The sequence below is a fragment of the Hyla sarda genome, chromosome 1, assembly GCF_029499605.1.
Source record: "Hyla sarda isolate aHylSar1 chromosome 1, aHylSar1.hap1, whole genome shotgun sequence".
Taxonomy (NCBI): domain Eukaryota; kingdom Metazoa; phylum Chordata; class Amphibia; order Anura; family Hylidae; genus Hyla; species Hyla sarda.
Window position 1 is genome coordinate 12326129 of NC_079189.1, and position 288358 is coordinate 12614486.

Consider the following 288358-nt stretch of genomic DNA (forward strand, 5'->3'; position numbering starts at 1 on the left):
GATATAGGACTGTCCGTATATAATGAGAAGGACTCTGGATCTAGGAATGTACGTATATAATGAGAAGGACCTTGAATCTAGGACTGTCCATATTTACTGAAAAGGACCCCTGATCTAGGACTGTCCATATTTACTGAAAAGGACCCCTGATCTAGGACTGTCCGTATTTACAGAGAATGACCCTGGATTTTGGACTGTCCATATTAACTGAGAAGGACCCTGGATCTAGGACTGTTAATATTTACTGAAAATGACCCTGGATCCAGGACTGTCCATGTTTACTGAGAAGGACCCCAGATCTAGGACTGTCCATATTTAGTTGTCCCATCCACTGTCCCTCAGATATGACAAGGACCAGCAGAGCTGCACCAAGTCCTGAACACTAGAATCTCTAACAAGTCATCGGAATGATGGGAACTGTAACCATTCAGCACAAATCACCATGACAACAGGGACAGAAAAAAATTCAAGAAAGAGGAGTTTCCGAATTTCGTTATTTAACCATAACAGATAAGATTTACTGTTCTTTAAGTCATGTTCCCCATAAAGCGGTGACAAGTAATCCCCTGAATACATTAAAGTCCCTACCATGAAGGTGAAGCCCAAACAGCTTCTGTCCATCAATGGTCACATGTTATTGACTATACAGAACTACAGAGAAGATCCAGTTATGGTCAATATCTATCTCAGTCCTTTATACTGAATCAGTGGTCTCAAACTGTGGCCCTCCAGATGTTGCCAAACTTCAACTCCCAGCATGCCCGAACAGCCGTTGGCTGTCCGGACAAGCTGGGAGTTGAAGTTCAGCAACATCTGGAGGGCCACAGATTGAGACCACTTAACTAAATGTTCCATCATTCAACGAGTTTTTCTGTGTCCATTTACTGTTTATTTCTGGAGAACGTTCTTTGCCGATGTTCTTCTCTATGGAAAACACAAAAAGAAATCCAGTTAAGAATGAAGTTATGACATGAAGAACCATGAGGAACCATAGAAGAACCATAGAGGAAGCATAAAAGAACCATAGAGAAACCATAGCGAAACCATAGAAGAACCAAAGAGGAACCATAGAGGAACCATAGAAGAACCATAGAGAAACCATATAAGAACCATAGAGGAACCATAGAGGAACCATTGAAGAACCATAGAGGAATCATAGAGAAACCATAGAAAAAACCATAGAAGGACCATAGAGGAACTATAGAGGAAGCATAGAGGAACCATAGATGAAGCATAGAGGAAGCATAGAGGAACCATAGAAAAACCATAGAAGAACCATAGAGAAACCATAGAGGAACCATAGAGGAACCATAGAGGAACCATCCATAGAGGAACCATAGAAGAACCATAGAGGAACCATAGAGGAACCATAGAGGAACCATAGAAAAATCATAGAAGAACCATAGAAGAACCATAAAAGGACCATAAAAGGACCATAGAAGAACCATAAAAGAACCATAAAAGAACCATAGAGGAACCATAGAATAACCATAGGGGAAGCATAGAAGAACCAGAGAAGAACTATAGAGGAACAATCGAGGAACAATCAAGGAACCATAGAGGAACCATAGAAGAACCATAGAAGAACCATAGAGGAACCATAGAAGACTCATAGAAGAACCATAGAAGAACCATAGAGGAACCATAGAAGAACCATAGAGGAACCATGGAAGAACCATAGAGGAACCATAGAGGAACCATCCATAGAGGAACCATAGAAGAACCATAAAGGAACAATAGAGGAACCATAGAAAAACCATAGAAGAACCATAGAGGAACTATAGAAGAACCATGGAAGAACCATAGAGAAACTATAGAAGAACCATAGAGGAACAATCAAGGAACCATAGAAGAACCTTAGAGGAACCATAGAAGAACCATAGAAGAACCATAGAGGAACTATAGAAGAACCATGAAAGAACCAAATAGGAACCATAGAACCATAAATGAACCATAGAGGAACCCTAGAAGAACCATAGAGGAACCATAGAAGAGCAATAGAAGAACCATAGAGATACCATAGAAGAACCATAGAGGAACAATAGAAGAACCATAGAGGAACAATAGAGGAACCATAGAAGAACCACAGAAGAATCCTAGAAGAACCGTGGAAGAACCATAAAAGAACCAGAGAGGAACCATAGAAGAACCAAAGAGGAACCATAGCAGAACCATATAGGAACCATAGAGGAAACATAGAAGAACCATATAGGAACCATAGAGGAAACATAGAAGAACCATAGATGAACCATTGAAGAACCATAGAGGAACCATAGATGAACCATAGAGAAACCATAGAAGAACCATAGAGAAACCATAGAAGAACCATAGAGGAACCACAGAGGAACCATAAAAGAACCACAGAGGAACCATAGAAAAACCATAGAAGAACAATAGAAGATCACATGGGAGGAGTCTGGAGGCTTGGACCAGCACCAATTTCTACAATGCTGGAAATCTCAGACCTAAAATTCTGTATTGTCCTCTATGGATTTGACAGCTCCAGTAATAAAAATGTCTACTTAACACTGGAATCCATATCTACACTAGAGAACTCATCCTGTAACTCTCAACTTCATCTCGAAGGCTTCAAATGAAACCTGACTAGACACAATCCTAAACTATGCCCCAGGTATAGGTCATAGACAGATACATGGGTTTTAGACACTATTGATATAAGAATTAAAACAATAGTTACAAGGGATAGATGCAAAAATAACTACTGGTCACAGTAACGTGAATACTAAAAAAACACTTCACTTCATATAGGACATAAACTCAAAACAAATGGTTAACAGGATTATGGGCACCAAACAACTCGTCATTAGGAACATAAGGTCATCATGAGCACGAAACCACTGGTAACCAGGAACATAAGCACCAAACCACTGGTCACCTAAGACAAGAGCATTCAACCACTGGCCACCAGGAATATGGCGCACCAAACAGCTGGTCACCAGGAATATGGCGCACCAAACAGCTGTCACCAGGGAGGGGAGCACCAAATAGCTGGTCACCAGGGATGGGAGCACCATACAGCTGGTCATCAGGGATGGGAGCACCAAATAGCTGGTCATCAGGGACATGAGCACAAAACCACTGGTCTCCAGGGATATAAGCACCAAACCACTGTCACCTGGGACATGAGCACAAAACCACTAGTCACATGGACATGATCACGAAACCACTTGTCACCTGGGACATGAGCACGAAACCACTTGTCATCAGGGACATGACCACCAAACCACTTGTCACCAAGGACATGAGCATTAAACCACTTGTCACCTGGGACATGAGCACGAAACCACTTGTCATCAGGGACATGACCACCAAACCACTTGTCACCAAGGACATGAGCATTAAACCACTAGTCACCAGGAACATGAGCGCCAAGCCACTAGTCATCAGGAATATGGGCACCAAACCTTACATTAAAGAACCAGCCTTTGCTGTGTCTATTTCACATACTCACCATTTTACAGTAAATAAAATGGTGAGTATATGTTCCACAAATACACAGCTCTTACAGTAAAGAACCATCTCCCGACTGCTCCATAGAATCACAGCTATTACAGTAAATAACCAGCAGCTCCATTCACAGATTCATAGGATCTACAATAAAGAACCAGCTCCTGAAATGTCTCTTCCACAGATACACCGCTCTTACAGTAGAGAACCATCTTCTGTGATGCTATTATGCTGATGCATTTTTAAATGTAAGACAATATCCTGCTGGCCTAAGAAGCAGCTGCCTGACATTGTGCTGTTCTGTAGCCTATGAGCTATAAGTAAACCCAGATACTTCTCTACAAGTGTTTAAAAATATACATAACACAATTGTATAAAAGTACAGTAAATATTTTATAAGTTACATATATAATTATACTATTATATGTATTGAAGTCAAGACCATCATTGTATTTTGTATGGTTTACTTTTTTTTTTTATTCTTATTATATATTTTTCACTATGCAGTCTATTTGTATTAAGCTGTTTTTGTTTTGTTTTTTCCATTTTATTTCCTATTTTATCTTTTTATTGTACTGTAAGGGTCTATTCACACGGCAGAATTTGCGCTTGTGGAATTCCGCCTCAAATTAAAGCCCATAGACTTCTATGGGATTCCGCACACCCAAGTGGAAATTCCGAAGTGTGAATGGGAGTGCGGAATCCCATAGACGTCTATGGGCTTTAAAGGGGTACTCTGGTGGAAAACTTTTTTTTTAATTTTAACTGGTGTAAAAAGTTAAACAGATTTGTAAATTACTTCTGTTAGAAATTTTTTTATCCTTCCAGTACTTATCAGCTGCTGTATTCTACAGAGGACATTCTATTATTTTTGGATTTCTTTTCTGTCTGACCACAGTGCTCTCTGCTGACACCTCTGTCCATTTAAGGAACTGTCCAGAGCAACATATGCTTGCTATGGGAATTTTCTCCTGCTCTGGACAGTTCCTGACACAGACAAAGGTGTCAGCAGAGAGCAAAGGTGGTCAGACAGAAAAGAAATTCAAAAAGAAAAGAATTTCCTCTGAATTATAAAACTGCTAATAAGTACTGGAAGGATTAAGATTTTTTAATAGAAGTCATTTACAAATCTGTTTAACTTTCTGGCACCAGTTGATTTAAAAAACATAAAAGGTTTCCACCGGAGTACCCCTTTGAGTTAAAGGGGTACTCCGCCCCTAGACATCTTATCCCCTATGCAAAGGATAGGGGATAAGATGTCAGATCACGGGGGTCCCGCCACTGGGGACCCCGGGATCTCAGCTGCAGCACCCACCTGCGGCTTCCGGAAACGCTGCAGGCTTCGGCTCCCGACCACGGTGACGTGAGATCGTGACGTCACGACTCCACCTCCGTGTGACGTCACGCCCCCTCCAATAGACTTGTATTGAGGGGGCGGGGCGTCCCACGGGGGCGGAGTCATGACATCACAATCTCCCGTCACCGTGGTCATGAGGCGTTAGGATGAGAGCCTCCAGCGCTGCCGGAAGCCGCAACAGGTGGGTGCTGTAGCCGAGATCCCGGGGTCCCCAGCGGCGGGACCCCCGTGATCTGACATCTTATACCCTACCCTTTCGATAGGGGATAAGATGTCTAGGGGCAGAGTACCCCTTTAAGACGGAATTCCGCAAGCGGAAATTCAGAAGTGTGAATGAGAGCGCGGAATCCCATAGAAGTCTATGGGCTTTAATTTGAGGCGGAATTCCCCAAGCAGAAATTCTGCCCTGTGAATAGACCCTAAATCTACTTCAATTTTATTTTAAAACCAAAATAGAGAAAAAAAATAAGGAAAAAATTCTCACACTAACGAGTTAAAAAGAAAGCAAAACAGAATGATGAGAACAATTCAAGACTGTATTTAACTGCATGAAAACCTCTGGGGTCCGGATGGACAATATGTCGGGGGGTAGGGGCGCACAATGCGGCTGCGTTCCATAGCCTCTGTCAGAGCTGCTTCCCTGGAGCAGATTTATTACTGGGGGGAAGATTGATTCCTGTAGATGAGCATGGAGCGCTTCTTCCCTTACAGTAGATGACTGATCCCCAAGTTAACTATTAACCCCGGTTCTTAATGCCCTCGGCCCGATGTGAGGGGAGATGAATTGGGAACAGGATTAAAGTTTAACCCGGTCACTTTGGGAGGTGACAGTGTCTGAGAAGGGAGAAGGGGCTTTGTACAAGGTGTAAGGAAGATGGATGGAGGCAGATCACAGGATCCATCAAGGAGACAAGGCGGGACAATCTGCACCATGATGGTCATGTACATTGGAGCCTCATTCATTGTCATTCATTGTACAATACATTACAGGACCACGAACCGGAAGATTTACACAACATCTGAGGAGGAAGGCACAGAGAGGAAAAAGATTACACTGTGCAGCACCAGAAAGAGAGGAAAAAGATTACACTGTGCAGCACCAGATAGAGAGGAAAAAGATTACACTGTGCAGCACCAGAAAGAGAGGAAAAAGATTACACTGTGCAGCACCAGAAAGAGAGGAAAAAGATTACACTGTGCAGCACCAGATAGAGAGGAAAAAGATTACACTGTGCAGCACCAGATAGAGAGGAAAAAGATTACACTGTGCAGCACCAGAAAGAGAGGAACAAGATTACACTGTGCAGCACCAGATAGAGAGGAAAAAGATTACACTGTGCAGCACTAGAAAGAGGAAAAAGATTACACTGTGCAGCACCAGAAAGAGAGTAAAAAGATTACACTGTGCAGCACCAGATAGAGAGGAAAAAGATTACACTGTGCAGCACCAGAAAGAGAGGAAAAAGATTACACTGTGCAGCACCAGAGAGAGAGGAAAAAGATTACACTGTGCAGCACCAGATAGAGAGGAAAAAGATTACACTGTGCAGCACCAGAAAGAGAGGAACAAGATTACACTGTGCAGCACCAGAAAGAGAGGAAAAAGATTACACTGTGCAGCACCAGATAGAGAGGAAAAAGATTACACTGTGCAGCACTAGAAAGAGGAAAAAGATTACACTGTGCAGCACCAGAAAGAGAGGAAATAGATTACACTGTGCAGCACCAGAAAGAGAGGAAAAAGATTACACTGTGCACCACCAGAAAGAGAGGAAAAAGATTACACTGTGCAGCACCAGAGAGAGAGGAAAAAGATTACACTGTGCAGCACCAGATAGAGAGGAAAAAGATTACACTGTGCAGCACCAGAAAGAGAGGAAAAAGATTACACTGTGCAGCAACAGAAAGAGAGGAAAAAGATTACACTGTGCAGCACCAGAGAGAGAGGAAAAAGATTACACTGTGCAGCACCAGATAGAGAGGAAAAAGATTACACTGTGCAGCACCAGAAAGAGAGGAAAAAGATTACACTGTGCAGCAACAGAAAGAGAGGAAAAAGATTACACTGTGCAGCACCAGATAGAGAGGAAAAAGATTACACTGTGCAGCACCAGAGAGAGGAAAAATATTACACTGTGCAGGACCAGAAAGAGAGGAAAAAGATTACACTGTGCAGCACCGGAGAGAGAGGAAAAATATTACACTGTGCAGTACCAGACAGAGAGGAAAAAGATTACACTGTGCAGCACCAGAGAGAGAGAGGAAAAATATTACACTGTGCAGCACCAGATAGAGAGGAAAAAGATTACACTGTGCAGCACCAGAAAGAGAGGAAAAAGATTACACTGTGCAGCACCAGAGAGAGAGGAAAAAGATTACACTGTGCAGCACTAGAAAGAGAGGAAAAAGATTACACTGTGCAGCACCAGAGAGAGAGGAAAAAGATTACACTGTGCAGCACCAGAAAGAGAGGAAAAAGATTACACTGTGCAGCACCAGAAAGAGAGGAAAAAGATTACACTGTGCAGCACCAGAAAGAGAGGAAAAAGATTACACTGTGCAGCACCAGAAAGAGAGGAAAAAGATTGCACTGTGCAGCACCAGAGAGAGAGGAAAAAGATTACACTGTGCAGCACCAGAAAGAAAGGAAAAAGATTACACTGTGCAGCACCAGAAAGAGAGGAAAAAGATTACACTGTGCAGCACCAGAAAGAGAGGAAAAAGATTACACTGTGCAGCACCAGAAAGAGAGGAAAAAGATTACACTGTGCAGCACCAGAGGGAGAGGAAAAAGATTACACTGTGCAGCACCAGAAAGAGAGGAAAAAGATTACACTGTGCAGCACCAGATAGAGAGGAAAAAGATTACACTGTGCAGCACCAGAAAGAGAGGAAAAAGATTAATGGCCGCCATCATACTGTATACTGACACATTCATGGTCACCACCATACTGTATACTGACACATTCATGGCCGCCACCATACTGTATATTGACACATTAATGGCCGCCATCATACTGTATACTGACACATTCATGGCCGCCACCATACTGTATACTGACACATTCATGGACACCACCATACTGTATACTGACACATTCATGGCCGCCACCATACTGCATACTGACACATTCATGGCCGCCACCATACTGTATACTGACACATTCATGGCCACCACCATACTGTATACTGACACATTCATGGCCGCCACCATACTGTATACTGACACATTCATGGCCGCCACCATACTGCATACTGACACATTCATGGCCGCCACCATACTGTATACTGACACATTCATGGCCGCCACCATACTGTATACTGACACATTCATGGCCGCCACCATACTGTATACTGACACATTCATGACTGCCACCATCCTGTATACTGACACATTCATGGCGGCCATTCATGGTGGCCATTTTTTTTGTATTTCACCTCTGATGTGTATATGCTGCAGTTACCATTTTGCTGTAGATCTTTAAGGTGTCCTGGTTGAGTCCTCATGCTGGCGGCCATGAATGTGTCAGTACACAGTATGGTGGCGGCCATGAATGTGTCAGTATACAGGATGGTGGCGGCCATGAATGTGTCAGTATACAGTATGGTGGCGGCCATGAATGTGTCAGTATACAGTATGGTGGCGGCCATGAATGTGTCAGTATACAGGATGGTGGCAGTCATGAATGTGTCAGTATACAGTATGGTGGCGGCCATGAATGTGTCAGTATACAGTATGGTGGCGGCCATGAATGTGTCAGTATACAGTATGGTGGCGGCCATGAATGTGTCAGTATACAGTATTGTTGCGGCCATGAATGTGTCAGTATACAGTATGGTGGCGGCCATGAATGTGTCAGTATACAGTATGGTGGTGGTCATGAATGTGTCAGTATACAGTATGATGGCCGCCATGAATGTGTCAGTATACAGTATGGTGGCGGCCATGAATGTGTCAGTATACAGTATGGTGGTGGTCATGAATGTGTCAGTATACAGTATGATGGCGGTCATGAATGTGTCAGTATACAGTATGGTGGTGGTCATGAATGTGTCAGTATACAGTATGATGGTGGTCATGAATGTGTCAGTATACAGTATGATGGCCGCCATGAATGTGTCAGTATACAGGATGGTGGCAGTCATGAATGTGTCAGTATACAGGATGGTGGCGGCCATGAATGTGTCAGTATACAGTATGGTGGCAGCCATGAATGTGTCAGTATACAGTATGGTGCCGGCCATGAATGTGTCAGTATACAGTATGGTGGCGGCCATGAATGTGTCAGTATACAGTATGGTGCCGGCCATGAATGTGTCAGTATACAGTATGGTGGCGGCCATGAATGTGTCAGTATACAGTATGGTGGTGTCCATGAATGTGTCAGTATACAGTATGATGGCGGCCATTAATGTGTCAATATACAGTATGGTGGCGGCCATGAATGTGTCAGTATACAGTATGGTGGTGGCCATGAATGTGTCAGTATACAGTATGGTGGTGGTCATGAATATGTCAGTATGCAGTATGGTGACGGCCATGAATGTGTCTGTATACAGTATGGTGGCGGCCATGAATGTGTCAGTATACAGTATGGTGGTGGCCATGAATGTGTCAGTATACAGTATGGTGGTGGTCATGAATATGTCAGTATGCAGTATGGTGACGGCCATGAATGTGTCTGTATACAGTATGGTGGCGGCCATGAATGTGTCAGTATACAGTATGGTGGTGGCCATGAATGTGTCAGTATACAGTATGGTGGTGGTCATGAATATGTCAGTATGCAGTATGGTGACGGCCATGAATGTGTCTGTATACAGTATGGTGGCGGCCATGAATGTGTCAGTATACAGTATGGTGGTGGCCATGAATGTGTCAGTATACAGTATGGTGGTGTTACCAATCCCATCACATTTCACAAGAGGAATAGTGCTGTGTGTCCATCAGGCCTGGTCATTACCCACAATACATGAGATCACCCAGACATGTCTCAGACACTTGAGGTTACAAATGGTCGCACTTGAGGATCTTTAGTCCAGGCCGGGCTGTAAATCACCTCAGACACAGGCTAAACAAAGGGTCAGATGTGATAGCATGAAACCATGTAATGACTGCGGCCAACACAGCCGTGTTAACCATTTACCATGTGACAATGGCGGGGAGATGTCTGGTCTGTGGCCCCACACTCAGGTCACTGCCCGTTCCCTACACCTTGACTTTCAATATCCACAGATCCTAGAACAAAACATAATACAATATAATGTACTATAATACAATATATTAACAAGATAACGTCAAGCTCCTGGACCCAAATATCCCTTGTCATGTTTAGCCCTGATCTCCTCATATATGTCGACGGGTCCTTCTCCTCCTTAAGGTCCAAGACCCAAGTGTCCCATGTCATGTTTAGCCCTGATCTCCTCATATATGTAGACTGGTCCTTCTCCTCCTTAAGGTCCTAGACCCAAGTGTCCCATGTCATGTTTAGCCCTGATTTCCTCATATATGTAGACTGGTCCTTCTCCTCCTTAAGGTCCTAGACCCAAGTGTCCCATGTCACGTGTAGCTCTGATCCCCTCATTTATGGATATGGCTCTGTGGCAGCCACTGGGTGTTAGTAGACGTACCTTGTTCACTTTGTGACGCCAGGGCACCGTTTATCCGATCTACGGTCCGAAGGTGAGAAGCAGTCTTCCTGGGCCAGACACAATGAGCCAATAAACGCGCCGACATTAGGTTACGGTTAACTAGCTTGTGAAGCTGATATACCACAAACAGCTGCCTTACTGTGAGAGTGCAGCGTACCCCTTGCGAGCCTTGTTGCTGTTCTGAGACTTGTGGTGCTGTTCACCGGATGGAATTGTAGAATTTGTGATTCTGATAGCTAGGGTCCTTCCAAGGCTCTGTAGACTATTCTGCAGGGGTCTGTAGTTCTCCCGTGAGTGACACTTGTAGGATGACCAGTAGTAAACGTGAATTAGGCCTCTGCTAAGGCCACGACGCACAACACACCGGAGCTTAGCTGCTGCTCAGGAGTCTTGCTGGAACTAGACTGACTAACTCCTCCCCTGTACCTCACTATGTAGGGGGGAACTTTGGGGTCTCTTTGGCTCACATGGTCACATGGGGTTGGCTGCTCAAAATTTTAAAGGCACAGTAACATGTTAAACATACACACATGAAGCCATAACAAAATTAATTTAGGAAAAATATCTTATTTCTATATTACACTATGCACATAATTGATATAACAGTAAGACGCTAGTGGGCCCAACACCTGGGGCTACCAGGCTGCTCAAGACAGTCCAAAACCACCGGACGGCCATCTGTGCTGGGACACCACAGGTCCCTTTCCCTCCTCAAGCACCTAGACCCAAGTATCCTCTAATCTCCTTATATATGCAGATGGGTCAGAAATAGACCCAAGTATCTTGTGTCATGTATAACCCTGATCTCCTCATATAGGTAGACAGACCCTGTCCCTCTTCAAGCTCCTAGACTCAAGATTCCCACATTATGTATAGCCCTGATCTCCTTATTTATGTAGATGACTCCTTGACCCTCCTCAAGCTTTTGCTGTGACTGTCACATCTGTGCCCCTTATACTTATGCCCTCCCTGAAAACCATTTGTGGTGTCCCGGTACCGTATTTTATACGTTACCTTTGCAGAGGTCCCCATAGTCAGAGTTCCTAGGACGTCGGGGTCCCTCTTCTATAGTTATCCCTTTGTCACCCCTCAGTTAGTCAATTACTATATAGAAGTTCGTATAAGTATAGATATATGTATATATATGTAATTGCCTACCTGTTCAAGCATGGCAGGACCTGCGGGTCACGAGATTAGGTTAGAACTCTATGGTTTTGCTACAGGACCTTTGGAGGTTCCCAAGACGTGTTCACCCACAATGCAATGTAACGGTGAGTGACAGTTGTTATGGACCAATCCAAAACGGCCATCCCCTGCCCATATAAGGGACCTGCGCCATCTTGATCCATCTCTTGGGTTGCTGACTCTGGAAGAGGTAGGACCTCGGAAGCTTACAAGACGATTTACTAGGCCAAAGCCTTGCGGCCTCGGCCTCTAACATAGCGGATATACTAAGCAATTCCCCACTACTCTCCGCAAGATCACTGGACCTAAACGCACCCTTAACTCCTTAAGGACACATGACGTACCGGTGTGGCCCCGCATCATAGCGGGTCAGGCCCGGCCTCTAACAACGGCCGGAACCCATGGCTAATAGCGCGCGGCATTGATCGCGGTGCCGCGCGCTATTAACCCTTTAGACGCGGCGTTCAGTATGCCGGTTAGCTCAGGGAGCTGTTCAGGATAGCCATGGCAAAATCGCGGCATCCTGAACAGCTTACAGGACAGCCGGAGGGTCCCTACCTGCCTCCTCGCTGTCCGATCGCCGAATGACTGCTCAGTGCCTGAGATCCAGGTATGAGCAGTCAAGCGGCAGAATCATTGATCAATGGTTTCCTATGAGAAACCAGTGATCAATGATGAAGATCAGTGTGTGCAGTGTTATAGGTCCCTATGGGATAACAATGATCAGTATAAGAGATCAGTGTGTGCAGTGTTATAGGTCCCTATGGGATAACAATGATCAGTATAAGAGATCAGTGTGTGCGGTGTTATAGGTCCCTATGGGATAACAATGATCAGTGTGTGCAGTGTTATAGGTCCTTATGGGAGCTATAACACTGCAAAAAAAAAGGGGAAAAAAAGTGAATAAAGATCATTTAACCCCTTCCCTATTAAAAGTTTGAATCACCCCTCTTTTCCCATAAAAAAAAACACACAGTGTAAATAAAAATAAAAATATATGGTATCGCTGCATGCGGAAATGTCCGAATTATAAAAATATATCGTTAATTAAACCGCACGGTCAATGGCGTACGCGCAAAAAAATTCCAAACTCCAAAATAGTGCATTTTTGGTCACTTTTTATTTCATGAAAAAATTAATAAAAAGCGATCAATAAGTCCTATCAATGCAATACCGCTAAAAACTTCAGATCATGGTGCAAAAAATGAGCCCTCATACCGCACCATACACGGAAAAATATAAAAGTTATAGGGGTAAGAAGATGACAATTTTAAACATATTAATTTTCCTGCATGAAGTTATGACAATATCCAACATATATAAGTAGGGGATCATTTTAATCGTATGGACCTACAGAATAAAGAGAAGGTGTAATTTTTACTGAAAAAATGTACTACATAGAAACGGAAGCCCCCAAAAGTTACAAAACAGCGTTTTTATTCCAATTTTGTCTCACAATGATTTTGTTTTCCGTTTCGACGTAGATTTTTGGGCAAAATTACTGATGTCATTACAAAGTAGAATTGGTGGCGCAACAAATAAGCCATCATATGGAATTTTAGGTGCAAAATTGAAAGAGTTATGATTTTTTAAAGGCAAGGAGGAAAAAACGAAAATGCAAAAACGGAAAAACCCTCGGTCCTTAAGGGGTTAAATCCAGCGGATCTCTGCTATACAATCCCTAAGAAGCTAAATTGAGCTTATCTGATCCCAACCAACTGTCAATCGCTGCTCAGCTATATCTATAGAGACTGTTATCTGGACTGTTACTATTGCTGCATGTACAGAAATTCTTCAGTAAAAGTTCCTGCAAGTTTTCAGTTAACAGCGGTTGTGGACAATCCTTTATTTCTGCATCACCTATTGCTCTTGGGAAGGGTGGCAATAGGCCTGTCAAGAATTACCGAATTTAACCCTCACCCTGGCATCACGAGTGACAAGGGTTAACAGCGCCCTTTATCATCCCGAACAGCAACACCCTAACTACCCTACACCCCCACAATGCTTGATCCCAAATCCTCCATGTCATAATTCATAAATTAGTTATTAAACCCCGACAGCCACATATTAGTGTGGCCTCAAGAGTTCTCACTCAGCTTTCTAGAGCCCTGAATGCAACAAAACATAAACATGGAATGTGAATTTTCCATGCAGGAGTCTGGAAAAGCTTTATATGGCAGCCAAATGTCTGTCTATGGAGAAAATCTTGTACTACTTTAGACAACGACAGTGATGACATTGAACTACAAGTGTCCGCCCCTATAGCCGCTGTAAGACATGGCTTCCTATAAGTAGATTTATGACACCCGTCTAGAGGGGCCCCCGGCTCTCGTGTCTCCTGTCACCACCTAGTAATATATTAATAGACATAAGTGTGAGTCCTATCAATTATTACCCTTATCAGTATTGTCCCCCCTTATAGACCTGCACACGGGGCCACTCCGGGCCCCAACTACTCTACCCCAGAACATTAATGGGCCCTATGATCTACAACACAAGAACTATTGATACATGTGTAAATGAAGTCTGGGAGACTCAATGGACGCCCCGAGCCCCTTCTTCACAATGACCAAGACCCTCATTACAGGAGAGAAGATTGATTCCTGTGTCTTCAGATGAGGGATTTTCTCCAACTACACTATGATGGATCCCCTAAAGTTATCCATTAACCCCACTTCTTAAAGCCCCCAGTACAGTTAGATGAGGGGAGATGGATTGGGAGGGGGATTAAAGATTAACCCAGGCAGAGTGATTGGAGGGGGGGGCATTGTATGAGGAGAAGATGGATGGAGCCTGGGACCATCAATGTAACCAGGAGCTCCTGCAAAGTAAAGGGGACTCGGGAGACAATAACATTGATGCATCAGGCTCAGCCTCAGGGCTCCTGCCTCGTATAGTACCCAGCCCATAGCCTAACATAGAGGTAACATCTGACCCGATAAATCTGCTCCCAGTAGGAAACAAAATTCCCACAGACACCTTCAAAATCTGGTAGAATGTCTTCCACTTCTGTAGTTATAAACATATATATATGTGTGTGTCCAGTGGTTTGAGGTTTCCAAGACTCTTTAAGGGTAAAGGCCATATGTGGAATTGAAATATCCTGTTCGTGACATTTTGTGGTGCAAGAGATACCTGTCATATCGTGATGCCAGGGCACCGTTAACCTCCCCAGTCCGAGGTGAAGACAGTTTCTCCTGGGCCAGGCACTGGGCAATAAACACACCGACTCCAGGTTACGGATAACTGTCTTTTAATGAGGTAGAAGCAGATGGTACAATACTCGCAGTACGGAGCAGAGTAGAAGGGATGCAGTGTAACCCTTGGGAGGCCTTGTGACCTTGCTGGGACTTATGGTGCTTTTCACCCACTTGAATTGACTTGCTATTAGATATGACAGACTTGAGACTCGGAGATATCCCACGATTACTAGGGTTCTGCTAAGGTCCAATTTACTGACACTGCCAGGGCCCATTAATGTTCTGGGGTAGAGTAGTTGGGGCCCGGAGTGGCCCGGTGTGCAGGTCTATAAGGGGGGACAATGCTGCTGCGGGTAATAATTGATAGGACTCACACTTATGTCTATTAATATATTACTAGGTGGTGACAGGAGACACAAGAGCCGGGGCCCCTCTAGACGGGTGTCATAAATCTACTTATAGGAAGCCATGTCTTACAGCGGCTATAGGGACGGACACTTGTAGTTCACTGTCATTACTGTCGTTGTCTATAGAAGTATTAGACCTTCTCTGTAGACAGATATTTGACTGCCATATCAAGCTCCTGCATGACCACACCACACATGGAGCAACCATCTTCTTTACTGGAGCTCATCAGCTTTTATTGGTTTCTCCATCTCTAAATTATGTGAGTATGCATAGTCTAAAACATGAGTGTGCGTAGTGTAAGACACCAGTGAAGGGTCCCGATCCAGTACATTATGCCACTCCAAACCATAATACCGGGAGTAGGACTGGTTCCAAAGAAATTATAGTACTAATGCTCTATTCACACTTCCGAATTTCCGCTTGCGAAATTCCGCCTCAAATTAAAGCCCATAGACTTCTATGGGATTCCGCACTCCCATTCACACTTCTGAATTTCCGCTTGCGGAATTCCGCAAGCCGAAATTCAGAAGTGTGAATGGCAGTGCGGAATCCCATAGAAGTCTATGGGCTTAATTTGACACGGAATTCCCCAAGCGGAAATTCGGAAGTGTGAATGGGAGTGCGGAATCCCATAGAAGTCTATGGGCTTTAATTTGAGACGGAATTCCCCAAGCGGAAATTCAGAAGTGTGAATGGCAGTGCGGAATCCCATAGAAGTCTATGGGCTTTAATTTGAGATGGAATTCCCCAAGCGGAAATTCAGAAGTGTGAATGGGAGTGCAGAATCCCATGAAAGTCTATTGGCTTTAATTTGAGACAGAATTCCCCAAGCAGAAATTCAGAAGTGTGAATGGGAGTGCGGAATCCCATAGAAGTCTATGGGCTTTAATTTGAGACGGAAATCCCCAAGCGGAAATTCAGAAGTGTGAATGGGAGTGCGGATTCCCATAGAAGTCTTTGGGCGTTAAGTTGAGATGGAATTCCCCAAGCGGGAATTAAGAAGTGCGAATTGGAGTGCGGAATCCCCTAGAAGTCTATGGGCTTTAATTTGAGATGGAATTCCCCAAGCGGAAATTCAGAAGTGGCAATGGGAGTGAGAAATCCCATAGAAGTCGGTTGGCTTCAAGTTGAGACGGAATTCCTCAAGCGGAAATTCAGAAGTGTGAATGGGAGTGCAGAATCCCATGAAAGTCTATTGGCTTTAATTTGAGACGGAATTCCCCAAGCAGAAATTCAGAAGTGTGAATGGGAATGCGGAATCCCATAAATGTCTATTGCCATTAATTTGAGGCGGAATTCCGCAAGCGGAAATTCTGCCGTGTGAATAGACCCTATGGAAGAAAAGCCATAAGGTTATGGAGCACAGCAAGACAAAACTGGAGGCTGGGATGGAGGTCCATCAACTTGAGCGATGCATCTCGAAAGAAAGGACAGCCAGAGGTTGGTCTGGAGACAAGGTGGGAAGCGTCATGAAGAGAATGTTACACTGGTTCTCCCCCCGGGGTCATGGTGTGGGGTGGCATAATGTACAGTAGCCGGATCTCTCAAGTCTTCATTCCAGGCATACTTACAACTGGGCCTTACATTGTCTGGTAATGTGTGGTCAGGATAGGTCTCTGAAGTCATTTTACAACACGAAAATGTTGTACTATGTACCAGTAATGGTTCTGTACTATATACCAGTAATGGTTCTGTACTATATACAGTAATGGTTCTGTACTATATACCAGTAATGGTTCTGTACTATATACCAGTAATGGTTCTGTACTATATACCAGTAATGGTTCTGTACTATATACAGTAATGGTTCTGTACTACATACAGTAATGGTTCTGTACTATATACAGTAATGGTTCTGTACTATATACAGTAATGGTTCTGTACTATATACAGTAATGGTTCTGTACTATATACAGTAATGGTTCTGTACTATATACAGTAATGGTTCTGTACTACATACAGTAATGGTTCTGTACTAAATACAGTAATGGTTCTGTACTATATACCAGTAATGGTTCTGTACTATATACAGTAATGGTTCTGTACTATATACCAGTAATGGTTCTGTACTATTTACAGTAATGGTTCTGTACTATATACCAGTAATGGTTCTGTACTATATACAGTAATGGTTCTGTACTATATACCAGTAATGGTTCTGTACTATATACAGTAATGGTTCTGTACTATATACCAGTAATGGTTCTGTACTATATACAGTAATGGTTCTGTACTATATACAGTAATGGTTCTGTACTATATACCAGTAATGGTTCTGTACTATATACCAGTAATGGTTCTGTACTATATACAGTAATGGTTCTGTACTATATACCAGTAATGGTTCTGTACTATATACCAGTAATGGTTCTGTACTATATACAGTAATGGTTCTGTACTATATACAGTAATGGTTCTGTACTACATACAGTAATGGTTCTGTACTAAATACAGTAATGGTTCTGTACTATATACCAGTAATGGTTCTGTACTATATACAGTAATGGTTCTGTACTATATACCAGTAATGGTTCTGTACTATTTACAGTAATGGTTCTGTACTATATACCAGTAATGGTTCTGTACTATATACAGTAATGGTTCTGTACTATATACCAGTAATGGTTCTGTACTATATACAGTAATGGTTCTGTACTATATACCAGTAATGGTTCTGTACTATATACAGTAATGGTTCTGTACTATATACAGTAATGGTTCTGTACTATATACAGTAATGGTTCTGTACTATATACCAGTAATGGTTCTGTACTATATACAGTAATGGTTCTGTACTATATACCAGTAATGGTTCTGTACTATATACAATAATGGTTCTGTACTATATACCAGTAATGGTTCTGTACTATATACAGTAATGGTTCTGTACTATATACATTAATGGTTCTGTACTATATACCAGTAATGGTTCTGTGCTATATACAGTAATGGTTCTGTACTATATACAGTAATGGTTCTGTACTATATACCAGTAATGGTTCTGTACTATATACCAGTAATGGTTCTGTACTATATACAGTAATGGTTCTGTACTATATACCAGTAATGGTTCTGTACTATATACAGTAATGGTTCTGTACTATATACATTAATGGTTCTGTACTATATACCAGTAATGGTTCTGTACTATATACAGTAATGGTTCTGTACTATATACAGTAATGGTTCTGTACTATATACCAGTAATGGTTCTGTACTATATACCAGTAATGGTTCTGTACTATATACAGTAATGGTTCTGTACTATATACCAGTAATGGTTCTGTACTATATACAGTAATGGTTCTGTACTATATACCAGTAATGGTTCTGTACTATATACCAGTAATGGTTTTGTACTATATACCAGTAATGGTTCTGTACTATATACAGTAATGGTTCTGTACTATATACAGTAATGGTTCTGTACTATATACAGTAATGGTTCTGTACTATATACCAGTAATAGTTCTGTACTATATACCAGTAATGGTTCTGTACTATATACAGTAATGGTTCTGTACTATATACAGTAATGGTTCTGTACTAAATACCAGTAATGGTTCTGTACTATATACAGTAATAGTTCTGTACTATATACAGTAATGGTTCTGTACTATATACAGTAATGGTTCTCTACTATATACAGTAATGGTTCTGTACTATATACAGTAATGGTTCTGTACTATATACAGTAATGGTTCTGTACTATATACAGTAATGGTTCTGTACTATATACCAGTAATGGTTCTGTACGATATACAGTAATGGTTCTGTACTATATACAGTAATGGTTCTGTACTATATACCAGTAATGGTTCTGTACTATATACAGTAATGGTTCTGTACTATATACAGTAATGGTTCTGTACTATATACCAGTAATGGTTCTGTACTATATACCAGTAATGGTTCTGTACTATATACTAGTAATGGTTCTGTACTATATACCAGTAATGGTTCTGTACTATATACAGTAATGGTTCTGTACAATATACCAGTAATGGTTCTGTACTATATACCAGTAATGGTTCTGTACTATATACCAGTCATGGTCCTGTACTATATACAGTAATGGTTATGTACTATATACAGTAATGGTTCTGTACTATATACCAGTAATGGTTCTGTACTATATACAGTAATGGTTCTGTACTATATACCAGTAATGGTTCTGTACTATATACAGTAATGGTTCTGTACTATATACCAGTAATGGTTCTGTACTATATACCAGTAATGGTTCTGTACTATATACCAGTAATGGTTCTGTACTATATACAGTAATGGTTCTGTACTATATACAGTAATGGTTCTGTACTATATACCAGTAATGGATCTGTACTATATACCAGTAATGGATCTGTACTATATACAGTAATGGTTCTCTACTATATACAGTAATGGTTCTGTACTATATACAGTAATGGTTCTGTACTATATACAGTAATGGTTCTGTACTATATACCAGTAATGGTTCTGTACTATATACCAGTCATCGTTCTGTACTATATACAGTAAAGGTTCTGTGCTATATACAGTAATGGTTCTGTACTATATACCAGTAATGGTTCTGTACTATATACAGTAATGGTTCTGTACTATATACCAGTAATGGTTCTGTACTATATACAGTAATGGTTCTGTACTATATACCAGTCATGGTTCTGTACTATATACCAGTAATAGTTCTGTACTATATACAGTAATGGTTCTGTGCTATATACAGTAATGGTTCTGTACTATATACCAGTAATGGTTCTGTACTATATACAAGTAATGGTTCTGTACTATATACCAGTAATGGTTCTGTACTATATACCAGTAATGGATCTGTACTATACACAGTAATGGTTCTGTACTATATACAGTAATGGTTCTGTACAATATACCAGTAATGGTTCTGTACTATATACCAGTAATGGATCTGTACTATACACAGTAATGGTTCTGTACTATATACAGTAATGGTTCTGTACTATATACAGTAATGGTTCTGTACTATATACCAGTAATGGTTCTGTACTATATACCAGTAATGGTTCTGTACTATATACCAGTAATGGTTCTGTACTATATACAGTAATGGTTCTCTACTATATACAGTAATGGTTCTGTACTATATACAGTAATGGTTCTGTACTATATACCAGTAATGGATCCGTACTATATACAGTAATGGTTCTCTACTATATACAGTAATGGTTCTGTACTATATACAGTAATGGTTCTGTACTATATAACAGTAATGGTTCTGTACTATATACAGTAATGGTTCTCTACTATATACAGTAATGGTTCTCTACTATATACAGTAATGGTTCTCTACTATATACCAGTAATGGATCTGTACTATATACAGTAATGGTTCTCTACTATATACAGTAATGGTTCTGTACTATATACCAGTAATGGTTCTGTACTATATACCAGTAATGGTTCTGTACTATATACCAGTAATGGTTATGTACTATATACCAGTAATGGATCTGTACTATACACAGTAATGGTTCTCTACTATATCCAGTAATGGTTCTGTACTATATCCAGTAATGGTTCTGTACTATATACCAGTAATGGTTCTGTACTATATACCAGTAATGGTTCTCTACTATATACAGTAATGGTTCTGTACTATATACCAGTAATGGTTCTGTACTATATAACCGTAATGGTTCTGTACTATATACAGTAATGGTTCTCTACTATATACAGTAATGGTTCTGTACTATATACAGTAATGGTTCTGTACTATATACAGTAATGGTTCTCTACTATATACAGTAATGGTTCTGTACTATATACAGTAATGGTTCTGTACTATATACAGTAATGGTTCTCTACTATATACAGTAATGGTTCTCTACTATATACAGTAATGGTTCTGTACTATATACCAGTAATGGTTCTCTACTATATACAGTAATGGTTTTGTACTATATACAGTAATGGTACTGTACTATATACCAGTAATGGATCTGTACTATATACAGTAATGGTTCTCTACTATATACAGTAATGGTTCTGTACTATATACAGTAATGGTTCTGTACTATATAACAGTAATGGTTCTGTACTATATACAGTAATGGTTCTGTACTATATACAGTAATGGTTCTGTACTATATACAGTAATGGTTCTGTACTATATACAGTAATGGTTCTGTACTATATACCAGTAATGGTTCTGTACTATATACCAGTAATGGATCTGTACTATATACAGTAATGGTTCTGTACTATATACAGTAATGGTTCTGTACTATATACAGTATTGGTTCTGTACTATATACCAGTAATGGATCTGTACTATATACAGTAATGGTTCTGTACTATATACAGTAAGGGTTCTCTACTATATACAGTAATGGTTCTGTACTATATACAGTAATGGTTCTGTACTATATACCAGTAATGGTTCTGTACTATATACCAGTAATGGTTCTGTACTATATACCAGTAATGGATCTGTACTATATACAGTAATGGTTCTGTACTATATACCAGTAATGGTTCTGTACTATATACAGTAATGGTTCTGTACTATATACAGTAAGGGTTCTGTACTATATACCAGTAATGGATCTGTACTATATACAGTAATGGTTCTGTACTATATACAGTAATGGTTCTGTACTATATACAGTAATGGTTCTGTACTATATACAGTAAGAGTTCTGTACTATATACCAGTAATGGATCTGTACTATATACAGTAATGGTTCTGTACTATATACAGTAATGGTTCTGTACTATATACCAGTAATGGATCTGTACTATATACAGTAATGGTTCTGTACTATATATAGTAATGGTTCTGTACTATATACCAGTAATGGTTCTTTACTATATACAGTAATGGTTCTGTACTATATACAGTAATGGTTCTGTACTATATACCAGTAATGGTTCTGTACTATATACCAGTCATCGTTCTGTACTATATACAGTAATGGTTCTGTACTATATCCAGTAATGGTTCTGTACTATATACAGTAATGGTTCTGTACTATATACCAGTAATGGTTCTGTACTATATACAGTAATGGTTCTCTACTATATACCAGTAATGGTTCTGTACTATATACCAGTAATGGTTCTGTACTATATACAGTAATGGTTCTCTACTATATACAGTAATGGTTCTGTACTATATACAGTAATGGTTCTGTACTATATACCAGTAATGGATCTGTACTATATACAGTAATGGTTCTCTACTATATACAGTAATGGTTCTGTACTATATACCAGTAATGGATCTGTACTATATACAGTAATGGTTCTGTACTATATACATTAATGGTTCTGTACTATATACAGTAATGGTTCTGTACTATATACAGTAATGGTTCTCTACTATATACAGTAATGGTTCTGTACTATATACAGTAATGGTTCTGTACTATATACCAGTAATGGATCTGTACTATATACAGTAATGGTTCTCTACTATATACAGTAATGGTTCTGTACTATATACAGTAATGGTTCTGTACTATATACAGTAATGGTTCTGTACTATATACCAGTAATGGTTCTCTACTATATACAGTAATGGTTCTGTACTATATACAGTAATGGTTCTGTACTATATACCAGTAATGGATCTGTACTATATACAGTAATGGTTCTCTACTATATACAGTAATGGTTCTGTACTATATACAGTAATGGTTCTGTACTATATACAGTAATGGTTCTTTACTATATACCAGTAATGGATCTGTACTATATACAGTAATGGTTCTGTACTATATACAGTAATGGCTCTGTACTATATACAGTAATGGTTCTGTACTATATACAGTAATGGCTCTGTACTATATACAGTAATGGTTCTGTACTATATACAGTAATGGCTCTGTACTATATACAGTAATAGTTCTCTACTATATACAGTAATGGTTCTGTACTATATACAGTAATGGTTCTGTACTATATACAGTAATGGCTCTGTACTATATACAGTAATAGTTCTGTACTATATACAGTAATGGTTCTGTACTATATACCAGTAATGGTTCTGTACTATATACAGTAATGGTTCTGTACTATATACAGTAATGGTTCTGTACTATATACCAGTCATCGTTCTGTACTATATACAGTAATGGTTCTGTACTATATCCAGTAATGGTTCTGTACTATATACAGTAATGGTTCTGTACTATATACAGTAATGGTTCTGTACTATATACCAGTAATGGTTCTGTACTATATACCAGTAATGGTTCTGTACTATATACAGTAATGGTTCTGTACTATATACCAGTAATGGTTCTGTACTATATACAGTAATGGTTCTGTACTATATACCAGTAATGGTTCTGTACTATATACAGTAATGGTTCTCTACTATATACAGTAATGGTTCTGTACTATATACAGTAATGGTTCTGTACTATATACCAGTAATGGATCTGTACTATATACAGTAATGGTTCTCTACTATATACAGTAATGGTTCTGTACTATATACCAGTAATGGTTCTGTACTATATACAGTAATGGTTCTGTACTATATACAGTAATGGTTCTGTACTATATACATTAATGGTTCTGTACTATATACAGTAATGGTTCTGTACTATATACAGTAATGGTTCTCTACTATATACAGTAATGGTTCTGTACTATATACAGTAATGGTTCTGTACTATATACCAGTAATGGATCTGTACTATATACAGTAATGGTTCTCTACTATATACAGTAATGGTTCTGTACTATATACAGTAATGGTTCTGTACTATATACAGTAATGGTTCTGTACTATATACCAGTAATGGTTCTGTACTATATACAGTAATGGTTCTCTACTATATACAGTAATGGTTCTGTACTATATACAGTAATGGTTCTGTACTATATACAGTAATGGTTCTTTACTATATACCAGTAATGGATCTGTACGATATACAGTAATGGTTCTCTACTATATACAGTAATGGTTCTGTACTATATACAGTAATGGTTCTGTACTATATACAGTAATGGCTCTGTACTATATACAGTAATAGTTCTGTACTATATACAGTAATGGTTCTGTACTATATACCAGTAATGGTTCTGTACTATATACAGTAATGGTTCTTTACTATATACAGTAATGGTTCTGTACTATATACCAGTAATGGTTCTGTACTATATGCAGTAATGGTTCTGTACTATATACAGTAATGGTTCTGTACTATATACCAGTAATGGTTCTGTACTATATACAGTAATGGTTCTGTACTATATACCAGTAATGGTTCTGTACTATATACAGTAATGGTTCTCTACTATATACAGTAATGGTTCTGTACTATATACAGTAATGGTTCTCTACTATATACAGTAATGGTTCTGTACTATATACATTAATGGTTCTGTACTGTATACCAGTAATGGTTCTGTACTATATACCAGTCATCGTTTTGTACTATATACAGTAATGGTTCTGTACTATATCCAGTAATGGTTCTGTACTATATACAGTAATGGTTCTGTACTATATACCAGTAATGGTTCTGTACTATATACAGTAATGGTTCTGTACTATATACAGTAATGGTTCTGTACTATATACCAGTAATGGTTCTGTACTATATACAGTAATGGTTCTGTACTATATTCCAGTCATCGTTCTGTACTATATACAGTAATGGTTCTGTACTATATACAGTAATGGTTCTGTACTATATACCAGTAATGGTTCTGTACTATATACCAGTAATGGTTCTGTACTATATACAGTAATGGTTCTGTACTATATACAGTAATGGTTCTGTACTATATACAGTAATGGTTCTGTACTATATACAGTAATGGTTCTGTACTATATCCAGTAATGGTTCTGTACTATATACAGTAATGGTTCTCTACTATATACAGTAATGGTTCTGTACTATATACCAGTAATGGTTCTGTACTACATACAGTAATGGTTCTGTACTATATACAGTAATGGATCTGTACTATATACCAGTAATGGTTCTGTACTATATACAGTAATGGTTCTGTACTATATACAGTAATGGTTCTGTACTATATACAGTAATGGTTCTGTACTATATACCAGTAATGGTTCTGTACTATATACAGTAATGGTTCTGTACTATATTCCAGTCATCGTTCTGTACTATATACAGTAATGGTTCTGTACTATATACAGTAATGGTTCTGTACTATATACCAGTAATGGTTCTGTACTATATACCAGTAATGGTTCTGTACTATATACAGTAATGGTTCTGTACTATATACAGTAATGGTTCTGTACTATATACAGTAATGGTTCTGTACTATATACAGTAATGGTTCTGTACTATATCCAGTAATGGTTCTGTACTATATACAGTAATGGTTCTCTACTATATACAGTAATGGTTCTGTACTATATACCAGTAATGGTTCTGTACTACATACAGTAATGGTTCTGTACTATATACAGTAATGGATCTGTACTATATACCAGTAATGGTTCTGTACTATATACAGTAATGGTTCTGTACTATATACCAGTAATGGTTCTGTACTATATACAGTAATGGTTCTGTACTATATACAGTAATGGTTCTGTACTATATACCCTCCGGTGACCCTGCGCCCATCATACACTCAGGGTCAGATCACACATATACCTGCAGTGTGGAGGGGGAGGGTTGGGGCCCCTGTGGTTTCCCTTTTAGCAGTGAATGGAGCCCAGGTGGGGGGCCCCGGCTGTAGAGAGATGTAAATGATACATTGTTACTAATTGTGAGCGGAGGGGCTATTCATCATGAACACTAATACAGCTGCTACATGTCTGAGGGGCCGCCTGCTACATAGAGACATAGGAACTGCTCATCACAGGGGCCCCTGGGTGTTTGTGTCCAGGCGGCAGGGGGCCCAACAAGACAAGGAGCCAAAGAGGAGCGGATCAAAGGCTGCGCCGAGCTCATAGAAGCCTAGTGCAATGTTATACATGGGGGGGGGGGGGGGGGGGCCTGTCATCCATGTGGGGGCCCGACCCCCGAATATAATGTTAGGGGTTTATTATGCTCAGTCCCCCTGTATCTATAGGATCATATGTGGGGGCCCGGACCCCCAAATATGATCCTATAGATATAGATGGACTGAGCAGAATAAACCCCTAATATTTAGCCTGTGGGGGCTCGGACCCCCAAATATCATCCTATAGATACAGGGGGACTGAGCAGAATAAACCCCTAACATTATCCATGTTGGGGGACCAGACCCCCAAATAAGATCCTATAGATACAGGGGGACTGAGCAGAATAAACCCCTAACATTTACCATGTGGGGGACCGGACCCCCAAATATGATCCTATAGATATAGACGGGCTGAGCAGAATAAACCCCTAACATTAACCATGTGGGGGACCGGACCCCCAAATATGATCCTATAGATACAGGGGGGCTGAGCAGAATAAACCCCTAACATTATCCATGTGGGGGACCAGACCCCCAAATATGATCCTATAAATATAGACGGGCTGAGCAGAATAAACCATTAACTTTTACCATGTGGGGGAACGGACCCCCAAATATAATCCTATAGATACAGGGGGGCTGAGCAGAATAAACCCCTAACATTTACCATGTGGGGGACCGGACCCCCAAATATGATCCTATAGATATAGACGGGCTGAGCAGAATAAACCCCTAACTTTTACCATGTGGGGGACCGGACCCCCAAATATGATCCTATAGATATAGGGGGGCTGAGCAGAATAAACCCCTAACATTTACCATGTGGGGGGCCAGACCCTCAAATATGATCCTATAAATACAGAGGGGCTGAGCAGAATAAACCCCTAACATTATCCATGTGGGGGACCGGACCCCCAAATATAATCCTATAGATATAGGGGGGCTGAGCAGAATAAACCCCTAACATTATCCATGTGGGGGACCGGACCCCCAAATTTGATCCTATAGATATAGGGGGGCTGAGCAGAATAAACCCCTAACATTATCCATGTGGGGGACCAGACCCCCAAATATGATCCTATAAATATAGACGGGGTGAGCAGAATAAACCCCTAACATTAACCATGTGGGGGACCGGACCCCCAAATATAATCCTATAGATATAGACGGGCTGAGCAGAATAAACCCCTGACATTAACCAAGTGGGGGACTGGACCCCCAAATATGATCCTATAAATACAGAGGGGCTGAGCAGAATAAAACCCTAACATTTATCATGTGGGGGGCCAGACCCCCAAATATGATCCTATATATATATACGGACTGAGCAGAATATACCCCTAACATTTACCATGTAAGGGGCTCCCCCATTTAAGGGTCCTGACGCTCAAATCTATAGATAGAAACATTGGGGGAGATTAATAAAAACCTGTGTAGAGGTAAAGTTCACCAGTTGCCCATAGCAACCAATCAGATCGCTGCTTTCATTTTTCAGAGGCCTTTTCAGAAACCAAAGAAGCGATCTGATTGGTTGCTATGGGCAACTCAGCAACTTTACTCTGCACAGGTTTTGACTGAGCAGAATAAACCCCTAACATTAACCATGTGAGGGGCCGGACCCCCAAATATGATCCTATAGATACAGGGGGACTGAGCAGAATAAACCCCTAACATTAACCATGTAAGGGGCCGGACCCCCAAATATGATCCTATAGATACAGGGGGACTGAGCAGAATAAACCCCTAACATTAACCATGTGAGGGGCCGGACCCCCAAATATGATCCTATAGATACAGGGGGACTGAGCAGAATAAACCCCTAACATTAACCATGTGAGGGGCCGGACCCCCAAATATCATCCTATAAATACAGAGGGGACTGAGCAGAATAAACCCCTAACATTAACCATGTGAGGGGCCGGACCCCCAAATATGATCCTATAGATACAGGGGGACTGAGCAGAATAAACCCCTAACATTAACCATGTGAGGGGCCGGACCCCCAAATATCATCCTATAGATACAGGGGGACTGAGCAGAATAAACCCCTAACATTAACCATGTAAGGGGCCGGACCCCCAAATATGATCCTATAGATACAAGGGGACTGAGCAGAATAAACCCCTAACATTAACCATGTGAGGGGCCGGACCCCCAAATATGATCCTATAGATACAAGGGGACTGAGCAGAATAAACCCCTAACATTAACCATGTGAGGGGCCGGACCCCCAAATATGATCCTATAGATACAAGGGGACTGAGCAGAATAAACCCCTAACATTAACCATGTAATCCTATAGATACAGGGGGACTATGCCGATAAAATCCCTAATATTAACATGTGAGAATCCAGACCCCCATATCTGATCTTATAGATACAGGGTGTGGATTGAAAATAATGAACCCCTAACATTCCCCCATGTGAGGGTCCGGACCCCCAATTATGATCCTAAAGATACAATGGTACTCAGCAGAAAACTCTGAACATTAACAATGTGAGGGTCCTGATCCTATAGATACAAGGGGACTGAGAAGAATTAACCCGTAAGATTCCCTTTAAGTGAGAGGCTGGACCCCCAAACCAGATCATATAAATACAGAGGGACTAAGAAGAATTAACCCCTAAAATTCTCCTACTGTACGTGAGGGGCTGGACCCCTATATCTGATCATATAGATACAGGGAGGACTGAGAAGAATTAACCCCTAGATTTCCCTGCGTGAGGAGCTGGACCCTTAAATCTGAACTTATAGATACACAGGGACTGAGCAGAATTAACCCCTTAGATTCCCCTATGTGAGAAGCCAGACCCCTAAATTTGATCATATAGATACGGGGAGGACTGAGAAGAACTGACCCCTAACTTTTACCCAAATCTGATCTTATAGATATTGGTTGGGGGGGGGGGGGGGAGAGGGGATAGGACTTCAAAAGAATTAACCCCTAATATTCACCAACATATAGACCTCCCATTGATAAAGCTTCCTTAAAATTTGTCACCCAGCTTTTCCAAACTCCTGACTGGTTAGTGCACCAGGAGATGTATGACACTGGCCTTCAACCCCACTGGCCTTCAGGAGCCTGGGAAAGCAAGGTGACAGCCACTTTGTACTAGAGCAGTGTTTCCCAACCAGGGTGCCTCCAGCTGTTGCGAAGCTACAACTCCCAGCATGCCCGGACAGCCTTTGGCTGTCCGGGCATGCTAGAAGTTGTAGTTTCGCAACAGCTGGAGGTACCCTGGTTGGGAAACACTGTACTAGACTGATAAGGCTCCCATATTACTTCAAAAGAATTAACCCCTAATATTGACCAACATGAGGGGGCTGGACTTACAAATACTGTATAGACCTCCCATTGATAAAGCTTCCTTAAAATTTGTCACCCAGCTTTTCCAGACTCCTGACTGGTTAGTGCACCGGGAGATATATAAGACACAGGAGACAACCCCACTGGCCATCAGGAGCCTGGGAAAGCCAGGTGACAGCCACTTTGTACTAGAACAGTGTTTCCCAACCAGGGTGCCTCCAGCTGTTGCAAAACTACAACTCCCAGCATGCGCGGACAGCCTTTGGCTGTCCGGGCATGCTATAAGTTGTAGTTTCGCAACAGCTGGAGGTACCCTGGTTGGGAAACACTGTACTAGACTGATAAGGCTCCCATATTATTTCAAAATAATTAACCCCTAATATTGTCCAACATGAGGGGGCTGGACTTACAAATACTGTATAGACCTCCCATTGATAAAGCTTCCTTAAAATTTGTCACCCAGCTTTTCCAGACTCCTGACTGGTTAGTGCACTGGGAGATATATAAGACACAGGAGACAACCCCACTGGCCATCAGGAGCCTGGGAAAGCCAGGGGGAAAGCCACTTTGTACTAGAACAGTGTTTCCCAACCAGGGTGCCTCCAGCTGTTGCGAAACTACAACTCCCAGCATGCCCGGACAGCCGAAGGCTGTCCGGGCATGCTGGGAGTTGTAGTTTCGCAACAGCTAGAGGCACCCTGGTTGGGAAACACTGTACTAGAGCGATAAGGTTCCCATATTACTTTCGGCCTTCTCCACATCCATCAGTTCTAACACTAGTGATGTCGTGCCAATGTATCAGTCACCTGGCATTGCTATTGATGTGCAGGAAATACTTGTGCACAGAGGCCTGGTTATCCATTAACCTCACTGTACAGATATATATACAGATCTGCAGTGGCAGCCATGTATTAGCAGGGAGATGGATTGGAGACCCCAGTTATCTATTAACCATGTCAACCAGGATCAATGCTTAGGAATGAGCTGCTGCTGAGCTGGATCTTAGCTATTCAAGGGCGCCATCTGGTGGACTCTAGGGGAACTGCAGGTAACACTGCAATAGTTCAATCCAGATCTGTATAGAACTTGTTTATTGTTCCATAGGCAAATTTACAGCTCAGGATCCTGGAAAAGCTGGGTAATAATGTGTAAAGAAGCAACCCCTGTACATATTATGCTCTGCTGCTGGTTCAGTGTCAGTACTGACCATTCTCTGCTGACAGTACACAGGGGTGGTTTATAGTCCATTCCAGTGTTTTCCAACCAGGGCGCCTCCAGCTGTTGCAAAACTACAACTCCCAGCATGCCCGGACAGCCAAAGGCTGTCCGGGCATGCTGGGCGTTGTAATTATGCAACAGCTGGAGGCACCCTGGTTGGGAAACACTTGTGCAGTCTCATGGAGACTTATTATTTTGCATAGGAGCTGTATACACAATACAGCAGGAGCGCTCTCATTGGCCGCCGGCTGCCATTTATTCTACTTAGGGCTTCTTCTATTCTGTAAAGGCTGTCCGGGCATGCTGGGAGTTGTAATTTTGCAACAGCTGGAGGCACCCTGGTTGGGAAACACTTGTCCATTCTCATGGAGACATCATTCTGCATAGGAGCTGTATACACAATACAGCAGGATCGCTCTCATTGGCCCTTGGCTGCCATATATTCTACTTAGGGGCTTCTATTCTGTAAAAACAGAAGACTAGTAAATGTGACAGCGTCAGCTTTATTAATCCATAGTCAGTCTTTCAAGGGTTAAAGGAGTTGCCAAGAACGTATCCATAAACCAGCCGTGCAGTGACTTTAGTGGGTGCTGTATGTTTTCTGTACACTTACATTTTCTTATTTCCATAACTTCTTGTGTTCTTAGGCTGGGTCACATGACCCCTTCAGGGCCGCAGTCTGGCTCTTGTGAGAGACACGGTCCATTACATCCCGAGCCTTCGCACCCGCGCAGCCCTGGTGAGTCTGGATCAGGAGAAAGCTTTTGACCGTTTCTCTTATGAATTCATGGGCAGGGCTTTGCACAAGCTGGGTCTGGGCATAATAATTGGGGGTTAGTGTTAACTAATTTTGGGGCTAACGCTAAGCCCAGGCTTTGTAATGGATTCTGTCCATACAACGGCTTCCATTACTAAGCCTGAAAATTCAATTATAAAAAACACGACATTGAAAAAATTTTTTATTTAAAAAAACACTCCCCCACAGCCCTCATTAATTCTTTTATTAACATTTAAAAAAAACGCTGGTCATCGTCACAATCCACAGAATCTGACATAGTCCTCCGCATTCACGTTTCTGAAATGAGAAAAGAAAAAAAAAACGTTAGTACATTTTTGGCGCCCTCCCCTGGGGTGTTCCTAAACAAGGAGCCTCCAATTGTTGACGTCTGCCTACTGTATCCTCTATATACAGTCATCTATAGACAGCTGTATATGCAGGATAGTGCACAAAGACTTAACCCAGAACTGCTCAGCAGCAGCATGGGTTAACACTTTCCTTGCTGGGCTTATGTATAGTATGCATGGGTGCACTATGCACCCCTGTATACTATACAGCTGGCGGAGGTAAGTAGTGATGCTCTGCACCCTGTATATGTATATGCTATACATCACTCCTTACCTCCTTACACTCCGTGGGCCGGGTGCTCAATTGCTCATGCCGTGCAAAAGTATGGTTTAGACCAACCAAAATGATCTACAAAAAACTTCTTCCTACACCAACATTGATAAATGTCTCTCCCAGAAACAACCTGTCATACCATTCGGTGCTTTATGGACTTTTTCCTGGGATTCACAACGTGGAGACCATCCTGGAGACCTGGCGCCTTATGAACTGTTTTAAGGATGCTATATGGCTAGCTAGGAACTATCTCATCTTTAACAAGGAGGACATGTCCGTTCGGGACTGATCCACAACCTGCTTAAAGGGGTACTCCGCTGCTCAGCGTTTGGAACAAACTGTTCCGAACGCTGGAGCCGGGAGCTCGTGACATCATAGCCCCGCCCCCTCATGACATCACGTCCCACCCCCTCAATGCAAGTCTATGGGAGGGGGCGTGACAGGCTGTCACACCCCCTCCCATAGACTTGCATTGAGGGGGCGGGGCTATGATGTCACGAGCTCCCAGCACCAGCATTCGGAACAGTTTGTTCCAAACGCTGAGCAGAGGGGTACCCCAGTAAAGACTATTCTATCTTGGACAGTCCGGACGTCGATGAAGAAGAGGACTAATGCCCCTCTACTTCCCAACCTCTCCAAACATTTGCTGAGTAGTTTGGCCCTGTGATCCGCCCCTCCCTACCCAGATAGATCCCAACCCCCTCCCTGATAAGAGTTTGTAATGGATAGTTTTTCGACTTTGTTTCTTCGATAATGAGTGATGGAGCGGAATGTTAGTGCAGCATGTGGTATAGTGTATAACGTAGGGAACCTGTGCTGTATATTGTACCGTCATTTTATGTATGATTGTAATTTATTGTACGATTTATAATGACTGAATGGTTACCCCATGGCCCCTGCACAAGGATCATACACAAATTTGTGAAGCTTTCTATGATTTCTTTATTTCCTGTGATGTCATGTTCGTTCTGAAGTCTGTTCCTTCCACTGAACGTCATCTCATCAGGTACGACCACCCACAACTACCTCACATAGATAATAGAAAACCCCAAAAAGTCAATAAAAAATGTAAATATTTGTTGAAAAAACAGAGGAAATAGAAAATTATTCAACCCCTTAAGGCACTTTAGTTTTTTCCTCATCACCTTTTAAGAGCCAAAACTCTTTTATATTTCCATCTACAGACCCATATGAGGGCTTGTTTTTTGCATGACCAATTGTACTTTGTAATCACACTTTTTATTTTACCACAAAATGTATGGTGCAAACAAAAAAAAAACTAACTTTTTTTTTAACATAATAGGTACGCTTAGAATTGTCCTATTCTGACCCCTTTTAGTTTTTAATTTTTGTGTATAGGATGTATGAGCATTTTGTATGATGCATTTTTTTGCGCCGTGATCTGTAGTAACTGTAGGTCCATTTTTGTTTTGATGGGACTTAACCACTTAAGGACTGTCCTGCGTACAGGTATGTCCTGCGTTTCTCCGGTCCCTGCCACTCGCCGGGCGGGGACCAGACCGGGATGCCTGCTGAAATAATTCAGCAGGCGTCCCGAAACATTGCCGAAAGGGGGTCCTCCCCCCCCCATATCGGCGATCGCCGCAGATCACCGATAAATACAAACCGGCGATCTTTGGCGATTCCAGGTCATTCGGGTCACACTTGACCCGATGACCCGGAAAATGAGAGTGACCAGTGTTGTAATATACACCACCAATCATCATCCGTACTGTACTGGGAGGTGGCAGTATTACCCCCCCAGGACAGCTGTGATTGGGCGGCCGTAGTAACCGCACCAATCACGGCAGTATGGGGAGGGGGAGGGAGCATGTTGCTCCATTTTGCCCATCACCCATCGGTGAGCTGGTGAGCAGGACAAAGCCCTGTGCTGCCATCTTCCCCCTGCTTTTCCGCACTATTTGTGTGCAATCCGGCACTTTTAGCAATAAGGGACAGCTTTAGGTTAGGCAGCGACAGTTGTTAGGAGTAAAAAAAAAATAATATATATTTTTTGTGGCGTACCATTACTGTAGGTGTCCGCGGGTCCATAGCACCTTTAGCTGCATGACCCTGGCCCTACAGGGTCACTCCGGTCTGTCTTTTCTGGGGCGCAGAACTTTATCTTTTTTGCTAATTGTGTGGCCGGGCCCTCTTCCCTATTAAAGAGCAGCCCGCCACCGTTAGCTAAAGCAGCATTTTTTTGTGGTGCAGGCACTTTTTTGGGGATTAAAATTTTATTTTTATTTTATTTTTTTGCACCTATAGTCGGTCAGGCTTGTGCTGTGTGGACGGACTGTACCTGTGTGTGAGGCCTGCTCCTCCACTGTCAGTGATTTATCACTGTGGCCGGACCCCCCACTGACTTTTGCGCTCCCTGCTCTTTTTTTTTTTTAAAGGTTTCTTTTTCAGTTTTTTTTAGTTTCGTTTTATTTTATATTTTTTCTGTTAGGTGATGGGTAAGGGAGGGTTAGGGTAGGGCAGGAAGTAAAAGCACACACTGTACACAGCACATACACCAATAACGTTCCCCCCCTCACATATATACACTTCACCCCCCATTAGAGTAGGGAAATGGCCCACAGGGTGTTTTTAGTGGAGGAGGCATATGCCTTACTTGCCTCCAACACTGAAAGTGCCAGTGAGGAAGACCCCACCTTCCTTATTTCTTCCGCATCCTCCTCATCATCTTCTGATGATGAGTCATAAAGGCGGAGGAGACGCCTCCATGCGAGGCCGCAAACCTCCTCCGCTCCTGACCCTGTGCTCCATGCTGGTTTGTGTCCCCCTGGCGCTCATACTAGTCAAGCCCACCAGCCAAGTTTACTGGTGCTCCGTACCGGAGAACTTGTCTGGATTCAGCCAACGGACCACGAGCCCGTGAGTCCTAAATTTGTTGGTGACTCAGGAATCAAGATTGACATCGTCAGGTTCACCGAAATGGACTATTTTAGTTTTTTTTTCAGTGAAGACTTTGTTAATCTGATGCTTGAGCAGAGGAACCTGTACCCCCAACAGTTCGTCGCTGCAAACCCGGGCTCATTTTTTGCTATACCCAATGGATGGTACGCCGTCAATGCAGCCAAAATGAGGACATTTTGGGGCCTCGTTCTGCATATGGGCCTAGTTAAAAAAAAACAGTGTCTCCGGCAGTACTGGAGCGAAGACGTCCTCTACCAGACCCCGCTCTACAGTATGGCCATGGCACGTTCCCGGTTCGAGGCCATTCGGGGATGTTTGCATTATGCTGATAATGCGGCATGTCCCCCCCGAACTGATCCCACGTATGAACGCCTGTATAAAATCAGGCCGGTCATCAATCACTTCGGGGCCAGATTTTGGGAGGCCTATGTCCCTGGAAGGGAGGTCGCTATTGACGAGTCTCTCATCAGCTTTAAAGGGAGACTCAGCTTCCAGCAATACATCCCAACCAAGCAGGCGCGGTATGGCGTGAAGATGCATAAACTTTGTGAGAGCACCTCAGGGTACACTTGCAAGTTTATGGTGTATGAGGGACAAGATTCCCGTATTGAACCCCAGAATGTCCCCCCACTCTGGGTGGTAGCGGGAAAATCGTTTGGGGCCTTTTGCACCCATTGCTAGATAAAGGTTACCACCTTTAAGTGGATAACTTTTATACTATTTTATACTATACTTTTCTTCACATCCCTCGCCGCCAGATCCACGGTCGCTTGTGGGACAGTCCGGAAGAATCAAAGAGGCCTTCCGCCCCATCCCCTACATGCTCCTATCCCCCGGGGTGAGTCCCGTGCCTTTTCCCATAAAAACCTGTTGCTGGTCAGGTATAAGGACAAGAGGGATGTCCTTATGTTCACCACAATTCATGGAAACAGCAGCACCCCTGTCCCTGTGCAAGGTATCGTGGGACCGGTCCTCAAGCCCAATTGTATTCTGGACTACAATCGGTATATGGGGGGAGTTGATCTTTCTGATCAAGTCCTAAAGCCATATAATGCCATGTGGAAAACACGGGCATGGTACAAAAAAGTTGCGATCTACATGGTACAGGTTGTCATGTACAACTCTTTTGTATTGTCCCAATATGTTGGCAGCACAGGGACCTACCTGCAGTTCCAAGAGAAAGTTCTAAAGGCCCTGATCTTTTGTGACCGCCAAAGAGCTGGTCAGAGCACCTCTGGAACTTCGGTTCCATGGATCAACACTTCCCAGGTGAGGTCCCCCACACTGGAAAGAAGGGAAGGGCCCAGAAAAAATGCAGAGTGTGTCACAAGAGGGGGATTCGTAAGGACACCACCACTCAATACGACACTTGCCCCAATCATCCGGGCCTCTGCATTAAGCATTGCTTCAGGGAGCACTACATTTTTAATCCTTTATCCTAACTTAAATTCCCCAGCATTGGACTCCAATGTTCCAGTCCAGAGTACATTGTCTTCCAAATTTTACATCCAAACATCCCCCCCCCCCAAAAAAAAAATAAAAAAATAAACCTCTTTCCCAATACCCCTGATAATATCTTTTTTCTTCCCCCTAAAAAATGGGTCATGGGACACAGAGTCAACAGCATTGGAGGTTTGCGGTTGCCTCAAATGTGCAGCGCTCTCTCTCCCCACCTGAGCGGGGTGCACATTTGAGGTAACAGAATAGGGACGGCCACACACATCACATCCCAGAATGATGATTTAGAGCATAGGGTTTGGGGTGGGCGTCAATTTAACTTTTGGCTATACTCTGGGTCATCATTCTGGGAAAATAAAATGGTGTCACATGTGGGGGGTTTCTGCTGTTCTGGCATCATGGGAGGTTTGTAAACCAACTTCAATTCCAGCAATATTCTCTCTCCAAAAGTCCAATGGCGCCCCTTCTGTTCTGAGACCTGTAGTACACCAGCAGAGCACTTAACATCCACATATGGGTCATTTTCTTAATCGGCAGAAATTGGGCTTCAAATTTTGGGGTCCATTTTCTCCTATTACACCATGTGAAAATGAAAAATTTTGAGTAACACCATCATTTTAGCGTTAAAAATCTAATTTTCATTTTCTTGTCCACGTTCAATGCAAACCTGTCAAACACCTGGGGGGTGTTAAGGCTCACTGTACCCCTGTTTCCTTGAGGGGTGTAGTTTCCCAAATAGTATTCCATGTGGGTTTCTTTTTTTGCTGTTCTGGTACCCTGGGGACTTGCTAAATGCAACATGCCCCCCAAAACCCCAAAAAACCATTTCAGTAAAATTCTCTCTCAAAAAGCCAAATGTGACTCCTTCTCTTCTGAGCATTGTAGTTCACCAGCAGAGCACTTAACGTCCACATATGGGGCATTTCCATACTCAGAAGAAATGGGGTTTTACATTTTGGGGGGTATTTTCTCTTATTACCTCTTGGGAAAAAGAAAAATTTGGGGTAACACTTTCATTTTAGTGTTAAAAATCTAATTTTCCATTTTTATGTCCAACTTCAAAGCAAATTCGTCAAACACCTGCGAGGAGGTTAAGGCTCACTATACCCCTTGTTACGTTCCTTAAGGGGTGTAGTTTCCCAAATAGTATACGATTTTTTTTTTTTTTTGCTGGGGGCTTCCTAAATGCAACATGCGCCCCAAAAGCCATGACAGCAAAATTCGTTCACCAGAATATGGTAATTTATGGGGTATCTCTCACAGAAAAAAAAAATGTAATCCACTTCAAACTTCACTGGTCCCTGAAAAATTCAGATTTTGAAATTTTCATGAAAATTTTTAAAAATTGCTGTTAAACTTTGAAGCCCTCTAATGTCCTCAAAAAGTTAAAACATGTCAACTCTATGATGCCAACATAAAGTAGACATATTGTATTTGTGAATCAATATATAATTTATTTGGAATTATTTTCCTTACAAGCAGAGAGCTTCAAAGTTAGAAAAATGCAAAATTTTCCAAATTTTCATGACATTTTGGAATTTTTCACCAAGAAATTATGCAACAACGAAAATTAACCACTATGTTAAAGTGGAATATGCCACGAAAAAACAATCTCGGAAACAGTATGAAAGGTAAAAGCATCCTAGAGTTATTAATGCTTAAAGTGACAGTGGTCAGATGTGCAAAAAATGGCTGAGTCCTTAAGGTGAAAATGGGCTGAGTCCTTAAGGGGTTAAAATGCATTTTTTTTTTTTTTTTTTTCTGATATATGATGTGATCGAAAATCAGCATTTTTGGTGTGTGGTATTTTTTTTACGTTTACACTGTTCAATGTGCGGGATCATAAACATTATAATTTTGTAGTTTGGACAATTTTGCACATGGCGATAGCAAAGATGTTTACTTAATTTAATATTTTTATAAATTTTTGTAAACTGAAATAAGAAGGTTGATTTTATTTTTTATTAGGGAAGTGGGTATTATATCATTTTAGAAATTTGTTTTTATTTTACACTTTTTAGGTCCCAATAGGGTAATTTTATATGCAATCATTTGATTGTATTCACCGTATAATGTTGTGCTATTGCGTAGCATTTTACAGTGTAAATGGTGACCTGGCAGCCGAGGGCAGGCAGCGGGACCCTCCGTCTCTATTTTAGCTCATTGGACTCCCACTACAGTAGACCTGACATGTTCTCTTTATTCTGTAGGTCAATACAATTAAAACAGTTTCCATATGTACATTGTTTTTTTTATTACGTACTACTTTAAAAATTTATAGCCCATTTGTCCCTTGACAAAGTCACTAATGTGGTGAAACAGTGAGGGGGGCTGTGTTCATGTGGTTTTAAATAGGCAGTGTGTCATTCCCTCCATTACCATGTGGACAAAATCTGCAGATATGTCCTATATGAAGTAATACTAATCCTACTAAGCCAGTACTTCTGGTTAAAGGGGTACTCCACCCCAAGCATACATGATAGGGGATAATCAGAGGCGTAACTTGTAGCTTCTGGGCCCCGATGCAATCTCTGCAACAGGACCCCATATGCCAATCATAATACTGATCTCTTATGGGGCAGATGTGCTTTAGGGCCCCCTTTAGGCACCAGGGCCCCGATGCGACTGCAACCTCTGCACCCCCTATAGCTACTCCCCTGGGGATAATATGTCTCATCGCAGGGGGGGTCCTGCCACTGGGAACCCTCGTGATATCCGGTTCAGTTCTGTGGCGTTCCGAACAAGGAAGCCTGGGGCTACCGCATTTGTGAGGTCAGGCCAAGCCTTCTATATTCATGTCTATGGGAGGAGGCGTAATAGCTAGTACACACCTGTCACGCCCCCTACCATAGACATGAAAGGAGGGGGTGTGGCATGACATCACGTACACTTCTATGTTCATGAATGCTACAGCGGACGGACCCCCCCCCCATCAGACTTTTTATCCTCTCACCTGCTCTGGTCCCAGGTCCGATCTGCTAATAGAGCCTGCTGACCAGACTCTACCAGCAGATCACTGATAACACTGAGTACAGTCGTCCCTCAAGTTACAATATTAATAGGTTCCAGGACGACCATTGTATGTTGAAATCATTGTATGTTGAGACCAGAACTCTATGGAAACCTGGTAATTGGTTCTGAAGCCACCAAAATGTCATCCAAAAATAGGAAAAAGTGAGAATTAAAGAAAAATAAGTAGATAACTAATATAGATAAAGCAAATCCTTACATATAAAAGTAAGAAAGATCTGCTGGAAGCTGTAATCACTGTCTATGTCAGTATTTCACCAAGCAGGGAGCCTCCAGCTGTTGCAAAACTACAACTCCCAGCATGCCCGGACAGCCAAAGGCGGTCTGGGCATGCTGCGAGTTGTAGTTTTGCAACAGCTGGGGCCACCCTGCTTGGGAAACACTGGTCTATGTAGAGGACAGGAGCTTCTTCAGGGTCCTGTACAGTACACAGTGTCCTAAAAAAAAGTAACATGGAGTCGCCTTCACCTGGTGTCCAAAGGAGCAGCTAATCCTGGTACAGGTAAAGAGTACAGAACATGTAATACCTCTCTGTACTGTAGGGGGCGCTACCAGACACCAGTCAGTGCATACACTTCAGTAATACAGGTAAAGAGTACAGAACATGTAATACCTCCCTGTACTGTAGGGGGCGCTACCAGACACCAGTCAGTGCATACACTTCAGTAATACAGATAAAGAGTACAGAACATGTAATACCTCTCTGTACTGTAGGTGGCGCTACCAGACACTAGTCAGTGCATACACTTCAGTAATACAGGTAAAGAGTACAGAACATGTAATACCTCCCTGTACTGTAGGTGGCGCTACCAGACACTAGTCAGTGCATACACTTCAGTAATACAGGGGTTTTACCAGTGAATGCCCATTCTGATTGGTCAGTTCTTCCAGCCATTGACAGGTATCACAGATCTGGACTGTCTGTACATTGTATGTTGAGTCTGGTTTCAACTTACGATGGTCCAGAAAAGACCATTGTACGTTGAAACTATTGTATGTTGAGGCCATTGTAAGTTGAGGAATCACTGTAATGCTATGCAACAGCACAGCTTTATTCAGTGTTAGGAATCTGAAGATTGCAAGTAAATGTCCCCTATGGGAACTGAGTGTAAATAAAATATTAAATTATATAAAAAATTATAAATGAAGTAAAATAATAAGCAAAAAAACACCACCACATATTTGGTATCGCTGTGTGCAGACATGTCCGAACTATTAAAATATGGCATTAATGATCTCATTACGGCGTAAGCGTAAGAAAAAAAAAAAAGTCCAGAATTGCTGATTTATGGTCACATTACATCCCAATATAAAGTGTGCAAAAGTGGTACTGATATAAATCACAGATCATGGTGTCTGCGGGCATTACTGGCGGCCGCGGTCCGGATCTGGACCGCGGTCCGCCAATTGATTACTCCTGGCCTAGGTCTTATTTTCGGGGTAGGGCTTATATTGCAGCCCACCCTGATAATCCTGCTAGGGCTTACTTTCAGGGTTGGGTTTATTTTCGGGGAAACAGGGTATATCAGTTTTACCATAAACTGCACTGCGCAAAAACAAAACCCCCCCTCAAAAGTAGCAAAATTGCATTTTTCGTTTATAATTTATACATTCTATGGTAGAATAAAAGGTGTCATTTCAAAGTACAATTGATTGCGCAAAAAAACAAGCCCTCACATGGGTCTGTGGATAGTAATATAGAAGAGTTAAGGCTCTTAGTGAGTCATAATAACGAAAACGGAAAAAGAAAATTAGCTGTGTCCCCAAGGCCAAAATTAGCTGTGTCCTTAAGGGGTTAATAGTTGAGACATTACCAAACATATATTTATTTATTATTATTATTTATTTTACACTTTTCAAGTCCCCATAGATGACTATTATAAGCAATCATTAGATTGCTATGTACTGGTCAGTACTATCGGCGATCTTGTGCAGCCTGCCTAGTATCATTCTGTAGAGTTGAACATTTATGGCGTGTGTTCTTAAATGCGCAAGTCAGATACAAAATAAAAATTTACTACATATAAAAACTTTTATATGTAGTAAATCTTGGCAAAACATTAACCTATTTCCTTTTTATAGAAATCATGGCTTATTAAAAAAAAACACCACTAGGGGTCCCCATGCCATTCAGAACATAATCCTGTCGGGCTGCAGCAGCATCTTTGTCCAGGCTGAAGCACAGGCAGGGACAAAGTCCAGGAAGTGAGGGTGGGACTAGCACTCCACTGTGCTCACTCTAGTCCTATCAGACTGCAGCATGAATAGGGGGAGGGGTTACAGAGCAGCCTGAAGTGATTGGATAAGGAGACTCAACACTTAGGGACTAAGACACACCCACTCCAAAGCAGAGAATGACAAATCAAAGTGAGCAACAGACAGAAGGTATTTGTGAGAGAAATATAGGTGCTAAACACATAAAATTATCAGGATTAGGTACTGGGGCAAAATATAACTTTTTTTTGTTCAAGTGATTGAGAATGTGGGAGCAGAGGTGCAAGAGATACAGCAAATGCAACAATTTTATCTAATTTTCCTAACAAAATTACCGACAAAAGGGGCTAATACCATTAGACATTTCTACCTACTTTTACTGACAGATGGAAGTTTTGCTGACAGACGTGTAATAACCGATAAGCCGTAAATTTACTGACATAAAGTACGATGACTTGGTACAGTGAGCAGCCCCCACTGTACTCTCCTCACCCCGGGGCCGGGTACAGACAACGGGGGAAGGTCTCATGTTCTCTGATTTAACCTTTTTCTCCCTCCGCTGTGTCATCCGGTGCCCGGTGCTGGACACAATGAGCCATCTGCTTATTAATCTGCAGTCACTTAGTCATCACTGAGAAGGTAAATCAGAAGGACTCTGTTCCATTAATACTCATTCAGAGAAGCCTACTGATCTACATTATAGTGACAGCGGCTGCACCAAACACTCATAGACTGTGTCCTTCATATTGTACAAGGAAAGGGTTAAACCATTAAAGGAAATCTGTCATCAGTATCACCCGCACCTAACTGTCATACAGGCTTTGTAGTGCGGGTAATACTGATCAAAATGATACTTACGGCGTCCGGAACCATAACGCCGTTTCGCCGTTATTGCTCATTTTTGGGGTCCTTGGGAGCTCCGGGCACTCTGACATAATCTTCAGATGGGTGGGCACTCAGCCCGGCTCATCCATATGCATAGGCATGCGCCGCTCAGTGAGATACTGCCCCCTTAAGTATGGGAATTTTACATCAATACTACTGCCCCTATATACAAGAATAATACTGCCTCCTGTGTACAAGAATATATCTACTATAATACTGCTCCTATATACAAATATATAATTTGTATAATACTGCACCTATATACAAGAATATAACTACTATAATACTGCTCCTGTATACAAGAATATAACTACTATAATACTGCTCCTATATACAAGAATATAACTAATATAATACTGCCCCTATATACAAGAATATAACTACTATAATACTGCCCCTATATACAAGAATATAACTACTATAATACTGCCTCCTATATGCAAGAATATAACTACTATAATACTGCTCCTTTATACAAGAATATAACTACTATAATACTGCTCCTATATACAAGAATATAACTACTATAATACTGCTCCTGTCACGATGCCGGCTGGCAGGTAGTGGATCCTCTGTGCCAGAGAGGGATTGGCGTGGACCGTGCTAGTGGACCGGTTCTAAGCCACTACTGGTTTTCACCAGAGCCCGCCGCAAAGCGGGATGGTCTTGCTGCGGCGGTAGTGACCAGGTCGTATCCACTAGCAACGGCTCACCTCTCTGGCTGCTGAAGATAGGCGCGGTACAAGGGAGTAGGCAGGGGAAGTGAGGTGATATAGGGAAGTGCACAGGTGAACACACTAATTGGAACCACTGCGCCAATCAGCGGCGCAGTGGCCCTTTAAATCGCAGAGACCCGGCGCGCGCGCGCCCTAAGGAGCGGGGCCGCGCGCGCCGGGACAGAACAGACGGAGAGCGAGTCAGGTAGGGGAGCCGGGGTGCGCATCGCGAGCGGGCGCTACCCGCATCGCGAATCGCATCCCGGCTGGCAGCGGAATCGCAGCGCCCCGGGTCAGAGGACGTGACCGGAGCGCTGCCGCGGGGAGAGTGAAGCGAGCGCTCCGGGGAGGAGCGGGGACCCGGAGCGCTCGGCGTAACAGTACCCCCCCCCTTGGGTCTCCCCCTCTTCTTAGAGCCTGAGAACCTGAGGAGCAGACTTTTGTCTAGGATGTTGTCCTCAGGTTCCCAGGATCTCTCTTCAGGACCACAACCCTCCCAGTCCACTAAAAAAAAATTTTTCCCTCTGACCTTTTTGGCAGCTAAAATTTCTTTGACCGAGAAGATGTCCGAGGAGCCGGAAACAGGAGTGGGAGGAACAGATTTGGGAGAAAAACGGTTGAGGATGAGTGGTTTGAGAAGAGAGACGTGAAAGGCATTAGGGATACGAAGAGAGGGAGGAAGAAGAAGTTTATAAGAGACAGGATTAATTTGACACAAAATTTTGAAAGGACCAAGATAGCGTGGTCCCAACTTGTAGCTAGGGACACGGAAGCGGACATATTTAGCGGAGAGCCATACCTTGTCTCCAGGGGAAAAAACGGGGGGAGCTCTTCTTTTCTTATCCGCGAACTTCTTCATGCGTGATGAAGCCTGTAAGAGAGAATTTTGGGTCTCTCTCCATATGATGGAAAGGTCACGAGAAATCTCATCCACAGCGGGCAGACCAGAGGGCAAGGGAGTAGGGAGGGGGGGAAGAGGGTGACGGCCGTACACCACGAAAAATGGGGATTTGGAGGAAGACTCAGAGACCCTGAAGTTATACGAGAATTCGGCCCATGGGAGGAGATCTGCCCAGTCATCCTGGCGGGAGGAAACAAAATGTCGCAAATAATCACCCAAGATCTGGTTAATCCTTTCTACTTGTCCATTGGACTGGGGATGATATGCAGAAGAAAAATTTAATTTAATCTTGAGTTGTTTACAGAGAGCCCTCCAGAATTTAGACACGAATTGGACGCCTCTATCCGAGACAATCTGCGTAGGCAACCCGTGAAGACGAAAAATGTGTACAAAAAATTCTTTAGCCAACTGAGGCGCAGAAGGAAGACCAGGAAGAGGGATGAAATGTGCCATTTTGGAGAATCGATCAACGACCACCCAAATAACAGTGTTGCCACGGGAAGGGGGTAAATCAGTAATAAAATCCATACCAATCAGAGACCAAGGCTGTTCGGGGACAGGCAGAGGATGAAGAAAACCAGCGGGCTTCTGGCGAGGAGTCTTATCCCGGGCACAGATAGTGCAGGCTCGCACAAAGTCCACAACATCCGTCTCCAGAGTCGGCCACCAATAGAAGCGGGAGATGAGTTGCACAGATTTCTTGATACCCGCATGACCTGCGAGATGGGAGGAGTGACCCCATTTGAGGATTCCGAGGCGTTGGCGAGGAGAAACAAAGGTCTTTCCTGGAGGAGTCTGCCTGATGGAGGCAGGAGAAGTGGAGATCAGGCAGTCAGGTGGAATGATGTGTTGCGGAGAGAGTTCAACTTCTGAGGCATCCGAGGAACGAGAGAGAGCATCGGCCCTAATGTTCTTATCGGCAGGACGAAAGTGAATCTCAAAATTAAATCGGGCAAAGAACAGAGACCACCGGGCCTGGCGAGGATTCAGCCGTTGGGCAGACTGGAGGTAGGAGAGGTTCTTGTGGTCGGTGTAGATAATAACAGGAGAACTTGATCCCTCCAGCAGATGCCTCCATTCCTCAAGTGCTAATTTAATGGCTAGAAGCTCTCGATCCCCGATGGAGTAGTTCCTCTCCGCTGGAGAGAAGGTCCTAGAGAAAAAACCACAAGTGACAGCATGCCCGGAAGAATTTTTTTGTAGAAGAACAGCTCCAGCTCCCACTGAGGAGGCATCAACCTCCAATAGGAAGGGTTTGGAAGGGTCAGGTCTGGAGAGGACGGGAGCCGAAGAAAAGGCAGACTTGAGTCGTTTAAAGGCGTCTTCTGCTTGAGGAGGCCAGGACTTGGGATCAGCATTTTTTTTGGTTAAAGCCACGATAGGAGCCACAATGGTAGAAAAATGTGGAATAAATTGCCTGTAATAATTGGCGAACCCCAAAAAGCGTTGGATAGCACGGAGTCCGGAGGGGCGTGGCCAATCTAAGACGGCAGAGAGTTTGTCTGGATCCATCTGTAGTCCCTGGCCAGAGACCAAATATCCTAGAAAAGGAAGAGATTGGCATTCAAACAGACATTTCTCAATTTTGGCATAGAGTTGGTTGTCACGAAGTCTCTGAAGAACCATACGGACATGCTGGCGGTGTTCTTCTAGATTGGCAGAAAAAATTAGGATATCGTCCAGATATACAACAACACAGGAGTATAACAGATCACGAAAAATTTCATTGACAAAGTCTTGGAAGACGGCAGGGGCGTTGCACAGTCCAAAGGGCATGACCAGATACTCAAAGTGTCCATCTCTGGTGTTAAATGCCGTTTTCCACTCGTCCCCCTCTCTGATGCGGATGAGGTTATAGGCGCCTCTTAAGTCCAATTTAGTGAAGATGTGGGCACCTTGGAGGCGATCAAAGAGTTCAGAGATGAGGGGTAAGGGGTAGCGGTTCTTAACCGTGATTTTATTAAGACCGCGGTAGTCAATGCAAGGACGTAGGGAGCCATCTTTTTTGGACACAAAGAAAAATCCGGCTCCGGCAGGAGAGGAGGATTTACGGATAAAGCCCTTTTTTAGATTCTCCTGGACGTATTCGGACATGGCAAGAGTCTCTGGGGCAGAGAGAGGATAAATTCTGCCCCGGGGTGGAGTAGTGCCCGGGAGGAGGTCGATAGGGCAATCATAAGGCCTGTGAGGAGGTAGAGTCTCAGCTTGTTTTTTGCAGAAAACATCCGCGAAGTCCATATAGGCCTTAGGGAGACCGGTTACTGGAGGAACCACAGAGTTACGGCAAGGGTTACTGGGAACCGGTTTTAGACAGTTCTTGGAACAAGAGGACCCCCAACTCTTGATCTCCCCAGTGGACCAATCCAGGGTAGGGGAATGAAGTTGAAGCCAGGGAAGTCCAAGGAGAATTTCCGAGGTGCAATTGGGGAGGACCAAAAGTTCAATCCTCTCATGATGAGATCCAATGCTCATAAGAAGGGGCTCCGTGCGGAAACGTATGGTACAGTCCAATCTTTCATTATTTACACAATTGATGTAGAGGGGTCTGGCGAGACTGGTCACCGGGATGTTGAACCTTTTGACGAGAGAGGCCAAAATAAAATTTCCTGCAGATCCAGAGTCCAAGAAGGCCACTGTAGAGAAGGAGAAGGCAGAGGCAGACATCCGCACAGGCACAGTAAGACGTGGAGAAGCAGAGTAGACATCAAGGACTGTCTCACCTTTGTGCGGAGTCAGCGTACGTCTTTCCGGGCGGGGAGGACGGATAGGACAATCTCTCAGGAAGTGTTCGGTACTAGCACAGTACAGGCAGAGGTTCTCCATACGGCGTCGTGTCCTCTCTTGAGGTGTCAGGCGAGACCGGTCGACCTGCATAGCCTCCACGGCGGGAGGCACAGGAACAGATTGCAGGGGACCAGAGGAGAGAGGAGCCGAGGAGAAGAAACGCCTCGTGCGAACAGAGTCCATATCTTGGCGGAGTTCCTGACGCCTTTCGGAAAAACGCATGTCAATGCGAGTGGCTAGGTGAATAAGTTCATGTAGATTAGCAGGAATTTCTCGTGCGGCCAGAACATCTTTAATGTTGCTGGATAGGCCTTTTTTGAAGGTCGCGCAGAGGGCCTCATTATTCCAGGACAATTCTGAAGCAAGAGTACGGAATTGTACGGCATACTCGCCAACGGAAGAATTACCCTGGACCAGGTTCAACAGGGCAGTCTCAGCAGAAGAGGCTCGGGCAGGTTCCTCAAAGACACTTCGGATTTCCGAGAAGAAGGAGTGTACAGAGGCAGTGACGGGGTCATTGCGGTCCCAGAGCGGTGTGGCCCATGACAGGGCTTTTCCGGACAGAAGGCTGACTACGAAAGCCACCTTAGACCTTTCAGTGGGAAACAGGTCCGACATCATCTCCAGATGCAGGGAACATTGGGAAAGAAAGCCACGGCAAAACTTAGAGTCCCCATCAAATTTATCCGGCAAGGATAAGCGTATCCCAGGAGCGGCCACTCGCTGCGGAGGAGGTGCAGGAGCTGGCGGAGGAGATGACTGCTGAAGCTGTGGTAGTAACTGTTGTAGCATAACGGTCAGTTGAGACAGCTGTTGGCCTTGTTGCGCTATCTGTTGTGACTGCTGGGCGACCACCGTGGTGAGGTCAGTGACAACTGGCAGAGGAACTTCAGCGGGATCCATGGCCGGATCTACTGTCACGATGCCGGCTGGCAGGTAGTGGATCCTCTGTGCCAGAGAGGGATTGGCGTGGACCGTGCTAGTGGACCGGTTCTAAGCCACTACTGGTTTTCACCAGAGCCCGCCGCAAAGCGGGATGGTCTTGCTGCGGCGGTAGTGACCAGGTCGTATCCACTAGCAACGGCTCACCTCTCTGGCTGCTGAAGATAGGCGCGGTACAAGGGAGTAGGCAGGGGAAGTGAGGTGATATAGGGAAGTGCACAGGTGAACACACTAATTGGAACCACTGCGCCAATCAGCGGCGCAGTGGCCCTTTAAATCGCAGAGACCCGGCGCGCGCGCGCCCTAAGGAGCGGGGCCGCGCGCGCCGGGACAGAACAGACGGAGAGCGAGTCAGGTAGGGGAGCCGGGGTGCGCATCGCGAGCGGGCGCTACCCGCATCGCGAATCGCATCCCGGCTGGCAGCGGAATCGCAGCGCCCCGGGTCAGAGGACGTGACCGGAGCGCTGCCGCGGGGAGAGTGAAGCGAGCGCTCCGGGGAGGAGCGGGGACCCGGAGCGCTCGGCGTAACAGCTCCTATATACAAGAATATAACTACTATAATACTGCCTCCTATATACAAGAATATAACTACTATAATACTGCTCCTATATACAAGAATATATCTACTATAATACTGCCTCCTATATACAAGAATAAAACTACTATAATATTGCTCCTATATACAAGAATATATCTACTATAATACTGCTCCTATATACAAGAATATAACGACTATAATACTGCCTCCTTTATACAAGAATATAACTACTATAATACTGCTCCTATATACAAGAATATAACTACTATAATACTGCTCCTATATACAAGAATATACCTACTATAATACTGCCTCCTATATACAAGAATATAACTACTATAATACTGCCTCCTATATACAAGAATATAACTACTATAATACTGCTCCTATATACAAGAATATAACTACTATAATACTGCTCCTATATACAAGAATATAACTACTATAATACTGCCTCCTATATACAAGAATATAACTACTATAATACTGTCTCCTATATACAAGAATATAACTACTATAATACTGCCTCCTATATACAAGAATATAACTACTATAATACTGCTCCTATATACAAGAATATAACTACTATAATACTGCTCCTATGTACAAGAATATAACTACTATAATACTGCCCCTATATACAAGAATATAACTACTATAATACTGCTCCTATATACAAGAATATATCTACTATAATACTGCTCCTCTATACAAGAATATAACTCATATAATACTGCTCCTATATGCAAGAATATAACTACTATAATGGCAGCAGGAAGAAAGAGGAAAAAGTGGCACTGTCTATAGTTACGATGCAGTATGCTATATATGTAGCAGCTGAAGTCAGCAGGGGAACTTTCAAAAAATGCAAAAAATGAAGTGGTGCAGATAAATGAGACAATACAGTCCGGTACAATAAAAATGCAGAGAAGTGAAAGAATATCGCACTAACCCACAACTATTGCTGAATGAAAAGGATGTTTTATTCCAAGAAGTTAATCTGGAAAAATACAGGTGGGGGACGTGGAGGAGTGAAGACAAGCAACCGGTTTCGCGCTAGAAAGCGCTTTCTCTGGCTTGGGTTCCCAAGCCAGAGAAAGCGCTTTCTAGCGCGAAACCTGTAACTACTATAATACTGCTCCTATATACAAATATATAGTTAGGATAATACTCCCCCTATATACAAGGATATAACTACTATAATACTGCTCCTATCTACAAGAATATAACTACTATAATACTGGTCCTATATACAATAATATAACTACTATAATGCTGCTCCTATATACAAGAATATAACTACTATAATACTGCTCCTATATACAAGAATATAACTACTATAATACTGCTCCTATATACAAGAATATAACTACTATAATACTGCCTCCTATCCACATTAAACTTCAATTGGCAGAGTTCTGAAAATTCTTCTAGTTTTCCTAAATCCTTTTCCATTTGGCAAATCCCACCAGGAACATCAACCCTGTTACATATCTTTGTGTTATCAGCAAAAATACATACTTTACCATCGAGACCTTCTGCAATATCACTAATGAAGATATTAAACAAAATTGGTGCCAGTACAGATCCCTGAGGTCCCCACTGGTAACAAGACCTTGCTCTGAATATTCTCCATTGACTACAACCCTCAACCTCAGTCTGTCACTCAGCCACTGCCTGTTAGACTTACCGCAGTGGACTGGAATTCAGTAGGTAGTGGATCCGCAATACCACGGTGGTATTGCGGAGCTGGAGATGTAGCTGGAGATGTAGTGGATCCACGGGACCTGTGTGGCAGATGAAGTGGGCTGGGCCAGGGAGTGGAGTCTAAGGTGCCGCTGGTTTTCACCAGCACCCATCGCAAAGCGGGATGGACTTGCTGCGGCAGGTGACAAAAAGGCCGCTACCCCTGGCACGACTCAACCACACAGGTGGCTCAGGTGAAGTGTGGAACAGAAGGGATGAGACAAGATGAAGTCAGGCTAGCGGGAGATCTGGGCAGGCAGCACAGGAGCGTAGTCAGTAGGGTAGCCAGAAGATCAATAGGCAATGCGCTCATGGCCAGGATGTGTGTCACGATTCGGCTGGCTGGAGGTGGATCCTCTGTGCCAGAGAGGGATTGGCGTGGACCGTGTTGGTGGACCGGTTCTAAGTTGCTACTGGTATTCACCAGAGCCCGCCGCAAAGCGGGATGGTCTTGCTGCGGCGGTAGCAACCAGGTCGTATCCACCAGCAACAGCTCAACCTCTCTGACTGCTGAAGATAGGCGCGGTACAAGGGAGTAGACAAGAGCAAGGTCGGACATAGCAGAAGGTCAGGGCAGGCAGCAAGGATCGTAGTCAGGGGCAACGGCAGGAGGTCTGGAACACAGGCTAGGAACACACAAGGGAATGCTTTCACTGGCACGATGGCAACAAGATCCGGCGAGGGAGTGCAGGGGAAGTGAGGTATAAGTAGGGAGTGCACAGGTGATAACACTGATTAGGCCTGCTGCGCCAATCAGTGGCGCAGTGGCCCTTTAAATTGCAGAGACGCGGCACGCGCACGCCCTAAGGAGCGGGGCCGCGCGCGCCAGGACAAGACAGACGGGGAACGGGTCAGGTACGGAAGCCGGGACGCGCATCGCGAGCGGGCGCCTCCCGCGTCGCGAATCACATCCCGGCTGGGAGTGATATTGCAGCGCACCCGGTCAGCAGGTCTGACCGGGGCGCTGCGAATGAGAGGATGCTGCGAGCGCTCCGGGGAGGAGCGGGGACCCGGAGCGCTCGGCGTAACAGTACCCCCCCCCCCCTTGGGTCTCCCCCTCTTCTTAGAGCCTGAGAACCTGAGGATAAGACTTTTGTCTAGGATGTTGTCCTCAGGTTCCCAAGATCTCTCCTCTGGGCCACAGTTCTCCCAATCCACCCAAAAATTTTTTTTACCTCTGACAATCTTGGAGGCTAGAATCTCCTTCACAGAGAAGACGTCAGACGAACCGGAAACAGGAGTAGGAGAAACAACTTTGGGAGAGAAGCGGTTAAGGATGAGTGGTTTAAGGAGAGAGACATGGAAGGCATTGGGAATACGTAGAGAAGGAGGAAGAAGGAGTTTGTAAGAGACAGGGTTAATCTGGCACAAGATTTTGAAAGGACCAAGATAGCGTGGTCCCAGTTTGTAACTGGGGACACGAAAGCGGACATACTTAGCGGAGAGCCATACCTTGTCTCCGGGAGCAAAAATGGGGGGAGCTCTTCTTTTTTTATCAGCAAATTTTTTCATCCGGGATGAAGCCTGTAAAAGAGAATTTTGGGTCTCTTTCCATATGGTGGAAAGATCACGAGTCACTTCATCCACAGCGGGCAAACCAGAGGGCAAGGGAGTAGGGAGGGGAGGAAGAGGGTGACGGCCGTACACCACGAAAAATGGGGATTTAGCAGAAGATTCGGAGACTCTGAAGTTGTATGAGAATTCGGCCCATGGTAGAAGATCTGCCCAGTCATCCTGGCAGGAGGAAACAAAATGCCGTAAGTAGTCACCAAGGACCTGATTAATTCTTTCTACTTGCCCATTGGATTGGGGATGATAAGAAGAAGAGAAGTTTAATTTGATCTTGAGCTGTTTACAGAGGGCCCTCCAGAATTTAGACACGAATTGGACGCCTCTATCCGAGACGATATGCATGGGCAAACCGTGAAGGCGAAAAATGTGTATAAAAAATTGCTTTGCCAACTGAGGCGCTGAAGGAAGACCAGGAAGAGGAATAAAATGTGCCATCTTGGAAAATCGATCAACGACCACCCAAACAACTGTGTTGCCACGGGATGAGGGCAAGTCCGTAATAAAGTCCATACCAATCTGTGACCAAGGCTGTTCAGGAACAGGCAGAGGGTGAAGGAGACCAGCAGGCTTCTGGCGACGAGTCTTATCCCGGGCACAGACAGTACAGGCCCGCACGAAATCAACAACATCAGTCTCCAGAGTAGGCCACCAATAAAATCGAGAGATGAGTTGAAAGGATTTTTTGATGCCCGCATGGCCTGCGAGGTGGGAGGAGTGTCCCCATTTGAGAATCCCGAGACGCTGGCGTGGAGAAACGAAGGTCTTCCCTGGAGGAGTTTGCCTGATGGAAGCTGGAGAAGTGGAGATCAGACAGTCAGGAGGAATGATGTGTTGCGGAGAGACCTCTACTTCAGAGGCATCAGAAGAACGAGAGAGGGCATCGGCCCTAATGTTCTTGTCAGCAGGGCGAAAATGGATTTCAAAGTTAAAACGGGAAAAGAACAACGACCACCTAGCCTGGCGAGGGTTCAGTCGTTGGGCAGACTGGAGATAGGAGAGATTCTTGTGGTCAGTGTATATAATAACTGGATATTTTGATCCCTCCAGCAGGTGCCTCCATTCCTCAAGCGCCAATTTAATGGCCAGTAGTTCTCGATCACCAATGGAATAGTTTTTCTCCGCCGGAGAGAAGGTCCTAGAAAAAAAAACACAAGTAACAGCATGCCCGGAAGAATTTTTTTGTAGAAGAACTGCTCCAGCTCCCACTGAGGAGGCATCTACCTCCAATAGGAAGGGTTTAGATGGGTCAGGTCTGGAGAGCACGGGAGCAGAAGAAAAGGCAGACTTGAGATGTTTAAATGCGTCTTCCGCTTGGGGAGACCAGGACTTAGGATTGGCACTTTTCCTGGTTAGAGCCACGATAGGGACCACAATAGTGGAGAAGTGTGGAATGATTTGTCTGTAATAATTGGCGAACCCCAAAAAACGTTGGATAGCACGGAGTCCGGAGGGGCGTGGCCAATCTAACACGGCAGATAGTTTATCTGGGTCCATTTGTAGTCCCTGGCCAGAGACCAAGTATCCTAGGAAAGGCAGAGATTGACATTCAAAGAGACATTTTTCCATTTTGGCAAAAGTTGATTGTCCCGAAGTCTCTGAAGAACCATGCGGACATGCTGGCGGTGTTCTTCTAAGTTGGCAGAAAAAAATCAGAATATCGTCCAGGTAAACCACAACACAGGTATATAGGAGATCACAAAAAATTTCATTAACAAAGTCTTGGAAGACGGCAGGGGCGTTGCACAGGCCAAAGGGCATGACCAGATACTCAAAGTGTCCATCTCTGGTGTTAAATGCAGTCTTCCATTCGTCCCCCTCCCTGATGCGGATGAGATTATAAGCACCTCTTAAGTCCAGCTTGGTAAAGATGTGGGCGCCTTGTAGGCGATCAAAGAGTTCCGAGATAAGAGGTAAGGGGTAGCGTTTTTTTACCGTGATTTTATTAAGTCCGCGGTAATCAATGCAAGGGCGTAGGGAGCCATCTTTTTTGGACACAAAAAAAAATCCAGCTCCGGCAGGAGAGGAGGACTTGCGGATAAACCCCTTTTTTAAATTCTCCTGGATGTACTCCGACATGGCATGAGTTTCTGGAGCAGACAGAGGATAGATTCTGCCCCGGTGTGGAGTAGTACCCGGGAGGAGGTCAATAGGACAGTCATAAGGCCTGTGAGGAGGCAAAGTCTCTGCTTGTTTTTTGCAAAAAACATCAGCATAGTCCAGATAGGCCTTAGGAAGACCAGATACCGGGGGAACCACAGGGTCACGACTGTGAGTACTGGGAACCGGTTTAAGACAGTCCTTGTGACAAGAAGTACCCCAGTTCTTGATTTCTCCTGTGGACCAATCAAGGGTTGGGGAATGGCGTTGAAGCCACGGTAATCCAAGAAGAATTTCTGAAGTGCAGTTAGAGAGGACCAAAAATTAAATTTTTTCGTGATGGGGTCCGATGCACATTAGGAGAGGTTCCGTGCGGTAACGCACGGTACAGTCCAATCTTTCATTGTTAACAGAATTGATGTAGAGGGGTCTGGCGAGACTGGCCACCGGGATGTTGAACCTGTTGATGAGAGAGGCCAAAATAAAATTTCCTGCAGATCCGGAATCCAAGAAGGCCATAGCAGAGAAGGAGAAGGCAGAAGAAGATATCCGCACAGGCACAGTAAGGCGTGGAGAAGCAGAGTTCACATCAAGAGCTGTCTCACCCTTGTGCGGAGTCAGCGTACGTCTTTCCTGGCGGGGAGGACGGATAGGACAATCCTTCAAGAAATGTTCAGTACCGGCACAGTACAGGCAAAGATTCTCCATGCGGCGTCGTGTCCTCTCTTGAGGTGTCAAGCGAGACCGGTCAACTTGCATAGCCTCCACGGCGGGAGGCACAGGAACAGATTGCAGAGGACCAGAGGAGAGAGGAGCCGGGGAGAGAAACCGCCTCGTGCGAACAAAGTCCATATCCTGGCGGAGCTCCTGACGCCTTTCGGAAAAACGCATGTCAATGCGGGTGGCAAGATGAATAAGTTCATGCAGGTTAGCAGGAATTTCTCGTGCGGCCAGCACATCTTTAATGTTACTGGATAGGCCTTTTTTAAAGGTCGCGCAGAGGGCCTTGTTATTCCAGGATAACTCGGAGGCAAGAGTACGGAATTGGATGGCGTACTCGCCAACAGAAGAATTACCCTGGACCAGGTTCAGCAGGGCAGTCTCAGCAGAAGAGGCTCGGGCAGGTTCCTCAAAGACACTTAGAATCTCCGTGAAGAAGGAGTGTACAGAGGCAGTGACAGGGTCATTGCGGTCCCAGAGCGGTGTGGCCCATGACAGAGCTTTCCCAGACAGAAGGCTGACTACGAAAGCCACCTTAGACCTTTCAGTAGGAAACTGGTCCGACATCATCTCCAAGTGCAGGTAACATTGCGAAAGGAAACCACGGCAAAACTTAGAGTCCCCATCAAATTTATCCGGCAAGGATAATCGAAGGCTGGAAGCGGCCACTCGCTGCGGAGGAGGTGCAGGAGCTGGCAGAGGAGAAGATTGCTGGAGCTGTGGTACTAGCTGCTGTAGCATCACGGTCAGTTGAGATAGCTGGTGGCCTTGTTGCGCTATCTGTTGCGACTGCTGGGCGACCACCGTGGTGAGGTCGGCGACAACTGGCAGCGGGACTTCAGCGGGATCCATGGCCGGATCTACTGTCACGATTCGGCTGGCTGGAGGTGGATCCTCTGTGCCAGAGAGGGATTGGCGTGGACCGTGTTGGTGGACCGGTTCTAAGTAGCTACTGGTATTCACCACAGCCCGCCGCAAAGCGGGATGGTCTTGCAGCGGCGGTAGCAACCAGGTCGTATCCACCAGCAATGGCTCAACCTCTCTGACTGCTGAAGATAGGCGCGGTACAAGGGAGTAGACAAGAGCAAGGTCGGACGTAGCAGAAGGTCAGGGCAGGCAGCTAGGATCGTAGTAAGGGGCAACGGCAGGAGGTCTGTAACACAGGCTAGGAACACACAAGGGAACGCTTTCACTGGCACGATGGCAACAAGATCCGGCGAGGGAGTGCAGGGGAAGTGAGGTATAAGTAGGGAGTGCACAGGTGATAACACTGATTAGGCCTGCTGCGCCAATCAGTGGCGCAGTGGCCCTTTAAATTGCAGAGACCCAGCGCGCGCGCGCCCTAAGGAGCGGGGCCGCGTGCGCCGGGACAAGACAGACGGGGAACGGGTCAGGTACGGGAGCCGGGACGCGCATCGCGAGCGGGCGCCTCCCGCGTCGCGAATCGCATCCCGGCTGGGAGTGATATTGCAGCGCGACCGGTCAGCAGGTCTGACCGGGGCGCTGCGAATGAGAGGATGCTGCGAGCGCTCCGGGGAGGAGCGGGGACCCGGAGCGCTCGGCATAACAATGTGCAGCCGGAGCGCAGGATGTCACAGTACCCCCCCCCCCCCCCCCCTTGGTCTCCCCCTCCTTTTGGGGCTGAGAAAACATTTGAGGAGACCACGATCCAGGATGTTTTACTCCGGCTCCCAAGATCTCTCCTCAGGTACACGGAGTTTGTATGAAACATGATAAATTTTTTGTAAGACCTCGAACGGACCCAGGAAACGAGGACCTAATTTGCAACTTGGGATTTTGAAACAAATGTATTTAGAAGATAACCACACTTTATCACCAGGAGAGAAGGATGGAGGAGATCTTCTTTTCTTGTCTGCCTGGGTTTTCATGCAGGAGGAGGCAAGAGATAAAGACTGATGAGTTTGTTGCCAAATGAAGGAGAAATCACGGACAAGTTCATCTACAGCTGGGACACTGGAAGAGACTGGAACAGGAAGAGGAGACCGGGGATGATGACCAAAAACAATAAAAAATGGAGATGTCCTCGTGGATTCAGAATCTTTATGATTGTAGGAAAATTTGGCCCAGGGAAGATGATCAACCCAGTCGTCCTGACGAGCAGAAACAAAATGACGTAAATAAGTCTCCAAAATTTGATTTACCCTCTCTACATGGCCATTGGACTAGTGTTGGTAAGCAGAGGAGAAATTCAAGCTGATGTTAAGGCAGGAACTGAGAGCTTGCCAGAATTTGGACACAAACTGAACTCGGTGATCCGAGACGATATTTTCTGGAAGGCCATGTAGACGGAAGATATGGAGTAAGAAGTGCTTTGCCAGTTGTGGGGCTGACGGGAGACCGGGGAGAGGAGCCAATTTAGAAAAACAATCAACCACTACCCAGATGACTGTGTTATTATGAGATGGCGGAAGATCGGTAATAAAATCTATAGCAATGTGAGTCCATGGAGTCTCAGGATTGGCAAGAGTCCTACGGGTCTCAGTCGAGGGTTCTTGTCAAGAGTACAGGTGACACAGGAACATACAAATTCAGAGACATCGTGTTCCAGATTCAGCCACCAATAATGACGGGAGTTTAAAAGAAAAGTCTTACGCACTCCAGAATGACCTGCCAATAAAGAAGAATGACTCCATTTCAAGACTTTGCGTCTCACTCTGACTGGTACAAAGGTTTTACCAGGAGGTATCTGCAGAAGATAGGCAGGAGCTGTTGAAATCAGACGGTCAGGAGGAATAATATGTCTTGGTGTAGGATCGAATCCCACAACGTCAGAGGATCTGCAAAGGGCATCAGCTCTGATATTCTTGTTAGCTGGACGGAAATTAATGAAAAAATTAAACCTGGAAAAGAACAATGACCACCTTGCCTGTCGAGGGTTCAAACGCTGAGCAGACTGAAGGTTCAGGAGATTCTTATGGTCTGAGTAGATACTGATCGGATGAGATCCTTCCAACAAATGTCGCCGCTCCTCTAAGGCGAGTTTTATATCAAGCAGTTCTCGGTCTCCGACGGAGTAGTTCCTTTCTGCTGGCGAGAAGGTTTAGAAAATAATCCACAGGTTACAGTTTTACCCTTGGAGTTTTTCTACGTAAGAATGGCTTACGGGTACTGGGAGGATCCGGGTACTGGGAGGATACTGGTGGTGGATCCTCTGTGTCAGTGGGGTGATGACGTGGGCCGTACCAGGGAAACGGAGTCTAAGGGGTTACTGGTATTCACTAGAGCCCGCCACAAAGCGGGATGGACTTGCTGCGGCAGGTAACCCCCAGGTCGTTCCACCCGATAGCGACTCAACCCCGACTGACTGCTGAGATAGGCGCGGTACAAGGGATGAGGCAAGAGCAAGGTCGGACGTAGCAGAAGGTCAGGGCAGGCAGCAAGGATCGTAGTCAGGGGCAACGGCAGGAGGTGTGGAACACTGGCTTGGGACATACAAGGAACGCTTTCACTGGCACAATGGCAACAAGATCCGGCGATGCTGGGAAGAGGAAGTGAGGTATTATAGGCATGGACACAGGTGAATACACTAATTTGGGCCAGGCGCCAATAAGCGGCGCACTGGCCCTTTAAATCGCGGAGAGCCGGCGCGCGCGCGCCCTAGGGAGCGGGGCCGCGCGCGACGGGACAGAACAGACGGGGTACGGGTCCGGTAAGCAGGCTGGGATGCGAACCGCGAGCGGGCGTGTCCCGCATTGCGGATCGCATCCCTGCTAGGGACACTATCGCAGCGCTCCCAGTCAGCGGGTCTGACCGGGGCGCTGCGAGCAGGTAAACACTGCGAGCGCTCCGGGGAGGAGCAGGGACCCGGAGCGCTCGGCGTACCAATGGCACCGGCTCCTACGGACGAAGCGTCAACCTGCAAGGCAAAAGGTCTTTCCGGATCAGGTCTTGAAAGCATGGAAGCTGAAGCAAAGGCAGATTTTAGGCTAGAGAAAGCCTCTTCGACCTCAGGAGGCCATGATTAAAGGGGTATTCCAGGCAAAACCTTTTTTTTATATATATCAACTGGCTCCGGAAAGTTAAACAGATTTGTAAATTACTTCTATTAAAAAATCTTAATCCTTCCAATAGTTATTAGCTTCTGAAGTTTTCTGTCTAACTGCTCAATGATGATGTCACGTCCCGGGAGCTGTGCATGATGGGAGAATATCCCCATAGGAACTGCACAGCTCCCAGGATGTGAGTCATCAGAGAGCAGTTAGACAGAAAACAAAAACTCAACTTCAGAAGCTAATAACTATTGGAAGGATTAAGATTTTTTAATAGAAGTAATTTACAAATCTGTTTAACTTTCCGGAGCCAGTTGATATACCGTATATACTCGAGTATAAGCCGACCCGAGTATAAGCCGAGACCCCTAATTTCAACCCAAAATCCCAGGAAAAGTTATTGACTCGAGTATAAGCCTAGGGTGGGAAATACCTCATCCCCCCCTGTCATCATCCAGACCCGTCATTAACATCCTCATCATCCCCTTGTCATCATCCCACACATCCCCCCTTCATCATCCCCTTGTCATCATCCCACACATCCCCTTATCATCCCACACATCCCCCCTTCATCATCCCCTTGTCATCATCCCACACATCCCCTTATCATCCCACACATCCCCCCTTCATCATCCCCTTGTCATCATCCCACACATCCCCTTATCCCACACATCCCCCCTTCATCATCCCCTTGTCATCATCCCACACATCCCCCCTTCATCATCCCCTTGTCATCATCCCACACATCCCCTTATCCCACACATCCCCCCTTCATCATCCCCTTGTCATCATCCCACACATCCCCTTATCATCCCACACATCCCCCCTTCATCATCCCCTTGTCATCATCCCACACATCCCCCCTTCATCATCCCCTTGTAATCATCCCACACCCCCCCCCCCTTCATCATCCCCACCCCCCTTCATCATCCCCACACCCCCCCCCCCCTTCATCATCCTCTTCTCATCATTCGCCCTCAGTGGTCTTCAACCTGCGGACCTCCAGAGGTTTCAAAACTACAACTCCCAGCAAGCCCGGGCAGCCATCGGCTTGCTGGGAGTTGTAGTTTTGAAACCTCCGGAGGTCCGCAGGTTGAAGACCACTGCGGCCTTCAACATGCGGACCTCCAGAGGTTTCAAAACTACAACTCCCAGCAAGCCCGGGCAGCCATCGGCTGTCCGGGCTTGCTGGGAGTTGTAGTTTTGAAACCTCCGGAGGTCCGCAGGTTGAAGACCACTGCGGCCTTCAACATGCGGACCTCCAGAGGTTTCAAAACTACAACTCCCAGCAAGCCCGGGCAGCCATCGGCTGTCCGGGCTTGCTGGGAGTTGTAGTTTTGAAACCTCTGGAGGTCCGCAGGTTGAAGACCACTGCGGCCTTCAACATCATCCAGCCCCCTCTCACCCCCTTTAGTTCTGAGTACTCACCTCCGCTCGGCGCTGGTCCGGTCCTGCAGGGCTGTCCGGTAAGGAGGTGGTCCGGTGAGGAGGTGGTCCGGGCTGCTATCTTCACCGGGGGCGCCTCTTCTCCGCGCTTCCGGCCCGGAATAGAGCCGTTGCCTTAACAACGACGCATCTGCGTCGTTGTCAAGGCAACGTGACTATTCTGAGGCCGGGCCCGAAGCGCTTAGAAGAGGCCTCCCCGGTGAAGATAGCAGCCCGGACCACCTCCTCACCGGACCACCTCCTTACCGGACAGCCCTGCAGGACCGGACCAGCGCCGAGCGGAGGTGAGTACTCAGAACTAAAGGGGGTGAGAGGGGGCTGGATGATGTTGAAGGCCGCAGTGGTCTTCAACCTGCGGACCTCCGGAGGTTTCAAAACTACAACTCCCAGCAAGCCCGGACAGCCGATGGCTGCCCTGGCTTGCTGGGAGTTGTAGTTTTGAAACCTCTGGAAGTCCGCAGGTTGAAGACCACTGCGGGTGGGGGAGTTCACTCGAGTATAAGCCGAGGGGGGTGTTTTCAGCACGAAAAATCGTGCTGAAAAACTCTGCTTATACTCGAGTATATACGGTATAAAAAAAAGTTTTGGCCTGGAATACCCCTTTAAGAGTTAGAATTATTTTTGGTGAGGGCTACAATGGGAGCGACCACAGAAGAGAAATGTGGGATGAACTGACGATAATAGTTGGGAAATCCCAGGAAACGTTGAATAGCCCGAAGACCAGTAGGGCAAGGCCAATTCAAAACCGCAGACTGTTTTTCAGGATCCATTTGCAGACGTTGATGAGAGACAATATAACCAAGAAAAGGGAGACTGGATTTCTCAAAAAGGCATTTCTCCAGTTTAGCATAGAGATGATTCCTTCTGAGACGTTGAAGGACCTGACGAACATGAATACAATGCTCTTCCAGGCTGGAAGAATAGATCAAGATGTCATCAAGATACACGACAACACAGGTATAGAGAAGGTCGCGGAAGATATCATTGATGAATTCCTGAAATACAGCTGGAGCATTGCAAAGACCGAAAGGAATGACAAGATACTCAAAATGTCCATCTCGGGTATTAAAAGTTGCTTTCCATTCATCACCCTCTCGGATTCGAATCAGATTATAAGCTCCACGTAAATCCAATTTGGAGAAGACATTGGCCCCTCGGAGACGATCAAAAAGTTCAGAGATCAGAGGAAGAGCATAATGATTCTTGATTGTGATTTTGTTGAGACCTCAGTAATCAATACATGGGTGGAGAGAACCATCCTTCTTGCCCACAAAGAAAAAAACGGCTCCAGCAGGTGAAGAGGACTTTCGGATAAATCCTTTTTGGAGGTTCTCTTGGATATATTTTTGCATGGCTTGAGTTTCAGGACCTGACAGAGGATAGATTCTACCACGAGGAGACATAGTCCCAGGCTGTAAATCAATGGGGCAGTCATAAGGACGATGCGGAAGTAAAGTCTCGGCCTGTTTTTCGCAAAAGACATCACAAAAATCTTGATAAGGGGTAGGCAGACAAGGCATAGGAGGAAAGGAAGAAACTATTTTAAGTAGGATCTGCACAAGACAACGATTTAGACAGCACTGTCCCCAGCGAGTTATTTCTCCAGACTTCCAGTCAAGCTGCGGGGAATGGCGTTGGAGCCAAGGAAGACCGAGAAGTATCTGTGAAGTACAATGAGGAAGTACGTAGAATTCAATCCTTTCCTTATGCGAGACTCCCACCTGCATGAGAAGAGACTCTGTGCGGTATAGCACTTTACAGTCCAGATTTTGTCCATTTACAGAATAGATGAATAGGGACTTTACAAGGCGACTCACAGGAAGCCGATATTCATGCACGAGAGAGAAATCAATGAAGTTGCCAGCGGAACCAGAGTTCAAGAATGCAGAAGCGAAGAATGAAGTTTGAGCAGAAATGTGGACTTGAACAGAGATACACAAACGAGGAGAGGTAGTATTCACACCCTATGTGTCCTAGGTGCGATCATTTCCCGGACGTTTGTGGACGGGAAGAACAGTCTTTGAGAAAGTGCTCCGTATAGTGCTCCGTATAGGCACAAATTCTAATTGCGTCGGGATCTCTCCTGCTGGTTTAGGCGAGTACGATACACTTGCATAGCCTCTGCGGCAGGAGGCAAAGAAGGCTGAAGAGGTGGATGTTGGAACACGGGTGCCAAGCGAGGATAATGCCGTTTTTGGCTTGGTTCTCATTCATCACGAAGTTCCTCCTGTCTTTCGGCAAAACGCACATCAATACGTGTGGCTAAATGGATCAGTTCACACAGGTTAAACGGAGGATCTCGTGCAGCAAGAGCGTCCTTTATTCTGCTGGACAGTCCTTTTTTGAATGTAGCACATAAGGCTTCGTCCTTCCATGTTAATTCCGAAGCAAGGGTGCAAAACTGAACAGCATAGTCGCCCACGGAGGAAGTCCCTTGTCTTAGGTTAAGAAGAGCGGTCTTGGCAGAGGAGGCACATGTGGGTTCTTCAAAAACGCTGCAGAACTCAGCTAAGAAGGCCGTGAGATTAGAGGAAATTGGATCCCTGCGATCCCAGAGAGGAGTAGCCCAGGCCACGGCCTTTCCGGACAAGAGACTGACACAAAAACGCCACCTTTGCACGTTCCGATGGGAACATATCTCCCATGAGCTCCAGGTGCATGGAGCACTGAGTCACAAAGCCTCTACACAACTTAGGAACTCCATCAAACTTCGTGGGAAGGGAAAGGCGAAGCTTTGATCTGGAAATAACTGCAGGTTGCGACTGCTGTTGCATGGTCAGAAGTTGCTGCATCATGGCGGACAGTCAATTTAGTTGCTGCGCCTGACGGTCCAACTGTTGCAACTGATGGACCACAACGGAAGGAAGATCCGAAACCTCTGGCAGAGGTACCTCAGCGGGTTCCACTGGCCGGATCTTACTGTTAGACTCACCGCAGTGGACTGGAATTCAGTAGATAGTGGATCCACAATACCATGGTGGTCTGGAGCTGGAGATGTAGTGGATCCACTAGACCTGTGTGGCAGATGACGCGAGCTGTGCCAGGGAGAGGAGTCTAAGGTGCCGCTGGTTTTTACCAGAGCTCGCCACAAAGCGGGATGGACTTGTTGCGGCAGGTGGCACCCAGGTCGCTACCCCTGGCACGACTCGACCACACAGGAGGCTGAGGTGAAGCGTGGAACAGAAGGGATGCGACTAGATGAAGTCAGGCTAGCGGGAGGTCTGTGCAGGCAGCACAGGAGCGTAGTCGGCTAAGAACACGGTAAGGTCATGGAATGCAAGGTCTGGTACAAGGCAAGGAATCACAGAATACAGCTTTCTCTCAGGCACAAAGGCAAACAAAGTTCTGGCAGAGATCCCCTAGGAGGCGGGGTCACATGCGCCGGAGCTGTGAGGAAACAGCAGGGGACAGAGGTGAGTGACGGGCTGGGATTCGTACATGGGCGAGTTCCGCAGTGCGAATCCCAGCCCCGCCGGCCAGAGAAGGAGAGGGGACAATGCGCTCACAGCCAGGATGTCTGCGGTCGGAGCCCAAGATGTCACACTGCCTAATCCACTCAACAATATAGGAGTCCAAGCTCAATGAATGCCCCTCCAACATCTATTATTTTAATCACCCAATTAAAAAAAATCAATAAGATTAGTTTGACATGATCTCCCTGAAGTAAACCCATGTTGTTTTTCATCTTGCAATCCATGGGATTTTAAATGTTCCACAATCTTATCCTTTAGTAGGGTTGCCATTAATTTCCCCACTATTGATGTCAGACTTACTGGCCTATAGTTGCTTGATTTCTCCCTACTACCTTTCTTGTGAATGGGCACAACATTTGCTAATTTCCAATCTTCCGGGACGACTCCTGTTACCTAGCTATTTTGGTTTTCCAGTTTATATACCCGGAAGATTAAAGTCTCCCATAATGATAACTTCTGTTTCCTCAACTAGTAGATCATCTAATTCTGTAACTTGGCCAGGTGGTCTATATATCACACTTACACGATTAACTGTCTGATTACCAAACTGCAACATATCTCAAACTGACAATGAAAAAGAGTAGCGTGCACTCACCGCGGGTAAACAGCTGCAGGCCCGAGGTCCGGAATAACCGCAGCATGGACGGAGACTCTACGTTTGCCTCACTAACTTGTATTAGGTTAGATTTTATATTATCTTTCACATACAGGGCCACTCTTCCTCCTTTCTTGCCTTCTCTGTCTCTTCTGTATAAAGAGTTGACAAACAAAAGGACCTATGGAGGGAGGGTGGAATTTCAACAGTTATTTACAATTGATCGCTATGCGATCACTAGTAGCCTAAATTTCCCATCCACTATTAAAATATAACTTTTATTGAGCCATGAGTAAAATCCAATTCACAAGTGCTCAAGTAATAATGGTTGCATGCAACTGCATGCTAGTGATCAGTGTGAGAGAACTGTGGCTGCAGTCCACAATTCTCTAAATGAATTAAAATCAATCACACATTGCCCGCCCGCCCGACGTTTCGCCACAAGCTGTGGCTTTCTCAAGGGCTTAGAGGCAAAATAAAATATTTTTCCTCTAAGCCCTTGAGAAAGCCACAGCTTGTGGCGAAACGTTGGGCGGGCAATGTGTGATTGATTTTAATTTTAATTCACTTAGAGAATTATGGACTGCAGCCACAGTTCTCTCACACTGATCACTAGCATGCAGTTGCATGCAACCACTATTACTTGAGCACTTGTGAATTGGATTTTAATCATGGCTCAATAAAAGTTATATTTTAATAGTGGATGGGAAATTTGGGGTACTTGTGATCGCATAGCGAACAACTGTAAATAACTTCTGTATAAAGTGTACCCTGGTATGGATATGTCCCAGTCATTACTTTCATTAAACCATGTCTCAGTAACAGCCACTAAATCAACATTCTCAGATGCCATTATTGACCCAAGTTCATCGATTTTATTACCTAAACTGCGGGCATTTGTAGACAGGACTCTGAGCTTGTCATTTCTTAACTTTTGTGCCACTGACATGTTCTGGCATTGTTTCAGGGGGCAATTTGACTCATGGATTGTTACTCTTTTGCCCCCCCCCCCATCCTAGTTTAAATACTCCTCAGCAAAATATTTGAGTATGAAATGAGCATGTATGCTGGGTAACAGGAAGGAGGGGTAAGCCATGTTGAGGACCAAGTAATGAGAAGTGAGACATGCTGGGAACCAGGATTGTGATGAAAGTCATACTGGATATTAGGAATTAAATGGGAGCAATGCTGGGGATACAGAATGAGATTGGAGGCATGCTAAGTACCAGTAAGTACAAGTGAGGCGTGTTGAGTATCAGGAATATGAGAAGGAAGCCCTAATAGAGAAAAGGAATGAGATGTGGATCTAGGCAGAGGACTAGGAATGAGATAGGGAGCCATCCTGGGGATTTAAATGGGGAGCCATGCTGGCATGATAAGAAATCATGCTGTATACTAGGAATGAGATGGGGAGCCCTACTGGAGTTTAAGCATAATAGGGGAATCATGCTGAGGACTAGGAATTAGATGGGGAGCCATGCTGAAACCTATGAATAATATAAAAGCTTGAGAATAGGAATAAGACAGAAGCTGATTTGGGGATGAGAAATAAGATGGTGAGCCATGCTGGGAACCTTAAATTAGGTAGGAGCCATGCTGGGGACCAGGAATGAGAATTTAGACAGAATGGGGACCGGGAATGAGATGTGAGACGTGCTGGGGACCAAGAATGAGATGGGAGCCATTCTGGGGACCAGGAATAAGATAAGAGCAACGCTTAAGAGTACGAATGAGATGGAGGGCATGTTGTGGATGAGGAATGAGAGCCATGCTGGGGACTAGAAATAAGAAGTGAGACATGCTGGGGAACAGGACTGAGATGGGAGCATGGTTGGGGATAGGAATGAGATGAAAAGGCATGATGGGTACCAGAAGGAGAGATGAGCCATGGGGACCAGGATTGTGATGATAGTGATGCTGGTGATAAGGAATTAATTGGGAGCAATACTGGGGATGAGGAATGAGATGGGAGCAATGCCGGGGACGGGGAATAAGACATAAACATGCTGTGGACCAGGAACAGGATAGGAGCAATGCTGGGGATGAGGAATGAAATTAGCATGTATGCTGGGTAACAGGAAGGAGAGGTAAGCAATGTTGAGGACCAAGTAATGAGAAGTGAGACATGCTGGGAACCAGGATTGTGATGAGAGTCATTCTGGATCTTAGGAATTAAATGGAAGCAAAGCTGGGAATACAGAATGAGATAGGAGGCATGCTGAGTACCAGTGAGTACAAGTGAGGCGTGTTGGGTACCAGGAATGAGAAGTGAGACATGCTGGGAATTAGGAATAAGATGGCAGACATGCTGGGGACAAGGAATGAGATGAGAGCCATAATGGAGACGAGGAATGAGAAATTAAACATGCTGGGGACCAGGAATGAGATGGGAGCCATGCTAGGGACCAGGAATGAGATGGGAGCCATGCTAGGGACCAGGAATGAGATGGGAGCCATGCTTGGGACCAGAAACAGGATGGAGCAATGCTGGGGACCAGGAATGACATGAGAGCCTTGCTGGGGACCAGGAATGAGAAGCAAGACATGCTGGGTACTAGGAATGAGATGAAAGCCATGCTGGGCATTAGGAATGAGAAGAGAGCCATGTTGGCTACCAAGAATAAGAAGTGAGACATGCTGGGAACTAGAAATTAGATGAGAGACAGGCTGGGGACCAGGAATGAAACGTGAGACATGCTAGGGACATGGAATGAGATGAGGGCCTTGCTGGGGACCAGGAATGAGATGTGAGATATGCTAGGGACATGGAATGAGATGAGGGCTTTGCTGGGGACCAGGAATTAGACATAAGACATGCTTAGAACCAGGAATGAGATGAGATCCATGCTGGGGACTAGGAATGAGATGAGAGCCATGCTGTGGACTAGGAATGAGATGAGATCCATGCTGGGGACTAGGAATGAGATGAGAGCCATGCTGGGGACTAGGAATGAGATGAGAGCCATGCTGGGGACTAGGAATGAGATGAGAGCCATGCTGGGGACTAGGAATGAGATGAGAGCCATGCTGGGGACTAGGAATGAGATGAGAGCCATGCTGAGGACTAGGAATGAGTTGAGAGCCATGCTGGGGACTAGGAATGAAATGAGAGCCATGCTGGGGACTAGGAATGAAATGAGAGCCATGCTGGGGACTAGGAATGAGTTGAGAGCCATGCTGAGGACTAGGAATGAGATGAGAGACATGCTGGGGACTAGGAATGAGATGAGAGCCATGCTGGGGACTAGGAATGAGATGAGATCCATGCTGGGGACTAGGAATGAGATGAGAGCCATGCTGGGGACTAGGAATGAGATGAGATCCATGCTGGGGACTAGGAATGAGATGAGATCCATGCTGGGGATTAGGAATGAGTTGAGAGCCATGCTGGGGACTAGGAATGAGATGAGATCCATGCTGGGGACTAGGAATGAGATGAGAGCCATGCTGGGGACTAGGAATGAGATGAGAGCCATGCTGGGGACTAGGAATGAGATGAGAGCCATGCTGGGGACTAGGAATGAGATGAGAGACATGCTGGGGACTAGGAATGAGATGAGATACATGCTGGGGACTAGGAATGAGATGAGAGACATGCTGGGGACTAGGAATGAGATGAGAGCCATGCTGGGGACTAGGAATGAGATGAGAGCCATGCTGAGGACTAGGAATGAGATGAGAGACATGCTGGGGACTAGGAATGAGATGAGAGCCATGCTGGGGACTAGGAATGAGATGAGATACATGCTGGGGACTAGGAATGAGATGAGATACATGCTGGTGACTAGGAATGAGATGAGAGCCATGCTGGGGACTAGGAATGAGATGAGAGCCATGCTGGGGACTAGGAATGAGATGAGAGACATGCTGGGGACTAGGAATGAGATGAGAGCCATGCTGGGGACTAGGAATGAAATGAGAGCCATGCTGAGGACTAGGAATGAGATGAGATCCATGCTGGGGACTAGGAATGAGATGAGATCCATGCTGGGGATTAGGAATGAGTTGAGAGCCATGCTGGGGACTAGGAATGAGATGAGATCCATGCTGGGGACTAGGAATGAGATGAGAGCCATGCTGGGGACTAGGAATGAGATGAGAGCCATGCTGGGGACTAGGAATGAGATGAGATACATGCTGGGGACTAGGAATGAGATGAGATACATGCTGGGGACTAGGAATGAGATGAGAGCCATGCTGGGGACTAGGAATGAGATGAGAGCCATGCTGGGGACTAGGAATGAGATGAGAGACATGCTGGGGACTAGGAATGAGATGAGAGCCATGCTGGGGACTAGGAATGAAATGAGAGCCATGCTGAGGACTAGGAATGAAATGAGAGACATGCTGGGGACTAGGAATGAGATTAGAGACATGCTGGGGACTAGGAATGAGAAGTGAGACATGCTGAGGACTAGGAATGAGATGAGAGACATGCTGGGGACTAGGAATGAGATGAGAGCCATGCTGGGGACTAGGAATGAGATGAGAGACATGCTGGGGACTAGGAATGAGATGAGAGCCATGCTGGGGACTAGGAATGAAATGAGAGCCATGCTGAGGACTAGGAATGAAATGAGAGACATGCTGGGGACTAGGAATGAGATTAGAGACATGCTGGGGACTAGGAATGAGAAGTGAGACATGCTGAGGACTAGGAATGAGATGAGAGACATGCTGGGGACTAGGAATGAGATGAGATACATGCTGGGGACTAGGAATGAGAAGTGAGACATGCTGAGGACTAGGAATGAGATTGGGATGTATGCTGAAAACCAGACTGTTTGTTCTTTTATCATTACTTGTGTTTATTTGCACATTGCCTTTTTATATGCTTAAACCAGCATTGTTGTTTAGATTTGGCTGGTGGGCTGGAATAGGTCTTACTATTATTCTGCCCCCTATGGTGACTAATGTGTAGTGCACAGTCGTTTAGGTTACATAATAGCTCCTTCTCTATGTTGTCTGTATACATTTCCTTATTTCCCTGTATCTTGCGCTGATTCAATGATGACAGACGTTAATAATTTATCATGTCGTCCCCGCTCTCTCTCATCACGGAACTCCAGATGTTGCAAAACTACAACTCCCAGCATGCTGGAAGTTGTAGTTTTGCAACATCTGGAGGTCGACACTTTGGATACCACTGATCTAGTAGAAATATGTCACTGCTGATTCCTCCCTCCTTCTGTATTCACCTGTTTACTCTTAGTTTCACTTGTTAGCAATTCAAGCGAAAGAGCGCCATCTATCAGCTAAGTTCTGTAACTACAAGCGATGGAAATAAAATTCAGAAATCACTGACCCCAATATCAGTACTCAGTGAGACCACCGAGACAGATCAAGGACACTGTGGGTTTAACAGGTGCTGGCAGTGTTGGTTATAGGGGAAGAGGGATAGGATATAGATGCAGGCAGGACTGTGACATAATCTGAGAACAGGTGACATCATCTGTATACTGGTGACATCATCTGTATACTGGTGACATCATCTGTGTACTGGTGACATCATCTGTATACTGGGGAAATCATCTGTATACTGGGGAAATCATCTGTATACTGAGGACATCATCTGTATACTGGTGACATCATCTGTATACTGGTGACATCATCTGTATAGTGGGGACATAATCTGTATACTGGGGAAATCATCTGTATACTGAGGACATCATCTGTATACTGGGGACATCGCCTGTACAGTTCTTCTTTTCATTTGCACAGTTTTTCAGGCTTCTTTCTGTGTCCACTGTGCAACAAGTGTCCTGCACCCTCTGCCCATATAGAGTGGAGAATATACTGCCCCCTATAGAGTGGAGAATATACTGCCCCCTATAGAGTGGAGAATATACTGCCCCCTATAGAGTGGAGAATATACTGCCCCCTATAGAGTGGAGAATATACTGCCCCCTATAGAGTGGAGAATATACTGCCCCCTATAGAGTGGAGGATATACTGCCCCCTATAGAGTGGAGAATATACTGCCCCCTATAGAGTGGAGGATATACTGGCCCCTATAGAGTGGAGGATATACTGCCCCCTATAGAGTGGAGGATATACTGCCCCCTATAGTGTGGAGGATATACTGCCCCCTATAGAGTGGAGGATATACTGCCCCCTATAGAGTGGAGAATATACTGCCCCCTATAGAGTGGAGAATATACTGCCCCCTATAGAGTGGAGAAAATACTGCCCCCTATAGAGTGGAGAATATACTGCCCCCTATAGAGTGGAGAATATACTGCCCCCTATAGAGTGGAGGATATACTGCCCCCTATAGAGTGGAGGATATACTGCCCCCTATAGTGTGGAGGATATACTGTCCCCTATAGAGTGGAGGATATACTGGCCCCTATAGAGTGGAGGATATACTGCCCCCTATAGAGTGGATAATATACTGCCCCCTATAGAGTGGAGAATATACTGCCCCCTATAGAGTGGAGGATATAACTGTCCCCCTGTAGAGTGGCGAATATACTGCCCCTATAGAGTGGAGAATATACTGCCCCCTATAGAGTGGAGGATATACTGTCCCCTATAGAGTGGAGAATATACTGCCCCCTATAGAGTGGAGAATATACTGCCCCCTATAGAGTGGAGGATATAACTGCCCCCTGTAGAGTGGAGGATATAACTGCCCCCTATAGAGTGGAGGATATAACTGCCCCCTATAGAGTGGAGGATATACTGCCCCCTATAGAGTGGAGGATATACTGCCCCCTATAGAGTGGATAATATACTGCCCCCTATAGAGTGGAGAATATACTGCCCCCCTATAGAGTGGAGAATATAACTGCCCCCTATAGAGTGGAGGATATACTGCCCCCTATAGAGTGGAGGATATAACTGCCCCCCTATAGAGTGGAGGATATAACTGCCCCCTATAGAGTGGAGGATATAACTGCCCCCTATAGAGTGGAGGATATAACTGCCCCCTATAGAGTGGAGAATATACTGCCCCCTATAGAGTGGAGAATATACTGCCCCCTATAGAGTGGAGGATATAACTGCCCCCTGTAGAGTCGAGAATATACTGCCCCCTATAGAGTGGAGAATATACTGCCCCCTATAGAGTGGAGAATATACTGCCCCCTATAGAAGGGAGGATATACTGCCCCCTATAGAGTGGAGGATATACTGCCCCCTATAGAGTGGAGAATATACTGCCCCCTATAGAGTGGAGGATAGACTGCCCCCTATAGAGTGGAGGATATACTGTCCCCTATAGAGTGGAGAATATACTTCCCCCTATAGAGTGGAGAATATACTGCCCCCTATAGAAGGGAGGATATACTGCCCCCTATAGAGTGGAGAATATACTGCCCCCTATAGAGTGGAGGATATACTGCCCCCTATAGAGTGGAGGATATACTGCCCCCTATAGAGTGGAGGATATACTGCCCCCTATAGAGTGGAGGATATACTGTCCCTTATAGAGTGGAGGATATAACTGCCCCCTCTAGAGTGGAGAATATACTGCCCCCTATAGAGTGGAGAATATACTGCCCCCTATAGAGTGGAGGATATTACTGCCCCCTGTAGAGTGGTTAATATACTGCCCCCTATAGAGTGGAGAATATACTGCCCCCCTATAGAGTGGAGGATATACTGCCCCCTATAGAGTGGAGGATATACTGTCCCTTATAGAGTGGAGGATATAACTGCCCCCTATAGAGTGGAGAATATACTGCCCCCTATAGAGTGGAGGATATAACTGCCCCCTGTAGAGTGGAGAATATACTGTCCCCTATAGAGTGGAGGATATACTGCCCCCTATAGAGTGGAGGATATACTGCCCCCTATAGAGTGGAGGATATAACTGCCCCCTGTAGAGTGGTGAATATACTGCCCCCTATAGAGTGGAGAATATACTGCCCCCCTATAGAGTGGAGGATATACTGCCCCCTATAGAGTGGAGGATATAACTGCCCCCTGTAGAGTGGAGAATATACTGTCCCCTATAGAGTGGAGGATATACTGCCCCCTATAGAGTGGAGGATATAACTGTCCCCCTGTAGAGTGGCGAATATACTGCCCCTATAGAGTGGAGAATATACTGCCCCCTATAGAGTGGAGGATATAACTGTCCCCCTGTAGAGTGGCGAATATACTGCCCCTATAGAGTGGAGAATATACTGCCCCCTATAGAGTGGAGGATATACTGTCCCCTATAGAGTGGAGAATATACTGCCCCCTATAGAGTGGAGAATATACTGCCCCCTATAGAGTGGAGGATATAACTGCCCCCTGTAGAGTGGAGGATATAACTGCCCCCTATAGAGTGGAGGATATAACTGCCCCCTATAGAGTGGAGGATATACTGCCCCCTATAGAGTGGAGGATATACTGCCCCCTATAGAGTGGATAATATACTGCCCCCCTATAGAGTGGAGGATATACTGCCCCCTATAGAGTGGAGGATATACTGTCCCTTATAGAGTGGAGGATATAACTGCCCCCTGTAGAGTGGAGAATATACTGTCCCCTATAGAGTGGAGGATATACTGCCCCCTATAGAGTGGAGAATATACTGCCCCCCTATAGAGTGGAGAATATAACTGCCCCCTATAGAGTGGAGGATATACTGCCCCCTATAGAGTGGAGGATATAACTGCCCCCTATAGAGTGGAGGATATAACTGCCCCCTATAGAGTGGAGGATATAACTGCCCCCTATAGAGTGGAGGATATAACTGCCCCCTATAGAGTGGAGAATATACTGCCCCCTATAGAGTGGAGAATATACTGCCCCCTATAGAGTGGAGGATATAACTGCCCCCTGTAGAGTCGAGAATATACTGCCCCCTATAGAGTGGAGAATATACTGCCCCCTATAGAGTGGAGAATATACTGCCCCCTATAGAAGGGAGGATATACTGCCCCCTATAGAGTGGAGGATATACTGCCCCCTATAGAGTGGAGAATATACTGCCCCCTATAGAGTGGAGGATAGACTGCCCCCTATAGAGTGGAGGATATACTGTCCCCTATAGAGTGGAGAATATACTTCCCCCTATAGAGTGGAGAATATACTGCCCCCTATAGAAGGGAGGATATACTGCCCCCTATAGAGTGGAGAATATACTGCCCCCTATAGAGTGGAGGATATACTGCCCCCTATAGAGTGGAGGATATACTGCCCCCTATAGAGTGGAGGATATAACTGCCCCCTATAGAGTGGAGGATATAACTGCCCCCTATAGAGTGGAGAATATACTGCCCCCTATAGAGTGGAGAATATACTGCCCCCTATAGAGTGGAGGATATTACTGCCCCCTGTAGAGTGGTTAATATACTGCCCCCTATAGAGTGGAGAATATACTGCCCCCTATAGAGTGGAGAATATACTGCCCCCTATAGAAGGGAGGATATACTGCCCCCTATAGAGTGGAGGATATAACTGCCCCCTATAGAGTGGAGGATATAACTGCCCCCTATAGAGTGGAGGATATAACTGCCCCCTATAGAGTGGAGAATATACTGCCCCCTATAGAGTGGAGAATATACTGCCCCCTATAGAGTGGAGGATATAACTGCCCCCTGTAGAGTCGAGAATATACTGCCCCCTATAGAGTGGAGAATATACTGCCCCCTATAGAGTGGAGAATATACTGCCCCCTATAGAAGGGAGGATATACTGCCCCCTATAGAGTGGAGGATATACTGCCCCCTATAGAGTGGAGAATATACTGCCCCCTATAGAGTGGAGGATAGACTGCCCCCTATAGAGTGGAGGATATACTGTCCCCTATAGAGTGGAGAATATACTTCCCCCTATAGAGTGGAGAATATACTGCCCCCTATAGAAGGGAGGATATACTGCCCCCTATAGAGTGGAGAATATACTGCCCCCTATAGAGTGGAGGATATACTGCCCCCTATAGAGTGGAGGATATACTGCCCCCTATAGAGTGGAGGATATACTGCCCCCTATAGAGTGGAGGATATACTGTCCCTTATAGAGTGGAGGATATAACTGCCCCCTCTAGAGTGGAGAATATACTGCCCCCTATAGAGTGGAGAATATACTGCCCCCTATAGAGTGGAGGATATTACTGCCCCCTGTAGAGTGGTTAATATACTGCCCCCTATAGAGTGGAGAATATACTGCCCCCCTATAGAGTGGAGGATATACTGCCCCCTATAGAGTGGAGGATATACTGTCCCCTATAGAGTGGAGAATATACTGCCCCCTATAGAGTGGAGGATATAACTGCCCCCTGTAGAGTCGAGAATATACTGCCCCCTATAGAGTGGAGAATATACTGCCCCCTATAGAGTGGAGAATATACTGCCCCCTATAGAAGGGAGGATATACTGCCCCCTATAGAGTGGAGGATATACTGCCCCCTATAGAGTGGAGAATATACTGCCCCCTATAGAGTGGAGGATAGACTGCCCCCTATAGAGTGGAGGATATACTGTCCCCTATAGAGTGGAGAATATACTTCCCCCTATAGAGTGGAGAATATACTGCCCCCTATAGAAGGGAGGATATACTGCCCCCTATAGAGTGGAGAATATACTGCCCCCTATAGAGTGGAGGATATACTGCCCCCTATAGAGTGGAGGATATACTGCCCCCTATAGAGTGGAGGATATACTGCCCCCTATAGAGTGGAGGATATACTGTCCCTTATAGAGTGGAGGATATAACTGCCCCCTCTAGAGTGGAGAATATACTGCCCCCTATAGAGTGGAGAATATACTGCCCCCTATAGAGTGGAGGATATTACTGCCCCCTGTAGAGTGGTTAATATACTGCCCCCTATACAGTGGAGAATATACTGCCCCCCTATAGAGTGGAGGATATACTGCCCCCTATAGAGTGGAGGATATACTGTCCCTTATAGAGTGGAGGATATAACTGCCCCCTATAGAGTGGAGAATATACTGCCCCCTATAGAGTGGAGGATATAACTGCCCCCTGTAGAGTGGAGAATATACTGTCCCCTATAGAGTGGAGGATATACTGCCCCCTATAGAGTGGAGGATATACTGCCCCCTATAGAGTGGAGGATATAACTGCCCCCTGTAGAGTGGTGAATATACTGCCCCCTATAGAGTGGAGAATATACTGCCCCCCTATAGAGTGGAGGATATACTGCCCCCTATAGAGTGGAGGATATACTGTCCCTTATAGAGTGGAGGATATAACTGCCCCCTATAGAGTGGAGAATATACTGCCCCCTATAGAGTGGAGGATATAACTGCCCCCTGTAGAGTGGAGAATATACTGTCCCCTATAGAGTGGAGGATATACTGCCCCCTATAGAAGGGAGGATATACTGCCCCCTATAGAGTGGAGGATATACTGCCCCCTATAGAGTGGAGAATATACTGCCCCCTATAGAGTGGAGAATATACTGCCCCCTATAGAGGGGAGGATATACTGCCCCCTATAGAGTGGAGGATATACTGTCCCCTATAGAGTGGAGAATATACTGCCCCCTATAGAGTGGAGGATATACTGCCCCCTATAGAGTGGAGGATATACTGCCCCCTATAGAGTGGAGGATATACTGTCCCTTATAGAGTGGAGGATATAACTGCCCCCTGTAGAGTGGAGGATATACTGCCCCCTATAGAGTGGAGAATATACTGTCCCATATAGAGTGGAGAATATACTGCCCCCTATAGAGTGGAGGATATACTGCCCCCTATAGAGTGGAGAATATACTGTCCCCTATAGAGTGGATAATATACTGCCCCCTATAGAGTGGAGGATATAACTGCCCCCTATAGAGTGGAGGATATAACTGCCCCCTATAGAGTGGAGAATATACTGCCCCCCATAGAGTGGAGGATATAACTACCCCCTATAGAGTGGAGGATATAACTGCCCCCTATAGAGTGGAGGATATAACTGCCCCCTATAGAGTGGAGGATATACTGCCCCCTATAGAGTGGAGGATATACTGCCCCCTATAGAGTGGAGGATATACTGCCCCCTATAGAGTGGAGGATATACTGCCCCCTATAGAGTGGAGGATATACTGCCCCCTATAGAGTGGAGGATATACTGCCCCCTATAGAGTGGAGAATATACTGCCCCCTATAGAGTGGAGGATATAACTGCCCCCTATAGAGTGGAGGATATATAATATAAAGCTGCCATTATATAAAGCTGCCCCCAGTAGGTATGGAGTTGCCCCCATTATATTAAGCTGCCCCCAGTAGGTAGAGAGTTGCCCCATTATATAAAGCTGCCCCCAGTAGGTATGGAGTTGCCCCCATTATATAAAGCTGCCCCAGTAGGGATGGAGTTGCCCCATTATATAAAGCTGCCCCCAGTAGGGATGGAGTTGCCCCCTGGGGATGGAGTTGCCCCCAGTAGGTATGGAGTTGCCCCCATTATATACAGCTGCCCCCGGTAGGTATGGAGTTGCCCCCATTATATAAAGCTGCCCCCAGTAGGGATGGAGTTGCCTCCAATAGGGATGGAGTTGCCCCCAGTAGGGATGGAGTTCGCCCCAGTAGGTATGGAGTTGCCCCCATTATATATAGCTGCCCCCGGTAGGTATGGAGTTGCCCCCGGTAGGTATGGAGTTGCCCTTAGTAGGTATGGAGTTGCCCCCAGTAGGTATGGAGTTGCCCTCAGTAGGTATGGAGTTGCCCCATTATATGAAGCTGCCCCCAGTAGGTATGGAGTTGCCCCCGGTAGGTATGGAGTTGCCCCCAGTAGGGATGGAGTTGCCCCGGGTAGGTAGAGAGTTGCCCTCGGTAGGTATAGGAGTTGCCCCTAGTAGGTAGAGAGTTGCCCCCAGTAGGTATGGAGTTGCCCCCATTATATATAGCTGCCCCCGGTAGGTATGGAGTTGCCCCCGGTAGGTATGGAGTTGCCCACTCCGGTAGGGATGGAGTTGCCCCCGGTAGGGATGGAGTTGCACCCGGTAGGGATGGAGTTGCCCCCAGTAGGTAGAGTTGCCCCCGGTAGGGATGGTGTTGCCCCCGGTAGGAATGGAGTTGCCCCCGGTAGGGATGGAGTTGCCCCCATTATATGAAGTGCCCCCGGTAGGGATGGTGTTGCCCCCGGTAGGAATGGAGTTGCCCCCGGTAGGGATGGAGTTGCCCCCATTATATGAAGTGCCCCCGGTAGGGATGGAGTTGCCCCCGGTAGGTATGGAGTTGCCCCCGGTAGGTATGGAGTTGCCCCGGGTAGGTGTGGAGTTGCCCCCGGTAGGTATGGAGTTGCCCCCGGTAGGTATGGAGTTGCCCCCGGTAGGGATGGAGTTGCCCCCGGTAGGTATGGAGTTGCCCCGGTAGGGATGGAGTTGCCCCCGGTAGGTATGGAGTTGCCCCCGGTAGGGATGGAGTTGCCCCCGGTAGGGATGGAGTTGCCCCCGGTAGGTATGGAGTTGCCCCCGGTAGGGATGGAGTTGCCCCCGGTAGGTATGGAGTTGCCCCCGGTAGGGATGGAGTTGCCCCCGGTAGGTATGGAGTTGCCCCCGGTAGAGATGGAGTTGCCCCCGGTAGGTATGGAGTTGCCCCGATAGGGATGGAGTTGCCCCCGGTAGGTATGGAGTTGCCCCCGGTAGGTATGGAGTTGCCCCCGGTAGGGATGGAGTTGCCCCCGGTAGGTATGGAGTTGCCCCCGGTAGGGATGGAGTTGCCCCCGGTAGGTATGGAGTTGCCCCCGGTAGGTATGGAGTTGCCCCACTGGATACATTGTTGCTTTGACAGGATTGCACTGGAGCATTTTGTACAGAAGATACCGTCAGTAGAAGATGCCTCGGTTCTAGGGACCGTCTGCCAATACACCCGGGCCGCAGTGGCCGTCTCCGGTCCCCGGCAGGCTGTAGTCAGGCAGGGGTCGGGGTGCTCGGGGCCCCTCGGGAGATCACGCTGCTCCTATGATGAGGAGGACTGTGCGCACCTGCAGGAGGGTCGGTGCGGCCGGCGGAGGGGAGGGTCTTTGCAGACGGTGCCTTAGTGCCGCACATCTGGGCAGCTCCGGAGATCCCCGCTAAGTGGAGAAGACACTGCGGGCATCTGCGGGAGGAGGAGGAGGAACCGACATTACCGGGAGAGGAGGTGAGGGGCCTGCACCGGGGACAGCGGGCACATGTGTGCGGGAACACCGCTACCAGGGCGGGGGGCACCGAGTACTCATCATCCATCAGAGGAGCGTGCACACACTGCGGCAACCGGTGCGGGAGGTAGGTGCGGGGGGAGGGGGCGGCTGCAGAGACCGGGGACCGAGGAGACATCATGGCAAGAGCCTGGACACATATATATATATACTGCGGATGTATGTGACCCCTATATACCGCCGATGGATGTGACCCCCATATACCGCCGATGGATGTGACCCCCATATACCGCCGATGGATGTGACCCCTCTATATACCGCCGATGGATGTGTCCCCTCTATATACCGCCAATGTATGTGACCCCTCTATATATCGCCGATGGATGTGACCCCCATATACCGCCGATGGATGTGTCCCCTCTATATACCGCCAATGTATGTGACCCCCCATATACCGCCGATGGATGTGTCCCCTCTATATGCCGCCAATGTATGTGACCCCTCTATATATCGCCGATGTATGTGTCCCCTCTATATGTCGCGGATTTATGTGCCTCCCCCCTACACATATACCCCTCTATATACCGCGGTATGTGTATTCCCCCATTACTCCACCTATATGTACATTCCCCCCCCCCCCCTATACCGCAGGTGTATGTTCTCCCCCCCCCCCCCTTCCATCCCTATTTATAATGGCATCTTATCCTCATAGTACAGAGCATATCCATCTATGTATCTCATCTATCTATCTATCTCATATCTATCTATCTATCTCATATCTATCTGTCTATCTATCTCATATCTATCTATCTATCTATCGCATATCTATCTATCTATCTATCTATCTCATCATATCTATCTATCTGTCTCATTTCTATCTATCTGTCTCATATCTATCTATCTATCTGTCTCATATCTATCTATCTATCTCATATCTATCTATCTATCTATCTATCTATCTATCGCATATCTATCTATCTATCTCATATCATATCTATCTATCTCATATCATATCTATCTATCTATCTATCTATCTATCTCATATCTATCTATCTCATATCTATCTATCTATCTCATATCTATCTATCTATCTATCTATCTATCTATCTCATATCTATCTATCTATCTCATATCTATCTATCTATCTATCTCATATAATATCTATCTATCTATCTCATATCTATCTATCTATCTATCTCATATCTATCTATCTATGTCTTATGTAACGTGTTTGTAGTATCGCCCACTCATATGTAATGATGTCACTGCTGATGTCATGTATATTGTTATGACATTGTAGTAGTGTATAATATATATCACAGTACCCCGCGTTGTCCTCTTCTCAGGGACAGTCCCTACTTCTGACCCAGGTCAGTGCCTTTGTACAGTGATTATGTATCTCAAGAATCTGTTGATATGGCCCAGATTTATCAATCCACCTGAAACCGAAACTGGTGTTGCCCATAGCAACCAATCGCAGCTCAGCTTTTATATCACCAGAGCTTGTTAAGAAATGAAAGCTGAGCTGTGACTGGTTGCTATGGGCAACACCACTGAGGTAATAATGAGGTGATAGTGAGGTAATAAAGAGGTGATAGTGAGGTAATAATGGGGTGACAGTAAGGTAATAACGGAATAGTAGTGAGGTAATGAGGGGATGATAGTGAAGTAATAATAAGGTTATAGTGAGGTAATATTGAGGTGATATTGAGGTAATAATGAGATGATAGTGAGGTAATAATGAGGTGATAGTGAGGTAATAATGAGATGATAGGGAGGTAATAATGGGGTGACAGTAAGGTAATAACGGAATAGTAGTGAGGTAATGAGGGGATGATAGTGAAGTTATAATAAGGTTATAGTGAGGTAATATTGAGGTGATAGTGAGGTAATAATGAGATGATAGTGAGGTAATAATGAGGTGATAGTGAGGTAATAATAAGATGATAGTGAGGTAATAATGAGATGATAGTGAGGTAATAATGAGGTGATTGTGAAGTAATATTGAGGTGATAGGGAAATAATAATGAGGTCATAGTGAGGTAATAATGAGTTCATAGTGAGGTAATAATGAGGTCATAGTGAATTAATAAAGATGCAATAGTGAGGTATAATTATTGAGGCAATAGGGAGATAATAATGAGGTCATAGGAATAATGAGGCAATAGTGAGGTAGTAATTAGGCATTAGTAAAGTAATATTGAGGCATAGGGAGATAATAATGAGGTTATAGGGAGATAATAATAAGGCCATAGTGAGATAATAATGAGGTCATAGTGAGGTAATAATGAGGTCATAGGTAACAATGAGGCGATAGTGAGGTAATAATTAGATGATAGTGAGGTAATATTGAGACAATAGAGAGATAATAATGAGGTTAAAGGGAGATAATAATGAGGTTAAAGGGAGATAATAATGAGGTCATAGTGAGGTAATAATGAGGTCATAGTGAGGTAATAATGAGGTCATAGTGAGGTAATAATGGGGCGATAGGTAATAATGAGACAATAATGAAGGAATAAAGAGGTGATAGTGAGGTAATAATGAGGTGACTGTGAGCTAATAATGGTGCGATAGCAAGGTAATAATGGAGCAATAGTGAGGTAATAGTGGGGCAATAGTGAGGTAATAATGAGACAATAGTGAAGTTATAAAGAGGCGATAGTAAGGTAATAATGAGGTGACAGTGAAGTAATAATGAGTTGATAATGATGTCATCGTGAGGTAATAATGAGGTGATAGTGAGGTAATAATGAGGTGATAGTGAAGTAATAATTGGTGATATTGAGGTAATAATGAGGCAATAGTGAGATAATAATGAGGTGACAGTGAGGTAATAATGAGTTGAGAGTGGGGTAATAATGAGGTGATAGTGAGGTAATAATAAGGTGGTAGTGAGTAAAAAATGGCACAGTAGTGAGCTAATAATGGGATAATATTGAGTTAATAATGAGGTGGTAGTGAGGTAATCATGAGGTAGCAGTGAGGTACTAATGAGGTAGTATTGAGGTAATAGTGAAGTAATAATGGAATAATAGTGAAGTAATAGTGAGGTAGTAGTGAGGTAATAATGAGGTAGTAGGGAGGTAATATTGAAAGGGAAGTGAGATGATAAGGGGGTAGTAGTGATTAAATAATAGGATAGTAGTGAGGTAATAATAAGTGAGGTAGTAATGGACAGTAGTGAGGTAATAATCTAGTAGGGAGGTGGAAGTAGGGTAATAAAGAAATGGTTGTAGGCTAATAATGGGATAGTAGTGAGGTAAAAATCAAGTGGTTGTAAGGTAAAAGTAAGATGGCAATGAAGTAATAATGAGGTTGTATTGTAGTAATAATGAGGTGGTAATGGATAGTAGTAATGTGATGGTAGTGAGGTAGTTATTGATAGTAGTGAGGTTGTAATGTGGTAATAATGAGGTGGTAGTGAGGTAGTAATGGAACAGTAGTGAGGTTAAAATGAGGTAATAATGGGATAGTAGTGAGGTAATAATGAGGTGGTAGTGAGGTTATTATTAGGTATTAGTGAGGTAATAATAGGATAATAGTGATGTACTAATGAGGTGGTTATGAGGTAATGAATAGTAGGAAGGTAATAATGAATTGGTAATATAAAAATTACATGGTGAGGAAATAATGGGATACTAGTGAGGTTATTATTAGGTGGTAGTGAGGTAATAATGAGGTGGTAATGATGTAATGGATAGTAGTAAGGTAATAATGAGATGGTAGTGAAGTAATTATTAGGTGGTAGTGAGGTAATAATGGGATAGTAGCGAGGTAATAATGGGATGGTAGTAAGGTAATAATAGAACAGTATTAAGATAATAATGGGATAGTAGTGAGGTAATAATAAGGTGGTAGTGAGGTAATATTGAGATAGTAGTGAGGTAATAATGTGATAACAGTGAGGTAATAATGAGGTGGTAGTGAGGTAATGGGATAGTAGTGAGGTAATAATGGGATAGTAGTGAGGTAATAATGGGATAGTAATGAGGAAATAATGGGATAGTAGTGAGGTAATAATGAGGTGGTAGTGAGGTAATAATGAGGTTGTAGTGAGGTAATAATGGGATAGTAGTGAGGTAACAATGGAATAGTAGTAAGGTAATAATGGGATAGTAGTGAGGTAATAATGAGGTGGTAGTGAGCTAATAATGGGATAGTAGTAAGGTAATAATGGGATAGTGTCAAAGTAAAAATGGGATAGTAGTAAATTAATAATGGGATAGTAGTGAGGTAATAATGAGGTTGTAGTGAGGTAATAATGGGATAGTAGTGAGTAATAATGAGGTTGTAGTGAGGTAATAATGGGATAGTAGTGAGGTAATAATGGGATAGTAGTGGGTAATAATGAGATGGTAGTGAGGTAATAATGGGATAGTAGTGAGGTAATAATGGGAAAACAGTGAGGTAATAATGGGATAGTAGTGAGTAATAATGAGATGGTAGTGAGGTAATAATGGGATAGTAGTGAGGTAATAATGGGAAAACAGTGAGGTAATAATGGGATAGTAGTGAGTTAATAATAGGATAGTGGTGAAGTAAAAATGGGATAGTAGTAAATTAATAATGGGATAGTAGTGAGGTAATGGATAGTAGTGAGGTAATAATGAGGTTGTAGTGAGGTAATAATGGGATAGTAGTGAGGTAATAATGGAATAGTATTTTGGGATTAATGATGTAGTAAGGTAATAATGGAATAGTATTTAGGTAATAATGGGATGGTAGTAGGGGTAATAATGGAATGGTATTTAGATGAACAAACACTATGGCACTCCCTCCTTAGGTGCACAAGTAGGAATCCCAATTCACTTAGTACTCGTAAAATAAACTTGGCACTCAAAATATGATGCAATGATTTTATTAAACGGTCCTTAAATGTTTTGACGTTTCTGTTCTTCCTGGACCTTCCTCAGAAATTATACAGGACTGGTGTGGAGGCCAAGATAAAGAAGAGCGGCCAGACGCCGTGCTTAGAAGGTAGGTTGTATCATGACCGGAGTCACAGGAGCTCCTGTGACCGAAACGTCAAAACATTTAAGGACTGTTTAATAAAATCCATTGCATCATATTTTAAGTGCCAAATTAGTGAGGTAGTAATGAGGTGGTAGTGAGGTAATAATGAGGTTGTAGTGAGGTAATAATGTGATAGTAGTGAGGTAATAATGAGGTGGTAGTGAGGTAATAATGGGATAGTAGTGAGGTAATAATGGGATAGTAGTGAGGTAATAATGGGATAGTAGTGAGGTAATAATGAGGTGGTAGTGAGGTAATAATGGGATAGTAGTGAGGTAATAATGGGATAGTAGTGAGGTAATAATGAGGTGGTAGTGAGGTAATAATGGGATAGTAGTGAGGTAATAATGAGGTGGTAGTGAGGTAATAATGGGATAGTAGTGAGGTAATAATGGGATAGTAGTGAGGTATTAATGGGATAGTACTGAGGTAATAATGGGATAGTAATGAGGTAAGAATGAGGTGGTAGTTAGGTAATAATGGCATAGTAGTGAGGTAATAATGGGATAGTAGTGAGGTAATGGATAGTACTGAGAAACTGGTTGAACTTGATGGACATATGTCTTTTTTCGACCGTACTATGTAACTAATAATGGGATAGTAGTGAGGTAATAATGAGGTGGCAGTGAGGTAATAATGAGGTTGTAGTGAGGTAATAATGGGATAGTAGTGAGGTAATAATGAGGTGATAGTGAGGTAATAATGGGATAGTAGTGAGGTAATAATGGGATAGTAGTGAGGTAATAATGAGGTGGTAGTAAGGTAATAATGGGATAGTAGTGAGGTAATAATGGGATAGTAGTGAGGTAATAATGAGGTGGTAGTGAGGTAATAATGGGATAGTAGTGAGGTAATAATGGGATAGTACTGAGGTAATAATGAGGTGGTAGTGAGGTAATAATGGGATAGTAGTGAGATAATGGGATAGTACTGAGGTAATAATGAGGTTGTAGTGAGGTAATAATGGGATAGTAGTGAGGTAATAATGAGGTGGTAGTGAGGTAATAATGGGATGGTACTGGTAATAATGGGATAGTAGTGAGGTAATAATGAGGTGGTAGTGAGGTAATAATGGGATAGTAGTGAGGTAATAATGGGATAGTACTGAGGTAATAATGAGGTGGTAGTGAGGTAATAATGGGATAGTAGTGAGATAATGGGATAGTACTGAGGTAATAATGAGGTTGTAGTGAGGTAATAATGGGATAGTAGTGAGGTAATAATGAGGTGGTAGTGAGGTAATAATGGGATGGTACTGGTAATAATGGGATAGTAGTGAGGTAATAATGAGGTGGTAGTGAGGTAATAATGGGATAGTAGTGAGGTAATAATGGGATAGTAGTGAGGTAATAATGGGATAGTAGTGAGATAATGGGATAGTACTGAGGTAATAATGGGGTGGTAGTGAGGTAATAATGAGGTGGTAGTGAGGTAATAATGGGATAGTACTGAGGTAATAATGGGATAGTACTGAGGTAATAATGGGATAGTAGTGAGGTAATAATGAGGTGGTAGTTAGGTAATAATGGCATAGTAGTGAGGTAATAATGGGATAGTAGTGAGGTAATGGATAGTATTGAGGTAATAATGGGATAGTAGTGAGGTAATAATGAGGTGGTAGTGAGGTAATAATGGGATAGTAGTGAGGTAATAATGGGATAGTAGTGAGGTAATAATGAGGTGGTAGTGAGGTAATAATGGGATAGTAGTGAGGTAATAATGGGATAGTACTGAGGTAATAATGAGGTGGTAGTGAGGTAATAATGGGATAGTAGTGAGATAATGGGATAGTACTGAGGTAATAATGAGGTTGTAGTGAGGTAATAATGGGATAGTAGTGAGGTAATAATGAGGTGGTAGTGAGGTAATAATGGGAGAGTAGTGAGGTAATAATAGGATAGTAGTGAGGTAATAATGGGATCGTACTGAGGTAATAACAGGATAGTAGTGAGGTAATAATGAGGTGGTAGTTAGGTAATAATGGCATAGTAGTGAGGTAATAATGGGATAGTAGTGAGGTAATGGATAGTACTGAGGTAATGAGGTGGTAGTGAGGTAATAATGAGGTTGTAGTGAGGTAATAATGGGATAGTAGTGAGGTAATAATGAGGTGGTAGTGAGGTAATAATGGGATAGTAGTGAGGTAATAATGGGATAGTACTGAGGTAATAATTAGGTGGTAGTGAGGTAATAATGGGATAGTAGTGAGATAATGGGATAGTACTCAGGTAATAATGAGGTGGTAGTGAGGTAATAATGGGATAGTAGTGAGATAATGGGATAGTACTGAGGTAATAATGAGGTTGTAGTGAGGTAATAATGGGATAGTAGTGAGGTAATAATGAGGTGGTAGTGAGGTAATAATGGGATAGTACTGGTAATAATGGGATAGTAGTGAGGTAATAATGAGGTGGTGGTGAGGTAATAATGGGATAGTAGTGAGGTAATAATGGGATAGTAGTGAGGTAATAATGGGATAGTAGTGAGATAATGGGATAGTACTGAGGTAATAATGAGGTGGTAGTGAGGTAATAATGGGATAGTAGTGAGGTAATAATGAGGTGGTAGTGAGGTAATAATGGGATAGTAGTGAGGTAATAATGGGATAGTACTGAGGTAATAATGGGATAGTACTGAGGTAATAATGGGATAGTAGTGAGGTAATAATGAGGTGGTAGTTAGGTAATAATGGCATAGTAGTGAGGTAATAATAGGATAGTAGTGAGGTAATGGATAGTACTGAGGTAATAATGGGATAGTAGTGAGGTAATAATGAGGTGGTAGTGAGGTAATAATGAGGTTGTAGTGAGGTAATAATGGGATAGTAGTGAGGTAATAATGAGGTGGTAGTGAGGTAATAATGGGATAGTAGTGAGGTAATAATGGGATAGTAGTGAGGTAATAATGAGGTGGTAGTGAGGTAATAATGGGATAGTAGTGAGGTAATAATGGGATAGTACTGAGGTAATAATGAGGTGGTAGTGAGGTAATAATGGGATAGTAGTGAGATAATGGGATAGTACTGAGGTAATAATGAGGTTGTAGTGAGGTAATAATGGGATAGTAGTGAAGTAATAATGAGGTGGTAGTGAGGTAATAATGGGATAGTAGTGATGTAATAATGGGATAGTAGTGAGGTAATAATGGGATAGTAGTGAGGTAATAATGGGATAGTAGTGAGGTAATAATGGGATAGTAGTTAGGTAATAATGAGGTGGTAGTGAGGTAATAATGAGGTGGTAGTGAGGTAATAATGAGGTGGTAGTGAGGTAATAATGGGATAGTAGTGAGGTAATAATGGGATAGTAGTGAGGTAATAATGAGGTGGTAGTGAGGTAATGGGATAGTAGTGAGGTAATAATGGTAGTGGGTAATAATGAGGTGGTAGTGAGGTAATAATGGCATAGTAGTGAGGTAATAATGGGATAGTAGTGAGGTAATAATGGGATAGTAGTGAGGTAATTGATAGTACTGAGGTAATAATGGGATAGTAGTGAGGTAAAAATGAGGTGGTAGTGAGGTAATAATGGGATAGTAGTGAGGTAATAATGGGATAGTAGTGAGGTAATAATGAAGTGGTAGTGAGGTAATAATGGGATAGTAGTGAGGTAATAATGGGATAGTAGTGAGGTAATAATGGGATAGTACTGAGGTAATAATGGGATAGTACTGAGGTAATAATGGGATAGTAGTGAGGTAATAATGAGGTGGTAGTTAGGTAATAATGGCATAGTGGTGAGGTAATAATAGGATAGTAGTGAGGTAATGGATAGTACTGAGGTAATAATGGGATAGTAGTGAGGTAATAATGAGGTGGTAGTGAGGTAATAATGAGGTTGTAGTGAGGTAATAATGGGATAGTAGTGAGGTAATAATGAGGTGGTAGTGAGGTAATAATGGGATAGTAGTGAGGTAATAATGGGATAGTAGTGAGGTAATAATGAGGTGGTAGTGAGGTAATAATGGGATAGTAGTGAGGTAATAATGGGATAGTACTGAGGTAATAATGAGGTGGTAGTGAGGTAATAATGGGATAGTAGTGAGATAATGGGATAGTACTGAGGTAATAATGAGGTTGTAGTGAGGTAATAATGGGATAGTAGTGAGGTAATAATGAGGTGGTAGTGAGGTAATAATGGGATAGTAGTGATGTAATAATGGGATAGTAGTGAGGTAATAATGGGATAGTAGTGAGGTAATAATGGGATAGTAGTGAGGTAATAATGGGATAGTAGTGAGGTAATAATGAGGTGGTAGTGAGGTAATAATGGGATAGTAGTGAGGTAATAATGAGGTGGTAGTGAGATAATGGGATAGTAGTGAGGTAATAATGGTAGTGGGTAATAATGAGGTGGTAGTGAGGTAATAATGGCATAGTAGTGAGGTAATAATGGGATAGTAGTGAGGTAATAATGGGATAGTAGTGAGGTAATAATGAGGTGGTAGTGAGATAATGGGATAGTAGTGAGGTAATAATGGTAGTGGGTAATAATGAGGTGGTAGTGAGGTAATAATGGCATAGTAGTGAGGTAATAATGGGATAGTAGTGAGGTAATAATGGGATAGTAGTGAGGTAATTGATAGTACTGAGGTAATAATGGGATAGTAGTGAGGTAAAAATGAGGTGGTAGTGAGGTAATAATGGGATAGTAGTGAGGTAATAATGGGATAGTAGTGAGGTAATAATGAAGTGGTAGTGAGGTAATAATGGGATAGTAGTGAGGTAATAATGGGATAGTAGTGAGGTAATTGATAGTAGTGAGGTAATAATGAGGTGGTAGTGAGGTAATAATGGGATAGTAGTGAGGTAATGGATAGTAGTGAGGTAATAATGGGATAGTAGTGAGGTAATAATGGGATAGTAGTGAGGTAATGGATAGTAGTGAGGTAATAATGGGTAGTATGAATAAAAAGTTCCTGCTGGACAAATGCCATAAAACTTAATCCTTTATTATGACATAAAAATATTAAAACAGTATCCACATATCCAGGGGTCACGTAGGATCACACACAATTTAGTCACTTGGACCTTAGTCATAGACCATGCGGCAGATTCTATATGACCCCCAGCTATGTGGATACTGTTTTGTTAGTTTTATGCCATAATAAAAGATTATGTTTTCTGGCACTGGTCCAGAAGGTACCTTTTCTTTATGTTCTTCACGGTTGTTGGACCTTTTCCAGGCTATCCATGCTGGACTTTGTTCCTCGAATGCCGCTGGTTAGAAACCACCACCAGCGTACTTTATGTTTTTACCAGCGTCAGGCGACATCCTCTGAATTCTTTCCTGTTGCTTCAGCCTTTGCTGCAGTTTCCACTCGGTCCACTAGGATCCGTGCTTGTGTACTGCCTGGAACTTATAGGGCCACTGTGCACCGTGTAACTGTTCCCCCTACAATCCCTGCTAGGCACTCCCTATAAAAAAGCTGTTCCCTGATGCCTTAGCAATAGTGTAGTTTCCTGCACAGCTCATTGTCTCTGAGTTATCTGCTGATCCAGTGTTCCTGACCATTACCTGACTACTGGACTTTGCTTCTGTCTTATCCCCCGGACCCTGACTGGTCTTTCCTGTTAATGTACTTGGACTGTCGACCATTATTCCTGTCTGCTTGAAGCACCTGTAGCCATCTTAAACACCTGTTCAGCTCTGCTGCGTCTGACGCTATCTATAGGGTCAGTTTTGCCCCATTCTGCCTGGCCAGCTGCCACTTGTGACACAGTGGGTCCACACCCGTGGGGCATTACAGTTCCTATATAAAGGTGAGAACTGGTTTGTTTATATGTTGGAATAGTGGTTAGGTAATAAAGATCTACAAGGTAATAATGGAGAAGTGAGGTAATAGCAAAGGTATTAGTGAGTTAATAATGAGGAACTGGTGAGGCGGTAATAGGAAAGAAGAAGGGTAATAATTGGGTATTGGATATGTTATAAAGTGGCAGTAGTGAGGTAAAAAGGAGTAGTCATGAGGTAATTGGATAGTAGTGAGGTAATATTGAGGTAGTAGTGTGGTAATGGTGAGGTAGTAGTGAAGTAATAGTGTGAATAGTAAGGTAATTATGGGGTAATAGTGAGTTAATAATAGGGTAGTAATGAGGTAATGATAAGATAGTAGTCATTTTATTTTAGAGTAGTAGTGAAGTAATTGTTAGGTGGTATTCATGTTATGCGGTAGTAGTGAGGTAATATTAGTGTAGTAATGAGGTAAGGTTGAGGTAGTCAGGATGAGTAGTCAGGTTATTATGGGGTGGTTGTCAGATAATGGAATAGTAGGGAGGTAATGATAGGTAGTGGTCATTTTATTATGGGGTAGTAGTGAGTTAATGACGAGGTGGTATTCATGTTATGGGGTATTAATGAGGTAATAATAGGTTAGTAGTGAGGTAATGATGAGGTGGTAGTCAGGTTATTATGGGGTAGTAGTGAGGAAGTGGTTAGGTAATAGTGAAGTAATAATAACGTAGTAGTCAGGTTATTATGGGGTTGTTGTCACATACTAATGGAGTAGTAGTGAGGTAATGATAGGTTAGTAGTGAGGTAATTATGAGGTTGTTGTCAGATAATAATGGAGTAGTAGTGAGGTAATGATAGGTTAGTAGTGAGGTAATGATGAGGTTGTTGTCACATACTAATGGAGTAGTAGTGAGGTAATGATAGGTTAGTAGTGAGGTAATGATGAGGTTGTTGTCAGATAATAATGGAGTAGTAGTGAGGTAATGATAGGTTAGTAGTGAGGTAATTATGAGGTTGTTGTCAGATAATAATGGAGTAGTAGTGAGGTAATGATAGGTTAGTAGTGAGGTAATGATGAGGTTGTTGTCACATACTAATGGAGTAGTAGTGAGGTAATGATAGGTTAGTAGTGAGGTAATGATGAGGTTGTTGTCAGATAATAATGGAGTAGTAGTGAGGTAATGATAGGTTAGTAGTGAGGTAATGATGAGGTTGTTGTCAGATACTAATGGAGTAGTAGTGAGGTAATGATAGGTTAGTAGTGAGGTAATGATGAGGTTGTTGTCAGATAATAATGGAGTAGTAGTGAGGTAATGATAGGTTAGTAGTGAGGTAATGATGAGGTTGTTGTCAGATAATAATGGAGTAGTAGTGAGGTAATGATAGGTTAGTAGTGAGGTAATGATGAGGTTGTTGTCAGATAATAATGGAGTAGTAGTGAGGTAATGATGAGGTTGTTGTCAGATAATAATGGAGTAGTAGTGAGGTAATGATGAGGTTTTTGTCAGATAATAATGGAGTAGTAGTGAGGTAATGATGAGGTTGTTATCAGATAATAATGGAGTAGTAGTGAGGTAATGATGAGGTTTTTGTCAGATAATAATGGAGTAGTAGTAGTGAGGTAATGATGAGGTTGTTATCAGATAATAATGGAGTAGTAGTAGTGAGGTAATGATAAGGTTGTTATCAGATAATAATGGAGTAGTAGTGAGGTAATGCCACATTCAAGTTTTTTGTACTGTAGCTGTGAAAATAAAATTGCCAAGGTCTGTGTGGGCCATGCTGGGCACACTGGTATGTAAACACTGTTCTAGTGACTTGTTGTTGGTCACTTTGATCCCAATGCATTCTTATGTCTGCACAATGCCAGTCATCAGCCACTGCTGTGTAAAGCCCTAACCTCTGGACTGTGGGGCCGTGCTGGAGTTCTGAATGATACTCGGGGTGCACATTCTTTTGTCCATTGCATTTTTACATGTGCTTCCGTTCTTGTGGGAGTAATCTGTGGCAGCGGGCATGGAGCCCCAGGCAGATGCACAGGTGTGCACAGGAGCGAGCGGCACGCTGCACCCCACTCTTGTCTGTACTGGCAGCTGAGTCATTCACCAGATGCAGCTCAACAGGATGATTCCTGTCACTGCCGGAAATGTGGGTGCAAAATGTTCTCCACCTTGTGTAAGTGAGTGCGCCCGTCTTCTTATAGGTGCAAAACATGTGTATGTGTGGGCACTGCAGAGCACCGCTTGTCTTCTGTATTCTGGGTAACAGTTCAGCTCTGGAGTATAATACAGGATATAACTCAGGATCAGTACAGGATAAGTCATGTTATGTATGTACACAGTGACCTCACCAGCAGAATAGTGAGTACAGCTCTGGAGTATAATACAGGATATAACTCAGGATCAGTACAGGATAAGTAATGTAATGTATGTACACAGTGACCTCACCAGCAGAATAGTGAGTACAGCTCTGGAGTATAATACAGGATATAACTCAGGATCAGTACAGGATAAGTAATGTAATGTATGTACACAGTGACCTCACTAGCAGAATAGTGAGTACAGCTCTGGAGTATAATACAGGATATAACTCAGGACCAGTACAGGATAAGTAATGTAATGTATGTACACAGTGACTCCACCAGCAGAATAGTGAGTACAGCTCTGGAGTATAATACAGGATATAACTCAGGATCAGTACAGGATAAGTAATGTAATGTATGTACACAGTGACCCCACCAGCAGAATAGTGAGTACAGCTCTGGAGTATAATACAGGATATAACTCAGGATCAGTACAGGATAAGTAATGTAATGTATGTACACAGTGACCTCACCAGCAGAATAGTGAGTGCAGTACTGGAGTATAATACAGGATATAACTCAGGATCAGTGCAGGATAAGTAATGTAGTGTATGTACACAGTGACCTCACCAGCAGAATAGTGAGTACAGCTCTGGAGTATAATACAGGATATAACTCAGGATCAGTACAGGATAAGTAATGTAGTGTATGTACACAGTGACCTCACCAGCAGAATAGTGAGTACAGCTCTGGAGTATAATACAGGATATAACTTAGGATCAGTACAGGATAAGTAATGTAATGTATGTACACAGTGACCTCACCAGCAGAATAGTGAGTACAGCCCAGGAGTATAATACAGGATATAACTCAGGATCAGTACAGGATAAGTAATGTAATGTATGTACACAGTGACCTCACCAGCAGAATAGTGAGTACAGCTCTGGAGTATAATACAGGATATAACTCAGGATCAGTACAGGATAAGTAATGTAGTATATGTACACAGTGACCTCACCAGCAGAATAGTGAGTACAGCTCTGGAGTATAATACAGGATATAACTCAGGATCAGTACAGGATAAGTAATGTAATGTATGTACACAGTGACCTCACCAGCAGAATAGTGAGTACAGCTCTGGGGTATAATACAGGATATAACTCAGGAACAGTACAGGATAAGTAATGTAATGTATGTACACAGTGACCTCACCAGCAGAATAGTGAGTACAGCTCTGGAGTATAATACAGGATATAACTCAGGAACAGTACAGGATAAGTAATGTAATGTATGTACACAGTGACACTCCTGGTACTCCTGAATTCAATATTAATTTTGTTCGGCCAGAGGGGCTTGAGCTTTTTTTGGACAAACTATGAATTGGTAAAGAATGAGCCCGGCTGGCGAGACTTTCATGTGCAGGCATTGTCTCGTCAGAACGAAATCAAGAGAGTGACCATTTTGACCCGTAACGAGTCACTCTTTTGTGTAGACATCAGGAAATACAGGTACCCATATTTCATCCTCTGCCTTTCTCGGTAGGGATCGAGTCCAGAATTTCTTCTGGGATCAGCCGGGGTCAGTGTAATCTGTAGGGTGAAGAAATGTGCCTTGTGTGGGGGTGTAGGCCATCTTGCGGCATTTTGTGGTGTCACCTTTATGGTCACTTAGTTCACCCTTTCAGTCGTTGTCCTCGTTCTTTCCCCAATGCGGTCTTGACACCAATGGGTGGAGATCATGACCCGAAATTTGGGGAGTGGACTAGCAGAGGTGGAGGAGCTGAGGGGTAATTGAGGAACAGCAAGAAAAAGATGCCAGCCCAACTAAGACGTCTTAATAAACGCCAAAGGGATAGGGTGATGGGGAAAGCTTGATACAACCTCTGATCCTGCCCCAGAGGGTAACCTTGCTGCTAAGGTGGGAGGAATAGTGAGCTATATGAGGAGAACAGGAGGATCCAGAATCTCCTCAGAGTCCTCTTATTGTGAGGGGGATGGCAGAAGGATAAGTGAAGATTTGAGATCTTTTTCCACCGGGGTACAGGTGCCGAAGTAAGGCAAAACTTACTCCCTTCTGATTGACCTTTCCAACCGATTCTCGGTGACATCTCTTTCTTAGGGGAGGCTGAGGTTCTAAAGGGGACAGTGGGGCTTCCAGGGGGTGCCAAGACCTTTTCTCCTGAGGAGGTTCTGTCCTTGTGTGCAGACACTGGCCTAGAGTCCGGAGACGAGGATAGTAAAGTTATGTCAGGTGTAGAAGCCAACATTTTTGCAGGACACCAGGTTAACAGATGTATCATCTATATTTTGAGCTAGAAGGGAGTGGACGAATGGGCCCTCCTACTGGTCTCTTGGGGCCGAGCCGTATAGCGGAGTGTCGGTCCTTTTTACCGCAGCGGTAGAATGCCGACTGGTTGTTGAGTTAGAAATGGAGAGGTGCCTGATTTTAGATGTTCTCATGAAGGGACAAGAACTGTGCCTTATTTATGTCTACGGCCCACAGTCTAAGTGGGACCGGAAGTGTCTCTTTATGAGGATCAAGCCCTATCTTTTTACAAGTCGGCAGGTGGTCTTTGGAGGGGACTTTAATGCTGTCACGAGGCCCCAAGACAGGGGAGGTGCCAGAGACAAGCTGACTTATGATAGCGTCGCCCTTAATAGCATAGCGAGTGAGGCTCGCCTGGTGGATGTCCACATCTGGCACACCCCAGGCCACGCGGGATTCACCTATCATAGGGGTAGTTGTAGGTCTAGGATAGACAGGTTTTATTTAAAGGAGGAAGCCGTCTCTTCAGCAGTATCTGTTGTTGAGCTGGAATTCTTCCATCACTGTTAATTTTGTTTTCTCTGAATGTCACAGAGACCCCCTGGATGGGCAGAGGCTATTGGAGCTGAATTTGTCTCTCTTGGAAGAAGCGGAGATAAGACAGTCCTTTGAGGATTTTCTTCAGAGCCAGGTACCATTGCTGGGCCTTTGTAGCAGTAAGTCAGAGTGGTGGGAGATCTTCAAGAAAAGGGTTGCGAGATTCTTCCGCCAGCTCTCAGGCCTCAGAAGCCTAAACAGGTACCGTTTGTACCAGGGCCTGGGGAAGAAACTTGAGCACCTTGTCTCGACTGGAGGTAGCCGAGAGGATATCTCCAGAGTGAAGTCCTTGTTGATGAAGTGCCAGTACGACAGACACGCATCTTTGGTTTTTGAGAGGGATTACGGGAAGTACCGCTCGCCCGACCCTTACAGAAACTGCAAGATGTCAGTGAATAGTAAAATAGTCTCAGGACTGATTAATAGTACGGGATCCTTGAAAAGGTCCAGATCAGGGATCCTGGAGGTCGTCAGATCCTTTTACTTGCACCTCTTGGGAAGGAAGGATCTAGATCGAGATAAGGTATCAGCTTTCTTGGCTGAAACCGTCCCTGAACCAGGAGTAGACCCCTCTCTTGACGTTTTGACAGAGATGATCCGGGAAGAGGAAGTCAGGATGGCGATTGATAGGGTTGTGCTCAAGAAGTTACCCGGTACAGCTTTCAGGACACTTTGGTGCCCCGCTTGACCGAGGTATTTAATGAGTGTCTATCCTCGGGCACTCTGCCGAAGTCAATGAGGAGGTCAGCGCTGATCATCCTGTCATAGGGTAAAGACCCGTCCCGCATTGAGAATTGGCGTCCCTTAGCGCTTCTCAATGCGGACAGAAAAATTCTGGCAAAAGTGCTGTTCAACCGGCTGGTGGAGTTTGCACCTCGGCTCCTTTCGGGGGCTCAGCATTGGTCTGTTTCGGGCCACAGTACATTTAGTGCTGGGTTCAGTGTACAAGAGGCAGTGGAGCAGGGTAGGGCGGCCACTGGAAGGGTTACTTGCTGTCCTTGGATCAGGAAAAAGCATTTGATTGGGTTAACATTGAGTACCTCTGGTCTGTTCTTCTGAGATATGGCCTGGCGGGAGGGGGGGGGGGGGGGGTTGTAGATTGGCTTAAGACCTTTTATGTAGGGGCAGTAAGTTTCCTGCTTGTGAATGGTTGGATTGTCCGCTCTTTTGAGGTTGGGTCAGGTGTCCGTAAGGGTTGTCCTTTGAGCCCGTTGCTGTACGTGTTTGCAGTTGATCCTTTCCTTAGGAGGGTTGATCCTTTCCTGTGGACCGTTGGCGGGGGTGAGAATGGACCTGGTGGTGCCGGGTTTGGCTCTGAGGGCGGTAGCGTATGCTGATGATGTCACCGTGTTTGTCTCCTCACAAGAGGAGGGCCGGTGGGTGATGTCAGAGGTGGTCCGCAACTCGGGAGTCATCCGGGTCCAAGATCAATCACGATAAGTGTGAGAGTCTCTGGCTGGGAGGGGGAGATCCTGGTTTTGATCTCCCGGACGTCCTTCCGGAGCCCCAGGAATCTGCAAAAGTCCTCGGCATCGAATTTGGTCAAGGGGATTACCCTAAACAAAACTGGGACAGCAGGCTTAAGATCGCCGCTCAGAAGGTGGATCAGTGGAAGGGTTGGTCTTTGACCCTGCGGGAAAGGGTTAACCTGATCAAAACATTCCTGCTCCCTTTACTGATATACCTGGGCAGTGTATGCATGTTGCCAGAACCTCTTTGGACCCGGGTCTACAGTGTGTTCTTCCAAATGTTATGGGGGAATAGACTGAACCTAGTGAAGAGAGAGGTTACTTACCGTACGAGGAGACTAGGGGGGTTGTGTATGGTCAACCCTGTGGTGTTCCTAGTGAATACCTTTCTTAAGACCAATATAGCAAACCTCTGGTCAGAGAGGTCTCCTCCGTGGGTATCCTCCTGTAGGGGATGGTTACGCCCACTCTTCCAGGAATGGGAGACAGGAGGGCAAGTGAAGGATCTTCGCACACCACACGGACATCTCCCGGCTTATGCTACCCCGGTTCTGAAGGTTATTCGTCGGTGGGGTCTGGGGATGGGGGAGATTAGGACTCTGTCAAGGAAATTCCTTGACAAGAGGGTCCTGTCTTCTCATTTCCAGAGGCCATTGGCGCTCAAGAACTGTCCAAGTCGGGATCTGGAGGTGGGTTTAGGGCTTTTGAATTCTATCAGGATCCCCTTGAAGTTTTGGGACTTGACTTGGCGCTGCTTCCACGGGAAACTGTGTGTGAGGGACAATCTGAAGTGCAGGAGCTCTGATGACCGGGGATGTCCCCGCGAAGAGTGTGGAGGCATGCTGGAAAGCATGAAGCATTTTCTGCTTCATTGTCCCTTTAACACAGAGGTTTACACCAGGGTGGGCGCTTCCATTGGTTGGCCCAGTCTCTCTAATGTATGTACACACTGACCTAGTTCTGTATGTATATATATAATCTGTAATATTCTGCTCACATTCCATGTACAGGATCTATAGTTATGAATTTGGCGCTGGCTCGGGTGTCGCAGTTTCTGTGGTCTCCCCTTGGGAATAATATTGGGGTGATCCAAGGGTCTATGCAGATTTTAGAGTTCTTGAGCATCGGGACTGTATATCTGAAGCTTCAGTGAGGCAAACATTCATGCACTGGAGAGGAGAGGGTTAACCATAGTAAACATGGCAGAGCACAACTGTTACCATGGCAGCTGCGGAGCTGAAACCTGGCGAGATCCTAAAAGCTTTCCGACTTTTCCAGAGTTAGCATTGTGGGGCGCGGTACATGCACGTTACTAAGTATAGTACACAGCAGGCACTGAAAAGTGCCCCATCACCAGCCTCAGTGCCCCCCTTGCCTGGCATCTCCCCCATTGCCCCGTATACAGATGTCGCCTCCTTCTCCACTTTAAAGGGGTACTCCACTGGAAAACATTTTTTTTTTTTAAAATAAAACGGTGCCAGAAAGTTGAACAGATTTGTAAATTACTTCTATTTAAAAATCTTAACCCTTCCAGCACTTATCAGCTGCTGTATAATCCACAGGAAGTTCTTTTCTTTTTTGAATTTCCTTTCCGTCACAACCACAGTGCTCTCTGCTGACACCTCTGTCCATTTTAGGAACTGTCCAGAGCAGGAGAGGTTTTCTATGGGGATTTGCTCCTACTCTGGACAGTTCCTAAAATGGACAGAGGTGTCAGCAGAGAGCACTGTGGTCAGGCAGAAAGGAAATTTAAAAAGAAAAGAACTTCCTCTGTAGTATACAGCAACTGATAAGTACTGGAAGGATTAAGATTTTTTTTTTTTTTAAGTAATTTACAAATCTGTTTAACTTTCTGGCACCAGTTGATTTAAAAAAATATGTTTTCCAGTGGAGACGCCTCTCGTGACGTCACACCACACTTCCTCAAAAAATGTTTTCCAGTGGAGTAGCCTTTTAAAGGGGTACTCCGCTGCCCCAGTGTTCGGAACATATTATTCCGAACGCTAGGTGCGGGCAGCTGGGGTCGTGACATCACGGCCACGCCCCTTGTGACATCACACCACACCCCCTCAATGCAAGTCTATGGGAGGGGGCGTGGCCACGCCCCCTCCCATAGACTTGCATTGATGGTGTGTGGTGAGATGTCACAAGGGGCGTGGCCGTGATGTCACGACCCCAGCTGCCTGCACCCAGCGTTCTAAAACTATGTTAAAGGGGTAGTGCGCCCCTAGACATCTTATCCCCTATCTAAAGGATAGGGGATAAGATGTCTGATCGTGGGACCCCCGCAATCAGACATCTTATCCCCTATCCTTTAAATAGGGGATAAGATGTCTAGGGGCGCACTACCCCTTTAAAGGGGTACTCCGGTGGGAAAATGTTTTTTTCTTAATGAACTGGTGCCAGAAAGTTAAACAGATTTGTAAATTACTTCTATTAAAAAAAAATCTTAATCCTTCCAGTACTTATTAGCTGCTGAATACAACAGAGGAAATTATTTTTCTTTTTGGAACACAGAGCTCTCTGCTGACATTACGAACACAGAGCTCTCTGCTGACATTACGAGCACAGTGCTCTCTGCTGACATCTCTGTCCATTGTAGGAACTGTCCAGAGCAGCATATGTTTGCTATGGGGATTTTCTCCTACTCTGGACAGTTCCTACAATGGACAGAGATGTCAGCAGAGAGCACTGTGCTCGTGATGTCAGCAGAGAGCTCTGTGTTCGTGATTCAGCAGAGAGCTCTGTGTTCCAAAAAGAAAATAATTTCCTCTGCAGTATTCAGCCGCTAATAAGTACTGGAAGGATTACGATTTTTTAATAGAAGTTATTTACAAATCTGTTTAACTTTCTGGCACCAGTTGATTTAAAAAAAAAAAGTTTTCCACCGGAGTACCCCTTTAACATAGTCTTGGTCCTCGCACGTCCGGTGTCGCCGATGGCTTATAGAGAAATTACAGGTCATATGAGTCACTAAACCCACAGCTTCCTCTTATATAAGATTAAATCCTTCCATTAAACCCTACGGAATATATTGATCCCTATGTACGGCGGTGCTTATGGGGGGCTTAACACAGTCCCGGCAGGAATGGATGACGCACCTCCGCTCAGACCCCGAGTAGTTGTCGCCCGGTCTTCTACAGTTTTCCATTAGGGACTTACAGAACGGACTGATTCACTGCCCTCTTATTAGAGTCTAATGTGTAAGCGGGAGGGGGTGCGCCGCTTATCTCGTCTCCCGAGGAGGAGATAATCACTCCTGGTAGACGCCGATCTATTGTAGGAGCCGGTTCAGTACGGGTGAGGGGCCACGTTCCTGCGCTCAGAGTCTTAAGACGCTGGAGAGGTTGATTCATTTTTACATAACGCGACTCTTGGAGGGTTCGATAATGAGAGAAGATTAACCAGACGGGATTATAGAACGATTCCCTCCGCCCCACCAGGGCCCGGAACCATCTCGGTGGATATAGAAGAACATTACTGACGTAGAAATCCGCCTCACGGAAATGACTACTTGTCCTTTTCCCCCCCCCTCTAAAAATAATGATTCCTTACACCTCAGAGGTACCGTATGACCCCAAAGCTATGGTGCCGTATTATGGATCTGAGCCTGAACTTTGGACTGGCAGGACTTACCGTCATGGACAGCACTTCTGTGAACAGTGCCACATAGCTGACACCGTTGTATCGGTAATGCGGTTGGCACAGGGATATGGGAGGTTTATTGGTTGGCACTGCTGTCTGTATGGTTGCTGCAGTATACAATGTCTAGGGATTAGCAGATCACTCTAGTGGGTGGTAGATTGCATCCCTGGCATCTAGTGGTTAGTAGATCTGTGGTAAATAATTAGATAAACTCTGTGGTATCTAGTGGTTGGTAGATTGCATCCCTGGCATCTAGTGGTTGGTAAATTGCATCCCTGGTTTGTAGTGGTTAAAATATTACAAACATATATAGTGGTGAGTAGATCATATCCCAGTTATCTTGTGGTTAGATTACACCCCTGGTGTCTAGTGGGTAGTAGATAACATCACTGATGTCTAGTGGGTGGTAGATGACATTCCAGGTGTTTAGGGGTTAGTAAATGAAATCCCTGCTGTCCTCTGGTTAGTAGATGGCAGACCCAATGTCTTGTAGTGAGTAAATTACATCCATTTACCTTGTGCTCAGATCACATCCCTGTTGTCTAGTGTTTAGTAGATTACATCTCTGGTGTCTATTGGTTATTAGATGACATCCCTGGTGTCTAGTGTTTAGTAGACGACATCCCATGTGTCTAGTGTTTAGTAGATAACATCTCTGGTGTCTATTGGTTATTAGATGACACCCCTGGTGTCTAGTGTTTAGTAGATGACATCCCTGGTGTCTAGTGGTTATTAGATGACACCCCTGGTGTCTAGTGTTTAGTAGATGACATCCCTGGTGTCTAGTGGTTATTAGATTACATCCCTTGTGTCTAGTGGTTATTATAGGACACCCCTGGTGTCTAGTAGTTAGTAGAGTACATCCCTGGTGTCTAGTGGTTATTAGAGTACATCCCTTGTGTCTAGTGATTATTAGAGTACACCCCTGGTGTCTAGTAGTTAGTAGAGTACATTCCTGGTGTCTAGTGGTTATTAGAGTACATTCCTTGTGTCTAGTGGTTATTATAGGACACCCCTGGTGTCTAGTAGTTAGTAGAGTACATCCCTGGTGTCTAGTGGTTATTAGAGTACATCCCTTGTGTCTAGTGATTATTAGAGTACACCCCTGGTGTCTAGTAGTTAGTAGAGTACATTCCTGGTGTCTAGTGGTTATTAGAGTACATCCCTTGTGTCTAGTGGTTATTAGAGTACACCCCTGGTGTCTAGTAGTTAGTAGAGTACATTCCTGGTGTCTAGTGGTTATTAGAGTACATCCCTTGTGTCTAGTGGTTATTAGAGTACACCCCTGGTGTCTAGTAGTTAGTAGAGTACATCCCTGGTGTCTAGTAGGTAGAAGAGTACACCCCTGGTTATAAGTTACAGGTAAGCTGCAATTCACATTCTAACCTGCTGACACTGTTAGATACGGTTGGGGCAGTGGTACCTTTCATATACAGTATCTGTCTGTGCTTCCATAACGTGCTGACGGCTGGAACTCCTCCTCACCCCTCTCCCATCCCTGCTCCTCCTTGATTGACACTCAGCTGGAAGCCAAGCCCTGTTTCCAAACTTCATACATTTGTATACAGGGCTCGGCTTCTAGCTGTCAATCAAGAAGGGAAAGGGATGGAAAAGGGGTGAGGAGGGTTAGGAGCACCCGCCCCTTTGACTATTTTTTCTAAATGGAAGGTGCCATGTGTCTCCTTGTCCTGACAGGACCTAACAGGGCCAGCAGTTTGGAATGGGAATTGCAGCTGACAGGTTCCATTTAAATTATGAGGTTAAAGGGGTACTCCGCCCCTAGAAATCTAATCCCCTATCCAAAGGATAGGGGATAAGATGTCTGATCGCGGGGGTCCCGCTCGTTCATAGCATCGGATGCAGCGTCGAAGGCTCATGACGTCACAGCCACGCCCCTCAATGCAAGTCTATGGAGGGGGCGTGGCGGTAGTCACGCCCCCTCCCATAGACTTGCATTGAGGGGGCGTAGCCGTGACGTCAAGATCAGGGTGTGGCCGTGACGTCACAAGCCTCCGCCCTGCATCACTAGTCATCTGGCATGGAGCGAAGTTCCCCGCGATCAGACATCTTATCCCCGATTCTGGTGGAAAACGTTTTATTTTTATTTAAATCAATGGGTGCCAGAAAGTTAAACAGATTTGTAAACTACTTCTATAAAAAAAATCTTAAAGGGGTACTCCGGTGAAAACCTTTTTTATTTTAAATCAACTGGTGGCAGAAAGTTAAACATATTTGTAAATTACTTCTATTAAAAAATCTTAATCCTTCCTGTACTTTTTAGCTGCTGAATACTACAGAGGAAATTCTTTTCTATTTGGAATGCTCTCTGATGACATCACGACCACAGTTCTCTCTGCTGACGTCATTATAATAATAATAATAACACTTTATTTATTGTTGTCCTTAGTGGGATTTGAACCCAAGTCCCCAGCACTGCAAGGCAGCAGTGCTAACCACTGAGCCACCATGCTGCTCTTAGCATTCATCTGCTATGCATGGTTACTAAAATGGACAGAGATGTCAGCAGAGAGCACTGTGCTCGTGATGTCATCAGTGTTCCAAAAAGAAAGGAATTTCCTCTGTAGCATTCAGCAGCTAATAAGTACTGGAAGGATTAAGATTTTTTAATAGAAGTATTTTACAAATATGTTTAACTTTCACCCACCAGTTGATTTAAAAGAAAAAAGTTTTCACCGGAGTACCCCTTTAATCCTTCCAGTACTGAATACTAAAGAGGAAATTCTTTTCTTTTTGGAGCCCAGAGCTCTCTGCTGACATCACGAGCACAGTGCTCTCTGCTGACATCTCTGTCTATTTTAGGAACTGTCCAGAGCGGCATACGTTTTGCTATGGGGATTTTCTCCTACTCTGGAGAGTTCCTAAAATGGACAGAGATGTCAGCAGAGAGCACTGTGCTCGTGATGTCAGCAGAGAGCTCTGTGTTCCAAAAAGAAAACCATTTCCTCTGTAGTATTCAGCAGCTAATAAGTACTGGAAGGATTAAGATTTTTATATAGAAGTAATTTACAAATCTGTTTAACTTTTTGGCAAAAAAAAAAAAAAGTTTTCCACCGGAGTACCCCTTTAAGTGAGAAATGTTAATGTCTGGGATAATTTTAGTCCCGGAGTTGTGTGGCTTCTCAGCTCGTGACTGTGTGAAGATGATCGGGGATCACAGGAGCAGCTGTGACTCATTCCAGCACAGCTGACTCCATTGTTACAGTGTGTCGGCGCAGACAATGATCTGTAGTGTGTGAGCACAGACCGCAGCAAGCGCTGAGCCGCTCCTGGTACCGTCTAGTGAATCGGTGTAAGGCGATGCTTCATACCCCAAATATCGACTTACTAGATTGAAGTGGAGCGTCGGCTTTAGGGGGGGGGGGGGGATAAACAATATTTCTGGGATAAAATGGGGCAAAATAAGTGAAGTCATATAAGAAACATTAATTCGATAACAGTTGTGTGTGCCTCATGAGGAGAGGTAAACTGCAGCCTGACATCCCTGTTGCCTAGGGGTTAATAGATCCCATCTCTAATAGTTATTCGTTAGTAGATCCCATTCCTAGTGGTTATTGGTTATTAGATCACATCCCTAGAGTCTATTGGTTAATAGATCACATCCCTGGTGTCTAGTGGTCTGTAGATCACATTCCTGTTGACCAGGGGTTAGTAGGTCACATCCATGGGGTCCAGTGATTAGTAGATCACATACTTGGTGTTAAGGGGTTAGTATATTACATCCCTGTTATCTAGTGGTCAGTAGATAACATCCCTGTTGTTTGGTGGTTAGTAGATCACATCCCTGGTGTCCAGTGGATAGTAGATTGCATCCCTGTTGTTTAGTGTTCATTATATCGCATCACTGTTATCTAGTGGGTAGCAGATCACACCCCTGGTGTCTAGTGGTTATTAGATCACATCCCTGGGGTCTAGTGGTTATTAGATTACATTCCTGGTGTCTAGTGGTTATTAGATCACATCCCTGGGGTCTAGTGGTTATTAGATCACACCCCTGGTGTCTAGTGGTTATTAGATCACATCCCTGGGGTCTAGTGGTTATTAGATCACATTCCTGGTGTCTAGTGGTTATTAGATCACATTCCTGGTATCTAGTGTTTATAAGATCACATCCCTGGTGTCTAGTGGTTATTAGATCACATCCCTGGTGTCTAGTGGTTATTAGATCACATTCCTGGTATCTAGTGGTTATAAGATCACATCTCTGGTGTCTAGTGGTTATTAGATCACATCCCTGATGTCTAGTGGTTATTAGATCTCATTCCTGGTGTCTAGTGGTTATTAGATCATATTCCTGGGGTCTAGTGGTTATTAGATCACATTCCTGGTGTCTAGTGGTTATTAGATCACATCCCTGGTGTCTAGTGGTTATTAGATCACCTTCCTGGTGTCTAGTGGTTATTAGATCACATTCCTGTATCTAGTGGTTATTAGATCACATCCCTGGTGTCTAGTGGTTATTAGATCACATCCCTGGTGTCTAGTGGTTATTAGTTCGCATCCCTGGGGTTAAGTAGTTAGTAGATCACATCCCTGGTGTTTATTGCTTAGTAGATAACATCTCTGGTGTCTAGTGGTTATTAGAGTACATCCCTGGTATCTAGTGTTTAGTAGATAACATCCCTGGTGTCTAGTGGTTAGTAGATCACATCCCTGGTGTTTAGTGTTTAGTAGATAACATCCCTGGTGTCTAGTGGTTATTAGATTACATTGCTGTTGTCTAGTGGTTATTAGATCCCATCCCTGGTGTCTAGTGGTTAGTAGATCACATCTCTGATGTCTAGTGGTTATTAGATCACATCCCTGGTGTCTAGTGGTTATTAGATCCCATCCCTGGTGTCTAGTGGTTATTAGATCCCATCCCTGGTGTCTAGTGGTTATTAGATCCCATCCCTGGTGTCTAGTGGTTATTAGATCACATCCCTGGTGTCTAGTGGTTATTAGATCACATCCCTGGTGTCTAGTGGTTATTTGATCCCATCCCTGGGGTCTAGTGGTTATTAGATCCCATCCCTGGTGTCTAGTGGTTATTAGATCCCATCCCTGGTGTCTAGTGGTTATTAGATCCCATCCCTGGTGTCTAGTGGTTATTAGATCCCATCCCTGGTGTCTAGTGGTTATTAGATCACATCCCTGGTGTCTAGTGGTTATTAGATCACATCCCTGGTGTCTAGTGGTTATTTGATCCCATCCCTGGGGTCTAGTGGTTATTAGATCCCATCCCTGGTGTCTAGTGGTTATTAGATCCCATCCCTGGTGTCTAGTGGTTATTAGATCCCATCCCTGGTGTCTAGTGGTTATTAGATCCCATCCCTGGTGTCTAGTGGTTATTAGATCACATCCCTGATGTCTATTGGTTATTAGATCACATCCCTGATGTCTAGTGGTTAGTAGATCCCATCCCTGGTGTCTAGTGGTTAGTAGATCCCATCCCTGGTGTCTAGTGGTTATTAGATCCCATCCCTGGGGTCTAGTGGTTATTAGATCCCATCCCTGGTGTCTAGTGGTTATTAGATCACATCCCTGGTGTCTAGTGGTTAGTAGATCACATCCCTGGTGTCTAGTGGTTAGTAGATCCCATCCCTGGTGTCTAGTGGTTATTAGATCCCATCCCTGGTGTCTAGTGGTTAGTAGATCACATCCCTGGTGTCTAGTGGTTATTAGATCACATCCCTGGTGTCTAGTGGTTATTAGATCCTATCCCTGGTGTCTAGTGGTTAGTAGATCACATCCCTGGTGTCTAGTGGTTATTAGATCACATCCCTGGTGTCTAGTGGTTAGTAGATCCCATCCCTGGTGTCTAGTGGTTATTAGATCACACCCCTGGTGTCTAGTGGTTAGTAGATCACATCCCTGGTGTCTAGTGGTTAGTAGATCCCATCCCTGGTGTCTAGTGGTTATTAGATCCGATCCCTGGTGTCTAGTGGTTATTAGATCACACCCCTGGTGTCTAGTGGTTAGTAGATCACATCTCTGGTGTCTAGTGGTTATTAGATCCCATCCCTGGGGTCTAGTGGTTATTAGATCACATCTCTGGTGTCTAGTGGTTAGTAGATCCCATCCCTGGTGTCTAGTGGTTATTAGATCACACCCCTGATGTCTAGTGGTTATTAGATCCCATCCCTGGTGTCTAGTGGTTATTAGATCACATCCCTGGTGTCTAGTGGTTATTAGATCACACCCCTGGTGTCTAGTGGTTAGTAGATCACATCCCTGGTGTCTAGTGGTTAATAGATCCCATCCCTGGTGTCTAGTGGTTATTAGATCCCATCCCTGGTGTCTAGTGGTTAGTAGATCACACCCCTGATGTCTAGTGGTTATTAGATCACATCCCTGGTGTCTAGTGGTTAGTAGATCTCATCCCTGCTGTCTATTGGTTATTAGATCCCATCCCTGGTGTCTAGTGGTTATTAGATCCCATCCCTGGTGTCTAGTGGTTATTAGATCCCATCCCTGGTGTCTATTGGTTATTAGATCCCATCCCTGGTGTCTATTGGTTATTAGATCCCATCCCTGGTGTCTAGTGGTTATTAGATCCCATCCCTGGTGTCTAGTGGTTATTAGATCCCATCCCTGGTGTCTATTGGTTATTAGATCCCATCCCTGGTGTCTAGTGGTTATTAGATCCCATCCCTGGTGTCTAGTGGTTAGTAGATCACACCCCTGATGTCTAGTGGTTATTAGATCACATCCCTGGTGTCTAGTGGTTAGTAGATCCCATCCCTGGTGTCTATTGGTTATTAGATCCCATCCCTGGTGTCTAGTGGTTATTAGATCCCATCCCTGGTGTCTAGTGGTTATTAGATCCCATCCCTGGTGTCTAGTGGTTATTAGATCCCATCCCTGGGGTCTAGTGGTTATTAGATCACATCTCTGGTGTCTAGTGGTTAGTAGATCCCATCCCTGATGTCTAGTGGTTATTAGATCACACCCCTGATGTCTAGTGGTTAGTAGATCCCATCCCTGATGTCTAGTGGTTATTAGATCACATCCCTGGTGTCTAGTGGTTATTAGATCCCATCCCTGGTGTCTAGTGGTTATTAGATCCCATCCCTGGTGTCTAGTGGTTAGTAGATCACATCCCTGGTGTCTAGTGGTTAGTAGATCCCATCCCTGGTGTCTAGTGGTTAGTAGATCCCATCACATTAGTCTCTTGATGACAGACTTTGTTGATAATGTCTGTAGATGTCTTTGGGCCTTTGTAGATGGCGGTTGTATGTGTGTGGATACATCAGGTGACGTCAGTGACCCATAAGATGTACATATAACATATATATATATATATTCCTGCGCTGTCTCATCCCTCTACACGTTTATTTATATTCTGATCAAAGAGCGAAGGAGATGAAAAATACATTAGAAGGAATCATGGAAGGCGTCACCAAGTGTCCATCACCATGGGAACGGATAATAAGAAGAAAGTGTGTCAGCAAGAGAGCATCCGCCATGATGAATAGGGATGATCCCCCGGTACCCAGCCGCACGCGCCAAACTGTAACAGGAGGACCACCGATAGAGACTAGAGACACCCCATCATCACAACAGTCTGTTTATCTATCTCAGATCTATCTCATATCTATCTATCTATCTCATATCTATCCATTTATCTATCTATCTCTTATCTATCTCATATCTATCTATCTATCTATCTATCTATCTCATATCTATCCATCTATCTATCTATCTATCTCATATCTATCTATCTATCTCATATCTATCTATCTATCTATCTATCTATCTATCTCATATCTATCTATCTATCTATCTCATATCTATCTCATATCTATCTATCTATCTCATATCTATCTATCTCATATCTATCTCATATCTATCTATCTATCTCATATCTATCTCATATCTATCTATCTATCTATCTCATATCTATCTATCTCATATCTATCTCATATCTATCTATCTATCTCATATCTATCTCATATCTATCTCATATCTATCTATCTATCTATCTATCTCATATCTATCTCATATATATCTATTTATCTATCTCATATCTATCTATCTATCTATCTCATATCTATCTATCTATCTCATATCTATCTCATATATATCTATTTATCTATCTCATATCTATCTATCTCATATCTATCTCATATCTAGCTATCTCATATCTATCTCATATCTATCTATCTATCTCATATCTATCTATCTATCTATCTCATATCTATCTCATATCTATCTATCTATCTCATATCTATCTCATATCTATCTATCTATCTCATATCTATCTATCTATCTATCCCATATCTATCTATCTATCTATCTATCTATCTATCTATCTATCTCATATCTATCTATCTCATATCTATCTATCTATCTATCTATCTCATATCTATCTATCTATCCCATATATATCTATCTCATATCTATCTATCTATCTATCTCATATCTATCTATCTATCTATCTCATATCTATCTATCTCCTATCTATCTCATATCTATCTATCTCATATCTATCTATCTATCTATCTCATATCTATCTATCTATCTATCTCATATCTATCTATCTCATATCTATCTATCTCATATCTATCTATCTAATATCTATCTATCTCATATCTATCTATCTAATATCTATCTATCTCATATCTATCTATCTATCTCATATCTATCTATCTATCTATCTATCTCATAACTATCTATCTATCTATCTATCTATCTATCTAATATCTATCTATCTAATATCTATCTATCTCATATCTATCTATCTAATATCTATCTATCTCATATCTATCTATCTATCTATCTATCTCATATCTATCTATCTATCTCATATCTATCATCTATCTCATATCTATTTATCTATCTCATATCTATCTAGTGGTTAATGCTGAATGACAGCTCCTGCAGGGGGCACTGCTCTAGAAGATGCTTTGACGACCATATCACCCAACTTTCCGAGGAATAGATAGAATATGGCAGATGTTTATAAGGATTTCTAGATGCTGTAGTTTAGTATTTTCTAGTACACAGGAGCAGACATTGCTTGTATGGTGTTCCAGGCTCCGCACCGTTATGGGGGCAGCGGGATTGCTGTGACAGGGCCCCCCGCGTGGTCGCTGCAGGGAGGGGGGGGGGGGTGTAGAGACTTCAGTCCCTTCTCCTCCCCGGCTGTCACACAGGATCTCGTCTCCCTGAAGCCACCACGTCACGCTGTGTCCGCCACTCACCAAAGGTTATTTCTCTAAATATTCTCTAAACAAGTCCTGACACCCGTAACATCAACTAAGAGCGCACACGGGGGCCCCGCGGCCCCGCACCCCACGCTGCTACCACATCCATGTCCTACCAGGTCGTCTGCTGGAGATTTAAAGGGAAATTCTAGTTATTGGCGACACAAAAGTGACCCCCATCAGTAGTACATAGACAGTGCCCCCTTATCACCGCCCCTCCTCCAGTCCAGACCGTTATATAATGCACGATACTGCCAGTAAACAATACTGCCATACAGTACAAATACTACTGCAAAAGCACTGACTAAATAATACCACCATACAGAGCCACATACTATATGGTACTGCTATACAGTGGCTATATAATACAACATAAACTGACAGAATAGTACTGCCATATAGTGTCTAAATAATACAGCTCTATGCTGACTGAATAATACCGCCATACAGAGCCACATACTATATGGTACTGCTATACAGCGGCTACATAATACAGCATAAACTGACAGAATAGTAATGCCATATAGTGTCTAAATAATACAGCTCTATGCTCACTTAATAATACCACCATACAGAGCCACATACTATATGGTACTGCTATACAGTGGCTATATAATACAACATAAACTGACAGAATAGTACTGCCATATAGTGTCTAAATAATACAGCTCTATGCTGACTGGATAATACCGCCATACAGAGCCACATACTATATGGTACTGCTATACAGCGGCTACATAATACAGCATAAACTGACAGAATAGTAATGCCATATAGTGTCTAAATAATACAGCTCTATGCTCACTTAATAATACCACCATACAGAGCCACATACTATATGGTACTGCTATACAGTGGCTATATAATACAGCATAAACTGACAGAATAGTACTGCCATATAGTGTCTAAATAATACAGCTCTATGCTGACTTAATAATACCACCATACAGAGCCACATACTATATGGTACTGCTATACAGTGGCTATATAATACAGCATAAACTGACAGAATAGTACTGCCATATAGTGTCTAAATAATACAGTCCTATGCAGGAAGAATAATGCTGCCATACAGAGCCAAAATAATGCAGTCCTATTCTGAATGAAAAATACTGCCATACAGTGCCTAAATAATACAGCTCTATGATGACTGAATAATACCGCCATACAGAGCCCAATCAATTCAGCCACATGGTATGGCTCTACAGTGGCTACATAATGCAGCATAAACTGACAGAATGGTACTGCCATGCAGTGTCTAAATAATAAAACCATATGCTGACTGAATGATGCTTCCATATAGTGTCTACGTAATACAGCCATAAACTGACAGAATGGTACTGCCATACAGTGTCTAAATAATACAACCATATGCTGACTGAATGATGCTGCCATATAGTGTCTACGTAATACAGCCATAAACTGACAGAATGGTACTGCCATACAGTGTCTAAATAATACAGCCATATACTGACTAAATTATACTGCCACACAGTGTCTATATAATACAGCCATAAACTGACTAAATTATACTGCCACACAGTGTCTATATAATACAGCCATAAACTGACAGAATGGTACTGCCATAAAGTGTCTAAATAATAATTCCACATACGACATAGTACTGCTATACAGTGGCTACGTAATACAGCATAAACTGGCTGAATAGTACAGCCATACAGTGTCTACATAATACAGCCCTATGCTGACTGAATGATACTGTCAAGCAGTGCTTAAATAATACATCCACATACTAAATGGTACTGCTTTACAGTGGCTACATAATACAGCATAAACAAGCATGAATACTACTGCCATACAGCGTCTAAATAATACAGCTATATATTGACTGAATAATATTGCCATAGATTGTCTAAATAGTACAGTTCTATGCTGAATGGATAACACTGCCATACAGTGCCTAGATAATACAGCGATATGCTGACTGAATGATACTACCATAAAGAGCCTAAATAATAGAGCCCTATGCTGACTGAATAATACCGCCATGCAGTGTCTGCATAATAAAGCCATAAATTAACTGAATGATACCGCCATACCGAGCCTAAGTAATGCAGTCATATGCTGACTGAATAATACCGCCATGCAGAGCCGAAATAATACAACCGCATACTAAATGGTACTGCCATACAGAGGCTACTTAATACAGCATGAACTGACTAAATAGTACTGCCATATAGTGTCTAAATAATACAGCCCTAGGCTGATGGAATGATACTGCCATAGAGTGTCTAGAAAATACAGCCCTATGCTGATTAAATAATATTGCAATACAGTGTCTAATACAGTTATATATTAATGGAATAATACTGCCAAACAGTGCCCACTAGAGCCGCCATATATTGCCTAAATAATATTACCATACAGTGTCTAAATAATACAGCTGACTGAATCATACTGACATACAGTGACCCGGACAATACAGCCTTATAGTGACTGAATAGTACTGCCGTACAATGTCTAATACAGCCTTATAGTGACTGAATAGTACTGCCAAACAATGTCTAATACAGCCTTATAGTGACTGAATAGTACTGCCGTACAATGTCTAATACAGCCTCATAGTGACTGAATAGTACTGCCATACAATGTCTAATACAGCCTCATAGTGACTGAATAGTACTGCCATACAATGTCTAATACAGCCTTATACTGACTGTATATAGTGACTGAATAGTACTGCCAAACAATGTCTAATACAGCCTTATAGTGACTGAATAGTACTGCCGTACAATGTCTAATACAGCCTCATAGTGACTGAATAGTACTGCCATACAATGTCTAATACAGCCTCATAGTGACTGAATAGTACTGCCATACAATGTCTAATACAGCCTTATACTGACTGTATATAGTGACTGAATAGTACTGCCAAACAATGTCTAATACAGCCTTATAGTGACTGAATAGTACTGCCGTACAATGTCTAATACAGCCTTATAGTGACTGAATAGTACTGCCGTACAATGTCTAATACAGCCTTATAGTGACTGAATAGTACTGCCATACAATGTCTAATACAGCCTTATAGTGACTTAATAGTACTGCCGTACAATCTCTAATACAGCCTTATAGTGACTGAATAGTACTGCCAAACAATGTCTAATACAGCCTTATAGTGACTGAATAGTACTGCCGTACAATGTCTAATACAGCCTCATAGTGACTGAATAGTACTGCCGTACAATGTCTAATACAGCCTTATAGTGACTGAATAGTACTGCCATACAATGTCTAATACAGCCTTTGTCACGATGCCGGCTGGCAGGTAGTGGATCCTCTGTGCCAGAGAGGGATGGCGAGGACCGCGCTAGTGGACCGGTTCTAAGCCACTACAGGTTTTCACCAGAGCCCGCCGCAAAGCGGGATGGTCTTGCTGCGGCGGTAGTGACCAGGTCGTATCCACTAGCAACGGCTCACCTCTCTGGCTGCTGAAGATGCTGAAGATAGGCGCGGTACAATGGAGTAGGCAGAAGCAAGGTCGGACGTAGCAGAAGGTCGGGGGCAGGCGGCAAGGATCGCAGTCAGGGGCAACGGCAGGAGGTCAGGAACACGGACTAGGAACAGACAAGGGAATGCTTTCACTAGGCACAAGTGCAACAAGATCCGGCAAGGGAGTGCAAGGGAAGTGAGGTAATATAGGGAAGTGCACAGGTGATACCAATTAAGCTAATTGGGAAGATTGGGCCAGGCACCATCATTGGTGCACTGGCCCTTTAAATCGCAGAGACCCGGCGCGCGCGCGCCCTAGGGAGCGGGGCCGCGCGCGCCGGGACAGGACCGAGGGAGAGCGAGTCAGGTACGGGGACCGGGGTGCGCATCGCGAGCGGGCGCTACCCGCATCGCGAATCGCACCCCGGCTGAAGGCGGGACCGCAGCGCACCCGGTCAGTGGATCTGACCGGGGCGCTGCAACAACGAAGATGAGGCGAGCGCTCCGGGGAGGAACGGGGACCCGGAGCGCTCGGCGTAACAGTACCCCCCCCCTTGGGTCTCCCCCTCTTCTTGGGGCCAAAGAACCTGAGAAAAAAAAACTCAATTTTTCCGTGAAGAGGTCCGATGCAAATTAGGAGGGGTTCAGTGTGGAAACGTACGAGACAGTCCAATCTTTTATTGTAAAAACAATAGATGTAGAGGGGTCTGGCGAGACTGGTCACAGGAACGTAGAACCTGTTGATGAGAGAGGCCAAAAAAATTTTTCCTGCAGATCCGGAATCCAAGAAGAGCATAGTAGAGAAGGAGAAGGTAGAGGCAGATATCCGCACAGGCACAGTAAGGCGTGGAGAAGCAGAGTTGACATCAAGAACTGTGTCACCTTCGTGCGGAGTCAGCGTGCGTCTTTCCAGGCGGGGAGGACGGATAGGACAATCCTTCAGGAAGTGTTCGGTACCGGCATAGTACAGGCAAAGATTCTCCATGCGGCGTCGTGTCCTCTCTTGAGGTGTCAAGCGAGACCGGTCAACATGCATAGCCTCCGCGGCGGGAAGCACAGGAACAGATTGCAGAGGACCAGAGGAGAGAGGAGCCGGAGAGAAAAAACGCTTCGTGCGAACAAAGTCCATATCCAGGCGGAGCTCCAGACGCCATCCGGAAGAACGCATGTCAATGCGAGTGGCTAGATGAATGAGTTCATGTAGGTCAGCAGGAGTCTCTCGTGCGGCCAGAACATCTTTAATGTTGCTGGATAGGCCTTTTTTAAAGGTCGCGCAGAGAGTCTCACTATTCCAGGACAACTCGTAAGCAAGAGCACGGAACTGAATGGCGTACTCGCCAACGGAAGAAACACCCTGGGCCAGGTTCAGCAGGGCAATCTCGGCTGAAGAAGCTCGGGCAGGTTCCTCAAAGACACTTCGAATTTCCGAGAAGAAGGAGTGTACAGAGGCAGTGACGGGGTCATTGCGGTCCCAGAGCGGTGCGGCCCATGACAGGGCTTTTCCAGACAGAAGGCAGAACACGAAAGCCACCTTAGACCTTTCAGTAGAAAACTGGTCCGACATCATCTCCAAGTGCTGGGAACATTGCGAAAGAAAGCCACGGCAATACTTAGAGTCCCCATTAAATTTGTCCGGCAAGGACAGGCAGAGGCTAGGAGTGGCCACTCGCTGCGGAGGAGGTGCAGGAGCTGGCGGAGGAGATGATTGCTGAAGAAGTTGCGAATGTTGGTGCAAAATGGTGGACACTTCCGACAGCTGGTGGGTTAGATGGGCGATCTGTCGGGCGATATCAGAGACAACTGGCAGGGGAACCTCAGCGGGATCCATGGCCGGATCTACTGTCACGATGCCGGCTGGCAGGTAGTGGATCCTCTGTGCCAGAGAGGGATGGCGAGGACCGCGCTAGTGGACCGGTTCTAAGCCACTACAGGTTTTCACCAGAGCCCGCCGCAAAGCGGGATGGTCTTGCTGCGGCGGTAGTGACCAGGTCGTATCCACTAGCAACGGCTCACCTCTCTGGCTGCTGAAGATGCTGAAGATAGGCGCGGTACAATGGAGTAGGCAGAAGCAAGGTCGGACGTAGCAGAAGGTCGGGGGCAGGCGGCAAGGATCGCAGTCAGGGGCAACGGCAGGAGGTCAGGAACACGGACTAGGAACAGACAAGGGAATGCTTTCACTAGGCACAAGTGCAACAAGATCCGGCAAGGGAGTGCAAGGGAAGTGAGGTAATATAGGGAAGTGCACAGGTGATACCAATTAAGCTAATTGGGAAGATTGGGCCAGGCACCATCATTGGTGCACTGGCCCTTTAAATCGCAGAGACCCGGCGCGCGCGCGCCCTAGGGAGCGGGGCCGCGCGCGCCGGGACAGGACCGAGGGAGAGCGAGTCAGGTACGGGGACCGGGGTGCGCATCGCGAGCGGGCGCTACCCGCATCGCGAATCGCACCCCGGCTGAAGGCGGGACCGCAGCGCACCCGGTCAGTGGATCTGACCGGGGCGCTGCAACAACGAAGATGAGGCGAGCGCTCCGGGGAGGAACGGGGACCCGGAGCGCTCGGCGTAACAGCCTTATAGTGACTTAATAGTACTGCCGTACAATCTCTAATACAGCCTTATAGTGACTGAATAGTACTGCCGTACAATGTCTAATACAGCCTTATAGTGACTGAATAGTACTGCCGTACAATGTCTAATACAGCCTCATAGTGACTGAATAGTATTGCCGTACAATGTCTAATACAGCCTCATAGTGACTGAATAGTACTGCCGTACAATGTCTAATACAGCCTCATAGTGACTGAATAGTACTGCCAAACAATGTCTAATACAGCCTCATAGTGACTGAATAGTACTGCCAAACAATGTCTAATACAGCCTTATAGTGACTGAATAGTACTGCCGTACAATGTCTAATACAGCCTTATAGTGACTGAATAGTACTGCCGTACAATGTCTAATACAGCCTTATAGTGACTGAATAGTACTGCCGTACAATGTCTAATACAGCCTCATACTGACTGAATAGTACTGCCAAACAATGTCTAATACAGCCTTATAGTGACTGAATAGTACTGCCGTACAATGTCTAATACAGCCTTATAGTGACTGAATAGTACTGCCGTACAATGTCTAATACAGCCTCATAGTGACTGAATAGTACTGCCGTACAATGTCTAATACAGCCTCATACTGACTGAATAGTACTGCCATACAATGTCTAATACAGCCTCATAGTGACTGAATAGTACTGCCAAACAATGTCTATTACAGCCTCATAGTGACTGAATAGTACTGCCAAACAATGTCTTTAAAGAACACTCTATACACAGTACAACTGTACGGTAACCACATATTACCATACATTGACCACATAATACCGCCAATAATTAACTTCAGCGCCATTGTGTGCCACATAACAGCAATATACTGTGACCTAAGAATACTGATGTACTGAAGAGATACTGATAATACTACTATACAGTGCCCCACATATACCGCCATACACTACCATAAAATACAGCATGGTATCATTTTGATAACTTAATGACCTTAATAGTTCACAGTGGTGGTGAATGAGTTAATGGTAGTATTATATGTATATATGTGTCATCTGGGGGCACTTGTGTATTGTGTGTGTTGGGGGGTGTACTATAGTGCCATATTGGGGGCATCAGTGTCTGCTATCATCTGCACAGCTTGTAGGGGGGTCTGACAGTCCGTGGTGGAGCAGTCAGCGGCAGGCAGATGTGCCATAGTGTCTGCCGCTCTGTAAGACATGGAGTGACATGTGCGGGGCCCCGGGGACCGTGCTGCTACATTCCACTACACAATAATTACATTCTCCATGTTCATCAATGATCGACCCTGGGATTAGGAGCAGCCCCCCGGGACCTTCCTGAACCCCAGCGGCCCCTGCATCAGTTCACTCCAGGGACCATCCTAATGAGACAGACGCTTTACTACACTCTCCTCCTGCTGTCCTGTATGGATGATGAGAGACTGTATACAGGACTTCATATATAGTCCTCATACATAGTCCTCATACATAGTCCTCATTACTAGTCTTAATACATAGTCCTCATACATAGTCCTCATTACTAGTCCTCATACATAGTCCTCATACATAGTCCTCATTACTAGTCCTCATACATAGTCCTCATACATAATCCTCATACATAGTACTCATACATAGTACTCATACATAGTCCTCATACATAGTACTCATTACTAGTACTCATACATAGTCCTAATACATAGTACTCATTACTAGTACTCATAAATAGTCCTCATACATGGTACTCATTACTAGTATTCATACATAGTCCTAATACATAGTCCTCATTACTAGTACTCATACATAGACCTCATACATAGTCCTCATTACTAGTCCTCATATATAGTCCTCATACATAGTCCTCATTACTAGTCCTCATACATAGTCCTCATTACTAGTACTCATACATAGTCCTCATTACTAGTCCTCATACATAGTCCTCATTACTAGTACTCATACATAGTCCTCATACATAGTACTCATTACTAGTCTTAATACATAGTCCTCATACATAGTCCTCATTACTAGTCCTCATACATAGTCCTCATACATAGTCCTCATTACTAGTCCTCATACATAGTCCTCATACATAGTCCTCATACATAGTACTCATACATAGTCCTCATACATAGTACTCATTACTAGTACTCATACATAGTCCTAATACATAGTACTCATTACTAGTACTCATAAATAGTCCTCATACATAGTACTCATTACTAGTAATCATACATAGACCTCATACATAGTCCTCATTACTAGTCCTCATATATAGTCCTCATACATAGTCCTCATTACTAGTCCTCATACATAGTCCTCATTACTAGTACTCATACATAGTCCTAATACATAGTCCTCATTACTAGTACTCATACATAGACCTCATACATAGTCCTCATTACTAGTCCTCATATATAGTCCTCATACATAGTCCTCATTACTAGTCCTCATACATAGTCCTCATTACTAGTACTCATACATAGTCCTCATACATAGTCCTCATTACTAGTCCTCATACATAGTCCTCATTACTAGTACTCATACATAGTCCTCATACATAGTACTCATTACTAGTACTCATACATGGTCCTCATACATAGTCCTCATTACTAGTACTCATACATAGACCTCATACATAGTCCTCAATACTAGTCCTCATATATAGTCCTCATACATAGTCCTCATTACTAGTCCTCATACATAGACCTCATACATAACCCTCATACATGGTCCTCATTACTAGTCCTCATACATAGTCCCCATACATAGTCCTCATACATAGTACTCATACATAGTCCTCATACATAGTACTCATTACTAGTACTCATACATAGTCCTCATACATAGTACTCATTACTAGTACTCATACATAGTCCTAATACATAGTCCTCATTACTAGTACTCATACATAGACCTCATACATAGTCCTTATTACTAGTCCTCATATATAGTCCTCATACATAGTCCTCATACATAGTCCTCATTAATAGTACTCATACATAGTTCTCATACATAGTCCTCATTACTAGTCCTCATACATAGTCCTCATTACTAGTACTCATACATAGTCCTCATACATAGTACTCATTACTAGTACTCATACATGGTCCGCATACATAGTCCTCATTACTAGTACTCATACATAGACCTCATACATAGTCCTCAATACTAGTCCTCATATATAGTCCTCATACATAGTCCTCATTACTAGTCCTCATACATAGACCTCATACATAACCCTCATACATAGTCCTCATTACTAGTCCTCATATAAACCCTCATACATAGTCCTCATTACTAGTCCTCATATATAGTCCTCATACATAGTCCTCATACATGGTCCTCATTACTAGTCCTCATACATAGCCCTCATACATAGTCCTCATACATAGACCTCATACATAGTCCTCATACATAGTCCTCATACATAGACCTCATACATAGTCCTCATACATAGTGCTCATACATAGTCCTCATACATAGTCCTCATACATAGTCCTCATACATAGACCTCATACATAGACCTCATACATAGTCCTCATTACTAGTCCTTATACATAGTGCTCATACATGGTCCTCATACATAGTCCACATACATAGTCCTCATAACTAGTCCTTATACATAGTGCTCATACATGGTCCTCATACATAGCCCTCATACATTGTCCTCATTACTAGTCCTCATACATAGCCCTCATACATAGCCCTCATACATAGTCCTCATACATAGTCCGTATACATAGTCCTCATACATAGTCCTCATTACTAGTCCTCATACATAGTCCTCATTACTAGTCCTCATACATAGTCCTCATACATAGACCTCATACATAGTCCTCATACATAGACCTCATACATAGTCCTCATTAATAGTCCTCATACATATTCCTCATTAATAGTCCTCATACAAAGACCACATACATAGTCCTTATTAATAGTCCTCATACATAGTTCTGCAAGGCTCATGGAGATATTTCAGTCCTCCAGTCCTATGTAACAGTCATTCAATCCTGTGTAACAGTCATTCAGTCCTATGTTACAGTCATTCAGTCCTATGTAACAGTCATCCAGTCCTATGTAACAGTCATCCAGTATATGTAACAGTCATCCAGTCCTATGTTACAGTCATTCAGTCCTATGTTACAGTCATTCAGTCCTATGTTACAGTCCTCCAGTCCTATGTTACAGTCATTCAGTCCTATGTTACAGGCATTCAGTCCTATGTAACAGTCATTCAGTCCTACGTTACAGTCATTCAGTCCTATACCAGTCATCCAGTAGCAGAACAGTGTAGCAGTCATGTGACGTGTCTCTTCTCTCTCTCTACAGTCTGATGTGGGGGATCTGGCGTGATCGGCGGGATCGTCTGACCTATCCCATCCGGTGTCCTCCCTCCCATCGCCTCTGACTACAGAGATGAGCCGTTTTCTGCACAGTCTGCTGAAGTCTTGCTCCCCCCGCAGCTGTGACCCGTCCAGAGTCCCCGGCACACCATGACCCTCGTCGCCCTCCTGCTGGGTTCAGGGCTGACGGAGCGGTGCAGCCTTCGGAGCTGAGGCATGGCCTCTCTGGATCTGCCCTATCGGTGTCCACGGTGCGGTGAGCACAAGCGTTTCCGGAGCCTGTCCTCCCTGAGGGCCCACCTGGAATATAACCACACCTACGAGACCCTCTATGTCCTCTCCAAGACCAATAGCATCTGTGATGCCGCCGTCTTCCCACTGACCAGCGAGACCGCGCTGCTGACCCCTGCCCACCGCCGGGAGGTCTTCGAAAGCACATCCTTCCAGGGCAAGGAGCAGAGGTTCACCCAGGACATCGTCCAAGCCGAAGACTTCAGCCAAGCGTCCACCACCACCACCACCACCCGATTCACCCAAGAGGTGGAGATCCCACTGGGGGAGATCTTCACCAAGACCACCATGGCCTCCCCTCCGCCCGCCGCCGTGGCAGCGGCTGCTGCGGCCTCCGCGGCTGTGGACGCCGCCTACGAGGAAGGTTTGGCCAGACTGAAGGTGAGAGCCTTCGAGAAGCTGGAGGTGGACAAACGCCTGGAGAAGCTGACCGAGGAGGTGGAGCAGAAGATCGCCACCCAGGTGGGGCGCCTGCAGGTGGAGCTAGAGAGGAAGAGCACCGAGCTGGAGAAGGCCAAGCAGGAGAGCGTCCGCCTGGGGCGGGAGAAGCAGGAGCTGGAGGACCGGGCCTCAGAACTCACCCGCCAGGTGGACGTCAGCGTGGAGATGCTGGCCTCCCTAAAACAGGACCTGGTGCAGAAGGAGCAGGAGCTGACCAAGAAGCAGCAGTGAGTCCGACCCCAGGCCTGACACTTCTCACAGCTGAGGGTTTGTTACCATTGTTTCCAGAAGCGCAGCAGCAGTGACAATCTGTCTGGATACAACTGTAACAAACTCTCAGCTGTAAGAACCTTTAGGTCAGTGGGAACACTTTTATATATATATATATACTGTATATAGGAAAAAAATCAATGGAATGCTTCCGTTCCTCGACAGCAAGCAGAGATCTTGGTAGGGAATTAGAGTGTGGCAGATAGATGTGGTAGAAGTGTTGTCCGGCTGAGTGGCGGCATGCGGAGTAACGTCTGCTCCTCTGCAGGTTATTTCGTGGAGCGTCCGCGCTGATAACTGTTTCCACGGTTACACGACTGATACCAGACAAGAATAGTAATGGGATCATTTCTTGCCAGAACAAAAAGTCCTGTGTATACCGGGGGTTAATCATAGACGAGAGCGCTCAGTACACAGGGACCATGCTAATCCCACGGCAGTCCTATGTAACTCTGAGCACACATAATGCAGTCCTATGTAACACCACAGATAACAGTGATAACTCTCTGAGTACAGGTAATGTAGTAGATGTGACCTGCAGTCCTATGTAACACCACAGATAACACAGTGATAACTCTCTGAGTACAGATAATATAGTAGATGTGACCTGCAGTCCTATGTAACACCACAGATAACACAGTGATAACTCTCTGAGAACAGATAATGTAGTGTATGTGACCTGCAGTCCTATGTAACACCACAGATAACACAGTGATAACTCTCTGAGTACAGATAATGTAGTAGATGTGACCTGCAGTCCTATGTAACACCACAGATAACACAGTGATAACTCTCCGAGTACAGATAATGTAGTAGATGTGACCTGCAGTCCTATGTAACACCACAGATAACAGTGATAACTCTCCGAGTACAGATAATGTATAGATGTGACCTGCAGTCCTATGTAACACCACAGATAACAGTGATAACTCTCTGAGTACAGATAATGTATAGATGTGACCTGCAGTCCTATGTAACACCACAGATAACAGTGATAACTCTCTGAGTACAGATAATGTAGTAGATGTGACCTGCAGTCCTATGTAACACCACAGATAACACAGTAATAACTCTCTGAGTACAGATAATATAGTAGATGTAACCTGCAGTCCTATGTAACACCACAGATAACAGTGATAACTCTCTGAGTACAGATAATGTATAGATGTGACCTGCAGTCCTATGTAACACCACAGATAACACAGTGATAACTCTCTGAGTACAGATAATGTATAGATGTGACCTGCAGTCCTATGTAACACCACAGATAACACAGTGATAACTATGAGTACATATAATGTATAGATGTGACCTGCAGTCCTATGTAACACCACAGATAACACAGTGATAACTCTCTGAGTACAGATAATGTATAGATGTGACCTGCAGTCCTATGTAACACCACAGATAACACAGTGATAACTCTCTGAGTACAGATAATGTATAGATGTGACCTGCAGTCCTATGTAACACCACAGATAACACAGTGATAAATCTCTGAGTACAGATAATGTATAGATGTGACCTGCAGTCCTATGTAACACCACAGATAACACAGTGATAACTCTCTGAGTACAGATAATGTATAGATGTGACCTGCAGTCCTATGTAACACCACAGATAACAGTGATAACTCTCTGAGTACAGATAATGTAGTAGATGTGACCTGCAGTCCTATGTAACACCACAGATAACAGTGATAACTCTCTGAGTACAGATAATGTATAGATGTGACCTGCAGTCCTATGTAACACCACAGATAACACAGTGATAAATCTCTGAGTACAGATAATGTATAGATGTGACCTGCAGTCCTATGTAACACCACAGATAACAGTGATAACTCTCTGAGTACAGATAATGTATAGATGTGACCTGCAGTCCTATGTAACACCACAGATAACACAGTGATAACTCTCTGAGTACAGATAATGTAGTAGATGTGACCTGCAGTCCTATGTAACACCACAGATAACAGTGATAACTCTCTGAGTACAGATAATATAGTAGATGTGACCTGCAGTCCTATGTAACACCACAGATAACACAGTGATAACTCTCTGAGTACAGATAATATAGTAGATGTGACCTGCAGTCCTATGTAACACCACAGATAACAGTGATAACTCTCTGAGAACAGATAATGTAGTGTATGTGACCTGCAGTCCTATGTAACACCACAGATAACACAGTGATAACTCTCTGAGTACAGATAATGTAGTAGATGTGACCTGCAGTCCTATGTAACACCACAGATAACACAGTGATAACTTTCTGAGTACAGATAATGTATAGATGTGACCTGCAGTCCTATGTAACACCACAGATAACACAGTGATAACTTTCTGAGTACAGATAATGTAGTAGATGTGACCTGCAGTCCTATGTAACACCGCAGATAACACAGTGATAACTCTCTGAGTACAGATAATGTATAGATGTGACCTGCAGTCCTATGTAACACCACAGATAACAGTGATAACTCTCTGAGTACAGATAATATAGTAGATGTAACCTGCAGTCCTATGTAACACCACAGATAACAGTGATAACTCTCTGAGTACAGATAATGTATAGATGTGACCTGCAGTCCTATGTAACACCACAGATAACAGTGATAACTCTCTGAGTACAGATAATGTATAGATGTGACCTGCAGTCCTATGTAACACCACAGATAACACAGTGATATCTCTCTGAGTACAGATAATGTGTAGATGTGACCTGCAGTCCTATGTAACACCACAGATAACACAGTGATAATTCTCTGAGTACAGATAATGTAGTAGATGTGACCTGCAGTCCTATGTAACACCACAGATAACACAGTGATAACTCTCTGAGTACAGATAATATAGTAGATGTGACCTGCAGTCCTATGTAACACCACAGATAACACAGTGATAACTCTCTGAGTACAGATAATGTATAGATGTGACCTGCAGTCCTATGTAACACCACAGATAACACAGTGATAACTCTCTGAGTACAGATAATGTAGTAGATGTGACCTGCAGTCCTATGTAACACCACAGATAACACAGTGATAACTCTCTGAGTACAGATAATGTAGTAGATGTGACCTGCAGTCCTATGTAACACCACAGATAACACAGTGATAATTCTCTGAGTACAGATAATGTATAGATGTGACCTGCAGTCCTATGTAACACCACAGATAACACAGTGATAACTCTCTGAGTACAGATAATGTAGTAGATGTGACCTGCAGTCCTATGTAACACCACAGATAACAGTGATAACTCTCTGAGTACAGATAATGTAGTAGATGTGACCTGCAGTCCTATGTAACACCACAGATAACACAGTGATAACTCTCTGAGTACAGATAATGTAGTAGATGTGACCTGCAGTCCTATGTAACACCACAGATAACAGTGATAACTCTCTGAGTACAGATAATGTAGTAGATGTGAACTGCAGTCCTATGTAACACCACAGATAACAGTGATAACTCTCTGAGTACAGATAATATAGTAGATGTAACCTGCAGTCCTATGTAACACCACAGATAACACAGTGATAACTCTCTGGGTACAGATAATGTATAGATGTGACCTGCAGTCCTATGTAACACCACAGATAACACAGTGATAACTCTCTGAGTACAGATAATGTAGTAGATGTGACCTGCAGTCCTATGTAACACCACAGATAACAGTGATAACTCTCTGAGTACAGATAATGTAGTAGATGTGACCTGCAGTCCTATGTAACACCACAGATAACAGTGATATTTCTCTGAGTACAGATAATGTAGTAGATGTGACCTGCAGTCCTATGTAACATCATAGATAACACAGTGATAACTCTCTGAGTACAGATAATGTAGTAGATATAACCTGCAGTCCTATGTAACACCACAGATAACACAGTGATAACTCTCTGAGTACAGATAATGTAGTAGATGTTACCTGCAGTCCTATGTAACACCACAGATAACACAGTAATAACTCTCTGAGTACAGATTACAAAGAGTATAAAGCAATGTTTCCCAACCAGGGTGCCTCCAGCTGTTGCTAAACTACAACTCCCAGCATGCCCGGACAGCCAACGGCTGTCCGGGCATGCTGGGAGTAGTAGTTTTGCAACAGCTGGAGGCACCCTGGTTGGGAAAATTTTGTGTAAATGTACATTGTTCTTCGGATGGCGAATTCTTTCATTATTAACCCTTTGTTACTTCCTGCCGCTGTCAGCGAATAGTTAACAGATGGCAGTCATTCTGCGCGGCTTCACCTGATCTGTGTGACGCAGATGGCGGTAAGGTGCTAATGCCTTCTCCTCACCAGGCGGCTATATTTATACAGCAGCTGGGGGGGGGGGGGGTTCAGGTCCCTGGATCTGCTAGCTAGGGAACTGTTTCCCAACAAGGGTGCCTCCAGCTGTTGCAAAACTAAAACTCCCAGCAAAACTACAATTCCCAGTTGTAGTTTTGCAACAGCTGGAGGCACCCTGGTTGGGAAACACTGAGCTAGGGTGTGGGTGATTAACCCTACCTGCCAGGAGACATGAGGCCCCTCGGTATCTATACCACCATAGTGTCATACAGACCAGGATAAATAGCGCTGTACAGGGCTCAGATATAGAGGACACATATATATCTATACCGCCATAGTGTCATACATACCAGGATAAATAGTGCTGTACAGGGCTCAGATATAGAAGACACACATATATATCTGTATACCACCATAGTGTCATACAGACCAGGATAAATAGTGCTGTACAGGGCTCAGATATAGAGGACACATATATATCTATATACCGCCATAGTGTCATACAGACCAGGATAAATAGTGCTGTACAGGGCTCAGATATAGAGGACACATATATATCTATATACCGCCATAGTGTCATACAGACCAGGATAAATAGTGCTGTACAGGGCTCAGATATAGAGGACACATATATATCTGTATACCGCCATAGTGTCATACAGACCAGGATAAATAGCGCTGAACAGGGCTCAGATATAGAGGACACATTTATATCTATACCGCCATAGTGTCATACAGACCAGGATAAATAGTGCTGTACAGGGCTCAGATATAGAGGACACATATATATCTATACCGCCATAGTGTCATACAGACCAGGATAAATAGTGCTGTACAGGGCTCAGATATAGAGGACACATTTATATCTATACCGCCATAGTGTCATACAGACCAGGATAAATAGTGCTGTACAGGGCTCAGATATAGAGGACACATTTATATCTATACCGCCATAGTGTCATACAGACCAGGATAAATAGTGCTGTACAGGGCTCAGATATAGAGGACACATATATATCTATACCGCCATAGTGTCATACAGACCAGGATAAATAGTGCTGTACAGGGCTCAGGTATAGAGGACACATATATATCTATATACCGCCATAGTGTCATACAGACCAGGATAAATAGTGCTGTACAGGGCTCAGGTATAGAGGACACATATATATCTATACCGCCATAGTGTCATACAAACCAGGATAAATAGTGCTGAACAGGGCTCAGATATAGAGGACACATATATATCTATATACCGCCATAGTGTCACACAGACCAGGATAAATAGTGCTGTACAGGGCTCAGATATAGAGGACACATATATATCTATACCGCCATAGTGCCATACAGACCAGGATAAATAGTGCTGTACAGGGCTCAGATATAGAGGTCACATATATATCTATACCGCCATAGTGTCATACAGACCAGGATAAATAGTGCTGAACAGGGCTCAGATATAGAGGACACATATATATCTATACCGCCATAGTGTCATACAGACCAGGATAAATAGTGCTGTACAGGGCTCAGATATAGAGGACACATATATATCTGTATACCACCATAGTGTCATACAGACCAGGATAAATAGTGCTGTACAGGGCTCAGATATAGAGGACACATATATATCTATATACCGCCATAGTGTCATACAGACCAGGATAAATAGTGCTGTACAGGGCTCAGATATAGAGGACACATATATATCTGTATACCGCCATAGTGTCATACAGACCAGAATAAATAGTGCTGTACAGGGCTCAGATATAGAGGACACATATATCTATACCGCCATAGTGTCATACAGACTAGGATAAATAGTGCTGTACAGGGCTCAGATATAGAGGACACATATATATCTATACCGCCATCGTGTCATACAGACCAGGATAAATTGTGCTGTACAGGGCTCAGATATAGAGGACACATATATCTATACCGCCATAGTGTCACACAGACCAGGATAAATAGTGCTGTACAGGGCTCAGATATAGAGAACACATATATATCTGTATACCGCCATAGTGTCACACAGACCAGGATAAATAGTGCTGAACAGGGCTCAAATATAGAGAACACATATATATCTATACCGCCATCATGTCATACAAACCAGGATAAATAGTGCTGTACAGGGCTCAGATATAGAGGACACATATATATCTGTATACCGCCATAGTGTCATACAGACCAGGATAAATAGTGCTGTACAGGGCTCAGATATAGAGGACACATATATATCTGTATACCGCCATAGTGTCATACAGACCAGGATAAATAGTGCTGTACAGGGCTCAGATATAGAGGACACATATATCTATACCGCCATAGTGTCATACAGACCAGGATAAATAGTGCTGTACAGGGCTCAGATATAGAGGACACATATATATCTATATACCGCCATAGTGTCATACAGACCAGGATAAATAGTGCTGAACAGGGCTCAGATATAGAGGACACATTTATATCTATATCGCCATAGTGTCATACAGACCAGGATAAATAGTGCTGTACAGGGCTCAGATATAGAGAACACATATATATCTATATACCGCCATAGTGTCATACAGACCAGGATAAATAGTGCTGTACAGGGCTCAGGTATAGAGGACACATATATATCTATATACCGCCATAGTATCATACAGACCAGGATAAATAGTGCTGTACAGGGCTCAGATATAGAGGACACATATATATCTATACCGCCATAGTGTCATACAGACCAGGATAAATAGTGCTGTACAGGGCTCAGATATAGAGGACACATATATATCTATACCGCCATAGTGTCACACAGACCAGGATAAATAGTGCTGTACAGGGCTCAGATATAGAGGACACATATATATCTATACCGCCATAGTGTCATACAGACCAGGATAAATAGTGCTGTACAGGGCTCAGATATAGAGGACACATTTATATCTATATACCGCCATAGTGTCATACAGACCAGGATAAATAGTGCTGTACAGGGCTCAGATATAGAGGACACATTTATATCTATAACGCCATAGTGTCATACAGACCAGGATAAATAGTGCTGTACAGGGCTCAGGTATAGAGGACACATATATCTATACCGCCATAGTGTCATACAGACCAGGATAAATAGTGCTGTACAGGGCTCAGATATAGAGGTCATATATATATATATCTGTTTACCGCCATAGTGTCATACAGACCAGGATAAATAGTGCTGTACAGGGCTCAGATATAGAGAACACATATATATCCATTTCGCCATAGTGTCATACAGACCAGGATAAATAGTGCTGTACAGGGCTCAGATATAGAGGACACATATATATCTATACCGCCATCGTGTCATACAGACCAGGATAAATAGTGCTGTACAGGGCTCAGATATAGAGGACACATATATCTATACCGCCATAGTGTCATACAGACCAGGATAAATAGTGCTGTACAGGGCTCAGATATAGAGGACACATATATATCTATACCGCCATAGTGTCATACAGACCAGGATAAATAGTGCTGTACAGGGCTCACATATAGAGGACGCATATATATCTATATACCGCCATAGTGTCATACAGACCAGGATAAATAGTGCTGTACAGGGCTCAGATATAGAGAACACATATATATCTATATACCGCCATAGTGTCATACAGACCAGGATAAACAGTGCTGAACAGGGCTCAGATATAGAGGACACATTTATATCTATACCGCCATAGTGTCATACAGACCAGGATAAATAGTGCTGTTCAGGGCTCAGATATAGAGGACACATATATATCTATATACCGCCATAGTGTCATACAGACCAGGATAAATAGTGCTGTACAGGGCTCAGATATAGAGGACACATATTTATCTATATACCGCCATAGTGTCATACAGACCAGGATAAATAGTGCTGTACAGGGCTCAGATATAGAGGACACATATATATATCTGTATACCGCCATAGTGTCATACAGACCAGGATGAATAGAGCTGTACAGGGCTCAGATATAGAGGACACATATATATCTGTATACCGCCATAGTGTCATACAGACCAGAATAAATAGTGCTGTACAGGGCTCAGATATAGAGGACACATATACATCTGTACCGCCATAGTGTCATACAGACCGGGATAAATAGTGCTGTACAGGGCTCAGGTATAGAGGACACATATATATCTATATACCGCCATAGTATCATACAGACCAGGATAAATAGTGCTGTACAGGGCTCAGATATAGAGGACACATATATATCTATACCGCCATAGTGTCACACAGACCAGGATAAATAGTGCTGTACAGGGCTCAAATATAGAGGACACATATATATCTATTCCGCCATAGTGTCATACAGACCAGGATAAATAGTGCTGAACAGGGCTCAGATATAGAGGACACATATATATCTATACCGCCATAGTGTCATACAGACCAGGATAAATAGTGCTGTACAGGGCTCAGATATAGAGGACACATATATATCTATACCGCCATAGTGTCATACAGACCAGGAAAAATAGTGCTGTACAGGGCTCAAATATAGAGGACACATATATATCTATACCGCCATAGTGTCATACAGACCAGGATAAATAGCGCTGAACAGGGCTCAGATATAGAGGACACATTTATATCTATACCGCCATAGTGTCATACAGACCAGGATAAATAGTGCTGTACAGGGCTCAGATATAGAGGTCACATATATATCTATACCGCCATAGTGTCATACAGACCAGGATAAATAGTGCTGTACAGGGCTCAGATATAGAGGACACATATATATCTGTATACCGCCATAGTGTCATACAGACCAGGATAAATAGTGCTGTACAGGGCTCAGATATAGAGGACACATATATATCTATACCGCCATAGTGTCATACAGACCAGGATAAATAGTGCTGTACAGGGCTCACATATAGAGGACACATATATATCTATATACCGCCATAGTGTCATACAGACCAGGATAAATAGTGCTGTACAGGGCTCAGATATAGTGGACACATATATATCTGTATACCGCCATAGTGTCACACAGACCAGGATAAATAGTGCTGAACAGGGCTCAAATATAGAGAACACATATATATCTATACCGCCATAGTGTCATACAGACCAGGATAAATAGTGCTGTACAGGGCTCAGATATAGAGGACACATATATATCTGTATACCGCCATAGTGTCATACAGACCAGGATAAATGTCACGATGCCGGCTGGCAGGTAGTGGATCCTCTGTGCCAGAGAGGGATTGGCGAGGACCGCGCTAGTGGACCGGTTCTAAGTCACTACTGGTTTTCACCAGAGCCCGCCGCAAAGCGGGATGGTCTTGCTGCGGCGGTAGTGACCAGGTCGTATCCACTAGCAACGGGTCACCTCTCTGACTGCTGATGATAGGCGAGGTACAAGGGAGTAGACAGAAGCAAGGTCGGACGTAGCAGAAGGTCGGGGGCAGGCGGCAAGTTTCGTAGTCAGGGTGGATAGCAGAAGTTCTGGTACACAGGCTTTAGACACACAATACGCTTTCACTAGGCACAAGGGCAAGAAGATCCGGCAAGGGAGTGCATGGGAGGAGGTCAGATATAGTCAGGGACCAGGTGGAAGCCAATTAAGCTAATTGGGCCAGGCACCAATCATTGGTGCACTGGCCCTTTAAGTCGCAGGGAGCTGGCGCGCGCGCGCCCTAGAGAGCGGAGCCGCGCGCGCCAGCACATGACAGCAGGGGACGGAAACGGGTAAGTGACCTGGGATGCGATTCGCGAGCGGGCGCGTCCCGCTGTGCGAATCGCGTCCCCAACGGCCATGACAGTGCAGCGCTCCCGGTCAGCGGGACTGACCGGGGAGCTGCAGGGAGAAAGACGCCGTGAGCGCTCCGGGGAGGAGCGGGGACCCGGAGCGCTAGGCGTAACAGTACCCCCCCCCCTTAGGTCTCCCCTTTTTTTTGTCCGGTGACTGCCTCCCCTGGGATGAGGACACCGGGAAGGAATGGATGGTTTCCTCAATGGCAGGCAGTACAGCAGGAGTAGGAATGGGGAGGGAGGGCAGAGGGTGAAGCTTGGCACGGGGCAGGGAGACACAAGGACGGGAGCCATGAGGGGACACAGAGGCTTGCCTGAAGGGACTGGGAGGGGGGGAGAGGCATTTTCTGTGGCAGGCAGAGTCCCTAACGACTTTAGGGGGACCGGATACAGGAGGAACCACAGGGTCACGGCAGGGAGTACTGGGAACTGGTTTAAGGCAGTCCTTGGAACAAGAGGGACCCCAACTCTTGATCCCCCCAGTGGACCAGTCCAGGGTTGGGGAATGGTGTAGAAGCCAGGGTAGTCCAAGGAGAACTTCGGAAGAGCAATTGGGAAGGACAAAAAATTCAATTTTCTCGTGATGAGGTCCGATGCACATTAGGAGGGGCTCTGTGCGGTAACGCACGGTGCAATCCAACCTGGCTCCGTTGACCGCGGAAATGTGGAGTGGCTTGACAAGACGGGTCACCGGAATGCGGAATTTATTCACCAAGGACTCCCGAATAAAATTCCCAGAAGCACCAGAGTCCAGGCAGGCCACGGCTGAGAGGGAAGAGCTGGCTGAAGTAGAAATCCGTACAGGCACCGTGAGACGTGGAGAAGCCGACTTAGCATCCAGAGACGCCACACCCACGAGAGCTGGGTGCGAGCGTGCGTTTCCCAGACGTGGAGGACGGATAGGGCAATCCACCAAAAAATGTTCGGTACTGGCACAGTACAGACAAAGATTCTCTTCCTTACGGCGATTCCTCTCTTCCAGGGTCAGGCGAGACCGATCCACTTGCATGGCTTCCTCGGCGGGAGGCCTAGGCGCAGATTGCAGTGGAGACTGTGGGAGAGGTGTCCAGAGATCTAAGTCTTTTTCCTGGCGGAGCTCTTGATGTCTCTCAGAAAAACGCATGTCAATGCGAGTGGCTAGATGAATGAGTTCATGCAGATTAGCAGGAGTTTCTCGTGCGGCCAGAACATCTTTAATGTTGCTGGATAGGCCTTTTTTAAAGGTCGCGCAGAGGGCCTCATTATTCCTGGATAGTTCTGAAGCAAGAGTACGGAATTGTATGGCGTACTCGCCAACGGAAGAATTACCCTGGACCAGGTTCAGCAGGGCAGTCTCAGCAGAAGAGGCTCGGGCAGGTTCCTCAAAGACACTTCGAATTTCCGAGAAGAAGGAGTGTACAGAGGCAGTGACGGGGTCATTGCGGTCCCAGAGCGGTGTGGCCCATGACAGAGCTTTTCCAGACAGAAGGCTGACTACGAAAGCCACCTTAGACCTTTCAGTAGGAAACTGGTCCGACATCATCTCCAAGTGCAGAGAACATTGCGAAAGGAAGCCACGGCAAAACTTAGAGTCCCCATTAAATTTGTCCGGCAAGGACAGGCGGAGGCTAGGAGTGGCCACTCGCTGCGGAAGGGGTGCAGGAGCTGGCGGAGGAGATGATTGCTGCTGAAGTTGCGACTGAAGTTGCTGCACAATGGTGAATACTTCCGACAGCTGGTGGGTTAGATGGGCGATCTGTCGGGATTGCTGGGCGACCACCGTGGTGATATCAGAGATATAAGGCAGAGGGACCTCAGCGGGATCCATGGCCGGATCTACTGTCACGATGCCGGCTGGCAGGTAGTGGATCCTCTGTGCCAGAGAGGGATTGGCGAGGACCGCGCTAGTGGACCGGTTCTAAGTCACTACTGGTTTTCACCAGAGCCCGCCGCAAAGCGGGATGGTCTTGCTGCGGCGGTAGTGACCAGGTCGTATCCACTAGCAACGGGTCACCTCTCTGACTGCTGATGATAGGCGAGGTACAAGGGAGTAGACAGAAGCAAGGTCGGACGTAGCAGAAGGTCGGGGGCAGGCGGCAAGGTTCGTAGTCAGGGTGGATAGCAGAAGTTCTGGTACACAGGCTTTAGACACACAATACGCTTTCACTGGCACAAGGGCAACAAGATCCGGCAAGGGAGTGCATGGGAGGAAGTTAGATATAGTCAGGGACCAGGTGGAAGCCAATTAAGCTAATTGGGCCAGGCACCAATCATTGGTGCACTGGCCCTTTAAGTCTCAGGGAGCTGGCACGCGCGCGCCCTAGAGAGCGGAGCCGCGCGCGCCAGCACATGACAGCAGGGGACGGGAACGGGTAAGTGACCTGGGATGCGATTCGCGAGCGGGCGCGTCCCGCTGTGCGAATCGCGTCCCCAACGGCCATGACAGTGCAGCGCTCCCGGTCAGCGGGACTGACCGGGGAGCTGCAGGGAGAAAGACGCCGTGAGCGCTCCGGGGAGGAGCGGGGACCCGGAGCGCTAGGCGTAACAATAAATAGTGCTGTACAGGGCTCAGATATAGAGGACACATATATCTATACCGCCATAGTGTCATACAGACCAGGATAAATAGTGCTGTACAGGGCTCAGATATAGAGGACACATATATATCTATATACCGCCATAGTGTCATACAGACCAGGATAAATAGTGCTGAACAGGGCTCAGATATAGAGGACACATTTATATCTATACCGCCATAGTGTCATACAGACCAGGATAAATAGTGCTGTACAGGGCTCAGATATAGAGAACACATATATATCTATATACCGCCATAGTGTCATACAGACCAGGATAAATAGTGCTGTACAGGGCTCAGATATAGAGGACACATTTATATCTATACCGCCATAGTGTCATACAGACCAGGATAAACAGTGCTGTACAGGGCTCAGATATAGAGGACACATATATATCTATATACCGCCATAGTGTCATACAGACCAGGATAAATAGTGCTGTACAGGGCTCAGATATAGAGGACACATATATATCTATATACCGCCATAGTGTCATACAGACCAGGATAAATAGTGCTGTACAGGGCTCAGATATAGAGGACACATATATATCTGTATACCGCCATAGTGTCATACAGACCAGGATAAATAGAGCTGTACAGGGCTCGGATATAGAGGACACATATATATCTATATACCGCCATAGTGTCATACAGACCAGGATAAATAGTGCTGTACAGGGCTCAGGTATAGAGGACACATATATCTATACCGCCATAGTGTCATACAGACCAGGATAAATAGTGCTGTACAGGGCTCAGATATAGAGGTCATATATATATATATATATCTGTTTACCGCCATAGTGTCATACAGACCAGGATAAATAGTGCTGTACAGGGCTCAGATATAGAGAACACATATATATCCATTTCGCCATAGTGTCATACAGACCAGGATAAATAGTGCTGTACAGGGCTCAGATATAGAGGACACATATATATCTATACCGCCATAGTGTCATACAGACCAGGATAAATAGTGCTGTACAGGGCTCAGATATAGAGGACACATATATATCTATACCGCCATCGTGTCATACAGACCAGGATAAATAGTGCTGTACAGGGCTCAGATATAGAGGACACACATATCTATACTGCTATAGTGTCATACAGACCAGGATAAATAGTGCTGTACAGGGCTCAGATATAGAGGACACATATATATCTATACCGCCATAGTGTCATACAGACCAGGATAAATAGTGCTGTACAGGGCTCAAATATAGAGGACACATATATATCTATACCGCCATAGTGTCATACAGACCAGGATAAATAGTGCTGTACAGGGCTCAGATATAGAGGACACATTTATATATATACCGCCATAGTGTCATACAGACCAGGATAAATAGTGCTGTACAGGGCTCACATATAGAGGACACATATATATCTATATACCGCCATAGTATCATACAGACCAGGATAAATAGTGCTGTACAGGGCTCAGATATAGAGAACACATATATATCTATATACCGCCATAGTGTCATACAGACCAGGATAAATAGTGCTGAACAGGGCTCAGATATAGAGGACACATTTATATCTATACCGCCATAGTGTCATACAGACCAGGATAAATAGTGCTGTTCAGGGCTCAGATATAGAGGACACATATATATCTATATACCGCCATAGTGTCATACAGACCAGGATAAATAGTGCTGTACAGGGCTCAGATATAGAGGACACATATTTATCTATATACCGCCACAGTGTCATACAGACCAGGATAAATAGTGCTCTACAGGGCTCAGGTATAGAGGACACATATATATCTATACTGCCATAGTGTCATACAGACCAGGATGAATAGAGCTGTACAGGGCTCAGATATAGAGGACACATATATATCTGTATACCGCCATAGTGTCATACAGACCAGGATGAATAGAGCTGTACAGGGCTCAGATATAGAGGACACATATATATCTGTATACCGCCATAGTGTCATACAGACCAGAATAAATAGTGCTGTACAGGGCTCAGATATAGAGGACACATATACATCTGTACCGCCATAGTGTCATACAGACCGGGATAAATAGTGCTGTACAGGGCTCAGGTATAGAGGACACATATATCTATACCGCCATAGTGTCATACAGACCAGGATAAATAGTGCTGTACAGGGCTCAGATATAGAGGTCATATATATATACATCTGTTTACCGCCATAGTGTCATACAGACCAGGATAAATAGTGCTGTACAGGGCTCAGATATAGAGAACACATATATATCCATACTGCCATAGTGTCATACAGACCAGGATAAATAGTGCTGTACAGGGCTCAGATATAGAGGACACATATTTATCTATACCGCCATCATGTCATACAGACCAGGATAAATAGTGCTGTACAGGGCTCAGATATAGAGGACACATATATCTATACTGCCATAGTGTCACACAGACCAGGATAAATAGTGCTGTACAGGGCTCAGATATAGAGGACACATATATATCTATACCGCCATAGTGTCATACAGACCAGGATAAATAGTGCTGTACAGGGCTCAGATATAGAGGACACATTTATATATATACCACCATAGTGTCATACAGACCAGGATAAATAGTGCTGTACAGGGCTCACATATAGAGGACACATATATATCTATATACCGCCATAGTGTCATACAGACCAGGATAAATAGTGCTGTACAGGGCTCAGATATAGAGGACACATATATATCTATATACCGCCATAGTGTCATACAGACCAGGATAAATAGTGCTGTACAGGGCTCAGGTATAGAGGACACATATATATCTATATACCGCCATAGTATCATACAGACCAGGATAAATAGTGCTGTACAGGGCTCAGATATAGAGGACACATATATATCTATACCGCCATAGTGTCACACAGACCAGGATAAATAGTGCTGTACAGGGCTCAGATATAGAGGACACATATATATCTATACCGCCATAGTGTCATACAGACCAGGATAAATAGTGCTGAACAGGGCTCAGATATAGAGGACACATATATATCTATACCGCCATAGTGTCATACAGACCAGGATAAATAGTGCTGTACAGGGCTCAGATATAGAGGACACATATATATCTATACCGCCATAGTGTCATACAGACCAGGATAAATAGCGCTGAACAGGGCTCAGATATAGAGGACACATTTATATCTATACCGCCATAGTGTCATACAGACCAGGATAAATAGTGCTGTACAGGGCTCAGATATAGAGGTCACATATATATCTATACCGCCATAGTGTCATACAGACCAGGATAAATAGTGCTGTACAGGGCTCAGATATAGAGGACACATATATATCTATACCGCCATAGTGTCATATAGACCAGGATAAATAGTGCTGTACAGGGCTCACATATAGAGGACTCATATATATCTATATACCGCCATAGTGTCATACAGACCAGGATAAATAGTGCTGTACAGGGCTCAGATATAGAGGACACATATATATCTGTATACCGCCATAGTGTCATACAGACCAGGATAAATAGTGCTGTACAGGGCTCAGATATAGAGGACACATATATCTATACCGCCATAGTGTCATACAGACCAGGATAAATAGTGCTGTACAGGGCTCAGATATAGAGGACACATATATATCTATATACCGCCATAGTGTCATACAGACCAGGATAAATAGTGCTGAACAGGGCTCAGATATAGAGGACACATTTATATCTATACCGCCATAGTGTCATACAGACCAGGATAAATAGTGCTGTACAGGGCTCAGATATAGAGAACACATATATATCTATATACCGCCATAGTGTCATACAGACCAGGATAAATAGTGCTGAACAGGGCTCAGATATAGAGGACACATTTATATCTATACCGCCATAGTGTCATACAGACCAGGATAAATAGTGCTGTACAGGGCTCAGATATAGAGGACACATATATATCTGTATACCGCCATAGTGTCATAGAGACCAGGATAAATAGTGCTGTACAGGGCTCAGATATAGAGGACACATATATATCTCTACCGCCATAGTGTCATACAGACCAGGATAAATAGTGCTGTACAGGGCTCAGATATAGAGGACACATATATATCTGTATACCGCCATAGTGTCATACAGACCAGGATAAATAGTGCTGTACAGGGCTCAGGTATAGAGGACACATATATATCTATACCGCCATAGTGTCATACAGACCAGGATAAATAGTGCTGAACAGGGCTCAGATATAGAGGACACATATATATCTATACCGCCATAGTGTCATACAGACCAGGATAAATAGTGCTGTACAGGGCTCAGATATAGAGGTCACATATATATCTATACCGCCATAGTGTCATACAGACCAGGATAAATAGTGCTGTACAGGGCTCAGGTATAGAGGACACATATATCTATACCGCCATAGTGTCATACAGACCAGGATAAATAGTGCTGTACAGGGCTCAGATATAGAGGACACATATATATCTGTATACCGCCATAGTGTCATACAGACCAGGATAAATAGTGCTGTACAGGGCTCAGATATAGAGGACACATATATATCTGTATACCGCCATAGTGTCATACAGACCAGAATAAATAGTGCTGTACAGGGCTCAAATATAGAGGACACATATATATCTATATACCGCCATAGTGTCATACAGACCAGGATAAATAGTGCTGAACAGGGCTCTGATATAGATGACACATATATATATATATATCTGTATACCGCCATAGTGTCATACAGACCAGGATAAATAGTGGTGTACAGGGCTCAGATATAGAGGACACATATACATCTGTATACCGCCATAGTGTCATACAGACCAGGATAAATAGTGCTGTACAGGGCTCAGATATAGAGGTCATATATATATATATCTATACCGCCATAGTGTCATACAGACCAGGATAAATAGTGCTGTACAGGGCTCAGATATAGAGGACACATATATACCTATACTGCCATAGTGTCACACAGACCAGGATAAATAGTGCTGTACAGGGCTCAGATATAGAGGACACTTATATATCTATACCGCCATAGTGTCATACAGACCAGGATAAATAGTGCTGTACAGGGCTCAAATATAGAGTACACATATATATCTATACCGCCATAGTGTCATACAGACCAGGATAAATAGTGCTGTACAGGGCTCAGATATAGAGGACACATATATATCTATATACCGCCATAGTGTCATACAGACCAGGATAAATAGTGCTGTACAGGGCTCAGATATAGAGGACACATATATATCTATACCGCCATAGTGTCACACAGACCAGGATAAATAGTGCTGTACAGGGCTCAGATATAGAGGACACCTATATATCTATACCGCCATAGTGTCATACAGACCAGGATAAATAGTGCTGTACAGGGCTCAGATATAGAGGACACATATATATCTATACCGCCATAGTGTCATACAGACCAGGATAAATAGTGCTGTACAGGGCTCAGATATAGAGGACACATATATATCTATACCGCCATAGTGTCATACAGACCAGGATAAATAGTGCTGTACAGGGCTCAGGTATAGAGGACACATATATCTATACCGCCATAGTGTCATACAGACCAGGATAAATAGTGCTGTACAGGGCTCAGATATAGAGGACACATATATATCTATATACCGCCATAGTGTCATACAGACCAGGATAAATAGTGCTGTACAGGGCTCAGATATAGAGGACACATATATATCTATATACCGCCATAGTGTCATACAGACCAGGATAAATAGTGCTGTACAGGGCTCAGATATAGAGGACACATATTTATCTATATACCGCCATAGTGTCATACAGACCAGGATAAATAGTGCTGAACAGGGCTCAAATATAGTGAACACATATATATCTATACCGCCATTGTGTCATACAGACCAGGATAAATAGTGCTGTACAGGGCTCAGATATAGAGGACACATATATATCTGTATACCGCCATAGTGTCATACAGACCAGGATAAATAGTGCTGTACAGGGCTCAGATATAGAGGACACATATATCTATACCGCCATAGTGTCATACAGACCAGGATAAATAGTGCTGCACAGGGCTCAGATATAGAGGACACATATATATCTATACCACCATAGTGTCATGCAGACCAGGATAAATAGTGCTGAACAGGGCTCAGATATAGAGGACACATTTATATCTATACCGCCATAGTGTCATACAGACCAGGATAAATAGTGCTGTACAGGGCTCAGATATAGAGGACACATTTATATCTATACCGCCATAGTGTCATACAGACCAGGATAAACAGTGCTGAACAGGGCTCAGATATAGAGGACACATATATATCTATATACCGCCATAGTGTCATACAGACCAGGATAAATAGTGCTGTACAGGGCTCAGATATAGAGGACACATATATATCTATATACCGCCATAGTGTCATACAGACCAGGATAAATAGTGCTGAACAGGGCTCAGATATAGAGGACACATTTATATCTATACCGCCATAGTGTCATACAGACCAGGATAAATAGTGCTGTACAGGGCTCAGATATAGAGGACACATATATATCTATACCGCCATAGTGTCATACAGACCAGGATAAATAGTGCTGTACAGGGCTCAGATATAGAGGACACATATATATCTATATACCGCCATAGTGTCATACAGACCAGGATAAATAGTGCTGTACAGGGCTCAGATATAGAGGACACATATATATCTATATATCGCCATAGTGTCATACAGACCAGGATAAATAGTGCTGTACAGGGCTCAGATATAGAGGACACATATATATCTATACCGCCATAGTGTCATACAGACCAGGATAAATAGTGCTGTACAGGGCTCAGATATAGAGGACACATATATATCTGTATCGCCATAGTGTCATACAGACCAGGATAAATAGTGCTGTACAGGGCTCAGATATAGAGGACACATATATATATATATCTATACCGCCATAGTGTCATACAGACCAGGATAAATAGTGCTGTACAGGGCTCAGGTATAGAGGACACATATATATCTATATACCGCCATAGTGTCATACAGACCAGGATAAATAGTGCTGTACAGGGCTCACATATAGAGGACACATATATATCTATACCGCCATAGTGTCATACAGACCAGGATAAATAGTGCTGTACAGGGCTCAGATATAGATGACACATATATATCTATACCGCCATAGTGTCATACAGACCAGGATAAATAGTGCTGTACAGGGCTCAGATATAGAGGACATATATATATATCTGTATACCGCCATAGTGTCATACAGACCAGGATAAATAGTGCTGTACAGGGCTCAGATATAGAGGACACATATATATCTATACCGCCATAGTGTCATACAGACCAGAATAAATAGTGCTGTACAGGGCTCAGATATAGAGGACACATATATATCTATACCGCCATACTGTCACACTGTACTCATATACCCGCTCCCCTCCTGTACATATTCTGAGTATGACCCTTAAATAATCATTGAAAAATTATGTAACAAAAAGAAATTGTTGGAATAGAATAAAACTTAATAGGTGAATGTGATGATGATGGGAGATTTATCAAAACCTGTGCAAAGAAAACGTTGTCCATAGCAACCAATCAGATCGCTTCTTTCATTTTGAAAAGGCCTCTGAAAAATGAAAGAGGAGATTTGATTGGTTGCTATGGGCAACTGGTCAACTTTTCCTCAGCGCAGGTCGTGATGATTCTCACTTGATATATGGAAGTGAGGAGGATTATTGCGGAAAACTGGACAAGTGGAAGGAGACTGTAGCACCCCACCTCTAGCCTGGATACAAGACCATATACAGTTTGAAGAGACGGGGGGGAGTGTAATGAAGAGATTGGTGTGTAATGAAGAGACTGGAGAATGTATTGAAGAGACTGGTGTATAATGAAGAGACTGGAAAATGTAATAAATAGACGGGTGTGTAATGAAGAGACTGGAGAGTGTAATGAAGAGAAGGGTGTATAATGAAGAGACAGGAGAGTGTAATGAAGAGAAGGGTGTATAATGAAGAGACTGGAGAGTGTAATGAAGAGAAGGGTGTATAATGAAGAGACTGGAGAGTGTAATGAAGAGAAGGGTGTATAATGAAGAGACAGGAGAGTGTAATGAAGAGAAGGGTGTATAATGAAGAGACTGGAGAGTGTAATGAAGAGACAGGTGTGTAATGAAGAGACTGGAGAGTGTAATGAAGAGACGGGTGTGTAATGAAGAGACTGGAGAATGTAATGAAGAGTCGGGTGTGTAATGAAGAGACTGGAGAGTGTAATGGAGAGATGGGTGTGTAATGAGACTGGAGAGTGAAATTAAGAAACAGGAGAGTGTATTGAAGAGATAGGACAGTGTATTGAAGAGACAGGAGAGTGTATTGAAGAGACGGGAGTGTAATGAAGGGATATGTGTGTAATGAAGAAACTGGGGAGTGTAAACTGAAGAGTGTAATGAAGAGACAGTAGAGTGTAATAAGGAGACAAGTGTGTTATGAGAAGGGAGAGTGTAATGAAGAGACAGGTGTGTAATTAAGAGACTGGAGAGTGTAATGAAGAGACAGGAGAGTGTAATAAGGAGACAAGTGTATAATGAGACGGGAGAGTAATGAAGAGACGGGTGTGTAATTAAGTGGCTGGAGAGTTTAATGAAGAGATGGGCATGTAATGAAGAGACTGGAGAGTGTAATGAAGAGACTGGAGAGTGTAATATGGAGATGAGTGTGTAATGAGATGGGCGAGTGTAATGAAGAGACGGTGTGTAATTAAGAGACTGGAGAGTGTAATGAGGCGACTAGTTTGTAATGAGACTGGAGAGTGTAATCAAGAAACGGGTGTGTAATGAAGACAGGGAGGTTTAATGAAGAGACAGGAGAGTGTAATGATGAGACAGGCGAGTGTAATGAAGAGATGGATGTGTAATGAAGAGATGGGTGTATGTAATGAAGAGACAGATGTGTAATGAAGAGACAGGGGAGTGCAATGAAGAGACAGGAGTTTGTAATGAAGAGACAGGAGGGTGTAATGAACAAACTAGAGAGTGTAATGAAGAGACTGGAGAGTGTAATAAGGAGACAAGTGTGTAATGAGATGGGAGAGTGTAATGAAGAGAGGTGTGTAATTAAGAGACTGGAGAGTGTAATGAAGAGACAGGTGTGAAATTAAGACAGGGAGGTGTAATGAAGAGACAGGAGAGTGTAATGATGAGACAAGAGAGTGTAATGATGAGACAGGAGAGAGTAATCAACAGACTGGAGAGTGTAATGAACAGACTGTAATGGAGAGTGTAATGAAGAGACTGGAGAGTGTAATTACCAGACTGGAGAGTGTAATGAAGAGACTGGAGAGTGTAATGAATAGTCAGGAGAGTGTAATGAAGGGACAGGTGTGTAATTAAGAGACTGGAGAGTGTAATGAAGCGACGGGTGTGTAATGAAGACAGGGAGGTGTAATGAAGAGACAGGAGAGTGTAATGATGAGACAGGAGAGTGTAATGAATAGACGGGTGTGTAATGAAGAGACGGGTGTGTGTAATGAAGAGACGGATGTGTAATGAAGAGACGGGGGAGTGCAATGAAGAGACTGGAGAGTGTAATGAAGAGACAGGAGGGTGTAATGAAGAGACTGGATAGTATAATGAGACTGGAGAATGTGATGAAGTGATGGGTGTGTAATATAGAGAAGAGAGTGTGATGAAGAGTAGAGAGTGTAATGAAGAGACAGGAGAGGGTAATGAAGACACGGGAGAGTGTAATGAAAAGACAGATGTGTAATGAAGAGATGGGTGTGTAATGAAAAGCTGGGTGTGTAATGAAGAGACAGGTGTGTAATGAAGAGACAGGGAGGTGTAATGAAGAGACAGGGAGGTGTAGTGGAGAGACAGGAGAGTGTAATAAAGAGACAGGAGAGTGTAGTAAAGAGACAGGGAGGTGTAATGAAGAGACTGGAGAGTGTAATGAAGAGACTGGAGAGTGTAATGAAGAGACAGGGTAGTGTAATGAAGAGACAGTTGTGTAATGAAGAGACGGGTATGTTATGAAGTGACGGGAGAGTGTAATGAAGATACGGGAGAGTGTAATGAAGAGACAGGGAGGTATAATGAAGAGACAGGGAGGTGTAATGAAGAGACAGTGAGGTATAATGAAGAGGCTGGAGAGTGTAATGAAGAGATTGGTGTGTAATGAAGAGAGGGAGGTGTAAAGAAGAGACAGGAGAGTGTAATGAAGAGATGGGAGAGTACTGAAGAGACGGGTGTGTAATGAAGACAGGGAGGTGTAATGAAGAGACAGGAGAGTGTATTGAAGAGACAGGTGTGTTATAAAGAGACGGAGAGTGTAATAAACAGGCAGGGGAGTTTAATGAAGAGAAGAGGGAGTGTTATGGGAAGACTGGAGAGTGTGATATAGAGACAGGAGAGTATAATGAAGAGACAGGAGAGTATAAGAAGAGACAGGAGAGTGTAATGAAGAGACAGGAGAGTATAATGAAGAGACAGGAGAGTGTAATGAAGAGAGTGTAATGAAGAGAAGGGGGAGTGTAATGGGAAGACTGGAGAGTGTGATATAGAGACGGGAGAGTGTAATGAAGAGACAGGAGGGTATAATGAAGAGACAGGAGAGTATAATGAAGAGACGGGAGAGTATAATGAAGAGACAGGAGAGTGTAATGAAGAGAGGGAGGTGTAAAGAAGAGACAGAAGAGTGTAATGAAGAGATGGGAGAGTACTGAAGAGACGGGTGTGTAATGAAGACAGGGAGGTGTAATGAAGAGACAGGAGAGTGTATTGAAGAGACAGGTGTGTTATAAAGAGACGGGGAGTGTAATAAACAGGCAGGGGATTGTAATGAAGAGAAGAGGGAGTGTAATGGGAAGACTGGAGAGTGTGATATAGAGACAGGAGAGTGTAATGAAGAGACAGGAGAGTATAATGAAGAGACAGGAGAGTGTAATGAAGAGACAGGAGAGTATAATGAAGAGACAGGAGAGTATAATGAAGAGACAGGAGAGTATAATGAAGAGACAGGAGAGTGTAATGAAGAGAGTGTAATGAAGATAAGGGGGAGTGTAATGAAGGAGTCACCTGTGTGTGGATGAGGAAACTATGGGAGCTGCTCGTTCTTGTCGTCAGATCCTCTCTACTGCTGGTCAGGGTGTTTTGCCTTGTGTGTCCTCACGTAACAGCTGACCTCCTAACAGCTCGGTCATAACAACCTAGATGGCGGTAGTTCATCAAGACAACCATTAGGCTTCTCTCAGTCCAATGATGCTCCCCCCTTTCAGTCTGCCAACTGGGCAAAATGTCTCCGACTCTGTCATAGATACATATCTAGCAGTCACAATCTCTCACTAAGAGGTACACTACCCAAAAGTAGCCTTGGAGAGCCTTTTTTTTATTTTTTTTTTATAGTGAAGCACATTTTTGCCCTCTTGTGGCCAGACCCAGTGCCACACCCCACATATATGAGACAAAATCCTCTTTGCTGTCCTGAATCTGGACACCGTATACAATACTCACTTGGACATTGTATGGCGCCATGTGGATCATTCTTTGGGCACTATATGGCTATTTGATATAGTTTTGGGTCACCCCATTGCACAGGGCACTGTGCCCGCTCAGCTGCTGAGGCTCAGGAGGACCATTGCCTGGAATAGCTATGAGCTGTATATAGTGACTGCAGGGTTTGTTATACACAGGAGGCCTCTGCCTATAAGTACTCTTCTCCTCAGTACTTATTAGAAGCTGTAGCAATGGTGCCATCTGCTGGGAAGGAGTAGGTACTACCACACATAATGTGAGGGGCCGATGTGCAGTACTGTTTGGTCTCTGTATAACGGAGATATGTGGCCATTGTGTGACGGTACTATTTGTTATAGTGGAATTATTCATAATGTGGGTTAAGGCACCTTTGGTTTTGGTCAGTAACAGTATGGTGGTAATATATGGTCATGGTATTATTTGAGTCTTGTATAGTAGTAGTATTGTTACTGTCTCTCTTGGTACTGTAATTTCATTCAGTTACAGTATGATGGTATTATTTAGTCACCATATAGTGGAGATATGTAGTCATTTGTTATATTGTTACTGTTCATAATGTCGGCCTTGGTGTAGTGGTTTTATGTAGTAACAGTATGGTGGTATTATTAGGTCACCTTATAGTGGAGATATGTGGTCACTGTGTGACTTTACTATTTATTATATTGTTACTGTTCTTAATGTCAGTCTTGGTGTAGTGGTTTTATTTAGTAACAGTATGGTGGTATTATTTTGTCACCTTGTCACCTTATAGTAGAGATATGTAGTCACTGTGTGACGGTACTATTTATTATATTGTTACTGTTCTTAATGTCGGTCTTGGTGTAGTGGTTTTATGTAGTAACAGTATGGTGGTATTATTAGGTCACCTTATAGTGGAGATATAGGGTCACTGTGTGACTTTACTATTTGTTATATTGTTGGTACTCATAATGTTGGTCTTGGTGTACTGGTTTTATTTAGTAACAATATGGTGGTATTATTCTGTCACCTTATAGTGGAGATATGTGGTTATTCGTAAGGTCTCGGTGTAGTGGTTTTATTTAGTAACGGTATGGTGGTATTATTCTGTCACCTTATAGTGGAGATATGTGGCCAGTGTGTGACGATACTATTTCTTATATTGTTAGTATTCGTAATGTCGGTCTTGGTGTAGTGGTTTTATTTAGTAACTGTATGGTGGTATTATTAGGTCACCTTATAGTGGAGATATATAGTCACTGTGTGACGGTACTATTTCTTATATTGTTACTGTTCGTAATGTCGGTCTTGGTGTAGTGGTTTTATTTAGTAACAGTATGGTGGTATTATTAGGTCACCACATAGTGGAGATATGTGGTCAGTGTGTGACAGTACTATTTGTTATATTGTTAGTATTCGTAATGTCGGTCTCAGTGTTGTGGTTTTATTTAGTAACAGTATGGTGGTATTATTAGGTCACCTTATAGTGGAGATATGGAGTATTATTTGCTATAGTGATATTATTGGTAATGTCAATCCTGGTACAGTAGGTTTTAGGATTGGCGCTTTGTGGCCTGGTCCTAATTGCAAACCCTGCGCCACCTATAGTTACACCGCCGCTTTAGGGCGCGTAGATCCCCTCCCCCCATCCCAATGCAGTTCCTTCTATCCCCCCCCCCTTCCTACAATGCTTTTGTTTCATGAGGGGCCCCCGGGGGCCACATTCCATTGTCTGATATCACAATTGATTTTCCTTCCGCTGTACAGATGGCACGTGGTGATTCTAAGTGAAGGCGATGGCGCTGTGTGTGATTGCACCGCCCAGCACCGCCGCGCTCCTGTATATACCGCCACCATCCCTCCTCATTATGTAAGAACAAAACAAACACTTAAAGAGGGAAAGGTGAGAGCTCGTGCCCCGCAGCTCCGCATTGTGAGCGCAGGCTTTCACGGGATTAAAAATAAACGCGTAAATGCTGCCCTCTGAGAGCGGCGAGAACAGGAACGATGCCAAAGGTTTAACCTCCTCACTGCCAGGGCCTCGACGTGAGGTGACTGTGGGCGCTGTGCCATCCTGTCATATACAGGACCATAAGATCTGATACATTTTGGGTAGAGGAGGAATAATTATTGAAAAGTGCGAAACCTTTGCGGTTTTTCCAGTGATTGCACAAAATTTATGTTGCGCACGTCTCTTCATAAATTTGCGCAAATGACTGAAAGCCCCTGGATAGTGCAAAAATAAAAAATAAAAAAAATAAATGTGAAAAGCTCAAACACCTACATACATTTCCACAAAAATCATTTGTACGCCAATGATAAATTCCACGCACCAACCAGAGCATCTGCTTACCGCGCCCCCTGCAGGTGAACGAAGCCGGCGCAACCGACATGAGAATAGCACAAAGTAAGAGGATAACTTTGGCGCAAGTCAGTGCGCAAAACTAAAACATAGCACGCAATATAGCGGGCACGAAAGTGTGTAGCTTTCCCAGTTGCTACGTATGTCTTTTGAATGTGGCGCTCGTCTCTTCCTAAATTTGCGCCGGTGACTGTAAAAAAATGGGGAACAGCTCACGCGCCTTCATATGCCACATGAGAAAATTTCCACAAAAACAATGTTTCCGCAAATTATAAATCCCGCGCACCAACCAGGGCGGGCGTCTGCAGACCACGCCCCCTGCCAGTGCGCAACAATAAAAATGGTGAAGCCGGCGCAAACGACATAATTAGAATATGCTCTGGCGCAAGTGAATGCGCAAAAAATAAAAACACGCAGTGCGCCAGTTGACAGACCACCCCCCCCCTTCACGAGATCTCTGCTAGCTGCTGTGAATGGAATCTTTCTTTCCTGCCGTCCTGATCTAGTGTTTGTACAGCAGTAGGGTTGTTTCAGTGTACCAGTGTAGGTAGTTTTCTCCAGCATAGATTGCGCTGATACATTGTAACCGGACCAGCAGCTGTGTAAGGGTATGTTCACACTGTGGAATCTCTTCTGTGAGGTGGCCGCCGCCGAAAATACTTTGGCGGCAGGACCGCGCGGCACTGCGCCGTCACCATTGACTGCCATGCAGTGCTCGCAGACTTCGGCGCAAAGAATGAACATGTTCTTTCTTTGCGCGGAACAATTTCAGCAGCGTCGCGGAAATTCCTCAGTGTGTTCGGGTCTCGCGGAAGATCCATTCACACTGATGGTAAATTTTCAGAGCGTGTAATGGAATTACGCAGTGCGGTCATACCCTAAGCAGGACACGTTGGACCTTGTTAACACGACACAGTACCTTATTAACATACTGTAGGTCAGCGATGCCCAACCCGTGGCACCCCAGCTATTGCAGCACTACAACTCTCAGCATGCCGCTGCTTGGGGAGCCCCAGTTTGCTTCTATAGGTTATAATGGAGCTTCGCGTCACACTGTGTTTTATTACCTCACAGGGAAGTGGTGGAAATCGACTTATTCCTGAAGGAGACGGCCAGCCGAGAAGCCAACGCCAAGGTGCGGCTCCAGCAGTTCATAGAGGAGCTCCTGGACCGCGCCGACCGGGCGGAGAAACAACTGCAGATCATCAGCAGCTGCGGCACCACCCCCAACGGCAGTCTGAGCCGGTGCAGCATACCCGGGTACAAAGTGTCAGACGCCCGGGTCCAGGGGTCCAGGCAGGTAGGTCACCATGACTATGGGGGAGATTTATCAAAACCTGTGGAAAAGGAAAAGTTGCCCAGTTGCCCATAGCAACCAATCAGATCGCTTCTTTCACTTTGCAGAGGCCTTGTTAAAAATGAAAGAAGCGATCTGATTGGTTGCTATGGGCAACTGGACAACTTTTCCTTTGCACGGGTTTTGATAAATCTCCCCCTATGTTCCTATAGCTACAGCCAAGACACCATATTTACTGTATGAGGGCTGGGCGGTATGACCAAATGTGTGTATCACAGTATTTTTTAAACTTTTGGCGGTTCCTCGGTATATAGCGGTATTTCCAAGCGCCTCCCCCATATTAATTATCAGCCCACATCCCCATGGGGATAAATACTCACAAGTCTCCCGCAAGCGCTGCCCTCCTCGTCCTGTTTTTTGCGGCCGCCGGCGCTGGCACTTTATACTGTGCGGTATCCCTATGCCCGGGCTGCAAAAGGTAAACAAAATAAACTTTAACGCACCTACGTCGGCCTTACGCTGGGGACGGGAACGTCGAAGAAGCCGTCGGCCTATCTCCGGCCGCAGCGATGTTCCGCCTCGGCCGGTGATAGGCTGAGCCCACTGTCATATAAGGGGCATAGGTATACAGTATAGAGCAGTGGTCTCCAACCTGCGGACCTCCAGATGTTGCATAAATACAACCCCCAGCATGCCCGGACAGCCGCAGGCTGTCCGGGCATGTTGGGAGTTGTATTTTTGCAACATCTGGAGGTCCGCAGGTTGGAGACCACTGGTATAGAGTGTCCGCGCCGGCGGCCGCAACAAACAGGACGAGGAAGGCAGCACATTCGGGTGACATGTGAGAAGTACCCTGATGGGGGCAGCGCTGGGCTAGGCTAATAATTAATTGGGGGGGGGGGGGCAGAACAGCGCTCGCAGGTCACAGCGCTGGGCTGATAATTCATTCATTCCCGAGGGGGAGGGGCCAAACCGGTATTGCGGTATGGGTTAAAATTCATATCGTGCAGCACAAAAATTTCTGTATCCGGCATGAACCGGTATAGCGCCCATGCCCTATACTGTATATACAATTAAAATTCCAAAAATAGGGGTGCAGGTCACTTGGAGAATAAGAATGACTAAATTTGAAAATAGCGGACCCCTAAGGCCCCTAAATTCATCCGTAATGAACGTCCGTCATAAAAATCTTGAAAATCGGCCGTTAGAAAATCCCATTATAGTCTACTGGATTTTTTTCTAATAGCCGTTTTAACCCGTTACCGCCCGTTATTAATAACAGCCATTATTTTGTAATGGGCGATAGTAACGGGAGAAATAGTGCATGCATTGCCTGTCGCAAAATAACGGCCGTTATTAATAACGGGTGGTAACGGGTTAAAACGGCTATTAGAAAAAAATCCCATAGACTATAATGGGATTTTCTAACGGCCGATTTCCAGGGTTTTTATAACGGGCGTTTATAACGGAGGCATTTTTTATAGTGCGAATGGGGCCTGAGTAATACAAAATATGAAATAGGTAAAATATCAATATATTTATTAGAAATTATATAAACAGTAATAGCAATTGAAAAATACAGCGGGAAACTAGATAACTGCAGGGCCCTGGCAGTCTAGTCCCATATATATGGTAGTGGAGAGGCAAAGTAGCCCAGTTGCCCATAGCAACCAATCAGATCGCTGCTTTCATTTTTCACAGGCCTTGTTAAGAATGAAAGTAGCCATCTGATTGGTTGCTATGGGCAACTGGGCTACTTTGCCTCTCCACAGGCTTTGATAAATCTCCCCCTTTCTGTGAATATTACTACATCGGCGCCATATCATAGTACCGACACTGTTTATATCAGATTTTTAATAAATACGTTGATATTTTACATATTTCATATTTTATTACTTAGAGGTCCGCTTTTTGCTTATTTGTATGTACAATTAGCCCTGACTGCATACACCGTATCAAACCCTCAGCTGTGAGACATATTAACCCCTTAAGGACCGGGGTTTTTTCCGTTTTTGCATTTTCGTTTTTTGCTCCTTGCCTTTAAAAAATCATAACTCTTTCAATTTTGCACCTAAAAATCCATATGAAGGCTTATTTTTTGCGCCACCAATTCTACTTTGTAATGACGTCAGTCATTTTGCCCAAAAATCTACGGTGAAACGGAAAAAAAATCATTGTGCGACAAAATTTTAAAAAAAACGCTGTTTTGTAACTTTTGGGGGCTTCCGTTTCTACGTAGTACATTTTTCGGTAAAAATGATACCTTCTCTTTATTCTGTAGGTCCATACGATTAAAATGATACCCTACTTATATAGGTTGGATTTTTTCGGACTTCTGGAAAAAATCATAAATACATGCAGGAAAATTAATACGTTTAAAATTGTCATCTTCTGACCCCTATAACTTTTTTATTTTTCCGTGTTTGGGGCGGTATGAGGGCTCATTTTTTGCGCCGTGATCTGAAGTTTTTAACGGTACCATTTTTGCATTGATAGGACTTATTAACTTTTTATTAATTTTTAAATGATATAAAAAGTGACCAAAAATACACTATTTTGGACTTTGGAATTTTTTTGCGCGCACGCCATTGACCGAGCGGTTTAATTAATGATATCTTTTTATAATTCGGACATTTCCGCACGCGGCGATACCATATATGTTTATTTTTATTTACACTGTGTTTTTTTTTTTATTGGAAAAGGGGGGGGGATTCAAACTTTTAATAGGGGAGGAGTTAAATGATCTTTATTCACTTTTTTTTCACTTTTTTTTTGCAGTGTTATAGGTCCCATAGGGACCTATAACACTGCACACACTGATCTCTTATACTGATCATTGTTATCCCATAGGGACCTATAACACTGCACACACTGATCATTGTTATCCCATAGGGACCTATAACACTGCACACACTGATCTCTTATACTGATCATTGTTATCCCATAGGGACCTATAACACTGCACACACTGATCATTGTTATCCCATAGGGACCTATAACACTGCACACACTGATCTCTTATACTGATCATTGTTATCCCATAGGGACCTATAACACTGCACACACTGATCTCTTATACTGATCATTGTTATCCCATAGGGACCTATAACACTGCACACACTGATCTCTTATACTGATCATTGTTATCCCATAGGGACCTATAACACTGCACACACTGATCTTCTTCTATGCTGATCACTGGTTTCTCATAGGAAACCAGTGATCGATGATTCTGCCGCATGACTGCTCAGGCCGCGGCTATCCCGAACAGCCCGACTAAGCTAGCCGGCAACTTTCACTTTCACTTTTAGCCGCGCGGCTCAGCTCTGAGCGCGCGGCTAAAGGGTTAATAGTGCGCGGCGCCGCGATCGGCGCTGCGCGCTATTAGTGGCGGGTCCCGTCTTCACTATGACGCCGGGCCCGCCGCGATATGACGCGGGGTTACTGTGTAACCCCGCGTTATATCAGGAGAGCAGGACCAAGGACGTACCGGTACGTCCTTGGTCCTTAAGGGGTTAAAGGGGTACTCCGAGGCTCAGCGTTTGTAACAAAATTGTTCCGAATGCTTAGAGCCGGCGTCGGGAGCTCGAGACGTCATGAGGGGGGCAGGGCCATGACGTCTCGCCCCGCCCCCTCAATGCAAGTCTATGGGAGGGGGCGTGATGGAAGTCACGCCCCCTCCCATAGACTTGAATTGAGGGGGCGGGTGTGATGTCGTGAGGGGGCGGGGCTATGATGTCACGAGCTCCCAGCACTGGCTCTAAGCGTTGGGAACATTTTGTTCCAAACACTGAGCAGCTGACACGCCCCCTCCCATAGACTTGCATTGAAGGGCGGGACGTGACGTCATGAGGGGGTGGGGCTGTGACGTCAGGAGCTCCCGGCACCGGCTCTAAGCATTAGGAACCCCTTGAAGGCAGTAAATGGTCTAAATTAGGCCACGATCCCAGCAACACATTTTTGGTTTCAGGAGAATGCAGTATTGCGAATGTCCCTGGAGGATGTAGACTGACTTTGTGTTGCACTATCTTGTGTCCTATCTTCCCAGGGGGAGCGGACCGTGGTAAAGGGGCAGAACTCCCCCCCCCCCCCCAACTTACTTCTGTGGATTTTCTTGAGACTCCTCTGGTGTACCCAGGAGGCATCTATCAGTTGCTACTGCCCATTTTTCTTGTGCAGTTGGGCTTCAGAAGTATATTTCTCCAAAATGCCACCCTAGACTACTCCTTTTTGTTGGGACCTTTATCCTTGGAGTCAGGGCTGGATTTTTGCCCCCCTAGACAAAAGCTAATATTGCCGCCCCCTTGACCCCTGTCCGTTGATGTCCCACTGTCACAAACCCTCTCCCCATGTAATCTCCTTACACACTGTAACAAACCTCCTCCTCATATAATCTCCATACTATTGGGGTGACACACTGTAACAAACCTCCTCCTCATGTAATCTCCTTACTATTGGGGTGACACACTGTAACAAACCTCCTCCTCATGTAATTACCCTACTATTGGGGTGACACACTGTAACAAACCTCCTCCTCATGTAATCTCCTTACTACTGGGGTGACACACTGTAACAAACCTCCTCCTCATATAATCTCCATACTATTGGGGTGACACACTGTAACAAACCTCTCTTCATATAATCTCCTTACTACTGGGGTGATACACTGTAACAAACCTCCTCATGTAATCACCTTACTACTGGGGTGACACACTGTAACAAACCTCCTCATGTAATCACCTTACTACTGGGGTGACACACTGTAACAAACCTTCTCTTCATGTAATGTCCTTACTACTGGGGTGACACACTGTAACAAACTTCCTCCTCCTGTAATTACCCTATTATTGGGGTGACACACTGTAACAAACCTCCTCCTCGTGTAATAACCTTACTATTGAGGTAACACACTGGGGAGGAAGGCGGATGTTATGAGACACAAGCGCTGTCAGGATGCTGGACGGACTTTTGAGTGGAATGCATGCAGCGGTGCTGCGCTGCTCCGGCAGACTGAAGAATGCTGATTATTATGGTACTGGGTTGTATTGGTTTTGCGCTGTCAGGATGTTGGTTCGGCGGGTCTGGTGCTGGCTGTGAGTGTCTGGTTCAGATGCTGGCTACGTTTCCTGCAGCGGGCAGAGCAGCACCCACCTCAAGAGGGCGCCCTAGGCCTATTTTGCCTATAGGCAGAGCCTGAGGCACACTGTGGCAAACCCCTCATGCCGTAACAGGAGCTGCAGATTATGTATGAGGACTGTACTTACGAACTGATCTCCACCCCTAACCCTGGGAAGAGCTAAGCAACTATTGGACAGGAGTTGACATGTGACTATGTACCACTTCTCTTGTAGAGGGCGGACAGGCACCAGGGGCCCGGCTCTTCCACCCACGGCTCGTACCCAGTGAACCAGCGATCATCCTCCTGTAGCGGGTGAGTTATTACTTAGTCACGTCTGCAGCTTCAGAGTAGAAATCACACGACATGCCCTGCCTGTTCAGTGTCTTCTCTGTGTTAAATATCATTCCAGGGCAGCGTTTCCCAACCAGAGTGCCTCTGGCTTTCGCAAATCTCCAACTCCCAGCATGCCCGGACAGCCGAAGGCTGTCCGGGCATGCTGGGCGTTGTAGTTTTGCAACAGCTGGAGGCACACTGGTTGGGAAACACTGCTCCAGTGTCTTGTATTGTTCTGCCCCAGGATAGTGTTTTCTCTCTCTCCCTGGCTCTGAGCTCTTGTTGCTATGCAACAGAATGCTTACTCCTGGGCTGCTTGTGATGATGTCATCAAGGCTGGCGGATTAAAACTCTATAAAACCCTCTTTTTGCAACAGCTGGAAGCACCCTGGTTGGGAAACACTACTCCAGGGTCTTGTGTTGTTCTGCCCCAGAATAGAGTTTTTTTTATCTCTTCCTAGCTTTGAGATCTTGTTGCTATGCAACAGAATGCTTACTTTTGGGCTGCTTGTGATGATGTCATCATGGCTGGCAGATTAAAGCTCTATAAAACCCTCTTTTGCAACAGCTGGAGGCACCCTGGTTGGGAAACACTACTCCAGAGTCTTGTGTTGTTCTACCCCAGGATAGAGGTTTTTTTTTCTCTCTCCCTAGCTCTGAGCTCTTGTTGCTATGCAACCGGATGCTTACTCCTGGGCTGCTTGTGATGATGTCATCGTGGCTGGCAGATTAAAACCCTCTTTTGCAACAGCTGGAAGCACCCTGGTTGGGAAACACTTCTCCAGAGTCTTGTGTTGTTCTACCCCAGGATAGAGTTTTTTTTAATCTCTCCCTAGCTCTGAGCTCTTGTTGCTATGCAACAGAATGCTTACTCCGGGGCTGCTTCTGATGATGTCATCATGGCTGGCAGATTAAAACCCTATTAAAACACTCTTTTGCAACAGCTGGAGGCACCCTGGTTGGGAAACACTGCTCCAGGGTCTTGTGTTGTTCTGCCCCAGGATAGTGTTTTCTATCTCTCCCTGGCTGTGAACTCTTGTGGCTAATCAACCGAATGCTTACTCCTGGGCTGCTTCTGATGATGTCATCAAGGCTGGTGGATTAAAACCCTATAACAACCAATGGATTAGTGGATTTATCCGTAATGATCTTGTGGGTACTGCCTGTAAGGGTACTTTTATCGAGGAATTTCCTTGCTGAACTTCGACAGTGAATTTGCACTGTTGAAAATTATCTGGAATCGGCTCTTTTATCCGAGGCAATGCACCACAAACATTTGTCCTGTCCCAATGACAAACGGCACTTCTCTTCAACCTGGTGAGAACCTCTTTTCAGTCAGACCAGATGCAGTGCATGGTTCTACTGTCTCGAGGTAGGCACGTCTCATGTAGGAAAAACGTATCCCCCCCTCCCCCACCTGTATTACAGCATTGTAGTTATATAGAATTATGAGAATCTAGAATGTCCACTTAATATTACTACTATAATACTGCCTCCTATGTACAAGAATATAACCACTATAATACTGCCCCCTATATACAAGAATATAACTACTATAATACTGCCTCTTAAATACAAGAATATAACTACTATAATACTGCCTCCTATATACAAGAATATAACTACTATAATACTGCTCCTCTGTACAAGAATATTACTACTATAATACTGCTCTTATACACAAGAATATAACTACTATAATACTACCTCCTATATACAAGAATATAACTACTATAATACTGCTCCTATATACAAGAATATAACTACTATAATACTGCTCCTATATACAAGAATATAACTACTATAATACTGCCTCCTATATACAAGAATATAGCTACTATAATACTGCTCCTCTATACAAGAATATAACTACTATAATACTGCTCTTATACACAAGAATATAACTACTATAATACTACCTCCTATATACAAGAATATAACTACTATAATACTGCTCCTATATACAAGAATATAACTACTATAATACTGCTCCTATATACAAGAATATAACTACTATAATACTGCCTCCTATATACAAGAATATAACTACTATAATACTAATCCTATATACAAGAATATAACTACTATTATACTGCTCATATATACAGGAATATAACTACTATAATACTGCTCCTATATACAAGAATATAACTACTATACTACTGCTCATATATACAGGAATATAACTACTATAATACTGCTCCTATATACATGAATATAACTACTATAATACTGCTCCTATATACAAGAATATAACTACTATAATACTGCTCCTATATACATGAATATAACTACTATAATACTGCTCCTATATACAAGAATATAACTACTATAATACTGCTCCTATATACAAGAATATAACTACTATAATACTGCTCCTATATACAAGAATATAACTACTATAATACTGCTCCTATATACAAGAATATAACTACAATAATACTGCTCTTATATACATGAATATAACTACTATAATACTGCCTCCTAAATACATGAATATAACTACTATAATACTGCTCCTATATACATGAATATAACTACTATAATACTGCTCCTATATACAAGAATATAACTACTATAATACTGCTCCTATATACAAGACTATACCTACTATAATACTGCTCCTATATACAAGAATATAACTACTATAATACTGCTAATAATAATTTCTGTATCCAGGGTCCCGGGCAGGGTGAAGACCGTATCTCAGAGCTCGGGCTGTTATGACAGCGATGGGGCGGAGCATATCCAGGTGGACGATGGCTTAGAGGCCCCCCGCTACTCTGGAAACAGTCACGTTGCCGACAGCAGCTTCGAGAGGAACAACAACAGCCGCAGTTCTGGTCTCCGCAGGCAGGCCATCCACAACTTGTACCGCCGGCCATACAGGAACAGCACCGAGGGGGAAGATGGAGACATCTCTGATGTGGGGTCCAGGACCACCGAGTCCGAGGCTGAACTCTGGGAGCAGGAGAGCATCGGCTCAGCAGACCTCAACACCAACCGCTCGTCGGGGGCCTGCCGGCCTAAGGGTGGGTATTGTCTGTGGGTGTTTTTATTGGTATATCCCATCATTGGCAGGGACGTGCACAGACATTTTGGGGGACAGGGGCTCAAGTTGAAAAAAGGCCACTTCTCATTATGAAAAAATAATAATAATAATACAGTGGGGATCAAAAGTGGTGCCCAGGTAAAAAAAATTATTAATGTGCATAAAGAAGCCAAGGAAAGATGGAAAAATCTCCAAAAGGCAGAATTTATAGCATGCACTGCCCCCTTTGCAAAGCTGAGACCTGCCAGTGTCATGGATTGTTCTCAATCATCATCTGGGAAGACCAGGTGATGTCAATCTCAAAGGTTTTAAATGCCCAGACTCATCTGACCTTGCCCCAACAATCAGCACCACGGGTTCTTCTAAGCAGTTGTCTAGAAATCTGAAACTGAAAATAGTTGACGCTCACAAAGCTGGAGAAGGCTATAAGAAGATAGCAAAACGTTTTCAGAGGTCAATATCCTCTGTTCGGAATGTAATTAAGAAATGGCAGTCATCAGGAACAGTGGAGGTTAAAGCAAGATCTGGAAGACCAAGAAAAATATCAGACAGAACAGCTCGCAGGATTATGAGAAAAACAATTCAAAACCCACATTTGACTGCACAATCCCTCCAGAAAGATCTGGCAGACACTGGAGTTGTGGTACACTATTCCACTATAAAGAGATACTAGTACAAATATGGTCTTCATGGAAGAGTCATCAGAAGAAAACCTCTTCTACGTCCTCACCACAAAAATCAGCGTTTGAACTTTGCAAATGAACATATAGACAAGCCTGATGCATTTTGGAAACAAGTTCTGTGGACAGATGAGGTTAAAATTGAACTTTTTGGCCGGAATGAGCAAAGGTACATTTGGAGAAGAAGGGGAACAGAATTTAATGAAAAGAACCTCTGTCCAACTGTTAAGCATGGGGGTGGATCAATCATGCTTTGGGGTTGTATGGCAGCCAGTGGCAAAGGGAACATCTCACAAGTAGAAGGAAAAATGGATTCAATAAAATTTCAGCAAATTTTGGATGCTAACTTGATGCCATCTGTGAAAAAGCAGAAGTTAAAGAGAGGATGGCTTCTGCAAATGGATAATGATCCTAAACACACCTCGAAATCCACAGGGGATTACATCAAGAGGCGTAAACTGAAGGTTTTGTCATGGCCTTCACAATCTCCTGACCTCAGCATAATTGAAAATCTATGGATAGACCATAAAAGAGCAGTGCGTGACAGACAGCCCAGAAATCTCAAAGAACTGGAAGACTTTTGTAAGGAAGAATGGGCAAAGATACCTCAAACATTATAAGAATGTCTAATCTGTAATTTGATGCCTTTTGGAGATTTTTCCATCTTTCCTTGGCTTCTTTATGCACATTAATACCATTTTTTACATGGGGTGCCCAAACTTTTGATCCCCACTGTAACTTGTAAAATAAATAACATATGTTAATGCAACACAATTCCTGAAGTAAGATCACTCCATGGAGGTCCCATTTAGTGAGGGGCAGATTAAAGGGGTACTTAAATCTTAAATCAACTGGGGCCAGAAAGTTAAACAGATTTGTAAATTACTTCTATTAAAAAAATCTTAATCCTTCCTGTACTTAATAGCTGCTGAATACTACAGAGGAAATTATTTTCTTTTTGGAACACAGAGCTCCCTGCTGACATCATGAGCACAGTGCTCTCTGATGACATCTCTGTCCATTTTAAGAACTGTCCAGAGTAGGAGAAAATCCCCATAGAAAACACATGCTGCTTTGGACAGTTCCTACAATGGACAGAGATGTCAGCAGAGAGCACTGTGCTCGTGATGTCAGCAGAGAGCTCTGTGTTCCAAAAAGAAAATAATTTCCTCTGTAGTATTCAGCAGCTAATAAGTACTGGAAGGATTGGGATTTTTTAATAGAAGTCAATTACAAATCTGTTTCTGGCACCAGTTAATAAAAAAAATATATATATAGTTTTCCACCGGAGTACCCCTTTAAAAGGGCAGGGGCTCAAACCCCCTTTTGAGTCTATGTGTGCATGTCCCTGATCATTAGCGCCACTCACGTTTATGACTCTCCTCTCCAGGCCGCTGTGACGGGCGGATGCTCCGGCCGGAGAAGGGCAGCCCATCCCGAGCCAATGAAGTCATCAGCCCCGAGATCCTGAAGATGCGGGCGGCGTTATTTTGTATATTCACCTACCTCGATACCAAGACTCTGCTGCGGGTGGCTGAGGTCAGCAGGGACTGGAAGTTTGTGGCTCGGCATCCGGCTGTGTGGACTCGGGTTTTCCTAGAGAATGCCAGGGTGTCCCCCAAGGTGAGGGATGGCGCGCGGTATTATAGGGTGAGGGATGGCGCGTGGTATTGCAAGGTGAGGGATGGCGCACGGTATTATAAGGTGAGGGATGGAGCGCGGTATTATAAGGTGAGGGATGGCGCGCGGTACTATAAGGTGAGGGATGACGCGCAGTACTATAAGGTGATGGATGGGGTGCGGTATTATAAGGTGAGGGATGGGGTGCAGTATTATAAGGTGAGGGATGTGGCGCGGTATTATAGGGTGAGGGATGGAGCGCGGTATTATAAGGTGAAGGATGGCGCGCGGTATTATAAGGTGAGGGATGGCGCGGGGTATTGTAAGGTGAGGGATGGCGCGCGGTATTATAAGGTGAGGGATGGGGCGCAGTATTATAGGGTGAGGGATGACGCGCGGTATTATAAGGGGAGGGATGGCGCGCAGTACTATAAGGTGATGGGTGGGGTGCGGTATTATAAGGTGAGGGATGGGGTGCGGTATTATAAGGTGAGGGATGTGGCGCGGTATTATAGGGTGAGGGATGGAGCGCGGTATTATAAGGTGAAGGATGGCGCGCGGTATTATAAGGTGAGGGATGGCGCGGGGTTTTGTAAGGTGAGGGATGGCGCGCGGTATTATAAGGTGATGGATGGGGCGCAGTATTATAGGGTGAGGGATGACAGCCGGTATTATAAGGTGAGGGATGGCGCGCAGTACTATAAGGTGATGGATGGGGTGCGGTATTATAAGGTGAGGGATGGGGTGCGGTATTATAAGGTGAGGGATGTGGCGCGGAATTATAGGGTGAGGGATGGAGCGCGGTATTATAGGGTGAGGGATGGAGCGCAGTATTATAAGGTGAGGGATGGCGCACGGTATTATAAGGTGAGGGATGGCGCGCGGTCTTACAAGGTGAGGATGGACGCGCAGTATTATAAGGTGAGGGATGGCGCGCAGTATTATAAGGTGAGGGATGGGGTGCGGTATTATAAGGTGAGGGATGGCCCGCGGTATTATAGGGTGAGGGATGTGGCGCGGTATTATAAGGTGAGGGATGGCGCGCGGTACTATAAGGTGAGGGATGGGGTGCGGTATTATAAGGTGAGGGATGGGGTGCGGTATTATAACGTGAGGGATGGCGCGCGGTATTATAAGGTGAGGGATGACGCGCGGTATTATAAGGTGAGGGATGGCGCGCGGTATTATAAGGTGAGGGATGGCACGTGGTATTATAAGGTGAGGGATGGCACGTGGTATTATAAGGTGAGGGATGGCGCGCGGTATTATAAGGTGAGGGTTGGCACGCAGTATTATAAGGTGAGGGATGGCGCGCGGTCTTACAAGGTGAGGGATGACGCGCAGTATTATAAGGTGAGGGATGGCGCGCGGTATTATAAGGTGAGGAATGGGGTGCGGTATTATAAAGTGAGGGATGGCACGCGGTATTATAAGGGGAGGGATGGCGCGCAGTATTATAAGGTGATGGATGGGGTGCGGTATTATAAGGTGAGGGATGGCGCGCGGTATTATAAATTGTGGGATGGGGCGCGGTTTTATAGGGTGAGGGATGGCGTGCGGTATTATAAGGTGAGGGATGGGGTGCGATATTATAAGGTGAGGGATGGCGCGTGGTATTATAAGTTGAGGGATGGCGTGCGGTATTATAAATTGTGGGATGGGGCGCGGTATTATAAGTTGAGGGATGGCACGCGGTATTATAACGTGAGGGATGGCGCGCGGTATTATAAGGTGAGGGATGTGGTGCGGTATTATAGGGTGAGGGATGTGGCGCGGTATTATAAGGTGAGGGATGGCGCGCGGTACTATAAGGTGAGGGATGGGGTGCGGTATTATAAGGTGAGGGATGGGGTGCGGTATTATAACGTGAGGGATGGCACGCGGTATTATAAGGTGAGGGATGGGGTGCGGTATTATAAGGTGAGGGATGGCGCGCGGTATTATAAGGTGACGGATGGCACGCGGTATTATAAGGTGAGGGATGGCGCGCGGTACTATAAGGTGAGGGATGGGGTGCGGTATTATAAGGTGAGGGATGGGGTGCGGTATTATAAAGTGAGGGATGGCGCGCGGTATTATAAGGGGAGGGATGGGGCGCGGTATTATAGGGTGAGGGATGGCGCGGGGTATTATAAGAAGAGGGATGGCGCGCAGTACTATAAGGTGATGGATGGGGTGCGGTATTATAAGGTGAGGGAAGGGGTGCGGTATTATAAGGTGAGGGATGTGGCGAGGTATTATAGGGTGAGGGATGGAGCGCGGTATTATAAGGTGAAGGATGGCGCGCGGTATTATAAGGTGAGGGATGGCGCGGGGTATTGTAAGGTGAGGGATGGCGCGCGGTATTATAAGGTGAGGGATGACGCGCGGTATTATAAGGTGAGGGATGGGGTGCGGTATTATAACGTGAGGGATGGCGCGCGGTATTATAAGGTGAGGAATGGGGTGCGGTATTATAAGGTGAGGGATGGCGCGCAGTATTATAAGGTGAGGGATGGCACGTGGTATTATAAGGTGAGGGATGGCGCACGGTATTATAAGGTGAGGGTTGGCGCGCAGTATTATAAGGTGTGGGATGGCGCGCGGTCTTACAAGGTGAGGGATGACGCGCAGTATTATAAGGTGAGGGATGACGCGCAGTATTATAAGGTGAGGGATGGCGCGCGGTATTATAAGGTGAGGGATGGGGTGCGGTATTATAAGGTGAGGGATGGCCCGCGGTATTATAAGGGGAGGTATGGCGCGCAGTATTATAAGGTGAGGGATGGGTGCGGTATTATAAGGTGAGAGATGGCGCGCGGTATTATAAATTGTGGGATGGGGCGCGTTATTATAGGGTGAGGGATGGCGTGCGGTATTATAAGGTGAGGGATGACGCGCAGTATTATAAGGTGAGGGATGGCGCGCGGTACTATAAGGTGAGGGATGGGGTGCGGTATTATAAGGTGAGGGATGGGGTGCGGTATTATAAGGTGAGGGACGGGGTGCGGTATTATAAGGTGAGGGATGGCGCGCGGTATTATAAGGTGAGGGATGGCGCGTGGTATTATAAGGTGAGGGATGGGGTGCGGTATTATAAGGTGAGGGATGGCGCGTGGTATTATAAGTTGAGGGATGGCGTGCGGTATTATAAATTGTGGGATGGGGCGCGGTATTATAAGGTGAGGGATGGTGCGGGGTATTATAAGGTGAGGAATGGCTCGCGGTATTATAGGGTGAGGGATGGAGCGCGGTATTATAAGGTGAGGGATGACGCGTGGTATTATAAGGTGAGGGATGGTGCGGGGTATTATAAGGTGAGGGATGGCGTGCGGTATTATAAGGTGAGGGATGACGCGCGGTATTATAAGGTGAGGGATGGGGCGGGGTATTATAAGGTGATGAATGGCTCGCGGTATTATAGGGTGAGGGATGGAGCGCGGTATTATAAGTTGAGGGATGACGCGCGGTATTATAAGGTGAGGGATGGTGCGGGGTATTATAAGGTGAGGGATGGCGCGCAGTATTATAAGGTGAGGGATGACGCGCGGTATTATAAGGTGAGGGATGGCGCGCAGTACTATAAGGTGAGGGATGGGGTGCAGTATTATAAGGTGAGGGATGGGGTGCGGTATTATAAGGTGAGGGATGGCATGCGGTATTATAAGGTGAGGGATGACACGTGGTATTATATGGTGAGGGATGGCACGTGGTACTATAAGGTGAGGGATGGGGTGCAGTATTATAAGGTGAGGGATGGCGCGCGGTATTATAAGGTGAGGGATGGTGCGCGGTATTATAAGGTGAGGGATGGCGCGCAGTACTATAAGGTGATGGATGGGGTGCGGTATTATAAGGTGAGGGATGGGGTGCGGTATTATAAGGTGAGGGATGTGGCGCGGTATTATAGGGTGAGGGATGGAGCGCGGTATTATAAGGTGAGGGATGGCGCGCGGTATTGTAAGGTGAGGGATGGCGCGCCGTATTGTAAGGTGAGGGATGGCGCGCGGTATTGTAAGGTGAGGGATGGGGTGCGGTATTATAAGGTGAGGGATGGGGTGCGGTATTATAAGGTGAGGGATGTGGCGCGGTATTATAGGGTGAGGGATGTGGCGCGGTATTATAAGGTGAGGGATGGCGCGCGGTATTATAAGGTGAGGGATGGTGCGGGGTATTATAAGGTGAGGAATGGCTCGCGGTATTATAGGGTGAGGGATGGAGCGCGGTATTATAAGGTGAGGGATGACGCGCGGTATTATAAGGTGAGGGATGGTGCGGGGTATTATAAGGTGAGGGATGGCGCGCGGTATTATAAGGTGAGGGATGACGCGCGGTATTATAAGGTGAGGGATGGGGCGGGGTATTATAAGGTGAGGAATGGCTCGCGGTATTATAGGGTGAGGGATGGAGCGCGGTATTATAAGGTGAGGGATGACGCGCGGTATTATAAGGTGAGGGATGGTGCGGGGTATTATAAGGTGAGGGATGGTGCGCGGTATTGTAAGGTGAGGGATGGCGCGCCGTATTGTAAGGTGAGGGATGGCGCGCCGTATTGTAAGGTGAGGGATGGCGCGCCGTATTGTAAGGTGAGGGATGGCGCGCGGTATTGTAAGGTGAGGGATGGCGCGCCGTATTGTAAGGTGAGGGATGGCACGCGGTATTATAAGGTGAGGGATGACACGCGGTATTATAAGGTGAGGGATGGCGCGCGGTACTATAAGGTGAGGGATGGGGTGCGGTATTATAAGGTGAGGGATGGGGTGTGGTATTATAACGTGAGGGATGGCGTGCGATATTATAAGGTGAGGGATGGGGTGCGGTATTATAAGGTGAGGGATGTGGCGCGGTATTATAGGGTGAGGTATGTGGCGCGGTATTATAAGGTGAGGGATGGCGCGCGGTATTATAAGGTGAGGGATGGTGTGGGGTATTATAAGGTGAGGAATGGCTCGCGGTATTATAGGGTGAGGGATGGAGCGCGGTATTATAAGGTGAGGGATGACGCGCGGTATTATAAGGTGAGGGATGGTGCGGGGTATTATAAGGTGAGGGATGGCGCGCGGTATTATAAGGTGAGGGATGACGCGCGGTATTATAAGGTGAGGGATGGGGCGGGGTATTATAAGGTGAGGAATGGCTTGCGGTATTATAGGGTGAGGGATGGAGCGCGGTATTATAAGGTGAGGGATGACGCGCGGTATTATAAGGTGAGGGATGGTGCGGGGTATTATAAGGTGAGGGATGGCGCGCGGTATTATAAGGTGAGGGTTGACGCGCGGTATTATAAGGTGAGGGATGGCGCGCAGTACTATAAGGTGAGGGATGGGGTCCAGTATTATAAGGTGAGGGATGGGGTGCGGTATTATAAGGTGAGGGATGGCATGCGGTATTATAAGGTGAGGGATGACACGTGGTATTATAAGGTGAGGGATGGCACGCGGTACTATAAGGTGAGGGATGGGATGCGGTATTATAAGGTGAGGGATGGCGCACGGTATTATAAGGTGAGGGATGGTGCGCGGTATTATAAGGTGAGGGATGGCGCGCAGTACTATAAGGTGATGGATGGGGTGCGGTATTATAAGGTGAGGGATGGGGTGCGGTATTATAAGGTGAGGGATGTGGCGCGGTATTATAGGGTGAGGGATGAAGCGCGGTACTATAAGGTGAGGGATGGGGTGCGGTATTATAAGGTGAGGGATGGGGTGCGGTATTATAACGTGAGGGATGGCGCGCGGTATTATAAGGTGAGGGATGGGGTGCGGTATTATAAGGTGAGGGATGGCGCGCGGTATTATAAGGTGAGGGATGGCACGTGGTATTATAAGGTGAGGGTTGGCACGCAGTATTATAAGGTGAGGGATGGCGCGCGGTCTTACAAGGTGAGGGATGACGCGCAGTATTATAAGGTGAGGGATGGCGCACGGTACTATAAGGTGAGGGATGGGGTGCGGTCTTAGAAGGTGAGGGATGGGGTGCGGTATTATAAGGGGAGGGATGGCGCGCAGTATTAAAAGGTGATGGATGGGGTGCGGTATTATAAAGTGAGGGATGGCGCACGGTATTATAAATTGTGGGATGGGGTGCGGTTTTATAGGGTGAGGGATGGCGTGTGGTATTATAAATTGTGGGATGGGGCATGGTATTATAAGTTGAGGGATGGCGCGCGGTATTATAAGATGAGGGATGGTGCGGGGTATTATAAGGTGAGGAATGGCTCGCGGTATTATAGGGTGAGGGATGGAGCGCGGTATTATAAGGTGAGGGATGACGCGCGGTATTATAAGGTGAGGGATGGTGTGGGGTATTATAAGGTGAGGGATGGCGCGCTGTATTATAAGGTGAGGGATAACGCGCGGTATTATAAGGTGAGGGATGGTGTGGGGTATTATAAGGTGAGGGATGGCGCGCTGTATTATAAGGTGAGGGATAACGCGCGGTATTATAAGGTGAGGGATGGTGTGGGGTATTATAAGGTGAGGGATGGCGCACAGTACTATAAGGTGAGGGATGAGGTGCATTATTATAAGGTGAGGGAAGGCGCGCGGTATTATAAGGTGAGGGATGGCGTGCAGTACTATAAGGTGATGGATGGGGTGCGGTATTATAAGGTGAGGGATGGGGTGCGGTATTATAAGGTGAGGGATGTGGCGCGGTATTATAGGGTGAGGGATGGCGCGCGGTATTATAAGGTGAGGGATGGCGCGCGGTATTATAAGGTGAGGGATGGAGCGCGGTATTATAAGGTGAGGGATGGGGTGCGGTATTATAAGGTGAGGGATGTGGCGCGGTATTATAGGGTGAGGGATGTAGCGCGGTATTATAAGGTGAGGGATGGCGCGCGGTATTGTAAGGTGAGGGATGGCGCGGGATATTGTAAGGTGAGGGATGGCACGCGGTATTATAAGGTGAGGGATGGCGCGCGGTATTATAAGGTGAGGGATGACGCGCGGTATTATAAGGTGAGGGATGGCGCACGGTACTATAAGGTGAGGGATGGGGTGCGGTATTATAAGGTGAGGGATGGGGTGTGCTATTATAACGTGAGGGATGGCGCGCAGTATTATAAGGTGAGGGATGGGGTGCGGTATTATAAGGTGAGGGATGTGGCACGGTATTATAGGGTGAGGGATGTGGCGCGGTATTATAAGGTGAGGGATGGCGCGCGGTACTTTAAGGTGAGGGATGGGGTGCGGTATTATAACGTGAGGGATGGCGCGCGGTATTATAAGGTGAGTGATGGGGTGTGGTATTATAAGGTGAGGGATGGCGCGCGGTATTATAAGGTGAGGGATGGCACGTGGTATTATAAGGTGAGGGATGGCGCGCGGTATTATAAGGTGAGGGTTGACGCACAGTATTATAAGGTGAGGAATGGGTGTGGTCTTACAAGGTGAGGGATGGCGCGCAGTATTATAAGGTGAGGGACGGCGCGCGTTACTATAAGGTGAGGGATGGGGTGCGGTATTATAAGGTGAGGGATGGGGTGCGATATTATAAAGTGAGGGATGGCGCGCGGTATTATAAGGGGAGGGATGGCGCGCAGTATTATAAGGTGATGGATGGGGTGCGGTATTATAAGGTGAGGGATGGGGTGCGGTATTATAAGGTGAGGGATGGTGCGTGGTATTATAAGTTGAGGGATGGCACGCGGTATTATAAGGTGAGGGATGGCGCGCGGTACTATAAGGTGAGGGATGGGGTGCGGTATTATAAGGTGAGGGATGGGGTGTGGTATTATAACGTGAGGGATGGCGCGCCGTATTATAAGGTGAGGGATGTGGCGCGGTATTATAGGGTGAGGGATGTGGCGCGGTATTATAAGGTGAGGGATGGCGCGCGGTACTATAAGGTGAGGGATGGGGTGCGGTATTATAAGGTGAGGGATGGGGTGCGGTATTATAACGTGAGGGATGGCGCGCGGTATTATAAGGTGAGTGATGGGGTGCGGTATTATAAGGTGAGGGATGGCGCGCGGTATTATAAGGTGAGGGATGGCACGTGGTATTATAAGGTGAGGGATGGCGCGCAGTATTATAAGGTGAGGGATGGCGTGCGGTCTTACAAGGTGAGGGATGGCGCGCAGTATTATAAGGTGAGGGATGGCGCGCGGTACTATAAGGTGAGGGATGGGGTGCGGTATTATAAGGTGAGGGATGGGGTGCGGTATTATAAGGTGAGGGATGGCGCGCGGTATTATAAGGTGAGAGATGGGGTGCAGTATTATGAGGTGAGGGATGGCGCGTGGTATTATAAGGTGAAAAAAACATATCTAGTAGAGACCAATATATGGAGGGTGGAATTTGACCACTAACTCATAGACTACCAAACAGGGTAGCCCAAAAAAAAACCCTTTATTTCCCATATATCAAGAAAATGTGAATTTAAAAGTGCAATCTTTATTGAATTCGGGTCGCACTTAATCGTGTTTTAAAAATATAGAGCACCATATCGTCCTACTTATTAGATTCTATATGCATATAAATTGGACCAACTGGTCTATGGATTGAATAAACACTGGAGCGGAGAAGAGGTGCCTGCAGATCACCTGCATTCAGCGCTATTGTAGGACAATGGAGCTCAAAGTTAAAAACTTAACATGGCCCCCCTCGACATGTTTCACTGCCTCAGCAGCGTTATCAAGAGGTAACCTATCTACCTCTTGATAACGCTGCTGAGGCAGTGAAACATGTCGAGGGGGGCCATGTTAAGTTTTTAACTTTGAGCTCCATTGTCCTACAATAGCGCTGAATGCAGGTGATCTGCAGGCACCTCTTCTCCGCTCCAGTGTTTATTCAATCCATAGACCAGTTGGTCCAATTTATATGCATATAGAATCTAATAAGTAGGACGATATGGTGCTCTATATTTTTAAAACACGATTAAGTGCGACCCGAATTCAATAAAGATTGCACTTTTAAATTCACATTTTCTTGATATATGGGAAATAAAGGGTTTTTTTTTGGGCTACCCTGTTTGGTAGTCTATGAGTTAGTGGTATTATAAGGTGAGGGATGGTGCGCGGTATTATAAGGTGAGGGTTGGCGTGCAGTATTATAAGGTGAGGGATGACGAGCGGTCTTACAAGGTGAGGGATGACGCACAGTATTATAAGCTGAGGGATGGCGCGTGGTATTATAAGGTGAGGGATGGTGCGCGGTATTATAAGGTGAGGGTTGGCGTGCAGTATTATAAGGTGAGGGATGACGAGCGGTCTTACAAGGTGAGGGATGGGGTGCAGTATTATAAGCTGAGGGATGGCGCGCGGTATTATAAATTGTGGGATGGGGCGCGGTATTATAGGGTGAGGGATGGCGTGCGGTATTATAAGGTGAGGGATGACGCGCAGTATTATAAGGGGAGGGATGGCGCGCGGTACTATAAGGTGAGGGATGGGGTGCAGTATTATAAGGTGAGGGATGGGGTGCGGTATTATAAGGTGAGAGATGGCGCGCGGTATTATAAGGTGAGGGATGGCGCACAGTATTGTAAGATGAGGGATGGGGTGCGGTATTATAAGGTGAGGGATAGGGTGCAGTATTATAAGGTGAGGGATGGCGCGCGGTATTATAAGTTGAGGGATGGCGTCCGGTATTATAAATTGTGGGATGTGGCGCGGTATTATAAGTTGAGGGATGGCGCGCGGTATTATAAGGTGAGGGATGGTGCGCGGTATTATAAGGTGAGAGATGGCGCCCGGTATTAGAAATTGTGGGATGGGGCGCAGTATTATAAGGTGAGGGATGGGGTGCGGTTTTATAAGGTGAGGGATGGCGCGCGGTATTATTAGGTGAGGGATGGCGCGCAGTATTATAAGGTGAGGGATGGCGCGCGGTATTATAAGGTGAGGGATGGGGCGCGGTATTATAAGGTGAGGGATGGGGTGCGGGATTATAAGGTGAGGGATGGCGCGCGGTATTATAAGTTGAGGGATGGCGTGTGGTATTATAAATTGTGGGATGGGGCGCGATATTATAAGTTGAGGGATGGCGCGCGGTATTATAAGGTGAGGGATGGCGCGCGGTATTATAAGGTGAGAGATGGCGCGCGGTATTATAAATTGTGGGATGGGGCGCGGTATTATAAGGTGAGGGATGGTGCGCGGTATTATAAGGTGAGGAATGGCGCGCGGTATTATAAGTCGGCTGCTGGTAATAAACCATTGGTTTGTAGGGATAGGGGGCACCCAATGGAGAACCATAGTTGGGGGACAACATATAGGTCGTGAGCTGTCTGTTTCCTCCCCTGCTGGAGATACCATGGCTGGATACAGACGGCCATATTGATTTGGTGTCTCCAGTGTTACCCATTCATCTCTATGTCCGCCATTAACAGATCAATACACAATCGCTTTACACACTCACTGGGAGGAGTCGGGGGAAAGTGGTAGTAAATGAATACTTAGTAAATAGTACTGTTTCCGAACCAGGGTGCCTCCAGCTGTTGCAAAACTACAACTCCCAGCATGCCCGGACAGCCGTTGGCTGTCCAGGCATGCTGGGAGTTGTAGTTTTGCAACAGCTGGAGGCACCCTGGTTGGAAAACACCGACTCCTGGCGAAGCTGTAACCCCCCCCCCCATGCCCTCAGTTTCTAAGACAGGATTGGTGGGATTGTCACGACACCTCAGCTCTTCACCATTAGAGGATAGTCTGATCAATGTGGCCAGTTGCAGTCACATGTATAACTGTCTGTACATTAGGTGGTCGCTGACATTATCCTGTTCTCCTGCAGTTTCTGGTCACCCTCTCACAATGGTGCACACAGACCCACTCTCTGACCCTGCAGAACCTCAAACCTCGGCAGAGAGGGAAGAAGGAAACCAAGGAGGAATACATGAAAAGCACAAGGTGAGCCATCTGTCCTGCTATAATACTGCCCCCTATGTACAAGAATATAACTACTATAATACTGCTTCCTATATACAAGAATATAACTACTATAATACTGTCCTATATACAAGAATATAACTACTATAATACTGCTCCTATATACAAGAATATAACTACTATAATACTGGCTCCTATGTACAAGAATATAACTTCTATAATACTGCCCCTATATACAAGAATATAACTACTATAATACTGCCCCTATATACAAGAATATAACTACTATTATACTGCTCCTATGTACAAGAATATAACTTCTATAATACTGCCCCTATATACAAGAATATAACTACTATAATACTGCTCCTATATACAAGAATATAACTACTATAATACTGCTCCTATATACAAGAATATAACTACTATAATACTGCTCCTATATACAAGAATATAACTACTATAATACTGCCTCCTATATATAAGAATATAACTACTATAATACTGTTCCTATATACAAGAATATAACTACTATAATACTGCTCCTATATACAAGAATATAACTACTACAATACTGCTCCCTATATACAAGAATATAACTACTATAATACTGCTCCTATATACAAGAATATAACTACTATAATACTGCCCCTATATACAAGAATATAACTACTATAATACTGATCCTATATACAAGAATATAACTACTATAATACTGCTCCTATATACAAGAATATAACTACTATAATACCCCTCCATATACAAGAATATAACTACTATAATACTGCTCCTATATAAAAGAATATAACTACTATAATACTGCTCCTATATACAAGAATATAACTACTATAATACTGCTCCTATATACAAGAATATAACTACTATAATACTGCTCCTATATACAAGAATATAACTACTATAATACTGCTCCTATATACAAGAATATAACTACTATAATACTGCCTCCTATATACAAGAATATAACTACTATAATACTGCTCCTATATACAAGAATATAACTACTATAATACTGCTCCTATATACAAGAATATAACTACTATAATACTGCTCCTATATACAAGAATATAACTACTATAATACTGCTCCTATATACAAGAATATAACTACTATAATACTGCTTCTATATACAAGAATATAATTACTATAATACTGCCTTCTATATACAAGAATATAACTACTATAATACTGCTCCTATATACAAGAATATAACTACTATAATACTGCCTCCTATATACAAGAATATAACTACTATAATACAGTCTCCTATGTACAAGAATATAACTACTATAATACTGTTGCCTATATACAAGAATATAACTACTATAATACTGCTCATATGTACAAGAATATAACTACTATAATACTGCCCCTATATACAAGAATATAACTACTATAATACTGCTCCTATATACAAGAATATAACTACTATAATACTGCTCCCTATATACAAGAATATAACTATTATAATACTGCTTCTACATACAAGAATATAACTACTATAATACTGCTCCTATATACAAGAATATAACTACTATAATACTGCTCCCTATATACAAGAATATAACTACTATAATACTGCTTCTACATACAAGAATATAACTACTATAATACTGCTTCTACATACAAGAATATAACTACTATAATACTGCTTCTACATACAAGAATATAATACTGCTCCTATGACTCTCTACATGTTACTTTTAGGGGCTGTCTTGAAGCCGGTCTGGAATCTCTGCTCAAGGCTACAGGGGGGAACCTGTTGATACTACGGATATCCCATTGTCCGAACATCCTGACGGACCGATCCCTGTGGTTGGCGAGCTGCTACTGTCGGGCACTGCAGGCGGTCACATACAGGTGATGACATTCAGCATTACACTACGGTATATTGTGTGTAAAGCTGATGTACACTGATATAGTGAGCAGTGGTTCACACCGTGCAGTATATTTTTTATATGACTCTTTTGTATTGTGTTCATCTCCCAGAAGTGCTACGGATCCTGTGGGGCATGAAGTTATTTGGGCTTTGGGCGCTGGATGTAGAGACATTATTTCCCTCCAGGTGGCGCCATTACATCCATGGTGAGCCGGATACTGTTCATCTTTATCACTATCATCATGTTCCTCAATTCTTTGTGGTATTTGTAAGATGGAAGCGCTGCTGATCATCTGCCGTCCTCTTTTCTCCACAGCCAGCAGCCCACGCGTTTCAGTAACCGCTGCCTGCAGATGATTGGACGATGCTGGCCGCACCTCAGGGCGCTGGGCGTCGGGGGAGCTGGCTGTGGGGTGCAGGGGCTCTCCTCACTAGGTATGAACATGAGGGGCGTCCAACTACTACTAAATACATGGTGACAGAAGAAGGTGCAGTATACTGTAGTGCAGCATTAATCCTGTTACTATAAGGTACATGGTGATAGAAGAAGGTGCAGTGTACTGTAGTGCAGCATTAATCCTGTTACTATAAGGTACATGGTGATAGAAGAAGGTGCAGTATACTGTAGTGCAGCATTAATCATGACACTATAAGGTACATGGTGATAGGAGAAGGTGCAGTATACTGTAGTGCAGCATTAGTCCTTACACTATGAGGTACACAGTGATAGAAGGTGCAGTATACTGTAGAGCAGCATTAGTCCTTACACTATAAGGTACATGGTGATAGAAGAAGGTGCAGTATACTGTAGAGCAGCATTAATCATGACACTATAAGGTACATAGTGATAGAAGAAGGTGCAGTATACTGTAGAGCAGCATTAATCATGACACTATAAGGTACATGGTGATAGAAGAAGGTGCAGTATACTGTAGTGCAGCATTAATCCTGACACTATAAGGTACATAGTGATAGAAGAAGGTGCAGTATACTGTAGTGCAGCATTAGTCCTGACACTATAAGGTACATGGTGATAGAAGAAGGTGCAGTATACTGTAGAGCAGCATTAGTCCTGTTACTATAAGGTACATGGTGATAGAAGAAGGTGCAGTATACTGTAGAGCAGCATTAGTCCTGACACTATAAGGTACATGGTGATAGAAGGTGCAGTATACTGTAGTGCAGCATTAGTCCTGACACTATAAGGTACATAGTGATAGAAGAAGGTGCAGTATACTGTAGAGCAGCATTAGTCCTGACACTATAAGGTACATGGTGATAGAAGAAGGTGCAGTATACTGTAGAGCAGCATTAGTCCTGTTACTATAAGGTACATGGTGATAGAAGAAGGTGCAGTATACTGTAGAGCAGCATTAGTCCTGTTACTATAAGGTACATGGTGATAGAAGAAGGTGCAGTATACTGTAGAGCAGCATTAGTCCTGACACTATAAGGTACATGGTGATAGAAGAAGGTGCAGGATACTGTAGTGCAGCATTAGTCCTGACACTATAAGGTACATGGTGATAGAAGAAGGTGCAGTATACTGTAGAGCAGCTTTAGTCCTGACACTATAAGGTACATAGTGATAGAAGAAGGTGCAGTATACTGTAGAGCAGCATCAGTCCTGTTACTATAAGGTACATGGTGATAGAAGAAGGTGCAGTATACTGTAGAGCAGCATTAGTCCTGACACTATAAGGTACATGGTGATAGAAGAAGGTGCAGTATACTGTAGAGCAGCATCAGTCCTGTTACTATAAGGTACATGGTGATAGAAGAAGGTGCAGTATACTGTAGAGCAGCATTAGTCCTGTTACTATAAGGTACATGGTGATAGAAGAAGGTGCAGTATACTGTAGAGCAGCATTAGTCCTGACACTATAAGGTACATGGTGATAGAAGAAGGTGCAGTATACTGTAGTGCAGCATTAGTCCTTACACTATGAGGTACACAGTGATAGAAGGTGCAGTATACTGTAGAGCAGCATTAGTCCTAACACTATAAGGTACATGGTGATAGAAGAAGGTGCAGTATACTGTAGTGCAGCATTAGTCCTTACACTATGAGGTACATGGTGATAGAAGAAGGTGCAGTATACTGTAGTGCAGCATTAGTCCTTACACTATGAGGTACACAGTGATAGAAGGTGCAGTATACTGTAGAGCAGCATTAGTCCTTACACTATGAGGTACATGGTGATAGAAGAAGGTGCAGTATACTGTAGTGCAGCATTAGTCCTGTTACTATAAGGTACATAGTGATAGAAGAAGGTGCAGTATACTGTAGAGCAGCATTAGTCCTGGCACTATAAGGTACATGGTGATAGAAGAAGGTGCAGTATACTGTAGAGCAGCATTAGTCCTTACACTATGAGGTACACAGTGATAGAAGGTGCAGTATACTGTAGAGCAGTATTAGTCCTGACACTATGAGGTACATGGTGATAGAAGAAGGTGCAGTATACTGTAGAGCAGCATTAGTCCTGACACTATAAGGTACATGGTGATAGAAGAAGGTGCAGTATACTGTAGAGCAGCATTAGTCCTTACACTATGAGGTACATGGTGATAGAAGAAGGTGCAGTATACTGTAGTGCAGCATTAGTCCTTACACTATGAGGTACATGGTGATAGAAGAAGGTGCAGTATACTGTAGTGCAGCATTAGTCCTGTTACTATAAGGTACATAGTGATAGAAGAAGGTGCAGTATACTGTAGAGCAGCATTAGTCCTGGCACTATAAGGTACATGGTGATAGAAGAAGGTGCAGTATACTGTAGAGCAGCATTAGTCCTTACACTATGAGGTACACAGTGATAGAAGGTGCAGTATACTGTAGAGCAGTATTAGTCCTGACACTATGAGGTACATGGTGATAGAAGAAGGTGCAGTATACTGTAGAGCAGCATTAGTCCTGACACTATAAGGTACATGGTGATAGAAGAAGGTGCAGTATACTGTAGAGCAGCATTAGTCCTTACACTATGAGGTACACAGTGATAGAAGGTGCAGTATACTGTAGAGCAGTATTAGTCCTGACACTATGAGGTACATGGTGATAGAAGAAGGTGCAGTATACTGTAGAGCAGCTTTAGTCCTGACACTATAAGGTACATAGTGATAGAAGAAGGTGCAGTATACTGTAGAGCAGCTTTAGTCCTGACACTATAAGGTACATAGTGATAGGAGAAGGTGCAGTATACTGTAGAGCAGCATTACTATAAAGTACACATTGATAGGAGAAGGTGCAGTATACTGTAGTGCAGCATTAGTCCTGTTACTATAAGGTACATGGTGATAGAAGAAGGTGCAGTGTACTGTAGTGCAGCATTAGTCCTAACACTATAAAGTACACAGTGATAGAAGAAGGTGCAGTATACTGTAGAGCAGCATTAGTCCTGACACTATAAGGTACATGGTGATAGAAGAAGGTGCAGTATACTGTAGAGCAGCATTAATCCTGACACTATAAGGTACATGGTGATAGGAGAAGGTGCAGTATACTGTAGTGCAGCATTAGTCCTGTTACTATAAGGTACATAGTGATAGAAGAAGGTGCAGTATACTGTAGAGCAGCATTAGTCCGGACACTGATATGAACATAGTGATAGAAGAAGGTGCAGTATACTGTAGTGCAGCATTAGTCCTGTTACTATAAGGTACATAGTGATAGAAGAAGGTGCAGTATACTGTAGAGCAGCATTAATCATGACACTATAAGGTACATGGTGATAGAAGAAGGTGCAGTATACTGTATTGCAGCATTAGTCCTGACACTATAAGGTACATGGTGATAGGAGAAGGTGCAGTATACTGTAGTGCAGCATTAGTCCTGACACTATAAGGTACATAGTGATAGAAGAAGGTGCAGTATACTGTAGTGCAGCATTAGTCCTGACACTATAAAGTACATAGTGATAGGAGAAGGAGCAGTATACTGTAGTGCAGCATTAGTCCTTACACTATGAGGTACATGGTGATAGAAGAAGGTGCAGTATACTGTAGTGCAGCATTAGTCCTGACACTATAAGGTACATGGTGATAGAAGAAGGTGCAGTATACTGTAGAGCAGCATTAGTCCTGTTACTATAAGGTACATGGTGATAGGAGAAGGAGCAGTATACTGTAGTGCAGCATTAGTCCTGACACTATAAGGTACATGGTGATAGGAGAAGGTGCAGTATACTGTAGAGCAGCATTAGTCCTGTTACTATAAGGTACATGGTGATAGGAGAAGGAGCAGTATACTGTAGAGCAGCATTAGTCCTGACACTATAAGGTACATGGTGATAGAAGAAGGTGCAGTATACTGTAGAGCAGCATTAGTCCTGACACTATAAGGTACATGGTGATAGAAGAAGGTGCAGTATACTGTAGAGCAGCATTAGTCCTGACACTATAAGGTACATGGTGATAGAAGAAGGTGCAGTATACTGTAGTGCAGCATTAGTCCGGACACTGATATGAACATAGTGATAGAAGAAGGTGCAGTATACTGTAGTGCAGCATTAGTCCTGTTACTATAAGGTACATAGTGATAGGAGAAGGAGCAGTATACTGTAGAGCAGCATTAGTCCTGTTACTATAAGGTACATGGTGATAGGAGAAGGAGCAGTATACTGTAGAGCAGCATTAGTCCTGACACTATAAGGTACATAGTGATAGAAGAAGGTGCAGTATACTGTAGAGCAGCATTAGTCCTGTTACTATAAGGTACATAGTGATAGGAGAAGGAGCAGTATACTGTAGAGCAGCATTAGTCCTGTTACTATAAGGTACATGGTGATAGGAGAAGGAGCAGTATACTGTAGAGCAGCATTAGTCCTGATGCTTATACAGTGGGGATCAAAAGTTTGGGCACCCCCAGGTAAAAATTTGTATTACTGTGCATAAAGAAGCCAAGGAAAGATGGAAAATTCTCCAAAAGGCATCAAATTACAGATTAGACATTCTTATAATATGGCAACAAAAGTTACATTTTATTTCCATCCTTTACACTTACAAAATAACAGAAAACTAAAAATGGCGTCTGCAAAAGTTTGGCCACCCTGCAGAGTTAATATCTTGTACTGCCCCCTTTGGCAAGTATCACAGTGTTACGCCGAGCGCTCCGGGTCCCCGCTCCTCCCCGGAGCGCTCACAGCGTTCTCCTATTCGCAGCGCCCCGGTCAGACCTGCCGACCGGGTGCGCTGCAATAATGTTCCCAGCCGGGATGCGACTCGCTATGCGGGACGCGCCCGCTCGCGATGCTCATCCCGACTCGCTTACCAGACCCGTTCCCCGTCTGTGCTGTCCCGGCGCGCGCGGCCCCGCTCCTTAGGGCGCGCGCGCGCCGGGTCTTTGCGATTTAAAGGGCCAGTGCGCCACTGATTGGCGCATGAGGTTTTAATCAGTACCTTCACCTGTGCACTTCCCTACTTATACCTCACTTCCCCTGCACTCCCTCGCCGGATCTTGTTGCCATTGTGCCAGTGAAAGCGTTTCCTTGTGTGTTCCTAGCCTGTGTTCCAGACCTCCTGCCGTTGCCCCTGACTACGATCCTTGCTGCCTGCCCTGACCTTCTGCTACGTCCGACCTTGCTCTTGTCTACTCCCTTGTACCGCGCTTATCTCAGCAGTCAGAGAGGTTGCGCCGTTGCCGGTGGATACGACCTGGTTGCTACCGCCGCTGCAAGACCATCCCGCTTTGCGGCAGGCTCTGGTGAATACCAGTAGCAACTTAGAACCGGTCCACCGACACGGTCCACGCCAATCCCTCTCTGGCACAGAGGATCCACCTCCAGCCAGCCGAATCGTGACAGTAGATCCGGCCATGGATCCCGCTGAGGTCCCGCTGCCAGTTGTCGCTGACCTCACCACGGTGGTCGCCCAGCAGTCGCAACAGATAGCGCAACAAGGCCACCAGCTATCTCAACTGACCGTGATGCTACAGCAGCTATTACCTCAGCTCCAGCAATCTTCTCCTCCGTCAGCTCCTGCACCTCCTCCGCAGTGAGTGGCCGCATCCAGCCTCCGTTTTTCTTTGCCGGACAAATTTCTTTCGCAATGTTCCCTGCACTTGGAGATGATGTCGGACCAGTTTCCAACTGAAAGGTCTAAGGTGGCTTTCGTAGTCAGCCTTCTGTCTGGGAAAGCCCTGTCATGGGCCACACCGCTCTGGGACCGCAACGATCCTGTCACTGCCTCTGTACACTCTTTCTTCACGGAGATTCGAAGTGTCTTCGAGGAACCTGCCCGAGCCTCTTCTGCCGAGACTGCCCTGCTGAACCTGGTCCAGGGTAATTCTTCTGTTGGCGAGTACGCCATCCAATTCCCTACTCTCGCCTCCGAATTTTCCAGGAATAACGAGGCCCTCTGCGCGACCTTTAAAAAAGGCCTATCCAGTAACATCAAAGATGTGCTGGCCGCACGAGAAATCCCTGCTAACCTGCATGAACTTATTCATCTTGCCACCCGCATTGACATTCGTTTTTCCGAAAGGCGTCAGGAGCTCCGCCAGGATATGGACTTTGTTCGCACGAGGCGGTTTCTCTCCCCGGCTCCTCTCTCCTCTGGTCCACTGCAATCCGTTCCTGTGCCTTCCGCCGTGGAGGCTATGCAAGTTGACCGGTCTCGCTTGACATCTCAAGAGAGGACACGACGCCGCATGGAGAACCTTTGCCTGTACTGTGCCAGTACCGAACATTTCTTGAAGGATTGTCCTATCCGACCTCCACGTCAGGAAAGACGCACGCTGACTCCGCACAAAGGTGAGACAGTTCTTGATGTGAACTCTGCTTCTCCACGTCTTACTGTGCCTGTGCGGATTTCTTCTTCTACCTTCTCCTTCTCAGCTATGGCCTTCTTGGATTCCGGATCTGCAGGAAATTTTATTTTGGCCTCTTTCATCAACAGGTTCAACATCCTGGTGACCAGTCTCGCCAGTCCCCTCTACATCGCCTCTGTTAATAATGAAAGATTGGACTGTACTGTGCGTTACCGCACGGAACCCCTCTTAATGTGCATCGGACCCCATCACGAAAAAATTTAATTTCTGGTCCTCTCTAACTGCACTTCGGAAATTCTTCTTGGATTACCGTGGCTTCAACGCCATTCCCCAACCCTCGATTGGACCACCGGGGAAATCAAGAACTGGGGTACTTCTTGCCACAAGGACTGTCTTACGCCTGCTCCCTGTACTGTCAGTCAAGACCCTGTGGTTCCTCCGATATCTGGTTTCCCCAAGGCCTATCTGGATTATGCTGATGTTTTTTGCAAAAAACAAGCAGAGACTTTGCCTCCTCACAGGCCTTATGACTGTCCTATTGACCTCCTCCCTGGTACTACTCCACCCCGGGGCAGAATCTATCTTCTGTCTGCTCCGGAAACACAAGCCATGTCGGAGTACATCCAAGAGAATTTAAAAAAGGGGCTTATCCGCAAGTCTTCCTCCCCTGCCGGAGCTGGATTTTTTTTCGTTTCCAAAAAAGACGGCTCCTTACGCCCTTGCATTAATTACCGCGGACTTAATAAAATCACTGTAAAAAAAACGCTACCCCTTACCTCTTATCTCGGAACTCTTTGATCGCCTACGAGGCGCCCACATCTTTACCAAGCTGGACTTAAGAGGTGCATATAATCTCATCCGCATCAGGGAGGGGGACGAGTGGAAGACCACATTTAACACCAGAGATGGACACTTTGAATATCTGGTTATGCCCTTTGGGCTTTGCAACGCCCCTGCCGTCTTCCAAGACTTTGTAAATGAAATTTTTCGTGATCTCCTATATACCTGTGTTGTGGTTTACCTGGACGATATTCTGATTTTTTCTGCCAACTTAGAAGAACACCGCCAGCATGTCCGCATGGTTCTTCAGAGACTTCGGGACAATCAATTATATGCCAAAATGGAAAAATGTCTCTTTGAATGTCAATCTCTTCCCTTCCTAGGATACTTAGTCTCTGGCCAGGGACTACAGATGGACCCAGATAAACTATCAGCCGTATTGGATTGGCCACGCCCCTCCGGACTCCGTGCTATCCAACGTTTTTTGGGGTTTGCCAATTATTACAGACAATTTATTTCGCATTTTTCCACTATTGTGGCTCCTATCGTGGCCCTAACCAAGAAAAACGCCAACCCTAAGTCCTGGCCTCCTCAAGCGGAAGACGCATTCAATCATCTCAAGACTGCCTTTTCTTCTGCTCCCGTACTCTCCCTACCTGACCCATGCAAACCTTTCTCATTGGAGGTAGACGCCTCCTCGGTGGGAGCTGGAGCAGTACTCCTACAAAAAAATTCTTCCGGGCATGCTGTTACTTGTGGTTTCTTTTCTAGGACCTTCTCTCCGGCGGAAAAAAACTACTCCATTGGTGATCGAGAACTACTGGCCATAAAATTGTCGCTTGAGGAATGGAGGCACCTGCTGGAGGGATCCAAATATCCAGTTATTATATACACTGATCACAAGAATCTCTCTTCTCTTCAGTCTGCCCAACGGCTGAACCCTCGCCAGGCTAGGTGGTCGTTGTTCTTTACCCGTTTTAACTTTGAAATTCATTTTCGCCCTGCTGACAAGAACATTAGGGCCGATGCCCTCTCTCGTTCATCGGATGTCTGTGAAGTGGAAGCTTCCCCGCAACACATTATTCCGCCGGACTGTCTCCACTTCTCCAGCTTCCATCAGACAAACTCCTCCAGGGAAGACCTTCGTCTCTCCACACCAACGCCTCAGGATTCTCAAGTGGGGACACTCCTCTCACCTCGCAGGCCATGTTGACATCAAAAAATCCCTTCAACTCATCTTTCGATTTTATTGGTGGCCTACCCTGGAAGCTGATGTTGTTGATTTCGTGCGGGCTTGTACAGTCTGTGCCCGGGACAAGACCCCTCGCCAGAAGCCTGCTGGTCTCCTCCATCCTCTGCCTGTTCCTGAACGACCATGGTCTCAGATTGGTATGGACTTTATTACTGACTTACCTTTATCCCATGGCAACACAGTTATTTGGGTGGTCGTTGATCGATTCTCCAAGATGGCACATTTTATCCCTCTTCCAGGTCTTCCTTCTGCGCCTCAGTTGGCGAAACAATTTTTTATACACATTTTTCGCCTTCACGGGCTGCCCACGCATATCGTCTCGGATAGAGGCATTCAATTTGTGTCTAAATTCTGGAGGGCCCTCTGTAATCAGCTCAAAATCAAATTAAACTTCTCGTCTTCTTATCATACCCAATCCAATGGGCAAGTAGAAAGAATTAATCAGGTTCTGGGTGACTATTTGCAACATTTTGTTTCCTCCCGCCAGGATGACTGGGCAGATCTTCTACCATGGGCCGAATTCTCGTACAATTTCAGAGTCTCTGAATCTTCCGCTAAATCCCCATTCTTCGTGGTGTACGGCCGTCACCCTCTTCCCCCCCCCTTCCCACTCCCATGCCCTCTGGTTTGCCCGCTGTTGATGAGGTGACTCGGGACTTCTCCACCATATGGAAAGAGACTCAAAATTCTCTCTTACAGGCTTCATCCCGGATGAAAAAACATGCCGATAGGAAAAGAAGAATTCCCCCCATTTTTTCTCCCGGAGACAAAGTATGGCTCTCCGCCAAGTATGTCCGCTTTTGTGTCCCCAGTTATAAACTGGGACCACGTTATCTTGGTCCTTTCAAAATCAAGTGCCAAATCAACCCTGTCTCTTACAAACTCCTTCTTCCTCCTTCTCTCCGTATTCCCAATGCTTTCCATGTCTCTCTCCTTAAACCACTCATCCTTAACTGCTTCTCTCCCAAAGTTGTTTCTCCCACTCCAGTTTCCGGGTCCTCTGACGTTTTTTCGGTGAAAGAAATTCTGGCATCCAAGACGGTCAGAGGTAAAAAAAAAATTTTGGGTTGATTGGGAGAATTGCGGCCCAGAGGAGAGATCATGGGAACCTGATGACAACATCCTGGACAAAGATCTTATCCTCAAATTCTCAGGTTCCAAAAAGAGGGGGAGACCCAAGGGGGGGGGGGGGGGGGGGTACTGTTACGCCGAGCTCTCCGGGTCCCCGCTCCTCCCCGGAGCGCTCACAGCGTTCTCCTATTCGCAGGGCCCCGGTCAGACCTGCCGACCAGGTCACTGCGATAATGTTCCCAGCCGGGATGCGATTCTCGATGCGGGACGCGCCCGATCGCAATGCGTATCCTGACTCGCTTACCAGACCCGTTCCCCGTCTGTGCTGTCCCGGCGCGCGCGGCCCCGCTCCTTAGGGCGCGTGCGCGCCGGGTCTTTACGATTTAAAGGGCCAGTGCGCCACTGATTGGCGCATGAGGTTTTAATCAGTACCTTCACCTGTGCACTTCCCTACTTATACCTCACTTCCCCTTCACTCCCTTGCCAGATCTTGTTGCCATTGTGCCAGTGAAAGCGTTTCCTTGTGTGTTCCTAGCCTGTGTTCCAGACCTCCTGCCGTTGCCCCTGACTACGATCCTTGCTGCCTGCCCTGACCTTCTGCTACATCCGACCTTGCTCTTGTCTACTCCCTTGTACCGCGCTTATCTCAGCAGTCAGAGAGGTTGAGCCGTTGCCGGTGGATACGACCTGGTTGCTACCGCCGCTGCAAGACCATCCCGCTTTGCGGCGGGCTCTGGTGAATACCAGTAGCAACTTAGAACCGGTCCACCGACACGGTCCACGCCAATCCCTCTCTGGCACAGAGGATCCACCTCCAGCCAGCCGAATCGTGACACACAGCTTGTAAACGCTTTTTGTAGCCAGCCAAGAGTCTTCCAATTCTTGTTTGAGGTATCTTTGCCCATTCTTGCTTACAAAAGTCTTCCAGTTCTTTGAGATTTCTGGGCTGTCTGTCACGCACTGCTCTTTTAAGGTCTATCCATAGATTTTCAATTATGTTGAGGTCAGGAGATTGTGAAGGCCATGGCAAAACCTTCAGTTTACGCCTCTTGATGTAATCCCCTGTGGATTTCGAGGTGTGTTTAGGATCATTATGCATTTGTAGAAGCCATCCTCTCTTTAACTTCAGCTTTTTCACAGATGGCATCAAGTTAGCATCCAAAATTTGCTGAATTTTATTGAATCCATTTTTCCTTCTACTCGTGAGATGTTCCCTTTGCCACTGGCTGCCATACAACCCCAAAGCATGATTGATCCAAATGCATGCTTAACAGTTGGACAGAGGTTCTTTTCATTAAATTCTGTTCCCCTTCTTCTCCAAACGTACCTTTGCTCATTCCGGCTAAAAAGTTCAATTTTAACCTCTTCGGTCCACAGAACTTGTTTCCAAAATGCATCAGGCTTGTCTATATGTTCATTTGCAAAGTTCAAACACTGATTTTTGTGGTGAGGACGTAGAAGAGGTTTTCTTCTGATGACTCTTCCATGAAGACCATATTTGTACAAGTATCTCTTTATAGTGGAATAGTGTACCACAACTCCAGTGTCTGCCAGGGATTGTGCAGTCAAACGTGGGTTTTGAATTGTTTTTCTCACAATCCTGCAAGCTGTTCTGTCTGATATTTTTCTTGGTCTTCCAGATCTTGCTTTAACTTCCTCTGTTCCTGATGACTGCCATTTCTTAATTACATTCCAAACAGAGGATTTTGACATCTGAAAAGGTTTTGCTATCTTCTTATAGCCTTCTCCAGCTTTGTGAGCGTCAACTATTTTCAGTTTCAGATTTCTAGACAACTGCTTAGAAGAACCCATGGTGCTGATTGTTGGGGCAAGGTCAGATGAGTCTAGGCATTTAAAACCTTTGAGATTGACATCACCTGGTCTTCCCAGATGATGATTGAGAACAATCCATGACACTGGCAGGTCTCAGCTTTGCAAAGGGGGCAGTGCATGCTATAAATTCTGCAGGGTGCCCAAACTTTTGCAGATGCCATTTTTTTTGTTTTCTTTTATTTTGAAAGTGTAAATGATGGAAATAAAATCTAACTTTTGGTGACATATTATAAGAATGTCTAATCTGTAATTTGATGCCTTTTGGAGATTTTTCCATCTTTCCTTGGGTTCTTTATGCACATTAATACATTTTTTACCTGGGGTGTCCAAACTTTTGATCCCCACTGTATGTACATAGTGATAGAAGAAGGTGCAGTATACTGTAATGTAGCGTCTGGTATCTGGGCTTTCCTCATCTGTTCACCAGTCTTCCTCTTCGTTAACCCTTACAGCACGGAACTGTATGCGTCTGCAGGTGTTGGAGTTGGACCATGTGACGGAGATCAACCAGGAGGTGGCGGCAGAGGTCTGCAGGGAGGGTCTGAAGGGACTGGAGATGCTGGTGCTAACATCCACCCCGGTCACCCCTAAAGCTCTCCTGCACTTTAATAGTGAGTATCCTGTCCTTCGGTGAGGACCGGGCTGTGACATCACGCACTGTCCTGATGATCTTCTCCTATAGGTGTGTGTCGGAATCTGAAGTCCATCGTGGTCCAGGTGGGAATCGCTGATTACTTTAAGGACCCAAGTAGCCAGGAAGCCCAGAAACTGTTTGAAGAGATGGTCAACAAGCTGCAGGTATCTGTGGGGCCTCTGCCATCCTATAGATATAAGATCTAAGACATGGCTGCCATAGATGTGCTCCCTGAGATCAGATGAAATCTTAAAGGGGTACTCCACTGCTCAGTGTTTGGAACAAACTGTTCCGAATGCTGGAGCTGGGTGCTTGTGATGTCATAGCCCCACCCCCTCAATGCAAGTCTATGGGAGGGGGCGTGGCGGTCGTCACGCCCCCTCCCATAGACTTGCAATGAGGGGGCGGGACAATGACGTCACAAGCTCCCGACTCCAGCGTTCGGAACAGTTTGTTCTTCTTTAACTACTGAAGTACTGCATGTGATAAGCTCACTCAGACTTCATATGAACAGGTCTCTACATGTGATCAGATTACAGCGTGGGATCAGGGCGCTTCTAGTGATTGTTGCACTAGATAGGATCAGGTCTCTACATATGATCAGGAAAACGAATAGAGTGAAAAAACGGTATTCGGAGGCGCTGCTCAAATTGCGGACATAGATACAGACTCAGGCGGCGCAGGATAACAAATAATTTCTTGAGTATTGGGGACAACGCGTTTCGGCATTCACTAATGCCTTCCTCAGGTCCACTAACAGTTCCCAAGTTCCATTGGTGTTCAGTGTGCTGGGGTACTGATATGGAGATCCTGCTCAGTAGCTGTGCTGCCGTGGTCTGCCGTGAGTTCAGACCACGGCAGCACAGCTACTGAGCATGATCTCCATACCAGTACCCCAGCACACTGAACACCAATGGAACTTGGGAACTGTTAGTGGACCTGAGGAAGGCATTAGTGAATGCCGAAACGCGTTGTCCCCAATACTCAAGAAATGATTTGTTATCCTGTGCCGCCTGATTCTGTATCTATGTCCGCAATTTGAGCAGGGCCTCCGAATACCGGTTTTTCATCCTATTCATTTTCCAGTATACCCAATATCGGCTTCTTGCCTTGAAGTCCGATACCAGTTTGAGTACCGCAGCCAGCATCCTTCCACCTTATTATTATCACCATCACAGTTTCACATCTTAGTTTAATCCATACAAGGTCGGTATATCACTGCGGTGTGGTGGAGGCTGCACACCAGTGGATATACCTCATCAGGGAGCGCCACGTTTGTTTTCCTTTCCTCTCCTGAACCTCTACATATGATCGGGGCACTATATATATATATTCGGTCTCTACATGTAATTAAGGCACTATATATGATTAGTCTCTACATATGATCAGGACACTATATATATATGATCAGGACACTATATATATGATCGGTCTCTACATATGATCAGGACACTATATATATGATCGGGGCACTATATGTGATCAGGTCTTTATATATATATATGATCAGTCTCTATGTGATCGGGGCACTCTATATATGATCGGGACACTATATATATATATATATATGTGTGATCGGGGCACTATATATATGTGATCAGGGCACTATATGTGATCGGGGCACTATATATGATCGGGGCACTATATGTGATCAGGTCTTTATATATATATATGATCAGTCTCTATGTGATCGGGGCACTCTATATGTGATCGGGACACTATATATATATATATATATATATATATGTATGTGTGTGTGTGATCGGGGCACTATATATGTGATCAGGGCACTATATGTGATCAGGACACTATATATATGATTGGGGCACTATATGTGATCAGGACACTATATATATGATCGGGGCACTATATGTGATCAGGTCTTTATATATATATATATGATCAGTCTCTATGTGATCGGGGCACTATATATGTGATCAGGGCACTATATGTGATCAGGACACTATATATATGATCAGGGCACTATATGTGATCAGGACACTATATATATGATCGGGGCACTATATGTGATCAGGTCTTTATATATATATATATATATGATCAGTCTCTATGTGATCGGGGCACTCTATATGTGATCGGGACACTATATATATATATATATATATATATATATATATATATGTGTGTGTGTGTGATCGGGGCACTATATATGTGATCAGGGCACTATATGTGATCAGGACACTATATATATATGATCGGGGCACTATGTGATCAGGACACTATATATATATATATATATATATATATATATTGATCGGGGCACTATATGTGATCAGGACACTATATATATGATTGGGGCACTATATGTGATCAGGGCACTATATATATATGATCGGGGCACTATATGTGATCAGGACACTATATATATGATCGGGGCACTATATGTGATCAGGTCTTTATATTTGATTAGTCTCTATATGTGATCGGGGCACTATGTATGTGATCGGGGCACTATATGTGATCGGTGCACTAATATATATCATCGGGCACTGTATGTGATCGGGACACTATATGTGTTTGGGACACTCTATATGTGATCGGGGCACTATATATGTGATCGGGGCACTCTATATGTGATCGGGGCACTATATGCGATTAGGGCACTATATGCGATTGGGGCACTATATATGCGATCGGGGCACTCTATATGCAATCGGGGCACTCTATATGCGATCGGGGCACTCTATATGTGATCGGGGCACTCTATATGCGATCGGGGCACTCTATATGCGATCGGGGTACTCTATATGTGATCGGGACACTACTATATGTGATCGGGACACTACTATATGTGATCGGGGCACTCTATATGTGATCGGGACACTACTATATGTGATCGGGACACTACTATATGTGATCGGGACACTACTATATGTGATCGGGACACTACTATATGTGATCGGGACACTACTATATGTGATCGGGACACTACTATATGTGATCGGGGTACTCTATATGTGATCGGGACACTACTATATGTGATCGGGACACTACTATATGTGATCGGGACACTACTATATGTGATCGGGACACTACTATATGTGATCGGGGTACTCTATATGTGATCGGGACACTACTATATGTGATCGGGGCACTCTATATGCGATCGGGGCACTATATATGTGATCGGGGTACTCTATATGTGATCGGGGCACTTGGGTGGGTCTGTGTATTATTACCCTCCGCACCATATTCATTACCCTTATAGGGCTGTAATAGAATTCTTGACTTTTCTTGTGTTCCAGGCTCTTAAGAAGCGGCCGGGATTCTCCAAGATTTTACACATTAAGGTGGAGGAAGGCTGCTAACCCCTACAGAACAGACTGTGACCCCGAGGTCTCCTCTCATGTACCCGTGCCGTCTCAACCATGGGAAGTGCCGCAACGACCTATTGCCAAATATCTGTATCCCAGAGAGTCCCTGGACGGCCTTATGATGGTAGCGCAGAGTAGGGACGGTCAGAACGGGTCCGGACTCTTATCTCCAGGGTTCTTCGTATCTCTCCTCCTCGTTCCATGTGAGTTCATTGCGATAGCCAGGAAACCCCCTGGGGAGTCTGCTGAGCCCCCGGACGGCAGAGAACTGGGGACACTCCCAATGTCTGTGTTGATCTTTGTGTTTCGAGTCCAGTGAGATATATATATAGATCTGTATATTATATATATCCATATTTTATTGATAAATATATCTATACTGTTATTTATGAGGCAGCAGTGGACGCCCGTGGGTAGTCACATTGTGCCCAGAGTATTATCGCGAGGGACTCTTACAAGACTGGATCCTCCTCCCTGGCACAGGGAAGGCAATAATGCACATTTACAACATATCAAGCTCAGGAGGCCCATGAAGAACCACCAGCCTCCGTCTGGGCCTCCTCATTTAGGGGCCACAGTCTTACAGACTCATCCGTGTAAGAGCACGTGTCCCGTACACCACGTGGACTTTTTGAGTAAGGCCTCGTTGGATCCAGGTGCTAAAAGAGGCTCCAACTCCGTCCATACATCACGTACAAGAGGCTCCAACTCCGTCCATACATCACGTACAAGAGGCTACGACTCCGTCCATACATCACGTACAAGAGGCTCCGACTCCGTCCATACATCACGTACAAGAGGCTCCAACACTGTCCATACATCATGTACAAGTGACTCCAACTCTGTCCATACATTACATACAAGTGACTCCGACTCAGTCCATACATCACGTACAACAGACTAACTCGGTCCATACATAACGTACAAGAGGCTCCGACTCTGTCCATACATTACATACAAATGACTCCGACTCAATCCATACGTTACATTCAACAGACTCCGACTCCGACTCTGTCCATACATTACATCCAACAGAAACCGACTCTGTCCATACATTACATCCAACAGACTCCGACTCTGTCCATACATCACGTACAAGAGACTCCGACTCTGTCCATACATTACATCCAACAGACTCCGACTCTGTCCATACATTACATCCAACAGACTCCGACTCTGTCCATACATTACATCCAACAGACTCCGACTCTGTCCATACATTACATCCAACAGACTCCGACTCTGTCCATACATTACATCCAACAGACTCCGACTCTGTCCATACATTACATCCAACAGAAACCGACTCTGTCCATACATTACATCCAACAGACTCCGACTCTGTCCGTACATTACATCCAACAGACTCCGACTCTGTCCGTACATTACATCCAACAGACTCCGACTCTGTCCGTACATTACATCCAACAGACTCCGACTCTGTCCGTACATTACATCCAACAGACTCCGACTCTGTCCATACATTACATCCAACAGACTCCGACTCTGTCCGTACATTACATCCAACAGACTCCGACTCTGTCCGTACATTACATCCAACAGACTCCGACTCTGTCCGTACATTACATCCAACAGACTCCGACTCTGTCCGTACATTACATCCAACAGACTCCGACTCTGTCCATACATTACATCCAACAGACTCCGACTCTGTCCATACATTACATCCAACAGAAACCGACTCTGTCCATACATTACATCCAACAGACTCCGACTCTGTCCATACATTACATCCAACAGACTCCGACTCTGTCCGTACATTACATACAGGAGGCTCTGAACCTACGAGAGGTTCAGATTCTTCTGACATGTTACATTCACTCCAGGTATAGAATGGGGTTCAGATACAGTCCTGTAGGGGGCATTACCACAGACGATAAGCATTGTATGTTTTGTTGGTTATGACGTCTTGGCAAAGGTGGCGGATCTTGATCATGGGACATCAGACCAGGGTGGAGGCCCAGATTAGGGTCTCTCTACAGGCCTTACACTTCCCCAAAGGTCCTGTTTAACCTTCTGTAGAGAATCTTAGGGGATAAATAGACAAAGTTGCTGGGGTCAATTTGCTATCTTAACACGAGCAAAAGCCCCCCTAACCAGTCCATGGCTGGGGAGGGACACCCCCTATGTCCAAAGATTGGCTGGTACGGTATTTCCTACACATCGAATTGGGGACCAGGAACATTTCGTTGTTGAGTCGACCTGCGCAGGGGTCACCAGGGTCTTAGATCATTATATGTCCTATAAAGAGATGTCTACAGAAGTAGTGGTGACTAATGTTGGACCAGGGCGTAAACCTGCTTTGTCGTCAATTCATACAGATTGCACACGGTCTGACGGCCATATACAGATGTATTATTGTACTGCAGGGTGACCATGGCCCCAGTACCTACACTTTCCACTAAGTTGAAGCAGGTCTGTCAGTAGTGCAGCCTCACTGTAGTGTTATGGCGGAGCATGCGCTTTCATCACTTCTGCATGGCCGCTGTGTCATGTGATTGCCGTTCATTGCTAGATGTATGTTTTTCGCTTTGTTGCTCGGCCTGTGCTACGTGAGCCGCGTTTTCTTTTGCTTGTCACGATCTATTCACAGCTCCTCGATACCATCGCAGTCCTCGTGCTTGCGTGAAGGGAACATGTCCACTAATTGGAGGATGGGATCATGGGGAAATTTGACAACCCATTTGATTGGCTGAAAGCGCTCGCTAAGAAGAGGGGCTTCTAAGACCAGCAGTTTTTAAACCAAACCTAGGTGGGCCCTTAAAGGGGTACTCTGCCCCTTTGGATAGGCGATATCCCTGCTGCACCCGGGATTCGTTTAAAGTTTCGGAAGCAGTGCGGGAGACTCGTGACATCACGGTCATGCCCCCTCCATGCAAGTCTATGGGAGGGGGTGTCATGCCCCCTCCCATAGACTTGCATGGAGGGGGTGTGACCGTGATGTCACGAGCCTCCGCCCCATATGGCCAGTCATACCGTACCGTACACCGGATGTCTTGGGTACCACAGTCGAGATCGTGGGGGTCCCCAGCGATCACACATCTTATTCCCCTATCCTTTGGATAGCTGATAAGATGTCTAGGGGAATACCCCCTTTAAGGGGGGGTACTAATTGTGGAGCTAATAACAAGCCTGTCTTATGTAATCCCCTGCCACCACATCGGTACGCATGCGCCGCTACGTAAACCCTTGTACATTTCAAGCTGTTCGTGCCCTACCATTTAGGTGCATATTTTTTAATTAACCTGGCATGTCCATGATGGCACAACCAACTTAACACCATGCTCTGCCCACTTGGCGTGTAGTGTAAAAAAAAAAATGTTATGCCACGCGCAAGAATTTGGCGACACCAGGCGCAAACTGAAAATGCAGTCCAATCTGTCGGCACCATGTTAATAGTAGGAACAGAATATCAGACCGCAGCATAAAAACAGAGAGGAAGGGGTTACAGAGCAACCTGCAGTGATTGGATGAAGAGACCCAACACAGCAGACTCAGGGAGGAAGCTGAATGATGCAGAGTGAGGGCACACCCCCCCTCCAAAGCACAGGAAGACATACAGAGTGACCAACAGAAGGTATTTGTGAAAGAAATATAGGTGCTAGACACATACAAATTACATATTCATGATTAGGAACCGAGTAACTTTTATTTATTTTATTTTTTTTGTGGGATATGACAGGTACTCTTTAAAGGGGTTCTCCCCTGAAAAACATGTTTTAAATCACCTGGTGCCAGAAAGTTAAACAGATTTGTTAATTACTTCTATTAAAAAAAAAACATAAATCCTTCCAGCATTTATCAGCTGCTGTATACTACAGAGGAAGTTATTTTCTTTTTAAATCTCCTTTCTGTCTGACCACAGTGTTCTCTCTGCTGACACCTCTGTCCATGTCAGGAACTTTCCAGAACAGGAGAGGTTTGCTATGGAGATGTGCGCCTACTCTGGACAGTTCCTGACATGGACAGAGGTGTCAGCAGAGAGCACTGTGATCAGACAAGAAGTTCTGTGGAACATACAGCAGCTGATAAGTACTGGAAGGATTAAGATTTTTAAATTGAAGTCATTTACAAATCTGTTTAACTTTCTGGAGCCAGTTGATGTAAAAACAAAAAAGTTTTCTGCTGGAGTACCCCTTTAAATCTAATTTTAAGCTTTAGGTGTCCAGTGGGCGGTCCTAAGTGGTGATTTGACAAAAAGTCACAGATTCGAACCGCCTATTAGACTCCTAGGATAAATTAATATTTTTTTTTAGTTCTCCTGGAATTTTTCCGTATTATCTATCAAAGTTTAATCTCCACAGCAGATGTCCGGGCGGTGGTCCTATTACCTGGTGTCCTCAGATTGGATACAATTTCAAGGGGACAGGTTCCCTTTAAATTGAAGCATCTGGCACAGGCTAAAAACTAAGCACAAATATACCCATCAAAAGGGGCCACGACAACTGCACAACGGTGTCGGTGTTGACACATGGGCCCTGACCATGGCCGATGAATGAGTTTACAAAGGGGCAGATGGGTACCATGTGGGGGGGCACCTATCAGTGGTGCCGACTGGTGACACGACAGGTTTAGCATTTAAATCACTTGTGCCATTTCCATACACCTCATGTGCCAGGAAAGGGGGGGGACTGTCTAGGACAGTGGCATCCAACCTGCGGACCCCCAGATGTTGCAAAACTACAACTCCCAGCATGCCCGGACAGCCGTTCTGCTGCGGACTATGTAACCCTAACCCAACCCGTAGGTCTTTGGCCGTCACAAAATTACAAGTTTCATCATGCACCCAAAAGTAACCAGGTGCCAAAGCCATGATGGGAGTTGTAGTTCTGCAACAGCTGGAGAGAGAGTCTGAGAACACAGGTCTAGCCTTCGGCTGTCCGGGCATGCTGGGAGTTGTAGTTTTGCAACAGCTGGAGGCACCCTGGTTGGGAAGCACTAGTAGCCTAGTTAGTACTGTGGACAAGACAAAAAAAAAAAAAAAAAAAAGATTCAAAAAGAAAAGAATTTCCTCTGTAGCATACAGCTGCTAATAAGTACTAGAAGGGTAAAGATTATTATTTTTTTTTTTTAGAAATAAGCGAACTTACAGTAAATTCGATTCGTCACGAAGTTCTCAGCTCGGCAGTTGATGACTTATCCTGCATAAATTAGTTCAGCTTTCCGGTGCTCCCGTGGGCTGGAAAAGGTGGATACAGTCCTAGGAAAGAGTCTCCTAGGACTGTATCCACCTTTTCCAGCCCACGGGAGCACCGGAAAGCTGAACTAATTTATGCAGGATAAGTCATCAACTGCCGAGCCGAGAAGTTCGTGACGAATCGAATTTACTGTAAGTTCGCTCATCTCTAGTTGTCACAGTTGCCATAAAACATGAAGCCCCTAGATGGCGCTGTGGTTTGTTGTTCTGTTCATGCACCGATCCCCCCGTCTTTATGTCCTGACACTTTCATGGTTTCCTGCACAGTGTTCATTGCCTTCTAATAGACTGAGCGGAAGACTCCAGAACAAGTCTACAGTACCGGCCTGTGCCCCCATATTAATGATGGTCCGGACCCCCCCCCCCCCCCCATCCTAAGTCTGGAGCAGCCCCTGTGACCGATGTAATGGCCCCAAGTGCCGGCGCCATCTCATTCATTTGCACTATTATTATTTGACTTTTTTTAATGAGGCGTCTTAACCTTTAACCCCCTGTGATCCCGGATGACAAGTGAAGACTCGAAGAGTAAACGTGAGACTTCTTGTACCTCCGACATCTAAACCCATTGATTGTTGGTCCCTCTGATATTATTGAGAAAAAAAAAAAACTTGAAATTTAATAAAAGTTGATACCTTTATGTTCATTTCTTTCTTAGGAGTCTGTGAATGAACAGGAAAGAGCTGAGATTCCGTCACTTTGTGTCATGGCAGAACTCTAGGGTGGAGGTCTAATCTAGTTGCGAGCTTAGGTGTCAAGTGGGCGGTCCTAATCTGTGATTGACAGTAAAGCAGCAGTTCCATACGCGGGATACTTAGTTTTTCTAGGGGGACGTAAAAAAAAATTAAAAAATGAAATCTAAAATATTGATGGCGTCTGATAGCAACGGCGCGGAGCAGGAGAACGGCAGAGAAGAGCGGACACTGGACTCACTCACTGAAGTCTCATCACTGCATCTGGAGATCTAATAGGGGGTGGAGTCTCATCTGTTGTGGACAGTAACTACTGTCAGCTTTGGTCGTCCACTGCACTGGGTACCTACCAATATGTGTCACAGCTGTAGGTGCCAGGACCAGAGGAACAGCGGAGTGACAAAGCTGGGCAGTATGGGGGTCTACCACTATGTGGGGGGCACAGGGGGTGGGGGACTACCACTATGTGGGGGCACAGGGGGTGGGGAACTACCACTATGTGGGAGCACAGAGGGGGGGATCCACATAGTCTACCACTATGAGGGTGGCCTACTACTGTATGAGGGTTCAAAAAGTGGCCTATTACTATATGGGGGCACAGGGGGGGGTCTACCACTATGTGGGGGCCTACTACTGTATGAGGGTTCAAAGAGGGACCTACTACTATATGGGGGCACAAAAGGGAGTATACTACTATATGGGGGGGAAGGAGGGGGGGGAGGTCTACAACTATATGAGGGCCCAGAGGGGGGATCCTACTTCTGTATGGGGGCCCAAAGAGGGACCTACTACTACTATACAGGGGCACAAAGGGGGGCCGACAGCTATACGAGGGCAGAGGGGGCAATACACATGTACACATGGGGAGATTATAAAGAAGTGACCATTGTGCTGGAGAAAGGAGCCTAAAACGTTTGTCTGGAAGGTTCTGTGCTGACAAGTCTAGACTGGGAGAAATCGATGGCGGTCTGGGCCAGATAGGGGAAAAAGGAAAAGTGAACAACACTTTGCAGACTATTTCCAAAAATGTTCTTCTGATTAAGTGGTACTCAAGGAAAAAAGGGTTGGGCAGTGGTCCCCAAACGCCCAGCATGCCCAGACAGCCTAGTCCGTATTCCACCCCCATTATACCTGTGTACAGTGGTCTCTTCCACCTGCTGCCGTCACCGTGGACCAGACCATTATAGCCGAGGGGATCTGTATACAGACATCCCAGACTCCAGTGCTCGGTTACTCAGTGAAGTGCATTTATTATTGAGTCGCTTTTGTTCAGAGAAAATAAATACAGTAACAAAAAAACATAGGGACAGAAATCCCCCGAGCAACGTGAGCGGATGATGAGAGTGAGAATCCCATCCAGTCAGGGGAGGAGCACAACCCTGACCCCCTCCAAAATAACTGACAACAGGCTCAGCCCTAGGAACCATTCTCACCCTGACCGGACCACTACCGTCATGGCGTAATCCCCCCCACCCCCATCCTCTGCAGGTCACACCCCCCAGTGACTGGAGGAGGTTAATGCTGGTGCGGTCTCCCTCTGCCCCGACCACCTGGGGGTCCCTCTGCCGTGGAGCGGGGGTTCTTGATGGTCTCATCTACGGAGAAGATGAGGCAGGCGGCTTCTGAGGCTGCAGTCAGAGCGTTGATCCTCACGATGGACGGCTCCCACACGAAGGCTTCAAAGTTATCGGCGATGTCTTCGTTGTTCACGTCCACGCCGTACCACACGCCGCCCTGAAAACATTACCAGCGCAGAGTCAGGACACCGGAAACTTGGCCAGCGTAAGGGTTAAAAGAAGCTCTCCGGGGAATTTTGCATATGTATTTTAGTGTATTAATAGAGAACAATGTAGAGGTTCTTGTGTATGCCTTCTGCTTACCTGTTTTAGCTGATGTGGCAGGTGTACCGTTTCAACCATACTGGATACAATTCTATCACTTAAAGGGGGTTATCCCCCTCCATTCATGTCTATGGCAGGGGGCGTGACGGTAGTCACGCCCCCTGCCATAGACATGAATGGAGGGGACTTGGCGATACGTCTCGTCTCCAGTCCCCGGAAGGAAGAGCTTTTGGAGATGAAGCCCCGCATAGAATGTGGGTGCTACACGAAGATCGTGGCGGGACCCCCGCGATCAGACATCTTATCTAGAGATGAGCGAACTTACAGTAAATTCGATTCGTCACAAACTTCTCGGCTCGGCAGTTGACTTTTCCTGCATAAATTAGTTCAGCTTTCAGGTGCTCCGGTGGGCTGGAAAAGGTGGATACAGTCCTAGGAGACTTTTTCCTAGGACTGTATCCACCTTTTCCAGCCCACCGGAGCACCGGAAAGCTGAACTAATTTATGCAGGAAAAGTCATCAACTGCCGAGCCGAGAAGTTTGTGACGAATCAAATTTACTGTAAGTTCTCTCATCTCTAATCTTATCCTTTGGATAGGGGACAAGATGTCTTTGGCCGGAATGCCCCTTTAAATTTATTTCTTAATGCTGCCTACATTTTAAATCCCTGACTTTGCAGAGTGTGGAGTTTGATCACTGCATCTGTACATCTAATTAGGTGAACTGATTGGACTCATAAGTGGGGGGGGGGGGGAGGGGGGGGGGTTTAGTTCAGATTATGTGCAGTTGAGATACATTCTTATTCAAAGTGACTTTAGAAAAATAATTCCATGAAAAATAAAGCGATTTAACCTATAATTTGGGTGTTTTATGAAGATTTTTTTTATAATCACTATAAAATTTACATGAATTGCAGCAAAATAGCACAGTTTGTGTCAAGATTTGGGTAAAAAACATTTAAAAAAAAAATATAAGCCACAAAAAATGCAATGTGTGACTACATACTCGGGAGGTGTACAACTACAATACATACCGATCCCATAGAGATAGCAGCAGTATACAGATCTGGAGGGGAGGAGTATAACTACTATATGGGGGGAGATTTATCAAAACCTGTCTAGAGGAAATGTTGCTGAGTTGCCCATAGCAACCAGTCAGATCGCTTCTTTCATTTTGCAGAGGCCTTGTATAAAATGAAAGAAGCGATCTGATTGGTTGCTATGGGCAAATTCTCCTCTGGACAGGATTTGATAAATCTGCCCCCTATATCCTGATCCCATAGAGATAGCAGCAGTATACAGAGAGCTGGAGAGGAGGTGTATACCTACTATATATCCTGAACCCATAGAAATAGCAGCCGTATACAGAGAGCTGGAGAGGAGGTGTATAAACTACTATATATCCTGATCTCATAGACACAGCAGTATACAGATAGAGCTGGAGGGGAGGGGTATAACTACTATATATCCTGAACCAATACATATAGCAGCAGTATAAAGATAGACTGGATGAGATGGGTATAACTACAATATATAACGATCCCATAGAGATAGCAGCAGTATACAGAGAGCTGGAGGGGAGGTGTAAACACTACTATATATCCTGAACCCATAGAGATAGCAGCAGTAAACAAGTGGGGAGGTGTGCAACTACTATATATTCTGATTCCATACAAATAGCAGCAGTATACAGTTAGAGCTGGAGGGGAGGGCTCTGAAAGCTAGCAGGCAGTATCAGAAAAGGGACGATCTCTTCCTGTACTTCACAGGAAGTCAGCTGACTCAGGACCGACCTCTGTCATGTTAAAGGGGCACTCCACTAGAAAATATATATTTTTTTTTAAATCAACTGGTGCCAGAAAGTTAAACAGATTTGTAAATTACTTCTATTACAAAAATCTTAATCCTTCCAGTACTTCTCAGCTGCTGTTATGATCCACAGGAAGTTCTTCTCTTTTTGAATTTCCTTTCTGTCTGACCACAGTGCTCTCTGCTGACACCTCTGTCCATGTCAGGAACTGTCCAGAGCAGGAGAGGTTTTCTAAGGGATTTGCTCCTACTCTGGAAAGTTCCTAAAATGGACAGAGGTGTCAGCAGAGAGCACTGTGGTCAGACTGAAAAGAAATTCAAAAAGAGAAGAACTTCCTGTGGATCATACAGCAGCTGATCAGTACTGGAAGGAGTAAGATTTTTTTTTTTTTTTATAGAAGTAATTTACAAAATCTGTTTAACTTTCTGGCACTAGTTAAAAAAAATAAAGTTAAAAGTTAAAAATAAAAGGTTTTCCAGTAGAGTACCCCTTTAAACACTAGTAATGTTCTGTGGATAGGACTGGCGATCACACGACCCACTTACAGTAATGAACTGCATAAATAAAACAAATGGCGCTATAGGCCTAGTGATGGCGAATCTGTGGGGCAGTGCTTCCCAATCAAGGTGCCTCCAGCTGTTGCAAAACTACAACTCCCAGCATGCCCGGACAGCCGTTGGCTGTCCGGGCATGCTGGGAGTTGTAGTTTAGCAACAGCTGGAGGCACCCTGGTTGGGAAGCACTGATGTGGGATATGGACAAAAGCTGGAGTGTTTCTTAACGTCCAGTCTCAGGACCCCTGGGGTGTGACTATACGTGGTGGGCCGGAGACCCCCTGATCACATGGGTAAGACCCTCACCTGGGCATGCTTGGCTCTCAGCTTGTTCAGGATGTTGGTGGCATCGAATCCAGCGTTATCACAGAGCTGGCGGGGGATGATCTCCAGGGCCTTGGCATAAGCCCCGATGAGGAGCTGCTGCTTACCAGGAATGGTCCTGGAGTAGTCCCTCAGGTACTTGGACAGTTCCATCTCAATAGCGCCCCCTCCAGCCACCACAGAGTCATTCTACAGAGAGAGAAGAACGGTTACTACGTGTGCACTGCAGAGGATTGTGGGAAGGCTGTGGGGGGTGTCTATGGATCACCTACCTTGATGGCTCTGCGGACGATCATGATGGCGTCATGTAGAGATCGTTCAGTTTCCTCCATGAACTGCTCGGCTCCTCCTCGCAGGATGATGGTGCACGTCTTGGCCTTCGGGCAACCAGTGAAGAAGTTATATCTGGGGGAAAGGACAAAAGAAATAAGGACTAAAGATCTGAAAGGACTACTGAGCCTGAGTTCTATCCTGGTGGGGTCACTGTGTCCATACAGTACATTACTGATCCTGAGTTATATCCTGTATTATACTCCAGAGCTGTACTCACTATTCTGCCGGTGAGGTCACTGTGTACATACATTACATTACTTATCCTGTACTGATCCTGAGTTATATCCTGTATTATACTCCAGAGCTGTACTCACTATTCTGCTGGTGGGGTCACTGTGTACATACATTACATTACTTATCCTGTACTGATCCTGAGTTATATCCTGTATTATACTCCAGAGCTGTACTCACTATTCTGCTGGTGAGGTCACTGTGTACATACATTACATTACTTATCCTGTACTGATCCTGAGTTATATCCTGCATTATACTCCAGAGCTGTACTCACTATTCTGCTGGTGAGGTCACTGTGTACATACATTACATTACTTATCCTGTACTGATCCTGAGTTATATCCTGTATTATACTCCAGAGCTGTACTCACTATTCTGCTGGTAGGGTCACTATGTATATACATTACATTACTTATCCTGTACTGATCCTGAGTTATATTCTGTACTCACTATTCTGCTGGTGAGGTCACTGTGTACATACATTACATTACTTATCCTGTACTGATCCTGAGTTATATCCTGCATTATACTCCAGAGCTGTACTCACTATTCTGCTGGTGAGGTCACTGTGTACATACATTACATTACTTATCCTGAGTTATATCCTGTATTATACTCCAGAGCTGTACTCACTATTCTGCTGGTGAGGTCACTGTGTACATACATTACATTACTTATCCTGTACTGATCCTGAGTTATATCCTGCACTCACTATTCTGCTGGTGGGGTCACTGTGTACATACATTACTGACCCGGTATTACTCACCTTTCTCCACCAACCTGGACCTCCTCGAACAGGGCGCACTGTCCCAGCACCTCGTCCTTCATGGCGTTCACACTGGTTTGGATGGAGCCACCACAGGCCTAGAGTAGACACCGGAGCATTATACACAGAAGAACCCCTCCCCCGCACCATTACAGATCTACAATGTACACAATATGGAGTCCCTCCAGCCCCGATACATAAATACTATTATTTTTTTCCCGCTCCACATGCAGACCCTCCCCCGCCCTCGTACCATCATGGTTCTCTTGAGGTCCTCCTCGGGCACCCTGCCTGCACAGAACAGATCACGGTCAGCAAAGTACTGGGTGGCCACGTCCCCGATGGGCAGCTTGGAGAGGACGACCTTGGCCCCAGACTTGGCGATCTTCTCCAGCTTGTCGTACAGGATGTTCCACTCTGCGTCCACGATGGCCTGGTATTCCTGTGAGAGCAGACATTAGCGCTGCCCTCTCCATGCCCATCCCCCAGCACCCTGAGGACCTCGTACCTCCACATTATTGACCCTGACTTCAGCATTGTCCTTCTCCGCCTTCAGCTCCAGCTCCACGTTCAGCAGCGCGATCTTGGGCGACTCGTATTTCTTGGGCTGCATCTCAAAGCCGGCGTAGGAGAAGGTCTTCTTGAAGGCAACTCCGGCCACCAGGTGAGAATCCTGTGGGCACAGGGGGTTAGTGATTGTGGAGCTGGGGGGGGAGCACCCAAACACACACCGAGGGGCAGCAGCACCGGCACCCAAACACACACCCCCCGAGGGGCAGCATCAGCGCACACACACCGAGGGGCGGCAGCACCGGCACCCAAACACACCCCGAGGGGCGGCAGCAGCAGCACACACACACCCCTCCCACTGAGGGGGGGGCAGCAGCAGCACCCCCCCCCCCCCCCGAGGGGCAGCAGCACCCCCCCCCCCCCCGAGGGGGCAGCAGCGCCCACCCCCCCACCCCCGAGGGGCAGCAGCACCCACCCCCCCCACCCCCGAGGGGCAGCAGCACCCCCCCCCCCCCCCACCCCCGAGGGGCAGCAGCAGCACCCCCCCCCCCCCCCAAGGGGCAGCAGCAGCACCCACACACCCCCGAGGGGCAACATCAGCACCCACAAACCCCCCGAGGGGCAACATCAGCACCCACAAACCCTCCGAGGGGCAGCAGCACCCACCCCACACACACCCCGAGGGGCGGCAGCAGCAGCACCCACACACGGGGGCAACATCAGCACCCCCCCCCCCCCCCCCCCCCGAGGGGCAACATCAGCACCTGCCCCCCACCCCCCACCCCCAAGGGGCAGCAGCAGCACCCACACACCCCCGAGGGGCAACATCAGCACCCACAAACCCTCCGAGGGGCAACATCAGCACCCACAAACCCTCCGAGGGGCGGCAGCAGAACACACATACACACTGGGGGCAGCATCACCGCCCCCCCCCCCACATACACACGGCCACCCACCTCTAGAGCACCTCCCTGGACCTTCTTGATACCGATCATCTTGAGCTGCAGCAGGTCATCCAACAGGAACACTGCGTCCACCACCATCTTGGCGAAAAAGTCTTTCTGCCCAGCGATCAGCTTGGAGTTGAGGGCAGTGGCAGCGCATTTCTCCAGAAGGGGGCGCTGCTCTCTATAACACAAAGTGTAGAGGATTTAGACCAGTGTTTCCCATCTATTCTAACATACGCATTGCCACAGATGCCATGATCTGTACAGAACACTGCATCTGAGGGGTTAACGGCGGACATCCCCGCGATCACAGATGTCGGCCATTACCGGCAGGTCCCCTGCTGCTGCTTGCAACCGGAACCTGCCGTGTATGACGCGGGCACCACTCCGATGCTCATGGTCATACAAAGGACATAAATGTACGTCCTGGTGCGCGAAGTACCACCAAACCAGGACGTACATTTACGTCTGTGGTCGTTAAGGGGGGATTCCGTCTGGGGACTTACTCCTTGTTTTCTTTCTTCACAGACACCGACAGTTCTTTGGTTTTATTGACAGCCTGCAGGAAAATAGGAAAGTTACACACAATCACGTAACGTAGATCACAACGGAAACCATGAGACCCCCCCCAGTACTCACCAGCTGAGTGGCGGTGCGGAAGGCCCTGATGATAACCTGGGGGTGCAGCCCCTCCTCCACGTACGGCTTCAACTGCTTCAAGAACTCAGCGGCGAGCAGCGTCACAGAGGTGGTGCCGTCTCCGACCTGTTGGCGTAGAGAAAGGTCAGCAAAGGCCACACCTGGGGCGGGCGACTACTAGAGAAGAGGGGCGGCAGACGGGGGTCCTCACCTCAGCATCCTGAGACTTGGCAATGTCCACCAGGGTCTTGGCTGCAGGGTGGACGACATCCAGGAGCTTCAGGATTGTGGCCCCGTCATTGGAAATTGTGGATTTACCTGGGGTGGAGAAGAGATGGAGATAAGAGGCCGTCACCCATTACACCGTACAGGTCAGTATTAGGGGGGCACTCACCTCTGTCATCCACAATGAGCTTGTCCAAGCCCCGGGGGCCCAGGGTGGTGCGCACGGCCTCAGCGATCACCTGACACGCATTGATGTTACTGATCAGCTGTGGGACGCCCTGAGACGAGTCGGTGCCTTCCTTCAGGAGGATCACAGGTGTGGGCTGAGAAGAAAGACGGGACGTGAGGAAGAGCAGCCTACAGGTCAGGGGTCACCGGTCATGTGACACAGGTCACGAGCTATGTCTACAATGAACAATAGAAGTAGGAAGGGCAGAAGCTGCGACCCAACCACAAGAGATTCCACAAGTCACCACCAAAGCTGCACCCAACAAGAAGAGACTGGAAGCAGAGGGTCGGGATCAATGGACTTCACTCTGGTTGGGACCACAGGGGGCAGTACTGAGTCTACTTATTTTGAATAAATTTATTGACCACTTAAAGGGGTATACAGTTGCATCCGTTCACGAAAAAAACTGTATACGTTTTTAACTTTTCATTCCATTATGAATAAAGTTTCACTTGTTTGATTGAAATTCCAAGAAAAAGAACTGTGCCAAGTCAAAAACCGTATGGAACCGTACGCACTAGGGATCGACCGATTTTTTTTTTTTTTTTTTTTTTTAGGGCCGATAGCCGATAACTTATACCGGAATATCAGTATAAGTTATCGGTTATTTATCCCCCCGCGACACCGCTGCAGATCATTGATTTAAAGCGGGCGCTTTAAATCAATGCACTGCAGTGGCTTTTGCGGTGCCAGAGACCACCGCCGCTGCCTGCTTCTCTCCCCCTGCCTGTCTGGGGGTCCTCCTGAGTCCTATCCCCGCCACCGCGACCCCCCACTGCCGCACCGCTCTGTGCCCCGCACCACGTCGCACCCCCCACTGCACCGCCCCGGCCCCATTGCCTCCCCCATCCCCGGTTTTATAATTACCTGTTCCCGGGGTCCACTCTACATCTGGGTCCGGTGGCGTCCTCCTGAGCTGTCACTGTGCGCACTGACGGTAACGTCGCGTCACATCACTCATCCCTGCGCACAGCGTAACGCAGGACGCAGCAGGAGCCAGAATTAGCGTGGACCCCGGGAACAGGTAATTATAAGACCGGGGATGGGGGAGGCAATGGGGCCGGGGCGGTGCAGTGGGTGGTGCGACGGGTCGGTGGGGGCGGTGCGGGGGGAGGGGCATTATCGGCAAGGTAATTGCTGATACCGATAATGCCCAAAATTGTGATTATTGGCCAAACTGATAATCGGTCGATCCCTAGTACCCACACTGTTCTATACGGTTCCCATAAAAAATTTAAAAAAACGTATACAGTTTAATACAGTTTTTCCCCCGGACCAAAAACCGTGGTAGTCTACGGTTTTGGGTACAGGAAAAAGACTGACAGAACCTTACAGGATGCAAAACGGACACAACCTGATGCATCTTTTGGCGTACAGTTTACAATACGGTTCCGTACAGTTTTCACATTGAGAACGTATATGGGAACTGCATTACAAGGACGTGGTGTGAACGCAGCCTAAGGGAGAGGTGATCACAATGTACAGATATATGATTGGGCATATTCATCTTTTTATACCTAGACCGGTAACCATGACAATGGGGCGTCCTCTACGTCTTTTGGGTGAGTAGAGGGGAACATGGTTCAGGCATAAAGACCTGTAGCAGAAAACTGAAACCTCAAGGCCCCCAAACCTCAGTGCAGACCCCGCTGTGATCCGTGTTCCCTATTTGGGACTATGACACGAGTTCAGACCTTTATAGCTCTGCTCATACAGTCCGCCTCAGGCAGCCACAACTGGCAGAGCGCTGATCAGTATGACAGCCGCTAAAGATGCTTTGGCGCTAGGGCCGCGGGGCACTGAGCAGTCACCATGGCCGGCTATGCAGTGCTCGCGGAATCCGCGCACAGAATGGACATGTTTCAGCGGCAGAATTGTGTGAACGCACCTTAAAAGGTTTCATTTTTACGCAGTGCACTTTATGGTTAAAGCGACAGTCTCTTTATTCCAATTAAAATGATCGCCATGGTAACGTGCTTTACTACTACCGCACCGCTTTTACCGTAAATGTAAAAAAACATTTGGGAAGAAGATAAACACATAAAACGTTCCTCTTCTGACCCCTATAACTCTTATTGTTCTGTATACAGGGGTGATTTTTTTGCGCCGTGATCTTTCATTTATTTTATTGGTACCACGTTTGTGTATTTGCGCCATTTTATTCCTTTCTATTTGGGAGGTGGATGTGACCGATAGGCAGCAATTTAGGATTATTTTTTCACGTGTTTATGTCGTTCATTGTATGGGATATTTCAATAGTTGGAACATTCCTACCCACAGCAATACTAAATATTCTACGTGTAAGTCAGATGTCACCAAGGGGTTAAAAAGGGAACCTAGCACCAGTTTTATTCCGCCCAAACCGCGGGCAGCATATAACGGGTGCAGGCAGCGCAATTCTGACACTATAAATGACCGATACACTTGGGTGTTTTACAGCAACCAGAGCGTCACGGGGCCGGGTAACTAGTCAGGGGGGCCGGGTAACTAGTCAGGGGGGGCCGGGTAACTAGTCAGGGGGGGGCGGGTAACTAGTAGGGCGGGGGGGGGGGCCGGGTAACTAGTTAGGGGGGGCTGGGTAACTAGTAGGGTGGGGGGGCCTGGTAACTAGTCAGGGGGGGGCGGGTAACTAGTAGGGCGGGGGGGTCGGGTAACTAGTCAGGGGGGCCGGGTAACTAGTAGGGCGGGGGTGGGGGGGCCTGGTAACTAGTCAGGGGGGCCGGGTAACTAGTCAGGGGGAACGGGTAACTAGTAGGGCGGGGGTGGGGGGGCCTGGTAACTAGTCAGGGGGCCCGGGTAACTAGTCAGGGGGAACGGGTAACTAGTAGGGCGGGGGTGGGGGGGCCTGGTAACTAGTCAGGGGGCCCGGGTAACTAGTAGGGGGGGGGGGGGGGGGGGGTGTACCTGGTAACTAGTCAGGGGGGGCAGGTAACTAGTAGGGCGGGGGTGGGGGGGGCCTGGTAACTAGTCAGGTGGTCCGGGTAACTAGTAGAGCGGGGGTGGGAGGGGTGGGGTGTACCTGGTAACTAGTCAGGGGGGCGGGGCCTGGTAGCCACTTATACAGAGAACCATCAGATTGGGTCCCTACTAAGGAAGTGTTCCAGGATGTCTCCATTTGTGGCAGAACTACAACTCCCAGCATGCCCAGACACAGCCTTTGCACTAGTAGTGTATGACTATGTCCGGCTGTGATAATAGATCCGCCATAGATTCCCTCGAGCTGCCATGACAACCCGCTGACCTGATGTCTGACCGGGAACACTGACACTGTGACAAATCCTCAGCTGTGATCGCAGGGTGATAAACAAGGCGTCTTATTCACCAACACATTGTAACGGACCCTAAGCTGTGAGTCATCAGACCGTCACATTCACTGACACATTGTAACGGACCCTCAGCTGTGAGAGTCATCAGACCGCCACATTCACTGACACATTGTAACGGACCCTAAGCTGTGATCTCTATTAGACCAGGGCGTCTCATTCACTGACACACTGTAACAGACCCTCAGCTGTGATCTCTATTAGACCAGGGCATCTCATTCACTGACACACTGTAACAGACCCTCAGCTGTGAATGCCATCAGATCAGGGCATCTCATTCACCGACACACTGTAACGGACCCTCAGCTGTGAATGCTATCAGATCAGGGCGTCACATTCACCGACACACTGTAACGGACCCTCAGCTGTGAATGCTATTAGATCAGGGCGTCTCATTCACCGACACACTGTAACGGACCCTCAGCTGTGAATGCTATCAGATCAGGGCGTCACATTCACTGACACACTGTAACGGACCCTCAGCTGTGAATGCTATTAGATCAGGGCGTCTCATTCACCGACACACTGTAACGGACCCTCAGCTGTGAATGCTATCAGATCAGGGCGTCACATTCACTAACACACTGTAACGCACACACGTGATCCTGCACCGGACCCTCAGCTCTGTAAACGCCCAGAACAGTAGAGTGGAGAGCGGATTGGGCGCGGTGTGCTCCGGTCTCCGGTGTGGAGGCGGATGGAGCCGGATTGTCACACTCACCATCATCTTGTCTGATGTCTCAGGATCCGAGCCGGCGCCACTGATCCCACAATGCCCCGCGAAGAACCTTCCGGAACCTTCCAACCGCCGCTGGGCGTGGCTACCTTATTACCATGGACAATGACAGGGGAGCCCGCTGATTGGCCAATCACTTTCCTTCTTAGTTCCTATTGGTTGGGCTGTCGGCATTCTGCCGGATGTATCAGTTTCTATAGAGATCAGAAGACTGCGTTTCGCGCCTCGTTTTCGACAACAGGAAGCTTCGATTGGTCTTAGATTGGTCTTCGATTGGTCATCTCTTTTCTTAAAGCTCAACGCCTATTGGTCGGCTACTTTGAAAGGCGTAAGTGAGGCTGCGAGCTGCTATAAGAGCTTCTCTTCATTCATTACTGTATATGGAAGAAACCTATATGCGCTTCTATTAGGTTCTCTACGGTCAGCGGTAAAAATTGACATTCCAGCGCACCTATCACAGCCACGCTTCCTCTCACCACTAGAAGCAGGTGTGGGCGGAGCTCGGTGCGGCGGGACATCGGTAGCAGTGAGGAGGCACCTATGGTTACAGAGAGGGAGACATGGGGGGCAGAGTGTGCAGGAGCTGCCTGATGACCCTGCTACTGCTGCTCTCACACTCCCTGCTGGCCTGGGGTAGGTATTACATATGGGACACGTGGCTTCTTAGTGTGCAGGCGCCGCTCTGCTGGTCTGGGCCAGGTATTACAGCAGGGGCAGCTCTGTGTGTACAATGTACAGGTGTTGGTGCTCCCTCTGCTGGTCTAGACCAGGTATTACAGCAGGGGCAGCTCTGTGTGTACAATGTACAGGTGTTTGTGCTCCCCCTGCTGGTCTAGACCAGGTATTACAGCAGGGCCAGCTCTGTGTGTACAATGTACAGGTGTTGGTGCTCCCTCTGCTGGTCTGGACCAGGTATTACTGCAGGGGCAGCTCTGTGTGTACAATGTACATGTGTTGGTGCTCCCCCTGCTGGTCTAGACCAGGTATTACAGCAGGGACAGCTCTGTGTATACAATGTACAGGTGTTGGTGCTCCCTCTGCTGGTCTAGTACAGGTATTACAGCAGGGGCAGCTCTGTGTATACAATGTACAGGTGTTGGTGCTCCCCCTGCTGGTCTAGTACAGGTATTTACAGCAGGGGCAGCTCTGTGTATACAATGTACAGGTGTTGGTGCTCCCTCTGCTGGTCTAGACCAGGTATTACAGCAGGGGCAGCTCTGTGTATACAATGTACAGGTGTTGGTGCTCCCTCTGCTGGTCTAGTACAGGTATTACAGCAGGGGCAGCTCTGTGTATACAATGTACAGGTGTTTGTGCTCCCCCTGCTGGTCTAGACCAGGTATTTACAGCAGGGACAGCTCTGGGTGTACAATGTACAGGTGTTTGTGCTCCCCCTGCTGGTCTAGACCAGGTATTACAGCAGGGGCAGCTCTGTGTGTACAATGTACAGGTGTTGGTGCTCCCCCTGCTGGTCTAGACCAGGTATTACAGCAGGGGCAGCTCTGTTTATACAATGTACAGGTGTTTGTGCTCCCCCTGCTGGTCTAGACCAGGTATTACAGCAGGTACAGCTCTGGGTGTACAATGTACAGGTGTTGGTGCTCCCCCTGCTGGTTTAAGTTGACATATAGTTGTAGATCAGTGGTCCCAAACTGTGGCCCTCCAGATGTTGCAAAACTTCAACTCCCAGCATGCCGGGACAGCCAACGGCTGTCCGGTCATGCTGGGAATTGAAGTTTTGCAACATCTGGAGGGTCACAGTTTTAGACCACTGTTGTAGATGAAGGGGTCGGGTGTTTTTCTGGTGTGTTCGGGGTTAATAATCGCCCACTTCTTCTGCCCTCAGGTCTCCGGATCCAGGATTACTTGTATTTCCAGGTGCTGAGCCCGGGCGACATCCGCTACATCTTCACCGCCACCCCCGCTAAAGACTTTGGGGGAGCCTTTGTGAGTATTGATATGGGGGGTGTCTGTGGCCCCCAATACTATCTTTAATCTAGAAATTAAGCGGATCCCTCCAGGGAACAAACCAGGATAGAGGCAGCGCACAGGACTTCAAAGGTAAAATGGTTTATTTACCCGGCATGCAACGCGTTTCGCTGGATAACCAGCTTCATCAGACATGCCTGATGAAGCTGGTTATCCAGCGAAACGCGTTGCATGCCGGGTAAATAAACCATTTTACCTTTGAAGTCCTGTGCGCTGCCTCTATCCTGGTTTGTTCCCTGGAGGGATCCGCTTAATTTCTTCGCCTGTGTGTCCAGGAGCAGCTGCCGCTCTTCGCCCGTTGCAGGGTCACTTCACGCCTTCACCATAGTTGTACTTGGTCGCAGTACAACTAGACTTGGTGAGCAAGTTTTCTTGTCTATTATCTTTGCTTTTACATTACGCTATCACACTAGGAGCGCTCTCCTTGTCTGTCTATTGATCTTTAATCTAGGGCCCTGATGAGGTGAGGTGGAGAGCGCCCTCCTTTAAATGTAACTTTTGCACTAAGGTTGCCCCCTGCCACAGTCATTGGAGCATAGATGGTGTCACATGACCTCACATTACTGCTATTAGACCTGTCTTAACCCCTTAAGGGCCAAGCCCATTTTCACCTTAAGGACCCGGCCATTTTTTTGCACATCTGACCACTGTCACTTTAAGCATTAATAACTCTGGGATGCTTTTACCTTTCAATTCTGATTCCGAGATTGTTTTTTCGTGACATATTCTACTTTATGTTATTGGTAAAATGTCGTCGATACTTGTATCATTTCTTGGTGAAAAATTCCAAAATTTGATGAAAAAATTGAAAATTTAGCATTTTTCTAACTTTGAAGCTCTCTGCTTGTAAGGAAAATAGATATTCCTAATAAATTATATTTTGATTCACATATACAATATGTCTACTTTATATTTGCATCATAAAATTGACGAGTTTTTACTTTTGGAAGATACCAGAGGGCTTCAAAGTTCTGCAGCAATTTTCAAATTTTTCACACAATTTTCAAAATCTGAATTTTTCACAGACCAGTTCAGTTTTGAAGTGGATTTGAAGGGTCTTCATATTAGAAATACCCCAAAAATGACCCCATTATAAAAACTGCACCCCTCAAAGTATCCAAAATGACATTCAGTAAGTGTGTTAACCCTTTAGGTGTTTCACAGGAATAGCAGCAAAGTGAAGGAGAAAATTCAAAATCTTCATTTTTTACACTCGCATATTCTTGTAGACCCAGTTTTTGTAAATTTTTACAAGGGGTAAAAGGAGGAAATGCCCCCCAAAATGTGTAACTTAATTTCTCTCAAGTAAGTTAATACTTCATATGTGGATGTCAAGTGTTCGGCGGGCACAGTAGAGGGCTCAGAAGGGAAGGAGCAACAATGGAATTTTGGAGAGTGAATTTTGCTGAAATGATTTTTGGGGGGCATGTCACATTTAGGAAGCCCCTATGGTGCCAGAACAGCAAAAAACACATGGCATACTATTTTGGAAACTGCACCCCTCAAGGCACGTAACAAGGGGTACAGTGAGCATTAACACCCCACAGGTGTTTGACGACTTTTTCGTTAAAATTGGATGTGTAAATTAAATATTTTTTTTCTTTCACTAAAATGCAGTTTTTCCCCCAAATTTACAATTTTTACAAGGGGTAATAGGAGAAAATGCCCCCCAAAATTTGTAACCCCATTTCTTCTGATTATGGAAATATCCCGTGTGTGGACGTCAAGTGCTCTGCTGGTGAACTACAATGCTCAGAAAGAAGTGGCGCCATTGAGCTTTTTGAAAGAGAATTTGTTTGGAATGGAAGTCAGGGGCCATGTGCGTTTACAAAGCCCCCCGTGGTGCCAGAACAGTGGACCCCCCCACATGTGACCCCATTTTGGAAACTACACCCCTCACAGAATTTAATAAGGGGTGCAGTGAGTATTTACACCCCACTGGCATTTGACAGATCTTTGGAACAGTGGGCTGTGCAAATGAAAAATGAAACCACTGTTCCAAAAATCTGTCAGACACCTGTGGGGTGTAAATACTCACTGCACCCCTTATTAAATTCTGTGAGGGGTGTAGTTTCCAAAATGGGGTCACATGGAAGGGTTCCACCGTTCTGGCACTATGGGGGCTTTGTAAATGCACATGGCCTTCAATTCCAGCCAAATTCTCTCTCCAAAAGCCCAATGGCGCTCCTTCTCTTCTGAGCCATGTTGTGCGCCCGCAGAGCACTTTACATCCACATATGGGGTATTTCTGTACTCAGGAGAAATTGCATTACAAATTTTGGGGGTCTTTTTTTTCCTTTTACCTCTTGTGAAAATGAAAAGTAAAGGGCAACACCAGAATGTTAGTGTAAAAAATTTAATTTTTTTACAATAATATGCTGGTGTAGCCCCCAACTTTACCTTTTCATAAGGGGTAAAAGGAGAAAAATCCCCCCCAAAATTTGTAACGCAATTTCTCCCGAGTACGGAAATACCCCATATATGGTCCTAAACTGTTTCCTTGAAATACAACAGGGCTCTGACGTGAGAGAGCGCCATGCACCATGAGAGGCTTTGTAAACACACATGGCCATGCACATTTGAGGACTAAATTAGGGATTGCATAGGGGAGGACATAGGGGTATTTTACGCCAGTGATTCCCAAACAGGGTGCCTCCAGCTGTTGCAAAACTCACAGCATGCCTGGACAGTCAGTGGCTGTCCGGCAATACTGCGAGCTGTTGTTTTGCAACAGCTGGAGGCTCCGTTTTGGAAACACAGCCGTACCAGATGTTTTTAATTTTCATTGGGGTAGGGGGGGCTGTGTAGGGGTATGTGTATATGTAGTGTTTTAACCTTTATTTTGTGTAGTGTAGTGTTTTTTAGGGTACATTCACACGGTGGAGGTTCACAGCGAGTTTCCCGCTGGGAGTTTGAGCTGCAGCAGAAAATTTGCTTCATCTCAAACTTGCAGCAAGAAACTCACTGTAAACCCAACCGTGTGAATGTACCCTGTACCCTGGGGGGGGGTACCTCCTGCTGTTGCAAAACTACAACTCCCAGCATGCAGAAGGGCATGCTGGGACTTGTAGATATGCAACAACTAGAGGCACACGGGTTGGGAAACACTGAGTTAGGAAACAGGCAGTGTTTCCCAACCAGTGTGCCTCCAGTTGTTTCTAAACTACAACTCCCAGCATGCCCAGACAGCCAAAGGGCATGCTGGGAGTTGTAGTTTTGCAACAACTGGAGGAGAACAGTTTGAAGACCACTGTGTAGTGCTGTCCAAACTGTAGCCCTACAGATGTTGCAAACCTTTAACTCCAAGCATGCGCAGACTGTCCAGGAATGCTGGGAATTGTAGTTCAGCAATATCTGAAAGGCCAGATGTTACAGGACAACAACTCCCAGCATGCATGGACAGTGTGGGCATGCTGAGCGTTGTAGTTTTGCAACATCAGGAAGAGCACAGATTGGAGACCACTGCACAGTGGTCTCCAAACTGTGGCCCTCCAGATGTTGCAAAACTGTCTGGGCATGCGGGGAGTCGTAGTTGTGAAACTCCTAGAAGCAGCAGTGAAGATCACTTTACAGCGATTACAGCGATCTTCACTGGTGCCACTTGCCTGTCACCAGTCCCCGATCCCCCTTGCTATGGGGATTTGCTCCTACTCTGGACAGTTCCTGACATGGACAGAGGTGTCAGCAGAGAGCACTGTGGTCAGACAGAAAATAAATTCAAAAAGAAAAGAACTTCCTCTGTAGTATACAGCAGCTAAGTACTGGAAGGATTAAGATTTTTTAATAGAAGTCATTAACAAATCTGTTCTTTCTTGCACCAGTTGATTTAAAAACATTTTTTTTTCCACCGGAGTACCCCTTTTAAAGGGCCAGTAACATTTAAGGGTTACATCTGATATGTAAATGTTGCTGGCTCCGCCCCTGGCTCCGCCTGATTGGTTACTGAGGTTACATTGCTCCTCTGTCTGTTCCCTACCAGAGCCAGAGATACGACCAGATCCACCTGGTCCCTGCGGATCCCCCCGAGGCCTGCGGAGAACTCAACAATGGCGCCTTCATCCAGGGGCAGATCGCACTGGTGGAGCGGGGGTAAGTGCTGCCCCCCCCCCTGTGAACAGATAATGGTACGTCCATCTCTATTATATATGCACCTATAATTGTCACCACAAAAATGACTACCATAAATTCCAAAAGTAGATAAATTCTTATTCATAGAAAAAATAGAGAAAAATATAATAACAAATGGACAGACAACCCCCTAACCCATAAAAAACATCTACCCCAAAACATGCATGGGATCCCAGGTAACATCAACCATAATAGTGGAGTATGCCAAATAACAAAGATTCCTCCTCCATATAACCCTATAAGATCAGAATAATACATCAATGCAGTACATAACCTGAGACAGGAAAACTTCTAGTGACCATCAGGAGACCCCTCCCCCTATCGGCACACGAGCCGATCACCGGAACAGGAATCACGATCCCGCGGCACCGCTGGGCTTCCGTCGCCATGTAAACATGACAGCTTCCGCCCATATGAGGCACGTAGGGATCGCAACTTCCGCCCGGAGTATCGGCGCGTGCGCACCAGGAGGGTAAGCGTCAGCACATAGGTAAATCCCGTGTGCATATAATCTTGTTCAACATCGAACCTATATCTAAATTGTTCACCGGATGGCCAGTAGGTGTCACCATATCACTCGCTAGAGTATCATTAGAATGGAGAATCGCATAATAGTAATTACAAATAACACAGACTTATAAAAAAAAAAAATATATATATATAGATATATATATATATGAGAATGATATATATGGACAAGTGGAAGACAAGAAACATAATATAACAATTATTATATGATACAAAAAATACAATAAAATTATATTTTATATTTTATAATACGAATCCCATGTATTTAAGTTGGTCGTATATATTTCTCATATAGATAAATGATAAATAACGAATAAGGGATAATAATTAATGAAATACCCCCTACCGATAACACAAAAAATCTAATAAATATCAAATATAAATATTTCCACTGATGATTATAAATATATATAATTAACACCATATATGTGTCAAACTCTTATACACACATGACCCCATCCATAGCAACTAAAAAAATATATATATGCACACAACCAAAACCTAATAATACCATGATCATAAAATCAAAAAAACAAAATCGAATTATATATACAAATAAATATAACAATAAATATATAGTAGATCCTACAAATAATAAATCAATGACCACTATAATGATATAAGATATATAAACTCATTAAGTGATAAATTAAACTTAACCCAAAATAGATAAAAAAAATAAAATAAATATATATATATAAAATCACACCCAGAGATCGATCAGCGCCCCCTCTAGGTGACGCCACACAGGACTCCTTATCTGATGCTTTACCTTTCTCCATGGAAACAGGAGAGAAGATTCAAGATATAAGATGTCTGTATATACATAGATTCTGGAGAAGGAGGTGATTAACTCCTCATGTCTTGGTGTTGCCCACGCCCCCCTGCCTGACTAGGGAGGAGGCCCCGCGCCCCCCTGCCTGACTAGGGAGGAGGCCCCGCGCCCCCCTGCCTGACTAGGGAGGAGGCCCCGCGCCCCCACTGCCTGACTAGGGAGGAGGCCCCCCTGCCTGACTAGGGAGGAGGCCCCCCCCCCACTGCCTGACTAGGGAGGAGGCCCCACCCCCCCTGCCTGACTAGGGAGGAGGCCCCGCGCCCCCACTGCCTGACTAGGGAGGAGGCCCCCCTGCCTGACTAGGGAGGAGGCCCCCCCCCCACTGCCTGACTAGGGAGGAGGCCCCGCCTAGACTGTACCAGACCCTCAGCTGTGACCTGTTAGCTCCTCCTCCGCTCCATGTCTCTCTTCTGTCCCCCAGCAGAGGCTGCTCCTTCCTGTCCAAGACGCGGGTGATCCAGGAACATGGCGGCAGGGCGGTCATCATCACCGACAACGCGTCCGACAACGACAGCGTCTACGTGGAGATGATCCAGGACAACACCGGGCGGACGGTGGACATCCCGGCGCTGTTCCTGCTGGGGAGAGACGGGTGCGTGCGGTCCTGTAATGCTGAATCCTTGTCCTGTCCTCCAGAGCTGCATTCGTAATTCTGTTAGATCTAGAGCAGTGGTCTCCACACTGCGGGCCTCCAGATGTTGCAAAACTACAACTCCCAGCATGCTGGGAATTGTAGTTTTGCAACACCTGGAGACCCACTGATCTAGGATTTTAAGCCCTGACCTCACAGCTGCCCCCTACTGGCTCAATTGTTGTTGTCTCTCCCGCAGGTACATGATCCAGCGCTCCCTGGAACAGCACGGCCTCCCCTGGGCCATCATCTCCATCCCGGTGAACGTCAGCAGCATCTCCACCTTCGAGCTCCGGCAGCCGCCCTGGACGTTTTGGTAGCCGCCACTCAGCGCCATCTGGTGGTGTTTTTTAATTTATTTTTCACTTTTTCTATCCCATTAGCCAGCAGATGGCGCTGTTTAGTGTATATTTCTATACATGAAGGGTTCTTCTTGCTTTTGTGAAGCCGATTCTTTCTTTTTTTTTTTTTGTATTTCCCGTTTTTTCCCGCCTCCGAGGACTGAATATTGTACATTATAAAGTTCTGATGATTTTCCAGACGACTCCTCCGTCATTTATAGTAGAACAAGACGATCTTGTACAGGAAACTATCTGCCCCTCCTCCTTTCACATTTTAGGAGATTATCTGCACTTGGGGACTGTTTCCTATAGGAACAGCAGAATTGCGAGTACAGCTCTGAAGGAGTAAATAGATATAGATAAATTATATATACCGTATAACGAGAGGGGGGATCTGTATGATGGGGGGGGGGGGGGGGGGGGGGGTAAGTGTGTGTGTGTGTGTGTGTATGTATGTGTGTATATATATATATATATAATTTTTTTTTATATTCCTATTAAAAACACTAATATAAAAAAATAAAAAATTATAGAATAAAATGTTATTTATATATATATATAAATTTTATTCTATAATTTTTTTTTATATTAGTGTTTCTAATAGTAATATATAAAAAAAATAATGATAGAGATAGAGATAGAGATAGAGATACACACACACTGGGAGCAGAGATGTCTGGAGTCAGGGACGCATATACGTAACAATAATTTATTCGGTCAGCAACATTTTATAACACCATTGCTTACTATAGAGCAAGTACAACCGTGAGTGAGCAGGAAGTCTGTCCATGATGTTTGCAGCTTTCACCAAACTTAAAGGGCCGGTCCAGTTTCTCAATTATACTTTGTATTTCACTTCCAAGCTATATTTAATACCTCTGCTTGCTGTCATTGAATGAGAACCCTCAGAAAGTCTCTTAACCTAGTTCTCACAGCAGGTGGGGGTGGGGCAGTGCGGGTTGGAGACCTCCTTTTGAAGACATGTTAAATTTTGTCCAGCTCCTTTTAGGGTTTCTTCAGGTCGGACGCATAGTTTGATACTTCTATTAGATTGTGATCCGGATCCCGGAAATACACAGACTGGATCTCCCCCACAGCTCCGGTCCGAGACACAGGTCCTTCCTCTACCGGGACACCACAGATCTGAAAGAAATATAAAGAATAGGGCTGTGAGCGTAGGAGCGACGACGGGGGGGGAACCGACCGTGGGGAAAAAAGACATCCCGGCAAATCTCATCCTAGAGGTTGGGGGCATAGAGTAGGTGAGCGCTGCTCCTGAGTATAAGGCTATGTTCACACATCCATGCCGGCATAATGTCCATCTCATAGGCGGCTATGCATTTCGTGTTGGTGTCTGCCGGAAAAGTGAACGGATTCATTCTTTCTGAGGATACGGAAAGCTGGGTGCAGACATTAACCCCTTGTTACTTCTCTAGCCCACCAGGGGTGCAGACTTGTGGAGAGATTTCTCAAAAACCTGTGTAGTGGGGGAAGAGTGACAGTTGCCCATAGCAACCAATGAGATTTATTCTTTCATTTTTAAAAAGGGCTCTGAAAAATGAAAGAAGCGATCTGATTGGTTGCTATGGGCAACTGCACCGCTCTTCCCCCTACAAAGGTTTTGAGAAATCTCCGCCATTAACCCTGTTACTTCTCAAGACCACCAGGAGTGCAGGCATTAACCCGTTCATGTAATTTTTACATTTGTAAATCACTTCACTTACTCAAAAAAAATCTAAACAAAAAAAACCAGCTGTAAAGTCTTGGCCACCAGGTGGCCCCCTGCCTGTAGTTAGGAGAATTCCATCTCTAGTAACAAGGAGACCAGGACAAAACACATGAATTTGGGGGTGGGGGCTTACCATGTGTTTGGTGCAGGAGAGAGATCCTAGACCACCGTTTCCCAACCAGGGTGCCTCCAGCTGTTGCAAAACTACAACTCCCAGCATGCCTGGACAGCCAAAGGCTGTCCAGGCATGCTGGAAGTTGTAGTTTTGCAACATCTGGAGGCACCCAGTTGGGAAACACTGTCCTAGACTGTGTACCAAGCTGAACTTGTCTGCTTGCTGAAAATGATCCTTACTCTCCCTGAAAGGTAAATCAAGGCTTCCCTCTCCTCTATCACCACCCATTAGGGCAGCGATCTCTTGTGTAAATACCAGTGTGTCCACAGTGCTGTGTAATTTCCCCTCCATTAGCTCTCGCACAAGGACAAGGAAGAAAAGCCAGGAACAGTTAACCCTTACAGGACCCCTCACCCGCCGACAAACCTGCAGATGTTGTAGGACGGTGCTGAGGGGGGTCTCTGTGATCAGACACAGATCTGCTGAGCCCGGTTTCGGGTGTCTTGCCTTGGGCTCAAACTCCTTCCCAACCTCATGGAGATTAATCTTCTGTACACCGAATGTCAGCGCCTTCCTGTCCCCCTGAGAGGATAAAACATCATCAGACACATCAGGAAGACCCCCTACCTGTCACTAAGACCCCCTTACCTGTCACTAAGACCCCCTACCTGTCACTAAGACCCCCTACCTGTCAGACCCCCTTACCTGTCACTGAGACCCCCTACCTGTCACTGAGACCCCCTACCTGTCACTAAGACTTCCTACCTCTCACTAAGACCCCCTTACCTGTCACTAAGACCCCCCTACCTGTCACTAAGACCCCCCCCTTCCTCTCACTAAGACCCCCAACCTGTCACTAAGACCCCCAACCTGTCACTAAGACCTCCTACCTGTCACTAAGACCTCCTACCTGTCACTAAGACCTCCTATCTGTCACTAAGACCCTCTTCCTGTCACTAAACCCCCATCCTGTCACTAAGACCCCCTACCTGTCACTAAGACCCTCTATCTGTTAGACTGATTACCTGTCAGTAAGCCTCTCTACCTGTTAAGTGTAGGGTAACACGTAACGGATCCGAAGCATATATTAGGCTATGAATCCGCCAGTGACCCGAACCATATTGTGCCTCCTGCTGTTGCCGAACCACCCGCCCCATTCCCTGCCCTCCTCGCCCTGTGTACATGCGCAGTGTACTCTGACATCACGAATACACCGCAATGTCTGACTGCTCTTAGTGACCCGCAGCCCCCAGTGTGGCTGCTCAGAGCAGTTCGGCAACAGCAGGAGGCACAATATGGATCAGGTCACTGGCGGATCCGCAACGTAAAATACGCTGCGGATCCATTACATGTGACCCTACCCTAATAAGACCCTCTACCTGTCAGTAAGACCTGTTACCTGTCAGTAAGACCCTCCTCCAGTCAGTAAGGCTCACTACCTGTTAATAAGACCCTCTACCTATTACTAAGTCTCTCCACCTGTCAGTAAGACCCTCTACTTGTCAGTAAGACTGTCTACCTAAGTGTTTCCCCACCAGGGTGCCCCCAGCTGTTGCAAAATTACAACTCCCAGCATGCTCGGACTGATTAAACACCGTCTACCAATCACTAAGACATTGCAGCCTGTCAGTAAGACCCTCAGTAGCTGTTACTACCTGTCAGTAAGTCCCTCAGTAGCTGTTACTACCTGTCAGTAAGACCCTCCGTAGCTGTTACTACCTGTCAGTAAGACCCTCAGTAGCTGTTACTACCTGTCAGTAAGTCCTGTATGTCTGTAGGAAAATCTGTCAGGAAGATATTCTACTTGTCAGTAAGCCCCTTGACCTTTTAATAAGACCCTCGCCACATGTCCACATTTTGTTAATAAGATCTCCTATTGCAGAGAATTCATCTCCACCCAGCGGATGGCTATAACACTAGACACGGCCGACGTTCAGGGCTGTGGGAAAGCTGGGCCCCCTAGTAATGGGGGAGTTGGGGGTTGAGGTCAGGGGTCGTTCCCTGTGTTGGGATTCAGGCAGGTGACCTGTTTTGTACCTTGAAGGTGACCACATCCATCCCCAGCACCCGGGTGTAGAAGCGGGTGGTCTCCTTTATACTCCGCACCGTCAGCACCAGGTGATCCAGATGTTTGATATGAAATGGAGCCGGAGCGTCCGAGAAGAAGCGGCTGATCCGAGGGCCGACCTGAAACTGCAACAGTGTAAGATCAGATAGGGCTCCCTGAAATACTCTGTGCTGCTGGGGGAATCCTGCTCCACCCACTGTGTATATATGGAGGGGGGGCGGAGGTATTACCTGGGCTCGGGGGCAGCATGGTGTATATATGGGGGTATTACCTGGGCTCGGGGGCAGCATGGTGTATATATGAGGGTATTACCTGGGCTCGGGGTATGAGGAGGCGGCACAGGGGTAGCATGGTGTATATATGGGGGTATTACCTGGGCTCGGGGGCAGCATGGTGTTTATATGAGGGTATTACCTGGGCTCGGGGTATGAGGAGGCGGCACAGGGGTAGCATGGTGTATATATATATGGGGGTATTACCTGGGCTCGGGGTATGAGGAGGCGGCACAGGGGCAGCATGGTGTATATATGGGGGGTATTATCTGGGCTCGGGGTATGAGGAGGCGGCACAGGGGTAGCATGGTGTATATATGGGGGTATTACCTGGGCTCGGGGTATGAGGAGGCGGCACAGGGGCAGCATGGTGTATATATGGGGGTATTACCTGGGCTCGGGGTATGAGGAGGCGGCACAGGGGCAGCATGGTGTATATATGGGGGTATTACCTGGGCTCGGGGTATGAGGAGGCGGCACAGGGGCAGCATGGTGTATATATGGGGGGTATTACCTGGGCTCGGGGTATGAGGAGGCGGCACAGGGGTAGCATGGTGTATATATGGGGGTATTACCTGGGCTCGGGGTATGAGGAGGCGGCACAGGGGTAGCATGGTGTATATATGGGGGGTATTACCTGGGCTCGGGGTATGAGGAGGCGGCACAGGGGTAGCATGGTGTATATATGGGGGTATTACCTGGGCTCGGGGTATGAGGAGGCGGCACAGGGGCAGCATGGTGTATATATGGGGGTATTATCTGGGCTCGGGGTATGAGGAGGCGGCACAGGGGTAGCATGGTGTATATATGGGGGTATTACCTGGGCTCGGGGTATGAGGAGGCGGCACAGGGGTAGCATGGTGTATATATGGGGGTATTACCTGGGCTCGGGGTATGAGGAGGCGGCACAGGGGTAGCATGGTGTATATATGGGGGTATTACCTGGGCTCGGGGTATGAGGAGGCGGCACAGGGGCAGCATGGTGTATATATGGGGGTATTACCTGGGCTCGGGGTATGAGGAGGCGGCACAGGGGCAGCATGGTGTATATATGGGGGTATTACCTGGGCTCGGGGTATGAGGAGGCGGCACAGGGGTAGCATGGTGTATATATGGGGGTATTACCTGGGCTCGGGGTATGAGGAGGCGGCACAGGGGTAGCATGGTGTATATATGGGGGTATTACCTGGGCTCGGGGTATGAGGAGGCGGCACAGGGGTAGCATGGTGTATATATGGGGTATTACCTGGGCTCGGGGTATGAGGAGGCGGCACAGGGGTAGCATGGCGTATATATGGGGTATTACCTGGGCTCGGGGTATGAGGAGGCGGCACAGGGGCAGCATGGTGTATATATGGGGGTATTACCTGGGCTCGGGGTATGAGGAGGCGGCACAGGGGTAGCATGGTGTATATATGGGGGTATTACCTGGGCTCGGGGTATGAGGAGGCGGCACAGGGGCAGCATGGTGTATATATGGGGGTATTACCTGGGCTCGGGGTATGAGGAGGCGGCACAGGGGTAGCATGGTGTATATATGGGGGTATTACCTGGGCTCGGGGTATGAGGCGGCACAGGGGTAGCATGGTGTATATATGGGGGTATTACCTGGGCTCGGGGTATGAGGAGGCGGCACAGGGGTAGCATGGTGTATATATGGGGGTATTACCTGGGCACAGGGGTAGCATGGTGTATATATGGGGGTATTACCTGGGCTCGGGGTATGAGGAGGCGGCACAGGGGTAGCATGGTGTATATATGGGGGTATTACCTGGGCTCGGGGTATGAGGAGGCGGCACAGGGGTAGCATGGCGTATATATGGGGGTATTACCTGGGCTCGGGGTATGAGGAGGCGGCACAGGGGTAGCATGGCGTATATATGGGGGTATTACCTGGGCTCGGGGTATGAGGAGGCGGCACAGGGGTAGCATGGCGTATATATGGGGGTATTACCTGGGCTCGGGGTATGAGGAGGCGGCACAGGGGTAGCATGGTGTATATATGGGGGTATTACCTGGGCTCGGGGTATGAGGAGGCGGCACAGGGGTAGCATGGTGTATATATGGGGGTATTACCTGGGCTCGGGGTATGAGGAGGCGGCACAGGGGTAGCATGGCGTATATATGGGGGTATTACCTGGGCTCGGGGTATGAGGAGGCGGCACAGGGGTAGCATGGTGTATATATGGGGGTATTACCTGGGCTCGGGGTATGAGGAGGCGGCACAGGGGTAGCATGGTGTATATATGGGGGTATTACCTGGGCTCGGGGTATGAGGAGGCGGCACAGGGGCAGCATGGTGTATATATGGGGTATTACCTGGGCTCGGGGTATGAGGAGGCGGCACAGGGGTAGCATGGCGTATATATGGGGGTATTACCTGGGCTCGGGGTATGAGGAGGCGGCACAGGGGTAGCATGGTGTATATATGGGGGTATTACCTGGGCTCGGGGTATGAGGAGGCGGCACAGGGGTAGCATGGTGTATATATGGGGGTATTACCTGGGCTCGGGGTATGAGGAGGCGGCACAGGGGTAGCATGGTGTATATATGGGGGTATTACCTGGGCTCGGGGTATGAGGAGGCGGCACAGGGGTAGCATGGTGTATATATGGGGGTATTACCTGGGCTCGGGGTATGAGGAGGCGGCACAGGGGTAGCATGGCTTCAGTGTGAGGCTCTGTGTATAATCCCGTCTGTATTTTAGAGTTTGTACTTCCTGATAGAGGAGAAGTCACCTCCACCCCTCCTCCCCCTCTTCTCCTCCTCCTCTTCTCCTCCTCCTCTTCTCCTCCTCCTCCTCTTCTTTCTCCTCCTCCTCCTCCTCAGGACATTGTATAAAGTTTAGATAGAAGACAATGAGCAGGAAGTTACTTGAGTAAAAAACTTTAACTTCTAATCACCAAAATACTATTGAGTAACCAGGATAAGGTGGAGCATTGCTGCCCTCCAGTGGTTAATCATAGAATGACAAGCCCAGAATGACAAGCACAGAGGACACAGGTCAGGGTTCATGGAGGTCAAACAAATCTGTCTATTTTTGACGCTGAACTTGAATCCACTGTGAGGAATCCTGCATGAAAAATCCCACGGTTACAGATTTCCCATTGAAGTCATTGGGACTTGGAGTTCGCACAAATTTAGTGAAAATTCTCTGCTGCCTAATTATTTTTTATTTTTTTAGATCTTTTACAAGGGTGTCAATTCTGACACAGGGGGGTTATCATGATGGGTGCAGTGATCTGGGGGGGGGATTATAAAATGTAACAAGATCATGACAGGTTCTCTTTAAGCCGTCTCTGCAGGTGGGGGAGCCCCTCCTCCTCACGCTGTAGGGGGGGGGGGCCTTTCTTCTTCTGGGTCATGGTGGGGCGCACTTTTGGGGTGCACTACTATGCATTAGAGTGTGTGATTCCTGCATGAGATGAAGCTGGTTGCACATATGGACTTTCCCTTAGGCTCCTTTCACACTATATGTTGCTCTGTTTTAAAGGGGTACTCCAGTGGAAAACTTTTTTTTTTTTTTTTTTTTTTTTTTAGATAAACTGGTGCCAGAAAGTTAAACAGATTTGTAAATTACTTCTATTAAAAAATCTGAATCCTTCCAGTACTTTTTAGGGGCTGTATACTACAGAGGAAATGTTTATTTTTTTGGATTTCTCTTATGTCATGACCACAGTGCTCTCTGCTGACCTCTGCTGTCCATTTTAGGAACTGTCCAGAGGAGGAGAAAATCCCCATAGCAAACATATACTGCTCTGGACAGTTCCTAAAATGGACAGCAGAGGTCAGCAGAGAGCACTGTGGTCATGACAGAAGAGAAATCCAAAAAAATAAACATTTGCTCTGTAGTATACAGCCCCTAAAAAGTACTGGAAGGATTCAGATTTTTTTTAATAGAAGTAATTTACAAATCTGTTTAACTTTCTGGCACCAGTTTATCTAAAAAAAAAATAAAAAATAATAAAAAGTAAAAGGGTACTCCCATGGAAAACTAAAGACCCGTTATAAGGTCCCGTTAAGAAAACCCTTAAAAACGGTTGTTACAAAATCCCATTCATGTCTATGGGATCTTTTTGATTTTCCGTTATAGCCAGTTATGAATAAAATTAATGCATTAACGTTTTTTCTCCCGTCACAAATAACGTTCGAGAACGGATAATCAAAAAATATCCCATAGACTTGAATGGGATTTTGTAACAACCGTTTTTAAGGGTTTTCTTAACGGGACATTGTAACGGGTCTTTAAAGGGTTACTCCCGTGGAAAACAATTTATTTAAAATCAACTGGTGCCAGAGGGTTAAACAGATTTGTAAATTACTGCTATTTAAAAATCCTAATCCTTCCAGTACTTATCAGCTGCTGTATAATACAGAGGAAGTTCTTTTCTTTTTGAACTTCTTTTCAGTCTGACCACAGTGCTCTCTGCTGACACCTCTGTTCATGTCAGGAACTGTCCAGAGCAGGAGGTTTGCTATGGGGAATTGTTCCTGCTCTGGAGAGTTCCTGACATGGACAGAGGTGTCAGCAGAGTGCAGCGTGGACAGACAAAGGAAATTCAAAAAGAGAAGAATTATTGCATTATACAGCAGCTGATAAGTACTGGAAGGATTAAGATGTTTAAATAGAAGTAATTTACAAGCTCAGTGGCCTGGAGGCGGGTATATCCTGCTGGGAGGAGCTGACTTTTCTGTTGCCATAGTGTCAAGCCTCCTAGAGACAGCAGCATATACCCCATGGTCTGTGTCCCCAAATGGAGCCGATAGAGAAATATATATATTCCACCGGAGTACCCCTTTAAAACGGAGCAACATATAGTGTGAGAGGATCCACCTCAATGTCCACATTCTGGCCTGTCCACCGGCACTATTAGAGCAATTGGGGCTACAGGAATGGGCCGGTGACCTGCTTGAAGGACCCTTCTTTACTCTCTAGGACAGTGGTCTCCAAACTGTGGACCCCCAGCTGTTGACTGTCCATAGTTTGGAGACCCCTCCTCCTTTTCATGGTGGCTGGATATAGACCTCACTTCTCTGAACACTTACCTGGTGAGCAAGAGGTTCAAGATGGAATCCATTCGTTCATCGATGGCTGATGATATGGCGATCATAGACCTTAAAGGGGTACTCCGTTTCTAGACATCTTATCCCCTATCCCCTCCCGCCGCACCGTGTTCTGAACAAACGGTGGGTTCCTGCGGCAGTAGTCGTGACGTCACTGCCATGCCCCCTCGTGATGCCCCGCCCCCTCCATTCAGGTCTATGGGAGGGGGCGTGTCGGCTGACACGCCCCCTCCCATAGACATGAATGGAGGGGACGTGGCATCACATCACAAGGGGAGTGGCCTTGACTGCACGATCACGGCCGACTGCTCCGAGCATTCTGAACAAAATGTCCCTTTAACCCCTTAATGACGCAGGACGTATATTTACGTCCTCCGCCGACTCCCGCGATATGCCGCCGGGTCACGCGGTGTCCCCGCATCATATCCGGTCGGTCCCAGTGGCTATCAATGGCCGGGACCCGCAGCTAATCCAGGACATCACCGATCGCAGTGATGCCCTGTATTAACCCTTCAGACGCGGCGATCAAAGCTGACCGCCGCGGTGAAATCGCGGCATCCCAAACAGCTTACAGGACACCAGGAGGGCCCCTTCCTGCCTCCTCTGTGTCCGATCGACGAATGACTGCTCTGTGCCTGAGATCCAGGCAGGAGCAGTCAAGCGCCGATAACACTGATCACAGGCGTGTTAATACACGCCTGTGATCAGGATGAGAGATCAGTGTGTGCAGTGTTATAGGTCCCTATGGGATAACAATGATCAGTATAAGAGATCAGTGTGTGCAGTGTTATAGGTCCCTATGGGATAACAATGATCAGTATAAGAGATCAGTGTGTTCAGTGTTATAGGTCCCCATGGGATAACAATGATCAGTAGAAGAGATCAGTGTGTGCAGTGTTATAGGTCCCCATGGGATAACAATGATCAGTATAAGATCAGTGTGTGCAGTGTTATAAGTCCCTATGGGATAACAATGATCAGTATAAGAGATCAGTGTGTGCAGTGTTATAGGCCCCTATGGGACCTATAACACTGCAAAAAAAAAAAAAAAAAAAAAGTAAAAAAAAGTGTTAATAAAGATCATTTAACCCCTTCCCTAATAAAAGTTTGGATCACCCCCCTTTTCCCACAAAAAAAATAAAACAGTGTAAATAAAAATAAACATATGTGGTATCACCGCGTGCGTAAATGTCCGAACTATAAAAATATATCATTAATTAAACCGCACGGTCAATGGCGTGCGCGCAAAAAAATTCCAAAGTCCAAAAAAACATTTTTGGTCACTTTTTATACCATTAAAACATTAATAAAAAGTGATCAAAAAGCCCGATCAAAACAAAAATCATACCGATAAAAACTTCAGCCCTGTACGTGGAAAAATAAAAAAGTTATAGGGGTCAGAAGATGACATTTTTAAACGCATAAATTTTCCTGCATGTAGTTATGATTTTTTCCAGAAGTGCGACAAAATCAAACCTATATAAGTAGGGGATCATTTTAACCGTATGGACCTACAGAATAATGATAAGGTGTCATTTTTACCGAAATATGCACTGCGTAGAAACGGAAGCCACCAAAAGTTACAAAATGGCGTTTTCTCTTCGATTTTGTCGCACAATGATTTTTTTTTCCGTTTCGTCGTGCATTTTTGGGTAAAATGACTAATGTCACTGCAAAGTAGAATTGGCGACGCAAAAAATAAGCCATAATATCGATTTTTAGGTGGAAAATTGAAAGGGTTATGATTTTTTAAAGGTAAGGAGGAAAAAACGAAAGTGCAAAAGCTGAAAAACCCTGAATCCTTAAGGGGTTAAAGGGGTACTCCGGTGGAAATTTTTTATTTTATTTGTTTTTAAATCAACTGGAGCCAGAAAGTTAAACAAATTTGTAAATTACTTCTATTAAAAAATCTTAATCCTTCCAGTACTTATTAGCTGCTGAATACTACAGAGGAAATTCATTTCTTTTTGGAACACAGAGCTCTCTGCTGACATCACAAGCACAGTGCTCTCTGCTGACATCTCTGTCCATTTTAAGAACTGTCCAGAGTAGGAGAAAATCCCCATAGCCAACATATGCTGCTCTGGACAGTTCCTAAAATGGGCAGAGATGTCAGCAGAGAGCACTGTGGCCATAATGTCAGCAGAGAGCTCTGTGTTCCAAAAAGAAAAGAATTTCCTCTGTAGTATTCAGTAGCTAATAAGTACTGGAAGGATTAAGATTTTTTAATAGAAGTAATTTAAAAATCTGTTTAACTTTCTGGCACCAGTTGATTTAAAAAAATAAATGAAATGTTTTCCACCGGAGTACCCCTTTAAAGATGCCTATATCCCCATCTTCCAGTCCCATCGAATCTTGGGCCTTAAAGGGGTACTCCGGCGCTTAGACATCTTATCCTCTATCCAAAGGATAGGGGATAAGATGCCTGATAGTGGGGGTCCCGCCGCTGGGGACCCCCGTGATCTTGCACATAGCACCCCATTTATAATCAGTCGAACACGCTTCGGGGACTGATTATAAATGGGGGGCGGCCTTGTGCTTACCTGTTTTAGCTGGTATGACTTTTCAGCCATATTCATTCTAATTCAAAGCAGAAATGATTCTCTAATGCTGCCTCCATTTCCCATAAATCCTCTGGCTTTGCAGAGAGGATGCGGAGTCTCATCACTGCAATTCACCTAATGGGACCAACCGAATCTCCTGACTAGACTCCAGGGGGGAGACAAACTCTGTCCAGAGGAAAAGTTGCCCAGTTGCCCATAGCAACCAATCAGATCGCTTCTTTCGTTTTTAACAAGGCCTCTGCAAAATGAAGCAATCTGATTGGTTACTATGGGCAACTGGGCAACTTTTCCTCTGCACAGGTTTTGATTAATCTCCCCCATTATGTGCAATCTTTATGCATTTTCATATTCAAAATTTTGAGAAATAAAAATAGGAAGAGAAAGTAATTTTTCCGCATAAATAAGAGATTTCATAAGATCTGACGGCTGAATCACACGCTGCATTTCTGACACATTTTTCACAATTTTTGCTGAAATTTTACAAATTCTCTGTAAAAATTTCACATTTATACCATAATTGCTGTAAAATAGCAAATTTTTGGAACTGTGGGAAGAGCTCATAGCAAAACAAATGCAGTGTGTAAATACAGCTTCAGGGACAGTATTTAACTACTATGTATCCTACTCCCACATACAGCAGCAGTATACAGATAGAGCTGGAGGAGAGATGTATAACTACTACATATCCTACTCCCACATACAGCAGCAGTATACAGATAGAGCTGGGAGATTTATAACTACTATGTATCCTTATCCCATAGAGATAGAAGCAGTATACAGATAGAGCTGGAAGGGGGATGTATAACTACTATATATCCTACTCCCACATACAGCAGCAGTATACAGATAGAGCTGGGATATGTATAACTACTATATATCGTAATCCCACATACAGCAGCAGTATACAGATAGAGCTGGGAGATTTATAACTACTATGTATCCTTATCCCATAGAGATAGAAGCAGTATACAGATAGAGCTGGAAGGGGGATGTATAACTACTATATATCCTACTCCCACATACAGTAGCAGTGTACAGATATAGCTGGGAGATGTATAACTACTATGTATCCTTATCCCATAGAGATAGAAGCAGTATACAGATAGAGCTGGAGGGAAGGAGTATAATCTCTATATACCCGGATCTCAGCGATAGCAGCAGTATACAGATAGAGCTGGAGGGGAGGTGTATAATTACCATATATCCTGATCCCATAAAGATAACAGCAGTATACAAATAGAGCTGGAGGGAAGGAGTATAAATCTCTATTCCGATCTCAGCAATAGCAGCAGTATACAGATATAGGTGGGAGGTGAAGTATATAACTCTAAATCCTGATCCTATAGCGATAGAAGCAGCAGTACACAGATAGAGCTGGAGGGGAGGAGTATAATCTCTATATATCCTGATCCCATAGAGATAGCAGCAGCAGCATACAGAGAGAGCTGGAGGGGAGGTATACAACAACTATATATCCTGATCCCATAGAGATAGCAGCAAAATACAGATATAGGTGTGATGTGTATAACTACCCTAAATCCTGATCCTATAGCGATAGCAGCAGCAGTATACAGATAAGAGGATGATGCAGTTCAGTGAGTCAGCTGACCCAGGACTGACTGACTCAAACATTAAACACAGATTTCTTGTGTGTCAGATTGGTGATCACACAGTAATGAAACAGAGATGCAACTGTGCTGGAATGAAACAGATGGTGCTGTAGGACTAATGATTGAGAGTTTCCATAATAACAAAATATGGGCAAAATACAAAACAACCTGGAGTGCTTCTTTAAATTTACATAGTGAAAATTCTTCTTTCCACGAAGCCCAAGGCAGCACAAATTTCCCACCCTTATTAACCCTTTCTTACTCCATACCTCACATCTCTGGAGGCTTTTGAGTCTTCCTGCTCATGTCTAATTGCTTTATATTGAGGTCTTGTGTTTCTGTTCAGTAAGAAACAAAGGGGAAAAAAAAAAATTTTTTAACCCCTTTTAGAGTGTAAATTTATTTACCAAAATTTCTTCTTTCTTTGAGTCCCAAGGCGTGCCGCCTTGGGACTCAAAGAAAGAAGAAATTTTGGTAAATAAAATTTACACTCCCTGCACCTCCTGCTGTAGACATCACCTATACCTTTTCTTCTGTGGGGTCCATATTAGAGGGGGGGTGGGGATTTATACTTGGATAAAAGAGACGCAGAGGCCGCCATTGCCGGAGAGCTGTATATAAATAATTTAGTATTTCGTTTGCCAATCCTATAAAATGTTATCACAAGTGACCAGTATGAATGACAATGTTTATCGGGGGGAGGGAGGGGGGTCCATGCAGCACTCGGAGGTCCGGGCCAGAGGGCGGAGTTCATGTATAAAAGTTTAGTGGTCAGATGCGAACGGTGTTCCCGTGGTAACAGGCAAAGCCAATTCAAGTGCTGGACTGTTGAGAATGGGCGGGGTTTTCTCTAGGTGGGAGGCGGCTTGTGTCACACGTCCGTCATCTCATCCTCCAGCTCGGCGTCGTCCTCTTCCTCCTCCTCGGAGGTCACGTCCGGGTCCTCAGACTGCGACAGGCACTTAGGACAGGTGCAGACAAACAGGTAGTTCTCCCTGAAAGAAGAGGGGGTGCCATGAAATCCAGGGGGAGGAGCCTAAATACTCTAAATGCAATAACTCCTCCCACCAGAACATTGTCACTGAACTACATCACCCAGCAGGCCTTATCAGTAGTTTACACATCCACCTATCATTCAGTGACCTGTCAATGGTCTGTAAACATGTATCTACTTATGGGGCGATAGACAGCAGCTCCCATGGCATGCTGGGACATGTAGTTACACCACAATGGTAAGCGCAGGCAAGAACACATTGTGGGCAGGAGGAAGCAATATATATATATATATATATATATATATATATATATATATATATATATATATATATATATATATTATTTATATATTATTTATATCTATCTATATTCTGGATGGGGAACATGGAGGGCACCTTTCACCTACCTGAGGGTCTTATGGCGGGAATGTCTGCTCCGCTCCCTCTGACAGCAATCCAAATAACTAATACAGATCTCCTGAAAGAAGACCAGCAGAATAGTGAGTGCAGCTCTGGAGTATAATACAGGATATAACTCAGGATCAGTACAGGATCAGTAATGTAATGTATTTACACAGTGACCTCACCAGCAGAATAGTGAGTACAGCTCTGGAGTATAATACAGGATATCACTCTGGATCAGTACAGGATAAGTAATGTAATGTATGTACACAGTGACCTCACCAGCAGAATAGTGAGTACAGCTCTGGGGTATAATACAGAATATAACTCAGGATCAGTACAGGATAAGTAATGTAATGTATGGACACTGTGACCTCACCAGCAGAATAGTGAGTACAGCTCTGGAGTATAATACAGGATATAACTCAGGATCAGTACAGGATAAGTAATGTAATGTATGTACACGGTGACCTCACCAGCAGAATAGTGAGTGCAGCTCTGGAGTATAATACAGGATATAACTCAGGATCAGTACAGGATAAGTAATGTAATGTATATACACAGTGACCTCACCAGCAGAATAGTGAGTACAGCTCTGGAATATAATACAGGATATAACTCAGGATCAGTACAGGATAAGTAATGTAATGTATGTACACAGTCACCTCACCAGCAGAATAGTGAGTACAGCTCTGGGGTATAATACAGGATATAACTCAGGATCAGTACAGGATAAGTAATGTAATGTATGTACACAGTGACCTCACCAGCAGATTAGTGAGTGCAGCTCTGGAGTATAATACAGGATATAACTCAGGATCAGTACAGGATAAGTAATGTAATGTATGTACACAGTGACCTCACCAGCAGAATAGTGAGTACAGCTCTGGGGTATAATACAGGATATAACTCAGGGTCAGTACAGGATAAGTAATGTAATGTATGTACACAGTGACCTCATCAGCAGATTAGTGAGTGCAGCTCTGGAGTATAATACAGGATATAACTCAGGATCAGTACAGGATAAGTAATGTAATGTATGTACACAGTGACCTCACCAGCAGAATAGTGAGTACAGCTCTGGGGTATAATACAGGATATAACTCAGGGTCAGTACAGGATAAGTAATGTAATGTATGTACACAGTGACCTCACCAGCAGAATAGTGAGTACAGCTCTGGAGTATAATACAGGATATAACTCAGGATCAGTACAGGATAAGTAATGTAATGTATGTACACAGTGACCTCACCAGCAGAATAGTGAGTACAGCTCTGGAGTATAATACAGGATAAGTAATGTAATGTACGTACACAGTGACCTCACCAGCAGAATAGTAAGTGCATCTCTGGATAAGCAATGTATGTATGTGTGATCAGGTCCCATGCACTCACCTCCCCCGCCTTGATATCCTCTACAGCGATAAGATGCAGCAGATAGTTATTGTCGGGGAATGAAGCTTCGGCGTTGGGCACACAGCTGTGGTTACCTGTAGGGGGCGTAGTAGAGGTTATCAGATGTCTGGTGTATAATGACCAGGTGTATAATACTCGGTGCCCGTACTCACAGCAGCTCTGCAGCATGTACAGCCCGGAGCCCTCACAGTTCAGGAACTCCCCGGTCTCTGTAGAGGAGACAGGTAAGACATGTGACTTTAAACCAGTGTTTCCCAACCAGGGTGCCTCCAGCTGTTGCAAAACTACAACTCCCAGCATGCCCGGACAGCCTTCGGCTGTCCGGGCATGCTGGGAGTTGTAGTTTTGCAACAGCTGGAGGCACCCCGGTTGGGTAACACAGCTGTAGACTATATACACAGGCAGCGACAGCCATTATATCCCACAATCCTCTGCTCACCTTTCTCTATGTCCTTGTATAGCTGGTCTATCAGGGCGTCTAGCCGCTCTCTCTCCTCCGGGGGGAGCTCCAGGGCGTCACACGCATGAACCCACTGACTGAGCGAGCTGCAAAAACAACGCGGAACCTGCGCTATTACTCTGATGTCTGACACGGAGGGAGCCCGGGGGCCCCGAACCCATCACTTACCTGGTGCCAATCCCCTGCCCATTGGTTCCAACCAGAGCAAAGAGGGAGCGGAAGCCTTCTGGGGTGAACCACTGCGAGACAAACAACTATGGTTATCTGGAGTATAGATATGTGACTAGAATTATAAATGCAGCTCTGGAGGTGATCGGAGTATAGACATGTGACTAGAATTATTAATGCAGCTCTGGAGGTGATCGGAGTATAGACATGTGACTAGAATTATAAATGCAGCTCTGGAGGTGATCGGAGTATAGACATGTGACTAGAATTATAAATGCAGCTCTGGAGGGGTCTGGAGTATAGACATGTGACTGCAGAATTATAAATGCAGCTCTGGAGGTGATCGGAGTATAGACATGTGACTGTAGAATTATAAATGCAGCTCTGGAGGTGATCGGAGTATAGACATGTGACTGTAGAATTATAAATGCAGCTCTGGAGGTGTACGGAGTATAGACATGTGACTGTAGAATTATAAATGCAGCTCTGGAGGTGATCGGTGTATAGACATGTGACTGTAGAATTATAAATGCAGCTCTGGAGGTGTCTGGAGTATAGACATGTGACTAGAATTATAAATGCAGCTCTGGAGGTGATCGGAGTATAGACATGTGACTAGAATTATAAATGCAGCTCTGGAGGTGTACGGAGTATAGACATGTGACTAGAATTATAAATGCAGCTCTGGAGGTGTCTGGAGTATAGACATGTGACTAGAATTATAAATGCAGCTCTGGAGGTGTCCGGAGTATAGACATGTGACTGTAGAATTATAAATGCAGCTCTGGAGGTGTCCGGAATATAGACATGTGGCTGTAGAATTATGAATGCAGCTCTGGAGGTGATCGGAGTATAGACATGTGACTAGAATTATGAATGCAGCTCTGGAGGTGTCTGGAGTATAGACATGTGACTAGAATTATAAATGCAGCTCTGGAGGTGTCCGGAATATAGACATGTGGCTGTAGAATTATGAATGCAGCTCTGGAGGTGATCGGAGTATAGACATGTGACTAGAATTATGAATGCAGCTCTGGAGGTGTCCGGAGTATAGACATGTGACTGTAGAATTATAAATGCAGCTCTGGAGGTGTCCGGAGTATAGACATGTGACTGTAGAATTATAAATGCAGCTCTGGAGGTGTCCGGAATATAGACATGTGGCTGTAGAATTATGAATGCAGCTCTGGAGGTGTACGGAGTATAAACATGTGACTGCAGAATTGTGAATGCAGCTCTGGAGGTGTCCTGGAGTATAGACATGTGACTGTAGAATTATAAATGCAGCTCTGGAGGTGTCTGGAGTATAGACATGTGACTAGAATTATAAATGCAGCTCTGGAGGTGATCGGAGTATAGACATGTGACTGCAGAATTATGAATGCAGCTCTGGAGGGGTCCGGAGTATAGACATGTGACTGCAGAATTATAAATGCAGCTCTGGAGGGGTCCGGAGTATAGACATGTGACTGCAGAATTATAAATGCAGCTCTGGAGGGGTCCGGAGTATAGACATGCGACTGCAGAATTATAAATGCAGCTCTGGAGGTGTACGGAGTATAGACATGTGACTGCAGAATTATAAATGCAGCTCTGGAGGTGTCCGGAGTATAGACATGTGACTGCATGATAACACGATTGAAAGGAGTTATCCTACAATTTAATGCTATCCCCCTATCCACAGACTAAGGATGGAGCACGAGCAGAGCGCCTCCTTCATTGCGGGGGGACATTCTGATCCCACTGATGACACGATCATAGATCAGCTAACTACCTGTAAATACTCGGATAACCCCTTTACTAGCAGAATCATGAATGCAGCTCTGAATGTATCGGGGTTGGGGGACGGTTGATGATGAGTTCATTCTTACCCGGCTGACTCTCTCCTCATATAAAGCCTCCATGAAGAGTCGGCGCAGGTGATCCAGCTGTCCCTGTAAGACACAGAAATAACAGCGTCCTCATGAGGGGTTAACCTGAATGCACCCCCTTGTACCTCACTGCTGCCCCTGCTTGTTCAGTGTCTGCACAGAACATGTCCGGTTAGGGGGAAGTGGAGAGGAGGGAACGTGTCCGGGTGGGGGGGGGGGGGGGGAGTGGAGAGGACGGAACGTGTCCGTGTGGGGTGGGGGAGTGGAGAGGAGGGAACGTGTCCGGGTGGGGTGGGGGAGTGGAGAGGAGGGAACGTGTCCGGGTGGGGTGGGGGGAGTGGAGAGGAGGGAACGTGTCCGGGTGGGGGGAGTGGAGAGGAGGGAACGTGTCCGTGTGGGGGGGGGGGGGGGGGAGTGGAGAGGAGGGAACGTGTCCGTGTGGGGGGGGGGAGTGGAGAGGAGGGAACGTGTCCGTGTGGGGGGGGGGGGGGGGAGTGGAGAGGACGGAACGTGTCCATGTGGGGGGAGTGGAGAGGCCGGAACACATCCAAAGGAGAGGGAGTGAAAAGGGTCAGGGGGAGGGTAAGGATGCAGAAGTGTTAGGATGAGGGGAGGGTGTGGAACATGAAAGGGTTTGGTGCAGAATGTGTCGGTGGGTTGGAGTAGGGGGAGGACATGGAACTTGGAGTGAGGAAAGGGAGCGAAACGTGACAGAGGAGGGGGGCACAAAACGTATTGGGTGTGTGAGGTTGCGGAACGTGTCTGGTGGATACAGGAGGCCTAATCTACAATACTACAAAACCTGTCCTGAGGAAAAGTTGCTGAGTTGCCCACTGCAACCAATCAGATCGCTTCTTTCATTTTGCAGAGGCCTTGTTTAAAATGAAAGAAGCGATCTGATTGGTTGCTATGGGCAACTGGTGAACTTTTCCTCTGGACAGGTTTTGATAAATCTCCCCCAGAGTCCCCTCCCGGAATCCTAAAGGTGAATGTTACAATGAGAAGAGTAACGTGAACCCCTCTGGACCCCTGGATACTATAACACTCTATGGCAGTGCCGAAGGCTGTCCGGGCATGCTGGGAGTTGTAGTTTTGTAACATCTGGAGGCCCCCTGGTTGGGAAGCCCTTTTCTATGGAGTACTATACACGTTTTGCTCACCTTAAACTTGTCCCCCAGCAGTTTGTGGACGATCTCCTCTTCCTCATTAGCCGTTTTGTTACAGAACTGAGCGAAGAGCTGCAGCCACCAGTCCTTGTCCTTGGCCTGTGGAAAGTGCGCGTTATTTCCCTGTACAATAAAGCTGGGCGAATATACATCGCTGCCCATACACACCGGTCAGTGACCGCAGCTGATGGATCTTAAACAGTCTGATATGAGGTGGCCCCGCATCCCATTGGTGACACCATAATTAAAGGGGTACTCCGGTGGAAAACTATTTATTTTAAATCAACTGGTGCCAGAAATTTACACAGATTTGTAAATTACTTCTATTAAAAATTCTTAATCCTCTCAGTACTTATCAGCTGCTGTATACTATAGAGGAAGTTCTTTTCTTTTTGAATTTCTTTTCAGTCTGACCACAGTGCTCTCTGCTGACACCTCTGTCCATGTCAGGACCTGTCCAGGGCCGGATAGGTTTTCTATAGGGATTTGCTCCTGCACTGGACAGTTCCTGACATGGACAGAGGTGTCAGCAGAGAGCACTGTGGTTAGACAGAAAAGAAATTCAAAAAGAAAAGAACTTCCTGTTGAGCATAAAGCTGCTGATAAGTACTGGAAGGATTAAGATTTTTTTAAAAGAAGTAATTTACAAACCTGCTTTACTTTCTGGTACCAGTTGATTTAAAATAAAATTGTGTTCCACAGGAGTACCCCTTTAATTTTTGCTGTAGGTTCTGCTTATATGAATGATGTATCTGTCCAGGTAGAAGTCGGCCCAGTCCCTGTCACATGTAGATGACGGGCTCCTTACCTGCTTGACAGAGGCCACCATCCTGGCCATGAGCATGATGCTGGCGGTCTCGGGTGGGTAATGTATGTTCCTGGAGGAGGAAGGACACAAGAGGAGACATTACTGTAGAGTTCCGGCTTAGTGATAGCGCCCGCAACACTACAAGCCCCTGACATGTTCTGCCTCGTCTCAGAGCTTTCCCCATTACATCACTGATCTGCAGCCTTCCTAGCTGTAAAGAAAAACTACAACTCCCAGCATGGAGGAAGTAAGGGCATGCTGTAACCTAACCAGAGCCAACAATTGAAGGCTTAAAAAGGGGTACTCCGGTGAAAAACCCTTTTTTTATTTATTTATTTAGTTAAACAACTGGTGCCAGAAATTTAAAGGGTACCTTTCATAAAAAAAAAAACAACTTTTGATATATTATAGATTAATGTATGCAGAATAACTTTCCAATAGTATGTTATTAAAAAATATGCTTATTTCTATTTAATTTTCCCCTTTGAAAAAATTACCACTAGAGGTCTCCCTACCAGTCCTGACCGCTAATAATAAATAATAATAATAATAATAACATTATTATAAATTTCAGACTCACTCTGGAGTCCTAAATCTCAGATTGCAGCCGGGACACAGACAAGCTCAGCACTGCTCCCTGCCAGGGAGCAGTGCTGAGCTTGTCTGTGTCCCGGCTGCAATCTGAGATTTAGGACTCCAGAGTGAATCTGAAATCTATTTAAAAAAATAAAATAAATAAATAAAAGGCTTGCGGCCAGGACTGGTAGGGAGACCCCTAGTGGTCATTTTTTTAAAGTGGAAAATGAAATAGTAAGAAGCATATTTTTTTAATAACATGCAATTGGAAAGTTATTCTGCATACATTAATCTATAATAGATCAAAAGTTTTTTTTGATGAAAGGTACCCTACAGATTTGTAAAATTAGTTCATGTACGGTGCTAAAGGCAGTCAGTTCACCTGGTCATGTGACCGTTCATCAGACGCATGATAGGTAGTGGAGAGGTGTGGGATTATATAGGGCAAAAAAGGAACAGATGTGCTGATAGTAACTAAGGGTTTAACCCTAAAGGTTCCAAAGCCGAATCGACCTATCCACTGAAAATCATGGCTCAATTACGCAACTGAATAATACAAGCTCAATAGTGAAAAGAAACAAAAATCCAAATCCAAAAAACTTCTCTATTATGTAAGATTCTAATGCGGTCACCACCAGAGGTGGTGACCGCATTAAAATCTTACATAATAAGAGAAGTTTTTGGGATTTACTCTTTGCATACGTTTCAGCCGCATGGTCTCAACCCAAGATCTGATGTTATTTTGCACTATTAGATGTTATGTTATTATGGGTTATATCAGGCTTTTTTTTGTTGTTTTGGTTTCTTATCACTATTGAGGTTGTATTATTCAGTTATGGAGCATATTGTCCTGCTATAGCCATGATTTTTAGTGGATTAGGCTTTGGAACCTTTAGGGTTAAACTCTTAGTTGCTACCAGCACATCTGTTCCTTTTAGCCCTATATAATCCCACACCTCTCCACTACCTATCATGCACTTGATTAAAAGGTCACATGACCTGAAAGGCGTCCTGCCGAGCGTTTCCTGTCGATGTTTTAATTTGGATGAAATAAAGGAAAAGTTACTTTTACCGCTGGTTCTTGTCTTTCTACTGCTAGATTTGTAAATTACTTTTATTTAAAAAAAAAAAAAAAATCTTAATCCTTCCAGTACTTATCAGCTGCTGTATACTACACTGAATTTCTTTTCTGTCTGACCACAGTGCTCTCTGCTGACACCTCTGTTCATTTCAGGAACTGTCCAGATTAGGAGCAAATCCCCATAGCAAACCTATTCTGCTCTGGACAGTTCCTGACATGGACAGAGGTGTCAGCAGAGAGCACTGTGGTCAGACAGAAAATACATTCTAAAAGAAAAGAACTTCCTCTGTAGTATACAGCAGCTGATAAGTACTGGAAGGATTAAGATTTTTATAAATAGAATATTTAAAATTGTCGATGTTTTAATTTGGATGAAATAAAGGAGAAGTTACTTTTACCGCTGGTTCTTGTCTTTTTACTGCTAGATTTGTAAATTACTTCTATAAAAAATAAAATGAAAAATAAAATCTTAATCCTTCCCGTACTTATCAGCTGCTGTATACTACAGAGGAAGTACTTTTCTTTTTTAATTTATTTTCTGTCTGACCACAGTGCTCTCTGCTGACACCTCTGTCCATGTCAGGAACTGTGCAGAGCAGTTCTTGGACAGTTCCGGACATGGATAGAGATGTCAACAGAGAGCACTGTGGTCAGACAAAGCAGCTGATAAGTACTGGAAGGATTAAAGAGGTACTCCACTGGAAAACATTATTATTTATTTTTTTTTTTTTAAATCAGTTGGTGCCAGAAAGTTAAACAGATTTGTACATTACTTCTGTTAAAAAATCTTTACCCTTCCAGTACTTTTTAGCACCTGTATGCTACAGAGGAAATTCTTTTCTTTTTGAATTTCTTTTTTCTCTTGTCCACAGTGCTCTCTGCTGACACCTGATGCCCGTATCAGGAACTGTACAGAGCAGGAGAAAATCCCCATTGCAAACCTATGCTACTCTGGACAGTTCCTGACACGGACAGAGGTGTCAGCAGAGAGCACCGTGGACAAGACAAAAAAGAAATTCAAAAAGAAAAGAACTTCCTGTGGAGCATACAGCAGCTGATAAGTACTGGAAGGGTAAAGATTTTTTTAATTAAAGTCATTTACAAATCTGTTTAACTTTCTGACACCAGTTGATTTAAAAAATAAATAAATAAATAAATGTTTTCCACCGGAGTACCCCTTTAAGATTTTTTTTTTATAAAGAAGTAATTTAAAAATCTGTTTAACTTTCTGGCACCAGTTGATTTAGAAAAAAAAAAAAAGTTTTACACTGGAGTACCCCTTTAACAAAGATTGACAGCGCCACATACAGGTGAGGAGCCACCTAGCAGAACCCCGGTGCCCGCTCAGTGTCCTCCTCTTATACTGGTCATGGGCCACTCTTACCTCCAGGCTTCCTCCAGTTTATTGAGGGGATGTGCGGGGCTCTCCCGGGAGGACCCCAGACACAGGACCTGGTGGTATTGTTCCCTGGCGGCTCTGAGACACTCGGCGCTGCAGTATGACACCTGCAAATATACAGACGAGAAGATGGCCTCACAGCATAGGGCACAGACCTCCATATGGTGGATCGACCCTAATCATCTGCTAAGGCCAAGATGGCCGTCGCTGTGTGGGAGAATGGCCGGACCCGGGCACCAGATCATACACAGCCTATCTGGGCACAGATGGCTTATCCAGGCAGAATATGATACAGAAAATGTATCCGGGCGTTAGGTAATACAGGCATCTTATGAGGGCAGGGGTTTATATAGAATGCTTATCTGGGTACGGAGATATTTTAAAGGAGTACTCCGGTGGAATTTTTTTTTTTTTTAAATCAACTGATGCCAGAAAGTTAAACAGATTTGTAAATGACTTGTATTAAAAAATGTTAATCCTTCCAGTACTTATTAGCTGCTGAATACTACAGAGGAAATTCTTTTCTTTTTGGAACACAGAACTCTCTGCTGACATCATGACCACAGTGCTCTCTGCTGACATCTCTGTCCATTTTAGGAACTGTCCGGAGCAGCATATGTTTTCTATGGGGATTTTCTCTTACTCTGGACAGTTCTTAAAATGGACAGATGTGTCAGCAGAGAGCACTGTGGTCATGACTAGAGATGAGCGAACTTACAGTAAATTCGATTTGTCACGAACTTCTCGGCTCGGCAGTTGATGACTTATCCTGCATAAATTAGTTCAGCTTTCAGGTGCTCCGGTGGGCTGGAAAAGGTGGATACATTCCTAGGAGACTCTTTCCTAGGACTGTATCCACCTTTTCCAGCCCACCGGAGCACCGGAAAGCTGAACTAATTTATGCAGGATAAGTCATCAACTGCCGAGCCGAGAAGTTTGTGACGAATCGAATTTACTGTAAGTTCGCTCATCTCTAGTCATGATGTCAGCAGAGAGCTCTGTGTTCCAAAAAGAAAATAATTTCCTGTAGTATTCAGCAGCTAATAAGTACTGGAAGGATAGATTTTTTTTAATAGAAGTAATTTACAAATCTGTTTAACTTGCTGGCACCAGTTGATTTAAAAAAATAAAAAAATAAAAAAAAAAAAATAAAAGTTTTCCACCGGAGTACTCCTTTAACCTGCAGGATAAATATGGAACACGGATAGAGACCATGTAGTCTATATATGAATCAAATAGAATCAGAACACATGCTGCTCTGTCTTGGCCATGCTTTACACGACACCTCTGCTTCAATAAAGGGGCACTCCGGTGGAGAACAAATGTTTTCAAACCAACTGGTGACAGAAGGCTATACAGATTTGTAAATTACTTCTATATAAAAATCTTACTCCTTCCAGTACTTATCAGCTGCTGTATACTATAGAGGAAGTTGTGTAGTTCTTTCCAGTCTGACCACAGTGCTCTCTGCTGACACCTCTGTCTGTGTGAGGAACTATCCGGAGAAGGGGCAAATCCCCATAGAAAACATCTCCTGTTCTGGACAGTTCCTGATATACGGACAGAGATGTCAGCAGAGAGCACTGTGGTCAGACTGGAAAGAACTTCACAACTTCCTCCATAGTATACAGCAGCTGATAAGTATTGGAAGGATTAAGAATTTTACATAGAAGTAATGTACAAATCTGTTTAACTTTCTGGCACCAGTTGATTTGAAAATATGTGTTTTCGACTGGGGTACCCCTTTAAGGCTGTACTGTTCGGGTCTGAACTCCCCCACCTTCCTTATTAGAGGATCAGACCCTCTTACCCCCTGTGCCCCCTCCTCACCTGGCACTGGGGGCACTGCTGGTGCAGACCATTCTGGACAGTGCAGAGTTCTGGGTAGGGGAGGGTGACGTGGACATTGGCAGAGAGCCGCTGGGCGTTCTTCTCCGCAGTCTCCAGAGATCGCAGGCAGTGGTCGCAGGCTGGGAATGAACAGACACTTGTGATTGGTGGGAGCGGCGCACACAGACGTATCCCCCATAATGTGATGGGGGGAGATGTATTACTGCACAGTCAGGGAGAGCTGGGGACAGTAATGGCGGCCTCACTGTTCATCACGCAGAACAAGATATAACACGGCCTGATGATGGCGCCGTCCTCACCTCTGTATCTGTACAGCGCGTTCCACTGGAACTGAGATGACACCAGCGGCTTCTCCTGGAATATGAGGTCTCCCTTCTTGATACTGCGGGTGGCGAACAGACCCCTCCCCTAAACCACAGGGAGAAACGGGAAATAGTCATCAGGCGGGTGAGGACCCCAAAAAACACAATGAATTCTGACAGCATGGGGAGGAGGGGAGGGCGCAGAATGAGTCAGATGGGGGGAGGAGGGGAGGGCGCAGAATGAGTCAGATGGGGGGAGGAGGGGAGGGCGCAGAATGAGTCAGATGGGGGGGGGGGGAGGGCGCAGAATGCGTCAGATGGGGGGGGGGGGGGGGGAGGGCGCAGAATGCGTCAGGGGGGGGGAGGGCGCAGAATGCGTCAGATGGGGCAGGAGGGCGCAGAATGCGTCAGATGGGGGGGAGGGCGCAGAATGCGTCAGATGGGGGGGAGGGCGCAGAATGCGTCAGATGGGGGGGAGGTCGCAGAATGCGTCAGATGGGGGGGAGGTCGCAGAATGCGTCAGATGGGGGGAGGTCGCAGAATGCGTCAGATGGGGGGGAGGGCGCAGAATGCGTCAGATGGGGGGGGAGGTCTCAGAATGCGTCAGATGGGGGGGAGGGCACAAAATGCGTCAGATGGGGGGGAGGGCGCAGAATGCGTCAGATGGGGGGGAGGGCGCAGAGTACGTCAGATGGGGGGGAGGGCGCAGAATGCGTCAGATGGGGGGGGGGAAGGGCACAGAGTGCATCAGATGGGGAGAAGGGTGCAGAATGCATCAGATGGGGGGGGGAGCGCAGCACGTGTCAAGTGGGAGGTGGTTGGTTGGTACAGAAAGTGTCCAGAGGGAGGAGCTGTTGGATGTAGTGGACAGAAGCCAGTGTCTGGGGGAGTATATATAAGATATTATGTAGTTTATAGCATTATTATAAGACATAATATACTCTATAAATATTACTATATTCTCAATAGACTCCATCACGCCTCAGCCCGCCCCTCCCTCCTCCACTATAAATCCCGGTACGGAGCCCTATACACCGGATCCAGGCGGCGGCCCCCGGCCTCTCCGCCTCCTCTCCCCGGTACCTTGCCGCTGTTGATGAAGCGGATCTCCACCGCCCGCCGGGCCGGCTCCGGCTCCACACAAAAGGCGAACACGTCGCACATGGAGGCGGCCATGATGGAGAAAGGAATGACCTGTGACCCGGAAACAGCTGACTAGACGCGGGTCACGTGACCATACCGGTGATAGGTGGCATATCGATCCAATACAGTCCGCAGCGCATCCTACTGTAACACGTGACATAAGATAGGTATCAAAACCCCGCCCACATGTCCTATAACCACGCCCTCTATTTACGTCACCACCACAGTGCCACCAAAACTGTCATCGCCACAGTGCCCCCAAAACAGTCAGTCACCTCCACAGTGCCCCCTATAACAGTCACCTCCACAGTACCCCCTATAACAGTCACCTCCACAGTGCCCCCAAAACTGTCACCTCCACAGTGCCCCCAAAACTGTCACCTCCACAGTGCCCCCTATAACAGTCACCTCCACAGTGCCGCCAAAACTGTCACCTCCACAGTGCCCCCACAACAGTCACCTCCACAGTGCCCCCACAACAGTCACCTCCACAGTGCGCCCAAAACAAACAGTCACCTCCACAGTGACCCCAAAACATTCACCTCCACAGTGCCACCTATAACAGTCACCTCCACAGTGCCCCCTATAACAGTCACCTCCACAGTGCCCCCTATAACAGTCACCTCCACAGTGCCGCCAAAACTGTCACCTCCACAGTGCCCCCACAACAGTCACCTCCACAGTGCGCCCAAAACAAACAGTCACCTCCACAGTGACCCCAAAACATTCACCTCCACAGTGCCCCCACAACAGTGACCCCTTAGAACAGTGTCCTCCACAACAGTAAAATCCACAGTGACCCCTCCAATGCCCCCCATAACAGTCACCTCCACAGTGCCACCATAAGTCACCCCCACAGTTCCCCCCATAACAGTCACCCCCACAGTTCCCTCTTAACAGTCACCTCCACAGTGCCCTTATAACAGTGATCTCCTCAGTCCCTCCCATAACAGTCACCTCCACAGTCCCCCCATTACAGTCACCTCCACAGTGCCCCCATTACTGTCACCTCCACAGTGCCCCCATTACTGTCACCTCCACAGTCCCCCATAACAGTCACCTCCACATTCCCCCCATAACAGTCACCTCCACAGTGCCCCCATTACTGTCACCTCCACAGTGCCCCCATTACTGTCACCTCCACATTCCCCCATAACAGTCACCTCCACAGTGCCCCCATTACTGTCACCTCCACAGTGCCCCCATTACTGTCACCTCCACATTCCCCCATAACAGTCACCTCCACATTCCCCCCATAACAGTCACCTCCACAGTGCCCCCATTACTGTCACCTCCACAGTGCCCCCATTACTGTCACCTCCACATTCCCCCATAACAGTCACCTCCACAGTGCCCCCATTACTGTCACCTCCACAGTCCCCCCATAACAGTCACCTCCACAGTCCCCCCATAACAGTCACCTCCACAGTGCCCCCATTACTGTCACCTCCACAGTCCCCCCATAACAGTCACCTCCACATTCCCCCCATAACAGTCACCTCCACAGTGCCCCCATAAGTAACCTCCACAGTGCCCCCACAACAGTCACCTTCACAGTGCCCCCATAAGTCACCTCCACAGTGCCCCATAACAGTCACCTCCACAGGGCCTCCATGACCGTTACCCCCACAGTGCCCCCACAACAGTGACCCCTTAGAACAGTGTCCTCCACAACAGTAACATCCACAGTGATCCCTCCAATACCCCCCATAACAGTCACCTCCACAGTGCCCTCATAAAAGTTATCTCCTCAGTGCCCCCATAACAGTCACCTCCACAGTGCCCCTATAACAGTCACCTTTACAGTGCCCCCACAACAGTCACCTTCACAGTGCCCCCACAACAGTCACCTCCACAGTGCCCCCACAACAGTGACCCCTTAGAACAGTGTCCTCCACAACAGTAACATCCACAGTGATCCCTCCAATACTCCCCATAACAGTCACCTCCACATTGCCCTCATAAAAGTTATCTCCTCAGTGCCCCCATAACAGTCACCTCCACAGTGCCCCTATAACAGTCACCTTTACAGTGCCCCCACAACAGTCACCTTCACAGTGCCCCCACAACAGTCACCTCCACAGTGCCCCCACAACAGTCACCTCCACAGTGCCCCCATAACAGTCACCTTCACAGTGCCCCCATAACAGTCACCTCCACAGTCCCCACATAAGAGTCACCTTCACAGTGCCCCCACAACAGTCACCTTCACAGTGCCCCCACAACAGTCACCTCCACAGTGCCCCCATAACAGTCACCTTCACAGTGCCCCCATAACAGTCACCTTCACAGTGCCCCCATAACAGTCACCTCCACAGTGCCCCCATAACAGTTACCCCACAGTGCCCCATAACAGTAACCATCACAGTGCCCCATAACAGTAACCACCACAGTGCCCCCATAACAGTCACCTCCACAGTGCCCCCATAACAGTCACCTCCACAGTGCCCCCATAACAGTCACCTCCACAATCCCCCCCATAACAGTGACCTCCACAGTCCTCCCATAAGAGTCAACTCCACAGTGCCCCCATAACAGTTACCCCCACAGTGCCCCCATAACAGTCACCCCCACAGTGCCCCCATAACAGTCACCCCCACAGTGCCCCCATAACAGTCACCTCCACAGTGCCCCCATAACAGTCACCTCCACAGTGCTCCCATAACAGTCACCCCCACAGTGCCCCCACAACAGTCACCTTCACAGTGCCCCCATAACAGTCACCCCCACAGTGCCCCCATAACAGTCACCTTCACAGTGCCCCCATAACAGTCACCTCCACAGTCCCCCCATAAGAGTCACCTTCACAGTGCCCCCACAACAGTCACCTTCACAGTGCCCCCACAACAGTCACCTCCACAGTGACCCCATAACAGTCACCTTCACAGTGCCCCCTTAACAGTCACCTCCACAGTGCCCCCATAACAGTCACCTCCACAGTGCCCCCATAACAGTCACCTCCACAGTGCCCCCATAACAGTCATCTCCACAGTGCCCCCATAACAGTCACCTCCACAGTTCCCCCCCCCCCATAACAGTGACCTCCACAGTCCTCCCATAAGAGTCAACTCCACAGTGCCCCCATAACAGTTACCCCCACAGTGCCCCCATAACAGTCACCCCCACAGTGCCCCCATAACAGTCACCTCCACAGTGCCCCCATAACAGTCACCTCCACAGTGCCCCCATAACAGTCACCTCCACAGTGCCCCCATAACAGTCACCTCCACAGTGCCCCCATAACAGTCACCTCCACAGTGCCCCCACAACTGTCACCTCCACAGTGCCCCCATAACAGTCACCTCTGAGATCTGCCATCCCCGACACCTGCCAGTGCAGGGACCCGGAGGTAGCCCACCTGCAGTGACCTTCTAAGTGCTATGTCCAGCACCTTGGGAGTCTTCCGTTCCTAGGACCGGTAAAGTAATCCAAAGCTGCCATCTGTCCTTACGCAGAATTGCCTGTTATTTGTTCTGACACAGAGAAATCAACAATAGTAACAACTGTGAACTACAAACACTTCCTCAGTCTTATATACTGAAGTGTTTCACCATTAAGAGGAACTCGTTGCATTATTACACAACTACCTCCACGGTGAAAAAGATTGAGCTCTATGAGACTTTCTAAACATTTTTTAACTGTTTCAGTGCATACAATCTATCTTGCCACAATGCATCTTGCCTGAATTATATAAGTGCATTTTGTCTACAATTGTTATAAAATTTTGTGATACTTATCAGTTAATAGTCATCAGTGATAGTCCATTTTAGGTATTACATACCCTTCCCACAAGGGGCCCCTTGTGAGGTGGAATTTTTAAATCAGTTTTTTATTTTAATAAAACACACTTTATTATAATTGAAGCACGATCTTTGGTCCTTTTATTAATCATAGTTTCATCCACTTAATATACCTTCCTTGAGGTCTGGGTATTTTTCTCTTTTTTATTTCTTTAATGATACAAGCATTGCATTTATCAGTCGAAGGAGATCCCTACAATGTGTTCAGTTTTTAAAACAGTTTGAAAAAAAGACGAATATTCGTAATAGCAAATTTTTAGTGCGAAATTCGTAATATTTGTGAATTCGCGAATATACGATATTCGCTGCGAATATTCGAAATGCGAATATAAGTGAGCAACACTAATAGTTAGGCATATTATTGCCCTCATCAGTGCATACCGCATAGGTACATCCAAGTATTGTACCATTTACTACCCGTTAATCTGTCAAGGGGCTCCAAACCATCAAAGTCCAAACAATAGTACAGTTGTCCCTCAACATACGATGGTAATTTGTTCCAAACGAACCATCGTTTGTCGAATCCATCGTATGTTGAGGGATCCGTGCAATGTAAAGTATAGGAAGCTGTACTCAGCTGTCCCCGCCGCTCCGGACCAGGTCCTCACCGCTCCCGATGCTGTCCCAGGGGCTCCGGTGTCTTCTTCGCGATCCTCCGGCTTCTTCCGCATCTTCTGCAGGGTCCGGGCCTCGCTTTCTGGTGATACTGCTGCGCCGGCGCGGCGTGCGTAGTGACGTAATAACGACGCCGGAAAGCGAGGCCCGGATCCTGGAGAAGATGCGCAAGACACCGGAGGATCGCAAAGTGGAGCAGCGGGAATAGGTGAGCGAACCTGCCAGGGATGCTTAAACTGCTATCCGACAGCAGCTTAAGCATTTTGCGCTGTCGGATAGCAGTTAATGCGATGGCCCCGACATATAAAAGCATCGTATGTAGATGCTGACATCGACATGCGATGGCCTCTGAGAGGCCATCATATGTTGATTTTATCATATGTCGGGGCCATCGTAGGTCGGGGGGTTACTGTATTCACCGGTTGGTGTTTTACAAAAATACAGAGTTTTTTCTGCTAATAGTTATGCATATTCCTGCCCTCATCAGTGCATAGCGCATAGGAACATCCAAGTATTGTACCATTTAGTACATGTTAAGCTGTCTAGGTGCTCCATACCGCCAAAGTCCAAACAATAGTATCCACCGGCTGGTGTTTTACAAAAATACAGAGTTTTTTCTGCTAATAGTTAGGCATATTACTTACCTCATCTGTGCATAGCGCATAGGTACATCCAAGTATTGTACCATTTAGTACCTGTTAATCTGTAAAGGGCATACATACTGTGAAAGGACAGACGTAAGTAATCACCTGCTGCTGTTCTAGACAAATACTGTTTAAAGAGTAGTGTAGCGTATTGTAATACCCTCATAAACGCACTAAGTATGTCAGGCAGAGAAGTGCCAGGACGTGCCCAGAGGAGTGGCAGAGGCCTAAATACTTCAGGCAGAGTTGGCAGCAGACTTGGGGCGAGTGGCAGCAGGAGTCGCAGCGAGAGGCCTGAGCTCCCGTTATCAGCCAGTGGTCGTGTCTCCACCAGCAACCCATCTGCCTTCGTCGATTGGTTAACACGTTCATCCACATCATCACAAGTGACATCTGACACCCCCAGTCAACAGTCGGTGGGTTCCTCAGACACAACCCTCAGTTGGCATGGCCCGGGAGCAGTCTCTGTCCTCCCATTGCCTTTGCCCTATGCTGTTCCCTCTCCTAAAGGAGTATCTTATGCTGTGGGTTCAGCTCCACTATTTACTGAGGACGATCCAATAGAGGACTGTCAGCAGCTACTGGACAGCCAAGAAGGGGAGGAGACATGCGCCGCTTGCTCCGCTAGGCGGCCAAGTAGTGATGCGGAGAGTGGCGTGGGTGGCGGTGTGGCAAGGGTTCAGGGTCCTGAAACAGACACTGTTGGGGAACCTAAGGAGGACATCAGTGACGTGCACACACCTGTGGATGATGATGAGGCCGATCGCAATTGGGAGCCGGGTGCAGAAGGGGCTTCATCATCATCAGGAGAAGAGAGTTTCAGGTTGCCCTTGAGGCAGCAAGGCGGTAGCACGGTTGGCAGTCAGCGTGGAGGCAGCAGTGGATATTCAGGAGCCAAACGTGCCTGGGGGAGACCACCTGGGAACAGGGGTTCCTGTAGACAGCGCCAGTAGCAGTCAATTAGTGCGGACTTGGGGGGCGAAATCAGCTACTCGGCGGTGTGGAACTTTTTCATAAGGCATCCGGAGGAGGTTCACGTAGCCACATGCAAAATCTGTCAGCAGAAGGTGAAGCGTGGTCAGGGTCCCAATGTCGGCACCACGGCCCTGCGTCAACACATGCTTCGCCACCATAAAGCGGCCTGGGAGAACCGGGGCTCCGATGTAGTGGTCCAGCCTGCTGCATCACCCAGTGGCCATCCGCTCCCTCCTTCATCCAGCCAAGGCTCCACCACCTCAGCCGAAGGGAGCTGTGTGTCAAACCCTCCTTCTGTCGCTCCTGTTTCTCCCGCTTTTAGTCAGCCATTCCACCAACAATCCATCGGCGAAGCCATGTCCAAGAGACAACAGTATGCGCCCACTCATACAACAGCGCAAAAGTTGAATGTGCTCCTGTCCAAGTTGCTGGGGTTGCAGTCCCTCCCTTTTCAAGTGGTGGACTCTGAAGCTTTCAGGGAAATGATGGCTTGTGCCGAGCCGAGGTGGAGAGTCCCAATCCGTCATTTCTTTGCGAAGAAGGCAGTACCAGCCCTGCATAAGTTTGTACAAGAGAAGGTGGGCCAGTCCTTGAGCCTGTCGGTGTGTTCAAAAGTGCACGGCAGCGCCGACGTGTAGTGCTGTAACTACGGGCAGGGACAATACTTTTCTTTTACAGCCCACTGGGTAAATGTGGTTCCTGCACAGCCACAACAGCAACTTGGACAGGTCACACGGCTTCCTCCTCCACGCTCTCGGTCCCAGGTAGTTGGTCCTGTTACAGTGTGCGCCGCGCCTCCTCATCCTCCACCGTGTCCTCGGCCTCCACTGCATGTCCAAATCTTGGTGGCCCTTCATCATACCATGTGTGTAGGGCACGGCAGTGTCAAGTTGTTCTTCACATGGTTTGCCTTGGCGAATGGAGTCACACAGGGGAGGAACTGCTAAAGTTAATTCGTAAAGAAATCCGAGTGGCTTACTCCACGAAATCTGGAAATGGGAACCATGGTGACCGAAAACGGGAAGAACATCGTGTCTGTGCTGCAACAAGGAAGTGTGAAACATGCGCCCTGCATGGCACACGTGGTGAATCTGGTTGTCAAGCACTTCCTCAAGTCTTCACCCCATTTGCAAAACATCCTGAAAATGGCAAGGAAACTGTGCATGCACTTCAGCCACTCGTACACCGCCAAGCACACCTTCCTCGAAATGCAGCGTCAGAACGGTATCCCACAGCATAGTCTTATTTGTAACGTTGCCACACGTTGGAATTCCACTCTCCATATGTTGGACAGACTATACGAACAAAGAAAAGCCATCACCGATTTCTTGATGATTCAAGCAGATAAGAGTACTCCCCTGTGTAACTTCAATGTGAACCAGTGGCAGCTCATACGTGCCGTTTGCTGAGGCCCTTTGAGGAAGCCACATTATTTGTGAGTCGCCTGGATTACGCCATGAACTACGTAATTCCACTTCTACATTTCCTACAACAAATGATTGAAACCATGGCTGGTCACGGCAATGGAGACGTTGCGCCTACATCTCAAGGCTACATGAGCCCTGTGGGGGCTGAACTGGAAAAGGAGGATGATGAGGGGCAGAGCAGAGCACGGTTTAGGTTGGATGAGATGGCCGGTGTTTCTAGTCATCGGACAGGAGAGGAGGAGCAGGAGCAGCCAGAGGAGCTGGAGGGTTATGAGGAAGTTGAGACAGAGGACCCAGACACACTGTGGCAGTATGCAGTGGAGATGGAGGCAGGTAGTCCCTCCGAGTCACTGGCGCAAATGGCACGATGCATGCTCAGTTGCTTGCGTAGTGACCCCCGAATTGTCAAAATTCGTCAGCGGGATGACTTCTGGATCTCCACCTTATTAGACCCTCGCTACCGTCCCAAAATGGGGGCCTTTTTTACACCCACTGAGAGGGAGGACAAACTGACCTACTACAGAGAGATTCTACGTAGTCAGTTGGCTGATGCCTATCGGCCACATGGTCCATCCACTCGCAGTTCTGAGTCGGGGGGCCCTCTGTGCTTACCTTCTACTGCCATGGCTGCTGGGGAGGGGAGGGGTGGCAGGAGCAGTACCAGCTCAATCAGCAGCAGCCTGAGTCTACAGTCGCTGATGAGTAGCTTTCTTCACCCGCATAGTGAAGCAACTCATCAGCAGCAGGTAGACATGGAGCAGGACCTGAACCAGCAGGTGGTGGCATACCTTGACATGACCATGCCGACAACCATTGAAGATCCGCTGGACTTCTGGGCAGCCAAACTTGATTTATGGCCGCAACTAGCAGAGTTTGCCCTGGAAAATCTGTCCTGCCCGGCCAGTAGTGTGCCATCGGAGCGGGTGTTTAGTGCGGCCGGGGCCATAGTCACCCCAAGGCGAACTCGTCTGTCCACTAAAAATATGGAGATACTGACGTTTGTCAAGATGAATCAGGGATGGATCAGCCAGGATTTCCAGCCACCAATGCCAGATGCCTCAGAGTAGATTGACCATGCTGCTACACCAACATTTTCCAATTATGGTTGGTTATGAAACTCTCTTGGGTTATCAATTAGGGTTATGAAACCCTCTTTGGTACTGCGATTGCCTGCTCCTGGCTCATCCTGTGTCTTTCAGGAACTATTTGCCTCACTGATGCTTCTGGCCTTGGGCCTTTAACTTTTGGATGTTTAGCAGTAGCTAAATATATGCTTAATGCAAATGTCAACATTGATTTTTAAATGTAAGGGGTTATGAAACCCTTTTGGGTACTGTGAATGCCTGCTCCTGACTCATTCTGTGTCTTTCAGGAACTACTTGCCTCCCTGCCCTCAGGCCTTGGGCCTTCAATTTTTGGATGTTTAGCAGTAGCTAAATACATGCTTAATGCAAATTTCAACATTGATCTTTAAATGTAAGGGGTTGGTTATGAAACCCTCTTGGGTACTGCGAATGAGTGCTCCTGACTCATTCTGTGTCTTCAGGAACTACTTGCCTCCCTGATGCCTCAGACCTTGGGCCTTCAATTTTTGGATGTTTAGCAGTAGCTAAATACATGCTTAATGCAAATTTCAACATTGATCTTTAAATGTAAGGGGTTGGTTATGATACCCTCTTGGGTACTGCTCCTGACTGCTCCTGACTCATTCTGTGTCTATCAGGAAATAATTGCCTCCCTGATGCCTCAGGCCTTGGGCCTTCAATTTTTGGATGTTTAGCAGTAGCTAAATATATGCTTAATGCAAATTTCGACATTGATCTTTAAATGTAAGGGGTTGGTTATGAAACCCTCTTGGGTACTGCGAATGACTGCTCCTGACTCATTCTGTGTCTTTCAGGAAATAATTGCCTCCCTGATTCCCCAGGCCTTGGGCCTTCAATTTTTGGAAGTTTAGCAGTAGCTAATACATGCTTAATGCAAATTTCAACAATGATCTTTAAATTCTCGGCGCTCTGCTAGGGCCTTCTCCTACCCCACCGGGGCCGATCCGAGGACCTCACTAAACCATCCAATCGGTAGTAGAGACATGCAGTGTGTGTACAAATGAACCCGAGCTTATGACCCGCACTTAGTTGTGATTCTTCTTTCCTGGCAAATAATTGCAATCCCTGATCCCTATCGCAAACGGGGTTAAGCGGGTTACCCGCACCTGTCGGTGAAGGATAGACACACGCTGGTCCGTTCAGTGTAGCGCGCGTGCAGCCACGGACATCTGAGGGCATAACACACCTGTTATTGCTCGATCTCGCGAGTGATCGTGCAATATAAGGGGTTATTAAAGCCTCTTGGGTACTGCTGATGCCTACTCCTGACTGCTCCTTTGTCTTTCAGGAACTACTTGACTTCATGATGCTTCTGGGCTTGGGCCTTTAATTTTAGGATTTTTGAAATACATACATACAGTCTTAATTTAAATTTCAACATTTATTGTGCAATGTATGGGGTTATTAAACACTCTTGGGTAGTTTTTTTTTTTCAAATTTTCTGATAATTATCACAGTAATAAACTTGAATTTTCCACAATAATAACCATTACACCATTGAACGATTGTTGCGTGTGATTTTTTTAAGTAAAATAAAAAAAAAATACGCAGAGGGATGAGCTCTGCTTCTTTATTTCATAAAAAAATATTTTATAGAAGAATGTCTTTTGGTGGTCCACCGTTCTGCATTATAGAGTCTTCTGGTCTCTTGGATATGTGCTTGTTCTTAAACAAACGTACAAAAACCAAAAATGGCCGGTCAGGAGACGTTGCGCCTACATCTTACGGCCACATGAGCCCTGTGGGTGCTTGTGAGATTAGGTCCTTTGTACCCACACGGCGGGGTCCGGGACACAAATTTTGATTTAAATTTCAAATAAAAAAAATCACACATTTCAATGGTCTCCTCATGCTGAAGCCAACTCCAGGCCGCATCATTCTGGTAATATATAGAGAGCACTCGCTGTCCTAAATTTTCGTTAACATTTTTCGTCAAAAACGTTTGTCTTTTTTATTAGGGATTGTGAAGCTTTGGTGTGTACTCATGCATCAGCCAACTCCAGCTTGTGTCATTCAGGCAATATATGGGTTACTGATGCCGCTGTGGGGCCTGGGTCTGGTAATTTCAAATTTTCTCATAGGTAGTACCCGCTATCCAAAATCTTTTTCAAAAATTTCAAAAATTGTGTTGTTTTTTTTTGGGGGGGGATTGTGAAGCCCTGGTGTGTACTCGTGCATCAGCCAACTCCAGGCTGTGTCATTCAGGCAATATATGGGTTACTGATGCCGCTGTTAGGCCTGGGTCTGGGAATTTCAAATTTTCTCATAAGTAGCTCCCGCTATCCAAAATCTTCGGTTTAAATTTCTTAATTTATCTTTTAATCTTAGGGATTGTGAAGGCCTAGTGCCTACTCATGCTGCTGGCAACTCCAGGCTGTGCCATTCATCCACTATATGGTGTCCTCATGCTGTCAACACCTCCATGCTGTGTCATTCAGCCTCTATATGGTCTCCTCATGCTGACAACATGTCCACGCTGTGTCATTCAGCCACTATATGGTGTCCTCATGCTGCCAACACCTCACCGCTGTGCCATTCAGCCACTATATGGTCTACTCATGCTGCCAACACCTCCACGCTGTGTCATTCAGCCACTATATGGTGTCCTCATGCTGCCAACACCTCCACGCTGTGTCATTCAGCCACTGTATGGTGTCCTCATGCTGCCAACACCTCTACGCTGTGCCATTCAGCCACTATATGGTCTCCTCATGCTGCCAACACCTCCCCGCTATGTCATTCAGTCACTATATGGTCTCCTGACACTGATGCCACCACCAGGCTCATTGTGCTGCTGTGCGGCAGTGATTCTAAGAGCGATGCCGGTAATCTGCATGTTATTCTGAATAACAGTATTATTTCACTAACCCAGCACACAATCTATATGCATTTTAGAACACATCAAAGTGTTCTATACCCCTATAGAGGCTGTATGTAGGCTAGAAATAGCCTTTTTTAATATAGATTTGCCGCGAAAAAATTCTGATCGAAACAAACTTTATCGGGAAATTCGGCGAATCGGCCGAATCTAATTTTTGAAAAGTTCGCTCATCTCTAGTGAATACTATCGTTTGGACTTTGACGGTATGGAGCACCTTGACAGAGTAACAGGTACTAAATGGCACAATACTTGGATGTACCTATGCGGTATGCACTGATGAGGGCTGTAATATGCGTAACTATACGCAGAAAAAACTCTGTATTTTTGTAAAACACCAACCGGTGAATACTATTGTTTGGACTTTGATGGTATGGAGCACCTTGACAGCTTAACAGGTACTAAATGGTACAATACTTGGATGTTCCTATGCGGTATGCACTGATGAGGGCAGTAATATGCGTAACTATACGCAGAAATAGGTACAAAATTGTACAAATGCACTACAGTCCACTGAACAATCACGTATTTCTGAACAGCACCAAAACCAAAACCCCCCGCCGCATCCATAAACAACTGCAAGTCCCGACTAGAGACAGGACGATCCAGAACAACCGATCTCCCGTTATCATTCTCCAAAAAAACCCTCCACACACACAGATCCTCCCGTAAATCAGCCGGCAACCGCACAAAATGGTGCGGCCGCCGAACACCCGCCGTGGCAGCCGCCAAGCGCCGACAAAAAATCCTCCCCATAGGCATAATGCGGCATGCAAAATGAAGACGGCCCAGCAAAGACTGGACCTCCTGTAGCCACCATTTTTTCAACCTGCATGCCCGCGACACCTCCTCCCTCATCTCTACAACCTGCACTCCATAGCAATAGTGTCAATTACTATCCCCAAAAACTTGACAGACGTAGCCGGCCCTTCCGTTTTGTCAAGCGCCAATGGCACTCCAAATCACCTAGCCACCCTCGTCATAACCTGCAACAACGCCTTGCAAACCCTAGATCCCGGCGGGCCAATAAACAAAAAATTGTCGAGATAATGCAAAACCGACGAAACCTGCGACTCCCGGCGCACAACCCACTCCAAAGAAGTACTGAACTGTTCAAAATAAGCGCAGGAAATAGAACAGCCCATCAGCAAGCAAAGGTCAACGAAATAACGCCCCCCACAACAACATCCCAACAGCGGAAAGCTATCCGGGTGAACCGGTAACAGGCGGAAAGCCGCTTCCACATCAGTCTTAGCAAGAAGGGCCCCCCGCCCGTACCGCCTAACCCACACCAAAGCAGCATCAAACGACATGTATGACACCGTGCACAGAGATGGATCAATACCATCATTCACCAACTCCCCGCTGGATGCGAGAGTTGGTGAATGAGGCGAAACTTGTTTGGTTCCTTCTTAGGAACCAGACCAAGAGGAGAAATACGCAAATCAGCCAAAGGCATCCTACCCAATGCCACCTCTTTAAGCAATTTTTCCTCCACTAACGCAGGCTGCGCCAAAGCTGACACCAAGTTACGCAATGCGCTGCCCCAGATCTCCCAACAACACTAGGAATCCTAAACCCAACAGAAAATCCCTCCCGCAACAACCTAGCAGCCTGCCTATTTGGGTACTGATCGAGGAAAGGAGCCATCCTTTCCACCATCACCCCCCTTCTGGTCAGCACCCCCTCTACCTTTCCCTTTTCGGAAGCACCGAGACAAGCCATGGGCGCCCCTGCAACCGGAGCACTCATGTTTGAAACGGCAATCTGCTCCGAACTTGCAGCTGTCGTCATTAAATTGCCAGCATACCCCCTTTCCGGCCGACGCAGACCGCCCTGAACCAGAGCCGCCGGCGCCCTCCCGAAAGGACTGTTGCCCCAGACCTCCCCCCTTAGGCGCCGCCATCAGCCGCATGCATAAGCTGATATCCTTATGATCCCAGCGCAAAGACGGGCGCACTGCCATCCTTTGCCGAAATTGCTCATCATAACGGAGCCACGCAGTGCCTCCGTATGCCCGGTAAGCCTCACCCACCGAATCAAGATACCAAAAAAGACCGGAACAATGTTCCGGATTCTTCTCCCCCACCACGCTAGCCATTGCAACCAATTAGAGAACGTCCCCGGTTTCAGCCGATACCACCGGCGCTCCTCGTCCTTATTTTTACTATCCTACAGCTTAACCCTATCCGAATTAAAAAAATTTCCAACGGAAGGAGGGAAAAAATCTCCACGTTCTCCCTCTTCCAGATTTTTTCCCTCACTTCCGCCTTCAGATGAACCCCCAGGGGACCCTCAAAACACACATACACCTCCCCCCCGGGCAGAGTCAGCCAGCCACACATCGGTCCCTGGCACAGCAACACTCCCAGAGGCCGGCACCCCTGCCGGCGCACCTGCCCCCGTATCCTTAACCCCCCCAGCATTCGCAGCAACAGAGGCCCCCGCCGGTGCCCCCGCACCAGAGCTAACCCCCACTGATCCCCCACTATGCCCAGGCGCCGGCACCACCGCCGGAGCCCCCCCAACCTCACTAACCCCAGCAGGCCCTGCCTCCAACCCACCAGACGCACCCCACACAGCAGCAGGAGAATCCGCCACCCCCACACTACTACTACGCAATAGCACCTGCATCCCAGCCAGAAAAACTTGCAGACCTGCCAACCTCCCCCCCAAACTCCCCCACCCCAAAAGGAGAGGAGAAGGTGGTACACTCACCAGACCCACTGGCCGCCACCAACCCAGCAGCCGTCACTCCCGTACCCGTCGTATCACTGACGACACAAGGGTCGGGGCTAACCGCGCAACCCCCATACTGTGAGTCCTCCACGTGCACCACAGCCGTCACAATCCTCTACTGGCCCCCAGAGCCCTGGGAAGCCGCCTCATCACTCCCACCAGGTGCCTGTGCCCCTACCAGGCCTGCAGACTGTCTCTCCCCATCGGCCGACGGGGGAGCGTGAACTCCGGCGGCACGTGAGTATCCCCGCTGCAAGGCCCGCCCTCCTCCAGAGGCCACAAATCCAGGGTGGGCCGCCGATTCAAGCTCCTTGCGCCGAGAGGGGGCCGCGGCTCCCTCGCGCCGACCCCCTGCACCCCAGCCCCAGGGCAACCACGAGCGGACCCCCCGGACCCCATCCTGCCCGAACCGCCAGAGCGGTGAGCAGAGGAAGCCGCAGGTAGCGCACATGGACTCACCCGCCGCTGCCTGGAGCTGGGAGCCGCATCAGGACTCAGATGTACTGGAGGCCGGAACCGCCGCCCACTGCTCCAGCCACTGTGCGCTCCCGACAGCCCCGCCACTCCGGCTAACGCAGGCACCTGGGACTCCAGCCAGCCCGGACTATGGAGCAACGCCTCGTCCCGCAGCCGCTGCAGCAGAAAATCCAGATCAGCCATGACGAAGGTAAGGGAGCTACATGCCTGGCTACGTGCCACTGACCCTTTCCCGCTAACCCCCTCCTCCTTATATCATCTCCTGACTCCTCCCCTTGTCCCTTCCTTGACCCCATGTCCAGCCCTAGTCTCCCCCTGTCATGAGCCCCTCCGCTCCGATTTTTTACACTACAGGGCTTTCTTTACCTGTGCCAGGGTCAGCTGCTCCTTTGGACACCAAGTAAGGGTGGCTTCATTTTACTTTTTTAGCACATTGTGTGTACTGTACAGGACCCTGAAGAAGCCTCCGTCCTCTACATAGACCAGTGTTTCCCAATGAGGGTGCCTCCAGCTGTTGCAAAACTACAACTCCCAGCATCCCCGGACAGCCAAAGGCTGTAGTTTCTCAACAGCTGGAGGCACCCTGGTTGGGAAACACTGAAATAGACAGTGATTTACAGCTCCCAACAGATCTTTCTTACTGTTATATGTAAGGATTTGCTTTATCTGTGTTACTTATCTACTTATTTTTCTGTAATCCTCACTTTTTCCTATTTTTGGATGACATTTTGGGGCTTCAGAATCAATTACCAGTTTTCCATAGAGTTATGGTCTCAACATACAATGGTTTCAACATACAATGGTCGTCCTGGAACCAATTAATATTGTAACTTGAGGTACCACTGTATATTAATTAATGTAGATATCAAAAGCAGGGGGGCCAGCGGCACATAAGGTAATAAGAGAATCATTTATAAAAGAAAGAAGATAATGTCCCACAACAACACACATGAGGCAGCATAATGCACAGGGCAACACAGATAGCATAAAAATAGATAAATAAATATATGAATGAATATGCTACATTTATCGATATAGACATAGAATGGGGGGGGGGGCTATTATATATAATGTTGAAATAGCACAATATAACAATATATGAGTGTATAATAAACAAAAGTGGATAAATATATATATGCTTGAGAAAGCCAGCGTGAGGCTGGTGAAACGTTGTCCTCTGCACGTTATGGAATACACCTACACTCCTGATTGCAACTTGTGGTGTGCTGCATCCTATTTTTTGTATTTGGACTAAGGAACCGGTGGACCCAGGCTCCAACTATGCGAGCACCCCGAATCTATCTATATTTTCTATTGCTTGATGTGCTGCTTCTATTTGGATTTTATATATATATATATATATATATATATATATATATAGGGAAAATTGAGTGCATAGAGAAATATAAAATAGATTAAAAAAAGATGAAAAATGTATTGATATTATTATTGACTGTACTAGATGATACCCTATGAGGGGACCAAAGTGAATAAATACATATACACGTGAAAAATACATGGAAATATAATAAATAATAAAAAACCAAAATTCATGAAATATCAAAAATAAATGAAGTCAAACATGAAAAACATAAGTGAAACAAATGAATATATAAGCACATCTATATTATCAAAGTGCAAGTGCTGAGGTGCAAAAATTGTACAACATATAAAAAGTTTTTGTATCTGTTAGTGTCATTAATCTTTCAGCGCTCCATTAGTACATGCTGCAGAGGCTGTCTGCAATATAGAAGCGCTGATCGGACAGGAAAGAGGTAGGTAGAGACCCTCGACCCGTCCTCTCAGCGATTCAGGACCCCGCACTTGTTTGAGACAACCAACTTTAATTGAGACATCTTAAGGGTTAATGTCGGAACTTAGACATGAGCAGAACCAAAAATTTCATTTTTTTTAGTTTTGTTCGTTTTCTAAAAATTTTCGGTTCTGTGAATATTCGGAATGCTGTGCATTTGTCATATTCGGTTTTCGGATGCATCCGCAAATTTTTTTTTCGTTTTCGGATGCATTCGTTAATAACAACGAATGCATTCGTTAATTCGGATCTTTCGTTGTATCTGTAAAATTCGTTAAATTTAGCATTCGTTACTAAACGAAATGCACATTAGTTTCACTTGCTGATCCTCTTTTGTAATAAGTAGCAGGTGTTACCTTAGGATTCTTGTTGTTTTCACCTTTTTTTGCAGTTTTCTCTGTGTAGGAAGGCAAGTTTTCCTCAGGTAAACCCAATGAAAAAAATCCAATTCATTCCTTACATTCGGTTTACTGGTAACGAATGCATTCGTTATTCGTTAACATGCATTATTCGTTATGTGTTACTTAACGAATGCATTCGTTAACTGTATATTCGTATACGTGTTCTTTTTCGGAAATATTCGATTTTTTTTCCGTGCATTCGGATTGTAGCGAACACCCGAAATAGGGAAAATTCGTTAAGTTTAATATTCGTTCCGAAACGAATTGCACATGTCTATTGGAACTCACCTGATGGATATTGCACAGCATTAGCCAGTATAAAGCGAGCTCCACTCCTGAGTTTGCTTTATAGACCCGTTGCACGGCTGCACCACATATATACAGCAGCGGCCAGTTGGGGAGGGGTTAGGACACCTCCTTCCAGCGCTAGGCACTGCTGGGAGGAGAAACAGGGAGACGCTCGCTGGAGGGGTTAGGCCGCACCGCAGGGGAGGTGAGCCTGTGGTGGCCGGTGTGTTTCACCTGTTTGTCGGCTCCCGTGCTGTGCAGCCCCTCCAGCATGTGGCTCATTGTTTCTCCTCCCAGCACCATCTAGGTTATTGCAAAATTTTGCAAAGGGTGAAATCGCTAAATCACAAACCGCAAAATTCCTGATGTGATTGTGACATATTGTGCAGCCCCAATAAAAATGAAGATACACATATTCCTATACATCTAAGGAGTTTAGGACTACAAAGAAGAACAGAAGGTTTGCATCATTTTCTTATTTATTTATCCATTTTTTAAATAAGACATTTCCTATAAGAACATAACAATCTGTTCTATTCCTCCATTTTGCTGTTATGGAGGGAGGTTGGTACCGTTCTTATGATGTTCTGCATGGTCCTCTATACCCCAAAGGCATCGATCCTAACCCTTAGGGAGATGCTGCAGGTGTTCCTGGACATGGTGAACAATAGGTGTTCCATGGTGGAATAGAAAGTCACATTCGTCAGCAGGATGAGGAGCAGAATTGACCACTCGATGATTTTGACAAAGGCTTCAATCATCTCTTCCCATTCTCTGGCAAACAGTTGGATGTATACAACGACCCCAGTTCCTATAATAAGAAACACACAGGCAAGGGCCATAGAAGAGAAGATGGCTCTTACATGGCAGATGACTCTGGATGCTCCCGGCACTTTGTACAGAAGGATGGATTGCCACATGTTGTATATTCCAGCACAGATGAATGTAGCGATGGCGGCGATGCGATGGATCATCGGGTAGTCTGTTGTAGAAAATAATGACATGATGACAGTCATGACACAGGATGACCAAGCGATGACTAGTAGGGTCTTCTGGATCAATGGCTGACGGGGTCCAAAGGCTTCGCGATGGAACAAGATGAATCTATAATTCAGCCATGCCAGACCCACAGAGGCAATGGCCATCCCTATAAATCCTATACAGAATGGGATCTGTTCAGGAAAGAAAACCCCCATATCACTGATATAGATCAGGGGGGAAGTAGTATGGCCTTGGATGATGGTGATGGTGTAGCTGGTGGAGATCCAGACCATACACCAGAGGGCCATGAAGAGGGGGATGAACCCCAATCCTTTAATCTCCATAGCAGATGAAGTAAAAGGCACAAAAGGCAAATACTGCAAAAGTCTAGCAAATCGCTGTGTAACAATCTACAGAATGAAGGTCTGGGCGCTGTCAGAGCAATGTAATGCCTCCAGAGTTCTATGATGACATCACATGATGTCACATCCGCTCTTTGGTTCTTGGAGTTGCCATGGTTACGTATCTGCTATGAACAGAACCTGATGTGACTCCATTTTGATCATCTTTGATGATTTGATAATAATAAAATGTATTTATTTAATTTTATAACAATCATTAGAACAATACAACAATATTTAAGATGTAATTATTTCCCTTATTATCTTGTTTACCTAAAAGGGGGTGGATTATAAACAAATGCCACCACACGTTCTGTCTATTTTATCATACAAAATAATAAATCTGCCCTCCCTATCTATTACTACTTCCCTCTCTTCACATTTTCGGTGAAAGAGAACTGAAACCCCTCTAGAAAATGTGGAATAACATGAGTGATATTGATGACCCCCCCCCCAATTTATATCCAATACCCTCAACTATTCCTGGCATAAAAGCCTTTAAAGCGAACCTGTCAGATCCAACTAAATTATTAGTATTTTTTAAATATATTACTCAGTACCTAATCCTGACATGTACATCTCATTTTTATGTGTCTAGCACCTATTTTATTTTTAATTTTTTCTATTATACTTTTCTTGTTGCTCACTTGCTTGAATTCCTCTCCAAGGGAGGGGGCGTAGCCTCACTATGCAGGCCTCAGCCCCCTCCCTTAGTATGTCAGGACATGCTGGGAGTTGTAGTTTGGGAGTTGTAGCCATTATGGTGTTGTTCGGACTGTGATGGCTGCTGTTGGGGGGGGGGGGGTTCTATAGGACCCCTCCAAATTGCTCCCTTATAATCCCAGGGAGGAGCTAGTTCTGTCTGTTGAGTTCTTGCTGAGGAGCAGTACAGTCAAGACCTAAGAGTGTCTGGTGTCCTAAAGGAGACCTAGGCCTAACCACCAGGGGCGGACTGACAACACTCAGGGCCCCTGGACAAGATAAAGCAAGGGCCCCCAGTCCGCCCCTGGCCACACCTCTGCCCTGCCCCTATTCTACCCAAATCCCTCCTCATGCACCACTTCTACATACAAAATAAAATGAAATATATATAACATAGGTTAGATAATTTTCCATGACCAATAATACCTGTATATAAGGAGTAAGTATATACCACCACACAATAACTGGATAATTACAAAATACTGTACTGAATGTAACTACTATATACACAGTAGTATTCCATTATACAGTTCCCATATAGCGGTAGATACCAGCTGTACACAGGATCTGTATATCATATAAGTGATTATATACAGGGCCATATAGAGATAGACACCAGCTGTACACAGGATCTGTATATCATATAAATAATTATATACAGGGCCATATAGAGATAGACACCAGCTGTACACAGGATCTGTATATCATATAAGTGATTATATACAGGGCCATATAGAGATAGACACCAGCTGTACGCAGGATGTGTATACCAAATAAATGATTACAGTTACATTTGAGGACTCACAATCAACATTTTTCCTGATCAGTGTCGTCCTTTTTCGTTTTCTTCTCTGTCCGTATCAGTCTGCCATATCGACTTCTTCACGTCAGTCATTTTGCCCAAAAATCTACGGTGAAACGGGAAAAAAAAATCATTTGTGCGACAAAATTGAAAAAAAAAATGCAGTTTTGTAACTTTTGGGGGCTTCCTTTTGTACATAGTACATTTTTTGGTAAAAATGACACTTTATCTTTATTCTGTAGGTCCATACGATTAAAATGATACCCTACTTATATAGGTTTGATTTTGTCGCACTTCTGGAAAAAATCATAACTACATGCAGGAAAATTAATATGTTTAAAATTTTTATCTTCTGACCCCTATAACTTTTTTCATTTTTCCGTGTATGGGGCGGTATGAGGTCTAATTTTTTGCGCCGTGATCTGAAGTTTTTGACGGTACCCTTTTTGCATTGATAGGACTTATTGATTGCTTTTTATTCATTTGTAAATTATATAAAAAGTGACCAAAAATGTACTATTTTGGGCTTTGGAATTTTTTTGCGCGCACGCCATTGACCGAGCGGTTTAATTAATTATATATTTTTATAATTCGGACATTTCCGCACGTGGTGATACCATATATGTTTATTTTTATTTTTATTTACACTGTGTTTTTTTTTATGGGAAAAGGGGGGGGGGATTCAAACTTTTAATAGGGGAGGGGTTAAATGATATTCATTCACTTTTTTTTCCACTTTTTTTTTGCAGTGTTATAGCTCCTATAGGGACCTATAACACTGCACACACTGATCTTTGTTATCCCATAGGGACCTATAACACTGCACACACTGATCTTTGTTATCCCATAGGGACCTATAACACTGCACACACTGATCTTTATCATTGATCACTGGTTTCTCATAGGAAACCAGTGATCGATGATTCTGCCGCATGACTGCTCATGCCTGGATCTCAGGCACTGAGCAGTCATTCGGCGATCGGACAGCGAGGAGGCAGGTAGGGGCCCTCCTGCTGTCCTGTAAGCTGTTCGGGATGCCGCGATTTCGCCGCGGCTATCCCGAACATCCCACTGAGTTAACCGGCATGGTTTTACTTTTGCTTTTAGGCGCGCGGCTCAGCTCTGAGCGCGCGGCTAAAGGGTTAATAGCGCGGTGCCATGATCGGCGCTGCGCGCTATTAGCGGCGGGTCCCGGCTTCACTATGACGACGGGCCCGCCCTGATATGATGCGGGGTTACCGTGTAACCCCGCGTTATATCACTGGAGCAGGACCAAGGACGTACCGGTACGTCCTTGGTCCTTAAGGGGTTAAAGAACAGCTGTGTCTCTTAAAGGGACCTATGCTCTCAAGCTTCATTTAAAGGGTCCACACCAAAAGTGAAGATGTCAGATCCTATAGCACCAATACCACTTCCAGGACCTGCTCCACCTCCAGCACCTGCACTACCTGCTCAATAAGATGGTGGTGCACCCGTGGTTTCATCAGCAGGACCACCACAGCAAGCAAGGCAAGATCAACCTGGTTCATCTCCAGCTTCTCTTAGGAGCTCCGGTTGCCGCACCTGTTTTCCTGGGGAACCCAGTGCTCCCCAACTGCAGCGGTGATCCCTTTACCCTAAGGGATTTCAAGGAAAAGATCTACAGTCTCTTCGGTTTCTATGCTTTTCCCACTAACCAACAGGTGCAGTTGCTTACAGGACAGCTGCAGGGACCTGCATTAGAAGAGGTCCGTACCTGGCCAGCTGCCGACAAGGCTACAGTGGAGAAAATCTTTGAGGGGCTCTACCAAGTGTTCGAGTCTCACTCCCCCCTGAGGTATGCCTAAGGTTATATGAACGATGTCAGAAGCCAAGTGAGACCCTTCGGGCATATGCTGTGGCATTACAGAATGCTTTAGTAGCGATGCAAAAATTAGACGGTATTAGATGGTAATATGCCGGATCAGGGTAACAGAGTACTAATTGCCTGGCTCATAGATGGGGTGCAGAATAAGTGGGACAAGGCCCAGCTTAGGATCAGTGGCGTAGGGACCGGGGTGCGGGGGGTGCGCCCTGCACCGGGTGACACCAGCCTGATGGGGTGACACCATGTCCGTAGCTCACCTAGCTCATCTGTCTGGCGCCGGCACTGCTTACACCCCCTCTTCCTTATATGTCCGGCGTTTCTCACTCACTGCCACCCTAGTCCGGTTCACTAGCACCCCCCCCTCCCCCCCGTTCCTCATCTGTCGGGCGGCGCTTCTCCACTAACCCCCGGTCCTCAGCTTTCACCCATCATGTGCTTGTAGTGCCCTGTGATGGTACGTCAGCGGGAGGTGGGCGGAGTTTTCTGGACGCCGACGTGCATGGAAAGCAAGTCAGCAAGCAACAGGCCCTGATAAGCTGCTCCTTAGGGGCTCGGGCTCTAGGTTTTTTGGGGGGCTCTAGGTACTGGGGGGGGGGGGGCTCTTGGTGCTTAGGGGCTTGTGCTGAGCTAAACCCCCACTCTGCAGGGGGGAGTGATGATGTAGTGGAGTGAGGTGGGTTGGTGAAAGGGGGGGGAGTGATGGAGTGGAGTGTAGGGGTGATGGAGTGGGGGACGGGGGTGATGCATGGGGGACGGGGTTAATGGAGTGGGGTGGGGGGGTGATGGAGTGGGGTGTGATGGAGTGGAATGGGGGTGTGATGGAGTGAGGTGGGATGGGGTGATGGAGTGGGTGTTTTTATTTTTTTAATGTATGAAACATATGATGTTCGGGGTGCAGCTGCGGGTGTATGCTGTAGCATAGCAGCTGGGGTGCAGGCCGTACCAGGTGACACCAGGCTGATGGGGTGAGACCATGACGCCCCCCACTCAGCTCCTCAGATAGCTCCATTCGCCAGACACCAACATCCACCAAACACTCCCGCCCCCGGACCTCTCACATAGCTGGGTCTGCCATAACCGCCCTACCCTCCCCATCCCCCCCGTCCACGTCCTCGTGTAGCCGCGTCCGCTTTGCTACCAATCCCCCATGGCACCCTCATCATCCACCAGCAACACCCCCCTCCCCAGGAGTAGCACCCCCATCAGCAGATCCTCCTGGTGGATGATGGGGGTGCTACTGCCAGGAGGACCCCCATCAACCACCCCATGATGCATCAGCTAACGGATAATGAGGGGTGCTACTGTGGGGGGGTGGGTTGTTGCTGGTGGATGATGGTGATGCTGCTGCCAGGAGGATGGTGCTGCTGATGGATGATGGGCGGGCTACTACCAGGGTGGCAGTAACACCCTCATCATCCATCGGCAGCACTCCCTTCCTGGCAGTAGCACCCCCATCATCCACCAGTAACACCCCACCCCTATCACAGTAGCACCCTCATCATCCATCGGCAGCAATATCTTCCTGGCAGGAGCACCCCCATCATCCAGCATAATATACCAGGGCACAGTGGCAAAATTAATTCTGGGGGCACAGTGGTATAATTAATTCTGGGGGCACAGTGGTATAATTAATTCTGGGGGCACAGTGGTATAATTAATTCTGGGGGCACAGTGGTATAATTAATTCTGGGGCACAGTGGCATCATTAATTCTGGGGGCACAACGGCATCATCTGGGGGGACAGCGGCATCATTTATTCTGGGGGCACAGCGGCATCATTAATTCTGAGGGCACAACGGCATCATTTATTCTGGGGACACATGACGTCAATAATTCTGGGGAACAGTGGTATAATTAATTCTGGGGGCACAGCGGCATAATTTATTCTGGGGGCACATGATGTCAATAATTCTGGGGAACAGTGGTATAATTAATTCTGGGGGCACAGCGGCATAATTTATTCTGGGGGCACATGATGTCAATAATTCTGGGGAACAGTGGTATAATTAATTCTGGGGGCACAGCGGCATAATTTATTCTGGGGGCACATGACAATAATTCTGGGGAACAGCGGCATCATTAATTCTGGGGGCACAACGGCATCATATGGGGGGACAGCGGCATCATTTATTCTGGGGGGACAGCGGCATCATTTATTCTGGGGGGACAGTGGCATCATTTATTCTGGGGGGACAGCGGCATCATTTATTCTGGGGGCACAGTGGCATCATTAATTCTGAGGGCACAGCGGCATAATTTATTCGGGGGCACATTGGCATCATCAATTCTGGGGCACAGTGGCACCATTAATTCTGGCGCACAGTTGCATCATAAAATCTGCACCGAAAAACAAGGTAATATACAAAGGGCGCAGTGTGTGGTAGTATATTCAAATGGCGCAGTATTATATTTAGAGGGCGCAGTGTGTGGAAGTATTATAATCGCAGGGCCCAGTGTGTGGCAGTACTATATACAGGAGAGCACAGTGTGTGGCAGTACTATATTCAGGAGAGCACAGTGTGTGGCAGTATTATATTCAGAGAGCGCAGTGTGTGGCAGTGTTATATTCAGAGAGCGCAGTGTGTGGCAGTATTATGTTCAGGGAGCACAGTGTGTGGCAGTGTTATATTCAGAGGGCACAGTGTGTGGCAGTGTTATATTCAGAGAGCGCAGTGTGTGGCAGTATTATGTTCAGGGAGCACAGTGTGTGGCAGTGTTATATTCAGAGAGCGCAGTGTGTGGCAGTATTATATTCAGAATGTGCAGTGTGTGGCAGTATTATATTCAGAGAGTGCAGTGTGTGGTAGTATTATGTTCAGAGGGTACAGTGTGTGGCAGTGTTACATTCGGAGAGCGCAGTATGTTGTAGTATTATGTTCAGAGGGTATAGTGTGTGGCAGTATTATATTCAGAGAGTGCAGTGTGTGGTAGTATTAGGTTCAGAGGGTACAGTGTGTGGTAGTATTATGTTCAGAGGGTATAGTGTGTGGCAGTGTTATATTCGGAGAGCGCAGTGTGTGGCAGTATTATATTCAGAGAGTGCAGTGTGTGGCAGTATTATATTCAGAGAGTGCAGTGTGTGGCAGTATTATATTTAGAGGATGCACTGCGTGTTAGTATTATATTCATGGGCATACTGTCTGGTATGGTTATAATAATTATTGTTTTCATATAGAGGATCAGAATGCGCTGACATAGTGAGGAGCCGTCTGGGCGTCAACTTCTGCAGACAGAAGATTTAGCTGGACCTGGTGGTATGTACCAGCTGAATTATATAAAGAAAGACTATAGAGAAGACGTCACCTGTATTCACAGCTATGCAGTTATGATGTGTGAAACTACAACTCCCAGCAGAACCTTATTACTGCTTAGGTCATACTGGGAGCTGTAGTTTTAAATGGTAAAAACTTCTCTAGCATTTCACTATTCTTGGCAATTGATATATTTAATTATTATACTGGAAATAAGTTTCTGAAACGTGCTACTCCACTGGCGTCCATCACAACAGGCTAAAAAAATTACTAATGTGTGGGGGGTCATCTGGGGGTGACACCATTTTCTACCGCACCGGGTGACACCAACCCTAGCAACGCCACTGCTTAGGATGCTAGCGGTGCAATATGCGGGTATGGCTTTCCCAGCCTTTAAGAGGTTAGCTATCAAGGTTATTGAGTCAGGGTCCAAGGCGGAAGAAGCTATTGCCCCTGCTGCAGATTCTCCGGGGGCCTTGGTCAAACCAATGACCTCCTCACAGCCTGTTATTGCTTCTACCTCCCCTAGTCCATGGACTACTGATTTGCAAAACGTAAGGCAGGACATTGAACAATTGACTAAAGCTTTTAAAGAGATGGTGGGCAGATCTAACTCACCTAGGCCCGAGACACTTCCACCTAAAAAGCCTGCCCCTCGTCCTGCCAATTCACCTAATACCCCCCCTGTAAGACCACTCGGGACTTAGCGCCCCGTTTGCAGCTTCTGTAATAAGATTGGACACTGGAAGAACCAGTGTTAGACTTTAAACGGGCATCCCATGGGGTCGAGGACCGCACCCCAGTAGTAACTAATGAAGGTCCAGGATCAACCGCCACCAAAATGGGACTATCTATGTATGTTGCCCCTATGTGCAGATTGAGGTAGAAGGGGTTCAGTTACAAGCCTTGAGAGACACCGGGTCCCAAGTGTCCACTATTCCCCAAGGGGTATTTTACAGATATTGGGGGCCTGAAATGTTATGTGAACCTGATGATGTGGATTTTAGGGTGATTGCAGGAAATGGGAAACCAGTACCCAGGCATGGCTACTGGGAGCCCAAGGTACAAGTGGGGGAACATGTTCTTACGGGGCAAGGTGTTATTGTTACCAGTGTTAGTGATGAGAATGCAGCTGAATTTATCTTAGGTATGAACATCATGAGACACTGCTTTGAGGACATTGTTAGTTCATTGCATGCATCTCTCCCTCACATGTCACCCTCAGGCCGGCGAGCCACGCAACACCACCTCAGGACACTCCAAGCTGAACAAAAGTTTGTTAATCGTCAAGGAGAGATCTGTCGGGCGAGAATCCAAGACATGCGGGCTGTTATTCTGCAACCAAGGATAGAGACTATTCTTTGGTGTCGAGACCGACCCGGGGTGAAGAATCAAGATTATCAAGCGCTCTTGGAGCCTATTCAACTGGAAGGCTACCCTCTGGTACGTGCAGCCAGGAGCCTCGGGACTGTAAAAAATGGAAGAGTCCCGGTTCGAGTAGTTAATGTATCCGAGGTTGCTACCAGGTTGCCTAAGTATACCCCCATAACCCAGCTGCACCATCTGGACTCTAGAGATGTGATGTCAAAGCATAGGGGACGAAGATACCCCCAAGGATCATGTTGGAGGAGTAATTCAAGTGGCCAAGCAATACCAGGAGGCCTTCAGTAAACACCCCACTGATTTTGGCCGGACCACAATGATCCAGCAGCGTATTCTAACCGGTGATAGCCCTAATATCAAAGAGAGGCATCGTCCAGTGGCGCCTGGGATGTACCAGACAGTGAAGAAAATGCTGCTGGAAATGAAGGAGGCTGAAATCATCCGGGAGAGCTAAAGCCCCTGGGATGCTCCCTTGGTTCTGGTAAAGAAGAGAGATGGAACCATCCGCTTCTGTGTAGACTATAGGAAGTTAAATGATGTCATTCACAAAGACGCCTACCCTCTCCCCAGGATAGAGGAATCTCTGACAGCCTTGGGTAGCTGCCTACTTCTCTACACTGGACCTGACCAGTGGATACTGGCAGGTACCGATGGCTGAAGAAGATAGAGAAAAGACGGCGTTTGTGAACCCGATGGGGCTCTTTGAGTTCAAAAGCATGCCCTTTGGGCATTGCAACGCACCTGCCACCTTCCAACGCCTGATGGAGCGGTGCTTTGGGCACCTCAACTTCCAGAGTGTCCTCCTGTACCGAGACGATGTCATTGTCTACTCTCGGACATATCAGCAGCATCTGGACCATCTTAAGGAAGTCTTCCAAGTCCATAAACAACTAAAGGTCTAAAGGTCAAGTCATCCAAGTGCCATCTATTGAAACCCCGAGTTCACTATCTTGGGCATGTTGTGAGTGCTGAAGGTGTTCAACCAGATCCTGACAAAGTGGGTGCTGTGAAAGATTGGCCTACGCCCAGAACGGTGCGAGACATCCAAAGCTTACTTGGGTTTGCTGGTTAGCACAGGCATTTCATCCCTCACTTCGCTCAATTTGCTTGACCCCTTGCTGCTTTATTTAGGGGCACTGCGAAGGAGAATTACAATGGCAGACTCCTGATACAGTGGACTGAAGACCAAGAGACAGTGTTTTGGGCCTTGAAGTGCCTCCTTATTGAGCCCCCTATCTTGGCGTATCCTGACTATGGTCAGCCATTCCGGCTGTACACCGATGCCAGTTTTGAAGGCCTAGGGGCTGTCCTATCACAAGTGCAGGACGATAAGGAAAGAGTGATAGCTTATGCCAGTAGGCATCTGCGAGGGGCAGAAAGGAATGACAATAACTACAGTTCGTTCAAGCTAGAACTCCTGGCCTTGGTCTAAGCCATCACTGAAAAGTTCAAGGACTACCTGGCTGCTACTCCCATTACAGTCTACACTGACAACAACCCATTTGCACATCTAAACACTGCCAAGCTGGGAGCCATTGAGCAACGTTGGGCCTCCAGGCTGGCCAATTATGACTTCAACATCAAGTACCGAAGTGAGAAGACCAACGTCTATGCAGATGTACTCCCCCGTATGGCTCCTGGTGAAGAACCACCCGTGGAGGATGTGTGAGGACCTAGAGATGCCAGCCTTTTACCAAAGTTTCGTGAGCCAGAATACTTTGACTACACGAGAGGGTGACGAGCCTGGGTCCTCCAAAGTCCCCGAGGATTTGTATACCTGGAAGACCTAACAGGACAAGAGTCGAGTTATGGGAGATCTCTCAGACTTCTTTCTCCAAAAGAAGGTGCCGACTCAGCTCCGCAAGGCACAGGGAGACTTCGAGTTGAAGCGGTTGTGGCGACAGAGAAATCGCCTGTTCCTCCACAAAGGACTGCTACACAGAAACTCCCTCGATCCGGTACCAAATTCTAGTTTTGCGACGGGATGAAGCCATGGTTCTCAATGTAAACCACGACCAGTCGGGGCACTTTGGAGTCCACAAGACCGAGGCCAGAATCCGGAGAAGATTCTATTGGGTAGGGATGCGTGGAGATATTGAAAAGTGGTGTGCCAAATGCACCGTCTGCAGTGTCACCAAGAACCTTCGCAAAGACGCAAGAGCACCTCTACATCCCATTCACACTGAAAGGCCTAACCAACTGGTCGCTCTGGACCATATGAAGCTGTCTCCCACTCGATCTGGTTACAGTTATGGGTTAATAGTTATGGGTTCACTTTAGGGTTAATAGCGCACGGCACCACGATCACTGCCGCGCACTATTAGCCAGAAAACCGCCAGAGTGGGGCAGGTTAGCCATATATGAAGACTTGTGCCCCGCGCTGGGGAACACCTCCAGCACCTGTCCGAGACCCCTGGTTACATAGTAGCCAGTAGGGCTGGAACTCTATACCATCTTGTTAATATTTTATAATTAACTTCTTGGGCTCTACATGAGATTGAGGTTGTGTTGCATCTGGTGAGGGCTGTTTGCCAATCGGCCTCTGAAATCTGGTGGTCCACATCCCGACCATAAACGGAAGGGGTTTACTCGTCTGAGTTTCCAAGGCCAATGGATATAGCACGCTGGTGGCGTGTGGTATCGAAGAAGAGGAAGAGCAGAGCTTTTCAAATTTATTTAAAGAACAGTGGAGGCGTAGCTTCAGTTTTGTAGACACATAAAAGTGTCATTGTTGAGCGTATTGAAATAATTGGGCGGGGAAGGGGTTGACGTCCCCCAGAAGGTCACAGAGGGGTCTCAATGTAGTTTCGGTAAGGAGGGACTGAAGTGTGATGTAATCCCATTAGTATAATGTGAGGAAGGAGTTGCAAGAGCAAGCAGAGGGGAACGCTGGGTTATCGAAAAGGGGCATTAGAGGCCCGTCTTGGGTAAAGAAAGACCGGCACACCATATATAGCTGTTGTGATCTACTAATTGAAGAGAGAACCGGGGAAAGGGTAGTAATATCCAGTGAGTGGGCGGTGTTGTGGGGGCCCCATAGGATTGTTATCAGGTTGCATCCCAGCGCCGTAGATTCATGTTGAATCCATTGTTTATCTGAGGTGCAATGAAAGCAATCAAGGATTTGAGTGAGCATCATCGCTAGGTAGTATGAGAAGTGGTCTGCGAGGGCCAGACCCCATCCCGTTTTTGTCTGATCAAAGCATGTCTCGCTAATCTGGGGTGTTTATGTGCCCATACAAAATAGGACTGTGTCGCTGTGAGTTCCTTGAAAAAATGGCAGGGGGGGGGGGGGGACTACTGGCAGGCATGAAAAGAGGTAGAGTAATTGGGGCAGGACATTCATTTTGAGAATATTAATTCTATGGATCCAAGAGAAATCCTTTTTCTCCTATTTGGATAGGTCCCATTTTAAAGTGTGTAGCAATGGGGGTGGGGGGGTGGGGGGGGTAGTTAAGTCTAAAGGCATCCAAAATATGTGATGGTACCTGTACTCCCAAATATTTAATGGAGGAGGATTGCCATTTAAATGGGTAAGTTGATTTGAGGAGGCTTAAAATTGTAGGTGGAAGGGTGATATTGAGCGCCTCACATTTTGACATATTTAGCTTATAGTTGCTGAGAAGGGAAAAACGTTTAATGGTGGATAATAGGGACGGGAGGGAGGTAACAGGGGAGGAGAGATATGGTAAGAGGTCATCCGCATAAGAGGCGCATTTGCAATGGCGGGAAAGCATGACGTCACCTATTCCTATTTGGGCCGGAGAGGCCATCATGAAGTTTCAGTCCACCCGGTCGAAGGCTTTCTCTGCATCCAATGACAAGAGAAATAAAGGTATTTCAGTCTTGTGAGCTTGATGAATTACGGAGAAAGTGCGGAGGGTATTATCTCTAGCTTCACGGCCTCTGACAAAGCTTACCTGATCCAGGTGGACTAGGAAATCCATGTGCGGCGCTAGCCGGTTGGCTAATAACTTTGCAAACAGTTTGGAGTTGGTGTTGAGTAAAGATATGGGCCTGTAACTGGGGCAAAGTAATGGGTCTTTACCTTCCTTAGGAAGGACTGTTATAAACGCTTTCAGTAAGGAAGGGGGGGGGAGGGGCAGTGGAGGCTGATATATTATTGAAGGCTTCAAGCAGAGGGGGAGCTAACTCCAAGCGGAAAGATTTATAGAATTTAGAGGAGTAGCCATCAGGGTCCAGACTCTTGCCTGCGGGCATAGACATGATGGCTTCAAATAGTTCCTCCTGTGAGAAAGGTTCCTCCAATGCCTGAGTGGCCTCTAGGGACAATTGAGGGAGGGCCGTATCTGAAATGTACTGGGATAGAGATGGGATTGCAGTCGGACTGTTCGAGGGGGCGGCCGGTTTAGGGAGATGGTACAGTGACGTGTAGTATTGCCTGAAGGAACTTAGTATTTCGGGGGTAAGGAATGAAGGAACCCCCGAATGGGATTTATGGAGGGAATAAAAAGTGAGGATTTCCTGGATTTAAGTGCTCTGGCCAGGAGCTTTCCGTATTTGTTGCCCCACTCACAAAAGAGCCTGCCCGTTAATTGTTTGTAGTAGCTATGTTTAGTATTCATAAGCGTCAGGAGGTCAGTGCGTACTTTAATAAGTTCCCTGTAAACCATGTCCTGCTGTGTACGCTTATGTATGGACTCGAGGGACTGAAGTTTCGATTGGAGGGCGAGAAATTTCGCCGGCGCTTCCCTCTTCAGCCGGGCCCCGTGTTTGACCAGAACCCTACGAAGTACACATTTTAAGGCTTCCCATTTAACCCCTTAAGGACCAGGCCATTTTACACCTTAGGACCAGAGCGTTTTTTGAACATCTGACCACTGTCACTTTAAACATTAACAACTCTGGAATGCTTTTAGTTATCATTCTGATTCCGAGATTGTTTTTTCATGACATATTCTACTTTAACATGGTGGCAAATTTTTGTGGTAACTTGCACCCTTTCTTGGAGAAAAATCCCAAAATGTAATGAAAAAATTTAAAATGTAGCATTTTTCTAACTTTGAAACTCTCTGCTTGGAAGGAAAATGGATATTCCAAATGCATTTTTTTTGATTCACATATACAATATGTCTACTTTATGTTTGCATCATAAAATTGACAAGTTTTTACTTTTGGAAGATACCAGAGGGCTTCAAAGCAGCAATTTTCCAATTTTTCACAAAATTTTCAAACTCACTATTTTTCAGGGACCAGTTCAGGTTTGAAGTTGATTTGAAGGGTCTTCATATTAGAAAAACCCCATAAAAGACCACATTATAAAAACTGCTACCTCCAAAGTATTCAAAATGACATTCAGTAAGTGTTTTAATCCTTTAGGTTTTTCACAGGAATAGCAGCAAAGTGAAGGAGAAAATTCACAATCTTCATTTTTTACACTCGCATGTTCTTGTAGACCCAATTTTTAAATTTTTACAAGGGGTAAAAGGAGAAAATTTATACTTGCATTTGTAGCCCAATTTGAAGCGAAGGAGCGACAAGGGGATTTTGGAGAGTACGTTTTTCTGAAATGGTTTTTGGGGGGCATGTTGCATTTAGGAAGCCCCTATGGGGCCATAACAGCAACCCTCCCCCCACATGGCATACCATTTTGGAAACTAGACCCCTTGAGGACTTTTGCATATGTAAAAAAAAATTTCTTTTCACTAAAATGTGTGTTTCCCCCCAAATTTCTAATTTTTGCAAGGGTTAATAGCAGAACATACCCCCCAAAATTTGTAACCCCATCTCTTCTGAGTATGGAGGTACGCCATAAGTTGACCTGAAGTCCACTACGGGCAAACTACAATGCTCAGAAGAGAAGGAGTCATATTTGGCTTTTTGAGAGCATATTTTGGTCGGGGGGCATGTCGCATTTAGGATGCCCCTATGGTGCCAGAACAGCAAAAAAAAAAACCACATGGCATGCCATTTTGGAAACTAGACCCCTTGAGGAACGTAACAAGGAATAAAGTGAGCCTTAATACCCCACAGGGGTTTCACGACTTTTGCATATGTTAAAAAAATAAAGAATTTCACAAAAATGCGTGTTTCCCCCCAAATTTCACATTTTTGCAAGAGTAAATAGCAGAAAATACCCCCCAAAATTTGTAACCCCATTTCTTCTGAGTATGGAAATACCCCATGTGTGAATGTCAAGTGCCCTGCGGTCGAACTACAATGCTCAGAAGAGGAGGAGCGCCATTGAGCTTTTGAAGAGTGAATTTGTTTGGAATGGTAGTCAGGGGCCATGTCCGTTTACAAAGCCCCCCGTGGTGCCAGAACAGTGGACCCCCCACATGTGACCCTATTTTGGAAACTACACCCCTCACAGAATTTAATAAGGGGTGCAGTGAGTATTTACACCCCACTAGCTTTTGACAGATCTTTAGACCAGTGGGCTGAGCAAATGAAAAATTAAATTTTTCATTTTCACGGACCACTGTTCCAAAAATCTGTCAAACACCAGTGGGGTGTAAATGCTCACTTTACCCCTTATTACATTACGTGAGGGGTGTAGTTTCCAAAATGGGGTCACATGTTGGGGGGTCCATTGTTCTGGCACTATGGGGGCTTTGTAAACTCACATGGCCCCTGACTACCATTCCAAACAAATTCACTCTTTAAAAGCTCAATGGCGCTCCTCCTCTTCTGAGCATTGTAGTTCGACCGCAGGGCACTTGACGTCCAAACATGGGGTATTTCCATACTCAGAAGAAATGGGGTTACAAATTTTGGGGGGTATTTTCTGCTGGACACATTTTCTCTTCAAAATCTCAATGGCGCTCCCTCTCTTCTGAGCATTGTAGTTTACCCGCCGAGCACTTTACATCCACGTTTGGGGTATTTTCTTACTCAGAAGAAATGGGGTTACACATTTTGGGGGACTTTTTTCCTATTTTCCCTTGTGAAAATGAAAAATTTAGGGTAACACCAGCATTTTAGTGAAAAAAACAAAAATTTTTTTCATTTTCCCATCCAACTTTAACGAAAATTTTTCAAACACCTGAGGGGTGTTAAGGCTCACTATACCCATTGTTACATTCCGTGAGGGTGTAGTTTCCAAAATGCGGTCACATGTTGGTATTTATTTTTTTGCCTTTATGTCAGAACCGCTGTAAAATTAGCCACCCCTGTGCAAATCACCAATTTAGGCTTCAAATGTTCATAGTGCGCTCTCATTCTTGAGCCTTGTTATGCGCCCGCAGATCATTTTGCGCCCACATATGGGGTATTTCCGTACTCAGGAGAAATTGCATTACAAATTTTGGGGGTCTTTTTTTCCTTTTACCTCTTGTGAAAATAAAAAGTAAAGGGCAACACCAGCATGTTAGTGTAAAACATTTTTTTTTTTACACTAACAGGCTGGTGTAGACCCCAACTTTTCCTTTTCATAAGGGGTAAAAGGAGAAAAAGCCCCCCAAAATTTGTAGTGTAATTCCTCCCGAGTACAGAGATGCCCCATATGTAGCCCTAAACTGTTTCCTTGAAATACGACAGGGCTCTGAAGTGAGAGAGCGCCATGCACATTTGAGGACTAAATTAGGGATTGCATAGGGGTGGACATAGGGGTATTCTACGCCAGTGATTCCCAAACAGGGTGCCTCAAGCTGTTGCTAAACTCCCAGCATGCCTGGACAGTCAGTGGCTGTCCAGAAATGCTGGGAGTTGTTGTTTTGCAACAGCTGGAGGCTCCATTTTGGAAACACTGCCGTACAATATGTTTTTAATTTTTATTGGGGGGGACAGTGTAAGGGGGTGTATATGTAATGTTTTACCCTTTATTATGTGTTAGTGTAGTGTAGTGTAGTGTTTTTAGGGTACATTCACACTGGCGGAGGTTTACAGTGAGGTCCCTGCTAGGAGTTTGCGCTGAGGCGAAAAATTTGCCGCAGCTCATACTTGAAGCAGAAAACTTACTGTAAGCCTGCCCGTGTGAATGTACCCTGTACGTTCACATGGGGGGAAAAACCTCCAGCTTTTTCAAAACTACAACTCCCAGCATGTACTGACAGACCATGCAGGCTGGGAGTTGTACTTTTGCAACAGCTGGAGGCACACTGGTTGGAAAACCTTCAGTTAGGTTCTGTTATCTAACTCAATATTTTCCAACCAGTGTGCCTCCAAAACTACAACTGCCAGCATGTACTGATCATCGAAGGGCATGCTGGGAGATGTAGTTATGCAACAGCTGGAGAGATCGCAACTACAACTCCTAGCATGCTGGGATTTGCAGTTTTGCAACATCTGGAGAGCTACAGTATAGAGCCCTCCAGATGCTGCAAAACTACAAATCCCAGCATGCCCAGAAAGCAAACAGTTGTGTGGGCATGCTAGGAGTTGTAGTTTTGCAAGATCTTGAGGGCTATAGTTCAGAGACTACCATATAGTGGTCTAAAAATGTAGCCCTCCAGCTGTTGCAAAACTACAACTCCCAGCATGCCCAAACAGCTGTCTGGGCATGCTGGGAGTTGTAGTTTTGCAACATCTGGAGTGCTACAGTATAGAGACCACTATATAGTGGTCTCGGACTGCAGCTCTCCAGATGTTGCTAGGCAACTGACCGGCTTCCGTCGGATCCAGGGAGCCTGCTGCACTACATCGCCGCCCGCCGATCTCCGACACCGATCGTCGCCCGCAGCCTCCGCAGATCGGTAAGTGGACTCCGGCGTCATTTCACCGTTCTGCCCCGCCTATTGTGAGTGGGCAGGACGGGGAAAACGAAAGTTAACCCCCCCCCGCCCCCTATCTGCTGTGCAGCCCCTCCAGCATGTGGCTCATTGTTTCTCCTCCCAGCACCATCTAGGTTATTGCAAAATTTTGCAAAGGATGAAATCGCTAAATCACAAACCGCAAAATTCCTGATGTGATTGTGGCATATTGTGCAGCCCCAATAAAAATGAAGATACACATATTCCTATACATCTAAGGAGTTCAGGACTACAAAGAAGAACAGAAGGTTTGCATCATTTTCTTATTTATTTATACATTTTTATATAAATAAGACATTTCCTATAAGAACATAACAATCTGTTCTATTCCTCCATCTTGCTGTTATGGAGGGAGGTTGGTACCGTTCTTATGATGTTCTGCATGGTCCTCTATACCCCAAAGGCATCGATCCTAACCCTTAGGGAGATGCTGCAGGTGTTCCTGGACATGGTGAACAATAGGTGTTCCATGGTGGAATAGAAAGTCACATTCGTCAGCAGGATGAGGAGCAGAATTGACCACTCGATGATTTTGACAAAGGCTTCAATCATCTCTTCCCATTCTCCGGCAAACAGTTGGATGTATACAACGACCCCAGTTCCTATAATAAGAAACACACAGGCAAGGGCCATAGAAGAGAAGATGGCTCTTACATGGCAGATGACTCTGGATGCTCCCGGCACTTTGTACAGGAGGATGGATTGCCACATGTTGTATATTCCAGCACAGATGAATGTAGCGATGGCGGCGATGCGATGGATCATCGGGTAGTCTGTTGTAGAAAATAATGACATGATGACAGTCATGACACAGGATGACCAAGCGATGACTAGTAGGGTCTTCTGGATCAATGGCTGACGGGGTCCAAAGGCTTCGCGATGGAACAAGATGAATCTATAATTCAGCCATGCCAGACCCACAGAGGCAATGGCCATCCCTATAAATCCCATACAGAATGGGATCTGTTCAGGAAAGAAAACCCCCATATCACTGATATAGATCAGGGGGGAAGTAGTATGGCCTTGGATGATGGTGATGGTGTAGCTGGTGGAGATCCAGACCATACACCAGAGGGCCATGAAGAGGGGGATGAACCCCAATCCTTTAATCTCCATAGCAGATGAAGTAAAAGGCACAAAAGGCAAATACTGCAAAAGTCTAGCAAATGGCTGTGTAACAATCTACAGAATGAAGGTCTGGGCGCTGTCAGAGCAATGTAATGCCTCCAGAGTTCTATGATGACATCACATGATGTCACATCCGCTCTTTGGTTCTTGGAGTTGCCATGGTTACGTATCTGCTATGAACAGAACCTGATGTGACTCCATTTTGATCATCTTTGATGATTTGATAACAATAAAATGTATTTATTTAATTTTAAAACAATCATTAGAACAATACAACAATATTTAAGATGTAATTGTTTCTTATTTCCCTTATTATCTTGTTTACCTAAAAGGGGGTGGATTATAAACAAATGCCATCACACGTTCTGTCTATTTTATCATACAAAATAATAAATCTGCCCTCCCTATCTATTACTACTTCCCTCTCTTCACATTTTCGGTGAAAGAGAACTGAAACCCCTCTAGAAAATGTGGAATAACATGAGTGATATTGATGACCCCCCCCCCCAATTTATATCCAATACCCTCAACTATTCCTGGCATAAAAGCCTTTAAAGCGAACCTGTCAGATACAACTAAATTATTAGTATTTTTTTAAATGAAGAAATAGATGGTCCAGCGCAGGATAACATGCAATAAAAGACAAAATTTATTGTAGATTCAAGCCATAGGATAGCAGGACACAGAGTTACGCGTTTCAGCCTGAAAGACCATTAAGGCAGGTCTTTACGGCTGAAACGCGTAACCCTGTGTCCTGCTATCCTATGGCTTGAATCTACAATACATTTTGGCTTTTATTGCATGTTATCCTGCGCTGGACCATCTATTTCTTCATTGCTACTTTGGTGTTGGTTCACACGGTGCCGTGCGACAGGCGTCTGGCTGGAAGGGTGAGCTGAGTTATCCTATACTCTTCTATTTTTTAAATATATTACTCAGAACCTAATACTGACACGTACATTTTATGTGTACATGTACACATTTTTATGTGTCTAGCACCTATTTTTTTTATTTTGTCTATTAAACTTTTCTTGTTGCTCACTTGCTTGAATTCCTCTCCAAGGGAGGGGGCGTAGCCTCACTATGCAGGCCTCAGCCCCCTCCCTTAGTATGTCAGGACATGCTGGGAGTTGTAGTTTTGGAGTTGTAGCCATTATGGTGTTGTTCGGACTGTGATGGCTGCTGTTGGGGGGGGGGGGGGGTTCTATAGGACCCCTCCAAATTGCTCCCTTATAATCCCAGGGAGGAGCTAGTTCTGTCTGTTGAGTTCTTGCTGAGGAGCAGTACAGTCAAGACCTAAGAGTGTCTGGTGTCCTAAAGGAGACCTAGGCCTAACCACCAGGGGCGGACTGACAACACTCAGGGCCCCCGGACAAAATAAAGCAAGGGCCCCCAGTCGGCCCCTGGCCCCACCTCTGCCCCGCCCCTATTCTACCCAAATCCCTCCTCATGCACCACTTCTACATACAAAATAAAATGAAATATATATAACATAGGTTAGATAATTTTCCCAGACCAATAATACCTGTATATAAGGAGTAAATATATACCACCACACAATAACTGGATAATAACAAAATACTGTACTGAATGTAACTTCTATATACACAGTAGTATTCCCTTATACAGTTCCCATATAGCGGTAGATACCAGCTGTACACAGGATCTGTATATCATATAAGTGATTATATACAGGGCCATATAGAGATAGACACCAGCTGTACGCAGGATGTGTATACCAAATAAATAATTACAGTTACATTTGAGGACTCACAATCAACATTTTTTCTGATCAGTGTCGTCCTTTTTCGTTTTCTTCTCTGTCCGTATCAGTCTGCCATATCGACTTCTTCAAGCCAAAACATATGTAAGAAAAACAAGTTACACTCTGCATTTTTACAGTCTCCTCCCCTCCTCTACACAATCTCCCCATCTATAGGCCCCGAACTGTTATAATGCACTCCTGCACAGTAAAAGGGCAGGTAGGTAGCTAGGTAGGTATGTGTGGTGTTCCGGTACCGTATAGTATACCGTACCTTGTATGGTGGTCCCCAAATCCAGAGTTACTCCGTTCCGGTAGGGTCCTCCTGGTGGGATAGCCCTAGTCACCTCTTTCTCCTTTAATTTTGTGATGTTTGTGTGTGTATATTTAATTGTGTATATAGTGTCGCAGGGCCTTCGGTCATGTGACTAATGTTAATTCTCTTAGGGTATGCAAAAGGACCTTCCTAGGTCACGTGTGTGGTCACATGTTTAGAATATAATCCCTTGTGTAAAGTGACTGACAGATGGTATGGACCAATGAGCTCAAGGCCAGCCCCTGCCCATATAAGGGAGCTGCCAGCCAATCCTCACTCTCTTGGGTTCCAGACTAGCAGAGAGGAGAGATCAGTGCAACTTTCAAAGACAAGACCTGGCCGAAGCCTGACAATACCGCAACTTACCAAATCGTGAGTTACAATACAACTCCCCGCTAAAGTCTGCGTGACCGCTGGACCTAAACTCAATCCCCTAAATCCAGTGGAACAGCGCATGCAAATCTCAAGAGCTTAAAACTCACAAGGTCCCAACCAACTGTCAGGATCCTAATAGACTCTTCTTGTACAAAGACTGTTCCTGTTTAACTCTGCATAAAACCTGCAGTAAAAGTTCCGACTGTTTTCTGAAACCTCCGGTTGTGGACAATGATTTATTATCCCTCCCTATCGCTCTTGGGACAGGTGGCGATAGGACAAGTATATACAGAGTAGCCCTCCCCCTGGCATCATGAGTGTTAAGGGTTAACCAAACACCCTTTAATCATCGCACAGCTACACCCCATATACCTTACACCCCCACAAGCTTACCACATAGCTTTTTGGTGTCTTACGAACAGGATACGGGTGTGTGCCTACAGCTGTTGCCACCATTTAGAGAGTACTCCCCCTATGTAAAAGACTTTATTCATGTACTGTGAATCTCATTCAAGTGTACGGAACTGTGCTGATAGTACTGTGTGCAAACAGTGCGCATGAAAAGTAAGGAGGGGAGGTGAAGAGTACAGCGGAGCTACAATTCACATCGGAAGGGGTTAAAGCTAGCGCAGGGCCTTCCCGCGTGCGCGCGATCCTGAAACTCCGCCCACCGAGGTCTCCAGAGCCGCGGTGGCCATTTTGGCGGAGCCTTAAATTGGAGACCTGCAGGAAAGCACAGTGAGAATAGCGAAAAAACGTAGAGTGATGCAGCAAGCTGAAAGTCTTAAGGAGCCAGCACATTACAGAGCTCTAAGACACCAGACTATTAAACTGACGTCCGTGCAGAACTCACTACAACTCCGATCGTCGCACTCAAGTTCCAGCTCAACGCGGTCCAGTTCCAAATCACCGCTCTCAAGTTCGAGATATACGCTCTCAAGTTACAGCTTAAAGAACAGCTGCGTCTCTTAAAGGGACCTATGCTCTCGAGCTTCATTTAAAGGGTCCACACCAAAAGTAAAGATGTCAGACCCTATAGCACCAATACCACTTCCAGGACCTGCTCCACCTCCGGCACCTGCACTACCTGCTCAACAAGATGGTGGTGCACCCGTGGTTTCATCAGCAGGACCACCACAGCAAGCAAGGCAAGATCAACCTGGTTCATCTCCAGCTTCTCCATTCCTCTTAGGAGCTCCGGTTGCCGAACCTGTTTTCCTGGGGAACCCAGTGCTCCCCAACTACAACGGTGATCCCTTTACCCTAAGGGATTTCAAGGAAAAGATCTTCAATCTCTTCGGTTTCTATGCTTTTCCCACTAACCAACAGGTGCAGTTGCTTACAGGACAGCTGCAGGGACCTGCATTAGAAGAGGTCCGTACCTGGCCAGCTGCCGACAAGGCTGCAGTGGAGAAAATCTTTGAGGGGCTCTACCAAGTGTTCGAGTCTCACTCCCCCCTGAGGTACGCCTAAGGTTATATGAACGACGTCAGAAGCCAGGTGAGACCCTTCTGGCATACGCTGTGGCATTACAGAATGCTTTAGTAGCGATGCAAAAATTAGACGGTATTAGACGGTATTACGCCCGATCAGGGTAACAGAGTACTAATGGACTGGTTCATAGATGGGGCGCAGAATAAGTGGGACAAGGCCCAGCTTAGGATGCTAGCGGTGCAAAATCCCGATATGGCTTTCCCAACCTTTAAGAGGTTAGCTATCAAGGTTATTGAGTCAGGGTCCGAGGAGGAAGAAGTTATTGCCCCTGCTGCAGATTCTCCGGGGGCCTTGGTCCAACCAAAGACCTCCTCACAGCCTGTTATTGCTTTTACCTCCCCTAGTCCATGGACTACTGATTTGCAAAATGTAAGGCAGGACATTGAACAATTGACTAAAGCTTTTAAAGAGATGGTGGGCAGATCTAACTCGCCTAGGCGCGAGACACTTCCACCTAAAAAACTTGCCCCTCGTCCTGCCAATTCACCTAATACCCTAACACCTAACACCCTGTAAGACCGCCCGGGACTCAGCGCCCCGTTTGCAGCTTCTGTAATAAGACTGGACACTGGAAGAACCAGTGTTAGACTTTAAACGGGCATCCCATGGGGACGAGGACCGCACCCCAGGAGTAACTAATGAAGGTCCAGGATCAACCGGCCCCAAAATGGGACTATCTATCTATGGTGCCCCTTGCCCCTATGTGCAGATTGAGGTAGAAGGGGTTCAGTTACAAGCCTTGATAGACACCGGGGGAGATTTATCAAAGGATTTAGACTGGTTTTTCCTGTCTAAATTTGTCGCACAGAAAGTCGCAGTCTAAATATGTGCGACTTTTCTGCGACTTTTGCTGTAGAGGATTTTTAGAACATGATGCATGCAAGTCTATTTTAGAAGGAAATGCATTGGAAAATGCATTGGTGCTGAATTTATCAAGTGTGACTTTTGTGCGACAAGTAGCATCTGCCCAAAATAAGCTGAAATGTCAGACCATGTTGGAGCAGGTCTAAATGTAGTTTAAGCTGTAGACCCTGAAGTGTGAGCACAGAATTTATCAAGGGCTGTGAGACCTTTGATAAATTAGGAGCACAATAGACAGGAGACTACCACATACGCTGGTCTATAAGAATACCCAGAATAGACTAGATTAGTAAATGTCCCCCACCGGGTCCCAAGTGTCCACTATTCCCCAAGGGATATTTTACAGATATTGGGGGCCTGAAATGTTATGTGAACCTGATGATGTGGATTTTAGGGTGATTGCAGGAAACGGGAAACCAGTACCCAGGCATGGCCACGGTACAAGTGGGGGAACATGTTCTTACGGGGCAAGGTGTTATTGTTACCAGTGTTAGTGATGAGAATGCAGCCGAATTTATCTTAGGTATGAACATCATGAGACACTGCTTTGAGGACATTGTTAGTTCATTACATGCATCTCTCCCTCACATGTCACCCTCAGGCCGACGAGCCGCGCAACACCACCTCAGGACACTCCAAGCTGAAAAAAAGTTTGTTAATTGTCAAGGAGAGATCTGTCGGGCGAGAATCCAAGACCTGTGGGCTGTTATTCTGCAACCACAGACAGAGACTATTCTTTGGTGTCGTGCCCGACCCGGGGTGAAGAATCAAGATTATCAAGCGCTCTTGGAGCCTATTCAACTGGAAGGCTACCCTCTGGTACATGCAGCCAGGAGCCTCGTGACTGTAAAAAATGGAAGAGTCCCGGTTCGAGTAGTTAATGTATCCGAGGTTGCTACCAGGTTGCCTAAGTATGCCCCCATAACCCAGCTGCACCATCTGGACTCTAGAGATGTGATGTCAAAGCCGCAAGTTGCCCGACAATGGACTGCCCAGATTGCTCACGGAGCCGATAAGTGCCCTGCAGAACCCTGGTGGGCCCAGCTGCAGATAGGGGACGAAGATACCCCAAGGATCAGGTTGGAGGAGTAATTCAAGTGGCCAAGCAATACCAGGAGTCCTTCAGTAAACACCCCACTGATTTTGGCCGGACCACAATGATCCAGCATCGGATTCTAACTGGTGATAGCCCTCCTATCAAAGAGAGGCATCGTCCAGTGGTGCCTGGGATGTACCAGACAGTGAAGAAAATGCTGCTGGAAATTAAGGAGGCTGACATCATCCGAGAGAGCCAAAGCCCCTGGGCTGCTCCCTTGGTTCTGGTAAAGAAGAAAGATGGAACCATCCGCTTCTGTTTAGACTATAGGAAGTTAAAGGATGTCACTCACAAAGACGCCTACCATCTCCCCAGGATAGAGGAATCTCTGACAGCCTTGGGATCAGCTGCCTACTTCTCTACACTGGACCTGACCAGCGGATACTGGCAGGTACCGATGGCTGAAGAAGATAGAGAAAAGACGGCGTTTGTGACCCCGATGGGGCTCTTTGAGTTCAAAAGCATGCCCTTTGGGCTTTGCAACGCACCTGCCACCTTCCAACGCCTGATGGAGCAATGCTTTGGGCACCTCAACTTCCAGAGTGTCCTCCTGTACCTAGACGATGTCATTGTCTACTCCCGGACGTATCTGGAGCATCTGGACCATCTTAATGAAGTCTTCCAAGTCCTTATACAACTAAAGGTCTAATGGTCAAGCCATCCAAGTGCCATCTATTGAAACCCCGAGTTCACTATTTTGGGCATGTCGTCAGTGCTGAAGGTGTTCAACCAGATCCTGACAAAGTGGGTGCTGTGAAAGATTGGCCTACGCCCAGAACGGTGCGAGACATCTGAAGCTTCCTTGGGTTTCCTGGTTATTACAGGCGTTTCATCCCTCACTTCGCTCAAATTGCTCGACCCTTTACTGCTTTATTTAGGGGCACTGCGAAGGAGAATTACAACGGAAGACTCCTGATACAGTGGACTGAAAACCAAGAGACAGCATTTGGGGCCTTGAAGTGCCTCCTTACTGAGCCCCCTTCCCATTCCGGCTGTACACCGATGCCAGTTTTGAAGGCCTAGGGGCTGTCCTATCACAAGTGCAGGATGATAAGGAAGAGTGATAGCTTATGCCAGCAGGCATCTGCAACGGGCAGAAAGGAATGACAATAACTATAGTTCGTTCAAGCTAGAACTCCTGGCCTTGGTCTAAGCCGTCACTGAAAAGTTCAAGGACTACCTGGCCGCTACTCCCTTCACAGTCTACACTGACAACAACCCATTGGCACATCTAAACACTGCCAAGCTGCGAGCCATTGAGCAATGTTGGGCCTCCAGGCTGGCCAATTATGACTTCAAAATCAAGTACCGAAGTGGGAAGACCAACGTCACTGCAGATGTACTCCCCCGTATGGCTTCTGGTGAAGAACCACCCGTGGAGGATGTGTGAGGACGTAGAGATGCCACCCTTTTACCAAAGGTTCGTGAGCCAGAATACTTTTACTACACGAGAGGGTGACGAGCCTGGGTCCTCCAAAGTCCCCGAGGATTTGTATGCCTGGAAGACCTTACAGGACGAGAGTCGAGTTATGGGAGATCTCTTAGACTACTTTCTCCAAAAGAAGGTGCCGACTCTGCTCCGGAAGGCGCAGGGAGACTTCGAGTTTAAGCGGTTGTGGCGACAGAGAAATCGCCTGTTCCTCCACAAAGGACTGCTACACAGAAACTCCCTCGAACCGGTCTCCGGGGAGCGCCTGCACCAAATACTAGTTTTACGACGGGATGCAGCCATGGTTCTCAATGTGTACCACGACCAGTCGGGGCACTTTGGAGTCCACAAGACCGAGGCCACCATCCGGAGAAGATTCTATTGGGTGGGGATGCGTGGAGATATTGAAAAGTGGTGTGCCGAATGCACCGTCTGCAGTGTCACCAAGAACCTTCGCAAAGACGCAAGAGCACCTCTACATCCCATTCACACTGAAAGGCCTAACCAACTGGTCGCTATGGACCATGTGAAGCTGTCTCCAACTCGATCTGGTTACAGTTATGCTATGTTAGGCATAGGTTTACTTTCACTTTAGGGTTAATAGAGTAAGGCACCGCGATCGCTGCCATGCGCTATTAGCCACAAGTCCCGGTCGTTGTTTGAGGCCGGGCCCGACCCGCTATGACACGTCGTGGCCCCGCGTTATAGAAAGGGACAGGACTCAGTACGTACCGGTTTGTCCTTGGTCCTTAACCCCTTAAGGACCCAGCCAATTGTCACTGTAGGAACATGCCATTTTTTGCACATCTGATCACTTTCACTTTTTTTTTCAATAGAAGTTTTATTACATTTTTGAAGGTAAATAAACAACACGTACAGTCAACATGTGTCATGGGTAACACGTGTGGTATCATGCACCCCTACAGGGGTGTTAGACAGAACATGAAAATAACAAAAGCAATAGCAGTAAAAGTAATTGTGATCTAGAATGTAACAGGCCATTAGGCATCTTCCACTGTTGGTAAACGTTAATTTGCAGTTAGCGGTACACAGACTACATGACGCTACAAGAACAAAAAGGGGTCCGAGGACCGCTACATAGTTTGTTGGATGGTTGAAAGACGGACTGAAAGAGGAAAGAAATGAAAAAGAGGAAAAGAGGTGGAGGGAAAGAAAGAAGAGGGAAGGAAGGGGGGGGGATGAGGGTGGAGAGAGCGGGGATGTAGAGCGTGAAGGACCTAAGAAAACGGACAGAGGACTTACCAGGCGGCCCGAAGCACTCCAAGAGCCTCACCGACACTAACTGGTGTTTCCTTGAGCGGCTGTAGAAGGAGGGAGGGAGGAGGTCAGTCCAGTGGACAGAGAGCCTACAGTTCATAATGAGGGGATGGCAGGATAAGGGAAGGCGTTAGGTCAGGGTGAGTCAAGTGGTAAGGTGCAGTCAATTGTGTGCTGTGGAGGATATAAAGGCCACCATGGCATCCAAATGAAGCTATATTTAACCAATTGCCTAGGGGAGTCGGCCCTCAGCTCCTCCATCCTGTGAAGTCGAGAGACTTCTTGGATCCAATTCGAGATGTTTGGGGGAGTTTGCATCTTCCAGAGTCTGGGGATTACCGACCTAGCTGCCAGGAGTATATACAATATCAGTTGGACGGAGGACCTGTGGGTTGAGGAGGGGAGGATCGATAGTAAGAGGGACTTGGGCGCTCTGGAGGTCCACAGAGGTGACGCGTTTAATTATATCAGTCACATTAGTCCAGAAAACCGCCAGAGTCGGGCAGGTTAGCCATATATGTAGCATTGTGCCCCGCGCTGCTGAACACCTCCAGAGACCCCTGGGTACATAGTGGCCAGTAGGGCCGGAAATCTATACCATCTTTCTATTATTTCATAATTAACTTCTTGGGCTCTACATGAGATTGAGGTCGTGTTGCATCTGGTGAGGGCTGTTTGCCAATCGGCCTCTGAAATCTAGTGGTCCATGTCCCTTTCCCAGCCAACCTTAAACAGAAGGGGTTTACTTGTCTGCGTTTCCAAAGCCAATGGATATAGCACACTTGTGGCGTGTGGTATCGGAGAAGAGGAAGAGCAGAGCTTTTCAAATTTAGTTAAAGAACGGTGGATGCGTAGCTTCAGTTTTGTAGACACATAAAAGTGTCATAGTTGAGCGTATTGAAATAATTGGGCGGGGAAGAGGTTGACGTCCCCCAAAAGGTCAGAGAGGGGTCTCAACGTAGTTTCGGTCAGGAGGGACTGAAGTGTGATGTAATCCCGTTTGTGTAATGTGAGGAAGGAGTTGCAAGAGCAAGCAGGGGGGAACGCTGGGTTATCGAAAAGAGGCATTAGAGGCCCGTCTTGGGCCATATATAGCTGTTGTGATCTACTAAGTGAAGAGAGAACCGGGGGGAAGGGTAGCAATATCCAGTGAGCGGGCAGTGTTGTGGGGTCCCCATAGGATTGTTATCAGGTCGCATCCCAGCACCACAGATTCATGTTGAATCCATTGTTTATCTGAGGTGCAATGAAAGCAATCAAGGATTTGAGATTTGAGTGAGGATCGTCACTAGATAGTATGAGAAGTGGTCTGGGAGGGCCAGACCCCATCCTGTTTTTGTCTGATCAAAGCATGTCTCGCTAATCTGGGGTGTTTATGTGCCCATACAAAATAGGACTGTGTCGCTGCGAGTTCCTTTAAAAAAATGTGGGGGGGGGGGGGACTACTGGCAGGCATGAGAAGAGGTAGAGTAACCGGGGCAGGACATTCATTTTGAGAATATTAATTCTACTGATCCAAGAGAAATCCTTTTTCTCCCATTTGGATAGGTCCCATTTTATAGTGTGTAGCAATGGGGGGGGGGGGGGGGTAGTTAAGTCTAAAGGCTTCCAAAATATGTGATGGTACCTGTACTCCCAAATATTTAATGGAGGAGGATTGCTATTTAAATGGGTAAGTTGATTTAAGGAGGCTTAAAATGGCAGGTGGAAGGGTGATATTGAGCGCCTCACATTTTGACATATTTAGCTTATAGTTGCTGAGGAGGGAAAAACGTTTAATGGTGGATAATAGGGACGAGAGGGAGGTAACAGGGGAGGAGAGATATGGTAAGAGGTCATCCGCATAAGCGGCGCATTTGCAATGGCACAAGGGTATGGGAAGACCCCTGATGTCCGGATTGAGGCGAATGTCCACCAAAAGGTGTTAAATGCAGAGCACATAAAGCAGCAGGGACAGAGGGCATCCCTGCCTTGTGCCATTGCAAATGTCGAAGGGGTCCGACAGTTGTCCATTTATCCGAATTTGGGCCTGAGGGCAGGTATACAGCGCTCCAATGCGAGAAAGCATGGTGTCTAAAATTCCTATTTGGGCCAAAGAGGCCATCATGATGTTTCAGTCCACCCGGTCGAAGGCTTTCTCCGCATCCAATGACAAGAGAAATAAAGGTATTTCAGTCTTGTGAGCTTCATGAATTACGGAGAAAGTGCGGAGGGTATTATCTCTAGCTTCACGGCCTCTGACAAAGCTTACTTGATCCAGGTGGACTAGGAAATCCATGTGCGGCGCTAGCCAGTTGGCTAATAACTTTGCAAACAGTTTGGTGTCGGTGTTGAGTAAAGATATGGGCCTGTAACTGGGGCAAAGTGATGGGTCTTTACCTTCCTTAGGAAGGACTGTTATTAACGCTTTCAGGAAGGAAGGGGGGGGAGGGGCAGTGGAGGCTGAGATATTATTGAAGGCTTCAAGCAGAGGGGGAGCTAACTCCAAGCGGAAAGATTTATAGAATTTAGAGGAGTAGCCATCAGGGCTCGGACTCTTGCCTGCGGGCATAGACATGATTGCTTCAAATAGTTCCTTCTGTGAGAAAGATTCCTCTAATGCCTGATTGGCCTCTAGGGACAATTGAGGGAGGGCCATAACTGAAATGTACTGGGATAGAGATGGGAGTGCAGTCGGACTGTTCGAGGGGGCGGCCGGTTTAGGGAGATGGTACAGTGACGTGTAGT

At 45.6% G+C, this 288358-nt stretch overlaps 5 protein-coding genes and 1 long non-coding RNA gene across 12 annotated transcripts; 2 read left to right on the forward strand and 4 right to left on the reverse strand.

The window, feature by feature from the left end:
* Positions 1–364: 364 nt before the first annotated feature.
* Positions 365–27640, reverse strand: LOC130305665 (uncharacterized). Of its 2 annotated transcripts, none has more exons than XR_008855164.1 (4): positions 27542–27640; positions 10457–10524; positions 9973–10064; positions 365–924 (listed from the first exon to the last, which is right to left on the reverse strand). It is a non-coding gene; the product is annotated as an uncharacterized LOC130305665 (long non-coding RNA). The 2 variants fall into 2 exon arrangements; XR_008855209.1 differs by lacking the exon at positions 365–924 and adding an exon at positions 5267–5844.
* A 50299-nt stretch (positions 27641–77939) lies between these two features.
* FBXO41 (F-box protein 41) lies at positions 77940–187137 on the forward strand. Of its 4 annotated transcripts, none has more exons than XM_056552039.1 (13): positions 77940–78194; positions 118763–119735; positions 147360–147585; positions 152934–153013; positions 155714–156066; positions 158157–158389; positions 169099–169214; positions 170919–171071; positions 171201–171296; positions 171407–171525; positions 183248–183406; positions 183478–183593; positions 186696–187137. In XM_056552039.1, exons 2-13 carry the CDS (start codon positions 118993–118995, stop codon positions 186756–186758), a joined length of 2457 nt encoding a protein of 818 aa, XP_056408014.1. In that variant the 5' UTR covers positions 77940–78194; positions 118763–118992; the 3' UTR covers positions 186759–187137. The 4 variants fall into 4 exon arrangements, with proteins under 4 accessions (XP_056408014.1, XP_056408029.1, XP_056408038.1 ...); XM_056552054.1 differs by lacking the exon at positions 77940–78194 and adding an exon at positions 78210–78319; XM_056552063.1 differs by lacking the exon at positions 77940–78194 and adding an exon at positions 78556–78627.
* A 6757-nt stretch (positions 187138–193894) lies between these two features.
* Positions 193895–205266, reverse strand: CCT7 (chaperonin containing TCP1 subunit 7). The gene is made up of 12 exons (XM_056552102.1): positions 205127–205266; positions 201023–201176; positions 200840–200946; positions 200629–200754; positions 200496–200548; positions 199999–200170; positions 199041–199205; positions 198786–198974; positions 198533–198630; positions 197472–197604; positions 197182–197388; positions 193895–194405 (listed from the first exon to the last, which is right to left on the reverse strand). Exons 1-12 carry the CDS (start codon positions 205130–205132, stop codon positions 194187–194189), a joined length of 1629 nt encoding a protein of 542 aa, XP_056408077.1. The 5' UTR covers positions 205133–205266; the 3' UTR covers positions 193895–194186.
* Positions 205267–205432: 166 nt separating this feature from the next.
* Positions 205433–213703, forward strand: PRADC1 (protease associated domain containing 1). Of its 2 annotated transcripts, none has more exons than XM_056552115.1 (5): positions 205433–205774; positions 206988–207088; positions 211110–211219; positions 213043–213213; positions 213452–213703. In XM_056552115.1, the coding sequence occupies exons 1-5, from the start codon at positions 205702–205704 to the stop codon at positions 213570–213572; spliced, it is 576 nt and encodes a 191-aa protein (XP_056408090.1). In that variant the 5' UTR covers positions 205433–205701; the 3' UTR covers positions 213573–213703. The 2 variants fall into 2 exon arrangements, with proteins under 2 accessions (XP_056408090.1, XP_056408096.1); XM_056552121.1 differs by having other exon boundaries at positions 213046–213213.
* A 591-nt stretch (positions 213704–214294) lies between these two features.
* On the reverse strand, positions 214295–225592 carry GLOD5 (glyoxalase domain containing 5). 2 transcript variants are annotated; one of them, XM_056551525.1, is made up of 4 exons: positions 225385–225592; positions 217475–217630; positions 215864–216019; positions 214295–214736 (listed from the first exon to the last, which is right to left on the reverse strand). In XM_056551525.1, exons 1-4 carry the CDS (start codon positions 225418–225420, stop codon positions 214599–214601), a joined length of 486 nt encoding a protein of 161 aa, XP_056407500.1. In that variant the 5' UTR covers positions 225421–225592; the 3' UTR covers positions 214295–214598. The 2 variants fall into 2 exon arrangements, with proteins under 2 accessions (XP_056407500.1, XP_056407498.1); XM_056551523.1 differs by lacking the exon at positions 225385–225592 and adding an exon at positions 220402–220558.
* Positions 225593–227615: 2023 nt separating this feature from the next.
* On the reverse strand, positions 227616–240747 carry SMYD5 (SMYD family member 5). Its single transcript, XM_056551526.1, has 13 exons — positions 240593–240747; positions 239507–239615; positions 239187–239326; positions 237342–237463; positions 234301–234370; positions 233487–233591; positions 232327–232389; positions 230456–230526; positions 230267–230373; positions 229980–230036; positions 229807–229901; positions 228418–228488; positions 227616–228010 (listed from the first exon to the last, which is right to left on the reverse strand). The coding sequence occupies exons 1-13, from the start codon at positions 240683–240685 to the stop codon at positions 227887–227889; spliced, it is 1227 nt and encodes a 408-aa protein (XP_056407501.1). The 5' UTR covers positions 240686–240747; the 3' UTR covers positions 227616–227886.
* Between the last annotated feature and the right edge of the window lie 47611 nt (positions 240748–288358).

Coding starts and splice junctions, on each gene's coding strand:
- FBXO41 (XM_056552039.1), top strand. CDS start 118,993: ATGGCCTCTCTGGATCTGCCCTATCGGTGTCCACGGTGCGGTGAGCAC. Junction 171,072..171,200: donor CTGCAGGCGGTCACATACAG/GTGATGACATTC, acceptor TTCATCTCCCAG/AAGTGCTACGGATCCTGTGG. Junction 183,407..183,477: donor AGCTCTCCTGCACTTTAATA/GTGAGTATCCTG, acceptor CTTCTCCTATAG/GTGTGTGTCGGAATCTGAAG.
- CCT7 (XM_056552102.1), bottom strand. Junction 200,171..200,495: donor GTGAAGAAAGAAAACAAGGA/GTAAGTCCCCAG, acceptor TTTGTGTTATAG/AGAGCAGCGCCCCCTTCTGG. Junction 198,631..198,785: donor ACCTCAAGAGAACCATGATG/GTACGAGGGCGG, acceptor TGTCTACTCTAG/GCCTGTGGTGGCTCCATCCA.
- PRADC1 (XM_056552115.1), top strand. CDS start 205,702: ATGGGGGGCAGAGTGTGCAGGAGCTGCCTGATGACCCTGCTACTGCTG. Junction 207,089..211,109: donor AAGACTTTGGGGGAGCCTTT/GTGAGTATTGAT, acceptor GTTCCCTACCAG/AGCCAGAGATACGACCAGAT. Junction 213,214..213,451: donor TTCCTGCTGGGGAGAGACGG/GTGCGTGCGGTC, acceptor TCTCTCCCGCAG/GTACATGATCCAGCGCTCCC.
- GLOD5 (XM_056551523.1), bottom strand. CDS start 220,440: ATGCTACCCCTGTGCCGCCTCCTCATACCCCGAGCCCAG. Junction 217,631..220,401: donor TCCTCATACCCCGAGCCCAG/GTAATACCCCCA, acceptor ACACTGTTGCAG/TTTCAGGTCGGCCCTCGGAT. Junction 216,020..217,474: donor TGGATGTGGTCACCTTCAAG/GTACAAAACAGG, acceptor TTATCCTCTCAG/GGGGACAGGAAGGCGCTGAC.
- SMYD5 (XM_056551526.1), bottom strand. CDS start 240,685: ATGGCCGCCTCCATGTGCGACGTGTTCGCCTTTTGTGTGGAGCCGGAG. Junction 230,527..232,326: donor ATGAGGAGAGAGTCAGCCGG/GTAAGAATGAAC, acceptor TTTGTCTCGCAG/TGGTTCACCCCAGAAGGCTT. Junction 230,037..230,266: donor ATACAAGGACATAGAGAAAG/GTGAGCAGAGGA, acceptor TCTCCTCTACAG/AGACCGGGGAGTTCCTGAAC.